This window comes from Apodemus sylvaticus, chromosome 15 (genome assembly GCF_947179515.1).
Source record: "Apodemus sylvaticus chromosome 15, mApoSyl1.1, whole genome shotgun sequence".
Lineage (NCBI taxonomy): Eukaryota > Metazoa > Chordata > Mammalia > Rodentia > Muridae > Apodemus > Apodemus sylvaticus.
In genome coordinates this window covers 4,239,996-4,523,918 of record NC_067486.1, presented here as the reverse complement: position 1 = coordinate 4,523,918, position 283,923 = coordinate 4,239,996, and the positions used below count along the sequence as shown (strand labels likewise).

The following is a 283,923-nucleotide window of genomic DNA, read 5'->3' as shown; positions in this document are numbered from 1 at the left end:
TGGTAACTGGAGGTAACAAAGGAATAGGCTTCGAGATCACGCGCGACCTATGTCGGAAATTCTCCGGGGACGTGGTGCTCACTGCGCGGGACGAGGTGCGGGGCCGCACCGCAGTGCAGAAGCTGCAGGCAGAGGGCCTGAGCCCACGCTTCCACCAGCTGGACATCGACAGCACTCAGAGCATCTGCGCGCTGCGCGACTTTCTGCTCAAGGAGTACGGAGGACTGGACGTGCTGGTCAACAACGCGGGCATCGCTTTCAAGGGTGAGCCATGGGGTGTGGAGAGGGAAGGGGGCTTCCACAGACCCAGGTGGGCTGTACCTCTCTGGAAGCATTAGTAGAACCAGCAGCACTGTGCTGTGGGACTCTGAAACAGATCCCCTGGGAGACACAGGTTCTGGTAGGGGCAGAAGGAATGCAGCGCCCCAGTGATCCTTGTGTTTACATAAATCAATCTAGTCGCTATCTTCTCCAGGTTTGCCTCGCACAGTTGTAGAGTAATCGGGTTAGGGATACTTGAATGGAACTATATCTTATAGTGACATGAAAAAGCAATTAAAGGGAGGATAAAGATAAGGGGGGCAATGTCAAATTAAGATCCTGATATACAACCATCATCCACCTGCCCCCAATAACGGCATCTTCCAAAAACAACAGAACACTGTCAAATTGACAGTGAGACAGAGCTGTAACCAAACACAGACTGTACTTGGAAGTGGATCTCGATAACGATCTGGGTTAGATCTTTACAGTTCCACTCAGCTAACTCAGTCCTCTTTTCCCCATGAAAGTGGATGACCCCACCCCCTTCCACATTCAAGCAGAGGTGACAATGAAAACCAATTTCTTTGGTACACAAGATGTCTGCAAGGAGCTCCTCCCTCTAATAAAACCCCAAGGTGAGTCTGGCAGGAGATTTCCAGGTCTGCCTCCTCTCCTCTCTGCACTGCCTCTCTGCCACTTGGAGGCCTGGCTCTGCTCTTTCACAATCCTTTTGTGGCCATTGACTCTCTCTGCATATCCAACTCTTCTTTAACCTTCAGATATGTTTCCAGAATCCATTTCTTCCACATCCTCACCCAGTAGGGGATTTGGGGATTCTAATAATCTATAAAACATTTTGCATACATACTGACATCCCACTGGTCACAATACCCTGTCCCCACAAGTCCTCAGATTGTGCCCAAGTTCCACCCTCAACTCAGCTCCACACAGGTCTCAGCTGTCAAGATGCACTCCTGCAAACCCTCTGAGGAGGCCTCCTTTCTGGAGCAGGCTCCTCTCCTGGGCTTCTGTGCCTCTCCACAGAACTCCTCCCCTCCCCAAAACCCCTCAGGAAGGAGATCAGGCCTTTAGCATGGCTCACAGGACTCTGTGATCTGACCCTCCCTTCCTCCCGGCTCAGGTTAGCTCCCCACCAACATGCTTCACATTTCTGCAACACAAACTATCACATCACGTCTCCCGTGAACTGCTCTAATACCCCAAGTCTTTGAATAACACATTACGTACAGCTGATTAAACACACACCAGTAAGGACAAGGAGCCGCTTTAGAAATGTGAGTCTCTGGTATAGAGTTGACTAAGTCTGACTCTCTCAGAACTCCAGTTGTCTCTCCCGTCTGCCCTCTGCACCAGACCTCATAGCCATCTGGCTTCTCTATTTACCCAACTCTCAAAGGCAAGGAGGCAGGTTCTGTGCTACTTGAGTGCTGTTGTGTGCAGCCCTGTCTCAAAGGAAATGTTTGAGATCTAATGTCTCAACAGATGTCAAGTGCTGCTCTTAGATATGCATCTCTACCTGGTGGTGTGTTTCTAGGCAGAGTGGTGAATGTATCAAGCAAGACGAGCCTCTGGGCCCTGAAGAACTGCAGCCCAGAGCTACAGCAGAAGTTTCGAAGCGACACCATCACAGAGGAGGAGCTGGTGGGGCTCATGAACAAGTTTGTGGAGGACACAAAGAAAGAAGTCCATGCGAAAGAAGGCTGGCCTAATAGTGCATATGGTGTCACCAAGATTGGGGTGACAGTCCTGTCCAGAATCCAGGCCAGGAAGCTCAGCGAGGAGAGGAGAGGGGACAAGATCCTCTTGAACGCCTGCTGCCCTGGGTGGGTCAGAACCGACATGGCAGGACCAAACGCCACCAAAAGCCCAGAAGAAGGAGCAGAGACCCCCGTGTACTTGGCCCTTTTGCCTCCGGGTGCAGAGGGGCCTCACGGGCAGTTTGTTCAAGATAAAAAAGTGGAACAATGGTGACCTCAGATCTCACCTCTTACCCCCTTGTATTCTGATTGGTGAAGGCCAAGGACATCTATAATATAGTAACACTTCTGAAAATAAATGTAACTAATTCTTTAAGCACACTGACTTCTGCAAATTTTTTTAAGTTGTCCTTGATTGTGTACACTGAGTGTCTGAGTATAGGATGGAAGGGTGCCACATCCACCGGGTGCTCTTGGGTGCCAGAAGAGGATGCCAGGACCTGGGGATAGGGGAGGCTGTAAGCCTGCTCATGGGTGCTGCAATGGAAGCCTGTCCTCTCCAAGAGCAGCAAGTGCTCTTCCCTGCCGAGCCATGTCTGCAGTTCTCATTTCTACAGAGGCCTTTCAGGCTGAACTGGCTTCACCTGGGGGTTTAATTAAAGCAAAACTCAGGCCAAGGGAAGGCAGGAGATGACTGCAGTCAGTGAACATCTAAGGGGCCAGGTCAGATGGCAGGTGCTTGTGGAGCCTGCACTCTCTGCCCACAACTCTGATGTGTCCTTGATACACACTGTGCGGGCAAAGTCTAAGTGATGGCAAGGCTGACACAAAACAAAGTGCTCAAAAGGAAAACAGGTCATTTATCCTGGGGCATTTGGAGTGACCATGACCTGGGAATGCAGATTTAAGTTACCCCAATTCTATGTTCTAACTCAGAAGCACTTTTAAGAAGGGTTTATAGTTTTACAGAACTAAGAACATCATGAATCAAGGCAACTTTGAGATCCATCAGTGGGCCCTGCAGATGCAGGTGCAGTGAGATGGAGCTGTTCTGTAGGCCCAAGATGCTCCTCAGGACAGTCTTAGCTCCTGGGTTACTGGAAGCTAGCAGTCGCCAAGGCAGTATCCTCTAAGAGGTTTTTATTCATCAGTTCAGAGTTTGGCAAGGAGCGGTTGTTCCAAAACCTAAACCTAGTCCAAGATAAAGTAATTAACCTCTGAACCTACACAATTCCGGTCTCTCCACAGCAACCCGTCCTCAGTCTCTTCAGGCACAGAGCTCCTTCCAGGAGTCTGGTTCACAGCCAGACACAGCTTCTTTTCAACAATTTTTGTTCACAACGAAAAGTCACTCAAGGATTGAAAAGTGAGTGGGCACAGACAGGAGCAAACACACAGTGTGGGGTTCTTCTTTTGTGTGATGTGTATGTGTGCCGTCATGTGCATATACACATGTGTATGTGTTTTTTGATGTTCATATACATGAGGTATAAGTGTGTTTTCATGTGCACATACATGATCTATATGATTTCATGGGCACATACATGATCTGTGAGGTTTCATATGAGCACACATGATTTGTATTTGTACTTTCATGTGCACATACATGATAGCCTCGGGGGTCGTTTCTCAGGCTCTGGATCCTGCTCTGATCAATTTTGGGGTTTCATTTTGTTTCAAAGATACATTACTTCCTAGATTAAGTGGCCAACCAGCTCCAGGGCTCTGCAGTCTCTGCCTCCTTGGTGTGGGGGTTAAAGCCTGTGCCATAGGTCCTGGGCTCTGACTCAAGTTTGTAAGGCAAGCACTTCACTGACAGACCTCGCTCACTCCTCAGCCTTCAGGATGCCTTCTAGACTACTTTTACTTTTTCACTTTTAAATCTACTGAAAGCTTTCTAACCATGGAAGAGGCCAGGGGGCACCTACTAATTTTTTGTTCACCTTTTTATCTATTGAAAGATTTCCAACCATGGCAAAAGGCTAGGATACTGCCCGGCCACAGAGTGTAACCAGCATGCCAGAGGCTCTGGGTTTGGGTCCCTAGAACAAAGAGGGGCAGGAGGAAATTCTCTGCTTTACCTACATAATGCATGAGCTGAACCAGGATGGCCAACTGTCACTGTGCCTGCCACCTTGACTATCCAGTCAGGCAGATAACAACAAGACACATGTCCTCATTTAGGTGTGCAAACCTCGACATGTATGTGAACATCCATGTTATATGCTGTCACCCCACACTGCCATTGGGGATGACAGAATCCTCAAAAATGGAGAAAAGCACATGTTCACTATCACCCAAGGAAGGATCAGTGAGCATCGAGAACCTCCCATAACCTTTCCTCTGTCGGGAACCTTGCATATTGCTCTTGCAGGAGCTTGCAAAAGTGGACCTGCTGATGACCCTGCTGTGTCAGCAATCCTGCATATTGCTCAAGGCTTCTGTCAAAATCTCACTGTGGACCAGTGACTTATAAGATGGCAGAGGAATAATCACACCTGATCAGAAAGCAAGGCCTATCACAGGAGTTCACTGCACAAGGCTCCCCTTGCAGCAGGCATATTCATTTCCTCCTAGTTATTTTGTATTTTTGTAAACAGACACCAGAACATCAAGATCAAATATCATAGCTATAGACTTCTATCTTTAGTTGGGGTTTTACTGCTGTGAACATACACCATGACCAATGCAAGTTTTATAAAAGATAACATTTAATTGTGGCTTGCTTACGGTTCAGAGGTTCAGTCCATTGTCATCAAGGCAGAAGCATGGCAGCATCCAGGCAGGTGTGGTGCAGCTGAGGGTTCTACATCTTTATCCAAAGGAAGCCAGAAAAAGACTGGGTATCCTCAGGGAGCTAGGAGGAACATCTCCAAGCCCACCCTCACAGTGACACACTTCTTCTAACAAGGTCACACCTTCTAAAAAAGCCACTTCCTGATACGGGCTTGAGCAAACCATCACAAGCTCCAAGTGATAATCTGAAAATGTGCACTCCAATACAGAGATTTGTTTCCTTAATGCATTAATAATAGCTAGCACTGAAAAGCTTTTGAAGAATGCACTCTAAGTAGAAATCTTTGATTAACCATGGCATCTTGGAGTATAATAATTCAATATTCTTTAAGGTCTATTTCTTAGGCAGAAGGGGAAAAGCACACAATGCTGAAATGAGAGTTTTTTAAAAAGGTTAAAGTTATGACTGTCACAGATACAAGATTATGCTTCTATTAAATACATGGATGATTGTTTGTATGCTAAGAGGGATCCAGACAGATGTGGAGTCAATCCAAAAATAAAGATTGCAGGTTCAAGTTGACATGGACTAAAGGCACACTGAGGTAAAGGATGAACAGGATCAGAATCCATTGCATCCACCCAGAGCAGAGGAAGTCACTAAAATCCCCTGTGCTTGGGGCAGTATTTACAAGTCTGTCAGGTCTTAACGATTCACAAACAGTTGCAAACACTGTGAAAAGGGCCAAAGTGCAGTGCTGAAATCTTCCTGGAAAACAGTCATTACCTTGAATGAGCTTGATAAGGAACCACCACGCCCAACATAGACCCAGAGAAGGGAATCAAAGGTGGGAGGGAGGTGAAGCAGAGAAAATTACAGTCTCAATTGGCCTGCTCCGCATTGCTAACTACTCTGTGAAGTTACTTCCTCAGATTCCCTAAAGTAATTCCTCTAACTGATGACTTCAACCTTCTTCTAAACTTGGTAGGCATAAACATGCTACACATGCATACAAGGAGGCATATATGCAGACACACACACACACTCACACACACTCACACAGACACATATCTCCTGAAATAAATCTTTAATAAGCAGGGCAAAATGAAGTATTTTTTGACTACAACATTTCACAGCAAATCAAGGGATGATACTGCAGAAGTGATTGCAAACTTACAGGGCCTGTTGTATGAGGGAGAGAGAACTGTCTCAAATCAAGGACCTGTGATCTCCCAGCAATAGTGAGAACAGAAGAGAAGACAGGAGAAAGGACATCTCCATGTCCAGAGAAGAACCCAACAGAACCACAGGAAGCACAGAGAGAACACCTATGACACCAAGAGCCAATCCTTCACAGAAACATAGGTGACCTGCAGCAGTTTGTCTGGGAAATACAGGAAAGGCAGGAATTCTCGATGTCAGGACTGCAGAGACTGCAGCTCTACAACTCATGGACTTAGGGTTAGGGATGGGGCTAGGGTTAGGGTTAGGGTTAGGATTAGACATAGTGTGAGCAACTTCATGTCACAGGACAAACAGCTAAGGGAGACATCCAAAAGTCTGAACAACAATCAAGAAAAGGTAGAAACATAAGAATGCCCCTCTGAGATGAAGGTTCAAACTTTCTTGTCCTGAACCAAGGTGACCCAGAGAGCCCCAGCTGGTCACATGGCAAAGAATAGGTGGGCATGTGCTGCCAGCCCCAACTGATGAATCTGCAGCACAATGTCTACTCCTAGGGCTTGGGAGAAAGACTGTCCAAGCCAGAGGTCCAGAGTGTGTGCTGCTAGTCAGAAGGTGCCATCTAGACCAGGACACTGCAGACACTGAACCTGTGAGATCTCAACAGTATGACTACCTGAGTAACACCTGCCTAAGGTAAGCATCAGCTGAAGGGTCCTCATGGATGGGGAATCTCACAAGGTCCACCCTCTAGATAAAGATCTACAGGCAAGCAGTCAAGAGATACAGGTTAGTCTTGTGTAGGGCCACGCCTACCAGAGGTGATCTAATTCAAAGTAGTCAGTGCTAAGCACTAATGGGTTCAGTACTCTGTGTGTGTGTGTCTGTGTGGTGTGTTTCTGTGTCTGTATATGTATGTGTGTGTGTATGTTTTTCTGTGTATGTGTCTATATATATGTTTGTTTGTGGGTGTGTCTGTGTGTGTGCAATCTGTATCCCTGTGTGTCTGTGTGTGCGGTGTCTATATGTGTGTTTCTGTGTGCATGGTGTCTATCTATGTGTGTCTATGTGTGTTTTCATGTGTGGTGCTGTATGTGTGTGTCTTTATGTGGTGTCTATGTTTCTGTGTGTGTGATGCCTGTGTGTGTGTGTGTGTCTGTGTGTGTCTCTGTATGTGTCCATGTATGGTGTCTGTATGTGTGTGTGTCTGTATGTGTGTTTGTGTGTCTGTGTGTGTGCTGTCTTTGTGTGTGTTTGTGTGTGTGATGTCTGTATGTGTTTGTGTGTAGTGTCTATATCTCTGTGTATGTGGTATCTGTGTGCATGTGTGTATGTGTGTCTCCATGTGTGGGTGTCTTGGTGAGTGTGGTGTTTGTATCTGTGTGTGTCTGTGGTGTATGTGAGTGTGTGTGTGTAAAATAATCATTATATAAGAAGAGATTGAGCCATGCAGTGGTGGCGCACACCTTTAATCCCAGCACTTGGGAGGCAGAGGCAAGCAGATTTCTGAGTTCGAGGCCAGCCTGGTCTACAGTATGAGTTCCAGGACAGACAAGGCTACACGGAGAAACCCTGTCTCGAAAAAAGGAAAAAGGAAAAAGAAAATAAAAAGAAGAAGAGATTATAAACTTGAGAGAGAATGGAGCAGCAGGAGGAATTGGGGGGGGGAGGGGTAGAAATGATGTAAACAGTACTCATATATGAAATTCTAAAGACTAATAAATCTCAAATACATGGCTCAAATAATCTCTAGGTAAAAAACAGCAGTGTTGGCTGTGACATAATGGCAGCCGCGCGCGCACACGCACACACACACACACACACACACATTCTTTATCTCACTGTTGGCTTGGTTTTACAGGATGACAGAAGTAGAGGCAGATGGCCAAGATCCACTTGGAAAAGGCTGAGTCAGGGTGAGATTGAAGTTATACTTCCTGTACAAACCACCCTAGGAAAGGCTGGCTGCCTGTCTCCCAAGGTAGGATTCTTTAACCATTGTCCAAACTCTTTTTTCCATAAACGCAACACTCTCTAATATATCCATCAGTAAATATGACACACAAATAAAAATCGTGTGTCAGGCCCTGTTCCAAACACTGGCATTGCAAAGAGCAATGAGAGGGACCTAGGTCTCCTCAGGGATTTCAGACCTCAGGGGAGGAAGGAGAGATCCCAGATCAGAGCAAAGCCTAGCTCTGCCACCTCCTGGACAGCAGCGGGATAGGAAAGTCCAGTGAGCCCTCACCTCAACTCAAGAGCACAGCAGGACTCTGCTCCCAAAGGCTGCCAGGGGTTAGAGCTCAGGGCTTTGCAGTCCTGGACCAGAGAGGAGAGAAGCAGGGGAACAAAGGAAAAGAGAGCATGCCGAGGGAGGTATGGAGAGAGATTGGTGGGTCTGACACGAAGGTCTTTAACTCCGTGAATACACTTCTCTTCCCTGTTTTAGAAAGAGCATCTGGCTCCATTACCCAAGTGACTTCAAAATCAGTCTCAGGAGTTCTCAGTAAGAGGTCATTGAGATGGAGGGGCTCTGGCTTGACAACCTGAGATTGAGCAAAGCCCTTAGAAGAATCCAAAGGGACACCCCACACTAGCAAAGAACGTTTCCTGCCCAAGGATTACCCAATGAAGTTGTGTTACTGTCCTAAGTGGGAAATGCAACACAAATTTCAATTCCTCATCATTTTCTGGAGGTCATCCTACAATTCAAGTTCCTACGACTTATGTGGCAGCGTTTTGTTTGTTTGTTTGTTTGTTTTGTTTTGAATTTTTGTTTGTTTTTAGAACATTGGAAATAATATGAACACAGGTACAATTTGAAGGTATAGGAAAACAATGAAAAATGTATACAAACACGGAAGACCGAGTCGCATGGGCGAGCTGAATGCATGATTGCCAGGTGGACAGCTAAGCACTTTCGGGCATCTCCTGACTTCAAAAGTCCTTCAGGAAAAAGCCTAAGATGTCCATCCTATGAGCTCGCTGTTATCCTGGCTGGTTTTTAACCACTAACACCACCCTGCATACTCTGAGAAAACACAATCTGACACCTTTTCTTTTCATGTTAAACGTTTATAAAAACAGCTCTGCAGAGGTGGGATGGTCGGTAAATACAGTTTTCAGAGGACCTCGCAAGGACAATCACCAGTGTGTGGCAACCTGCCCATGAGTTGGCTTGGCTTAGATTACACATGAGAGCTCCACCCACAGCATGATCCCACCCTCCACCACGCCCAACTCCTGGAACCTAGAAAAGCTCAGTCTAGAGCAGCTGTCCAGCTGCAGCCCTCCACAGAGTTCGCCCCTGTATCTTTGCTCTCTGCCTCCTTAAGCACACGCACCCATGTCGTCCTGCAGGCGCGTGGCCCTGGTAACTGGAGGTAACAAGGGTATTGGTTTTGCGATCACTCGTGACCTATGTCGGAAATTCTCCGGGGACGTGGTGCTCACGGCACGGGACGAGGCGCGGGGCCGCACCGCAGTGCAGAAGCTGCAGGCGGAGGGCCTGAGCCCACGCTTCCACCAGCTGGACATCGACAGCACTCAGAGCATCCGCGCGCTGCGCGACTTCCTGCTCAAGGAGTATGGAGGACTGGACGTGCTGGTCAACAACGCGGGCATCGCCTTCAAGAGTGAGCCACGGAATGTGAAGGGGGAAGGGGGCTTCCGCAGAGCCGGGTGCCAGGGTGGGTTGTGTCTCTCTGGGAGCAACACTAGGACCAGGAGCACGATGCTGTGGGACTCTGAAACAGATCCCCTGGGAGAAACAGGACCAGGTCTTTGCAGGGATGCAGGAAAGCAGCTCCTCAAAGATCTTTCTATTTACCTTTCTATTAACCACATGGTTGTAGAGTGATTGGGCTTGGCTATACTTGAGTGGAAGTGGATCTGACTTTGACTTAAACATTGAAAGGAGGAAAGAGGCGGGGGAGGGTGTCTGTGTGGGGGGGGTGGAGGGCGGAGGTGTTACCTTAAGATCCTGATATACAACCTTCACCCAGCCTCCCCCAATACTGGCATCTTCGAAAAACAACAGAATATTGTCAGAATGACAGTGAGACAGAGCGGTATCTAAACACAGACTGTACTTGGAAGTGGATCTCTAATGATCTGGGTTAGGTCTTTACAGTTCCACTCAGCTAACTCAGTCCTCTTTTCCCCATGAAAGTGGATGACCCCACTCCCTTCCACATTCAAGCAGAGGTGACAATGAAAACCAACTTCTTTGGTACACAAGATGTCTGCAAGGAGCTCCTCCCTCTAATAAAACCCCAAGGTGAGTCTGGCAGGAGATTTCCAGGTCTGCCTCCTCTCCTCTCTGCACTGCCTCTCTGCCACTTGGAGGCCTGGCTCTGCTCTTTCAGCTCAATCCTTTTGTGGCCATTGACTCTCTCTTTGCATATCCAACTCTTCTTTAACCTTCAGATATGTTTCCAGAATCCATTTCTTCCACATCCTCACCCAGTAGGGGATTTGGGGATTCTAATAATCTATAAAACATTTTGCACACATACTGACATCCCACTGGTCACAATACCCTGTCCCCACAAGTCCTCAGATTGTGCCCAAGTTCCTCCCTCAGCTCGGCTCCACCCAGGTCTCAGCTGTCAAGATGCACTCCTGCAAACCCTCAGAGGAGGCCTCCTTTCTGGAGCAGGCTCCTCTCCTGGGCTTCTGTGCCTCTCCACAGAACTCCTCCCCTCCCCAAAATCCCTCAGGAAGGAGATCAGGCCTTTAGCATGGCTCACAGGACTCTGTGATCTGACCCTCCCTTCCTCCCTGCTCAGGTTAGCTCCCCACCAACATGCTTCACCAACACAAACTATCACATCACGTCTCCTGTGAACTGCTCTAATACCCCAAGTCTTTGAATAACACATTACGTACGGCTGATTAAACACACACCAGTAAGGACAAACAGCTGCTTTGGAAATGTGAGTCTCTGGTATAGAGTTGACTAAGTCTGACTCTCTCAGAACTCCTGTTGTCTCTCCCGTCTGCCCTCTGCACCAGACCTCATAGCCATCTGGCTTCTCTACTTAGCAAAATCTCAAAGGCAAGGAGGCAGAGTCTGTGCTACTTGAGTGCTGTTGTGTGCAACCCTGTCTCAAAGGAAATGTTTGAGATCTAATGTCTCAACAAATGTCAAGTGCTGCTCTTAGATATGCATCTCTACCTGGTGGTGTGTTTCCAGGCAGAGTGGTGAATGTATCGAGCCTGGCAAGCCTCTGGGCCCTGAAGGACTGCAGCCCAGAGCTACAGCAGAAGTTTCGAAGCGACACCATCACAGAGGAGGAGCTGGTGGGGCTCATGAACAAGTTTGTGGAGGACACAAAGAAAGAAGTCCATGCGAAAGAAGGCTGGCCTAATAGTGCATATGGTGTCACCAAGATTGGAGTGACAGTCCTATCCAGAATCCAGGCCAGGAAGCTCAGCGAGGAGAGGAGAGGGGACAAGATCCTCTTGAACGCCTGCTGCCCTGGGTGGGTCAGAACCGACATGGCAGGACCAAACGCCCCCAAAAGCCCAGAAGAAGGAGCAGAGACCCCCGTGTACTTGGCCCTTTTGCCTCCGGGTGCAGAGGGGCCTCATGGGCAGTTTGTTCAAGATAAAAAAGTGGAACAATGGTGACCTCAGATCTCACCTCTTACCCCCTTGTATTCTGATTGGTGAAGGCCAAGGACATTTATAATCTAGTCATACTTCTGGAAATAAATGTAACTAATTCTTTAAGCACACTGACTTCTGCAAATGCCTTTAAGTTGTCCTTGATTGTGTACACTGAGTGTCTGAGTATAGGATGGAAGGGTGCCACATCCACCGGGTGCTCTTGGGTGCCAGAAGCGGATGCCAGGACCTGGGGATAGGGGTGGCTGTAAGCCTGCGCCTGGGTGCTGCAATGGAAGCCTGTCCTCTCCAAGAGCAGCAAGTGCTCTTCCCTGCCGAGCCATGTCTGCAGTTCTCATTTCTACAGAGGCCTTTCAGGCTGAACTGGCTTCACCTGGGAGTTTAATTAAAGCAAAACTCAGGCCCAGAGAAGGCACAATATGTCATTAGTTAATTAATATCTAAGGAGCCATGTCAGATGACAGGTGCTTGTGGACCCTGCACTCTGCGCTCTCAACTCAAGGCTGTCCTTGATAGGCACTGTGTGGAAAGCCCAAGTCATGACAATGTCGACACAAAGCAAAGTCCTCAAAAGGAAAAGATCATTTGTCCTGGGGGCATTTTGAGTGACCTTGGCCTGGGAACACAGATTTAGCTTACCCAATTCTATGTTCCAACTCAGAAGCACTTTCACAAAAGTGTTATAGTTTTGCAGAACGAAAAAGGTCATGAATGAAGGCAACTTTGAAATCCTTTGATGGGCCCTGCAGAGGCAGGTGCAGTGAGATGGAGCTGTTCTGTAGGCCCAAGATGCTCCTCAGGACAGTCTTAGCTCCTGGGTTGCTGGAAGCTAGTGGTCCGCCAAGGCAGTAGCCTCTAAGAGGTTCTTCTTTATTATCATGAGGTGTTGGTTCAGAGTTGAGTGAGGCATCGCTTCTTGGCCTTTTGTCTAAGATCAAGTGCAGAGTTGAGCAAGGAAATGCTGTTCTAGAAGCTAAACCTAGTCCAAGATGGAGTGAGTCATCAACCTCTGACCTACAGAATTCCGGTCTCTCCACAGCAACCGGTCCTCAGTCTCTTCAGGCACAGCTCCTTCCAGGAGTCTGGTTCACAAACAGACACAGCTTCTTTTCAACAATTTTTGTTCAAAACGAAAAGCCACTCAAGGATTGAAAAACGAGTGGGTGACACATCAAGAAGCAAACACACAGTGTAGGGGTTCTTCTTTTGTGTGATGTGTATGTGTGCCGTCATGTGCATATACACATGTGTATGTGTTTTTGATGTTGATATACATGATGCATATGTGTGTTTTCATGTACACATACATGATCTGTATGATTTCATGGGCACATATATGATCTGTGTGGTTTCATATGAGCACACATGATTTGTATTTGTGCTTTCATGTGCACATACATGATAGCCTCGGGGGTCGTTTCTCAGGCTCTGGATCCTGCTCTGATCAATTTTGGGGTTTCATTTTGTTTCAAAGATACATTACTTCCTAGATTAAGTGGCCAACCAGCTCCAGGGCTCTGCGGCCTCTGCCTCCTTGGTGTGGGGGTTAAAGCCTGTGCCATAGGTCCTGGGCTCTGACTCAAGTTTGTAAGGCAAGCACTTCACTGACAGACCTCGCTCACTCCTCAGCCTTCAGGATGCTTTCTAGACTACTTTTACTTTTTCACTTTTAAATCTACTGAAAGCTTTCTAACCATGGAAGAGGCTAAGGGGCACCTACTAATTTTTTGTTCACCTTTTTATCTGTTGAAAGATTTCCAACCATGGCAAAAGGCTAGGATACTGCCCGGCCACAGAGTGTAACCAGCATGCCAGAGGCTCTGGGTTTGGGTCCCTAGAACAAAGAGGGGCAGGAGGAAATTCTCTGCTTTACCTACATAATGCATGAGCTGAACCAGGATGGCCAACTGTCACTGTGCCTGCCACCTTGACTATCCCGTCAGGCAGATAACAACAAGACACATGTCCTCATTTAGGTGTGCAAACCTCGACATGTATGTGAACATCCATGTTATATGCTGTCATCCCACACTGCCATTGGGGATGACAGAATCCCCAGAATTAAGGAAAGCACGTGTTCACCATCATCCAAGGAAGGTTCAGTGAGCATCAAGAACTGCCCATAACCTTCCCTCTGTCAGCAATCCTGCATATTGCTCAAGGCCTCTGTCAAAATCTCACTGTGGACCAGTGACTTATAAGATGGCAGAGGAATAATCACACCTGATCAGGAAGCAAAGCCTATCACAGGAGTTCACTGCACAAGGCTCCTCCTCCAACAGGTGTATAAGTCAGAGTTCCAAGTGACAGTCTGAAAATGTGTGCTCCAATCCAGAGATCTGCTCCTCAATACCTTAATAACAGCTAGCATTGCAAAGGGTTTAAAGAAATGCACTCCAAGTGGAAATCCTTGATTAGCCATGGCATCTGGGAGTATGATTACTCAATATTCCTTAAGGTCTGTTTCTTAGGCAGAAGGGAAAGGTACACAGTGCTGAAATGAGGGTTTTAGAAAGGGTAAAATCATGACTGTCACAGATATTACAAGACTATGCTTCTATTAAACACATGGATGATTATTTCTATGATAAGAGGGATCCAGACAGATGTAGAGGTGGTTCCAAAAATAAAAATTAAAGGTTCAAGTTAACATGGAATAAAGGCACACTGAGGATGAACAGGGTCAGAACCCATTGCATTCACATGGAGAGGAAGAAGTCCCTTAAATCCCTGGTGCTTGGGGCAGTATTTACATGTCTGTAAGGTCTGACAATTCACAAGCAGTTGCAAACACTGTGAATAGGGCCAAAGTGCAGTGCTGAAATCTTCCTGGAAAACAATCATTACCTTGAATGAGCTTGATAAGGAACCACCATGCCCAACATAGACCAGGAGGAGGGAATCAAGGGGTTGGGGGGGGAGTGGAGCAGAGACAATTACAGTCTCAATTGGCCTGCTCTCCATTGCTAACTACTCTGTGAAGTTACTTCCTCAGATTCCCTAAAGTAATTCCTCTAACTGATGACTTCAACCTTCTGAACTTGGTAGGCATAAACATACTACACATGCATACAAGGAGGCATATATGCAGACACACACACACTCACACTCACACACACTCACACAGACACACACCTCCTGAAATAAATCTTTAATAAGCAGGGAAAAATGAAGTATTTTTTGACTACATCATTTCACAGCAAATCAAGGGATGATACTGCAGATGTAATTGCAAACTTACAGGGCCTGTTTTATGAGGGAGAGAGAACTGTCTCAAATCAAGGACCTGTGATCTCCTAGCAATAGTGAGAACAGAAGACAGGAGAAAGGATATCTCCATGTCCAGAGAAGAACCCAACAGAACCACAGGAAGCACAGAGAGAACACCTATGACACCAAGAGCCAATCCTTCACAGAAACATAGGTGACCTGCAGCAGTTTGTCTGGGAAATACAGGAAAGGCAGGAATTCTCGATGTCAGGACTGCAGAGACTGCAGCTCTACAACTCATGGACTTAGGGTTAGGGTTGGGGCTAGGGTTAGGGTTGGGTTAGGGTTAGGGTTAGGGTTAGGGTTAGGGTTAGGGTTAGGGTTAGGGTTAGGGTTAGACATAGTGTGAGCAACTTCATGTCACAGGACAAACAGCTAAGGGAGGCATGCAAAAGCATGAACAGCATTCAAGAAAAGTTAGAAACATAAGGATTCTCCTCTGCGATGAAGCTTCAACTTCTTGCCCTGAACCCAGAGAGCCACAGCTGTTCACATGACAGAGAATAGGTGGACATGTGCTGCCAGCCCCAACTTATGAATCTACAGCATAATCTCTACTTCGAGGACAGAAACACTGTCCAAGCCAGAGGTCCAGAGTGCTGGTAGTCGGATGGTACCATCCAGAACAGGACGTGGAGGATACTGAACCTGTGAGATCTCAACACTATGACTACCTGAGTAACACCTGCCTAAGGTAAGCATCAGCTGATGGGTCAGCACAAATGGGGAATTTCACAAGGGCCAACCTCTAGATAAAGATCTACAGGCAATCAGTGAAGAGGTACAGGCTAGTCTTCTGTAGGGCCACGCCCATGATAGGTGATTCAATCTGAATTGATCAGTGCTAAGCATGTGTGCACATGCCTAGCACTAATGAGTTCAGAGGTCTGTGTGTATGTGTGTGCACATGTGTTTGTCTGTGTGTGTGTGTCTGTGTGTGTGTCTGTGTGTGTGTCTCTGTGGTGTGTCAGTGTGGGTGTGTCTGTACGGTGTGTCTGTGTGTGTGTTTATTTCTGTGTGTCTGTATGTGTGTGTGTTTGCATGTATGTCCATGTGTTGTGTCTGTATATGTGTATGTATGTATATGTGTCTGTGTATATGTTTCTGAATGTATGTTTCTGTGTGTGTCTGTATGTGTGTGTGTGTATGTGTCTGTGTGTTGTTTCTATGTGTGTGTGTGGTGTCTGTGTGTATGTGTCTGTGTGTGTCTATGTGGTGTAGGTGTGTGTGGTATCTGTGTATGTAGTGTCTCTGTGTGGTATGTTTGTGTGCAAGTGTGTAAAATAATAATTATAAAAGGAGAGATGATAAACTTGAGAGAGAACGGAGCAGCAGGAGGAATTAGGGAGGGGGAGGGGGAGAAATGATGTAAGCACAGTACTCATATATGAAATTCTCAAAAATAATAAATCTTGGTCAGGCGGTGGTGGCACACGCCTGTAATCCCAGCACTCTGGGAGGCAGAGGCAGGTGGTCTACAGAGTGAGTTCTAGGACAGCCAGGGCTATACAGAGAAACCCTGTCTCGGAAAAAAACCAAATCCAAAAACCAAAAAAAAAAAAAAAAAAAAGCAAAAAAAATTAATAAATCTTAAATATATGCTTCAAATAATCTCTAAGTAAATAACAGCAATGTTGGCTGTGACATAAAGGCAGTTACACACACACACACACACACACCTTCTTTACCTCGCCAATGACTTGGTTTTACGGGATAACAGAAGCAGAGGCAGATGGCCAAGTTCCACTTGGAAAAGGCTGAGTCATGGCGAGATTGAAGTTATACTTGTGCACTTGGCTTATACCTGAGAGTGGGTGGAGGAGTCTGATTGCATATGGATTCCTGGACACAACTTTGGGAGGTCCTTTCCAGTAGAGATTTGATTGGTGGACACACAATGCATGGGAGAACCCCATATGTAACTTATTAACTGAACTGGCTCAGGGAGTAAGAGCACCAACAGCTCTTCCAAAGGCCATGAGTTCAAATCCCAGCATCCACATGGTGGCTCACAACCATCTGTAAAGATATCTGATGCCCTCTTCTGGTGCCTGAAGACAGCCACAATGTACTTACACATAATAAATAAATAAATCTTTTTAAAAAATAATGTCATCCATAGTCCAGTGAATGCCTAACACAGGTAAAACTTGATAAGCACAGTCTCCACACAGAGGCATGCTAGGAATCAGCCAAGAAAGGTGTCCTGTCCACAGACTGTAGTTGAATTCTTATAAAGATTATATGATTCTGCAGATCCCAGTCCTGAGTTTGCTCCCCCACTCTCAGTGCTTTGGGGTGATGGGAACCATTCGCTACCCCAGGGGAAAAGAGCTGGGACTCTCCAGAGGAGGGTGGGAGAGCCTGCCCAGCCACCAACTGCGACGCTAAGGGTGGCCAGCAGAGGGCGTGGGGACAGGAAGGAGAATCACCAATAGGAATTGTAAAGCACTCCACCTGGCTCTCCTCTGTGCACACGTGGCTCCAGCACCCTTTTTTCCCCTTTGAGACTTGTTTTTTCTACCTTATTTTGTTCTTAGGAATATTTTTTTTAACTTTATTGTGTTTTTTACATTTTTAACTGTTACTCCTCGTCTAATTTGGTGAATTTTTTCAGCGGGGATAATTTCCTTTTCTTCCCTTTAAAAGGCTCCTACATTACATTTACTTTATGCTGTTTGCAGGTGCACATGTGCACTTGGCCCGCATGTGGAAATCAGAGGTCAACTAGCAAGAGTTGGTTTTCTCCTTCCACCATGTGGGTCCCAGGAAGGAAACTCAGGTCATCACACTTAGCAGCAAGCACTTCTGCTTCATGAGTGGCATAGCTCCACAACAGCCCTGAATGCAACCGGCTTCAGCTCATCCACAAACGGATGCAGACTGAATGAGGGGTTGGGAAAACAAAACAAACCCACAAAACCCACACGGCCTAACTATGCATTGACTCCAAGAAGCACACATCCCTGGTAAAGACACAAGCTGAGAGTCAAAGGATGGGGAACAGACCACCAGTCACTGGAGGCTGAGACCAGGGCCACATAGCTATCTTTTCATTGCATAACCTAGACTTCAAACCAATCTAGTCAGAGGAGATAAAGACCACTACATATTAGTCAAGGAAGCTCTTCATCAAGATGATGTAACGATTACAAACATATGTGCATAAAATGGTGGGTCTCCAAATTTAATGAAACAAAACAAGTGGACATACAGGGACAACCATGTCCTGATCCCAACACACCAGATAAGATAATTGTCCACCCTCATCTCTACGAGGATATCTAAACTGAAAACCAAGAGACCTCAGAGTTAAACTATAGCACAGATGAAATGGACGTAAGAGATTTGTAAGAATATGCCATCCAGACAGGAACCCCACCCCACCAGGAGCTGCTGACAGGGGAGGGCTGCTAAGGGAGGGTGTCCCTGCTCCTCAGAGCTGTGTTGACCCTGATAGGTTGAGCATGCTCCAGGGTATGGCTCCATATTTGTGCCCACATAGGCAGCACTAACTCATTGCTAAAGAGAGGAAGGAAGGAGGAGGAAGAGGAGGAGAAGAAAGAGGAAGAGCAGGAAGAAGAAAAAAGCAAGACCAGGAGATTAGGAGCAGTAAAATATTTTTAAAAAGAATATGCCAACCCACAGAAACATACTTTCCTCAGGTTCCTGGGAACTTCTCAAAACCCAACCAGAAGGACTGGAAAAATGATTCCGGAGGTAGGAGCACTGGCTGCTCTTCCATAAGAGCTCAGGTAAGTGCCTTTAGCTGCAGGAGATGACTCCTTTGGAACTCCATTGCTACCAGGTGTTTGTGTGTGTGTATGCATGTGTGCATACATGTACACACACACACACACACACACACACATTTTGTTCAGGCAAGGTCTCCCTCTACAGCTGAGGCCAGCCTTAGACTCACCACATAACCTAAGCTGCCCTCAAACCTTTGATCCCTTGGACAGACCACTGGCATTCCAGGCTGCTGTGCCCAGCTCAGACTTATTTTCAGGAGGTCATAGGTGACTCTATTTTGCTTTTCAGTTTTGCTTGAGGAAATTCTGTGGACTGAAGCTGTTTAACTAAGTCCATTTAAACTGACCCACATGGGAAACCTCAAGACATTTTTTTAATGGAGAAAAAAAAAGACACTTCTCAATGTACTCTCAGCCAGAAGTTTTATTTGAAGATATGTCTTCAAAAAACAACAACAAAAAAAAAACCTAACAACAAAAACAAACAGTGGTGGCGCACACCTTTAATCCTGGCACTTAGGAGGCAGAGGCAGGCAGATTTCTGAGTTCGAGGCCAGCCTAGTCTACAGAGTGAGTTCCAGGATAGCCAGGGCTACACAGAGAAACCCTGTCTCGAAAAAACAAACAAAAAAAAAAAAAAAAAAAACCCAAACAACAACAACAACAACAAAAACAAAAACAGGGCTGCAGAAATGGCGCAGGGGTTAAGAGCAGTGTTTGCTCTTTCAGAGGTCCTGAGTTTGGCTCCCAGCAACCATAGGATGGTAAACAACAACTGTTATGGGATCTTCTGGCATGCAGGCATTTATATAGATAGAGCACTCATGTATAAAATAAATAATAAATAAAACCTTTTAAAACAAGAACAAAAAGCACCTTCTTAGTTCAAGGCCATTGTATCATATACCCATTGTGTTTTATATTCTTCTTACAGTAGTCCACAGTCATTGTCTTTCCTCCTGGATGCACAGAAGCACCAATAAACATGAGGCCAGTGGGAACAGAGCTCGTCCTGCTGCCCACTATTGCCCTACACAATATATATGTGCAGCTCAAACTAATTTTCAGGAGGTCATAGGTGACTCTATTTTGCTTTTCAGTTTTGCTTGAGGAAATTCTGTGGACTGAAGCTGTTTAACTAAGTCCATTTAAACTGACCCACATGGGAAACCTCAAGACATTTTTTTAATGGAGAAAAAAAAAGACACTTCTCAATGTACTCTCAGCCAGAAGTTTTATTTGAAGATATGTCTTCAAAAAACAACAACAAAAAAAAAAAACCTAACAACAAAAACAAACAGTGGTGGCGCACACCTTTAATCCTGGCACTTAGGAGGCAGAGGCAGGCAGATTTCTGAGTTCGAGGCCAGCCTAGTCTACAGAGTGAGTTCCAGGATAGCCAGGGCTACACAGAGAAACCCTGTCTCGAAAAAACAAAAAAAAACAAAAAAAAAAAAAAAACCCAAACAACAACAACAACAACAAAAACAAAAACAGGGCTGCAGAAATGGCGCAGGGGTTAAGAGCAGTGTTTGCTCTTTCAGAGGTCCTGAGTTTGGCTCCCAGCAACCATAGGATGGTAAACAACAACTGTTATGGGATCTTCTGGCATGCAGGCATTTATATAGATAGAGCACTCATGTATAAAATAAATAATAAATAAAACCTTTTAAAACAAGAACAAAAAGCACCTTCTTAGTTCAAGGCCATTGTATCATATACCCATTGTGTTTTATATTCTTCTTACAGTAGTCCACAGTCATTGTCTTTCCTCCTGGATGCACAGAAGCACCAATAAACATGAGGCCAGTGGGAACAGAGCTCGTCCTGCTGCCCACTATTGCCCTACACAATATATATGTGCAGCTCAAACTAATTTTCAGGAGGTCATAGGTGACTCTATTTTGCTTTTCAGTTTTGCTTGAGAAAATTCTGTGGGCTGAAGCTGTTTAACTAAGTCCATTTAAACTGATCCACATGGCTACACAATGGCAGATCCCATGACAGGTGGTTGTGAGTCACCATGTGGTTGATGGGAATTGAACTCAGGACCTCTGGAAGAGCAACCAGTTCTCTTAACGTGTGAGCCATCTCTCCAGTCCTAAACTCATCTTTTTATAAGAGTAACAGGTGTCTTCAGTAGCAGATATGCATGCCTGTAATCACAGAGCACTCAGAGCACACAGCACACAGAGGCAGAGGCGGAGGCAGAGGCAGAGGCAGAGGCAGAGGCAGAGGCAGAAGTAACATCAGAGGAGGGAGATCTCTGAGTGCCAGACCAGCCTGGTCTACAGAGTAAGTTCCAGGATAACAAGGGCTATACAAACAAACCCTGGTGGGAGACAGACAGACAGACACACACACACACACACATGAGAGGGGATGCGGGGAGATCAAGGGATGACCTCATCCACAGAAGACACAGCATGGCTGCCCTAGACTCTTCTCTCAGCATTCTGCAAGCAAACGAGGCAGCATCAACATTCCAAGGTGCCACACCATGTGGCTGGTGTGGTAACTCAGGCTGAGATTCCAACAGTGTGTCCTTCATTGTGTACCCTGAATGTCCTTCAAAACCAGGAGACAAAGGAATTTTTCTCTGCTCTCCAAAGAAGTCCTGTCCCTAACATATCCTGCAAATACTCTCTCCTGTGCAAACCACCCCAGGAAAGTCTGGCTGCCTGTCTCCCAAGGTAGGATTCTTTAACCATTGTCCAGACTCTTTTTACCATAAACACAACACTCTCTAATATGTCCATCAGTAAATATGACACACACATAGAAATCGTGTGTCAGACCCTGTTCCAAACACTGGCATTGCAAAGAGGAATGAGAGGGACCTAGGTCTCCTCAGGGATTTCAGACCTCAGGGGAGGAAGGAGAGATCCCAGATCAGAGCAAAGCCTAGCTCTGCCACCTCCTGGACAGCAGCGGGATAGGAAAGTCCAGTGAGCCCTCACCTCAACTCAAGAGCACAGCAGGACTCTGCTCCCAAAGGCTGCCAGGGGTTAGAGCTCAGGGCTTGGCAGTCCTGGACCAGAGAGGAGAGAAGCAGGGGAACAAAGGAAAAGAGAGCATGCCGAGGGAGGGATGGAGAGAGATTGGTGGGTCTGACACAAAGGTCTTTAACTCCGTGAATACACTTCTCTTCCCTGTTTTAGAAAGAGCATCTGGCTCCATTACCCAAGTGACTTCAAAATCAGTCTCAGGAGTTCTCAGTAAGAGGTCATTGAGATGGAGGGGCTCTGGCTTGACAACCTGAGATTGAGCAAAGCCCTTAAAAGAATCCAAAGGGACACCCCACACTAGCAAAGAACGTTTCCTGCCCAAGGATTACCCAATGAAGTTGTGTTACTGTCCTAAGTGGGAAATTCAACACAAATTTCAATTGCTCATCATTTTCTGCCAGGTCATCCTACAATTCAAGTTCCTACTACTTATGTGGCAGGTTTTTTGTTTGTTTGTTTGTTTTGTTTTGAATTTTTTTTTGTTTTTTTAGAACATCGGAAATAATATGAACACAGGTACAATTTGAAGGTATAGGAAAACAATGAAAAATGTATACAAACACGGAAGACCGAGTCGCATGGGTGAGCTGAATGCATGATTGCCAGGTGGACAGCTAAGCACTTTCCGGCATCTCCTGACTTCAAAAGTCCTTCAGGAAAAAGCCTAAGATGTCCATCCTATGACCGCGCTGTTTTCCTTGCTGCTTTTATACCTCCACCAGCAGCCTGCATACTCTGAGTTAATGGACAACCTGACACCTTTCTTTTCATGTTAAATGTTTATAAAACCAGCCTGAGTCCTGCAGGGGTGGAAGGGGGAGTGAGCCACCACCCGATAAATACACACTAATTTTCAGAAGAGCTTGCAAGGACAGTGAGCAGTGCATGGCAACCAGGCTCACTTATTGGCTTGGTTTAGACTGTGTGCTGGGCCCACACAACCTACACCCCTCTCTCCGCCCAAATCCAGGCGCCAAGAAAAGCACTGTCAAGAGTTGCTGTCCAGCTGCTTCCAGTTGCACAGTTCGCCCCTGGTTCATTGCACTCTGACAGCCTCCCTACGCACACGCAGCCATGTCGTCCTGCAAGCGCGTGGCCCTGGTAACTGGAGGTAATAAAGACATAGGCTTCGAGATCACGCGTGACCTGTGTCGGAAATTCTCCGGGGACGTGGTGTTCACTGCTCGGGACGAGGCGCGCGGGGCCGCACCGCAGTGCAGAAGCTGCAGGCGGAGGGCCTGAGCCCACGCTTCCACCAGCTGGACATCGACAGCACTCAGAGCATCCGCGTGCTGCACGACTTTCTGCTCAAGGAGTACAAAGGACTGGACGTGCTGGTCAACAACGCGGGCATCGCCTTCAATAATAAGCCATGGGGTGTGAAGGGGGAAGGGGGCTTCCATAGAGCCAGATGGCATGGCGGGCTGTGTCTCTCTGGGAGCAACACTAGGTAGGACCAGGAGCACGATGCTGTGGGACTCTGAAACAGATCCCCTGGGAGAAACATGACCAGGTCTGGGCTGCAGGAATGCAGGGAAGCAAAGCCTCCAAGATCCTTGTGTTTTCCTAAATAGAGCGAGTTCCCATCTTCTCCAGGTTCGCCTCACCTGGTTGTAATCAGGCTTACGGTTACTTGAGTGGAACTATATCTGACAGTGACATAAAAAAGGGTTTGAAGGGAGGTAAGAGGTGAGGGGAAAGGTGTTACATTAAGATCCATCCATCCATCCATCTATTGTGGCTAATGGTGAGGAGGGTCAGGGACCGGGAGATTCATGTCTGAGCGGATCTGAGTTAGGTCATGGATATTTAGGATTGGTTCCTTCAAAAACTATCAAGTTCTAGTAACTTCTTAGGGAAAAAAATTTGCCACCAAGTCTTCTGCCTCACTGGTGATCTGCTCCCTGACAGAATCAACCTCGAGCTTCACTTTCTGATCTACCACCAGGCCATGACTGGGCCAGGCCGTGTCCACTCTGCTGCGTGCCAGAGGTGCTGTGGGCTCCAGGGAGGGTACTGGAGGTGCCCGTGGAATCTCCGCTGCCCTCCGTGTTGGCATTCTGTCAAAGCTCCACCCCACACCTACCTGGCAATAGCCAGGTATGCCCCACCCCATAGATCTGGCCCACTATAAAAGGGGCTACTTGCTCCTCCTCTCTCTCTCTTCACCTCTCTGCCCCTTGGGCTCTCCTCCCCTCCCCCCTCTCCACGTGGTCATAGCGGGTCTCCACTTCTCTCTCTCTCTCTCTCTCTCTCTCTCTCTCTCTCTCTCTCTGTCTCTCTGCCTTTCTCTACTTCCACTATACCACTAACTTCCAACCTCTACCCTGAATAAACTCTATTCTGTACCATGTCTGTGTGCTTGTGGTCCCTCAGGGGGAAGAGGTGCCTGGACAAGGGCCTGCCTGGGCACCCCCTTCCCCCACACCGCTGGGCACTCCCTTAACCCCCAATCCTCTCTTTTTAAGCCCCTTCACTCGGGACCGGGGCACCCTCGCTGGCTTGTGGCTTTCTGGCTGCAGAACATCCACAGGGATAATTAGTTGACACCGGGCTGCAGGAGCTCCCTGAATTGGCACTGCAAAAAGCTAGCCTGGCTGCTATTCGCCCCACCAAGGCTAGCAGCTTGGCCAGGGCAGCCGACAGATCTAGCTGCACTACAAGCAAGCGGTTGGCCACGAGGCTCTCCACCTTTGCCCCAGCCACCTCGCACGGTGGCCGGCCGGGAGCACTGAGGGCAGCCGCAGCAGGCTTGGCGTGAGCGGGGGTTTGCCCACTGCCTGTAGCGTTCCCACGCCCGCCTGACTCCACCTCCAATGGGTGCAGGCAGTGCTTGCGCTCCTCGGATTCCATGGAGCACGCAATGGCGGTGGATCCTCAAGGCTCCTGGAGCCTCATGCTCTCGGGCCCCACGACCCGCTCCGTGCCTGGCTCCGGTAGGGGGCCGCACCATGTTGATGTCCCCTTGTTCGCAAGTGCGAAGCAGTAGCTTTAAGCCCGGGGCCAGCGAACCCTCATCCTTCGCTGGCCGCCCGCTCCCATCCTGGCTACTGGTTCGCCCAATTCCCGATGGTGGGCAGCCGGTGCCTGCCAGGGCCTCCTGCTGTTGTCGGTGCTGAAGCTTCTGCTTCAGCAAGGACAGCAGAGAGTAGTGCTCAGTGGCCCCTGCGCAGGCCAGAGCCCACAGCAGCAGGAGCAGCGGCCGCACCACCTCGGCACCCAAGCTGCCCAAGCAGCGGCAGCTGCAACCATAGACAGCAGGTGCTTTCTTTGTGGTGGCTGTAGCAGCCCAGCCTAGGGACAGACAGGCTGATTTTTGGGCAGGCCCTATGCTGTGCTGTGCTCTCCATAACTGTGCTCCTTCGCAGGAGGAGCCCTACAGCGGCAAAATGCATGTGTGGCCCTGGTCCTCCCGCGGCCCAGGTGAGGGGCTCCACACCCCCAATTCTTGGGCTGCACATGCCCGAAGGCAGCTACTGCCAGCCCTGCCAGCGCCATGGCCAGCCAGAACCCCAGGCAGGACCCGACTCTAGCTGAGGGACTGTAGCCCAGCCCTCTTGGGGATGTGACATGCAGCTGTCCATAGTCGCCTCGAGCCAGGTCATGCATCTGGGCTTGCAGCTGAGGCCGGAAGGCGCTGCTGGGCTGCAGTGACTGCAGCCCATAGCATAGCCCCAGTATGCCGGGCCACACATGCCCGGTGTGGTCTCGAGCTGCCCTTTCGTCCAGCACCTTAGCGGGTGAAGACAGGCCGGGCTTCTGGGTGGACCAACTGGCCCCAAGTCCTCAGGGTTCAAAGGAAGTAGTCTTGAAGGCCCCACTGGAGGACCAGGGAGCACTGCTACAGGGATCAAGTGGGAGATATAGGGGCTCAGAAAGGGGGTTAGACCTGGATAAGAACTTCCCCATAATTCATGGGGATACACTCACCCACAGACCGTCGGTGTGTGAAGGGGGTTAGTCACATGGGGCACCAGTCTGTCGGCTCTCTGGCAGAGCCAGGCTGAGAGGAGAGAACTGGATCCAGCCGGGTCTGAGCAGGATGGTGAGTGCCACAGCTGGGGAAATAAGCACCCCAAGCTGGGAGTCCCTTAAAGCAGGAACTTGTTTAATTGTATCAGTCTTTCCTTTATTTATGGCCGAGAAAGGAGGTGGGGATTTCTGGTGGGGTGTGATGACATAGGAGACAGGGAAGGGTGATGGAGGGTATAGGATGACTGACAGAGCCAACCAAGTTATTCCACGTCAGTGTTAGATAGGCAGGCTTAAGCAGGTCGTGCTGAGTGGTCACTCCAGTCTGGAAGTGACCGAGGCAGGTCTCTAAACTCCAGCAAAGGCTCAGGCTCCCTCGCTAGGCCTCAGTAGCTGGATGAATAAAGCCCAACATATGTCCAACTTAGTGTTTTGTTTATTTTTGCTGCTGCTGCTGCTGCTGCTGCTGCTGCTGCTGCTCCTGCTGCTGCGTTTTTAAACAAGCTTGGTTGAACCACCAGAGGGCACATCCTTAAAGAAAATTGATTCTCCTCCCCACTCCCAGAAGCTTCCAGCTGTCGATAGTCCCCCAGGTAAGGGCAGGGGCTTATGGGAACCTCCCCACTCGGCCAGAATGCTGTCTTTGTGCAGGCAACCACCGCTGCCGTGGGTCCATGAGTCAGCCTCCCTGTCGTGTTCAGAAGACCCCAATTTGCTCTGCTCTTCCCCAGCCTCTCGCTCTTATAATCTTTCTTCCTCTTCTTCCTTAACAGCCTAAGTCTTGGGGAAGGGTGGCAGAACTATCCTTTTTGTTAGTGAGAGTCCACAGATGCTTTTTCTCCACACTTTGGCCATTTACCATTCTTCATTTACCATTATCCACTGTGCAAAGAAATCTCTCTAGTGTAGACTGTGAGCTAAACTAATCTACAGGTATAGAGATAAAAATTTAGAGGGCAGTTATATACTATGTCTAATTAGCAAAATAATAGTAATAGATTTAACCTTGTGGGCTACAAGTTCCTCAACCACAGGTTCTTGGCCAGATTTAAGTCCTGGGCATGTGTTTCATCCTATGGAGTTGGCCTTAAGTCAACAGTTCTCAACCTGTGGGTCACAAGCTCCACAGTCACATATCAGACATCCTGCATATCAGATTACATTATGATTCATAACAGTAGAAAATTAGAGTCATGAAGTAGCAACAAAATGCTTTTATGGTTGGGGGTCACCACAGTGTGAGGAACTAGATTACAGGGCCACAGCATTAGGGAAATTGAGAACTACTACCTTAAATCTGATCAGAAAGCAGTTGTATACCCCATAACATTCACACTACTTTTGCACCCTTGGGCATATCTTGCTGTGTTTGTCACAGGGTTCACACTAAGGTGAGACTGGTCACGACTTTTTCTGCCATCACATTCTGGTGGGTAACCAAGAGCAGCTCAAAATCCTGTATTGTTTGGGAGTATCCACGATACCCCTGATTCTCAAGTGGAGCTATCCCTTACTTGGCATTGAAATTTTTATTTGGAAACCTATGTCTTCTAGGAGGAGCACGATCCCCTGCATAGGTCAACTCCAACTTAATAGTGTGTGTGTGTGTGTGTGTGTGTGTGTGTGTGTGTGTGTGTGTTTAATAAAATGGCTGGGTCACTCCCAAATATCCACGTTGCTAACACCTCCCCTCTGATACTCCTGAATTGTTACCTGCCCCCAGACCCAGACGCCCCAGTGTGCGAGCTCTGGCCACACTTCCCTGTCCCTTACATGATCGTATGTTCTCTCTTTTACTGCTCTCAATCCTGCATCTTATTCCTTTCCTGGCAATCGTGATTCTCTCTCCTTCTTCAGTCCCCTTGGCTGAGAAAGTCCTGAATTCCTGCTCCTATCTCCCTGCCCAACCGTTGGCCGCTGGCAGCTTTGTTTACTAATTAGAACCCGCTGGGGGCGGGGACCGTCATTGTCTCACCTGCTGGATTCTCATGCATTTGGGGAGCCCATATTGGGAGCGTTAAACCAAGCCCACAATAAATAAGCATGTTTCCACGAGGCTTTTAAAAACATCCATGTTATCTGTCCCTCCACCCTCTCCTTTGACCTCCCCTCTCTTGCCTCTCCCCACTCAAAACTCTTCCTTAGCCAGTGTTCTATAGCTACGAAGAGACACCATAACATTGACAACTCTTGCCGGGCGGACAACTCTTATAAACAAAGACACTTAATCAGGACATGCTTACATTACAGAGGCTTAGTCCGGAAGCGTAGCAGCACATAAGTAGACATCACAGTGCCGGAGAGAAGAGTAGAAGAGAAACAGCCACTGGGCCTGGCTTGGGCTTCTGAAAATCTCAAGCCCACCCCCATGACAATGAGGCCTTCAATGACACCACACCTACCGCAACAAGGAATGTATACTTGTCTGTAGTCAGCCTCATTTTCCCACTCACACAGTTTAGGCCCTCTGCCGGGGAAGGTTGGCTGCCACGTACTGTGTGGTGGTTTAAATAGGCATGGCCTCCATAGATCCGTGTGTATTTCAATGCTTGGCCATAGGAGTGGCACTATTAGGCGGTGTGGCCTTGTTGGAGGAAGTATGACACTGTGTATAGGATTTGAGGTCCTCTATGCTTAAGCTCCGTTCACTGTGTGATCAGCCTCCTCCTGGCTGCCTGCAGAAGACAGTCCCCTTCTTCTGCCTTCCGATCAAGATGTAGAAGTCTCAACTTCTCCTGCACCGTGCCTGCCTGCTGCTGCTGTGCTTCCCACCATGATGATAATGGACTGAACCTCCAAACTGTAAGCCAGCCCTGATTAAAGTTTCTAAGAGTTGCCTTGGTCATGGTGTCTCTTCACGGCAATGAGACCCTAAGTAAGACATCCTGGGTCTTTCTTCATTCTAATAGTGCCACTCCCTGAGACTAAGCATTCCAATCTATGAGCCCTTTTGTTTGTTGGTTTTGTTTTGTTGTTTTTGTTTTTTGAGACAGGGTTTCTCTGTGTAGCCCTGGCTGTCCTGGAACTCACTGTGTAGACCAGGCTAGCCTCAAACTCAGAAATCTGCCTGCCTCTGCCTCTCAGAGTACTGGGATTAAAGGTGTGCGCCGCCTCCGGTGGTGCTGCTGCCGCCGCGCCGCTGCTGCTGCCACTGCCACTGCTGCTGCTGCTCCTGCCACTGCCACTGCCACTGCCACCACCGCTGCCGCGGCCACCACCACCCAGCTATGAGCCCATTATTTAATCCACCAGAATCTCCCTCCCCATTATGTCACCTTTCCCCTTTATATCACCTAAATTCTATTATGTCATGAAGACCTTTCTTTCCCATCCCCAACAACAGTCCTTTTTTAGTTTCCTGTATTCCACAGGTGCTCCAAGTTAAACACACAAGTCTAAAGATTTGATGCTAAGATCCACATATTAACGAGAACACATAACATTTGTCTTCTGGGTCTGGCTCACTCAGTCAGTATAATGTTTCCAGTTCTATCCATTTGCCTGTGAATTTTATAACTTCATTTGATGGTCAGCAGTAGTTGTCAACGTGACAGAACTTAGAGTCACTTAGGAAGGAAGACTTAAGGTGGGATTACCTAAATTGGTTCGGCCTGCGGCTGGGGGGCCTAGTCGTCAGTTATCTAATGAGAAAAGACCCAGGGCTGGGCTAGCTGTCAATGTTCCCGAGGCCAGGGGCCCTAAACTATGTGAGAGTGGAGAGATCAGGCTGAGTACAAACACATAGACTTTCACTTCTCCTTCTCTTCATTGTGGACATGTTGTAAGTAGCAGCTATTTGAATTTTCTGCCTTGATTTTTTTTCATGGTGATGGAATTGTTACCTGGAATTGTAAGATGAAAAAGCCTCATTCTCCCTTAAGTTTTTGTTTTGGTTTGGTTTGGTTTGGTTTGGTTGTTGTTGTTGTCAGAGTATTCATAGCAGTGACACAAATGAACTCAGAATGAGTGTTTCCCTGGCCTAGAATTTCACCGTGTGTTGCAGGCTGGCTGGCCAGTTCACGTCCAGGAGTCCGCTTGTCTCTTCATCCCTGGGATGATCCACCTCATGCGCAGCTTTTTCCATGGTGCCTTGGAATCTGATCTCAGATCTCCACACCTGGGGGCAAATGCTTTATGCACCAAACCATCTTTCTGCTCTCTCTATATCTGCTCTGCAGATAATGTCTTCAACCTACCCTATACCTATCCAATCCTACAGATTATCTTCAAGGGTTTAATAATGCAAAGGTTAGGTCAGAGGAAGAGACAATATACTTCAAGGCTGGGTAGACACAGCAGGAACCAAATAGTAATAGCTTGTTTTGTCTTAGTTTTTCTTTTTAAATTGGCACCCAAAATAATGAGCATAGTTAGAACATTGCCATCCACAGGATCATGTACTGTATTAGAGTGAACCCTCCCTTTCAGACATGTGTATCTCTTACTCTAATCTTGAATCCACAAATAAGAGAAAAGGTGTGATATGTCTTTCTGAACCCAACTTATTTTGCTTAACAAAATAAGTTCCAACCATTTCCTTACAAATGATATCATTTCATATTTCTTTTATTTTCCAAAAGTTTTATTTATTATTATATGTAAGTGCACTGTAGCTGTCTTTGTACACACCAGAAGAGGGCATCAGATCTCAGTACAGATGGTTGTGAGGTATAATGTGTTTGCTGGGATTTGAACTCAGGACCTTTAGAAGAACAGTCAATGCTCTTACCTACTGAGCCATCTCTCCAGCCCCTGAAAGACATTTCATATGTCTTTATGGCTGAATAAAACTCCATTGTGAATGTATACCACACTGGAATTATCAATTCATTTGTTCATTGATTTCTAGACTAACTACACATATCTCAGATGCTGTGAGTAGCCATGGTTACTGTGAATGGGTTTTTTTTTCCTTGATCCCCTCAGCTATATGCCCAGGGTTGATACAGCTAACTCATATGGTAGTTTTGTTTTTAGTTTTTAAAAGTGATTTTTGTACTTACTTCCATAGTAAGGGCACACCATAGAAGGTTCATTTTCCCTCAACAAAACTATTTTCTTGGTGATAGCCATGTTGACTCCGGTTGGAGGAGGATATCAATTCAACTTTAGTGCTTCTGTCTTTAAGACCAGCTCTGCCTGAGGTGAGAATGAATCTCACATTTCCACAATGGCCTGTGTGTTGATTGCATTATTTTTGTATTTGTGTTTTGATTGATTGTATACTAAGTTATGAGTCCATTATTTATTGATTTCCTTTGCTGCTGTTTCTTCATTCTCTTGCAGGTACTTGGCATTGTTTTCTGGTCTACTGGAGCCCTTTTCAGAAAATCTTTACCTATCCCTGTGTCTTAAACTGTGTGCCTTTTGTTTTCCCTAACCCCTTTAAAGTTTCCAGGGTTATTATTGAAGTCTTTGATACATTTTTAACTGATATTAATTAATATTTTTGTATTGTTTTCAACTCAAAAAATCAAATCAGTGATCATGTAAGGGATTAGTGCTGGTTACAGTGACAAAGGTCAAACAATCTAACACACACACACACACACACACATAATACACACACACAGGGAATATTTTAGAAAATACATTTCATTTTGCGCTATGCTCAAAGGAAATGTAAGTTTGGAAGGTACTGGAAAGACTTGATACTTGCTTAATGATTTGGAGAATTTGCTCTGTCTAAGTTTTCCATTTCATTTATATGTGTACATATGTTCATTTCTATTTCTAAAATTTTTACTTAATTTTAGCTGTAATAGAATATCTTGATTGTATCCAACACAAACTCCCTATCCTTAGTACTCAGGCTTCCCTAACACGTTTCTCTTCCCATGGCATGTCTTTTTTTTTTTTTTAACTCACTGGGTTCATCTAGAGCTGCCAATGGAAATATTAACTGTTCTTTATGGCTTGGCTTTGTGCAAGTCTTGTGCCTCTGACCATAGCTACAGAGAGCTCATCAATGCAATAGCCCTGACATGTCCAGGAGGCAGGATTTCCTAACATTCCTCTTCCTTCTCCAGCTTGTACATCCCCCCTTCTCTTCCCCCCCCCCCCCCCGTTTCCTCAGACTGTGGTAGGCCAGGGTTGGGGAGGGGATGGAGACAGGGTGGGGAGGGGCAGGGTGGGGATTCTTGCACTAGTTTTGTTTAGGACTGATTGCCCCTTATCCTGAGACTGAAGGGTGGGAGGGGTTGGAATAAGGGATGGGAGTAGATAGGGGTGGTGTATGGGGGGGGGAGGTTGGGGGGATGGGAGAGTGGAGTTGGGGTGGGTTCACAGTTTCAGAGGATGAGTTCATGACCAGCATGTTAGGAAGCACTGGAGCAGTCATGGTGCTAGAGCAGTGGCTGAGAGCTTACATCCTTCTCTGCAAGCAGGAGGAAGAGAGTGAACTGACAGGGAATGGGGTGGAATCTTGAAGCCTCAAAGCGCACCCCAGTAACACACCTCCTCCAACAGAGCCATATCTCTTCATCCCTCCCAATACTTCTGCCAAATTAGGGACCAAGCATTCAAATGTATGAAGCCTATGAGACCATTCTCAATTAAACCACCACACTAGAGTGGAGAGATGGTGCAGCGCTTAAGAGCACTGACTGTTCCATAGGTCCTGAGTTCAATTCCCAGCACCCATGTGGTGGTTCACAACCATCTGTAATGGGATCTGATGCTCTTTCTGGTGTGTCTAAAGACAGCTACAGTGTATTCATATACATTAAATAAATAAGTTTTAAAAACCACTACACTAGATTTTTTTTCTGTTTCCCAATTTTACAGGACTAGGCATGAACTCTCTTCTATAGAGCAGGCCTTAATTCCAATTCAAAGGCAGTTGGTTACTCCATAACTTTCACACCATTGTTGTACCCATTGACATACTATACTGTAACATACAGAGTTCACCACTTGGTAATACCACTACTTGATGTGTTTATAAAAAGATAAAGAGATATAAGAATATGTTCTATGGGGGTGTGGTGAGGTGTGAGAAAAGGGGATGCCTCGATGGGTCCATGCCAAGGCAACCCTTCCCTCTGAGGGACCAACCACACGACAGTATAGTATGGGATAGAGTTTATTCAGGGCATGGGGAGAGAAGTTAAGAGGGTAGTAGAGGCAGAGAGAGATGGAGAGAGTAGCGAAGTAGAGGCTGAGCCGGGCGGTGGTGGCGCATGCCTTTAATCCCAGTACTTGGGGGGGCAGAAGCAGGCAGATTTCTGAGTTCAAGGCCAGCCTGGTCTACAGAGTGAGTTCCAGGACATCCAGGGATATACGGAGAAACCCTGTCTCGGAAAAAGAGAGAGAGAAAAAGAGAGAGAGAGAGAGAGAGAGAAGTAGAGGCTGGCCATGACCACGTGGAGAGGGGGAAAAGGAAAGGAATGGTCAGTTACTGTTTAACATATAATGCCTGATTTTTTTTTATAAATCTTCAACACATAAATTTAAAGTATTTTAATTCTTTTTATTTTTTAATATTAAAGGAAAGCCTTTTGATTAAAGTTTTCCTTACCACATACCAAAGCCCACCTCCAATAACACACATATAGCCATATGAAATTTTATTGTTGGGAAAGTTTTTATTTATCATAATACTATTTTGTAATTTTGTAAATGATTTATAAAGTAAAGCATTGGTTTCCCCAGAGATAACGTCATATTAGTGACCCCATCTCAAGGGATGGTTTCTTACCCATTATTCTTGCTTAAGATCTTGGCCTAGGTTACCAGAAACATGTCGTAAATAAGAAAAGAAACAGAAGAAAATAAAACAGATATATTACCATGAGAACTACGGCTCAACATTTTGCTCTGGCCAGGAGTTCCACAACCAGTTCCAGGAGGCCTCCTTCTTTTGAAGTTTCCCTCTCAGTCTGTGCAACTTGTCACGGATTCTACTGGAGTTGGTGTGGCACGTTCATTGCATGTTCATTTCATATGTTTAGGAAAGTTTCTATTTATCTTTCAATTTAGACAGATAGATTTCCTGGGCACACTGGTCTGAGTTCGCAGCTGTGTTTTGTCTTGTTTTGTTTTGTTTTTCAGAACTTACACATCTTTCCAAATCCTTCTGGCTTTCAGCGCTTCCATGAGAACATCAGCTTCAATTTTCATGAACCCTCCTTCACATGTGACTTGAGCATTCTCTTCTATGACTACCATCAATCCAGTTTCTTTGGATTAAATCAAAGCTGCATAATAACCCAGGTAGCCTTTAACCTCAGCACTCCAGAGACAGACAGATCTGTGTGAGTCTGAGGTCAGCCTTGTCTACATAATGAGTCCAGGCCAGTTGAGGCTGTGTAGTAAGACTTACGAGAGAGAGAGAGAGAGAGAGAGAGAGAGAGAGAGAGAGAGAGAGAGAGAGGAAGAAGAAGGAGGAGGAGAAGGAAGAAGAAGAGAGGAGGGGAGGGGAGCAGAGGGAAGGAAAGGGAAGGGAAGAGAAGAGGTAGGAGGAAAGCTATGAAACAAAACAAAACAAAAACTTCAAAGCCATTTCATTAACAGCAGTAATTCCGAATAAGGATCATATTTATAGATTATAGTCTTAACTATCACAATTCCCATTTTACTGCAGACCATGCTAGACCTCGCCCCCAAGGGAATCCTTTATTCCCTGATTGCATCTGACCTTGGTTTCTCTTTGAAACATTAAGTGAATCGTTTTTGTAAAGCAATTGGCCAAGCCACAGTTTGCCCCAAGATGAACACTATATTTTAAATCCTATCAAGGCTTGTTAAAACTTTCAGGAATCAAAACTGTTAACAAAGAAAAGCAGTGTCAGAATCAACCCTAGGGGAACAAGGAGCTCCATGCCTTAAGTTGGCTGACATTTTCTCCCAAATCTTTCCTTGTACCAACCATGGGAACTGTGTGCTTTAAAACAAGCAATGATTTTAAATCAATAGATAGTAAAGATGCAGGTCTACTCCACAAATTGGTGATGGAATCACTTAGCAGCCAAGCTGGTCTCAAAACACTGACTCTGTGAATGGTCAAGAAAATTTATTCAACACTGGGGGGGAAAAGAGGTTTCATTGACCCCAAATTTGTCATCAGGCCTCCATTTTAAAAGAAAAAGGCTGAGAACTTGACCTGCAGCTGAACCCAAGTTGCATCCAAGTTCAGGAAGACCACATAGCTTGTCTCTGGCCCTAGCTACTCCTGAGCAACAGCCATTCAGAGTTAGTCTGGTAGTATAGTTGTACTTGCAGACCATTTGTGATGATTGTTCATGGTTTTGCCACCTTTCAGCTTACAAAAGTCATTCAGGCCGGGCGATGGTGGTGCATGCCTGCAATCCCAGCACTCTGGGAGGCAGAGGCAGGTGGATTTCTGAGTTCGAGGCCAGCCTGGTCTACAGAGTGAGTTCCAGGACAGCCAGGGCTACACAGAGAAATCCTGTCTCGAAAAAGCCAAAAAAAAAAAAAAAAGGCATTCAATTAGATGCTTGCCAGATTAGAACACCCCCCCCACACACACACACACCCCTGGCTTACTCACCATTTCCTATAAAACCTTGTCCCACTGAGGACTCGGGGCTTCAACCTCCCACTCTATTGCATCAGCGACGGTGGTGAGCCCAAGCTCAAGCTTAAATAAGAACCTAGTGTAATTGCATCAAATCAGCTCCTTGGTGGTCTTTTGGGGTTCATGAATAGTTCCCAAACAGGAACAACAATAGAAATGTCTATTAAAGTTAGAATAATGAATAGAATGTACACACTCTTCATTATAGTAAGTAAAGGCTGCATAATAAGGAATAACAATGAGAGTTTTCATAATTACACTAAAAAGAGAAATAGACTCGGGACATATTTGTGTCCAAGGAGAAACATTTAGGTCCAAGGATAAAGATACAGGTATGCACTATGATAAGGCAAGGCTATGTAAAAACTGTTGCTTTGAACTTATAATGAGCTTATAGAATGAAACACTGCTTTGAACTTAGTATCAAGATCCTCTGTAACTCCCATTTTATCTAACATTTTATCTCTGAGGTAATTTTCAAAAGAACTTTTTGTCTAAGAAGTCATAAAAAGACCAGAGAAAAGAAATAAAGTTGTTGGTTGGATGGTTTGTCTTGGGGAGCTCTGCCCCATCCATCCATCCATCCATCAATGCATCAAAATGTTTATGTCTGTTTGTCTATATGTATGTGTGTAGATATACTTGCATACTTACATGTATGTAAGCATACATGAATATTTGTGGAGTTGATCGAGACAGACAGTCAGGCTAGGCGTGTGTGTGTGTGTGTGTGTGTGTGTGTGTATGTGTGTGTGTGTGTGTGTGTGTGAATGTGTCTGTGCATATTTGCCTATATAGAACATTTTCATTCTTTTCCCTACTTACTCTCTGTTTCACAAAGTGTTAACCAGCCTAGCTGGACAGGCTTCTGGCTGCCTGGAAGAGAAGGGGGACTAGCAATAAATCCTTTACCTAATTGCCCCCTGTTAGCAACAAGTGTCAATAGATCCAGAGGCCTGCAGGTTCTGGCCTCAGAGTAACTTAAAGTCAAAATAGGCATAAGTTATTATAGAAAGCAACCCTACTCTCTTGCAAGACCAAATCTTGCCCCCACCTACACTCTTCCCCCTCAGTTTCTTCAGAGAGGACCCAGCTCAAGGCTAAGCTCTCCTGGCATGAACACATGTACATTTTAAATTATATTGAGAAAACCAGGTTTGAGACTTGTACAGAGCCATATAGAGGAGTCATACCATGGTAGGAACTTGACATTGGCCAAGGACAATCCCTAGCTTCAGGCAGGAATCTGACGTTAGGACAATAGGAAAGTAGGTTAAGGCAGGAATTTTTATCTTAGGGCAGAGATGCTCAGAGTGAAGGTTAAGCTCATTGTTCCTCCAGGTCTACGAATTCCTGAATTAAGCAGTTGACCCACCCAGCTGCCTGAGCAGTTAAGACAAGGGCCTCCAGGAGAAGCTAGACAACTTCCACCGGAACTCAGCCCGGAGTCTGGGGAGAAGGCCTTGCCCAAACTGTTAAAAGGTCTGACCCCCATTAAAGTTGGGGCCTCGATCAGTAAAATATTGACCTAGCCCTTCTTTCTTTTCGCCCCTTCCCCATCCATCCCTCAGCTGTTCTAGCAACCCAGTTCATAATAGCTGCAGGCAGCTATGGAATACAACAGAGACTTTACCAAATACACTCCACTGAACAAAGGCTGCAACACTCTTGCCGGAACCCCATACAGAGAAAGATATCTAATAGTGCAGCAGTGACAGTCCCATTGGCCTGTTGTCTGAGAGTATGGTGTGTGCAGATGTGTGTGAGAGAAAGCTCATGTGAATGTGTACGTGTGTCACGTATATAAGTGTGTGTATGAGTGCATCTGTGTGTGAGCATATGTGAGTGTGTATGTGTGTATGTGTGCACATGTGTGTGAGAGAAAGTGCATATGACTGTGTATGTGTGTCACTTGTATCAGTGCATCTGTGTGTGAGAGCACATGTGAGTGTGTGTATGTATATATATCTGTGTTTGTGAGTGTGAATGTGTATGAGTGTGATTGTGATTAAGTGTGTCAGGGCCACACTGGGGTCGGCATTTCCCCCTTTCTGTTTTAACTCAAGGGTATGAACATTGATTGTGAGTGTAGTACTGAGTACTCAACTTGCTTTGATGCAGACTGGAAGGAGAAATAAATCCAGGAAGAATAAACCAACTGTGCTTCCTCCATTTATCAGCAAAATCATCATCCAGGAGGATGAAGAAGTGAACTCATGTACAGCAGAGGCAAAGGCTGCAGACACCTTCCTCAATAGAAGTGGATTCCACTCTACAATTACTAAGATCCATGATCTTATGATGTAGGGAATCCACATCCAAGGCCCAATTAGAATTGTTCCAAAGCCCCTTTAAATGATACTGAATTTTAGACCAGTGGTGTTCAGAGGTATCATACTCCAAGGGGGTTACACAGACCCAACGGAACAGAGAGTAGCATTGCACTGAGAGCCTGACCTTAATATTTTGAATTTGATTTCTCATAAATAGGACTGCTTCCTCTGGAGCATTAAGCCTATCCTGAAGTCCCCTGTCAATATTTTCCTGGATCATGGGTGCTACCGACATATTTTTGGGTAACTGGTCTACATGATGTGCTGTGTGAATTTCTTTAACTAAGAATGTCGTGGGTTAGGCAAAACCAGAAATAATGCCTATTAAGTGTACAGAGCCATATTGGGGCAGTCTTGCACTTGGTCAGAGTTTGACTTTGGTCAAGGTTAACTTCTCCCAGTTAGCCAGGATCCTTCTCCACCCAGGGTGGAGCGCTCGAAGTAAAGGTTAAGTTCATTGTTCCTCCAGGTCTAGGAATTCCTGAATTAAACAGGTGACCCACCCAGCTGCCGGAGCAGTCAAGACGAGGACCTCCGAGAGAAGCTAGACAACTTCCACCGGAACTCAGCCTGGAGTCTGGGGGGAAGGGTTTGCCCAAACTGTTAAAAGGTCTGGCGCCATTAAAGTTTACGGCTTTGATCAGTGAACATTGTCTTAGCCGCACTTTCTTTTCGTCCCTCTTCCCTATAACCCCAAAATTCTCTCAACAGGTAACCCGGTTTACATGTGGCTGCTGGCAGCTACATAATTGGCGCCCAACGTGGGGCGACCTGGTACGAGAGAATTTCCTGAGGTAGCCCTATCCAGCGAAGCTTCGCAGAAAAGGTGGTAAGAAGTAGTATCCGCACGGTAGGCAACATAGAGGTCAAAACTAGCGCTAGTGAATTCGTGTCTATTGTTGTGAGTGTAGGAAGGATACGGTTTTTCAAGCAAACTGTGCGGGCCCGGCACAGTGGCTGCTTGGGTTGAAAAGATAGGGAAATATGGGGAAGGAATTTGGTAGGCATTTGCCCAAAGCTTGTAAGAGCTGATTTCGGCGAAAAGAAAGGGGTTTTTAAAAATAGGCATATGTCCACAGCTTCTAAGAGCTGTTTAAAGAGGAAAATGGATGCAATTGCTTAACAAGCACGCTTAACTTTCTGTGTATCTTTCCGTGTTTGTCCCGGTGCACTGACTGTCTATGTGTATGTTTATGTCCTCTCTGTGTCTTTGTGTGAATGACTGTTTCATGTTAAAAAGGAAAATTGGTAAGGATTTCATCTGCTGGCAACCTCTTGAGCCAGCCACAGTTTGTGTAGAGATTGATTTAAAGCCACGCCGCGACAGTGCAGCTCACTCAAGAGGCAAGCATGGCTGGGGAAAAAGCTGCTCTTAAAAGCCCAGAAACCTCAAGATTTGGGAAGACTTTGGTTTGGCTTGTGAAATTCATGTAGTCGCTTTATACTTGTTTCTAATTGGTTTTAATGGTATAAGGCTTTACATTTCTTGACTTAAGAGTTATAAATTAATTGGGTATTATGTAATAGGTATAGTGTTATTAAGAAAAGGTTAATTTAAAACTGGTGATTCAGTGTTAGAGCTATCTTAACTAACTACACGTGGCCTAACGCCACTCATGCTTTGTTCTTGTTTATAATTGGATTTAAAGGTATATTTTGCATGTCTTGACTATAGAGTATTGGCTTAAGTCACTAGACATGATTTAAAAGGTATAATGTTATTAACAAAAGTTAGGTTAAAGCTGGTAGTTTAGGGTAGTCGCCATTTTTAAACAACACGTGGCATGATGGTTAAAGCTGGTAGTTTAGGGTAGTCGCCATTTTTGAACAACACGTGGCATGACGGTTAAGGCTGGTAGTTTAGGGTAGTCGCCATTTTGAACAACACGTGGCATGACGCAATCCAGGAAATACAGGCCTTTGGGACGCTCCTAAATTGGCATGGTGTTTCATGTGAATCTTGGCCTAGAGATTGGACTTAATGAAGATTAAGATTTAAAATATTGTCTCTTTAATAAGTTACACTGTCATACACTTGAACATAAGAACTGGCAGACAAACCTTGTGCTATAAATATGTGTTTGCCATTGATTTTAAACAAAATAGATTGTTTTAAATTGGGATTTGCTTCCAAAATTACAATTGTGCTCTAATATTACAAGAAAACATTGAGTTACAATAAAAATCAGTGTGTCATTGGCTACAGTTTTCAGTTTGCAGGCTCATAATTGTTAACATTTTGTAATTAAGATAATTTTGAGAGTGATACAGCTATGGGTTTTAGAGGCCCATTGCCACTTTTCCACAAGTTTATAGGCTACAATGGTAGGAGCAAAATTTAACCCTCCAAGATTAAAAAGGATATCTCTGTGGAAATGTATTTGATATCAAGTAGGTTCCTTTGACCATGGAATTACAGGTTTCTTTTGTTTAATCCTCAAAACACAGGTTTGGGTCTGGTCTTAGATAAAAGGCTCAGATCTAGTCCTTGCCAAGGACTAAAGGTGGATCCTACGGCAGATAAATAAAAAAAAATGTGTTTTGTCTCTGTTTCAATACTAGAAGTTAAGATCTTAAAATTTTCAGTGTATAATGTTCATAGAATGTTTGTTACAGGCCCTTGCTCCTATAGACTTTTAGAACTTTTAGGTAAATGGCTTTCAAAAGTTGTTAGGATATATTAATTGGCTTTATCTTATATTTACCTCATTTTAAGCTTGCCACAGAAGGTCTTAAACCTCTGTTTTCAAGGTAAGAAACATTTGTTCCTTGCTTCAAGCAACAATCAAATTTATTATTAATGGTTGATCTATTACATGGCAAGCATTTTTAGGCAAAATTAATAATTGTTATCCAAAAGATAATTTGTACTATCAGATCACATGTTCATTCCTTTAAGTTTCTCCCTGCTTCAACACAGATACCTGAATTGGGTGCTATAGCAGCTATTTTTAAGATGTTAAAAGTCAAGCTTTTAATAATAGTAGATATATATATAGCTCATGGTTTATAATTGCTTAAAATTGGTCCATTTTTAATACTGCTAATTCTTAATTTCTACAGTTTATGCAAATGTGATTCAAATTTCTAAGAACAAAGGATATGTTCTCTAAATGACTGTCCTTTAGGTATTTGAAATAATTTTATATTTTGTGCACATCAAAGTGTAAAGATTTGTTCTTTATGTCCTCAATTTCTACCTCTACCACGTAATGGTGTTAATCCTAGAGGACTTAGTTATTACAGATAAATGATACTCATTTCTAATTTAGAAGATTAAAAAATATGTACATGTGACTAATGATTCATTTTTAGGCTGTCTAGTTACAACTGCTCTAACAGAAAAAGCAACTAAAAATGCTATGTTTATTTTATATAATTACATAGTTATTGCCTATGTTATGGTTTATACTTTGTGTTCCAACTTAAATTAATAAAACAATATCTTCTTGGAAGAAAGAAGAGAGGGGAAATTGTGTCCCTGTGCATATAATTTAAATTATGCTTGCATGTTTTTAAGAAAATTTTAAAATTTGGATGCCAAGAAACTCCTTGCTAAATGTATATGACATCTTGTAATTAGACATATTGATGTCTAGGTGAAATGAAGGAATTCACTTATTAACATATGCCATGATCCTGATTTAATATTGGGGGAGAAGGCATGTCCTCTGTTTTTTCCACAGAATGCTGCAGAAGATATGCTGACTGTGTGCTTGCTAAATGCCCAGACCATGGTAACATTAGAGCTATATTGGGTATATGTTCTTGACTTACCTTAATTGTCAAATGTCCCAGGTTAGATAAATTGCCTAGCTTCAAGCTTTTAGACTTTGTGGGACAGAACTTGGAGACTGTTAAGCTAGCTTAGGAAAAATTAATCTAAAGAAGAGTTAAAATGACTCTTCTCCTTATTGTGTTCAGCTGACTCAACCATAGACTGGTCTAGAAATAATTCCAATATTGAAGATTCCAATTTTAAAGATGGCTAACAATCTTCAGCCTGCTGTGTTAATTTAACATATAGTCTCCACTTTTCCTGAGAAGTAACAGCTTATTTCTTGATACACAAGGCTACCTCTCCCACCTCAGAGGCCAAGCTTTGGGTCCTTAAAGTTGTTAATTTACAACTGAATTGGATACTTCTGGGACAAGTTAATCCTATTCCACCTTTAACTCTTGACCTTGTCTGTTAAGCAGACTGGCTGTCTCCACCCAGGCTCACCTGGATGGAGAGATTGCATGTCTGTTAAAGACACTTGCAGACCCCCCTGGTTTCAAAACTTACACAAGTGGATCTCTAAAGAGGGAGCCACATAGAACTCAGATCTATGTGTGTTTGTTTATGAACAAACATGGGTACCAGCGAGACGTGCGAGGCAAAGCACTGCGTGGGGAGGTAAATTTCTGCTTCTGAGTCCCCAGGAAGTACACCTAATTGCATAGGGGTTAACGTCGAGAGTCTGTCCTTAAAATAATAAGGGAGCCTATTACCCCTCCTCTGAAAAAGACGTTATACAATATTTAAGAGGAATTACGGTCAATGCTTCCCCTCCTGGTTAAGGCCCGCCTTCTTATGAAGGATATTTATCCACTTGTTTTCTACCTCCTCATTTTCAAATTAATAAAAAAAAGGAGGACATGTACAGAGCCATATTAGGGCAGTCTTGCACTCGGTCAGAGTTTGACTTTGGTCAAGGTTAACTTCTCCCAGTTAGCCAGGATCCTTCTCCACCCAGGGTGGAGTGCTCGAAGTAAAGGTTAAGTTCATTGTTCCTCCAGGTCTAGGAATTCCTGAATTAAACAGGTGACCCACCCAGCTGCCGGAGCAGTCAAGACGAGGACCTCCGAGAGAAGCTAGACAACTTCCACCGGAACTCAGCCTGGAGTCTGGGGGGAAGGGTTTGCCCAAACTGTTAAAAGGTCTGGCGCCATTAAAGTTTACGGCTTTGATCAGTGAACATTGTCTTAGCCGCACTTTCTTTTCGTCCCTCTTCCCTATAACCCCAAAATTCTCTCAACAGGTAACCCGGTTTACATGTGGCTGCTGGCAGCTACAATTAAGCCTGTGATTTCCCCAATATCAAGGCTGCAATGTACTTGGCTGTTTCCCTGCCATACATGTTGTTGATAAGGAAAATTAACATTATTATGTATTGGTTTAGATTCATTGTAACTTTCTATGGCCCTAACTTGACTGTGTATCTGACACTGTACAAGGGATTTGTTATGGTGCTTCATCAACTTTCATGTGTTATGCTTCCAGTTAATGTTTCAGAAACCTTGGTATGCAAATAAAGGCTTGCTAATTCAACTGTGTCAAGAAATTTTGAATCTAAAAGATGCTAAACTCCTACAATTCAATTCTGCAAAGGTTGCTTCTGAATAGTTAGAGCAATTAAGAAAGAGCATACCTTACTGGTTTTGTTTATTCATTTGGCCTTCTCAGTACTTGTCTTGGGTACTCTAATGGTTATAGGATTATCCCAGTATGCTCTCCATTCCTTTCTGATCATCTGGGCAGATCTCCATCCTATATAGCTGGAAACTGTAACCTAAGAGGTTACATCTTCCATCACAGAGGCTGGTAGCCAAAGACTGGAAAGATTCTCTCAGAGGTGGATCAACCTAAGATAGGGCATAAATGCCAGGATTCATGTTCTGATGACAGGTACGATTCACGGTTCTTGAGGGGGGATGCTTAAGACAGGCACAGTCTTTCTGCACCAACAGCTGAGACAGCTTTGGCCTGTATAAAATAAAGGGAGAGATGTTGGGAGCCATTTTTGCCTGTGTCGGTGGAAGCCTGCCTATCAAGCAGAGTCAAGGCAGGCCAGGGTCTGCTGGCAGATTTCCTGGCTTGCTAACACATGGATCAATAAGAGGAGCCACACTTGAAGCTCAAGTCAACCTTTGTTGTTTTGTTTTTCAAGACAGGGTTTCTCTGTATAGCCCTGGCTGTCCTGGAACTCACTCTGTAGACCAGGCTGGCCTCAAACTCAGAAATCCACCTACCTCTGCCTCCCAAGTGCTGGGATTAAAGGCATGCACCACCAATGCCTGGCAGGAGGCAACTGTTATAAAGACAACATTTAATTAGGGGCTGGCTTACAGGTTCAGAGGTTCAGTACATTATCAGGACGGGAACATGGCAGCATCCAAGCAGGCATGATACAGCTCAGAGTTCTACATCTTCATCTGAAGGCTGCTAGCAAAATAGTGACTTCCAAGCAGCTAGGATCTGCATCTTAAAGCCCACACCCATAGTGACACACCTACTCCAACAGGGCCACACCCACTCCAACAAGGCCACACCCACTCAAACAGGGTCACACCCACTCCAACAGGGCCATACTCTCTAAGAGTGCCACTCCCTGGGCTGAGCGTATACAAACCATCACACCCCCATTATTTAAGGTATCTGTGGCTGGGCTGGCTGAAAGACTCCCTGCTGAGGACAATTCCCTTTAACAGGGAGTGGTGTGCCATTTTTGTGAAATTTAGATCTACACTCTTTCTGCCAGTGGTAATCTTTCTGGCAGTGTGGGCACAATGTAGTCGGAGGGGCACCCCCTGCTTGACCCACAGCGCTCTGCACCAGTGCTTTTCTACTTTGGCCATGAGGGAACTGGCAGCTATATGCCCAGGCTGTCCGCAGCAGAGACAAAGGCCAGAGCTTGAATCTTTACTTTTTGGTCTCCCTTTTTGAGACAGAGAAATCACCCGGAAAGCGGCCACCATTGCAAGCCCTTGCACCGAATAAGAGTGTGAAGTCAGCATAGAGGCCGACAAAGTCCATAATATTTCCCAGACACCACGCTGACTTACACAAGTCTTTGCAGGCTTTATTAGCATTTCATAAGCTAATTGCTTCAACAAGACTCCTGCTGTCTCTTCATTAGGACTTATTTTTGTGACTGTGTCTGTTAGATACAGCATAAGGCTCTTCTCCACCCTGGCTGATGTCCACCAAACCAAGATGTATGATGCAGAAAGAGGGCAACTTCCTCCAGGCAGTAATAGCAAGATTTGAGATAGCAAGCAAATTTTCTTTTGATATTCTCAACTGTGCCCTAGGGTCCCAGAATGCCCCTGTCCCAGTCAATACCTAATACACAGCCTCCCTATTTTTCTCTCTTTTGAAAAAGAATTCTTTTCTGACCTCCTCCTCATACTCTGTTTTCCATAACAAAATTGTCCTCCTGAGACACAAGCCCTTGCTACCTGTTGCCAGTTCAATTCCCAGCAGCCCCATGGTGGCTCACAATCATCTATACTGGGATCTGATGCCCTCTTCTGGCATGCAGGTGTACATGCAGGCAGAACATAGTCTGTATAATAAATAAATAAATCTTTATGGTATGTAAATACAAGTTACTCTATGCTGTTATTATACTAAGATTTCAAATTTCAGTTTTAACATTGGTCCATGTTCTGACAAGCTGGTAAAGCACTGAGTATTATTATCAGTCACTAGCTCAAGATTTCAATTTTCCTCCGTTTGTCTTCTCAATACAGACTTAAAGACGCTTCTCACCATGCTAGAAACATCTCTGTACAGTCTATATATTTAGCCCTCTGGACCAAAAAAAAAAAAAAAAAAAAAAAAAGAGGAGATTCACACTTTTTAACCCAAAACCATAGCTCTCGATGTGACTCAAAAACATGATCACACTCCAACGGTTTTACAGATACCTGTTGGTTGGTTTTCCTACATTGTGGCATTCAATGCAGATTACAAGCGATAGTAATATAAGCTTCAGAAAGTCAAGAAAGTCCTAAGACTTATAAGCTCCCCCTTTCACAGGTCAAATGGATTCAGATTACTCCTGTCAATCAATGCCTAAGCTTTCCTGCCTATTGCCTAGTCCTTGAGGTGGAGGGTCTAAATATAAAAGTTTCCTTTAAGTTCTTTAACCTTGACTTTGGTCCTTAGCCATTATCTGTCTTGGCGGAGTTCCGTTTGCCTGGTAAACACCATCCAGAAATCATCTGTGAACTACAAACTGCTCCAAAGATGATCTATACCACAAAAACCCCAGGTAGTCCAGCACACCAGAAAGCCCTGGACTTGCTAAAAACTGATATGAACCAGCTGCTGTAATTGCTCCTTATCACTTCTGAGGAGTGGGCCATTGCCTGAATCCCCTCCAAGCCTTTGCTTATTGTTGTATTCTGTAGCTCCCTGCAGCTACTACAAACTGGGTTGCTGGAACAGAAGCTAAGGGATAGATGGGGAAGGGGCTAAAAGAACTAGGCCAGGATGATAGTTTACTGATCGAGGGCCCTATCTTTAATCGAGGTCAGACCTTTTAACAGTTTGGGCAAGCCCCTCCCCCCAGACTCCCGGCTGAGTTCCCGGGAAGTCCTCTGGCCATCCTTGGCTCCAATGCTCAGGCAGCTGGGTGGGTCACCTGCTTAATTCAGGAATTTGTAGATCTGGAGGAACAATGAACTTCACCTTCCCTCTGAGCTCTCCACCCAAGGATAAAAATTCCTGCTGTAACCTACTTCCCTATTATGCCCGAACCTCAGATTCCTGCCTGAAGCCCTTGCCCTTGGCCAATGTCAAGTTCCTACCATGTGGCATGACACTCCAATATGGCTCTGTAATGCCTATTATTCCAGGCTTCCTGGGAACTCACAAAGGCATCCAAATTTCAGCAGGACGTAGTTACAGAGAAGAACATGCGAACCCTTCTCCTCAACAAACATCTGCAATATTAGGTCCGAGGAAAACTCCTTGGCAAAGGGGGCAAAAAAGGTTACCTACCATACCTTTTAGCATATCAAGATTATGTAGCCTTAAAAAATATGTTCTTACTGTGCTAGCCTGCCAGTGATTTTGAGTTATACGGGTCAATCAAAGAAAGAGGCACTGCGGGACTTATTACGACTTTTGGTGGACTGAAGGCCTATGAATTGTCTTAAGGAAACATTACTGGAACAAATTCGGTCATTATAAGAATTCCAGATTTTCCAGGAATATCTTTCTAAAATCATGCTAAGGCTCTGAAATTCCCAAGGAACAGCAAACCTATGAGTCTCAGCTAACAATCATTGGTTATTGACAAGAGATTACTACAAGGCTAAGTGTCCATCACTCCAGAGTAAATGCCAGGTGCATTTACTTTTATAATTCTGCTACACCGACCAAACAGATAGAGTTTATAAATAGCCCACGCATCTTTTGATGCATTACAAATTTTGTCCTCCTGCCCCATCCTATCAAGGATTTGACAAGGACACATAAGGCAAGGGGGGAATAATCAACCAGCCTTTTTCCATCTTGGGCTAAAGATAAACTGTTTATGATTAAACCTCTGTTTCTCAAGGATTGGGCTATGCCCCATTTGTGACATTAACTACAAATATGAAAGGAACAGAAAGGCCTTGCTGCCAGGGCAGTGGCCACTTCCGCATAAGCATGGATAAACAGTGAGTGGGGCCGCACAGCCACACAGGCAACTTCCACATGAGGGTCAAATTCAAGCCTGCTTGAGAACCTAGAGATTAGGGACAAAGATTGTGACAGTTGCTATGACTACCTGTTGTTATGACTGCCTTGTTATCACCACCTTGCAATGATGTCTTTGTTTCAGGAGGTCATTGTAACTAACTTATTATGCTTATATTCTGCTTCTGTAACCCTGTCTAATTTTTTCTTAACGCATGAATGTTGTCTGCATGTACACCTGCATGCCAGAAGAGGGCATTAGATCCCTTTATAGAAGATTGTGAGCCACCATGTGGTTGCTGGGAAATGAACTCAGGACCTCTGGAAGAGCAGTCAGTGTTCTTAACCGCAGATCCATCTCTCCAACCTCAAAGCCCATCTATTTACCCACCAAATCCTGCATTTGGAAGCCCCTTACCCCTGAGCCTTGTTTCCTCATATCCAATGCAGCTTCTTAAACCCCACCTATACTGGCTGGTTCTGTGTGTCAACTTGACACAGGCTGGAGTTATCAGAGAGAAAGGAGCTTCAGTTGGAGAAGTACCTCCATGAAAGTCAGCTGTGGGGCATTTTCTCAATTAGTGATCAAGTGGGGAGACCCCCTTGTGACATCTCTGGGCTGGTAGTCTCAGGTTCTATAAGAAAGCAGGCTGAGCAAGCCAGGGGAAGCAAGCCAGTAAGGAACATCCCTCCATGGCCTCTGCATCAGCTCCTGCTTCCTGACCTGCTTGAGTTCCAGTCCTGACTTCCTTTGATAATGAACAGCAATGTGAAAGTGTAAGCTGAATAAACCTTTCCTCCCCAGCTTGCTTCTTGGTCATGATGTTTGTGCAGAAATAGAAACCATGACTAAGACACCACCTTAGGGGGAAGCAGTCCATGTACACAAATAACAAAGCTTGTTCTAATTAAACAAGCTTTGCTTTAATTTGTTTGGCCATGATGATTTGCATCAGTAGTCTTTCTCCTGTGAATCTCTGAGATTAACACAAGAGCAAAAAGTTGCAAGACATTGTCATCAGATGAAGGAGTTGTCTGGTGGTTAAGATGAACTCAAGTCCAATGTTAGCACATCCAGTGCAGTTGGTCCTAGGGCATTTCAAGGGAATAAAGAAAGGACAGAAACATAAATGGGCAAGCTGGGACCTGATGAAGCATGCCTTCTATGTAACAATAAGAAGCTCCTCAAGTTCATCACTTACAGCACAGGGGAGGAGTTTGCTGGTCTCCACAGGCAGCCTGTAGGCTGGCAGTCTAGCCGACTCAGACTGTAAGCATCCCAGACTGGGGAACTTCAGTTGCTGGTTTTGTGCATGCAGCCACCAGCAGCACTAGGACCTGGGAAAGTTTTGCCATCCTCTGAGATGGCCTGGCTGGAGGGGATTTACCGTGAGTCTGAGGTTTTGGCTCTTGGCATGGCACGTATTAAACAATACGTATTCACTCTAGGCTTCCTCAGAGCTGCACAAAAAGTGCTAGCAATGTCCACAGCTGGCAGTGGTGGCCTTCTTGCTGCTTTTGGTGTTCCAGGACACAAAGCACCCCATAGTGGGGTGACAATGGGCAGAGCAGTACACATGTATGAACTGTGTTGATGAAACACACTGTTTTGGACAATGAAAAAAAGGGAGATTTCATCAAACCACAAGAACCTGTCACTACCCGGAAAATATGCATTACATGTGAGAGTGTCTGTCCGTCGTGGTAGGGTTGCATGTCTGTCCCTCTCCACTGTCCAGTAGACAGGGACACAGCCAGCCGAGGTTTCCACAGGACACCTGGATTCAGGCAGCTCTGTCTTCCCACACACTCTGTTCTCCAGTTGTTCCGTCTCCACTAATGTGTGCCTTCCTCTGAGGTAATTATCGTTATGTAAATGCTTTAGCATCGCTCAGCTATTGCAGCTGTTTTTAAGAGAAGGGTTTTTCCAGGCAAGAGAGCATGGCCTTGTGAGCTCCGCACACGTGTGCGTGGGAGACTGAGACAGGAGGATGACTACCCTGGAGCATATCGGGGGCATAGCGAGGGGCTCGGGAGGAGGAAGAAAGAAAATACTGCCTTACAGAATTGCCCAGGCTGGTCTTGAACTCTTGATCTGCAGTCACTCCCCTGCCTCGTCCTCCTCCCTTGACAATCCACTACTATGTCCCGGTGTGTTTGAAACTCTTTGTAAAAGATGCCATTCAAGTTTCTTCTCTGCCTTCGGTGGACCTGTTAGAGCTCACTAGCAAGGTCATCGGAGAACCTTAACTAAATAGTTGGAATTAAAAGAAGTTTTGTTTATTTTTTAATAACATTGGTCCAAAAAGGTATCAAAAGGTAAGTGGGAAGGAGCTGATGGTGGACTTCAGCAGCTAACCATGTCTGCACTCTGGTTCAGGATCCAGCACCGAACCCCCAAATCAATATTTAAATGCCACCAGGTAGCACTTTAAGGGAAATGTGTAAACTGCACTGCCTGCACTAGAAAAGAGGAAACATCTCAGACCAGCAACCTCGGCTTCCACTTCAAGAGACCTATGAGCAAATTAAGCCCAAAGCGGGCAAAAAAAGGAAATAAAAATTAGAAAAAAATTAAAATAATCACGGGAAATGGAGAAAAGAGGATTAAGAAGAGTAAATGTTGGTTGCTTGGTAATTTTTCTTTTAAAGGTGTTAAATCTCTGCCAGACTTGTTAGGGGGGCAGAGGGGTAAAAAGCCAGATGGTGCCTGTGGACCCAGTGTGCCCTCTAGAGGCTGAGACTCAAGGACTGTTAGAGCCAGGAGCAGTGAGACCCTGTCTCCCAAACAAAGCGCCAGGGTTATGTCAAAAATTAGAAAACTCAGAAACAGTGTGTGGTGAGTGCCCATAATTCCAGCAGGAGGTGGAAGGGGGCCCAAGATCATCCTGGCTGAACTCAAGGCCAGTCTGGACAGCAAAAAGAATGCATGTCTTAGTAGGGAGGGAAGGAGCCTGGGACGGAGGGAGGGAAAGAGAGAGGGAGGGAGGGACCGACCAAGGGAGGGAATAATAGTACTATGTTCCTTTAAAAAATACTTTGAGTCGGGCAGTGTTGGCGCATGCCTGTAATCCCAGCACTCTGGGAGGCAGAGGCAGGCAGATTTCTGAGTTCGAGGCCAGCCTGTTCTACAGAGTGAGTCCCAGGACAGCCAGGGCTGTACAGAGAAACCCTGTCTCAAAAAATAAAATAAAAATAAAAAAATTAAAAAATATTTTGTTTTATTTCATGTCTGTGTGTACTTGTGTGTGTGTGCTTATGGGTGCTTATGTGTGTTTGTATGTGTACATGTATGTAGTATTTGTGTGTGTATGCTTGTGTGTATGCGTGTGTGCTTATGTGTGTATATGTGTGTGTACATGTTTGTAGTATTAGTGTGTATGTGTGTGTGCATGTATGTAATATTTGTGTGTGTATGCTTGTGTGTGTGTGCTTATGGGTGCTTATGTCTCTGTGTGTGTGTGTGTGTGTTTGTAGGTTACAGACCACTTGCAAGAGTCAATTTTTTCCTTCTGCCTTGTTGACCTCAGGGATCAAACTCAAGTCCTCAGGCTTGGTGACAAGTACCCTCGCCCTTTGTTTAATTATCGCAGAGTAAGAACCATGCCCTCACCAACAACTCCCTACTTGAGAGGTGTCCTTTGAAATCCCTGCTGCAATCTATGGAACTGGATGTCCACCACACAGCCATCTCACCAGCCCCAGAGTGTGTAGTTAACGCAGGTTTCCATTTTCCCCCTTGGCATTGACAGAAAAACCACAGCTCTCATCTTTTTTGTTTGGTTGGTTTTGGTTTGTTTGTTTGTTTGCTTGTTTGTTTCAGGCAGGATTTCTCTGTGTAACCCTGGCTGTCCTGGAACTCAGTTTGTAGACTAGGCCAACCTTGAATTCAGAGATCTGCCTGCCCATGCCTCCCAATTGCTGAGATTAAAGGCCTGCACCGCCGCAGCCGCGCCACCACCACCTCCACCACCACCACCTCCACCACCACCACCACCACCACCACCACTCTCAACTCTCATTGTAAAGAAATTTATCCTGGAGCCATTTTATGTGACCACACCTGGGAACAGAGTTAGGTTACCCCAATCCCATGTTCCAACTCAGAAGCACTTTCACGAAGGTGTTATAGTTTTACAGAACAAAGAAAATCATGGATGAAGGCAACTTTGAAATCCATCGGTGGGCCCTGCAGAGAGGCCCTCTGTTCTGTAGGAACAAGATGCTCCTCAGGACAGTCTTAGCTCCTGGGTTGCCGGAAGCTAGTGTTCAGCTGAGTCAGCAGCTTCTAATCAGTTCTTATTTATTATTGTGAGATGTTAGTTTAGAGTAAGGCAAGGAGTGGCTGTCCAGAAGCTAAACCTAGTCCACTATAAAGGGATCAACTTCGGAACCTACAAAATTCCAATCTCTCCACGGCACTGACATTCAAGGCCTGACCAGTCCTTCAGTTTCTGCAGACACAGAAGCGCCTTCCAGGGGTCTTGTTCACAGCCGGACACAGCTTCTTCTCAGGACTTCTCACTCACAAGGATTGCTAGGCAAGTGCTCCGCCACTGAACCACACCTGAACTCCCCACTGCTCTTTAAGAGAGAATACAGAAAATAGTTGTCCCAAGCTCTGTCATTGTTACTTTCATTGTTGCCTTGATCACAAAACTAAAGAAAAAGCAGTGTAAGAGCAGGTTTATCCTGTCTCACAGTTGGAGAGTCCGTCACTGTGGGATCCTAACCACATGTGCAGAAGACAGATGGTCAGACTGTGTGGGTTGGGGGAGGGCAGGGTGCCCTTGTGCGCGAGGTTGGCCAATGTCTTCTTCCATTCGTCTCTTCCTGATTCTTTGAGGCAGGGTCTTTTACTTGAACTCAGACTTCGCTGATTTGGCTAATCAGCTTGCCTCTGGAATCCTGCTTCTGGGGTTACACACCAGCCATCCTGCCCCACATTGTGTGGACCTTGGGGATTTGAACTCTAGTCCTCGTGACCTTCACTCACTGAGCCAACTCCACAGCCTCTGCTCAGCTCACGTTTTATTCCTTCCAGCATCCCAGACCCTGGAATGGTGCCTAGCTTAGGGTAGGCCTGGTACCCCAGTCAGCCTAACTGAGAAACTCCCTCATAGACTTGCTGAGAGGCCTGTCTCCTAGGTGGTCCTAGATCCTCTCAAGTTAACTAATCACAGGCATCCTAGGCCCTAGCTCATCTTCCTGACCTCCAACAGAAGGTGGAGTCAGTCACAAGTAGCTAAGGCAGTTTGACAGGACAGGCCTGGGAAACGCTGAATCACTGTGAGGACTTAATTGGCCTTAAACCTGAGAATCACTAGCCAAGTAGGATCAACAGACAGGATCCCACTCAAGAAGGGAGGAGGTCTGATTGCATGCCCACACTTGGACACGCCTGGAATTTTGCTCACAGGTTCAGAATCTCCTTGGGAGATGATTCACATAGACCTGGACCAATACCTGCATGCCCACGTACACTTGGAATCAACCAAGGACGGCCCTGGGGGCTCCTGTACTACACAAACAGCCCGGTAAACACGAGCCTTCTCTCCCATGTGGGGGCGCACTGAGACCTCCAGACACGCAGAGCTGGCCCGCACCTGTTCTGTCTACTCCCAGGCACTGTTCCCTAAAGTCCCTGAGCAAGCTGCGGGGTGTGTTAAGTAATCTCAGTGTGAGTTCCGCAGAAGCAAGCATTTGCATTTTGCAGAGAATGACCGGCTCTCGCCCAAGAAAATTACGGAGCATTTGTTTTCCTTCTTTTGAGGTTCCCCCAAAATAGTTGCTTCAATCCGACAGCCACGAATCCTGCTGACCCCTTCTTTTGGGAGCAGCGCTTGTCCCTAACTAAGGCTTAGCTCTGAACCAGGATCTGTACACTGGCTGGCGGGCGGGAGGAGGCGGACCCTTTGGGAACGGACGGCTCCTCCTTGGAGGGGAGGGACAGACTTCTCAAGGCCTTGTTCTCTTGCAGTCGCAGCGCCGGGTCCCAGAACCTAGTCCTACGCTACGGTTCTGACCACGCGCGACCCGCTGCCCAGCCGGCCCGGCCGTCAGGTGGTCCGTGTGTCCCCCTGACATGTCGTCCTGCAGCCGCGTGGCCCTCGTTACCGGGGCTAACAAAGGCATCGGCTTTGCGATCACGCGTGACCTGTGTCGGAAATTCTCTGGGGATGTGGTGCTCACGGCGCGGGACGAGGCGCGGGGCCGCGCAGCGGTGCAGCAACTGCAGGCGGAGGGCCTGAGCCCACGCTTCCACCAACTGGACATCGACGACTTGCAGAGCATCCGCGCGTTGCGTGACTTTCTGCGCAAGGAGTACGGGGGACTTAACGTGCTGGTCAACAACGCAGGCATCGCCTTTAGAAGTAGGTGGGAGAAGGTGTCCGGGGTTCTCCGAGGGTGCTGGGCAGCGAGCCTCTGGGATCCGGAGGCTGCGCCATCCCGTCTGGGCGCGCCCGGCTCACGCCCCGCGAGGCGGGTTCCCGCGTGCGGCGACTCGGGTGCGGGCCCGCCCAGGCGCCCCACTCCACGCCCCACCCGACCGGCGGCCTGTGTTGGCCTGTGCTCTGCCGGAGGCCCTTCTTGGAACTTTCAGCTTCGCCTGTTTGGACGAAAACCGGCCTCTTGGGAGGGGACCACGCCTTGCCAAGCTCATCAGCTTTCTGTCCCACGCACGAAAGCTTTTCTCAGAGAAGAGTCTTCCAAAAAAAAAAAAAAAAAAAAACGGTTGGAGTTTTCTCTTCGAGTGAAACAAGGGCGCATTCATAGATGCAAGGAGACATATGCTGAGGGCAGGAAATGGGTCGCCCGGACACAATTAGCGCGCGCTGGCACGATAGTGGGTTTCCTACCGCTTTAATGGAGCGTTTGAGAGGCTCTAGCAAAAAGGAAGAGAGCCCTGCTTCCCTCCTCCTGGGGGAACTAGGTTTGTTATTAAACTTGCAAGTGCGGTTTGGAAAACAACTTCCTTCAGGGGAGAAAAATCAAGATCGCTTACTCTAGCAAGTGTTCAATTAGCAAAATTATCCAGTTGCCTTGTGCTGGAACAAAAACTAACAGTCCAGCCTCACTTAAAATGCTGAGAGAACCGGGGACTGACGGCTGTGGAGCAGAAATCTCTACCCGGTTGGCCTGGGCACCCATGGGATCCTTGCGTGAGATCCAAGACACCCGCACTTCCAAACTTTGGCATGTGGGCTTTGGGGAAGGGGAGGGGCGAGTTCACCACCCCCAGCCACTCGCCTCGGATGGAAGGTTTGGCGAATTGGTCTGGAACTCACTCTGTAGGCCAGGCTGTCCTCGAACTCAGAAATCCACCTGCCTCTGCCTCCCAAGTTCTGGGATCAAAGGTGTGTGCCACCACGGCCCGGCTGAAGTCCATGCTTCTTAAGTGGGGGCCATGTGTATGCAAACCTGAGCAGTGGCTGCCCCTCCCCCCACACAGAGGGTGGGAGTTCTTAAACCTGCCATACCAGAGCCTACATCTTCACCCAGCCTCCAGGGACTGTATTCAAGCTTGAGATGGGAAGATCGAACCTGGGTGTTCATGCGATGCTGCATGAGCGGCTCATGAGAAACTTGGAGTGTGGACCAGAAAGCTGTTTCCTTATGCTCACAAGAGCTTTAGAATGATCAAGTTCTAGTTTAAAGGTGTGTGTGTGTGTGTGTGTGTGTGTGTGTGTGTGTGTACACGCGCGTGTGCATGTGCCTGTGTGCATGTGCCTGTGTATGTGTGTGTGTGTGTGTGTCTTACAGATGTATCACCATGCTCAGCAAGACTGTTCTAAAGTTAGCACGATTTTCCCTTACCTGTTATGTGATGAGATCCAACTTCTCACACGAGTTTCAGAGGAAAATGTAATTCCTATTTTTTTCTTGTGCTTTTTCAAAGTGGATGATCCGACGCCCTTCGACGTTCAAGCTGAGGTGACACTGAAGACGAACTTTTTTGCCACTAGAAATGTCTGCACTGAGTTACTGCCCATAATGAAACCACATGGTAAGTCCAAAGTAGGAGTACTGACCCTCAGGAAGCAGCCGCCGGTCGGTCCCTCAAATAGGGCAACCGACAGGAACCACCCAGGGCTGCCATTTGCTTGTGAGATAGAGAGTTAAAACTGCCTTATTTTATCAAGGTGTCTGCTCTGTGCCTGAGCCTTTTAGCTGTGGTTGTCAGAACTCTGTGGTCCTGGTCAGCATTCATGGGGTCTGTGTCATGAGCTCAGCCTCCATCGCAGGATGTAGCATGTCCCCCAAGGTCTGTGACAGCCTTTGAGAGTCCCCACCCCTCAGCCCCCGAAATGGCAAGGATGGGCCCACAACTGACGTGTCTGGCATTATAACGTTCCTTCTGTTCCTTTCTTATGTGAAACTTAAAAAAATAAACTTATGAGAAAGGTTTTTTTTCTCAATGTCGTAAGCTGACAGAATTAAAAAGAAGTAGTTTTTTGTTTTTTGTTTTTTTGTGGGGAAACACTTACCTCTAGCCCATGAGGGCTCAATATTAATTATTAATTATCATTAATTTCCTTCTAATGTTTATTGGGTGCCCACCATTATACCCAGCCTGGGTGGGTTAATTGAGCCCATCGTCCACAGGAAGAACATTGCATCCACAGAGCCTGGAGTTGAGTTGGGAGACAGAGATTTTCTAACGAAGACTCTTACTTGTGAGATGGGCAACTTGGTGGACAGGGACACGTCTCCGAGGCTCTTCTTTTTCTAAGATGGTCTGCGGTTCTGAGGGAAAGCTCTGTGGCTGTTGTTTTGTTGTTGGGCTTTTTAAAGATTTATTTACTTATTTTATGTATATGTGTGCTCTATCTGTATGTGCACCTGTTCATCAGAAGAGGCCATCAGATCTGGTTATGGATGTTGTGAGCCACCATGTGGTTGCTGGGAATTGAATCCAGGACCCCTGGAAGGGCAGTCAGTGCTCTTAACCACTGAGCCATCTCTCCAGCCCCCAGCTATTGTTTTTAAAATGTAATTTTCAGGGCTAGAGAGACAGTTCGGTGATTAAGAGCACTTGTTGCTCTTGCAGAAGATGTGGGTTTAGTTCCCATAGTTCCCTCACCTGCATAGCTCACAGCCATTGGTAACTCCAGTTTCAGAGGCTCCAACACTCTATTCTAGCCTCTCTGGGCACAGGGGAAGCATGTGGCGCACATACATACAGGCAAAGCACTCATACGTACACATAAAATAAATAGATCTTTAAAAATTCAATTTTCTTGACATTTTGAATAAGAATTAACTCAGGGTGTAAGAATTGGGGTTTTTTACTCTCTTTTAAAAAAAAACAAAAAACAAAAACAAAAACAGGCTGTAACTATAGTGTTGCCTGGCCTTGAATTTGCCTTGTAGACCAGGCTGGCCTTGAACTTCTGACACCTCCTCCTGCATTTGTTTCCTGGATTCTGGGATTCCAGGCATGGAATCCCTATGCCCCGTTTAGCTCTAAGAAGAAATGTTAAATCTGAAAAGTGTGGTCAGAGCGGAGCTTAAGTCCCCGCCCACCACCTTCTTGTTCCTCCGTCATTTCTTACTGAGATTGGTTCACAGGAAGTCTCCGGGCACTGCATACCTCCAATCCCTGAACTTGGAAGGCAGGCTTGGCCTACACCAAGAACCACAGCATCAAGTGCGAGCCAAGCCATCTTGAAAGTTAAAGGAAAGCTCTGGGGGGAATGGGGCGGGGCAAGAACCAGGTGAGCCATGTCTGTAATCAAGTCTGCAACTTCCTGCCCTGAAAGAACTCGGATTTACAGTATGCCTAGAATATGTGACTTTGTTCACCGAGAGACACAGTGTTTGCTATCACCGCCATGTACTTTCTGTTTAGCTTTTAGCACATTACAGGAACCTAGGTCTTGCTTACTTTCCCAAGACAAAAATAGCTTAAGCAATAATTAAGTCACTAGAGGGAGCTACTTGCCTGTTCTTTCTTAAAAAAAAAAAAAGCTGGAAGTTGTTTTTGAATGCATGGACACACGTGCAGACACACATGCACAAGCATGCGCAGGCACACATGTGCTCACACACACACATGCATACATGCATGTGCCCAACAATGCTGCTGCTGGTGGTTGGTGTGGTGTAGGCGCTCTTAGAGCTGGTTGGATCATCTGGTTAATAGGATGACCTTTGATCACCCCCAGCATCTCCCACACATGTTCCCCAAGATCAAAGAGGACACAAGATAACTTCCCCCATAATAAGGATTAGAATTTCTTCCAAGGCACCCAACAGTTCGTACAGTTAGTGTTTGTCTTCCTTGCCCCCTCCTTCCCGTCTTTCTCAATACACTTTGTAGCCTTGAAACTACATAGCTCAAGCTGGCCTTGAACTCACAGCCTACCAATTGCCGAAATTATATTATGAACCCTACTGCCTCTTTAGTAGCTGTGAATTTTTGCCAATGTGAATATTGAGTCATATTCATGAATTTGTTCATTATCATGTTACTGGTAACTTTAATTACTGAAATCGGAACAAGGGTGGAGAGTGGGCCTCTCTCCTGTGTATGAGGTTATCACTAAGGATACACTTCTAGGAGAGGCTGACTCCAGGTTAGGGGCTCAGGGATGGAGGTGGCTGCCCACAGCCCTAGCCAACTGAGCAACCTGGGGAATTGAGAGCTTCATCCTGAAGGAGAAAGGCCCTGTCCCTTAGGATGCAGGTGATAAGTAGGTGGATTGTGTGTTGAAGGAAGAGGGTTTTTTGTTTGTTTGTTTGTTTGTTTTTAATAAAACTGTCTGATGATTCAATAGTCGCAATAACTGTGCTGGGTCTTGTCCCAGAGGCTTTTCTGTGACAACAACTGCTTAAAAATGAACACAGACACAATGACAACTAAAGGGTCTATCTGCTCAAGCTAGGTGGAAGTTATAGCTCTAAACAAGGGAAACTGTGGGTAGCTAATACAGGAAGAACTGAGGATTTCAATTTGCATAGTACATCCCGACTAAGCAAGTTCTTAGGAGGCTGGTTCTGGCCTGCGAGTGGGATGTGTTTGCCCCTGTGGTATTTTCAACTTTGAGGCTTGCCCTGGGCCCTGTGTATCTGTTTTGTAGCTTTCCTGTGAAAACATAGAACAGATGTGATCCCGAGGGCTCCCCCCAGATACAGCACTTTAGGATCCTTTTGGGTGATCCCCAGCTGCCACAGAGCTACAGACCCATGAGTCCACCATCTTTAAAAGCAAGGCTTAAACTTTTCCCACTCGTGACCTTTTTACTCTGGGGGAAATTTAATGCAACACCAAGTCTATGAAATTGGTATATAAACCAACATTTTTCTGATAAATGACCCATAGAGATATTTATTTTAAAATAATTCTTTTAGAGCTGGAGATGTAACTCAGTTGTTACAGTGCTTGCCTAGCACACAGGAGGTCCTGGGTTTAATTCCTATTAATAATATAAACTGGAGCTGGCAGCACATGTCTGTACTCCAAAGATGGAGGCAGGAGGATCAAGGTTACCCTCAGCTGCCTATAGAGAGTCTGGAGCACAACCTGAGCTACACGAGACTCTGTCAAAAAAAAAAAAAAGGCACATGGAATTTTACCAGTTAAGATTAAAGCAAATTTGCATACTAAGAAGATGCATGTGCTTCTTTATTTACATAGAAGTCTAGATCGTGTTTGAGTAATTGATGCTGCAGGATGTAACAAATCTTCAACATTTTCCTAAAATCAGTCAATATTTTTATTTTACAACCATTAGTGCCAAGAACACCTCTTCACATGAATACATACTACAGAACATTGGAAGTATGTTAGGGCCATTTCAAAAGTGCTTGGAAATTCTGTCCTAAGCTCAAGCCAAAATTCACTTCACTAATCTTTTGAATCTTAAGTTAACACCTCCAGCAATAGTCTTTAGAATGAAACATTCTAACATAATACAGTCCAAAGATATACTAACCTGATATTCCTGTGCTGTGGAATGAAACATTCTAAGGTAATACAGCCCAAAGGTACACTAACCTGATGCTTACAGAATGTGGAATGATGGAAAAATGTCAAAAGACTGGTTTTATCAACTGATCTGTTATTTTTCTGTAATAGCAGAAAAGCTGCTCTGTGCAGTAACAAGCCACTCACTGCAGGTCACCAAATGCAAATTCCAGACTTGAATAGAAATGTGCATTTAGTGCCGAGATGGCATCTAAAGTGCACACAGGTGCTTAGAACCAAGGCTGCAGTGAAGTCCCCTGATATAACACTGTGGTATAGAAAAAACCTCAAAATTGTTATGCATTTGGTTTTGAATTCATTTTCAGACGCTGCACATTTAAAAACCTTTTTACTATTACATATATGCAGACATATATACATGTTCGTACATATACATGTAATAGTAAAAAGGTTTTCAAATATATTTAAATATATATATTGGACCCACACACTTAGTTACACAGCTCTGTATAGGGTACAAACCCCACAGTATGAGAAGTTGGGTCATAGGAAATTGTTGTGGAAGGAAAGCCTGGTCACTGGTAGAGATGTGTTTGTCCCCTTGGAGTAGATACAGACAGACTGATAGACACACACACACACAGATCGTATGTCTTCTAGTCTTGTTTTCTATTTGCTTATGTATTTATTTATTTATTTGGAAGGGTATGCATGTTTGTATGCATCATGTGTGGATGTCAGAGGACAAACCACGGGAATCCGTTCTCTCCTTCTACTTTGGAGCCTTAAAATGGACCTTGGGTCATCCAGCTTGGAGGCAAGAGCTTTTACTTGCTGAGCCATCTCTGGGACTCCTCCTTGCATTTTATCAGCAATGAATCCCAAACTGCACCGAGACTGTGGTGCATACAGGGCCCGGTGAAATTCCCTTTGTGATGTGCTTTGCTGGTGTTGTCTGTTGCAGGTAGAGTGGTAATCATCAGCAGTCTGCAGGGCTTAAAAGCCCTTGAGAACTGCAGCGAAGATCTCCAGGAAAGGTTCCGATGTGACGCACTTACCGAGGGGGACCTGGTCGACCTCATGAAAAAGTTTGTGGAGGACACAAAAAATGAAGTCCACGAGAGGGAAGGTTGGCCAGACTCAGCTTACGGGGTGTCCAAGCTGGGGGTGACAGTCCTTTCGAGAATCCTAGCCCGGCAGCTGGATGAGAAGAGGAAAGCGGACAGGATTCTGTTGAATGCCTGCTGCCCCGGGTGGGTGAAGACAGACATGGCGAGGGACCAGGGCTCCCGGACCGTGGAAGAAGGGGCCGAAACCCCCGTTTACTTGGCCCTCCTGCCTCCAGATGCCACTGAGCCTCATGGCCAGCTAATCCGTGACAAAGTTGTACAAACATGGTGAATGTCTGCTCTGGGGCTTAACGGTTTGATAAACATTAGCGGGAGGATGGATGCAGGCTGGTGTGGGTTGACTCTTTCCCACACGGAGGAGGAGGAAGGTCGGTTCCTATCTGTGGCTCTACAAGCCCAATTAAACAATTCACTATGTCCAAACTCTCTTCGCTCACCGTGTTCTCATCTAGTTAATGTGCCTGCTTGGTTTTTCAAATTAAAAAGATTTATTTGTTTTATTTTATGTATTATTTGGTTTTTGTTTTATGTGTGTATAAGTGTTGTGTGTTTGTGTGTGTGTGTGTATGTGTATACCATGTGCATTCCAGGTCTCCAGAGAGGCCTGAGGAGGGTGTTGGATCCCTTGGAACTGAAATTATAGGTGCTTATGAAGGCCTCTGCCAGAACAGCAAGTGCTCCGAACAGCCAGCCTGTCTCTCCTTCCTCTCAGCCTGTATTTATTTCATTAACTACACCCAACATTCACTCAGCCAGGCTGTGGGTCCTACAACATTAATGGTCTCAGCAAGCTTCTGAGTAGCTTCCACAGGCAGGTGTCCCCTGCAGCCAGCCTCACAGTCCCGCTGCTGGGAGCTGCGATTTGGGGGAGACGAACACCACTGAGGAATCACCAAGCATTGCCCGCCTGCTTAAACACGGACAGGAAGTAGAAATCAACTGCCTGGCTTCTCACTTCAACTTCCTCCTCTATCAGGAGCCAATCACTGCTTCACACACGGAGCTGTGAAGCTTAGGAGACCCTCGCCAACGGTAACAGGCAGGCGAGCACCCCAACCACAGCCAGCCCTCGGATTCCCTGCCCCTCCTCTGGGTCCCCATGGCTGAGTGACAAGTGGGTGACTTAACCTTGCTCTAATGAAAGCAGGACCAATTGAACTGGCTGGCTTAGGGCTAGAGCCGTGAGTGGCCACACCCCAACAGTGGTGCTCACAGGGACAGATCTAGGCAGGCTATGACCAGAGTGGGGGTTTAGGGGGAGGGACAAGTCAGCCCTCAAGAGGAGCGTTTACAGAGTGGCCCAAGGACCAACCTGGCTTCAGACAAGTCTTGAGAGCATGAGCATCTAAGATACTCTCTATGCTTGAAATTCCTCTTTTCCTTAACTAGGTTGAATCAACCTATTGCTGGTAGCCTAGAGGAACTTGAATAATAGAAATGCATTGAATGTACCATGGCATGTTGTAGAGAAACTGTAATCAGGCTGGGAATCCAAAGCAAAGCAAAATCATGAACTAAATAAGATCTGCTGCTTACCAGACTGTGCCATGCTGGCGATTCCCAACACGCTCTGGGGACCAGGGCAGCTACTTTGGAACGCTGGTGACAGTCATTTTTCCTTCTTGTTCTTTCGGTTGTGGGTTTTTTTTAAAGAGGGGACATTGCATATAAAAAGTAATAAGTTTCATGGTAACAGTGCCATACATGTGTATCATTACATTTTGTTCTTTCAAACATTTTTTTTATTATGGATATGGATGCATGTGTGAATGCATGTGTATGTTAATGCCACGTCATAAGTACCATGACATCTGCATGCCACAGATGCGGAAGCCACAGGACAACATTCAGGAATCAGTTCTCGCCACCAGAGGTGCCAGGGATCTGACTCAGGTCTTCAGGTTTGCATGACAAGGGCTTTTAACTTCTGAGCCATCTTGCCAACTCAATTTTGGGATTTTTTGTTTGTCTGTTTGTTTTTGAGATAGGGACTTAACTCTGTCCAGGCTGGCCTAGAATTCGTATGGGTGCCCTGCTCTGGCCTCTCACGCCATGATTTCAGGCGTGAGCTACTGTGCCTGCATTCACTCTCATTTTTCAAACGCGGATGTAAAATCTCAGGGCTGTTAATTAACTTGTCCTGGATCGCACATCTATGGAGAACCAAGGCACATCCAGGGCTGTCTGAGTGAAAAGGTCCTGGTTTCTGACCATGGCCACATCCAGTTTCTGCTGCAGTTCTAGAAGCTTTGTCGATGTACAAATTTAAGGGAAATTTTGGAGGTCTCTGCAACCTTCAGAGGCTGTAGAGAGACAGGCCCCGGAGTTAAGCCCACACTCAGTAGCTAGTATTGGTTCAGCTTCTGGCATTTGGCTCTCAATGGTTTATTTAAACCATCTTTAAACACAGCACAATTTGGTGAACATTATTATTCTGGTGACTATTAGCTCAATCCCATGTGGGCAACGAAGTGAAATAAATACAGACCAGACGCGACGACAGCAAAACTGTTGTTCTATAAAACTTGGAAGTCTAGTGCAGCAGGAGGCAGCGCTTCAGTAGGGTCGGCCAAGGTGTTCCCCCTGGGGAATCAGCCATGTGACAGACCTAATATAAAGGTTTATTGGTGGGATGGGGAGGGGACCTGGTAAAGGGGTAGAGGCAGAGAGAGGGGGGAGACAGAGAAGATCTGAAAGAGAGAGGAGAGAGAGAAAGAGAGAGAGAGAGAGAGAGAGAGAGAGAGAGAGAGAGAGAGAGAGAGAGAGAGAGAATCTTATATGCCTGGCTCTTGGCTAGTACCTGGTGGCTGGAGATGCAAGCTGTTGCTGGGTAACTGCTGGGCAGGGCCTAGAGGGATTGCTAACAAAAACCCTCATAAAGTTCACAAAGATAGTTCTCTCGGTTCTCTCCAGACTGAGAAAGAAATTATGGTAAGGGTCAGCGGTAGGATACAGTGCTGGGGAAGTCTCTATCTACCCAGACCGAACAAAGTTTCCCAAGCGAGAATACAGGTCTGCTCCAGCCCTCTGGGTGGATAACAGGTATTGTAGAGAGAACATCTGTGTATTGTATGGATCCATCACCTGTTAATTAAAAAGCCTATGGCCTATGGCTTGGGCAGGAAATGGGAGGTGGGACATCTGGGAGGAGAAGGAATTCTGGGATAGAGCCATGAAGGAAAACTGCCTGGGAAAGATGAGAGAAGGATGCAGGACACCTGAGCACAGGTCACCAGCCATGTGGCAGAATGTAGGTCAAAATAACTGGGTCATCTAAGTTATGACCCAGTCAGAGAAGAGCCGAGATACATGGCAAAGATATTTGTAAATTTATGTTGAGTGTGAGTCTCATTTCTGCGAGCATAGGACTGTGCAGATGGATCGAACGTTAACTTCAACAAGGCACTGCATTCCTTCCCTTGAAGGAACAAACCCACCCCGTGTGCTCAGCACCCCAGGTTCCCAAGGTGCTTCTCTGTGAGCATGGAGACCTCCGTGCCTCCCACTGAGGATGGTGCACCTCATCTGAATAACTTGTAAACTCATTATGCCCTCAGATTGGATACACTTCCCACTGAGAAGAGGATGATTTAAATGTATCATATTTCAAATAAATCATATCTTTTGTTATTTATTTCTGCAAGGAAGATGGGGCTGTTGGGTTTTCTAGATCAGTGTTTGTATGGGAACCCCACGTAAACCATGCCAGCTTTAGACCTGGCCTTTCGACGGCTCCTTCTGCAGACTTTCAGCAGGAACCGGGATGGACTGAAAACCTGCAGGGTAACAGGACCCGATTAAGAGACAAGCAGCCGAAAAGTGCACCCAGCATCGGTAAAGAGCTGCGTCTGCCTCCTTTGAGAAGAGGAACACGAGGAGAGGAAGGGATGGATCCTGTGCAGCAGAGGTAGAGCCTGGGCACAGGTTACTCTCCAGAGACGCACACTAGGCTCTTAAAGAATCACCAACATCTGTATATCCAAACCCAGTGCCAACCAGCCAGTGTCTAATGGGTAGACTGGCCTGAGCTACAAAATGCAGTAGGTTCTGCTGTCTGATTCACTCTTTTCTGAGACAGGGTCTCTCTACGTAGCTCTGGGTAGCCTAGAACTCACTATGTAGATCAGATTGACTTCAAAATTACAGAGATCTGCCTGTCTCTACCTCTGCCTCCTATGTGCTGGGTTCTAATGTGCCCTTAAAAGTCCAACAGGAGGGGGACTGAAATTCAGCTTTATTCTGTCCCAGAATGAATAATGTGTTGGAGCTCTAAAGTTCAGATGAATGTTAAATCTGAAATTCTCTAAGTCTGGCTTATCTTGTAAGGAACCTTCATTATTTGCAGATGGCCAAGTGTGAAGTGTAATAGCATAATCTGACCCAAGAAGACACGTTTAAAATTAATTAGACATGCTTTAAGTTAACTAAGTTTTGGCTATAATAGGAACCGAACACAGAGGCCACCCACGTGCTAGGAAGTCGTCCACCACTGAACCCGATCCCCTGCCTAGGTTTCCTTGTTTGTTGGTTTTTAAGATAGTGTCCTATGGCTGTTTGAATGAGTTTGACCCCCCATTTTATAGACTTATATAATTGAATACTTGGTCCCTGGCTGGTGGAACTGTTCGGGAAAGATTAGGAAGTGTGCACCAAAAGCCCATACTGTTCTATGCCCTCCCCCCTGTCTTTTGTTTATAGATCAGAGGTGAGCTCAGCTACCTCTGATCTGCCTGCCTGCCTGTCTGTCGCCGCTTTCTGATATGATGGACTCTGTCTCAAACAGTAAGCCCCGCCCCCATTAGATGCTCTTTTTTTTTTTTTTTTACTAGTTGCCTCGGCCATGATGTTTTGTCATGACAATAGAAAAGCAACTAAGACAGAGGCCGAGGCAAGCAGGGCAGAAACCTGGAGGCAGAGACTTTAGAAAAGATCTTGAAGGAACACTGCTTGCTTGCTCAGCCTGCTTTCTAATTATAGCAGCTGCTCAGGGGTGGCACCGCCCACAGTGGGCTGGGCCCTCCCACATCAACCTTTAGCACCTTAAGGGATGCGCCCATAGGCTAGTCTAACCGAGGAGGTAAATGCCTCAGTTTTTCCGCAACTGACTCTAGTTTGTGTCAAGTTGACAAAAACTAATTAACCAGTATAGACAGGTTCTCATGTAACTCAACCTAGTGTCAAACTTGAGACACTCCTGTTTCACCTTAGCTAAATTTTCCCTTCCTTTTTTTTTCTTTTCCTTTTGCAACAGTCTTATATAGCACAGGCTAGCCTCAGACTGGCCGTGTGGTTATGGCTGGAGGTGAGTTCCTGATCCCGCTGACTCTGGCAGCCAAGTACTGGGATTACAGCTGTGCATCACTCTCAGTGGGAGTCTCATGTAACCCAGGCTAGCTCTGATGCTTCCACCTCCCAAGTTCTAGGATTATAGCCATGGACAACCATACTCAGTTCAATTTCTCATGTGCATGTATGTGTATGCATGTTCACATGTCTATGTGTAAGTACACATGAGTATGCATGTGTGGAGTACACATGTTGACAACTGTCTTTCTTGATCATTTTCTTCCATTTATACCCAGAGCTCACCATAGGCTAGCTAGCTGGCTTGCTTGAAGATTCTGCCTCCACTTCCCAACTACTGGGATTACAGTGGGCTGCTATGCCTACCCAGCATTCCATGGGTGCTGGGGATTTGAACTCAGGTCCTTATGCTTGTTCAGCAAATGGTTTTACCTGCTGATCCATCACCCCAGGCACCATCTCATTTCTTTTTTTCTTTTTTGGCAGGGAGGGATTGAGGCAGGTGTGTGTGTGTATGTGTGTGTGTGTGTAGTCTTTGCTGTCCTGGAAGTTGCTCTGCAGACCAACTGCTGGCTTAGAACTCATAGACATCCTCCTGTCTCTGCCTCCAAGTACTGGGATTAAAGATATGTGTCACCCACCTGTCAGTTTTTAATATTGTATATTTATTGCCAATCTTGATTACAAATTGAGTTGTTCTTTTTTTTAAGTTTACCAATTTTGAGTCTGTCAAGCTTTAACCCCTTTACAGTTGGATATAAATATGTAGATAAAATCATGTAGATGATTTTACATAACAGCATGTGCTGATTACACAAACTTTAATGTATCTGTGAAAGAGGGCCTCATCTAAAAAAAGCCTCCATCAGATTGCCTGTAGGCAGATCTGTGGGCATTCTCTTGATAATAATTGATGATGGTGGGCCCAGCTTACTGTGGGGGGGGGGGGGGAATTTAAGAAAGGCAACTGACCAACCCAGTAAGCAGCATTCCTTCCTGGCCTCTGCTTCCGTTTCTATCTCCAAATTCCTGCCTTGAGTTCCTGCCTGGCCTCAATTCATGGTAGTCTGTGCTAGGGACTTATAAGCAAAATAAACCCCTTTCTTCCAATATTTCTTTTGGTCACAGTGTTTTATCATAGCAACAGAAACCAAGCTAGGGCACTGTGTTGGGACAGATTTGTATGCATTAGGATTGGCACAAATGGGTGGGCTTTCTTGTTGTTGTTATAAAGTAATCCCCTCTGTTCAGTGGGCTGTGAGCTGGTTAAACCTTGAAGACTGTCAAGGACGAAAAGGAAAGGAAAAAACCAGCTGAGTGCCATGGTGAATGCCTTTAATCCCAGCACTCAGAAGGCAGCTAGTGGATCTTTGTGAGTTCAAGGTCAGCCTGCTCTACAGAGCTACTTCCACCAGCCAGAACTACAGAGAAACCTTGTCTCAAAAAGCCAAAACAAAACAAACAACAGAACAGGCCAATTGTTGTTTTGCCATTTTGTCCGAGCTCTGAGATGAGAGTTTATCAAATCTTCACTAGAAAGTTAACTTTCCTGAAATTAACATTCTCCTGTTAAGTTGGCTCAATTCTTTGCTTCCCCACTCTCTCCATCTCAAGACCAAGCCTAAAAACCATTCCTGAGAGGACTAGAGCACTTGGTAGTCAGCAAATGGATGGAATAAAAGTCGGTGTCCCGGACTTCAGCCATGACATGACCCTTCCTGTTTGGGGTTATCATCTGGATTTTGTTTTTTTACATTTAGTTTGTGTGTGTGTGTGTGTGCACGCGCGCGCATATGTACATGCATACTCGAGTGTATGTGTGGGTATGAGAAGACAGCTTTTATTAGCTAGTGTTTGCTGGGCAGTGGTGGTGCACACCTTTAATCCCAGCACTTGGGAGGCAGAGGCAGGCAGAGTTTCAGGCCAGCCTGGTCTACAGAGTGAGTTCCAGGACAGCTTGGGCTACACAGAGAAACCCTGTCTCAAAAAACCAAAAGAAGAAAGAAAGAAAGAAACAAACAAACAAACAAAGAAACTAGAAGCTAGTTTTCTTATCCTGGAATCAAACTCTTAGCAACAAGTACTTCTTTTGTTGTTGTTTTGTTTTGTATTGTTTTTTGAGACAGGGCTTCTCTGTGTAGTTCGGGCTGTCCTGGAACTCACTCTATAGACCAGGCTGGCCTCAAACTCAGAAATCCATCTGCCTCTGCCTCCCAAGTGCTGGGATTAAAGGTGTGCGCTACCACCGCCTGGTGCAACAAGTACTTTTATAAACTTAGTCATCTTGTCCTCCTGGATATATCTATTTTGGAATCTGATATAATCTATTTCTACCAGAAAAAATTACACACACACACACACACACACACACAAAATCACTGAGAATTATAAACAATTATTAAATAGATTTAGATGGTGTCTTAGTTACTATTGCTGTAATGAAACCCCACAACTAAAAGCAACTTGGGGAGGAAAGGAAAAGGCTTACTCTTCCATATCATTGTTTACCATTGAAGGAGTCAGGGCAGGAACTCAAGCAGGACAGGACCTGGAACCAGGAGCTGATGCAGAGGCCATGGAGAGTGCTGTCGACTGGCTTGCTCAGCTTGCTTTTTTAAATAGACCCCAGAACCACCAGCCCAGGGATGCCCTCACCCACAGTGGGCTGGGCCCTCTCCATCAATCACTAATTGAGAAAATGCTCTAAGGTTTGTCTGCTTATAGCCTGATCTTATGGAGGCATTTTCTCCATTGAGGTTCTCTCCTTTCGGCTGATTCTAGCTTGTGTCAAATTGGCACAAAACTAGCCAGCACAGATAGCTCTTTCTAAAATTTTCATGGATTAAAACTAAAACCAAGAACTAGGTTAAACAGGAAAAGACCAGCACTGAAATAACGTTAGTCAGTAGAAGGCGCTGTTTCAGCTGGCAGAGCTACTGCTGGTGTCATCAAGACAAGGTCAATGTCGGAGTGAATTCTGCCAGCTCCCAGACTCCACCACTCTTCTTGTTCCGTAGCTGTCAAGCAAGCCATGTTTGTTAGGTCCAGAGATATCAATGTTCCAGGATGCAGGGACTCCTTAACCCGGAATCCCCAAGCCTTCTGTTCCTGGTACCTGGGATTCTTCCGGCCTCCTCCCTGCGATGGAGGTTGTGGGTGTGGTCCTGATGCAAAGCCCAAGGGTGGACGACTCTGGGCAGGCCCTGCTGCATCTGGAGAGTCCAGGGTTACCTGCCATTTATGTGAGACCTCCCAGGTCTGCATCGCAAGGCAACGCCCCCCACGCCCCCCTCCCCCCCAGCATCAGGATGCCAGCTTAGTTTAGACACGCCTCCGTCCCCCCAGGCCCCGCCCTCAGAAATCCCACCCACCATCGGTCCAGAGGAATCTTAGGAGTCCAGGCCCCTCCTTGAGACCTGAGGCCCCACCCACCCTGCCAAACTTCCTCCCCCTCCGCCTCCAAGCCTCCTCTTTCGATCTCCTCCCTAAGTGACCAGGGCGCGGCCAAACCAAGCCCGGCCACCAAGGCCCCGCCCACACACCTAGAGTCCCGCCCACGAGGAGAGAAGCGCAGCCATACCGCCAAGGCTCCGCCCCCGATCACGTAGTACGTTATGGCCCCGCCTGCTGTGGCCCCGCCCAGCCACAGCCAAGGACCCCGCCCCACGCTGAGGACCTGCCTCCAGGTCCCGCCCCTACCGAGGCCCCGCCTTCCGGCCCCGCCCCCAGCCGCCTAGTTCCCGGGAGTGGCGGCGGCTGGGCTGAGGCGCAGCGCTTCCTCCGCGTTCGCTTCTCTGCCGAAGCGCTGAGCCGCCGTGTCCCGCAGCCGACGGGCTCCGTCCCACTCCCGCCGCCGAGGTCCGCGGCCGCCGGTAAGTGTGGTTCCCTCGGGTCCGGCACAGCGGAGGCGCAGGGCGCGGGCGGAGGCGCGTCTGCTGCAGTGCGGGTACGACCGCGCGTGGGTGTGGGCTTCAGACCCGGCCTTCCGCGCCTGGCAGGGTCGGAGCGAGCGGGCCTCGGGCTGCAGGTGGAGGTCGAATGGCCACCCCTGTCCGCCGAGCCGGCCCAGGGCGGTTCTGGAAGCTCAGCCTTTGTTGGGCAGGGCTTCCAGGTTCCCTAATGGGGTCCCAGCCGTGCGTGCACCCGCCAGCCTGGCCCCGCGCCGGCGGGTAAGCCGCGGAGGAGGTGCTCACCCCCGACAGCAGTCCCCTTCTCGGGAAACCTGTGTAGGGTTGTTGAGGACACCCCTCATTTAAAGGCTATTTCTGTGAGGTGGTCAGGTGTCTTGCTCCCCCCCCCCCCAGTGCCATTTGATCTCAGTGTAAAAGACCGAATTCAAAACTGGGCCGTTGGTGAAGAGGGGTGATGCACTGTAGGAGCAGGGACATTATCTGCAGGTAAATGGGAAGGTTGTTGGCTTTTACTGTGTTCTTCGTAGTCCTTCCTTGTAAGCATGTTTACAACCGACTTCCGGATCCAGCAGCTGGCTTTTGTTTTGGGTCCTCAGGTGAGAAATTAGGAATGGGTAAGGCGAGCTACAGATGCTTTCTGTTTTAAGGTAAAGGTGTCAGGTGCACGTGTGCATAGGGCCATCTCTTTGTGTATTTTCCTTTGTAGCCTCCATAGTGCTATCAGCCCACTGAACTTCGGTTGTATCTCACAAAAAAGGTGTCAGAGATAGCTTGTGAGAGGAGCTGTTTAGAGACTGACCTGGCCATTCTTGCTCTTGTATAACAGAGATCACCACGGAACTGAGCCTGAATCCTACGCCTACCACTAATCCCTAATATCCCCATCTTTCGGGCAGTAATGTCCTTCATGGGACTCCAGTGTGTTTCATAAGTGAAATCTGTGTAGATCTGACATAGAAGCGGTGTAGTGTTATAATTTCTCATGCCCATACTTTGAAGTGGTTTTCTTGAATTATTTCTCAGCTTCTTAGCTGCGCAGTTGTGCCAACTAGCACTTTCTTCCAGCGTTGGGCCGTCACAGAAAAAGAGCTGCACCTGCTGCCTGTTCATACCTGGCAGTCAGCCTCCTTACCAGGGGCAGCCGGGAAGCCAGATACCCGTCCTGGACTGTCTCATCAGTGATGCAGCTCTTCCTGGTGACAGGAGAGTCCACACTTGTGGACTCTGGGACTCCTTTGCTGATAGCTGGGTTTCCTCTTTCCTCTCTTGTCCAAATCAGACTCGGATAGCTGTGTGTTTATTTGTGTGTGAGGGTGTGTATGAGAGTGTGTGTAAAGAGAAAGTGTGAGTGTGTATTTGTGTGTGTGTGTGTGTAAAAGAAAGTGTATGTGAGAGTGTGTATGAGAGAGTGTGCAAGAGAAAGTGTGAGAGTGTGTATGTGTATAAGAAAGAGTGTATGAGAGAGTGTGTGTAAAAAAGAATGTGTATATGTGTGTGAGAGCAAGAGAGTGTTTATGTGTAAGAGAAAGTGTATGTGAGAGTGTGTGAGTGTGTGAAAGAGAGAATGTATGTATGTGTGAAAGCGCAAGAGAGAAGAATGTGTAAGAATGTGTGAGTGTGTATGTATGTGTTAGAGAAAGAGTATGTGAGAGTGTGTATGAGAGAGTGAACGAGTGTGTGTGTGTGTGAGAGAGAGAGAGACAGAGAAAGAGTATGTGAGAGTCTGTATGAGAGAGTGAAAGAGAGAGAGTGTGTGTGTGAGAGAGAGAGAGACAGAGAGAGAGATGGAGCCAAACGTTGGGCTGCCTTTCTCAGGAAAGACATGCTTTTTATTTTGAGGCAAAGCCTCTCCTTGAGCCTGGAGCCCAGGTTAGGCCAGGCTGTGGACAGAGCCCCTGCTAGGATTACACGTGTGTACCCAGCACATCTGGCCTTTATTTCTGGGTTGTGGGGATGGTTCAGCACTTACCTGACTGAGCCACCTCCCCAGCCCAGGCTCAGTCAGTGTTCCAGCCTACCCTCTGTCACCTCATGTCAGCCTAATTCAGCTGCAGTTATTTAAGTAGTTGCTTGAGTTAGACTAGAGAGAGACCCAGTCCTGCTCATGGTTCTTTGTTCTGGGACACTTAATAAACAAACTGTGCGTGGGATATTTCAGGACTGCCTTTGTATTGGAGTTCAGATTGAAAATTCCTTAGAGAGAACAAAGGGGGGGGGCAGGGAGCTCATAGACTTTGTGGCTAGAGCAACTTTGTAGACTTGACGGAATAAAAGCACCACCTTTCCCTCCTGTTTTCACAAAGCATGAAGCCTCTCACTTCAGAAAAAGCTTACAGGTCCTCCTGAGAGTAGATCTTGTGAAGTCGTCTGCATACTGCAGCAGCATGAGTCTGTTGTGGCAGGATGAGTCTCTTTTGGAGCAAACACAGTACAGTGAAGGGAGCAGAGGCTGGAGCCTCATAGAATGAGGAAGGCATTGGTGATGGGGAGAGCATTACATGGGGCAGCAGGAGGATTCTGGGAGTGCCACGTGAGAACATGGAGGGGAGAAGAATGAGAGTGGGAGACTGGACACCTGCAGGACAGAGGGACGGACAGAGAGGCAGCAGGACAGTGGGACAGGCAGAGGCAGCAGGACAGAGGGACAGGCAGAGGTAGCAGGACAGAGGGACAGGCAGAGGTAGCAGGACAGAGGGACAGGCAGAGGCAGCAGGACAGAGGGACAGGCAGAGGCAGCAGGACAGTGGGACAGGCAGAGGCAGCAGGACAGTGGGACAGGCAGAGAGGCAGCAGGGCAGAGGGACAGACAGAGAGGCAGCAGGGCAGAGGGACAGACAGAGAGGCAGCAGGGCAGAGGGACAGGCAGAGAGGCAGCAGGGCAGAGGGACAGGCAGAGAGGCAGCAGGGCAGAGGGACAGGCAGAGGCAGCAGGACAGAGAGACAGGCAGAGGCAGCAGGGCAGAGGGACAGGCAGAGAGGCAGCAGGGCAGAGGGACAGGCAGAGAGGCAGCAGGGCAGAGGGACAGACAGAGAGGCAGCAGGGCAGAGGGACAGACAGAGAGGCAGCAGGACAGAGGGACAGGCAGAGGCAGCAGGACCTAGTTCTAATGTGGCAGGTGAGAGGAAGGAGGAGTCTAGAACCACAGATGAGCCACTTTGTACAAAGTGAGAAGTGAGGGAAGGGAGTGCTGAGTGGGTGGAATTCAGGCTTTAGTTGAGTTTAAAAAAAAAAAAGTGTTAATTTGGGTATAATTTACAGACCATGAAATTCGCCAGGTATGTAATTCAGTGATTTTCAGGGGAGTTACAGAGTTGAGCAGCGATTGCCATAATCATATTTCCATGACCTCAGAATGACCCTGTCTGTCTGTTTCTGGTCCACCCAGGCAACCACTAACCTGCTCACCATCAGGAGAGACTTGCCTACCTTGGTATTTCATCCGAGTGGAGTCATAAAATATATGATCTTGCTTGGCTGGCCCATTTTCCTTAAGCTTATGTTTTCTTTCTCCTACCATCCTCCATCCCACAGAATCTTGTGCCCCTCCCCTCACTCTACCTATGTTTGCCTGTCTGTCTCTGTCATGACCCTCAGAATCTCATACATCTTAGGTTGGTCTTGAACTTCCGTGTCTCATAGGGTACACGTAACCCTCTGAGAGGAGTTACTCTTAGTTCAAGTGAATTCTCTTGCCTTACTGCCGAGTGCTATGATTACAGGCATGCTTACCACATCTGGCCAGAACTCCTGTAACAAGTACTTAACCCACTGAGCCATCCTGCTAGTCCTCTTACTTGGTTTTTGTGGAAAGTATTTCCAGTCTCCTAGTCTAGTCACACAGGATTGAGTTGCTAAGTGGACCTCTTAGGTTGAAAGCATGCACTTGGGTTTGGTAAAGGCCCACTGATGGTAGGGGCCTTGTGCATGCAGAATTACCAGCCAGCAGTGGGATGTAATTTTGTTGCTTTCTTTCCTTAGAATTAGTTTTGTCCATTAGGCAGATCCAGCATCCTTGCTTCTCTCTGCCTAGTGCACTTGTGTCCCTCAGAATCCGTGAGGGTGGGAACTCTTTATCTTTATTTACCCAGTGCCTGGCCTAGGAACCTTGCTAAATATTTGAATTGGATTGCCCAGTATGCCCGGTTTGTGGACACAGATCTCTCGAGCTCTGAGTTGGGGAGGATTTTTGCTTGGGAGCATTGTTCTCATGTGTTCTCTAATTTCACATCTAGATCCCTTCTTCCCTGTGAGAATGTAAGATGGACCCAGAGGAGCAGGAGCTACTGAACGACTACAGATACAGGAGTTACTCATCAGTTATCGAGAAGGCTTTAAGAAACTTCGAGTCCTCCAGCGAATGGGCGGATCTCATATCCTCGCTTGGCAAGCTCAACAAGGTGCTGGGGCACTTCCTGTGGGAGGGTGGCAGCGTAGATGGAGTTGTCTTCTTATGGTGGGGAATTTGTGGGGCTTAGAACAGCTAGAAAGACAGAAAAGAAAGAACCACCAAGGGTTCTGTCGCCCAGACTCACCCTCACCTAGTTCATGTCACTACATATAACTTCAGTGTCTTTGGAGCATGGAAGACGGATAGATACTGTGTTGGTATTTTATATAGTGTTGATATGGTGCAGTGGTCTTTGCTTTTTGCTTTTTGAGCTGCGGTTTCTCTGTGTGTCCTGAGACTCTGTAGACCAGGCTGCCCTCAAACTCAGATATGTACCTAACTCTGCCTCCAGGTCCTGGGATTAAAGCTGTGTACCACCACACCTGGCTGTAAGTGGCTTTTTTCCTTAAGTCTGTGTACTGACAGAATGTAAAAGTGTCAGTATTATTCAATTATTCAAGAATTATTTTGCGTCAGATGAGGATTTTTCTGTTTCTTTTGTGCTATACTTATTGTAGAGTTGACTGGTGACTTCAAGAAGAACAGAAAGCAAAATAATTGCATGTATGTATATGTATGTGAGTGTAGGAGTTTTTGTGTGTGTGTGTGAGAGAGAGATTGTGTGTGTGAGGGAGTTGTGTATGTGAGTGTATGTGTGAGAGAGAGTGTGTGTGTGGGAGAGAGAAAGATTGTGTATGGGAGAGTGTGTGTGAGAGAATGTGTGTGTGTGAGAGAGTGAGTGTGAGAGAAAGAATGTGTATGTGTGTGTGATAGTGTATGAATGTATGTGTGAGAGTGTGTGTGAGAGAGATAGTGTGTGTATGTGAGAGTGTGTTGTGAGAGAGACAGTGTGTGTGAGAGTGTGTATGTGAAAGAGAATGTGTGTGTGAGTGTATGTGTGTGAGAGACTGTGTGAGTATGTGTGAGAGAATGTATATGTGTGTAAGAGTGTGTGTGTATGAGAGAGAGACTGTGTATGAGAGTGTGTGTGAGAGAGAATGTGTGTATGTGTATATGTGAGAGAGATATAGTTTATGTGTATGTATGAAGAGTGTATGTGTAAGAGTGTGTATGTGAGAGTGTGAGAGAATGTGTGTCTGTGAGAAAGAAAGTGTGTGTGAGAGAGAGATAGTGTATGTGAGAGTGTGTGTGAGAGAATGTGTGTATGAGAGAGAGAGAGAGAGAGTGTGTGTGTGTGTGTGTGTGTGTGTGTGTGTGTGTGTGCGTGTATGTGTGTGTGTGTGTGTGTGTGTGTTTGGATGTAGAGGATCGTGCTCTGGGAAGATTCAAGTGGATCAAAGGAGGCTCCAGGCCTCTTTACAACTTTTACAACCTTCTTGTCCTGCCCAAAGGGAAAACACTGCGGGAACTCTCAGTGACCATTGTGATATGCAGTGGATAGCCACTGTGGGGAAGAAGACTTGTGCCCTCTTGTGCCCTCTCAGGCTGTCTGGCCAGCACTTGCCTTTGGAGCATGAGTATCAGGTGGGAGTTGGAAGATCCCCATCTCTCTTCAGGCCAGGGAACTCCAACAAACCCCACTGAGGAGAGAGTGCCTCTGTCTGTCCCAGGTATAGGGTAGGGGTGGTGAAGAATGGACAGAGTGAGCCGGGCACATGGTCTGGGCAGCCGTTATGTCGGCTCTCACGTGCCCATCTCAACACCTTCCTTCTGAGGCCAGAAAGCAGCTCTGAGTGCTTGCTTGGCTTGCCTAAGGCTCTGGGCTCAAGTCCCAGCATGGGGTGGGGGTGGGGCAAGCGTCTCAGCCTGGCAGATGGCTGCCCTGGGCTTGGTGAGATAGGAGGTTGGTACTCACTGGCCAGGAAACGCCTGGTCTCCTGGAAGGAATGTTTACGTGGAAATGTCACAGGCAGGTGCTCAATAGAAGAAACACATTTCTACTCCTGAGGTTTTTTAGATAGGATCCAAAAGCCTGAGGCTCTGAGGTTGGACAGTTCCAGCCATGCTCAGGTGAAAGGGTTACTCTGAGAGACACAGCTGGAGACCGGGCACGCCTGAGTCCTGCTGGGTGCTCACCTACCTGGTGTCTAAGAGCATGTGCCAGGCTTCCTGCACGGGGAAGTGTAGACAGGAGATGAAGGCAGCCCAAAGCACAGGGTAAGTTCAAAACCAGCCTGAGCTGTTGTGCTGTCTCCAAAACTAACGAAAGAAAAGATAGAAAAGAGCACCGTGCCTGTTTATCTCAGAAAAAAAGCAGTCGTGTTCCTCATTTCTGCCTTTCAAAAAAAGATTTATTTTTAATTTTAAACTCTGTGTGTGTGTGTGTGTTGGGGGTTGTGTACAGATGAAGAGGCCAGAGGTGGCAGGTCCTCCCTGTGTCCCTGTGCTGGGGTTACAGGTGGTTATGAGCCACATGATGTGGCTGCTGTAACCAGACTCCGTAAGGGCAGCAAGAGCTTGCCCCACAAGAGCAGTAAGCACCCTGACCCACAGCCATCTCCTCCCCAGCCCCACTTCTGTGGGTTTTTCACATAGCTCAGGCTGGCTTTGAACTCATCGTACAGCTAAGGTTAGCCTTGAATTTCAAATGCTTCTGCCTCCTCTCCCAAGTGCTGGGACTGGGGGTGTTTATCACTACATCTGGCTGTTTTTCCTAATTGAGATAAAATACATTTGGTCCACTTTAAAATATGCAGTACGTAGCTTTTTTAGTACATTTCAGTGTCCTGCCACCATGGAATTTCTCATTCTAGAAAAATGTCATTTTGCAGAAGGAAGCTGCCACTGAACGGTCTCTCCACCAGCGTGCTCCACCAGCGTGCTTTATTCTGCTGTCTCTCCCTGGGCCCTTGCACGTGCATCAGTTTATGCAGTGTTCAGTCTTGAGTGCCTGACTTTTTCACGAAGCCTGACTTCCCGAAGGCTAGTCCATGTATTGATAGATTATTGCCACCGTGTATCAGGTCTCCTGGTCTTACAAGGCTGAAGGCTAGCCTGTCTTTCGACAGGTATTTTGGCTATTGTGAGTAGTGATATTGTGCTTATTTCTGTATTTGCTTTGTTGTTTTCTTTTTTACAGTCATGCATCTGTGTGGGTGAGCCTGTGCCACTGTGTGTGTGTTGGGGGGGGGGGGGTGTGCAGGTCAGTGGACAACTCATAAGAATCAATTACCTTCTTTTACCATGTGGGTCCTGTGTGTTGAGCTCGGGTCTTCAGGCTTAGCAGAAAGCCCTGGGTGACTCAAGGACTGCCAGACTGTTTATCTGACAGCTGTGTCACGGCTCCCTCAATACACCAGGACTCCAGCTTCTCCTCGTCCTTATGATACTGACCTTCATGGTTTTTAATAGTAGCCCTCCTACTGTATATGAAATTATAACTCATTGTGGCTTAGAGACGTTTGTTTGTTTGCGTGCCCGCATGTGCATGCACGGGGCCGCATGCATGCCACGGGACACATATAGAAGTCAGAGGGCAAGCTGAAGGAATGGTTTTTTTCCTTTTACCATGTGAGTCCTAAGGACACCAGGTTCAGAGTCAGGAACCTTTATTGATTGAATTATCTCTCTAGTCCCCAGAGAGGGAGAGGGAGCAAGCGAGAGCAAGCTATCAAATGTATGTGTGTTTTGCTGGCATGTAATCTGGGCACAGTGTGTGTGTGTCTGGTGGGGAATGCAGCATCTGTGCTGTAGAAGCAGAGATGGACAGTGGTGCTCAGCAGACCTTATTTAGCCTAGCGTGGCTCTTACCCCAGTTATCACAGTCTAGAAACTCTCGCACAGATGTGCCCAGAGGTTTGCCTCTTGTCAAGTTAACACTTGATATTAACCATCTCACGTAGCCAATGCTTGCCTAGCGGATCCTGACTCTTACTACAGGGAGTGATTATACTGTTGTCCCAGATGTGATGTGAGAACTGGAGTCTAGAGAGCTAATCTGTGACCGTGGGTACAGCTGAGGCACCGGGGCTCTGCCTTCCTGCTATATCCCTGGTGTCCAGGGCTGTGTCAGAGCTGGATCAACAGTGTCCTGGACGCTTTGAAGGGCTTGATTCCTGAGAATAGCTTGTACCTAGTGTTACTTTCGCTGCTTGTCCTAATGATGTGGGAAGCAGAGAGAGTGAGTGGCTCCAGCAGGAGAGAACAGATACCGAGACAGAGGTGAGGCAGTGCACGGGCTCCGTCGTCACCACACTTGGCCCCTGAGTTGGATGGAGCTGGAGGATTCCATCATCTTACAGGACTTATTCCACCTACACACCTACACAGCCCTCATTAATATAAACTGAGTCCATTCCTCCCTTTCCAGGAAGAAGTGTGGTGCCGAACACCTGACTTCCCTAAGATTTATTCACTGAAGTGACCCTATTTGTGGTATTATCGTGGATAAACATTCTAGTTAACAGGCCACTTTTTGCTACAGATTTTACCCAAGAAATCCCCCCCTCGATTGCTTGCCTTTTATCCCCTCCAGAGCAAGGAACAAGGTCTCATGGGTCTCAGGTTGGCCTCAAACTTAGGTTTCTGCCTACCCTTCCCACCACACCCACCATAGTGCACCAGTGTATGTGGTAATGGGGTTGAGCCCAGGGCTTTAAGCATGAGACCACTCAGCTACAGCCCCAGCCCTGTGCCCACATGCCTTGTTCTCTGCTGCTGTAATTAGTCAGCAGGCCAGAATATCCAGCTATAGGGTTTGCAAGACTTGAGTAAGACAGGGTGACAGTAACAGTCTGCTCTCGGCTCAGCCTGTGACAGCTGGCGTTGGTGGAAAACTTACTGTGCGTTAAGGAGTCGCAGTGCCATATTGGATGGTATTTGCCCTAGGCCTGGTGATGCTGGCCTGGCATTCTAGCACTTGGGAGGTCAAGGAAGGAGTGTAGCAAATACGAGGCCTGAGCTACCGAGTAAGCTCAAGGCTAGCCTGTGTGACTTGGTGAGACCCTGTCTCAGAATACAGAGCAAGAAAGGGGTTTAGGTAGAGCTCTGTGTCAGTACTCCTGCCTAACATGTGAACCTATAGGTTCAATCCCCATACTGTCTTGCAGAATAAAATAGAATAGACTAAAAAGATACTTGACATCTTTGTTCGGGGCTCAGCCAGTAGAGAAGGGCTCAGCTGGCCAGCCTGACATAGGAGCTAGGCTGTTGTCAGGCTTTTCCTGTCAGTGTTGTACAGTGGAGAGCAGGGTGTGCCATCTCACTACCAAGGAGCCTCACTCCTTTGCCCAAGAGAGGCCAGTGCAACTATGTTGCCATAAGCTGTTGGCTCAGTGGCTTAGGTGGAGCAGCTGGTAGTGTGTTGAATTATACTTATCAAAGTCCTCGCTGCTGGTCCCTCCGAATGTAACTGTATTTGCAGATAGACTCTTTACAGAGTTGATGAAGCTGAAGTGATGTGATTAGTGTGTGGCTGGAACCACCGTGATGGGTATCCTCATGGGAAAGGGCTTTGTTTTCTTGTTTTGTTCTGTTTTTTGAGACAGTGTCTTTTTATGTATCCCTGACTGGCCTCAAACGTGCTATACAGACCAGGATGCTCTCAACTCATAGAGATCCACCTGCCTCTGCCTCCCAAGCGTGGGACTAAAGGAGAGCACCTCCACAGAAGGGGGCCTTAGAGCCAGGTCTGGCAGCTCAGTCCCAGGCAAGAGGACAGCAGGTTTAAGGGCTGCCTGGGCTACAGATAGTCCAGTGCCAGGCTGAGTGAGACTTCAACCTGATAAATTAGAAGGAGGTTGGGAGGGCTGTGGCTTGTCCACTGTGCTCAAGACTCTAGGCTCAGCCCCCAGTCCTACAAAAAAAGAAAAAAGGAGGGGGGGAACTTAGACACAGGTGTAGATAGACATCATGAGTGCTAACACATCTCAGGACAATACACCTGCTGCCCAGGGAGCACCATGGACACAGCAGACTTCCAGAGCTGCTGGGAGGAGCTCCTCCTCTTCTCAGGAGGACCCACTGTGCTGACACCTGCAGTGTCAGCTGAGAGTGACTTCCCTGCTTTCTGTTTGAGAACATGGGTTAAGCCACTCTCTGTATAGTATACATTGTAGCAGATTCATCAAGAGATGTTGATGCCACAATAGACTGACATCTGGGAAGTCTGGGCTGTGGCAGCAACAAAATACCCCTGTTCACGTGGAACAGGAGACTTTCCTGCTGGGACAGTGACCAGTGTGATATTGAGTCCTGACTTCTACAAAAGAAAGCTAACTGTGGGCAGTGGGGGGCAAGGGGGCAATGACTGTTTTTAGACAGAGATGGCTGTCTTTTAACGTGACACTTGAACAGAGACCTGAGCGAGCAGGCAGAAGGGCCGTGAGTGATGCCGGCCTGAGTCCAGGGCACAGTAAATGGATAGGTGTGGGCTGGTTTAGAAACAGTATTAGAGGAAAGAGGGACCCCTATGACTCAGTCCTTCAGTTTTAGGGGGCCACTGGGTTCTTATAGGGGGAAAGGAGGAGCAGAGCAGGAAGGCAACCCCTGGACTTGACTGACAGAGGCCATCAGACATTCTGGTGTATCTGAATCTAAAGAAGTTTCCTTTGGTAGTTTACATTTTAACCATTGTCTCTGTTGTAGTCTTGAGACAGGGTCTTCCTAGTAGACCAGGCTGGCATTGTTCCTGAGTCCTCCCTGCTCAGCCTCCTGGGTCCTGGGACTGAAGGTGTGTACCACCATGCCTGACTTTAGGTGAACTCTTTAGCAGAGCTAGAGAGAAGCAAGGGAGGGGGCAGCCCTGTCACAGCCTGGTTGTCCCATGGATATGTTGGAGATCCCCTTTTCTTCAAGTGTCAAGGCAGTGGAAACAGGACCCCTGCAGCATCCTGAGGACTTTGTGCTGAGACCTGTACTCAGGTGAAGCCAGGATTCTTGGCTTTGGGGCAGAAGAGAATCTCAGGATGAATCCATATACTGCAGGGATGGGGAATATTAAGAAAAGGTTTTTAACACATATTTCAGCATTAGAGAGGAAAGGGGAGCACCAGGGAACAGGACAGTTTATACCCAAGGGCGAGTGAGCCTCTCAACAGTTGTGTGCAAATGTGTTGGTGACAACTGTGTATGATTTGGCGACTTTCGAAGTGAGGTGGCTCCACAGGTTTCTACGGAGCTGCTCTTTTTATTTTTCCTGTTTAGGAAATGGGATCAGAGTGAGGCCCCTGAGATGCATAGCACAGGATTTCGGGTGATAGGACAAAAACCCAAGGTCATGGGAATGCGATGAGTCCTTACTGTAGTGAGACACAGGGGTTGAGACATAATGGGCCATAAACTAGCTTCACAATTGAGTTTGTGGGATTCTCAGAAAGTTGGGGGTTTGCAGTTAAGAGGAGTAAGGGTAAATTCAAGGTTGCGTTCACCCTGGCCTTAAGTGTGGGTCAATGTCATGTCAACATTCCTGCAGGAAACTCTGCATGGAGGGAGAGAACTGTTCCTAGGTAGGCAGCCTCCACAGGGAACAGTCAGTTGTGTCAAAATTCTCTATCCAAATGGCTCAAGACTGCAGCCAGACTCTGAGGTGGGGGTGCCTTCCCCTTCCCACGCCCCTTTTCATTTTCCCTGTCTTCTGTCCTATCTAGTCATAAGGACACCAGTGAGACTCCCTGGAGTAAGCGTACCCCTCATGCCTCACTGCATCCTAATTACTTCTGAAAGGGTCTGTTTCCTCATGTAGTCCATTTGAAGGTATTGGGTGTTAGGACTCTGCTCAGACAGCGATTAGTAGGTCTGACAGTGCAGATGACTGTCATAGTTTTAAAGCTCCTTTCTCACAGACACCCCACCAATAGAGGCTACAGTGTTATTTCTTCAAACCTTGGCACTGCCCAGGAGCCTCATGGAAACCTTTGCCTGTGTAGTGATGCTGAGGACTTCCTGGTCTGGCAGTGACTGAGGTGACTTGGAACAGGCTCCAGTGCTCCTACAGGCAGCCCTCCTGATGACTTGAGCCCTGGCTGCAGCACCTCAGAACTCCACACCCACACCTTTAAGAAGGAGTGACACTGCTGGGCAGTGGTGGCACACACCTGTAATCCCAGCACTCTGGGAGGCAGAGACAAGCAGATTTCTGAGTTCGAGGTCAGCCTGGTCTACAGAGTGAGTTCCAGGACAGCCAGGGCTACACAGAGAAACCCTGTCTCGAAAAAACCAAATCCGAAAAAACCAAATCCAAAAAAACCAAAAAAAAACAAAAAAAACAAAAAAAAAAAGGTGACACTGTGGGGTGTCGTCCAAATGTGTATGAGCATCCTCGCAGTGTGGGGTCTCTCCTCCCAGCATTCCTCACTCCACTGTCTGGCCCTAATAAGGAGGGTGACAAGATGCCCCTTACAGCTCTACGGCACTAGGCTGTCTCTCTCTTTACCCCAGTCCTCCATCATTAGCATGTGGCACCTCGGTTTGGAGCTGTGGTGTTAGCTGCTCGCTGGCAATCTTCTAATGCTCCCCATGGACAGTGATCAGCTCCAGTCCCCCTTCCAATGTGTGGCAGCAGCTGCTCAGTTGTGGTGTGTTTGCCTAGGACTGGGTTCAGATGGCGTCATGGCCCTTACCCTGGATCGTGAGGGCCTTGCTGACTCAGTTGCCCAATGTGAGCCACTCAAACATGACAAGGTGGAGGCGGGTCTCTTTGGGATGAGCCGCCTTTCTGCAGAGGAGTCTGCTGCACTTTTAATATTTTGTAACCAGGATAGTCTTAGTTATTTTGTGACTGAGTGAAAGAATTTGTAGTTCATCCTTTCCAGTCTGCTGGAGTGATAGAAAGTGACCAAGTTCACACAGATAGTTAGCTCTCCAGTGACCAGTAGCCAAAGGCCAGCAGCATGCCATCCAGCAGAATGGAGCTCACAGTGCAGAGGAAGCAGCTAGGGGCCCATTAAGGTACTCTGCTGAAGACTCAACCCCCAGTGACTCTGGAGAAAGTGTCATTAGTAGACAATTTGATGAGGTCATAGGGTGAGCCCTTATCTGATAGGACTGTGCCCTTGAAAGGAAAAAAAGGTGGCCTCCCTCTGTCTACCCTCCAAGCACCCTGTAAAGACACAGCCAGAAGGCACTTATCTGCAAGCCTCGAAGAGATCTGAGCCACCTGTCCCTGGATCATGGCCTCTGGTACTATGAGGTAAACCTGTGTTGTTTAAAGCACACAGTATATAGTATTTTTAAAAGGCAGCCAAAGAGAGTGCAGAAGGGTTGGAGTTAACACTGGCTGCTTTTCAGTCCATACAACTGTTTGGACAAGAGCACCAACCTTCAAGCTGGCATTTGAGTCTATTTCAGGCGTTCTATTTGTCCTTTTTATGGGCCCCACCCCCACCAGGCTTTATTGACACACAGTAACCTGAGCATTGTTGCACAAACCCAAGTCCTCACAAAGACTACCACTGAGCCACCACACCACACTGCACATACTATGTGTGATTTGATGGGTTTTGACATCTGTACAACCCCTTGAGACCCTCACCACTGTCAAGACTGTGTCTGTCGCCTACAGACAACTGTCTGTCACCCTCCTTTCTGTCACTGTAAATGAGTTTGCTTTTTAAGAAACTATATAAACAGCCAGGTGTGGTGGTAAAGGCGTGGATTCCCAGCAGCTGAGCGATAGATGCAGGAGACTTAGGAGTTCAAGGCCAGCCTCTAGCTACATAGTGAGTTTTAGGTTAGCCTGGGCCACCCAAGACTGTCCTCAAAGTAAACTAAACGAAGCTTTGTATAATGGGCTTGTCTTCTGTTACTCCTGCTCTGGCCTTTCCCACTCATCCCAGCTATTCTGAAGGTCAGCCAAGAGGTAGATACTGATAATTCATGTACCTTGTACTGCTGAGTAAGATACACAGATAAACAGATACACAGGATCCATTTCCTGGTCATGGACAGTTGCATTCCTTCCAGTGAATATGTTTTAATTTTGTTGTTGTTTTGTTTATTTTGTTTTTTAGAGACAGGGTTTCTCTGTGTAGCCCTGGCTGTCCTGGAGCACACTCTGTAGACCAGGCTGGCCTTGAACTCAGAAATCATCCTGCCTCTGCCTCCCAAGTGCTGGGAGTAAAGGTGTGCGCCACCACTGCCCAGCATTTTTTTTTTTTTTTTAATGATTTGTGTGTCTTTGTGAGGAGCCCCTGGAAATGGAGTCATAGACAATTGTGAGCTACCATTTGTGTGCTGGGAATTGAACCTGGGTCCTCTGGAAAAACATCCAGTCCTCTTAACCACTGAGCTGACTCTCCAGCCTATGTCTTAATTTTGTAAAGATTTATTTGTGTGTGTGTGTGTGTGTGTGTGTGTGTGTGTGTATGTATGAAGGCCAGAGGAGGAGCAGGAATGGCTTGGAATTACAGGCTTGTTCACAAGGGTGCAAGCTCCAGACCCTCCCTGTTCCTCAGGATCGTCAGTGCTCTCAGCTGCTGAGCTGTGTCAGGCCCCCGCAGTCTGCCAGCACGATGCTCCGTTCCACATCCTGCCATGCATGGGAGCTGCAGGCCTTCCCTGTTGGCAGCACTTGGTATGGGCAGACCTGAGCCACTAGTCAGAGGGGAGGGAAGAAAGTTCATGGTGACTTCCGCATTTCCCACATGGTAGACAATTAGAATATTAGTGTGGGGCACTGTAAGTTTATTTTAATCCCATGGACATAGAACACAAAGGCAGTTGGAAGAGCCTTCCTTGTTGTATGTGGTAACAAATCATTGGAAGTAGCTCCCAACAGGGAGTGCCTGGAAGTAAATCATGATGTGACAGTAAAATGACCTATGTGCCCTTCAGATGACAGAGGTCTGTGGTCTCACAGGAGAATGTACTCATGATAAAGTGAAGGGACAGAAAAACAAAGTAACAGTTTCTACAAAGCTCTCTCAGTCCTGCATGTATGTGCACACGTGTGTTCAAGTGCAGGCTCCTGCAAGAGGTTGTTAGATCTCTTGGATCTGATGTCCCCAGCAGTTATGAGCTGCCCAACTGACGGTGCCCGCACCGCCATGGTACCGAGTGTCAGGCGCAGGCCTGGGGGATTAACAGAAAACACAGACACGGGTCATTCTGTAAGGAGAAGGCCAAAGCTTTACTGAGGGACCAGCAATATGTACTAGAATCCAGGTGAAAAACAACCATAGCCATAGGTCAGGCACCTGGGAAGGCCCTACCACACCAGGCGGGAAAGCAAGGATCAAGCTAAGCCACAGGATGTTTTGCTGTCAGGAAACTGTGCAAACAGCTCAGCTGGGGGCGTTGAGCTAAGCTCACAGGTTCCCAACACCCAACACGGATGCCGGGAACAGAACTCCGGTCCCCTGTAAGAACAGAACAAGCTCTTAGCTGCTGGGCATCTCTCCAGCCCCGGCACATTCGGTAAGGTTTAATGGCACATATTCCCTCTCCTTACATCTTCCGGGCACACTGGAAAATGTCCTCCGGCTGGGCACATGGCCCGACAAGCCTTTACTGCGGAAGGGAAGACAGGTCCCATCACACAGTGATTCTAGTGTGGGGCCTCTGGTGTTTCTCACTGTCTCATTAGGAATCTGTTTGTGTCTTTGTTACTGTGTCTCATTTCATTGCTGATTAGTATGTGAAGTGTTGGGCTGGAGAGATTCCTCAGCAGTTAAGAAGAGTACACAGTGTTCTTGCTTCAGAGAATGGAAGTTCAGTTCCCAGCACCTACGCCAGGCAGCTCATAGCCACCAGCTCCAACTCCAGGGGATCCAGGGTCTCTGGGCTTTGCAGACACCTATAGTCACATATGGATTCCCACACATAGACATTATTTTTTATAATAAACTAAGTCCTTAAACCTGTGTGTGCATGTGAATAATAGGTAACGTGTTTCTTTATATGCAAGGTCCTTTCTCACTAGTGCCTCTGGTGACTCCCCAGCTAGGTGCCTGGTGTTGGAGACAGTTGGCTTGCTGGAGGAGGCAGGAGCTCTGAACGTGGTATGAGGGCAGCTGGCTCAGTGCAGACTCCTAGCTTGCTTCCGGTGTGGGGCGAGACCCCTGCCGTGTACGAGGTCGGTGGGAATGTGCTCTGAGGTAACCGAGGCATGACTTTCTGGTTCTCAGATTTAATCCTCTATTTCTAGTGGTACAGATTGCTTCAGATGTGGCTTTGTGATTTCTTGGACCGCTGAGAAGTGGCAGGAAGGCTGCAGGCCAGCTTCGGGAAGGGACTTCCTCTCCTACAAAGACACAAAAGGACCAAGCACTTACTGTGTGGTTATTTTTGTTCCACTGAGAATGGGCAATTTTTGTTGTGGTATTCTTTGTATTTGTTTAAGAATTTCATGCCTAAGCCTGGGGCAGACATCCTGGCCCTTGACAGGAAAAGACAGGTTAAGAGTCAACTCGCTCTTGTGCTTGGTCACTCGAAAAGCTATGTCTTTTGAGGTGTCTTTTCCTTTACGTAAGCCAGAGACAGAATCCGGCTCCTGTGCCTGGGAGAGCCTCAGCCTCAGTAGTGGGCATCTGGGTGGTCTGTTCTATGCACTGCAAGATGTTTGTTAACACCCTGGCCTCTTGTCCACGACATACCAGTATACCATCTCCCCTCCTCTACCCCCAAATAGAAAAAGTCATAAATGTCTGCAGAGATCCCTGAATGTCCCCTGAGGGTCAACATTGCCCTAGACTGTTGGTTTTGTAAGTTACATTATGGTTTCTTTATTTAAAATGTCATGGTTGGCGAGCCAGGCAGTTGTGGCCCTGCTTTTAATCCCAGCACTTGGGAGGCAGAGGCAGATGGATTTCTGAGTTCAAGGCCAGCCTGGTCTACAGAGTGAGTTCCAGGAAAGCTGGGGCTACAGAGAGAAACCCTGTCTCAAAAAACAAAACAAAACAAAACAAAACAAAAAAAAGCAAAATGCCATGGTTGGATAGTCTATGTCCATACAGCCAAGTGTGTCCCACCAAGCCCATCTTCTCCCCTTATCCAAGTGGGAGCCTAGGCCAGTGCAGACAGATTTGACCACTGTCAGGAAAAGTGTTTGTGTCCTTCAAAGCTGCAGAATGGGGCTGAGGGTGAGCTGAGTTTGCCTAGTACTCACTGGACTAGTCCTTCCTCACCCTCCAGCCCCCTGCCATGCTGCCAAAGGGAAAGGAAGGAGTGACATTTGCTGAGACCGTAGCTCAGGGGCAGAGCCCTTGCCTAGAATGTCAGAGATCCTGGGTTCAAACGGCCAAATAAAATATTAAAACAAGTAAGTCTTCCTGTGACTCTAGAGAGTAAAAGGTACAGGATGCCTGTTGCCAGTGCCCAAGCTTTGTCTGCATTAGGTTGTGGCTGGCTGGCAGCCCGGTAGGCTGGACGGGCCAGGTCTTTTCCTGAGTCACTGCAGAGACTAAGCACAGAGTCTGGTTGTGTTTCTGAGGACCCATGTTCTTCCAGTGCCCTGTATGCCAACCACAGCGTCCTGCTCTTTGTCCTGAATGTCTTGGGACAAGTTTCAGAGAGAACAGAGCTAGGGCCTTTGCTCTGCATAGAGCAAGCCAGGCTCACGTGACGTGACATCATGGTCCTCTGCAGCACACTGCTCTGCGCACTGGTACTGCCTCTTCCCACCCAGCCACCAAGAGCTTTTCTTTAAGAGACTCCTGACCCCATGCAGACTGCTTGTTTCTGAACTAGGGAAGCAAACAGCAGAGAGAAGACCAGGAGAGGATCAAACCGGACCAAAGCTGGTGGAATCAAGTCCCCCATGTGTCCACGGAGAGCTGTGACCTTCACTCCAGTCTGGGACTCTGAATTACATCCCTTGACATTCTTGCCCCAACCTGGTGTGCGGCTACAGAGATCTCTGGAAGGTAGTGTGGGGGAAGAGCTGGCACTCAGTCCCACTGGCAGTGCCAGCTGCACTCTACTGTGTAACTTCCGGAGAACTCTGTGTTCTACCAGTAAGTAGTGCTTTGGGGACTAACGCCTTTTTAGGATTTGTAACAGCTCTGTCCCCAGGGTGTTCTTTCTTCTCTCCTGGCTCCGGCCTTAACAAATTGATCCACATAAGCCTTGCTGCTGGTCATTTGTACGTATATGACAATATGTTTAGAAAGAAAAATGGCGACCCCAGATGCCACTGTAAGCACGCCTCCCTTTGCTCTCCGGCATGCACTATGTAGTTCTTCATTCTTAAATAGGTCCCAGTTCTCGGCATTGCGTGGACTGCAAGCTTTAGGCAGGCTTTCGCCACACCTTCCTTCCCAATTTCTTCCTTTCTGGTGCAACTCAGAAGCCTAGCTTCTGCCCAGTGTGGTGCTCAGTTCTGAGTCTGTGAGCTCTTGGCCCCAGAAGGGTGATGGCCTCTGTGAGCTCCTGTGGCTTTCTCGAAGTTTCCTCCTGAAGTAGACAGTTTCCTTAACAGCAGAGTTTTTGTATTTAGTGAAGTCCATGTCCCCTGCTGGATATCAAGTGGCCAGAGTATGAGGTGCTGTTGAAAAGAGTAGAGCCCAAGTCTAGGAAAGTGGGAGAGCCCTGCAGAGCACCCCAGCCGTCCCAGCCCCTCCGTGGGGAGAGCCCTGCAGAGCACCCCAGCCGTCCCAGCCCCTCCGTGGGGAGAGCCCTGCAGAGCACCCCAGCCGTCCGAACCCCTCCGTGGGGAGAGCCTTGCAGAGCACCCCAGCCATCCCAGCCCCTCCGTGGGGAGAGCCCTGCAGAGCACCCCAGCCGTCCGAACCCCTCCATGGGGAGAGCCCTGCAGAGCACCCCAGCCGTCCGAACCCCTCCATGGGGAGAGCCCTGCAGAGCACCCCAGCCATCCCAGCCCCTCCGTGGGGAGAGCCCTGCAGAGCACCCCAGCCGTCCGAACCCCTCCATGGGGAGAGCCCTGCAGAGCACCCCAGCCGTCCCAGCCCCTCCGTGGGGAGGCAAAGAAAGAAGAGGCTAATGTTCAGATGGAGAGGTTAAAGGATCTTAACAGGGCTGGGAAGGCAGGTCTGGTTGTAAAGTACTTAGTATGTGAGTCTCAGGACCAGAGGTGAAATCCCTAGAACCCATGTAAAATGGTACATGCCAGGCCTCAGGAGGCTCACTGCTCAGCCAGTCAAGCTGCATCTCTGAGTTCCAAGTTCAGTAAGAGACTTTGTCCCAGCAGATAAGGTGGAAGGTGATAGAGGAAATGCCTGACGTCGGCCTCTGGCTGCACACATGCATGTGAGACACACATACTCACACACACACACACTCACACACACGCGCGCGCACGCGCGCGCCACACATGCACAGAAAGGAATCCAAATGAGACCAACTCAGAAGGAGAAAGCATCATTCACGCATGTGTCGTGTTCCTGCTTGAGCTCAGGGTGTTAGTGTGTTTCTTGTATTGGGTCCATCCTGGGAGATACACCTGCAGTCCCTGCACTCAGAGGACTGAGGCAGGAGGATCGAGGTGAAATCTTGTCTCAAAAATTATAAAACTTTTCTGTCTTGGCACATTGATTCTTGTGTCATCATAACCAAGAGATTGAGGCAACCCATGTAGTTTCGGACCTTGTTACTCATGATACGTGTGTATGCACATGCGTGCATGTGTGTGTCTGCCAGTGTGTGTGTGTGTGTTAATGTGGGAAAGATACGTGTGAGGTGGTATACCAGTGTGTGCATGTGCAGGTGTGTCTTTGTATATGCGAGATGTCACTGTGTATTGTATGCTGGTGATCCTGTATAGAGTGTGCATATGTAGAGGGTCACTGTGTATGCATGTACACAGTACATATGCATGTATCCATGTAGGTTGTATGTCTATGTCTTTGTGCCTGCACACTATGTGTTACGGTACTGTGACGTGAGATGGAAACTGTGTCTCAGCTTCCTTCAGTGTTTAGCATCCAGTGACCAGGCGCTAAGGAGGAAGCAGCACATTCTATGTGAGGAAGGCCTTGGAGCACCGGGTAGGCTGGCAGCTAGCAAGGGGAGGAGCCTGACTCAGACCTACCAAGGGGAGGAGCCTGACCCAAACCCAGCCAGGGGAGGAACCTGACTCAGACCCAGGCAGGGGAGGAGCCTGACCCAGCCCCAGCCAGGGGAGGAGCCTGACCCAGACCCAGCCAGGGGAGGAGCCTGACTCAGACCCAGGCTGGTAGTGTAGAGCCCTGGCCTTACTGTGGCTTCCTGAACTCTGTGGGAATGTTATTTTCTGACAGAGCCCACTCTAAGTGTTGCCTCTGTGCCCAGCCACCAGCTGTGCTTGGCCCCTGGGCCCGGCCTGCCGCAGCCAGTCCCTTCATCTCCCTGGCTCTGCTTTTGTGACTCAGTCCACACATTCTCACCACCCAGCAGCAGCTCAGAAAGCCCTACTGATAGTAGCTAGAACAATCCCTTTGACCTTGAACTCTTGACAATCCTCCTGCCTCCTCCTCGGAAGTGCTAGGATTATAGGCCTGAGTCACTGTAGCTGACTTAAGAAAAATATTGATTCATTCAGTCATTCACTTACTCATCTATTTATTGGTTTTAGTTTTTAGCTTTTCAAGACAGGGTCTCTCAATGTAACAGCCTGGCTGTCCTGGAACTCACCAGAATAACCTCAAACTCACAGAGATCTGCCAGTCTCTGCATTCCCAAAAAGTTTATTTATTTAGTTATTTAATTAGTTAGGTTGTTGTTGGGTTTTGGGTTTTATTGTTGTTGTTGTTGTTATATTTGAGACAGAGCTTCTCTGTGTAGCGTTGGTTGTCCTGAAACTCACTCCGTAGACCCGGCTGGCTTCAAATTCAAGGATCTGCCTGTCTCTGCCTTCCACATACTGGGGCTAAGGATGTGTGCCGCCATACCTGGCTTAAGAACTTTAAAAAAGAAAATCTTAGTCTTCAAATGGATGTCATTACTTGAGATGGCTGGCTGGCCTCACTGTACAGGTCCTCTCTGGCAGTGCTGCAGGGCCTTGGGTGTTGGAAGCCTCATCTCGAGCTGACTCATCCTGGCATCACGGGGTTAGAGTTCACTGAGGGCGTGCAACGTGGTGCTGCTCATCCAGTGACCTCTTGAGAAGGAGGCTCCTTTGTTTACACGGAAGCTGAGACTGTGCCACTCTGCAGGGAGAGTCCATAGTCTCTCTGCTTACCGTGGGTGTCAGCGCCCTGCAGTGACTCTGCTCACTGTGGTGTCAGCGCCCTGCAGTGACTCTGCTCACTGTGGTGTCAGCGCCCTGCAGTGACTCTGCTCACTGTGGTGTCAGCGCCCTGCAGTGACTCTGCTCACTGTGGTGTCAGCGCCCTGCAGTGACTCTGCTCACTGTGGTATCAGCACCCTGCAGTGAGTGACTCTGCTCAGTGTGGTCTCAGTGCCCTGCAGTGACTCTGCTCACTGTGGTGTCAGCGCCCTGCAGTGACTCTGCTCACTGTGGTGTCAGCGCCCTGCAGTGACTCTGCTCACTGTGGTGTCAGCGCCCTGCAGTGACTCTGCTCACTGTGGTGTCAGCGCCCTGCAGTGACTCTGCTCACTGTGGTGTCAGCGCCCTGCAGTGACTCTGCTCAGTGTGGTCTCAGCGCCCTGCAGTGACTCTGCTCACTGTGGTGTCAGCGCCCTGCAGTGACTCTGCTCACTGTGGTGTCAGCGCCCTGCAGTGACTCTGCTCACTGTGGTGTCAGCGCCCTGCAGTGACTCTGCTCACTGTGGTGTCAGCGCCCTGCAGTGACTCTGCTCACTGTGGTGTCAGCGCCCTGCAGTGACTCTGCTCACTGTGGTGTCAGCGCCCTGCAGTGAGTCTGCTCACTGTGGTGTCAGCGCCCTGCAGTGACTCTGCTCACTGTGGTCTCAGTGCCCTTCAGTGACCCAGGGCAGGCCAGGGGCCCCATCTCCCTTCCGCCTCATGCAACCACCCTCCCATGTCACTGCTATCTGTCACAGCAGTTAGTGTTGGGAGTCCCCGGCTTGGCTTAAGTGGAAGTCATATCCGTTCTCCACCTGTCTGCTCCAAAGGGCACTGTAGGGTCCCATGGCGAGGCTACAATTGGGTGCTAAAGTTCGGTAACCTGGCCAGCCTGACTCACTGCGTTGTTGCTTTGTAAAATGGACGTCCCTGTAAAGATGGCAGGCTTCCAAAGGAAAGCTTGTAGTGTTTTACTGCTGTGGCTGTTGTGCCATGTTGGCTTGATGAGAGACATATGTTAAGTTGGTTTGTTTACATTTCGTACAGGCAGCATGTGGCCTGCCCTCTGCAGTAAGCATAGGCTTCTGCAGGGATACTCTGGACTGTGCCTTCTAGGAACTTGTGTGTGTGTGTGTGTGTGTGGTGTATGAAGTCTTCATAGCATATACACACACATAGAAGTACATCCACACTATGGGGTTTCCCACTGAACCTAGAGCTAAACTGATGGCCAGCAGGTGTCTGTCCCCACCTACTACCCCACCTGGGGCTGGGGCTCTGGTGTGCATGTGGCCACAGCCAGCTCTACATGTCGGCAGGGCTTCTGCTCTGCTCTCGGGTCCTCCTGCCTGAGCACACTGGGGGAACCTTGTGAGCTCACTGTCCGAGCTTTCAGATACAGCCGAGGCCTGGGGAGATCCCGCAGGCAGACTGTTGTGTTGGGAGGAACCACAGTGAGATGCAGAGCTGCCCTAGGGTGGACACAGTAGCTCTTTCTTCTAGCCATGAAGCTGCGCTGTAACTCAACCCCCCACCCCTTTTCTATTTGTGGGGACTTGGGGTCCAACCCAGGCCGTCTACATGCTAAGCAGATAGTATACTACTTATATTACACCTTCAGCTCCTGTTAGTTTGTTTTAAGGTCAACCTGCTGTGCCTGTGGATGTAATGAGGTCAAGAATATTGTAATTATATCCTAATTGTAGTTCCAGGAATTCTTTCAGGATTATATAGTTCCTGAGTGAAATAAATAAGGAAACTAAACTTCCTGTTTAATCATAGTTTTTCCTTTCCATGGAGCTGACTGAAAATGATTTTGAAAACTATTTTCCCTTCCCAGCTCATCTGCCTCTCCGAGTTTATACCCATAGACTGTTTCTCATCAATTGTGTATGTTAGGCACGGTGGCCAACCCAATCTGGATTTCCAGTTTCCTGAAAATAAATCCCACTGTGACCTGCTCAGCTGTGACCCACCCTGGGAGTATTGCTAAGCTTTCTTCACTGAGCCACCTGTTCCACAGCAGCAGTGACCGTGGCATCCTCACGCAGGCCAGATGGAGCTGATGTGAGGGACGGCTCCGAGTTAGCAAGGGGAAGTCCCCAGGACTACATGTGAGCAGGAGATGGCCCATCCTGTCTCCCGTGTGTGTAGCTGATCCTGAACGGGGCTCCCTTTTTATACCCAGTACTTCATGCCCTGAAGGTTTCTCAGCAGGGTGGGAAGGGTCATGATGTCAGACACAAGCACATGGGAGTTGAGGTGTGTTATTGGCAGAGGTGACGTGCCTAGCTAGGCATGATGGCATATGCTTAGAATCTCAAGTGTCAAAAATAACTTCTGAGGGAAGGTGGGTGATAGCCCTCACTTTTCTGTTGCCCTGAGACACAGGGTCTTTTCCCTTTGAAATGGTTGTAACATATACACAGTATAGAAACTACCACTCTCACTTGTCTTTCCCTGAGACAACAACACAGTGTTTGCTGTGTCACCCGAGCTGTTTTCAAATCCTCAGGAATCTCAGGCCAGAGAACCGCTATGTGTTTGAGACCAGCTCTGAACTATGCAGCAAGACCCTATTTCCAAAAACTCAGCTGGCAAGACATGAAGCACAGGATCTTTCCATTTTAAAATTGTTCATAATATAAAATTTTATCCTTTAAATATAAGCATTTTAATCCTTTTGATACAGTGTCTTGCTGTGTTGTCCAGGATGTCTTCAAAGTCTCCAACTTCTCAGCAATCTTGTCTCAGCCTACAAAGGAGCTGAGACTATAGGCATACACAGGCTGAGTCCACCCTCACCACGAGACACACAGGCTGAGTCTACCCTCACCACGAGACACACAGGCTGAGTCCACCCTCACCATGAGACACACAGGCTGAGTCTACCCTCACCACGAGACACACAGGCTGAGTCCACCCTCACCACGAGACACACAGGCTGAGTCCACCCTCACCACGAGACACACAGGCTGAGTCTACCCTCACCACGAGATACACAGGCTGAGTCCACCCTCACCACGAGACACACAGGCTGAGTCCACCCTCACCACGAGCACACACAGCCTGAGTCCACCCTCACCATGAGACACACACAGCCTGAGTCCACCCTCACCATGAGACACACAGCCTGAGTCCACCCTCACCATGAGACACACAGCCTGAGTCCACCCTCACCACGAGCACACACAGGCTGAGTCCACCCTCACCACGAGACACACACAGCCTGAGTCCACCCTCACCATGAGACACACAGCCTGAGTCCACCCTCACCACGAGCACACACAGGCTGAGTCCACCCTCACCACGAGACACACACAGGCTGAGTCCCCCCTCACCATGAGACACACAGGCTGAGTCCACCCTCACCACAAGGCACACACAGGCTGAGTCCACCCTCACCACGAGACACACACAGCCTGAGTCCATCCTCACCACGAGACACACAGCCTGAGTCCACCCTCACCATGAGACACACAGGCTGAGTCCACCCTCACCATGAGACACACAGGCTGAGTCCACCCTCACCATAAGACACACAGGCTGAGTCCACCCTCACCATGAGACACACAGGCTGAGTCCACCCTCACCACGAGACACACAGACTGAGTCCATCCTCACCACGAGACACACAGGCTGAGTCCACCCTCACCACGAGACACACACAGGCTGAGTCCACCCTCACCACGAGACACACAGGCTGAGTCCACCCTCACCATGAGACACACAGGCTGAGTCCACCCTCACCACGAGACACACAGGCTGAGTCCATCCTCACCACGAGACACACAGGCTGAGTCCACCCTCACCATAAGACACACAGCCTGAGTCCACCCTCACCACAAGACACAGCCTGAGTCCACCCTCACCATTTCTGGGTATATAGTTTGATGGTGTTAAGTATATTCAGGACCTGAACTGACCTCTGATGGCATGTTGGCTGTGGTGTCATCACACTGCCACGTTGGAGTGGTGTTCCCCCTGCCTCGCCATGCCTGCACACGTCCTTTACTTCTTTACCATGCAGGTGTCACAGAAGTGTGAGCACCATCAGGCACTCGTGTTTTCTACAGGGCGCTATTGCAGTTGTCCTCTTGCAGTGCAGTCAGCTTTGTTTTCTTGCTTGGTTTTCTCAAGACAGGGTTTCTACATGTATGTAGCCCTGGCTGTCCTAGAACTCACTTCATAGACCAGGCTAGCCTTAATCTTACAGCTCTGATTTTGTTCTCAGCTTTTACAGAGCCTAATTTATAAGGTGGGTGTTATCTGGGTGTATGTGGAATATATACGCCATGGAATACCCAGGGCTTGGTACTAATATCTCAGGCATCCATAGAGATCTTAGGTCCTTGGGGATAAGGGGCACCTATGAGAAGAGGTTTGCCAGTCAGGATATGGAAGGTTGGCAGCAGGTAGGCCCCAGGTCCCAGTGACTCCTCAGTGTGGTTGGTTCCTCTATTAGCTGGGGCTTTTCAGGCTCCTGGGATGGATTATGACCCCAAAGGCAGGAGTAAGTACCTGAAGATCTTCAAGTTGACTTTTGAAGCCTATCTCAGAAAACTCACACAAGTCCACAGACCGTCTTGGCTTGAGGATATCACAGGCCTGTTCTAAGCACATGCGGATGAGTCCAGGTGCCTGTGTTGTTGTGGAGCGCCTTTAGTGAAACCACAAACAGCAGGCGTCCTTAGGACACACTGCACACACAGGAGACTTGGTGTGGACTTGAGAAGATCACAGAGTGAGCTCATTGCCCTTCTCAGTCAGGCCCTGGTCTCAGAGAACATCCAAGTACTGTGTCTTTAGGACTGGACCTCGGCGGATCACTGAGCAGGGTGATGGTCTTCTGCCTGTTCTGTGTGTTTGAGAATGACCCACATAAAGTGTGCTGTTTCCTGTTCACTGCCCACATGTGTTTGCTATCTGCTTTATCTGTTGGTGTGCCTGTCCTCTTGTCACAGCTTGTGACTTAGTGGCTACTGCGATTACTTTTGTTTTTAAATAAACATATGATTTATTTTGCTGTACTTCTCTTAGTTTTAAGACTATTAGATCCTTCCTAAACAGTGTATCAAGATCTAAACAATGTATCATGATACTTTTGTTCCCCTTGAGATAGGATCTCATATCCTCAGCTGGCTTAAACTGGTCTGGAGCTCTCTCTGTAGTCTAGGTTATCTTGCCTTTTTGATCCTCTTGGGATCACAGGCATCTGTCACCATGCCTGCTGTATCCATTGCAGGGGACTGAACCCAGGGCCTCATGCACAAGAGGCGTTTGCACCCAAGCAGCTGAGCTACAGTTCCAGCCTTTTAAGATACTAATTGATGGTCTCCAGAGCAAGTAAAGCCAGCCAGGGCTGCACCCTGAAACCCTTTGGATGGCCCCCTGCCAAAGAAAAGATTCTTCGATACTTCCTGATAATCTCTAGTTTATCCTTTACCTCTCACCTTGTCCGAGTGCATTTTAGAGGTGGAGGCAGTGTCCCTGTGTATAAGGGAAGCCTGGCATGGCCCCGTGGATGGCTCTCAGAGAACCTAGGGTTTACCCGCATGCTCTCAGCACAGATGCGTGTGTGCAGATAACCCATGATGGCTCTCGGAGACCCTGGAGTTCACCCGCCTGCTCTCAGTGCAGATGCGTGTGTGCAGATAACCCGTGTATGGCTCTCAGAGACCCTGGAGTTCACCCGCATGCTCTCAGCACAGATGCGTGTGTGCAGATAACCCGTGTCAGATGGTATTACAGGACAGAGGCTCTGGGAACCTTGCTCTCTCGTTTGTTCTCAGTGCCCAGGGCCTTGCACACACTAAGCATAGTCTCTAGCACTGAACTATTCCCAGCTTGAAAAACTATGGTATAAAGAAGTTTCTGGGTTCTGCATGCTTGGGGATACCATTACTCCATATCTCAGTGGGGTTGCAATGTGTTTTTTCCTGTTTCTAACGCAATCCCTAGTTGATAGAGATGCCAGAATCTGCTGTCCCCCCATGTATAAGCCCCATCCCAAACTGCACGCACGGCTGGGTAGCTGAGCTGAAGAACATGGGGTGAATGAGACCCCCCTTCTCCTGAGCCAACACTATTCAGAGCTTCTGTGCACACAGTAGGCTCCTCATAGGCAAGGGAGGTTGTCTGTGCTGGTTCCTGACAGTGGGTGCCCTTCCATTTCTACGGGACTGCTGGTCTCCTGGGGTGGAGGTGTATACCACCCTTGTCTGTCTGGGGTGCCATGGTATCACCGCGAAGCTGTCTGGGCCTTTCCAGGCATTCAAGGCCCCAGAGGGCCTGGCTTTTGAGTCTCTGGAGCCTTCTCACACACCTGTCCATGTGACCCCTCTCTTGTCTGTCTGTCTGTCTCACTGCCCCACATTGTGCTCTGACCTGCACAGATTTGCTTTTGTCTGTAAGTGTCATAGCTGCCGTCTCACTCGCCTTTCCTCTGTTGCAGGCTCTCCAGAGCAACCTGAAGTATTCCCTGCTGCCACGGCGGCTCATCATCAGCAAGAGGCTAGCTCAGTGCCTGCATCCTGCCCTGCCCAGCGGTGTTCACCTCAAAGCCCTAGAAACCTACGAGATCATCTTTAAGATCGTGGGAACCAAATGGCTGGCCAAGGACTTGTTCTTGTACAGGTACAACTGCTTCCTGCTCTAGCACTCTCATCGGCGGGCGAGCCATGTTTCAGTTCAGTAGGAAAATGACAGGCCAGGGGCGAGGTTGTCACTCAGTTAGCAGAAGGCTTGCCCAGCATGCACGAGGCCCTGGGATCAGTCACAGCACTGATGAGCCCAGTGTCATGGTGCATGCTTGTATTTCTGGCAGAAAGAGCAGAAGCTATGTGGAATTCCCAAAAAATTTTAAAGGAAAATAGCAAGGAAAGTTGCATAGGAAAAAAAACCTCACAGCAGCTAGTCATCAAGGTCACCAGGAGATGGCCACCTTCAGAAACACCTGCCCCGCAGGCTCCATGTGTACTATGTATACATAGAACCCGGATGTTGCCTGCTTTTTACTTACTGTTGTCATGTGACCATCTCATCTCAAATGTGCATCTGGCTGTCACCAGTTAGACGGTTCCGATTGCTCTTTAAAACTCCCGTCTGGGACTAGGCCCTGGGTTTCATCTCCAGCAACTAAATGTAAACAAAGCCACACCCCAAACCTTCCCCCTGCCAGCTGTCCCTGTGGAGTCTGACAGACTTCTGACTGCTCTTACCTGCCCTTCTTGTCTTTCTCAAAGCTGTGGCCTGTTTCCGCTCCTGGCCTATGCTGCCATGTCGGTCCGGCCCGTGCTGCTTGGCCTGTATGAGAAGTACTTCCTTCCGCTGCAGAAGCTGCTCCTGCCCAGTCTTCAGGCCTTCCTTGTGGGCCTGCTGCCGGGCCTGGAAGAAGGCTCTGAGATCTATGAAAGGTTGGTGGCTATCATGTCTGGGGTGCAGGCTCTGTCTGGGAATTTGTTCTGTAGATTGACCTTGAACTCAGAGATCTGCATGGCTCTGTCTCCTGAGTACTGGAGACATGTCCACTTAAAGGAATGAGCTATCACTCTTAGACTTAAACTTTCCTTTACCTGGAACTTGCTCAGTCCCAGGCTGGCCTTGAACTAGGAGATCCGATTGTCTCTCTGTCCTGGGATTGAAGGCATGAGCCACCATGCCTGGACCTAAGCTTCTCATGGCCACTCCTCAAGATCCGGATCATAAGCTGTGCCCTCCATTTCTGGGTTGTAGTTCATTCCAGAGTAAAAGTCCAAATGAAAGCAATAACCAGATAATAATAATGCCTGAATATAAACATTCCCTGGTCAACAGCAAACCCAAACAGTGATCTTCCCTGGGTGAGATGTCCTGAGGTCACCACTCCCTTAATCTACTCATCTTCTTGAACACCGGACTCAGCTCTGTCCTGCTTCTGGTACCCTTTACTCTGTCAGCCATCCATGCATTTTGTATATTTCCTTTCAATGTTTGCTACACTTGATCAAAACGCTCTTCATGAGGCAAACCAGAGAACAAAGTCTATGCTGGGCTTTTCTGAGACGTCCTTTGTCAACACAATTAAACTCAGGTAGACGCTTCAGACAAGTGCACAAAGCAGCCATGTTCTTCAACAAAATACCACAAGAGCAGTCTCTGGGCCACGTGCTGAAATTCTTCTCCTCTGAAACCTCTTGGGCCAGGTCTGCACAGTTCAAATCACTCTCAGCAGCACTGTCTTCCATATTCCTACTAGGATGGCCCATTAAGCCCCACTTAAACCATTCTCCTGCTTTCCAAAGTCCCAAAATCCACATTCCTCCAAACAAAAGTATGGTCAGGACTATCACAGCCGTATCCCACTCTTGTTCCAGTTAGGTTTCTGTTGCTCTGAAAAAGACAACTCGTATAAGGACAACATTTAATATGAGCTGACTTACAGGTTCACAGGTTCCGGCCACTATCATCAATGCGGGAGCATGGCCATGTCCATGGTGCAGGAGGAGCATGGCCGTGTCCATGGTGCAGGAGGAACTCAGCGTTCTACATCTTGTTCCAAAGGCAAACAGGAGACAACTGGCTCCTGAGTGACTAAACGGGTCTCAACGGCCACCCCACAGCGACACACTTCCTCTACCAAGGGCAGACCTCCCACTAGTGCTTCTCCCTGTACCACGTGCATTCAAATTCTCACAGAGCCTGACCTTGAGAGAGTCCTAGATGGAAGTGAGGCAGTCACACAGGGCACCCATCATCCCCTGCCCATTAGGCCATAGTTGTGGGCACACACAGGTGAACATCCACACTGCCTCTGGTGGATGAAGCATCTCCTAAAGAGTGCCTCCATTCACAAGGAGGGAAGGTAGGTAGGCAGGGGTTTCAGATCTCAGTAACAAGGCACAACAGCCAGGGTCTTAGGCTGAACTCGAAGGGGCAAATCAATAGGGCACAAAGCAGGGTCCCATTTCCACGTTTGTTTGTTTGTTTGTTTGTTTGTTTGTTTTGGGTTTTTGAGGCAAGAGTCTCTCTGTGTATTCCTGGCTGTCCTGAAACTTGCTCTGTAGACCAAGCTGGTCTTAAACTTAGAGATCCCCCTGCCTCTGCCTCCCCAGTGAGTGCTGGGATCAAAAGTGTGTACCACCACATGCCTGACTTATCTTTCTAACACAGGGGTCTTTCTACGAATGGTATCAAACTACCTGCAATCCTCCTGCCTCAACCTCTGCCTGCTAAGTGCTAGGATCACAGGTGTGACCAGAGCAGAACCTCAGCACAGCTTTGGCATAGAACATGCACTTAAAGCTCTTAAGTTTCTCACTGGGTCTGGGGACAGCTCAGAAGTTGGAGAATTTGTATGACCATACAAACCATGTGTATGCATAAAGCCCTTTTAAATGTCTTTTTAAAATTATAAAGAACCCTTGTCCATACTGGCTGTCCTGAGTGTTGCTGCCATGGTTAGCCACTGGTGATTGGGCCCGTGTGACACCCACTTGCGATGACTTCACCGTGCGTGTATATACCCCATGCACTGGCACCATGCTCTTCCTGCCTCTCCTGTTCCCAGGCCTTGGCCACACCCTCACATGCATTTGGGCAGTGCCTGGGCCCTGTGGGATTAAGGGGTCCACCCCAGTTGTACTTGGAGTGTCCCCCAAGCTGCAGCGAATGGGGATCCCGGTGGCTTGGAGTGCTGTGTCCCCTGAGAGGAACCAGGCTGCACTTGCTTCCCGTACTGGGGTTGGACAAACTGCACCAGAGGTTTGCATGGGACGCTCGGGATGGATTCACCTAGCTTAGTCCTAGATCTCCCGCATCACAGTCACGTGTGTGAGGAAGAATCCAATGTTGGCTAGCCTGTGTGGAGGCTTTGGATATGTGGACTTGGTAGTCATGGTGGCACAGGAAGTAGCAGTGAGGCCAGTACCAGACTTCTGCAAGTTCTTTTTTTTTTAAAGATTTATTTATTATATGTAAGTACACTGTAGCTGTCTTCAGATACGCCAGAACAGGGCATCAGATCTCATTACAGATGGTTGTGAGCCACCATGTGGTTGCTGGGATTTGAACTCAGGACCTTCAGAAGAGCAGTCAGTACTCTTAATCGCTGAGCCATCTCTCCAGCCCCCCTGCAAGTTCTGGTACATTCACGTTCTGATAAAAGGTCTGAGTGTATACCCGTCTCTCTCTCTCTCTCTCTCTCTCTCTCTCTCTCTCTCTCTCTCTCTCTCTCTGTGTGTGTGTGTGTGTGTGTGTGTGTGTGTGTGTATTCTCTGACAGATTAACACGTTGATTGTTAGGATTCTGTTGATTCATTCCCCAAAGGCCCCTTGCCGTTCTTTAAATCTCTGCTAATCACACTAGAAACATGTTAAAAGTTGGAGTGTTCTTGTTTGCTCTTTTAGTTGATAAGTGAGAGTTTGTTTAAACAGTTGTTAATATTGTTTAATATTAATGTTTTTCCCCTAATGTTGTGATTGTTTGACATTGAACCAAGAGCTTGGTAGCTACGTGAATCACTGAATAGATTTAGCTGCCACTGGAAGCCAAGCCACTGTCCTGACACCAGGAAGTGGTGATCAGCTTCCTGAGGTCAATGCTGGTCAAGTTCTTGTAATCCCTGAGTGTGTGTGACAGGCACAGTGAGTGAGCTGGCTGTACAAATGGTTTTCTGCTATAGTCTGAGGAAGTTTTGAGAACCAGACCCCTGAGTCCTTAGGATTAGAGCAACATACCCCAGCCAATAATTCTCACGCACAGATAGGAAGAAGAGGATGCTAGGCCCAGCTGCGCGGTGAAGTAACCTACTGCTTTCCTGTAGGTAGGGACTGTTCTGTCTATGCTTCTCAGAGAAGGCTAACAAACAGGCCTCTTGGCCAGTGTGTGATGGTGTCATCATCAGGATTAGAAGGAGAAAGTACTCCATTCTCTGAACCGAGGTGGAGGTGAGCGCCTTGATGGCCGTAAGAAAGCAGACAGAGTGAACCCCGCCTTGTTAACCCGCAGGGAGTGGGAAGAGGGAAAGGAAGGAAACAGCCGTTTAAGTCAGTGCTCTTGAGCGTACACAGGTAATCCCAGTTCTGAGGAGGTAGAGGCAGGAGGATCACCCCGAGTTTGAAAATAGCCCCAACTATGTAGTGAGACCCTGTCCCCACAACAGGAACAACACAATCACTGGCTCTTCATCATGAGGGATGCTCAGCAGGCCCTGGGACTGCCTCTGTTGGGGAGGGCGGAACAGGCTGCTGCTGCTGCTGCTGCTGCTGTGTGGTTGGCAGGGCCTACAGTGCTGCAGGAGTCTAGGCTCATTATCTGCTCCTGGGATAGAGCCAGCCCTGAGTCAGCAGTGTTAGGTTGAGCGCCCTGATTCATCTGGTTTTGAGACTGTTTCCTATGTTTCCCCACTGGCCTTCAGTCCCCGGGGTCTCGTGGTCCTCTCACTAGCTGTGAATCAGCAGCTGGGATTGCAGGGTTCCTTCTGCATTTAGTTAGAAATGCTAATTCAAATACTCGGTTGCAGCCCCGAAAGTCAGGACAGACAGGTGGGGCGCAGATGGGCCGCTGACCTCTGGCCGCTGACCTCTTATTGTTCTGTGGGTGAGACGCTGATGGCAGCACCTCCTGCTGGAGAAAATACTTAATCTTACACAACGTTTATTATTATAGCAAGCCTTAATCAGTACTAGAGCTGGGCAGACATCTGCCTTCTATCTATTAGAATCTACTTCCCCATCAATAACTCCACGCTGTAACTTGCTATGCTCCACCTGGGCAGTTCTTAACTCCAGCTGCCTGACACCAATGGCTGTTTCCATGATTCACCTCCCCGTGGCAGCTCCCTCCTGTCTCCACCTTCCTCTCCTCGTGCTCCATCTCAGACCCCAGGCCCGGGAACCCCAAACCCCACCTATGTTTCTTCTGCCCAGCTACTGTCCTCCGTTTTGATGGTGGACCCTGCCCTAAGTGGAAGCTATGCAGTGAGCAGCATCTGTGGTTTGTACTTGGGATGCTCTGTTGCAAATCAAAGGGCTCAGTGGCAGTAAGGAGCGTGTGTGTGTGTGTGTGTGTGTGTGTGTGTGTGTGTGTGTGTATGCACACGAGTGTGTGTCTTCCTCACTAAGGAGCCTCACTTCCCAGTGCAGAGGCTGCCCAACAGGTCTGTATCCCAGGCCTACATACAATGGCTCCTCTGACCAGTTAATCATATAACGTAGCTGCTGAGCGCTGCTTCTGCCCAACGCCATGGCTCTCCCTACGTTTCTCAGAGCTGAGCAAAGCCAAGCTCTGTTTGGTCAGCTTTTAATAGAAGACCAATCAATACCTTTGGCCACAAAGCCATTCTGTGAACTTGCCCAGAGTCCTTGGCTTGACTTCACCTCCTCATGCTTGTTTCTGTAAGATCCGGTTACCAGTCCCTACAAATACCTTATGAGTCAATAAGGTTTAGGCTCATTTAAAACTTGTACTAACTTTTCATCTTCGGCAGTTTCACATATATACAATGAATTTTAATCCTTCTTGTGACCTTTGGCCCTCTCAGCCCCCATCCCAGGAAGACCCTTCCTATATTCATGTCTTCCTTATGTGTGACCCACGGAGTTTGACCAGGGCTTCCTGAAGAGCATAGGCGCACCGTTATTTGCTGGAGTACGGGCAGTTTAGGAATGGCCACACCCATGCAGAAAGTGACCTCAGCAATCTTAGCTATTGGTAACCCCTCACAGAGGGGTGGGGCCGCATGCACCTTCCCCTCTCTGATGACAGTAACCCCACCTATTGTCTGTCTTGTGGAGGCGACCACGGGTGCAGCTTGTGAGTTCCTAGCCCATGCCACACCCAGAAGACACTGCCTAGCCCTGCTCGCAGCCTCAGGCTCACAGTCCTCCCACCTCCTGAGCCGCAGGGGAGGAGGGTGATACAAGGGCTCTGTGTGGGGCAAGCACGACAGACATTTATTCTGCATATTGATCAGCCATGAGTCTCTGGATTTGTTGCCCAGGCTAATTTTTAAGGAGAAGAATTTTTAAGTCCGTTTTTAATATATAAATGTAGTATATATTTGGAGAAAGTATATTTTCCTTTTATTTGTTTTTGAAATCAAAAAGCAAACTCAGGGTGGTTGATGTGGTGTGGTCTTCACACTGTGAACTGTGTGTCACAATCACCTGGCACTCGGAACCACTCAGGGACTGGGGCACTCTTGGGGATACCCAGCACTGCAGCCTGAGTACGCAATCTGCTCCCCTGTGCTGAGTTTATCACGGGCACTCCCACCCCACCTCTGCAAGGGCCAGGGACTCTTAGCTCCATCTCATGTAGTGTAGATCCATGCTGGGGTCAAGCCTGTCTCGGGTCCTATAGCCAGGATTTGAACACAAAGGGCTGTGCTGAGAAGCCCCGTGAGCTCCTCTTCACACTGAGCTGGCCCTGTCCTTCCTTTCCCACTACTCCTTGGCAGGTAGGAAGTGTGTGAGAAATGCTAAGTGATGAGTTGGCTCAGCGTGAGACGACCTCTCTGTGGTCACCAGCCCACATGTGGTTTTCAGTACCCGCACTGCAGAGCAGGGGCCCGCTTTACTGTCCATGGAAAAACAGGTCTGATCTGCTGACAGAAGCGCATCATGAGCTGCTGACTGCGTCACATCCCAGGAGGATTAAGTGAAAATAAGAGGTGTGCCAAGCCAGACGGCTGACACCTGTGACCCCAGCACTCAGGAGGCTGGGGCAGGTCCAAAACTGAAGGGCCTGGCAAGTGGCCCAGCAGTTAGGGTGGCTGCTACCTAGCCTGGTGTCTTGAGTCTAATGCCCAGGACCCACGTGGTAGAAGAAGTGGAACAACTTCTCCAAAGGAGAGAACCAGCTCTTTCAGATTGTCCTCTGACCTAACTTCCTGCTGTGCATGAGTGCACAAATATATGCTACCACACACACACACACACACACACACACACACACACACACACACCTGCACACAATGCACTAATTAAATATGTGCTTGAGGGATGGCTCAGCAGTTAAGAGCACTTGCTGCTTTAAGAGGCCTGGAGTTTGGTTCTGTAACTCCGCCTCTGGGGTATCCAGTGCCGCCTTCTGGCCTGCACAGGGACCTGCAAACACATACATACATACATACACAGGGACATATATAGACATAGCTAAAAATAAATCTACTTATAATGTAATAAAGGGACAGTGGCTCACTGAGTAAAGGCTCTTGCTGTCAGGTCCAACAACCTGAATTCCGTCCCTAGAGCCTTGGAGATGCTCTGTGTGCCATGTTTGTGACTGTTGCATGTTGGGCAGGAAGCTGCACCTCTGGGTGACATGTTTGTGTTAGCAAATCTGGATCCACCAGCATGACGGCTGGTGGATGGGAATTACAGCAGTGTTAAGATGACAGAGTGACGGAAGATGGGGTCCCCTGGCCAGGGCGCTCTTCCTCAGGACGGACCTCATGGGTGGTATTCACACAGTGCAGGAGGTGGGAGGAACCCTGAAACCTTGTCATCTTTCACCAACAGAACCGATGCCCTGCTCCTGAGACTGTCTGTGGTTGTGGGCCGGGAGGTGTTCTATGCAGCCCTGTGGGGGAGCGTTCTGACAAGCCCTTCCATCCGCCTCCCTGCCTCCTTGTTTGTGGTAAACCACATCAGCAGGGACTCACCAGGCAAGGAGCAGAAGTACATGCTGGGTACTGATTACCAGCTCACGGTAGGTGCCTTGCTCCCTGAGACAGACAGACAGACAGACAGAGGTGGGGGGGTGGCTTCTCCATCAGGGAGAACGGGGCAGTGGAGACTTTCCAAGACTGAATGTGTGTGATGGTGAGCTGCCGAGCAGGCTGAGGGGCAGCTGCCATACGCAAGGCTGGCTTGCTTTCCCTTTAAATTTTAAACTTATTTGTGTGTGTGTGTGTGTGTGTGTGTGTGTGTGTGTGTGTGTGTATGAGACAGACAGACAGAAAAAGAGATATTGAGAATGAGTGTGTACCAGAGTCCAGAAGATGATGTTGGCACTCTGGGAGCTGGCATGGGTGCTGGGAACTAAAATCAGACCCTGTCCCGTGGAAGAGCAGCACAGACTCTGCCCACTGAGCTGACTCTCCTGCCCTGGCGGTGTGGCTCCTCAGTAGCCAATGGCTGCATACACTGGTGCTGCTGGGGTCCCTGCTGTGCCTCCAGTCTTGTTTCCTCCCGTGCCCTGCATCACTGCCTCCGTCCCTGCTCCAGTGTCCCATGACTCCTGGCCCTGCCCTGCATCACTGCCTCCACCCCTACTCCAGTGTCCCGAGAATCCTGGCCCTGTTTTCTGCCCTGGTCAGTCCTCTATGTCTGCCCTCACACCTAAAGCTCGGGGTTTCCCAGCCTCTCCTTCCAGGCCCTCGAAGGTAATCTGCCTTCCCTAGCAGCTACAAAATGGCTCATAAATCTTGTAATGTGAGCATCCCAGACCTTTATCTTTCCCAACTGGGATCCTGTGCTTGAAGACATGCCGCCTGTCACCCCCTGGAAGTGGACCCACACTTTAAACAATGTTTCCAGAGTAAATCAATGGGTTACAAAGTCTGGAGCCAGCAGGCATTGCTGTCTGCTGAGGGTTGGTAGAACTTTCCCACTAAATCTTTTTCAGGGCCACGTGATAGAACTGAAGAGCCCTCAGGCTGTGATTGGATATCAGAGACCTGTGTGCTTGTCTCCCTCTTTCCTGCCCTGTGGATCTGGCCTGTTTGTTTGACCTGCCTAAGTCTCTCGTGGGCCAGCAATCCTCCACCCCACTCTCACCCGCTTTTGTAAAGCGTGGCTCTGCGCACACCTGTCTAGTGCTTGTGTGCTCTGTGCTCACACAGCCCTGGTTAGGACTTCCTAGCTGGCTGCTCCCGGCTGATCGCTCACCTGTCCTCTTCCTACAAGTCTGTGTGTGTGGCTGTCAGCCTCACTGCGCCCATCCCCTCCTGAGAGAGGACGCTTGGTTGGTACCGCCTTGACGTAGGGTCCACCGGACCATGTGTCTTCCTTTGTTTACGTGAGGCCCTGTTGTCGTATGGCTCCACAGTCCCTAGAGCTCCAAGCCCTGCCCTTGTCTCCTGTGTGGCCCAGATGCCACCTCAAGACTCCCAGCCTGAGTTACTTGTTTTCATGGCTGCATGGCATGGACAGAGTATCAGGTGTCTTTGAACAAGCACTGTGATTTGTCATTTCAGGTGAGGTCCCTGTGTGCTTCACTACTGGACGCCAATGTTCTTGTGCAAAGAAATAATCTGGAAATCATTCTGTTTTTCTTCCCATTTTATACCTGTCTGGTGAGTTGTGTTTGCCCTTCTGGACACTTCCCTGTTACCTCAAAGGCCTAGGCAGGTGCTGCTGTCCCTAACGGTTTAGTCCCGGAGACGGCTCAGCAGTGGCAGTCCCTGCTCGCCTCAGCCGTCAGTGGCCCATTCTCATCTTGTGGGCATTGTGTGACCTCTCCTGGGAAGAGGTGAACAGATATCTCTCTATGCCAGACAGGGCGGCATTGAACGGCTAGAGGGTAATGTCACCTAGCCCCAGCTTGGTGGGGCGGGTGAGGCGATGGTTTGTTAGGGTCACTAACAGGAATGTGGGGGACTCAGAGGGAGCTGCATTATTATCATGGAAGGGTCTACCACCGCATTTCAGAGACACAGCAGCTCCCTGGACTAACAGCAGGCAGGCATTGACAGACCCCTTTGGTGGACTGTGGGGACAGCCAGCCTCGTGATGGGCTGTGGGGACAGCCAGCCTTGTGACAGCCGTATTTTAGGGGCAGATGGTTAAGTAAAGCCACCTGTCAAAAGTTAGAAGCCTGCTGAGCATTCCCTTGAGGTAACGTTCTCCTTATCCTTCCAATAGGACCCTGATGAGCGAGCCATCCCTCTCCTCAGACGGGACATTGTACACATTCTCTCAGCGGCCACCCAGACACTCCTGAGAAGGGACATGTCTCTCAACAGAAGACTCTACGCCTGGTTACTAGGTACTGAGCAGTGCGTGAGCATGTGCCTTGGTGCTGGTGTGTGGACTAAATGATGCCCCTAGCGACATCTCTGAATCATGAACTGTGGAAAGACAGTAAAGACTATACAGCCCTGGTCCTTGAGGATTGAGGCTGGATTCCTACAGGAACTGTGGTTGTCTGCAGCCTTTTTTTTTTTTTTAAGAAAAGTAAGGTTGCCGGGCAGTGGTTGCGCTTGCCTGTAATCCCAGCACTCGGGAGGCAGAGGCAGGCAGATTTCTGAGTTCATGGCCAGCCTGGTCTACAGAGTGAGTTCCAGGACAGCCAGGGCTATACAGAGAAACCCTGTCTCAAAAAACAAAACAAAACAAAAACAAAAAACAAAAAACAAAACAAAGAAAAGTAAGGTTTTAAAATTCCAGATGAGTTTCAGTTTAAGAGCTCGATGGAAATACTGAAAATCTGTAGCTAAATTATATTTAATGAGAAGCCGGGCGAGATGGAACACATGCATTAACAAAAGGGCAGGGGAGGCCGAGGCAGGAGGGTTACAGAGCTGGGGCTGAGCTGCACAGTAAGACCCTATCTCAAAATCAGATTTAAAAACTGGGCTGTAGCCGAACAGTAGGGCCTCCTTGGCAGGTACCGAGCCTGGGTTTGAACCTCGGTACAGAGGGAAGAGCAGAGGAGGCTGAAGCCTGTACTGCGTGCTCCGTGGGGAAGGTTCACGAGGAGGAAGCCCCAGCTCACTGTGACATCCATGTGAGGGTGGGGGAGGGGAGCATGCATACCGAGATCAGAGGAACCCCTGATGGCATCTCTGTGTGGTGTTTATGTGGACAACTTGCAAAGTTGTAGGCAGTCCTTGGCTGTTGCTTGGAAGGCTCCCAGGAACAGAGCTCAGGGAATTAGAGGCCACGGGAAAGCATTTGTATGTATAACTTCCCATATTTATATGTGTTAAAAAAAGAAAGCAGTGTGGACAGAACATGAGGTTCCAAGTGTGCTCGTCAGTTTGCAGCTGAACTTCCCTCACTCCAGCCCCTCCACAGCCTTCCGTAATCCCAGGGTATGTGTGGGTCTTACCACACTGCTCCCAGGACCCACCTCAGCTCTCTGCACTGCTTTTCCCTGCAGTGCAAAGTCACTGTAAGGAGGCGTCCGCCAGCGCTCATTTCAAGATGAGCAACTGCAGGCTTATGATGGACTTTTTTTTTTTTTGGCCAGGATTTCTTGTATATCAGGCTGGCCTTGAATTTACAGTAGAGCCCTCGCCCTAGTACTTCTAGTCCCCAAGCCTCCACCTCCCAAGTGCTGTGATTGCAAGCATCAATACAGCATATACAGCACTGGAGGAGAATGCAGGGCTTCATACACCCCCAGGTCTCTTTGGAAATTTTAGGGTTTTTAAAAATTGTGCATGTGCACGCACATGCTAGTGTTGACTGTATTTGTGTGTGTAAGTGCAGTGTCTGCAGAGGCCACAAGAAGCACCAGGTTCCCTGGAGCTGGCGTTACGGGCTGTTGTGAGTCTCTTACCGTGGGTGCTGGGAGCTGATCTCAGGTCTCTGCAAAGCCAGTGTGTGCTCTTAACCACTGAGGCATGTCTCTAGGCCCCTTTTAAGGATTTTTTTTTTTTTGAAAGGATGAGTTTGTGAGTACTTATTTGTTAGAACATGGGAGTCTAGCTGGATGGTAGTACATGCCTTTAATACCTCGCAATCAGGAGGCAGAGGCAGGTAGATCTCTGAGTTTGAAGCCAGCTTGATCTATAGGACAGTCACCACTGCACAAAGAAACTCTATCTCAAAGAGGAGGAGGAGGAGGAGGAAGAAGAAGAGGACAAGGAGGAAGAGGAGGAGGAGGTAGCAGTCTTTGTATAGAGGGGCCAGGCCTTGCTTATCTGTGACTGGGAACCTCAGGTTTCTTCTTATTCCACAAGGATGGTCTTCCTTACCTTGAAGATCCACTAACTGATCCAGAGCCCCAAATGGGAGCATGCAGACTGACAGGCAGGCAGCAAGGCAGGCAGGCAGGCAGTGGGCAGGCAGTCAGTCAGGCATGCATACAGGCAGGCAGATATGCATACAGACAGGCAGGGAGGCAGGCAGGCAGTGGGCAGAAAGGCAGCGGGCAGGCAGGCAGCAGGCAGGGAGGCAGCAGGCATGCATACAGACAGGCAGGCAGCAGGCATGCAGGCATGCATACAGACAGGCAGGCAGCAGGCAGGCAGGCATGCATACAGACAGGCAGGCAGCAGGCAGGCAGAAGGCAGACAGTCTGCCTTGATTTCAGGTAGTATGACCTTTGTTTTCCAGTCCTTATAAACATGCTGCAGAGGGCGGTGAGTGGTTGGGCAGACTGGGCTGTGCCCACTGGGATGGGATTCTTCCTGCCTGCTCCTTAGCCAGGGCATCACTGTCAGATGTGGGCTCAGTGGAGGGCACTTCCTAGTACATGTACCTCCCTGGGAAGGGAGAAGTGACTGGATCTGACTTTGCTTGTCTGTTGAAGAAATTGAACTTAGTAAAATACCACAGCAGGAAGATTTTGTACAATACAGTATCTTTTCACAGCCTGTGCTGTTTATTCTTTTATAGGTTCTGACATTAAAGGAAATACCATTGTGCCAAAATCTGAAATTTCAAATTCTTATGAAGACCAGTGCTCATACTTTTTTGATAAATACTCCAAGGATCTTTTAGTTGAGGTAAAAACATTTCTAAAAATGGAAATTTCACCATAATTAGGACATTTCCCATTACAATCTTTTTCTTTTTTCTTCCCTTGTGTCTTTTGGGTTGGGTTGGGTTGGGCTTTTTTGTTTTTGGTGGTGGTGGAGATGGTGGTTGTGGTGGTAGTGGTGGAGATGGTGGTGGTAGAGGTGGTGGTTGTGGTGGTCGTGGTTATGGAGGTGGTGGTGGTGGTATTTCCTTAAGTCAAGGTGTCAGATCTTCCACATTGGCCTCAAACTCACTACATAGCCTAGGATGACTGAACTTCCAATCCTCCAACCTATCTCCGAAGCGCTGGTGTATGCCAGTGTATCTAGTTTATACCGTGCTAGGCATTGAACCCAGGACCTCACCCGTGCCCAGCAGGCACTTACTCCATCCACTGAGCCTCGTGTCTTCATTTCTTTGAGTCCATAAAGCAGACACTGAGTGTGCTCTCTGGAGGAACAACACGCATGTGTTAAGGGCTAGGGCTGGTCTTCATTTTCTCCCAGAGTATTTAACTAACAATGCTGTACCCTAGCATTATATATTCTAACCCTAACTCTGCCACATACAGTCCCCTGATGTGTGCTTTGTGAACTAACACACAGGCTTTGGCTGAGATACTGCACCAGAAGTTCTTGGATGCTGACTTAGAGGAACGCCACCATGCCTATCTGAAGCCTTTCCGAATCCTTGTCAGTCTACTGGACAAGCCGGAAATAGGTAACGTGGGAAAGCCACTGTCTCAGGACAGATCTGCATCAGCGTTCTCAGAGAATCCTTCACCCCTCTTACACACATTGTGAACCCTGACCCCGAGAACCTGTTGAGGGAAGTGACCCCTCCCTCTGTTGCTTTTCACTATCAGATCTGATGTGCGGTCACCAGAGCCCCATAACAGGACAGAGACCCCCAAGCTCCCATCCGTCTGCTGCAATGCACACTCAGCCCAAGAGGCCAGGGTGTGCACCTTCTGGACAGAACCAAGAGCCAAGAGCATTCTCAGACTCTGCAACCCTTTGTTAACCAGAGTGCGGCACTGAGCATCTGCTGTGTGGTGTGGCTCTAGGGCAGCAAGAGAGGACAGTGGTTCCTTGTGAAGATGGAAAGGGCACCCCGGGTGCTGGGATGTGTTTGCACTTGTGCTTTGGGTGTTTTAGACAGTCTGCACCCTTCAGGCTAGCCTGGAACTTGGTGTGTAGCCAGGTGGCCTTGAGGCCGTCATCTCCAGCTTCTGCCTCCAAAGTCTTGGAATTATAGACATAACACCACATTCGATCTAGTGCTTTACAAGTCCCTGCGTGTATTACACACTGTGCCTGTGTGTGCACTCTCATGTGTGCTCATGTGCACACGGTATACATGTTGAGGTCAGAGGGCAGCTCTCAGGAGTCGGCTCTCTACCATGTGTGTCCTGGGAGTCACTCAGGTCGCTGGTCTTGGTGGAAGGTGTCATCAGCCACCGAGACATTTACACAGGCCCTGCCTGCCTTTTTCTCCAGCAGTAATTTTGTTCTGGGTGACCTGCATGTGTCATGCAGGTGTCTCCTCACCTCCAACATGGAGGTGGGACCTCTCACAAGAGGGAGAGTCCCCAGTGCCCACGCCTTCCTTTCAGGAAGCACTTCTGGCCTGGCAGTGCTGAGCACAGATTCCCTGAGATGCTTGTCACTAACAAATATGATCCTTGCAGAGCCATGAGCCCCTATGGCTCAGCCAACTCACAGTGTGAGCCTTTCGTCCTAGAAGTGCCGTGCTGGGCTCAGGTTCTCTTCTCCCCCCCCTCCCCCTCCCCCCTCCGTCAGCTAACAATGGCTCACAATAGACTCCTCTGTACCTGGAAGTAACGCCAGCTCTGTAAAATCACGTTTTAGCCTGTGATTCAGGTGCCATTAGCATGTTTGGAGCTTGCTTCGTGGTTCGGGGAGGAATTCAAAGAAGACGTAGGAGTTAGCATTAGGAGATAGATGTATGTTTTGTGTCAGAGCTCTGCTCTGGGTCATACTTTAACCAGGGAGAGTGATTAGTGTCATTTCAGAAGGTGGTTTGGTTTGTTCTTCTGGCTGGCTTAGTCGTCTAAGGGATGGACAGGTTGATTATAACAAAAACCGGAGTGCAAGGCTAGTCTGGTTCTATCCATTCTTCCAACAGGCAGGCTTTAACTGTGTCCTGTCTCCCCTGGAGGAGGGCTGCAGAACTACCTGTGGTAGGAAGGAAACACTCGGCACCGTTCCAGAAAGACACAGAGCTTATGAAAACGGCTCTCAAAGGCACACTGTGGCTCTCTGAAAAGCACCAGAGTGCAGACCAGTGGTAGAGCAGTTGCTTGGTGAGGCCTCAGGTTTGGTCACAGCATGGGAAAACAAACCCATGAAAAATGAATGTGCTGATACCTTTGCACAGCAGAAAGCAGAATTTTTCTTTGCTGAGAATGGGCGGGCTCTCGTCCTTCTGGGCATGCTCATGAGAAGTCAGCTTTGGAAACTCCTGCCCTGTGCTGTACCCAGTGGGCCAGGACACTACTCTGGCCTGGCGCGCGGCTGGTACAGTTCCGTGGCTCCTTGTGATCGTCTCAGTATTGTTGTTTCTTTGTGTTCTTGCTCTGGGTTGGAAGAGCTGAGAGCAGGGCAGTGGCTCCTCTGAGGCAGTCTCTCCCGAGTGATGTTGGCCAAGCAGCTCACAGGTTTGGAACCTGCCATGTTCAACGGCCTTCACCCAGTGGAAGAGGCAGGGAGAACAGCACAGCCCCTGCTCAGTGTGTCTCACTCCCAGCGGCGCTGGCTGTTCTGCTGCTGTTGCCGCTGCCCTTGGTGACATCTGTGCGTTGTGAAGCCTGTGTGCATGGAGGTGCTCCACGTGCTTTGTGTGTGTCCTCACTGGTGTAAAATTTGATTGTTAAGGCTTGGGAGCCTAGCTCACTTGGAAGCATGCCTCCCCACCATGCAGGAAACATTGGCTCCACCCAGCCTCTTACTGCATGGTGGCAGAAGCCTGTTTTATGCAGCATTCGGGAAGTAGAGACAGGAGGATTGGAAGTTCACAGTAATCCTTGGCTATGTAGTGAGTTTGAGGCCAGCCTGGGCTAGAGACCACATCTCAAACAACATCTAAGCCTATTATTACCTTCTGTAACTGTTTTCTATTGATTACAGGACCTCAAGTGGTTGAGAATCTATTTCTGGAAGTCATCAGGGCCTTTTATTCCTATTGCCACGATGTCCTCGGCGCTGACCTTAAGCTTAGCTACACTCAGAGTGGGAATCCGCTAACAAGGTACGCACTCAGCTTCCACACCCTGTCACCCTGCCCGCGGTCCTTCTCTGCTCTGCAGTATGAGTCATGCAGTGTTGAGAGGGCGGGGCGGGCAGGCAGCAGTCAGAGCACCCAGGCAGCTCCTTCCTCTGTACTGAGGAGAGCTTAGCCTGGCCCCTCCTAGACTGCAACAGTGACTGTCATCCAGCAGAGGCCACTCAATCCATTGGACACAAGTGGTGAGGCCCAGGGAGAGGGGATGGGAAGACGGGAGGGAGGGAGGTCAGAAATTAGGGGAGAAGAAACCACAGCGAGGCGCTGAGGCCTGGTCAGGATGCTAGAAGGGGTGTCTCTGGGAGCCATTAGGCAGATTGAACCATTAGCTCAGGGTCATCCTGGGCTATATAGTGAGTTTGAGGCCAGCCCGGGCCAATTGAGACCTTGTCTTTAGATAGACAGACAGACAGACCAGACAGATAGATAGATAGAGTGAGCCACCTCTTTACACTTTACTGTTAAAATCTGTAACGTACATATACAAATTTAATTCTCCTGTTCTCTTGTTTATTCCTGGTCAATGTCCCGAGCAGCGTGTTATGCTGGTTTTTTCCTCTCTCAAAAAATAAGAGGGTTTTCTTTCCTTCCTTTCTTTTTAAACATAAATCAATAGATGTTTATGTAGAGTAGTCTGATATTTGAAGCTATAAAAAAACAACAAAGACATTGTCTTTCATAATCCTTCCATCCTTTAAGGAAAAAAAAGGTTCTCACTTCTTTCTAGATCCCTCCTAGACGTTTAAACATAGCCCCACCTCCCAGCCCAAAGACAGGGTTGCGAGGTGTCTAAGTATAGCCGTGGAATGTGCTGACCAGAGGGCCCTCATTGGGCCTGCCATTAAATAAATCCCGGGGGGCAAACAGTCTCCTACTGATAGACACTGCCTTTCACGTGTCTTCCACCTTTTTCTCTTATGAAATAGTCGTGTGTCTTTGTGCATGCACCTGAGGGTTTCTGTAGCACTCCCTAGAGTGCTTTACTGAGCCACAGAAACACATTTAAAATATCAGCAGTGTGCTTGGGATATAACTCAGTGGGGGAACCCTCAGCTAGTATGTCCCAGGCCCTGAGTTTGACATCCAGCATCACAGTGAGTGTGCCCAGCACAGCTGGGCAGTGTGCTGCATGTTACATTCTTCCCACCAGAATGCTTTCATCTGCTCCTAAGGGGCTCCTTGAGTAAGGCCACTCACTGTTTAGCAGGAAGTGGTTTTCTTCAGAGTCATAACTGCTCTCAGGTTGCCCACATCCATGCGGGCAGTGATAATTGGACTCAGTGGATTATTTACAGAAAGAAAGAAAGAGAAAATAGTGCACACAGGTGGGAGGGAATGAGTTAGGGGCAGGAGAGGGCAGGGCAGGCTTGATTGTGCTACATTTCATGTATGTATAAAATGGTCAAAGGATAGATAGAAAGGTTCTAAAAGCTGTTGTTTAGGAGCGAGGGCACTGTGGAATGCTTTCTGAGTCTGTCAGAGGCGATAGCAGAGCAGGTGGAGGCTCCTTCAGACACCGTGCTCTGTAACGTGGGTCCTCTGTTGTTGTGTTCAGCACAATCAAAGAAAACAGACACGCCTCCGAGATTGTAAAGACGGTCAACTTGCTGGTCTCGTCCCTCAGCTCGGACTTCCTGTGGGATTACATGGCACGGTGTTTCGAGGAGTGCTTCAGGTGAGTGACGGTGTATGAACAGGGAGCAGGTGCATGGTTCCGTGGCTGCGTGGAGGCCGGGGCTTACCCCAAGTGAATCTCAGTGGTCTCCTGACCTTCAGGATCCAGTGGACACGGGGCTGGAAGTAAGTCACATAGGACTCTAATCATAGGACAGAGGCTGTCTGTGTCACAGGATCCTGGGCCACTTTATTATCACTAAGGTGATAATAACTTTGGAAGGGGTTCTGCCTGTTCTCTAGCGTTGATCGTGCACTTCTGCAAGCCCCGGGCTTTGCTCCGTTTAGGCACAGTCTCCACTGCTAAACTGTGCTCTTCAGTCTGAAATCCTTCCTGCAGTGAGTGAGTGATGGGTCACAGTGCTAGTGGTTTAGGCTCTCGTGATGAGCTTTGTGCCACTGTCAATCCTGTGTGAACCCTGCATGGGCCCCTGACTCCTACCCGTGTAAACTTTGGCCACCTGTGTCTGTGGCTACAGAGCCTGCCATAATTCCTGGCCAACCTCTTGAGAAATGGCATTTGTTTCCCTGATGTGGGTCTGAGATAGCTAGAGGCCAGAGTGGGGGAGGGGGGGTCTTACCCAGCACTGCACCACAGATCAGTAACAGTGAAAATCAGAGCCCAGTCATGTCCAGTGTGGGCGTCTGACTCCTCAACTGCCCCTTAGTGCCTCTCTGCCCCCCTGAAACCTGGCGCAGGTGTCCTGTCCTGATCCGAATGGACTGTCACTGCAGCCAGAGCCAACCGCAGGGCAGCAGGAGGGTAGAGGATGCCTGGCTTGTCTTGCTTGCTCCTTCTTTCTTTTGTCAGAGTTAGGATCAGAGTCAAGGACTTGTGCTTGGCTTCTAAGCTACACCCCTGCTCTTGTTTTGTTTGTCCATTTTGAAACAGATCTCACTCTGTAGACCAAGCTGGCCTTGAACTCAAAGACATCCACCTGCCTCGACTTCCTGAGTGCTGGGGTTAAAGGTTGATACCACCCCTGCCCTGCTGCTTGTTTGGCTTTTTGAGACAGAGTCTCACTTAGCTGCTCAGGTTGGCCTGGGACTCACCACTCTCCTGCTTCAGCCTCTTAAATTGGGATTACAGACTGTACCGCTGGCATGGGTTAATGTATGTGCATGTGTCCCTGTATGCATGCATGCATGTGTGCGTGCGTGTGCGCATACCTGTATCCATGTACCACAGTGCTCTGTAGCTGTCAGAGCACAGCTCGGTACAGTCCTCCGTCCACCTCTGCAGCAGGGCTGGTTTGTGTTGTGGCTCCTGTTTATTCCAGGCTCCTGGCCCATGAGCTTCTGGAGATCCTCCTGTCTCCACCTCCCATTGTGTTAAAATGCTGTGACCAAAAGCAAGTTATGGGAGAGTTTGGCTTGTACTTCCGTTGGGTGAGAGACCACTATGGCCCGGAGGCATGGTACACGCAGCCGTGTTGACAGGACAGGAAGCTGAGCGCATGAAGCAGAGAGTGAACTGCAGGTAGAGCTCAAGGCATCAGCCTCCGTGGTGTTCTTCCCACAGCTGGGCTGTGTAACATTGCCGGCCCAGACCTAAGCCTGCTCACAGATAGCGCCACCACCTGCCAAGACTAAGGGAGATGTGTGTCACTCAAACCACCAGTGTCTAGTCCTGCATATTTAGAAACAACACTGGACTGCAGAGACCAGCACCCAGCAGTAGGTCGGTCCGTGACGCTAGCCATGCTTCTCCAGGAGTCACAGCTCAGAGCCAGTGACCTCATGGGTGTCTCATGGAGGAGCCCCCCAAAAAGAATAACCTGGGCGTGGTGGCACACACCTTTAACTCTAGCACTCAGGAGACAGATCTCTGTGTGTTCAAGGCCAGCCTGGTCTGCATACCAAGTTCCAGTGTCAGCCAGGCCTATGTAATGAGACCGTTTTTCAAAAACAAACAAACAAACAAACAGAAAGCAGCCTCTGGCCCATGCTGTATAACATAGGCTGGTCCCTGTTTCCTCAGGATTTGGTACTGGGGACTTGAGCCACACTCAGTGACATCACTATGTGTCTTCTGGGTGAGGAATTAATACCTGAAAGGATAAAGTTCAGGTCAGTGTGCTTCTGAGACACATTCACCAGGACACTCACTAATACTTCCCCACATTAGTCAGTCTGTCACCAACACTGACTTGTCAGACCCACAAACACTGTCCTCCACTGTGTTTAAAACAAAATAATTAAGCTGGGTGGTGGTGGCACACGCCTATAATCCCAGCACTCTGGGAGGCAAAGGCAGGTGGATTTTTGAGTTCGAGGCCAGCCTGGTCTACAGAGTGAGTTCCAGGACAGCCAGGGCTACACAGAGAAACCCTGTCTTGAAAAAACCAAATTCAAAAAAATTAAATAAAATAATAAAATAAAATAAAATAAATAAAATAAAATAAAACAAAATAATTGATGGAAATCCTAAGGTGTTTGAGACCGAGCCAGTCATATTTGCTCCTGCCTGCAACTTCAAAACCTGTGAGGCTATCAGGGAGGTCCTGACTGAGAACAAAAACGAACCTGTAATCCTAGCGCAGGGAGGCAGAGGCAGGCAGAGCTCTGAGATCCAGGACAGCAGGGCCACACAAAGAAACCCTGTCTTGAAAAAAAAGGGGGGTGGGGTGGGGAACAAAGTTAGCAGTGACTGAGGGCTGTGGAAGGGTTAACTCTCGCTCCTGTGGTTAGCAGACCTGTGACGCAGACCACGGCTACTGGAGAAGCCATCAGCCCTCCCCCCACCGTGTCGGAGCTCTGCACCCTCCTCGTGTTCCTCCTGGACGTGATTCCCTTGGTAGGTGCGCCCGATGCCTGCTCCTGGTTTCTCTCCCGGCTCTCCTCAGTCCTTCTGGTCTGTTCTGTTAAGCCTGCATTTATGGGCGAGTGGCTCCACACACACACAGGACTGTCTAGGTCAGTTCTGTTGTGTGGTGTAGACGGATAGTCTCACAGCCTTCCTTCAGCATGCTCTCCTGCCTCCTGAGCACACGGTTCCCACAGAGCTGTGCTCCCCGGCTTCTTGCGTTCATGCTGGTTTCATTTTTTGTTCAGTTTTTGTGTGGTTTGGTTTTTCAAGACAGGGTTTCTTTAATCCCAGATTGCTGGGATTCAGGGTGTGTGCCACTCACTATAGCTGACTCATTTTTGCTGTTTTATTGAAAAGGAATAGCTTCTGGGCTAAAGTATAGAAACGAGTTGGTGGACTGGGCTGCAGTTTTAGAGTTGACAATGAACACATTTACTATAGACTGCATGTGGCAGCTTTAGTGTTTCATCCAGAGGATAATCTCAGTGAAAGAGAAGGAGTGATGTGAACTGAGAGCCAGACAGCTGAGGTACTTACTTTTTCTGTGTGGCCGGCCATGGTGGGTAACTGCTACTTCTGTGTTCTAGGAACTCTACTCAGAGGTGCAGACCCAGTACCTCCCACAGGTGCTTGGCTGCCTGCTGCAGCCTCTCGCTGAGGAGATGGAGGCCCTGAGCTTACCTGAGCTCACACATGCCTTGAAGACGTGTTTCAAGGTGCTTAGCAAAGTCCAGATGCCTCCCTCCTACCTAGACATGGAGCCCTCCAGCGGGAACTCGGTATGTGCTCCAGGATGCAGACATTGTTGGTGTCTCTGAGGAGTGGGAGGTAATTAGCATGGAGAGCACTGTGGACAAGAAGATGTGTAGCCACTGAGTTCAGGATGCTGAAGGCTTAGTGCAGATGATCTTCATTTCACCCTCTCCTGGGTAGCATAGACTACACATGCTAATGACTACAGCAGTCCTTCCATTGTGAGTTTGTGTACCTGGGACTAGACTCATGTAAAGTGCAGGCCAGAGTGTGCCTCATTTGCCCAGGTGGCTTCAGTAGCAGAAATCAGCCTTCTCCGTGTGAAGCTCAAAGCTCCTGTCTTTCAGTGCTATATGACTGAAAACTACCCAGCCCTTCACAGCTTCTCCTCAGTTTGCTGGCCACATGTGGTACTTCAGGCTTGTCAGAATTATGTGGCCTCCACCCCATCTCTGCATTTACATGTATATGATGTTCTATGTGTGCACTCTGTGCCGGGGTGCCCTCTTTTTATAAAGACACCCAGATGCCCCCCCCCACACTACCAGCTGCTACAGCCTTTCCTCAGATAAGGCCCCACTGCAGGCTGCAGAGGTTAGGGTTTGAATGCCTGTCAGAGCAGCACATTCAGCATAACCTGCTCTGTGTGGCCTATTTTTCTCTGACGGTGCCATGGGTGCATCCTTGTGTGTTTGCCATAGCAGTATCTAGCTTGTAATTTCTGCATAACTCCCTGTGTGTGTGGACTTGTACTGTGACCATTTCCCGTGACCAAGGTTGAGAAGGTTTGCAGTCAGCATCCTCATATGGTGAGTGGGTGGGTGCCATTGTCTCCAAAGGATAGTTTGGTTGTGGACTGCAACTGAAGGGCCATGGTTACGCCCTTGAAATCATGAGAGGTGCCACACCAGATGAACACCTGGTGCTTGAGGCTCAAGGGGAGCATTGAGGAAGACTGTTCTTAGGGGTGACTGTTCTGAGAAAATTTGTTAGTGCTGTAGATAGACAGGTGGACAGTAGCATGTAGCAGTCTGAGGAGAGATCAGGCCACATGCGCAGTGGCATCTTCTAGTTCTCACTGGAGAGTTGGGGGGGGGAATGGAAAAGCTCCTAGGTTTAGTGGTTGGTTGGTTGGTTGGTTAATTTTTCAAGACAGGGTTTCTCTGTGTAGTCCTGGCTGTCCTGGAACTCACTCTGTAGACCAGGCTGGCCTCAAGCTCACAGAGAGCGCCTACCTCTGCCTCCCAAGTGCTGGGATAAAAGCATGAGCCACCACCGAGAGGCTCCGTAAACTCATGGTTTTAGTCTGCAGTTGGCCACTGCCAAATGTGACTGGTGAGTCCATGTATCAAAATCCATAAATGTCAGTGGAGGGTCAGTAGGGCAGGGGAGGCAGGAATCTAGAGAAACAACCAAAATACTGTGGTAACTGCCATTGGCATGGTTCCTCCACATGAGGAGCCTATGGGATGAGAGATGAGGCTCTCCTTGTCTTTCACAGAGTCCAGTAAAAGGAGGAAACAGTGGCATTGTTTTGGAAACGGAGGCCGTGGTTGCAGGTGATGAAGAGCCTTCCTTTCCCCCACTGAAATCTGAAGACAGTGGGATCGGGCTCAGTGCCTCATCGCCAGAGCTCTCTGAGCACCTCAGGGTGCCCCGGGTGTCTGCGGAAAGAGACGACATCTGGAAGAAGGGCGGGACTATGCAGGCAACGTTTCTTTGCATCCAGGAGCTCATTGCAAACTTTGCCAGCAAGAACATCTTTGCAGCATCACTGGCTGTGTCTGGGGAAGAAACCAAGCCTGCAGAGCCTCCAGGGAAGAGCAGCAAGGGCCAGACACAGAGCACTGAGCCCTCCGTCAGGAAGAGCTCGTGGGATCCCAAGCCCATCACTGTGCCCCAGTTTAAACAGATGCTGTCGGACTTGTTCACGGTTCGAGGGTCTCCCTTTAAGACAAGAAGCTCAGAGTCACTGTCTGTGCCCAGCAGCCCACACAGGAAGGCAGCAACAGAATGGGGTGTTGACCAGGTGGCCATTGAGTTGGTGGGCTCCAAGGAGGACTGCAGGGAGGCCCTGGCTGCCGCCTGCCACCTGCTGCTGGACTGTGCCACCTTCCCCGTGTATCTGTCTGAGGAGGAGACTGAGCAGCTGTGTGAGGTGCTCTTCCAGACTCCAGGTGAGAGGGTGGTCCTCCCAGAGCATGCTCAGTCAGTTGGGAATCCCGTGGCAGGCTTGATGTTCAACTACACAGTCATGTCCACCCAGAAGTGGGGAAGGAAACCCCTACCGGTCCAAATGTTCAGAAATCCAACCTTCTAACACTGATACATGATTTTGGGTCATTTTAGATTAGGGAAGATTACCCAGTAACTCTGCAAACACCCCCAAATCTGAAAACTCTGGAATCAGAAGCATGTTGGACGCCAAGCCTTTGCTTAGGAGCTTTGTGCCAGCCAGCCCATTCCCTTCTGTTCTGTAGCCAGCTGCATGAGTGGCTTGATGTGTCTGCTTCTGCCTCCTGTGTCAGCTGTGTCTGACTAGTTTCTGTGTAGACCAGGCTGGCCTCAAGCTCACAGAGAGCGCCTATCTCTGCCTCCCAAGTGCTGGGATAAAAGCATGAGCCACCATCGAGTGGCTCCGTTACCTCCTTGGTTTTAGTCTGCAGTTGGCCACTGCTAAATGTGACTGGTGAGTCCGTGTGTCAAATGATCCGTAAGTGTCTTTCCAGGCTGGCCACTGCTGGAGGGTTCATAGGTCAGGGAAACAAGAATCTAGAGAAACAACCACAGGACTGTGGTTACTGCCTTCAGCATGGTTCCTCCACATGAGGCGCCTATGGGATGAGAGATGGGGGATGTGCTGGAAAGCCTGCCTGGTCCACCCTGAGGTCTGACTCATGGAGATACCCAACATCGCTAGAGCCATGGCTGTCTGTCTGCCATGACTACCATCAAAGCTTTTCAACAACAGAAACATACTGTCTCAGCTCAAACCAAAAGCCCCAGAGCAAGGTGTCGGCAGAGACACACTCCATCTGTCTGCGCCTGGTGCAGTCCTTGGACACACTCCAGTCTGTCTGCACAGAGACTCCTCCCTCAGTGAGGAACAGGCACAGTGGGCTAGAGATAAATTACTTTTTTGTTACTATGACAAATTATCTGACAGAAGCAACCTGAGGGAGGAGAGCTGTATTTTCTCTGAGGGTTTCAGGAGAATGTCTCTGGTAACAGGAAAGGGACAGCAGTTGGGACAGCTCTGCCTCCTATGATGGCAGATCAGGAAGCAGGAAGAGAGACAATAGAGGCAGCCCCTGTCCTTAGCAGGTTGACATGCCTCCAGCATCCTGGCTTCAAAGCTTTCCAAGACAGCACCGACAGCTGGGGATGAGGTGTTCTAACTTGAGCCTGTCGGACAGTGAGCTCACAGCATAGCAAAGGTCCGCTCTGATGAGGCTTGTCCTGAGCTGATTGTATGTAGGAAGACCTTGTCAAGCAAGCCTCCCCCTGTAGATCATCTCCAGATGAGCACTGTGCTGTCCAGATGCCTCGGGTCACTGCCCCAGTGGGTCCTGTGGGGTCCGCAGTCCTGTGAGGACTGTGGCATCCGAGTTGGGAGCCACGCTCACCTGCTCACCTCTTCTCTGGCTGGCATCCTTTTAGGAGCCAGCGATTGCAGTTTTCCACTGTGGCTGAAATCCCTCATGACAATTTGCTGCTGTGTGAAGGACTGCTCCCTCCAGAACATAGCCATCGCTACCCTGCTGGAAGTAATAAACCACTCCCAGTCCCTCGCTCTTGTCATTGACGACAAGATGAAGCGCTACAAAACCTCTGGGAACAACCCATTTTTTGGCAAGTTACAAATGGTGACAGTCCCTCCCATTGCTCCTGGGATACTGAAAGTCATTGCCGAGAAAACAGACTTCTACCAGGTATCTCCCCTGGGAATGTGTGTAGGTTCATGGCCTTTCCTCAGACCAAAACTGTTGACTGGCAAAGGGGTTGGGCGAGTCCAGTGTCATCGGGGGCTGGAGGGCCTGGGACCGACCATCCGGTCTGTCTGCAGATCCCTGGCAGTCTGCGCCTCAGCAGGCGGGGCAGTAGCTCCTGCTCTTTCTCAACATGGAGATTTTACCCTATAAGCAGGCTCTGATGGGACAGTTGGGGCCCAGCACTTTGCCATGTCCAGGTTATGGGGCAGTTAGGGTCCTGGCTGGGCAGCTCCTGGTGGGCTTTTTCTTTGTCCCAGCTGTGTCCTGTGATATGATGATTGGTCTCATGTAGTGAGTGTGACTAGAAGCCAGGTTCTAAGGCAGGCTGACTTGAGGGAGAAAGACACGAGTGTTTCCGTGCTCACGTGGTCTCCACCCCGTTTCCCTGCAGAGGGTGGCCCGTGTGCTCTGGAGCCAGCTGAACAAGGAGACCCGGGAGCATCACATCACCTGTGTAGAGCTGTTCTACCGCCTGCACTGCCTGGCTCCGACCGCCAACATCTGTGAGGACATCATCTGCCACGCGCTCCTGGACCCCGACAAGGTGAGCCTAGCATCTGCATCCTCGGTGCGGCGGCCAGCGGGCTGCTGTCTGCCCACTCGCATGCCCAAGGCAGATGGTTCGCACCCATGCACCTAGCATCTGCATCCTCGGTGCGGCGGCCAGCGGGCTGCTGTTTGCCCACTCACATGCCCAAGGCAGAAGGTTCGCACCCATGTGCCTAGCATCTGCATCCTCGGTGCGGCGGCCAGCGGGCTGCTGTCTGCCCACTCACATGCCCAAGGCAGATGGTTCGCACCCAGGATTAGTCTCTGCTCAGCTCAGTAGATGTCCCGATGGACAAAGGTGGCCCGACGCAGGCTGGCAGACTTCTTGGGGCTCGAGCCATTGATTTTAAGGTCCTGATAGTGCAGTTGTGTCCATATTGAGGTTCACCATAGAATTTTGCCCATTCCCTGAAAGTCAGGACTTGCAAGCCTCTGGAGCTGTTTGTAAAATCTCTAGTTGTGGAGAGTTATCAGCCTCTTGAGAGCTTTCTGCCAATTGATTATCCTTGTTCTTTAAGGCCCATGGACCTGATATTTTTGTGGGCCATGAAGAAACCGTATTCTATATTTTCTTTAGACCACAGAACTTGGATGTGATTAGTCAGTGGACACTGACTAATGCCAAATCCTTTTTTAAAAGATTGATTTTTATTTTATGTGTATCTTTTGCTTACATGCATGCATGTATATATGTATTCTGTGTGTGTGTGTGTCTGTGTGCGTGTGTGTGTGTGTGTGTGTGTGTGTATGCACGTGCGCGCACGCGTGCGTGCCTGTGCCTTGTGCCCATGGAGGTCAGAATAGGGCCTGGTTCCCCTTGAAGTTGCGAATGGTCATGAGCACCATGTATGTGCTAGGAAAATGAACCTGGGTCCTCCTGTCTCCAGCCCTGGGTGCCAGACCTTAAGCACATATTTCACTAAGCACACATCTAAAGCAGGAGAGCTGGGGCACTCCTTTAATCCCAGCACTTGGTGGGCAGCATCTCTGAGTTCCAGGACAGCCATGCTGTGCAGAGAGGAGGGCAGCGAGAGGGGCAGCGCTTTCCCCGCTGGCTGAGGCTGCTCTGCTGGCTGCTTCTGTTACTCACATATTTTTACGTTTATGAGTCCGTGCGTGTGTGTGCGTGCGCGTGCGCGTGTGCGTGCGTGCGTGCGTGCGTGCGTGCGTGTGTGTGTGTGTGTGTGCGTGAGAGAGAGAGAGAGAGAGAGAGAGAGAGAGAGAGAGCGCACCTGTCCTTGTGGATTCCCGAGATTGGACTCACGTCGCCAGGCTTGGGGCAGTGAGCACTCTGCCCCAGAACCATCTCTCTGGCCCTGCACTCGCCATTTAAATGACACTTGGAGCTGAGCCTGATGTGGCAGGAGTGTGATTCCCTCATGGGAGGCTGGGGCAGGAGGATTCCAGATTCAAGACCAGCCTGCACAACTTAGTGAGACCTTGTATCAGAATTATTTACAAATAAGTAAATAGAGCAAGCAAGCAACGTTGAAAGGGGGCAAGGTGGGAGCAGTTGCTGGGCGTATTCAAGGGCTCAGCCTCTCGTACTACAAAAGAAAAAAAAAGACAGAAGCCTTATGGTGACTCACACAGCATCAGGATGAAACCAAGTTCTTCCCGCTTATTTCTTAATCAAGGGAACAAGACTGGAAGCTCTGTTTAGGTTTTCTGTGATCTGGCACCTGACACGAGAAATCCAGGGTAGTCGTGTGACGTCCCACAACCGCTCTTTTGACAGGTAAGACAGTTCTTCATTGTGATGCACTACCCTCAGCCAAGGGAGCACTGCAGAGACCCCTAGACGTTGGTTAGGCAGAGCTGCCAGCAGGATCATCCGTGGGAGTCCATGCATACCCACGTAGTAGCCCAGTGTGAGACTCTTACAGAGGCTTCAGTGTGCTGAGGGTGAGGGAGCCATACCTCCTCAGAATCACTGAGGCTTTGCGGTCTGCCCAGAGGAGAGGACACCCAGGAGGATGAGACGGCCTAGACCTCAGGCCGCCTGCGCCAGTTTCACTTGCCCATCACCACCTGCATGCCTACGATACAGTCTGGTGTGTCAGCCTGCTTTGTTTTTGCCGTGTACCCACTGTGTCTCTAAGCACAGCCGTGAAGCTAGCACACAGCCTGTCACTCACTTGGTGTGTCAGGCCTGCATGGTGAAGCTCCCTGGGGAGTCTGGTTCAACAACAGGAGCTCACTTCAGGCCGTGGTGCCTGGCGCACAGGCAGCAGAGTGGTGGCATCTCTCCCCACAGGTCCTTGTTTGTCGTCCTGGATAGCCTGGCTTGCACAGACGGTGCTATCAGTGCAGCAGCCCAGGGCTGGCTGGTGCGAGCACTCTCCCTCGGGGATGTGGCACGCATCCTCGAACCCATGCTCCTGCTGCTGCTCCAGCCCAAAACCCAGAGGACCTCCATCCAGTGCCTCAAGCAGGAGAACTCAGCAGGTGAGCGAGCGAGCGAGCAGCCTCACAGTCCCAGCGGGAGGGAGGCCAGCAGGCATTTTAAGTGCCACAGGAACTAGCACTTTGAGCTAGTAGGTGTGGGTTGCTGTTTTCACTGAGAAGTCAGTGCTTTGTTAGTGAGAGGAAATATTTGAACTATGCAGTATGTTATTATTAGCTGTGGTCACCTTGCTGAAACTAAAAACTCACTGCTCTTAAGGAAGCGTCTTCATACCCTCTGGCCAGCATGTCCCCTTCCTCACCTGGCCTCTGGCCTCACCTCTGTTCTTTCTTCACCTCTGTGGGAAGAGGTCTAATTGCTGTCACTATAAAAGAGATGGTGAGATGAGTTATGTGAGTGGTTTGTTTAACCACTCATGGTACATATGCACATTTTAAAAACCACACAGCATCTCGTCAGGATGTGATCCTGTTTCTCCCAGTGATGCCTTTTCTCGGGTTAACAGCCCACATTTAAATACACACGGGGATGCTCGATTGTTTCACGGGAGAAAACAGTCCGCGTGTGTCCCTAGTGCACAGTAGAACACCTCACCAGGGTCCCCTGCTTCACAAAGGGCTGGTGCTGTGGGTAAGCACCAGTGTTAATTGAGGTTCCCCAGGCCTCTCTGCATAGATTTGTCCCCCAAATCTGGGATCATTTCAGGTGACTGAAGATGTCACATTGTTAGGGAATCTGGTCAGTTGTCCTTTATGTTTGTCCTGGTCTTACAGAGAGAAACAGTGCCACCCTGAGGTGGGTGAAGAAAAAGGAAACAGCCTCCTCTGTGCAAGGTTCTTCCTGAACCTGCCAGGGAAAGCTGGTCACCTTCTCAAGGAGACTGAATTATTCCACACCCTAGAAAAGGGATGCTCCGAGAACTACACACCACACACCTTCTCCATTACACTCTGCAAGGCAGCTCTATGCTTTAGTATTTCTTTTGTTTTACATGTATGTGTGCGAGAGTAGATGTGTGCCACACACACACATACACACATACTGTATGAGCACATGCATGCCACGGCACCTGTGCAGATGTGTACCTACACACATGTGCAGATGCGCGCGCGCGCGCGCACACACACACACACACACACACACACACGCTGTATGGGCACATGTGTGCCATGGTACCTGCAGAGGTTCCAAGGATTGAACTCAAGCCATCAGGCTTTGTGGCAAGCAAGTTATCTTGCCAGCCAGCTCCCGCCCTTCCTCTTCCTCCTTTAAAAAAAATGCCCCACTGTGTGGTTCCTCTTCCTTCTTTGAAAAAAAAAAAAAGGCCCACTGTGTGGTTCTTCAGCTTCTGTCTCCCCACTGCTCACTACTTCCTGTTCCCTTCCTGGTACTGTGGCAGCTGCTCCCAGGCAGTAGGAGAGAATGAGGAAAGGGAGGTGCCCTGCCCCGCCCCACCCCGCCCCGCCCTGCCCCGCCCCGCCCTGCCCTGCCCTGCCCTGCCCTGCCCTGCCCTGTGGCTTGGAGGCTGACCATCTCTGGTTTGTGCTTCTTCCTCTTCTCACTCTGCATGTGTTCGTGGCATAGACTTGTTGAAAGCTACTTCACCAAGAAGTTTCATAGTGTCAAAATCTTCGGATTTTTCACCTCTTTTAAAAAGACAATTGAGGCTGGGCAGTGGTGGCACACATCTTTAATCCCAGCACTTGGGAGGCAGAGGCAGGCAGATTTCTGAGTTTGAGGCCAGCATGGTCTACAGAGTGAGTTCCAGGACAGCCAGGGCTACACAGAGAAACCCTGTCTCAAAAAACAAAAAACAAAAAGGGAGTGGGGGAGGAGAGAGAGAGAGAGAGAGAGAGAGAGAGAACTGAGGGACTGGAGAGATGGCTCAGGAGTTGAGAGCACTGGTGGCTCTTCTAAAAGACCCAGGTCTAAGTCCCAGCACCCACATGGCAGTTCAAAACGGTCTATAATTCAGTTCCATGGGATCTGACCCTCACACAGACATATTTGGAGGCAAAACACCAATATAAACCAAATTTTAAAAAGAGAGTTGATATTTAAAAGTGCTGTATATTATTGCAGAAGTGTTACTGTGTCTATTTTAAAATGTAGGTAGTGGCTGGGCAGAGCAGCTCACATCTATAATTCCAGCACTCAGCAGACTTGGACAGGAGGAGCATCACCTTGAGACAGTCTGGATCACTTAGCAAGTTCCTGTTTAAAATGATAACAGAGGTGCAGAAGGCTGGCACAGGGCTGGGGAGCTGGCGGACACCTGCAGGAAGGCCAGGTGCTGAGAAGACAGCACTGAGAAGTCAGTCCTGGCAGCAAGCTGCCTAGGCAGAGAGCCATGTCCGAGAGTGCTGGGCCCAGACAGACACCAGCCTCAGGCCTTCACACATACACACACACATGCACCCATACATATCTGAGCATACAGTACATATACACACATGCAGGAACATCATGAATGCACACATGCACATGTGGAAAAAAAGAAAGAAAAGTAAAGAAAAAAGTCCTCCAGAAAATTCAGAAGTAAAGGCATTCCACGGAGGTCCTGACAGTGTCAGCTGGTGAGCTGGGCACTGCTGGTGGGTGGCAGATGCCCCTCCCCAGTCTTGTCTATAGCTGTGTGGACTGAGTGCTTTCTCTAGTGGACTCATTGTGTATAGCTGTTGTGCATCTGGATGTCCTTCTCGCTTTTCCTGTATGTACCTCATATCCATGGGCCTTGACACATGCTTTATAGCCTAGCAGCGTGTCTGTTACAGGCGTGCACCTAACCGTTCCTGCACCTTTTCTGTGGCTCTAGGGCTCACTCCCCATTTTCTCCACATAAAATATAAAATCATTTATATTTTTCCAAAGTGACCCCTCCCAAAATTATGATTAAAACAAAAATGAACCTATGGTGGCCTAGAACATAGGGATTGGTAATTAGAGAACAGGCTGAGCTGTATGACAGGACTTTGTCTCAAGAAAGAGTAAAAAACAGAAGTTGATATAACAAGCACATGCTAGTGTAACTAAGATAGTCCCTGAATATCCCTAAGAGCGCGGTGCCCATGTGCGCCAACACCAAGCTTTATGCGGTGTGGGGATCGGTCCCACGGAACCTGACACTCTAACCTGACATTCTCCCGCCTGAAATACCCCTCTCAGCTGAGGACATATTTACAGTGCCGTGTCTCTGTTTTGCCCATGATGTACTCTAGACTTGGGTACAGTTCCAGTGGGCATTGTCTCCTTTAAGCCAAAGATCACCTCAGAGCAAATTTGTCATGTCTAGCAATTCTAGTCTAAAGTCTTTTGTCATTTTGTGGTTTCCAGAGGACTTACACCGTTGGTTTAACAGGAAGAAGCCCGCATTCAAAGAGCCATGTGGTGACTCCGAGCTGCAGGAAGGCACCCCTGAGGGACGCCTGCCTCAAGGCCAGTTCACCACCGTGGATCGAGAAGCCATCTGGGCAGAAGTAGAGAAGGAGCCAGAGAAATGCCCACCAAGAAGTGATCTGAGCGAGGAAGACCTGCCCTACTACGTGGACCTTCCAGACAGGATGACCTCTGGTGGCGGGGACAGCAGTGAGCACACGGAGTCTGCAGACACGAGCTCTGTCCACATGGACAGTGAGAACACATCCACGTTCTCATCTCCCTCCCATGACCTGCAGGACCTGAGCCACGAGGAGAATTGCTGTGCCCCTCTCCCCATCGGGGGCAGGGCGCACCCCAAGCGAGCAGCCTTGCTGGCCGCCCTACAGCCAGACAGCCCCGGGTCCAACGCCAGGTTAAGCCTAGTGCGAGCAGACTCGGACAGGACGCAGGCTTCCGAGTCACTTTCCAGCGATGAGGAGGCTGACGTGGAGCTCCAGGCCATCACTACGTCCAGGTTGCTGAGGCAGCAGAGGGAGAAGCAGGAGACAGTGGAGGCCCTGTTCAAGCACATCCTGCTCTACCTGCAGCCCTACGACTCCCAGAGGGTCCTGTACGCCTTCTCCGTGCTGGAGGCCGTGCTGAAGACCAACCCCAAGGAGTTCATTGAGGCTGTGTCCAGGACGGGCATAGACACCAGCTCCACTGCGCATCTCAACCTCATCTCCAACCTCCTCGCACGCCACCAGGAGGCCCTCATTGGCCAGAGCTTTTATGGCAAGCTACAGACCCAGGCCCCCAACGTCTGCCCCCACTCCCTGCTCATCGAGCTCCTTACCTACCTCTGCCTGAGCTTCCTCCGGTCCTACTACCCCTGCTACCTGAAGGTCTGTCACAGGGACATCCTTGGCAACCGGGACGTGCAGGTCAAGAGTGTGGAGGTTCTCATTAGAATAACAACCCAGCTGGTCTCCATGGCCAAGTCCTCGGAAGGGAAGAATGTGGAGTTCATCCACAGCCTGCTGCAGAGGTGCAAGGTCCAGGAGTTTGTCCTGCTCTCGCTGTCCGCATCCATGTACACCAGCCAGAAGCGCTACGGCCTGGCGACCGCTGCCCGTGGGGGCAGAGGCCTCATGGAGGACAGCCTCTTTGAGGAGAGCCTCATCAACCTGGGGCAGGACCAGATCTGGAGTGAGCACCCACTGCAGATTGAGCTGCTCAAGCTACTGCAGGCCCTCATTGTCCTGGAGCACCACCTGGGCCAGGGTCAGGAGGCGGCCGAGAGCCAGCCGGCCCTGTCCCGAGAGTGGCAGAGGGCGTTGAACTTCCAGCAGGCCATCGGGGCCATGCAGTACGTGCAGCCCCACCCTCTCACCTCCCAGGGCCTTCTGGTCTCAGCTGTGGTGAGAGGGCTGCAGCCCGCCTATGGCTACGGCATGCACCCCGCCTGGGTGAGCCTCGTCACCCATTCCTTGCCATACTTTGGAAAGTCTCTGGGCTGGACAGTGACACCCTTTGTTATCCAGATTTGCAAAAATTTGGACGACCTGGTCAAGCAGTATGAAAGCGAATCTGTCAAGTCCACTGTCAGGTATGCTGGCCTTCTGCTTTTGTGGGCCTTTTGCAAGGATGTCTCTGCAGCAAAGGCTGCTAATGGGAAGATCAGCAGAGCCCCTCAGAGGAGAGTGCGCATTTACATCCTGTGTGTGTTTACATCCTGGGCTTTAACCCCACATGTCTGCTAGAGTGCCTGCCTGCTGGTGTTCATAAATCCACGGGTCCAGTTCCCAACACTGCATAAAATAAAAACAGCATTCAAGACCATCTTGGCTTCATAGTGGGTGGGCTCTGTGCTAATTGATACCCCGTGTAAATAAGCCCACACAGCCCCCCAGGCCTTCTCAGAGGTGCTGCTAGTTAGTTAACTGCTAGTTTGGCAAAATAGAAATAAGCAAAACCAGAATCAGCTTTAGAGTAACTCTAAAACACCTTAAACCCTTTTTCAGTAGTGACTTTATAACGTAAAGCAGCACCCAAAATGTCTGTGCTTTCAGGGGCCCAGTCACTCAAACACAGCCCAGTCAATCAAACGCAGCGAATCTGAGTTCTGTGTTTGCATGTCAGACTGTACCTTCATGGCCTTACATTCTTTTACACTTAAAAACCAGTTTCTCACTTTTAAGTATTCTTCTAATACTTACTATTGCATGTGTGTGTGTGCGCGCGTGTGTGTGTGTGTGTGTGTGTGTGTGTGTGTGTATGTATGTGTGTGTGTGTGTGTTTGTTTACTTGTGTATGTCTTAAAGGACAAGTTGAGAGGCCATTCTTTTCTTCTAAATTGGTTCCACAAACAAACTCAGGTCACCACTCTCTGTTATTTTATTTAACAATTTCTCATTTCTTCTCCACAGCACAACCTCAAAGAAGGAAAACATTTCTCCAGATTACCCGCTCACTCTTCTGGAAGGTCTTACGACCATTAGCCATTTTTGTCTTTTGGAACAGCCTACCCAAAATAAAAAGGTATGTTTTCCCCCTAGAATCTGGGGCTAATTGCTTGTTTTGTCTTTACTGGGCTGTGACTTCATTAAGTATATAATGATATATGAATGATGCAAATGTTATGCAAATATATATGAGCCGCAAATGAGAATCTGAATGTATGAGTTTTACATGTGGGTGATATGCAAATATATGCAAGATATGCAAGTGTGTACTCAAACATAGGTGTGTATACACAAGAAATTAATGTCGGTGAGTTTCTTCAACCTTTGCCCACTGCTCCACCAGCTGGCAATAGTTGTAAGATAGAAAACAGATTGATTGATTTTAGGCTTGCTTAACTCTGTGTGTGTGTGTGTGTGTGTGTGTGTGTGTGTGTGTGTGTGTGTGTGTGTTGCACACAGGCACATTTGTAAGCCTGTGTACATGCATATGGAGACCAGAGGACAATTTCTTCCTGTTGCTCTCCACCTTTCTGCCTTAGGATACGGTCTCACTGAGCCAGAAGCTGTCTGCTTTGGCTAGTCTGGCCAGAGGCTGGTGCGCTCCCAGGATCTGCCTGTTCCTCTCCAGTACTGAAGGGACAAACATACAAAGCTATGCCCAGCTTTTTAAGTGGATGCTAGGGATTTGAACACATGTCCCCATGCTTGCATACAAACACACTTCCTGCTCCTTAAACCATCCCCAGTTCTGCACTCACTTTATAGGATGCTTGTGAGATCTGAGGTGGCTGCTCCAACATATCTAGCCAAGTCTTAGGGCAAAAGCTGGGCCAGTGGCACATTGGTCAAAAGCTGGGCCTATGGCACATGCCTGTGGTGGAGAGAAGAGGAGCAGAGTTCAGGGTCATCTTTGGCTAAGTTAAATAACAAGTACATTTGAGACTGGACTGCATGAGAGCCTCTCTTCTAAAACAAAGCAAAGCAGTCTTAAAGTACACCCACTGCTTTGACTGACTTTTAAAAGTTTATTTAAGCTGGACATAGTGGCCACACCTTTACTCCTAGTCCTCCAGAGGCAGAGGCAGGTGGATCTCTATGAGTTTGAGGGCAGCCTGGTCTATATATCAAGTTCTAGTACAGCCAGGACTATATAATAGAGAGTACCTATCTCAAAAAAGTTTATAATGTGAAGTTTCATGTCAGCTTAGTCTGAAAACAAGCAGTGGGTTGATACATACAGAGACGGTGTCACTTCCAAACTACCGCATGGGTGGTGGCCCACCCTGCATCCCATCAGCAGCACCATCCCCAGGGGAGGGGACTTTCCTGGGGCAGCGAGCCTCACGTGCCCATTTGAACTTTCAGACTGCTGCCGTAAGCGATCCGATCAACTTGAGAAATGCCAAGAACGCCATTTTGGAAGAGCTGCCTCGAATAGTGAACACCATGGCCCTCATCTGGAATGTCCTTAGAAAGGAGGACTCGCAGAAGAGACCGGTGGATCTCCTGGGAGCTACAAAAGGGTCCTCCTCCGTTTACTTCAAAACCACAAAGGTGAGGCCTTGGTGAGTCTGTTGGTCTGTGTGTTTACAGAAACTCAGCCTGCACCTACTTCAGCCTCCTGAGTGCCGGGATGTCAGCTGAGCGTCACCTTGCTGCTTTTCCTCGTCTGCACCATTTCCCTGTAAGCCAGGTTTGGTAGCACATGCCTGTACTCCCAGCACTCAGAAAAATAACATTGCTGCAAGTAGAACCCAGATGGATCTGCACGATGAGTTCCAGGCTGGTCAGGGCTACACAGTCAGACCTTGCCTCCGTAAACAAAGAAAGAAGCGTACATATGGAAACATGCATGCAAATAATAATAAAAAAGGCTTAATGGGACCCACAGTCCAAATCAGACGGAAAAATCTCCCGTTGAGATGTGACAGCAGGAAGATAGGAGCTCAGGACTAGCCTCATCTGCAAACTAGGTTTGCAGCCATCTTGAGACACATGAGACCCTTTCTCATAAAAACCAACAAACCTCTTCTGTGTTTGTACTGGGCAGAGGAATGGAGTGGTTTCAGCCTTTCTTAGAAAACACTGTTGATAAAAGTAAAGTCTGATGATTAGACTCGTCTTCACAGGAGTGTCTGGGGACTCAACGCTTAAACATGGTTCAGGTCTCAGGAGGGCCTCTGCAGCCCAGGATGTGTGGGCCTGTGAGAGCTTCTGTATTTTATTAAGCAAACACCCCCAAAGCATTGAGTCTCTTAGTTTTTTATCTCTGCATCAGAAGACTGCAGGCCCATGAGCTGATCTGAGATTATCTGATACTGTTTGTGTGGCTCAGCATTACCGAGTGCAGGAGTTGGGTGGCCCTGGGTGCCAGGCTCGGCTTTGGGTTCACACTGACCACTGATGGACAGGTACACGCAGAACATCCCATCAGGACCAAACATGCTAGACAGAGTGCTGTCCTCTTGGCATGACCTGGCCATTGCGGTCTTGAAATCAGCAGCTGTGAGTGGTCCTATATGACTCTGACACCTGCCTTTGTGTAGGGAGGGGACATGTACCAGAGCCTCAGAAGCATGTGGAGCTCCACCCTTCCCTGAGGAGATTTTTCTCCTGTAGTCTAAGTTGCCCATGTTCCTGTAGGTAACCCCAATTAAGTTCGAGGGGCAGGGGTGGGGGGGTGGGCGGTCTGACAGCTCAGTGGGTAGATTTCCTGCCTTTGAAGCCTGGTGACCTGAGTTTGGTTCTCCAAATCCACACGAAGGCTGAAGGGGGACTGACTCCTGAGGGTTGTCCTGTAACCTCCATACATGTGCTAGGGTACACACGTGTGTATACACACACATACACACACACACACATATCACCTATCACATCCCTCTCATGAGTTATAAATAAAAATTGAAGTTACTGAATTCTTAAACAATGAATAACCTGGGCGTGGTAGCACACAGTTAATCCCAGCACTCGGGAGATAGACCCAGATGGATCTCTATGAGGTTAAGCTTAGCCTGGTCTCCATAGTAAGTTCCATCGTGAGACTCTGTCTTAAACAGACTCTTGGTGTTACCAAGCTGGACATCATTTCTTTGGTGTGTCCTTAGTGCCCTCCCTGGTGAGGAGATACATCTCCGCAGGGAGAGTGAACCCAGTAGGTGTGCATAAAGGGACACCCACACTAGCTCGTGCTGCTTATGGAAAGCTGCTCCAAACAGGCCCTGAGAACCCTTTGACTACTCATTCTGTCTGAGCCTCAGTTTCCCCATCTGTAAGAAGAGCCTGTTACTAAGCTCTCCTGCCTCATAAACAGATGGAGCGATTTTGATAAAGGAAAATGCTTTTCGTCCACTGTGAATGAAGCGTGAGCATGAGGACATGGTGGACACCAGACCCTGCTCATGCTCCTGTGGGCCGGCCAGGCAAGGCCCTGCCCTCACGGCAGGGCCAGCAGCAAGAAGAGGAGAGTCGGCCAGGCCAGCACACTGAGATAGTGCATGGCAGGGCACTGCCTGGGCTGTGCTGTCGGAGGATGCAGTACTGGGCACGGTGCAGATCTGAGACCATGGTGGGGCCCTGAGCCGGAGCAGGGTGTTTGGGACAGGGACAGCCACAGGCTAAGGGCAGGGAGGATGGCTGCTTGCAGGAATCTGGGGAAGCCAAAGGCAGAGTATTGAGATGGCTAGGGCCAGGTTCCAGTGTTATCCTGAACTGCTTAACTAATACAATTTGTAAGTGCTACATACTTTTAGAACCTGAAATTAACTTTTCTAGTAATTCTAATCTTGCTCCCTGCTGCTGTAGGTAAACCTGGCTGTGGGATTTCTGTGGGACTTCTGTGCAGGGAGTGAAGCTCAGTGGGATAGCACTGGCCAGGCATGCGCCAGCATGCGCCAGAGCCTGGGTATCAGCTCTCGTGCTGCAGAGGCATGCACACAGATGGGCGCATACATAGGCACACATGCACACAGAGGCGTACACACAAGTACACAGTGGTACACACATAGTATACATACTCATAAAGGTAGACATACAAGTATACATACACAGGCACACACAGAGGCATGCACACCGGTACACAGACAGGTGTACACAGTGGCACACACAAGTATACACACAGGTCCACACACAAGTATACATACACAGGTGCACACACAAGTATACACATAGGTGTACACACAAGTAGACATACACAGGTGCACACACAAGTAGACATACACAGGTACACACACAAGTATATACACTCACACAGATGCACATACAGAGGCATACACAGAGGTACACAGATAGGTGTACATGCAGGTGCACACACAGAGGTATATACACACACATAGGTACACACAGGAATGCACATAGAGTAGAATACACACAAAGCTGTATATACACACACAGGTACACACACAAATACCGGTTGCCAGGTTTAATCACCTCTCAGTAATATTTACTATCTCAAGACCCTGTCAAGCAACTCACCTAGCTGTGTCCCCATCGGGCCACTCACTGTGCCTCCCCTCTGCCAGGTGTGGCATGACCCCTCTCACATCTAGCTCTCACAAGGGGACTCAGCCCCTCCTCTGCCCCAGTCCACTCCGCTGCAATTCTGAGTTGTGGGAGTGTGCCTCAGGTGAGGGCCTGAAGCGACTCTGTGAAGACTTTTTTTTTTCAATTAACACTTGCTTTTCTTTTCACCAGACCATAAGACAAAAAATTTTAGACTTGCTGAACCCCTTGACGGGCCACCTCGGGGTTCAGCTGATAGCCGCGGTTGCTACAGTGTGGAGCAGAAAGCAGGCGCGGTGCCACAGCAAGACCAAGGTAAGATGAAGACAGAGAGGGCTTGCTACATGGACTCAGAGTGTGTGCGGGCCTGCTGATTATCACAGACTAACCTCTGCACCCGCTCTCACAAGATAAACAGTGGGAGAAGAAAGGTGGACGATAAGTGTGAGGACAGGCAGCGTCAACCTCGGGCCTCCTCACACATGCACACACTCACACAGATGTGGGCACACCTCTATGCACACTACAATGACATTAGGCTTCCTTCTGCAGGGACAACCACTGTGGAAGGCTGCCTGTGTGCTGTCTTGCCTTTACCTTCTGTAAGTTTTCAAGGAACTCTCTTCTTCTGGACAGATGGTCCCAGCAGCAAGCGCGTCCCAGCACACCCTTGTCGACCTGGTCTGTGCCCTCAGCACCCTGCAGACAGACTCGGTGCTGCAGCTGGTGAAGGAGGTAGTGAAGAGGCCAGCGCAGATCAAAGGGGACGAGGTGAGCTGCCCTGGGAGAGGAGCACACCCCAGAGAGAGGGAGCAGGCCTCCTTCCTGCTGCTTCTTCCCATTATTTGTGACCTGGTGGGAAAGAATTCTTTGGGTTGTAAAGAAGCGCTGTGTGTTGAAGGATGCCTACAGAATTCGGGAGCTGCTATTAGTGGGAGCTACCTGAGGTCAGCTTGCCTGTCCCTGATGCCACACACCCTGGCACCCTGGCACCCTGCCCGGTGCTCAACTCTTAGCACCTTCTAGAAAGAGGAAATGGCATCTGCCTTCAGGAACTTCATAGCCAGAGAGGTGCAGAAAGTAAAAAAAGCAAGATTCTGTCAGAGGTGCAGGCCTGTGGCAATTAGCAGCCACCAGGGCAGGGAGAGGTGCTGGGTTTAGTGTGTGTTGATGCCTAGAGATGAAGGTAGGAGATCACAGGGGAGCAGGCAGGAGGGGTCAGCTCAAAGGATTACCCAACTAGACTTGCTCTCCATGTTCATAGAAGTTAACCTGACTTTCCCACAGAGAAGTAGGGGCCAGCTTTTCTGTGGTCAGACTTCAAAAGGGGTAGCCATATGTCCCAAAGGGGCAGCCATATGTCTCCGAGAGACATTTCTAAGTTGTAGAAGGCACACAGTAGGGAGCAGTAACAGTCCTCAGCTCTTATGAGAAAGTGCCGTAGGAAAGCCAGAGTTGGGGTTTAGAGCTGGGATTAGAGACCACCTGGGAGAAATATCGATCCTTTTGGCGACCTTGAGCTTTCTTTGCCGGCACTTGCAGGAGCTTCAGAAATCATCCTAGTGACACAGCTTGGCCAGTGGTGACTCAGGTTTCTTGTGTGTATGAGAGAGGGGGGCTACAAGAGACTGTTGTGCTGCCTGTTGTACAAAGTCAACAGTTGGCCACGAGAGTCTGTGAAGGGTCAGTTACCAACAGTCAGAAGACAGAACTTACCCAAACCATCAGGGAAGGAAGAGAAGGATTGCACGGGCTGGTGAAGCAGACTGCACTAGAGTACGCCTGTAAATCTGCTCTGCTTGGAAGGAAGCGTGAAAGCAGTTTATCTGGACCAAATTTGAGTGACCACAGTCTGAGAAGACAAATTGAAATTATCCTGAGGGACATGTCTCACTGTGAAAAGGTTCCATGGTTATATAGTTACAGGACAGAAAAGTCACGAAGTCAGCTGTGTATTTACAGATTTAGTGGTGCTGTCAGCAGCTAGGAGCTAGGGCTTCTCTGCTCTAGTTCAGATGTTGTCTAGATGGAATTGCCAGCTCTGGGGTTGGGGACTTGAGTTCCAGGGCTGGCAGGTCAGATCCAGCGGCTGACTTATGTACCTATTAAAGGAGCTAAAGTGAGCTCCAGGCAACGGGCTCCTCAGCCACTGCCTGTCCCTCTGAGGTGAGACTATAGCTCTCGGGCTAGAGCATGGAGTGGCAGGGTTGGACTGGGGAGCTCATGACAGGTGTGGCAAGATTCCACCTCACAAGCTAATGAGTCCTCATCAAGACCATCTTTGTCATGCACACGAACTGCACACTCAAAGACTGCACACACATACACACACACACACACACACACACACATACACGCACACTATACACATATGAACTGCACATAGGCTGTACACACCGACTGCACATATATGAACTCAAAGTGACAATAAACATACTTGAGAGGTGGATTAGAGAATCAGCCTTGAGGCACAAGGTCCAAGGACACAGATGGCTTCCACGTTTGTTGGAGTCTCCTGTGGGTCTCCCAGTACACTGGTTGTCAGACTTCGCCAGTTGCTGTACTGAGATGTTAAAGTAGGCTGGCCAGGAAGCGGGGCCCTCGTCAGGCTAGCTCTAGGAGATGCCAGGGCTATGCCCTGGAGACAGCACATGCACCTTGCAGCCAGTGGGGCCTCTTTGGGTTGTGTTTTTTTCAAGTTACTAGAAAATCTGTAGAAAACTGTAACTTCTTGTTTAGAGGGTGTAAAAAAGGAACCAAATTTTAGCCGTCTGATTGAAGTTTGGTATTTTTCTGCTTATTTTAGTTGAACTTCTATAAATAGCTTCCTAAGAGAAAGTGTATCTGTAAGGTTTCTTTCCTCCTATACCTCCAGCTAGTCAGGACTTAAGGAACTCTGAGGTAGGCAGGGCATGCTCTTGTACTAAGGACTAGACCCATGTCTTGCCAGGAGGCCATTCTGTGTGCTTTTGAGGATCCATATTCACCCCGGCTTTCTTTCTGTTCTGGAAGTTGGAACCTCACAGATATGGTTGTCCAAGTATATGCTGGTGTTGCCAGTGCATGTTTACACAAAAGAGTCTTTGACTCAAACCTATGTCACTTAACCACAGTTCCTGTCAGAAGAGACACAACTCGCAGAAGAGAAGACTTACGTATCTGCTAATGGCTTCTGAAGCTCTGTCATTGTGGTAGGGAAGACATGGCAGGGCTGCTCAGCTCGTGTGGCAGCAGGAACATGTGTGGAGACTGTTCATGTCATAGCAGACCAGGAGAAGAGACCAGGAAGGCCTATCCAGGGGCCAGGATATGACCTCCAAAGGACTTCCCCCAGTGAGAGGACTGATCCACCCCCCAAGGTCCCACAGGCTCCCAAACAACATTTTAGTTTTGGGAACCAGTGTGTGGGATTGTGGGAGATGTTTCAGATTCAGACCTTTGCAGCTGTGGCCTGTTGAATTTTCTGTTGAGTTCTTTGACAACCTCCCTTCCTACCCACTTGCAGTGAGTGGTGTTACCCTCTTTCCCTTCCTACCAGCCTGCAGTGAGTGGTGTTACCCTCTTTCCCTTCCTACCAGCCTGCAGTGAGTGGGGTTACCTTCTTTCCCTTCCTATCAGGTTGCAGTGACTCATGTCGCCTTCCTTTTTTTCAGAAGTCTCCCCTGGTGGACATTCCTGTGTTGCAGTTCTGCTATGCTTTCATTCAAAGGTAATGGCCTCTCCTGCATTGGCAGGGACTGTGAGGAATAACTTAACTTTAGTTCAGAGAGCTTAAGTGTCTTCATGCCCTCCCAGCTTGGGCGTGTCCTCAGTATCTGTACTCTTCTTTCTTTGAAGAGCTGAGCTGACATTTTTAAAGCCCACACGCTGCCTTCCTGCCAATGAAGCTTTACCTGGGGCCTTTTAAGTGTTGAAAGGTTCAAGTTTATGTGAAATTGCCTAAAAGACAGGCAGGTAGGGAAGTGTAAAGGCCCCTTGTAGGAAAGGAGGGATGGTGTGGCATACCCAGGCGATCCCAGGCTGGGCTACAGCTGGTGGACAGGGACTCCCCCAGCATGCAAAGAGCACCTGGCTGGGCCCCTGCAGCTGTGCTCTTGTCACAGCTTGGATGGGTCCATTTGTGTTGGGGTAAGTGGAGGAGGCACACACCCCTCAGGCAGCCAAGCCTCCTACCCCGCAATTCCACAGCCTCCCCAGACAGCACCACCATCTGGAGGGCATGTGCTTGACACCCATTGGGGTTGTGGGTTGGGGTTAGGGAGACATCTCAGCTCCTCCTCCTTCGCAGTCTGCAGCCACAGGCAGTAAACTGAGGACTGTAATCCCAGCAGTCACTGGGCTGACCTTAAGTTCAAACTAGTGTCAGTCTTCACTCAGGAGCATCTTTGCAGTCCTCTGGGCTAGTCAGGCCACTCTTTGGGATAGCAAGTGCTATGTGACAGCTGACCCCTGGCTCTCGCGGGCTCTGTGACAGCTGACCCCTGGCTCTCACGGGTTCTGTGACAGCTGACCCGCAGCTTCACGGTAGGTTTTTGTCATCCTTCTGCTGCAGAGGAGGAGTCACCAAGGTGGAACAAGAGACAGGAAGGTAGGCGCCATGGTGTGGGCCAGGGGCCCTGTGACTGCACCTGTGCTTTAGCAAACTGTGCTGCAGTGCCTGGCTACACAGCCCAGATGTCAGCACCCTCCTCCGGCCTGCCCTGGGCAGTGGTTACTGGCGTGTGTCACCTTCCTCTACGCTCGTCCTCACCACCCATGGTGCATGCTGTCCCTCCTGCTGGGCAAGCATGGCCAGAAAGGAAAGTGGGACAGCTGGCCAAGGCTTTTATTTACTGACAGTGAAACCCAGAGCACCCTCATGTCAGAGCTGGGTTCCAGGGACCCTGGCTGCAGATGCTTGCCCCAGTGCTAACCCTGAGCTTACAGACACGGTGATAAACCAAAGCAGGCAACCACGGCGCCAGCCAGATGTGCTGTTCTCCCAGGTGCCTCCCTGAGTCTGGAATGTGCTTCCACGTGTCAGTGAGCGCCTGCTCCCTGGTTCTGTTGTCCAAACAGGCTGTCCATACCGGGCCTGCAGGAGGCCTTCCCTTCCCTCCTGGGGGTCCTGAAGGAGGCCGTGCAGCTGAACCTGGCTCCCCCTGGATACTTTCTGCTTCTCAGGTATGGATTCTTCACATTTACACAGATGCAGTGTTTTCTATAGGAATCCATTTGATTTGATTTCTGTAACATTTTGACCAGAAGCTGATTGTCTCTCAACAGCATGCTGAATGACTTTGTGACAAGAACACCCAACCTGGAAAGCAAGAAGGACCAAAAAGACCTACAGGTGTGTATGTGACACTGTCAGAAAAGGTCATAGTCCTATAGTCTGTAGGAGTGCCACTGTCGTTCATAAACCATACCCAGAATTGCATCTTAGCTTCGCCTGTGTTCTGAGCCTCTTCCACTAGTGAGGATCAAGCAGGCTTGGGCAGCATTTATTATGAGAGTCACTTGTGAGACACCATCCTGATTGCTAGACATGGATATCTCTAAAGCACGCATCTTTCTCCTCCCAGGAAGCTTTCCTTAAAACTTTGTCTTTGCCCCAAAATAAAAGGAAAGCATGTTCATAAGAAAATTCAAAAATTCAAACAGTAAATCTTACCCAGATGTACTAGGTAATTATATGGTTATATAAGCCCATGCTTATAATCCCAGCACTTGAGGACCAGAATACTAAAATCCGGGTGCTGAGGCAGGGGGATTGCTACGAGTTCCAGACCACATAGTAAATTCCATGGCTACTTAATAAGGCGCCAACTCAAAGAAAGAAAGGAAGGAAGGAAGGAAGGAAGGAAGGAAAAAGGAAGGAAAAAGGAAGGAAAAAGGAAAGGAAAAAGGAAAGGAAAAGAAAGAAAACAAAAGCAAAGTCATGGCACACTTAGGGCGTCACTGTCCTGCAGTTATTATTATTGTCGTTGTTGTTAATACCGAGTAAGTCCGTGGCTATTCTTTTTAACCAAAGGCTTCAGTTTAAACATAGATGTGCAGTATTGCTTGGCTCCAGAGGTGACCACTCAGACGTTTATAGTCACCTCACCAGAAAGTCTATCCCAGCGGTTGGTACCGCATTCAGGTGTTCCGGGATTAGGTGTAGCCTGGAGCATTTAGACCGAGGGGCTTTTAAAGGCAAAAGTTACAGCCTGTTGTCTCACTGTGCGGCTGCAGGGGAGGTTTACACAAGCAAGCATTTAAAGAGGACCTAAAGTAAGTTAGCTGGGGGCCTCTGGGTCTCTGGGCCTGAAATAGAGTTGGGCAGTTTTCCACAGGATTCTCTGTCAAGGAGATCAAATTCTAATTAAACCTAATGTGGCCTGAGCAAGAATACAAGATGGAGGAAGCTCTGCCCAACTGCCCTGTCACACTCACATGTAACATGGAGAAACTTCTGCCCTGTCACACTCACATGTGAGATGAAGGAACCCCTGCCCTGTCACACTCACATGTAACATGGAGGAAGCTCTGCCCTGTCCTGCCCTGTTATACTCACATGTGAGATGCTGCAGTCTAAGAATGCATCATCCTCTCCATCTCCCACCTCCCTTAGGATTGTGTCCAACCCCCTCACAATCTCATTCTGGCTTCATGGCAGGCACACACACACACACACACATGCACATTCACGCACACATATACACACATAGTTGCTTGCATACAGATATTTGTCTCACAATATTTGTCTTGTTTTGCTAACATGATTTCCAGTTACCTCTATCTTCCTGCAAAAGTAGTCATCATTTATCTTTCCTTATGGCTATGATTTTTCTGCATTTTTCTTTATCCACCTGACTGTTGACGGACATCTAACTGGTTCTCTTTCTGTATCTACCTGGCTGTTGACGGACATCTAACTGGTTCTCTTTCTGTATCTACCTGGCTGTTGACGGACATCTAACTGGTTCTCTTTCTTTCTGGCCCCTGTTTTCTGAGAAATGGTCTTGGTGTATAGTTCAGGTTAGCTTTAAACTCAGAATCTCCTTGCCTCAGTCTCCTCAGGGCTTGGGTCATAGGCCTCTGCCACCATGCCCAGGTCGGTTTCAGTGTTCCTGTGCTGCTGGCGACTAGCTAAACTACTGAGCTGTACACTGAGTCACTTTAAAATTCTTATTTTGAGGCAAGGTCTTGCTGAGTTTCCCAGAATAGCTTTGAACTTCTGATCTTCCTGCTTTCACCTCTTAGTTGAGCTCAAGAAATGTCTCAGCGATTGCAAGCACCAGCTGCTCCTGCAGAGGGCTCAGGTTCAGTTCCCAGCACCCACAGGGCCGCTCACAAACATCTGTAACTCCACTCCAGAGGACCTGGCACCCTCCTATGGACTCCAGTGGTACTGCATACATTTGGTGCACAGACATACTTGCAGACAAAGCACCGTAGAATAAAAATAAATAAATCTTAAAGCTCTTGCTGGGTTTAAACAGACAACATTTTGTTCCAGTACTCCAGTAGACCTGTCGTGGAAGCAGCTTTTCTAGTTAAAGGAGGCTGAGCAGTCAGACAGTGGCCAACAGGATTATGAGTTCCAGGACAACTAGGGCTACACTGAGAAACCCTGACTTGAAAAACAAAGAGTCCTTTTATATAAACAAGGGTGGAAGTGCCGCTTGGGTTTTTCAAGAAAGCTTATCGCAGTTAACAAAAATCAGGTAGGAAATGTTGGGTCTAGCATAGCAAAGTTATAAGTTCCTTACTAGGGTTTAGTTTCTCTAATCCTTTAACCGATAAGGTAGACTTTACAGATGCTGGGAATGTTTGGGGAAGCTCACGAGAGACAACCACTCAGGTACAGTTGCACTTACACTGTGTTAGCTCCAGACCCAGGGAATCTGGCACCCTGCTCTCTCTGTGAGCATCTCCCCACACAGAGACGTGTGCACATAATACATTTTCCTTAAAACTAAGAACTCAGACACATAAATGATTACTTATTAAGTGTGCTTTGCAATTTACTCTTTAGGTGATTACCAGCTGTAAGGAAAGTCATTAAAAGTAACCCACTGTGCTGGGTGAGCTTACACAGGCCGGCTCAGACCAACCTGTTGTACTTGATCCAGAGGGAGGGGGAGACAGAGGAGAGGGAGGAGAGATATTGATTTCAAGCCAGCCTTAAAAAAACAGATGCTTAAATACAGTGGTTTGTTTGTTTGTTTTAGATTTGTTTATTTTATTTATCTGATTACACGGTAGCTAGACACACCAGAAGAGGGCCTCGGATCCCATTACAGATGGTTGTGAGCCACCATGTGGTTGCTGGGATTTGAACTCAGGACCTCTGGAAGAACAATCGATGTTCTTAACCGCTGAGCAATCTCTCTAGCCCCAATATAGTGGTTTTAAGATTTAATTTCTCTAAGGGAAAAAAACAAACGAACAGGGAAACCCACAAAGGCTTTTCTTGCTCTTTAAAAGCTTTTGTTCTTTAATTTAAATCCAGTGTGGTGTGTGTGTGTGTGTTTTATTGAGAGAAGGCCAGTTTATCTTTTTAAAAATATTTCTTTGATATTTTCATAGGATGTTTGGATGGAATTCACTTCCCACGACCCCCTCCTCCCCCTCCTGCTCCTGCTGAACTCCCTCCTCCCCACAGGTTCCCATCTTACTCGCCGGTGTGTACAAGTCACCGAGCTGGGTGAGGGCTGTGCCTGAGCATAGGACGCGCATAGCCTGGCTGTGCTTACAGCACTACCGGGGAGGCTGTCTCCCTCTGCCGTGACCTGCTGAGAAAGCTTGGTTCTAAGGATAAAGTTCTAGATTCTTGTTTCCTGCGTGTGCATAAATTTGTTCTTAGAATACAAATAGTCCCCTCTTTTGTTTATAGCCAGCTATAAATTAGATATAAATCCTTTCTCATGACATCAGTTTACAGACCTCTCAGTATGGCTTAGAGCTTTTATAACTGCTCAGGGCTTCAGTGATGGCACACCTGTGTGTTCTCCGTGCTTTTTAAATGAATGTATTGGTGCCTACTTTAGGCTGGGCACAAGGAAAAAGACCAAATAAAATTATATTTCTTGAGTGTAAAAATTCTGGAAAGTGCCGGGTGGTGGTGGCGCACGCCTTTAATTCCAGCACTTGGGAGACAGAGGCAGGTGGATTTCTGAGTTCGAGGCCAGCCTGGCCTACAGAGTGAGTTCTAGGACAGCTTGGGCTACACAGAGAAACCCTGTCTCAAAAAAAACAAACAAACAAAAAAAAAATTCTGGAAAGTATAAATAGCACTTAATTACAGTCCTCTAGAATCTAGATTAAGTCCATGCTTAACATAGAGTCTGCCATGTGGCACAGTTTCTAAGGAGGTGTAAACACATATTAACTCACCCCAAATAGGAACCGATGACAGGCCAAAGGAGGAATCCCACCAGAGTCCAACCTGGTGAATCAGTGAGTGTTATTGTGGTTACTTATAGGAGCAGAAGTTACTCAGAGGCCAAAGCCCACCCTAGCATGAGTGACAGCTCACAAAAGCCAGGAACCTGGAGTGGTCTGCACGCAGCTCAGGTGGTGTTGAGAGTCTCTTTGCTGGCAGCTTGGCTGGTTTCTGACTGGTCCAGGCAGATCAGTTTGTCGGAGCTGCTAAGCAGTTCATCTTTCTGCCTCTTGACACCCCATTGTCCAAGGCCAGTAAGCCATTTAGCATCAACTCTAGAAGTGACACATCCAAGCGACCCCTCAAGAATTGTCCATTTGTGGATAGAATCTTCCCAGAGGCCCCTGCCACACGGCCTGACTTGGGTTAAAACACTTGCCCACAGTAAGAGAAAAATAAAGTAATATATTTATGTAAATGGGAAAGTAACAAATTCACAATTTTGGCTAAAACTGAGTGGAGAGAAATCCGTAGTTGCCTCTGCTCTGCCCAAAGCAGTGGTGTGCCTGCTAGAAAGGATGGAGCCCCAGCCAGCAGACACACCCAAGGACTGAGCTGTGGGCCTCAGTTACTGAGATAAGTCTCTTGGCACAGTGCACGGTGTAGGTTTTGGAGGTGGCCCACTTTGCTCCTAGCATGATAAACCACAGGAAGCCAAAACTAGAAAAAACCATTTTTTAATAGAGGATCAAAATGTTAGGGGGTTGATCACAGCACTGTGGAATTTTTTATTTTGTGGTTTTTATTTTGTTAGTTTTGTACTTTGCAGTGTGGTGGGAGGGGTAAAATCCAGGGCCTTCTGCATGGTGGGAGAAAGCATTCCTGGTCCAGGAGTATAATTTTTGCTTTAACAACTATTAATAAGCTGAGTGTTCTTCAGCTTCGTTCAGGATGACTGATTACTCAGAGTGGTGTTCCTAAAGTTTCAGGCAAAAGCCCCGCGTACGTGCGTCTGTCTGTCTGTCTGCGCCTATGTTGTGTGTTCTGTGTGTGCTTGAACATGGTGTCCCGACTGGTGGCACTGTTGGGGAAGAATATGGAACTGTTAGGAGTGGGAGTCTAGAGGAAGTATATCATTGACAGAGCCTTAAGGCCTTATAGCCAGGCCCTACTTCCTGCTTGCTCTCTGCTTCCTGAGGTGAATGCAGTATATCCGGATGGTCCCTGCTGAGAAAGAATTATCACTTCAAAATATAAGTCAGAGTTACCAGCACCCTCTCCCTTCGCCTCCCCTTTCTCTCTCTCTCTCTCTCTCTCTCTCTCTCTCTCTCTCTCTCTCTCTCTCTCTCTCACACACACACACACACACACACACAACACACACACACACACACATACCCCTACCTTACATTGTTTGTTTTCAGATATTTGGTCGCAGCAACAAGAAGAGAAACTTCCAGAAGCCCCATCAAGCTAAGCTCAAGTACTGGTCCAGTGCTCCAGTGCCCCCAGGTCCCTCCTCAGAGTCTGGACAAGCCGTCTAGGTTTACACAGAGCAATAATTGAGGCATAGGCGGGAGATGCTCATGGCTGGTCTGGCTGTGGCGTCAGTGCTGCTTCTGCAGCAGGCCTCACATGAGGGCACAGTCTGCTGAGGCGATGGCCTGTGTGACGGTTGGCATTGCTTAGGGGTAGTTTTAGCACATCATAAAGTTTATCCACTGGCACTTTGAGGAAAAATAAGAGTCTCCTACTCAGCCAGAGAGAGTAAGATGGAGAGATGCAGTGAGCAGTGTTCTCATTGTTGGGAGCAAGATGGAGGGAAGGGTGGGGTGACAAGTGGCTTCCGTCCTCATTGTCACCTGGCACAGTTTATTACTCATAACTGTACCGTAGATCCCGTCACAAGCCCCAGGTGGTTTGTGTGGGTTTGTCTTGGGGGCAGGGCATTGTTGGGAGGTGTTGCTGCTACCATTTCCCTTCTCCCTGACTTCTCATCTTAAAGGGAAGAAGAGAGAATTCATTCTGGAGCCATTTCAAGAGACCCGTGGCCTAGGAACACAGATTTAGGTTACCCCAAATTCCATGTTCTAATGTGGAAATTGTTTCACAGAGTCTTTAGTTTTACTGAACAAAGTCATAAATCAAGGCAACTTTGGCGGTACACTAGAAAGGCAAGCATGAAGAAATGGAGGAAGCTGTGTTTATAGGACTAATGCTATTTGATGGCATCCCCAACTCTTGGCTTAGTGGAAGCTAGTGTTCTAAATGTTAGTTTGATACAGAGTTGGACCAGGGTGGCTGTTCCAGAAGTTAAAGTTAGCCCTGGCTGTGGGGGTACTTTGGGGGTTCCACTTGGGGTTTAATAATACAGACACTGAAACATCTGTGTAGCACAAGCCTGTTAGCCTTATTGCTGGGTGACACCCTCAGCTAGCCAAGCAGATGCAAACGACTCCCCTGCCTGAGTCTCCACTGTGAGGCTCTGTGCTGCCTCTCAGCTCTGCTGTGTTCTCCCTCCAGCACCAGCCTCTAGCTCTCTGTTCATCCAAAGCCTCTCCCTTCCTGATACAAAAAACAAAACCGGGGGTTTATCCCCTGGCCCTCTTGCTTTTCAACATGACAATCTCAAAGACTCTTTAATCCCTCTGTTTACTTCATTTTGGGCAGGTGAGGCGGTGACAAGCATTTACATACAGAAAGCAAGCCTTGTGCCTATAGCAGTGACAACAGGTCTCCTGCCAGCACCTGCTGGGACAGCAGAGAACAGCTGAGAATACAGCAAAGCACCTTCACAGACAGCTGTGTGTGCAGGGAAGTCATTCCCCTCTGAACCTACAAAATCCCGGCCTCTCCACAGCCCTGAAATGCACAGGGTTTCTTTTCAAGACTTCTCACTCCCAGGGGTTCTAGGGACTCTAGTTCGTAGATCACTGTGGCCATAAGTAAACACAGGTAGTACATGCTAACGTATACTACTGACACCCTTATTTGAGATATCTGATCTGTAGTACAGCGTGTACTGTCTCTTCAGGCAATCTTGGTCTCAGTGGTGCTGAGATTCCCATCAGCAGCCATAGAGACACTGAGTAAGACACAAAGCTGGCACAGTAAGGGACTGTTGAGGGAAGTGAGGACAGCCCCGTCCACTGTCACAGGGTTGTCCTCAGCCCGTGCACAGCCACTCTTCCCCGGTGGCACTGGTGAAAGTTCTGGGAGCCCACTCAGCTGGGGTGACCCTAGCAGTTCAGATTCTGTCTAAGCCCCACCCCACAGTTACCTGGCCTACAGAGGGGCTGCTTGCCCCTCCCCTCCCTCCCTCCCTCCCTCCCTCCCTCCTTCCCTCCTTCTCTCTCCCTCCCTCCCTCCCTCCCTCTCTCTCTCCCCCTCTCTCCCCCTCTCTCCCTCTCTCTGTCCCCCCCCCTCTCTCTCTCACACACACACACTCCTGTTTCCTGCTTGCTTCTCTCTTGCCCTCTTGGGCTCTTCTCCCCTCCCCCATCTCTCCACATGGTCATGGCCGGCCTCTACTTCTCTACTCTCCCCTTCTCTCTGTCTCTGCTACCCTCTTAACTCCCCTCCCCATGCCCTAAATATAAACTCTATTCTATGCTATACCTTGTGTGGCTGGTCCCTGGGGCAAAGGGAGGCCTTGGCATGGGCCTGCTGAGGCACCCCCTTCCCCCACACCTCAGCACCTGCCCATAGAACATATTCTAATACCCCTTTATCTTTTTATAATCACCACGAAGGTGCTCTAACTCGAAACTTCTGACCTCCTGTCTCCACCTTCCTAGAGCTAGGACTGCAGGTGTGCCACCACACCTGGCTTTATGCAGTACTGGGGATCAAACCAGGGGTCTTGATGAAGTACTGTATCAACTGAGTTATACCTACAGTTCCTGCCAGACGTGTGTGTGTGTGTGTGTGTGTGTGTGCGCGCGCGCGCTGTAGTCACATATGTTCAACCACATATATATATGGTTATATATGCATATATATATATATTATGCAAAGGCCAGAGGAGGACACCTGGTGTCTTTCTCTGTCCGTCTGTTGCCTTACCTCATTGAAATGGAGGTCGCAGATATGGTTTTGACCATGCCCAGCCCTCTCATGCGTTCTGGAAATTTGAACTCAGGTCCTTCTGTTAGCATGATGTTCCTGCCCAGAACCTGGCCAGACTCTCTGCTGATCCTCCTAATTGTAAATGGCTGGTCACTCACCCAGTCCAGCCTACTTTATTTAATTTTGTTTCTTCTTATATTACTAAAAGATGTATTTCTTATGCAAATAGCAAAACTACAGCAATTTATTTTAAAGACATCTTTTGTTGTGTTCATAAAAAGAGAGGTTTAGAGAATATGGCATACGGTGGTGTGGGGAGAAGGGGGTGCCCCAGCGGGCCCATGCCCAGGCATCCCCAGACACACACAGACATGGTATAGAATAGAGTCTATTCAGGGCAGAGGATAGGAGGTAAGGGGGTAGTGGAGGCAGAGAGAGAGAGAGAGAGAGAGAGAGAGAAGAGAAGAGAAGTGGCTGGCCATGACCACATGGAGAGAGGGGGGAGGGGAGGAGAGCCCAAGAGGGGCGAGAGGAGTAAGAGATAAGAGTGCCAAGAGGTAAGAGAGAGGAGGGGGCCCAGCGCCCTCTTTTATAGGCCAGGCCTGCCGGGCTGTTGCCTGGCAATTGTGGAGGGTGGCATACCTGGCTGTTGCCAGAAAATTGTGGGGTGGAGCTTAGACAGAACCCTAACATCTTTAAGATACAGTCTGTAGAGCCCTGGCTGAATACCCCTCTCCCTGCCTACCCGGTGTTAGAGTTTCAAGCATGCACAGCAGCACACAGCACGATTTATTAAGATCTTGACTGGCTTTATTGTGATTCTAGAAGAAGGCCATACTTCATCCCATAAAAGAGAGTAAGTGTTCCGTAGCTGAGCAGAGGACTCCAGTTCTGCAGACGGAGGCGAGCTGAGGAAAACAAGACGGAAGGCCACAGGCTCTCCTTTTGGGGAGAGGAGGGCAGGCGGGCAGTAGCAGAAGAGTCCATGTTGTCTTGCTTCTGTGTGAGAATCAAGGTAGAGGGAGCGTGCATCACCATCACGCCAGAAGACATGGAGTCAGCATGAGTGACCCGGCCCGGCAGCCCAGCAGCTCTGTAAAGTCTTAAGTCCAGGAGCTAAGTAACAGTGGTGTCCGTAGTGTTTAATTCACACCAGCACAAACCACGATCCAAGTGAACCAGAAAGCCAGTCTTTCCCATCAGTCCTGCAGACTTTGTCGGCTGGTGGAGGGCAGCGGCCGCTAGCACCATGGGCTGAGAGGAGACACTGGTCAGTGTAAGCGCACAGTACACACGGGAGTTCAAAGCCAGGGAGGAAACAACTGCGGAATTTGATGTTGATGTTTGATATTTGTAGGTCGAGAACCCATTATTAAACTCTGTCACCCCAGCTCACCTCTCAGTGTGGCTCTTTGGAAGTCTAACGGTGCCAAGGTGACTCACACCGTGGTCTGTGTCCTGGAGCTGTCAGACAGTGGTCTGCACCGGCACTTTTCTTCTCCTTAACTGAGTCCCGTTTTGCTTCTTCTGGCTCTCCAGGAAATCACTCAGAGGATCCTGGAAGCTGTGGGTACCATTGCCGGCTCCTCCTTGGAACAAACAAGCTGGCTCAGCAGAAATCTGGAGGTGAAAGCCCAGCCTCAGGTCTCTCTGGAAGAGTCAGATGCCGACGAGGATGCGCTCGGTAAGTGTAGGAGCCGTGGGAAGAAACGCCTGCTTCAGCCGAGGGGCTGATGTTTGAGTTTAAGTAAGGGTATTCAGTCAGCTTTGTAGACCTGTGCAGATCTGTGTGTTTGAAAACTGGAGTCTGAGGACCTGAAAGAATGGGCAGACTATAATCTAATGCCACAGACGACCTTCCTTCCATCCCAGTGTACTTTTGTCCCGACCCGCAGGACAGTCAACAGGGTTCCTTTAAGCCACCTAGAGGAAAGGCGATGGGGCGACAAGACACAAGAGAGAGAGACTGGACAGCCTGTCTAGTTCTGATCAAGCTGTCAAACTTTAATTTCCAGACAAGTCAATATAAAGGGAAGCATACAAGGTTTGGGAGGGGTAAAGGGGGGAACAATCTCAGGGGGTTGGCATCATTTCTAAGAAACAGTTTCTCATAATTTCTGGTAAAGCTAGTTATTGCTGTTGGAATGTTGGCATGATAAAAGGGGGGTCATGAGGCGGTGAAGTGGAAAGGGGTTGCTATAGTAATCTATCTACAGATGAACGTCAAAAGGAGGGGATTTTGAGATTTATGTAGGAACAGTTCTTGGCATGGAGATCTAAGTGAGAATGACTCCTGGTATCGAAGTCTCCTGGCATTGAGAGCCAGGTGGGGATGGCTCCTGGTATGGAGAGTTCTTGGCACTGAGTTCTGAGGATGGCTCCCGGCATACTTTTATACACAGATGTGACAAAGAAAGCAGCAATGCAATGAAGGTCGTTGGAGGTCAGAAAACATGTTAAAAAAAAAACCAGAAACAGTAAGCACATGCTGAGTATCAACAGAGCAGCCCTGTCGCAGAACTTTCCCAAGACACGCCAGGTGAGACACAGTTGCCTGGCGTGTGCTATATAGATTCTGTCTGGGAAAGCAGCAAAGCAAAGAGGAAGGCCACGCCCAGATTCAGGGCGCACTGACCAGATGGGTCCAACAGCTATGATCTGACATCCAGCAGGAGTAAACCATGTTTGTCATGGGAGGCACAAAGTCGCCTCCAAGAACAATCTAGAGGGTAAGTGCCTCTGAGGTAAAGGGCCTCCGCCTTTTCTCCTGCAGCCTCTCTCGTTCGTTCCCCAAAGCACTGTTCATGTCATTCTTTCAACTGTGTCCGGTATTCATTCAGTCGTCCTAGCACACACAGAAGGCAGGGCCTCTGTGGGGAAGGGAACCGTGTTGGCGCACCTGGCTACGATTATCTCGCGGTTTAGACATCATCAGAACATGGCCGTTTTCCCTCTGTTATCCTTGGAAGAGCATCAGGAGGCACTGGACACACATCTAAGCACGTGCACAAGCATGCTGTTCCTGGGTGCAGGCGACACCCCACCCCATGCCCAAACCCATATGCTTGCGACTAAATGACTGTACCTGTTCCTGCTATTTATATATTTTTGATTGAAAATATTTTCAGACTATATTCTTCATGGTCCCCCCACAACTCCACCTTACCCAACTCCAAGATCTATCTCTTTTTCTATCTTCCTTTTCTTTAGAAAACAAACAAGCAAGCTAACAAAAAAACAGGATTAAAAAAAAAAGAAAAAGCACAAGAAACACAAGCACACACAGATACACAAAAACAAAGGCCAGAAAAACACAAAATTGCCAGAAAACATAATATACAAGAGAAAGGACAGTAAGACAAAAATGCCCAAACAAAGCCTCCACCAAGACAGAAATCTACAAAAATACCAGTGAGTACATTTTGTGTTGACCATATGCTGCTGGGCCTGGGGAGACTCCTCTGGAGAAAACAAACCTTCCCATTGCAAGCTGATACCAACTGGAGAAGCTCCTCGGTTTGGGGTGGGTAGGGAGATTGTGTTCAGTTCCTCGTCTTGGTTCTGAGACTCCCATCTTGCTTGAGCCTGTGCTGCCGGTCCCTGGTGTGTGTGGTTGCTATTGTCTCTGAAGACACTGTCTCCGTAGTATCATCTGTCTCCTCTCACAGCCTTTCCACCTCGGTCCCCTTGTCTGCTCCCTGAGCTCTCAGTCGGGGGCTGGGGAAGGCACCGCCGTTTAGGACCGAGTGTTCCAAGGTCACACTGTCCAGCTGTGGGTCCCCTCAGGAGTTTCCTTGTACCACAAGAAGCAGCTTCCCTGAAGCTGGCTATGCAAGTCCCAACCCGTGTGGTCCTGGGGACCCAACTAAACAGCCTGATTCATTCTGACAATCTCCAGAGTGAACCTAGATGGCGTGGGGAAGGGAGGTGTAGGGGTGAGATGTAGGGGGGGGGTGGAAGGGTTGGGGGGAGGTGGGAGGGAGAATGATGGGGTGGAGGGGGAGAGGGGAAGTGTAGCGGTGGGGTGGAAGGGTGGGGTGGAGGGGGAAGGAGGGAGGTATGGGGGAGGGGGAGGGGTGGGAGGATATTTAGGGTGGGGGAGAGGGGAGGGGAGAGGTGAAGGAGGAGGGGGAAGGTGGAGAGGTAGGGTGGAGGGGGAGGGGTAGAGGTGGGGAGGGAGTAGTAGGGGTGGGGTGTGATGTGGGAAGAGCTCCCAGCAGTCAGCCTGGCATGCACACACGTGTTGGAAAGGAGTGGAGCCACATAGTGTCCCTGACACCCAAACAGAAATTCTCCTCCCAGAATGAGGCGGGACAGGGGCTGGGCAGTGTCCAGAGGGCGGCCTCATGTAGTGTTCTTCAGAAGTGGCTGCATGCTTTAGTTTTTGAGACTCGTGTTCTCCCTGGGACCTGAACTTGCTGATTGGTCTAGTTGGCTGGCCACTGAGCTCCTGAGACCCACCTCCCTCTCCCCAGCACTGAGGGTCACATGACCCGACCCCGCCTCCAAGCCCTTCCTTTGTTTTTCTTTCTTTTTTTTTTTAATGATGCTGAGGTCAGGCTTGGACCGCATGATTGTGTGACAGTCACTTTGCCAATGGAGCTCGCTCTCTCCTCTGCCCCTTCATATGCTCTCCCAGATGGCACTGCGCTGTCGGGAAAGAAAGCTGCTGGGCTCTTCCTTTGCATGCTGATTAAGCTGTGCGCCCGCCACAGCCGAGTCGACTGTTGCGCTAACTGTTGTTGCCGTCTGCTGCTCAGTAATTAAACCCAACCTGAGGCCAGTCCTGCGGCAAGGCATCACCTGGCTCCTTCAGTTCCTAGAAGGCATAGCCTGTGGAGGCTGGCAGTGGTGTCTGCGCTTCTCAGGAAGCCTTCATGGCAAATGTCGTAGCAGCGCTCAGCAGTAATAAGTGTCCGTGTCGGCTGGAGAAGGGTGAGCATTTCCCTCCATTGATGTGCTTGTGTTGTGCGTGTGCGGGTTTCAAGGGCACCCTTGTGTTTGGACTTCCGTGCCATTCAGCTGAGGAGGCTAAGGTTGAGATGCCTGTGTTAGAAATCCAGTGTCTTTTGTATCATGTTTGTTTGTTATACGTTGTGTGTGTTTTGTCAGTGTCTGTGTACCACATATTTGTCAGGTGCCCATAGAAGCCAGAGAGGGTGTTGGCTCTCCTCGAACTGTAGTCACAGATGGTTGTGAGTAGCCTTGTGGGTACTAGGAATTGAACCTAGGTACTCTGGAGAACAGCCAGTGCTAACCACTCCACTGAGCCATCTCTCCAGCCCCAAAGGATAGTCTAGAAGTGCTGGTCGTGTTTTCTCTGCCAGTTAAAGAGTTAAAAGGCAGGAAAATCTGAAGCACAGCAGGTCACAGCACACAGATCTTAAGCACTGGAGATAGAGCCATCAGCTGAAGGAAAGTGGTGGGGTGAGCCGGGGTGAGGAACCACACTTACCGCAGACGCACAGGGAAGAGACCTCTGCACAAGGTCAGGATCCAGTGTCATCTCTGGGGCTGGGACTTCTAAAGCTCTGAAGAGTCACCCTCCCCTACTGAGGGCAGGTCAGTGTGAAGGCAGACAGGGTGGCCGATTGATCCACAACCTCTGTGTGATAGCCGTGATCCAGCCTTAGCCTGCTGGTGGGAAACAGACCTGCCAGCCTTTATGACCTACCCATGGGCCCTCTGACTAGCACCTAGTCTCTCCTCCGTGAAGCTGCTTAGAAACCAGAGGGAGGATGGAGACCGAAGGCGAGCCGAGCCTGCTGGGTCTAACGCGTGGCTCGCAAGCTCTCACAGCCCCAGCGGTCGGGGCAGTCGTGCAGTTAGGCTCCGTCTTCAGAAAGCATCACTTCAACTGTTGTGAGGAAGGCCACTCTGTGCAGGAGCACAAGCCGGAAGTCCTGCCGAAGGATTGATTCCAGAGTGGTTCACACAAGAAACAACACTCGGCCGTGGTCTGAAAATGCAGCCAAGGAGGCTGAGATGAGATTTTTGGCTCAACAGTTTACTGACTTGGAGAAAAATGGCAGCAGAGTCAGCGTGCACATGGTAAACCCGAGATGTCAGGAGAAGAGGAATAACTGTCACCAGCTGAGAGAACTGCCAGGACAGCACAGGAAGAGTCTGGGGAGGGATTTCCAAAGGCCAGGTTGGTAGGGCAGGGCAGCAGTGGGTGAAAGTCTGAAAGCCTGTCCGCCAGGCTCAGGTGAGCCGGAGCCTTGCTTGGGGTCGACCGCAGAGTCAGGAGAGAGCTGGGGGCAGGTGCTCAGAACCCGAAGCTCTGGTGCCTGGATCTGGACCACTTAGCTCGGAGGCCGCTAGGATGCTGCCAGCTTCTTTCCTGTTCTCTCGTTTTCTGTTCGTTTTTGGGGGAGGATTGTTGTTTTAAGAAGGCGTCTCATATAATCCAGCACATCAGCGTCACATTACTGTAGTGGGAAAGACCTTCTTGGAGTCACTTACACAGGAGAGGCTCCAGATGTGGACTCTGCTTCACACTCGCTGTGTTTCTGTCTTCTGTTGTGTGAGTCTAAACATGTGCCTGCCCAAAGGCTGACCTGTGACTCTGTCCCTGTGTCTGTCTGTCTGTTGTGTGGCTGTATGGCTGTTTAACAAAGGGCTTTGATCTCTATTTATTGAACAGCATATAAAGAATCATATGGGAAAGGAATGGGAGAACTCTTTAACCAGTTTTACAGGGATTAAGTCACCAGCTCCAACCAACCCTGACCAACCTGGATACCAAGCGCTCGCTGCCACACCAGCCGACACCCTCCAGCGGGATTCGTCCCAAAGATGGCCTTCAGCATCTGCACCTGCTGCTTTCAGTGAACTTGGGTTGGAATGTCACTGACCATGTGGTCATTCCAGAGGGGACAAACCATCATCAGATCTAAGCCTGCTGGACTTGGCCAGCATTTCCCCTTCCTAGGCCGATTCTTCTGAGGGAGAGAGAAGCAGGCAAGAAGAGGCCATTGGCCGGACGGATGAGAGGCAGGCTGTTGTGTGGAGATGGACAAGGGCGTCCTGCAGGAGCTCGGCAGTATAGGCTTGTCAGGGCCTAGGCTGAGCAGAGCTGAATACTGCTGGAAGGTGGCTCTGAGCTCAAACACCAGAATGGCAGCGGTGACCCAGGAGGACCTGGAGGCAGTGAGCCGCCACCAATGTGTTTGACCCAGATACCTACATTCTTTGTCCTGGTTTTATGACTTCGCACAGCGAGAGTCATCTGGGAAGAGGAACTGCAGTTGGCTAATGTCTCGGCTATAGGACATTTTCCTGATACGTGATTTATACAGGAGGGCCCTGACTAATGGGGAGAGTGGTCTTCCATTCCATAAGAAAGCAGGCAGAGCAATCCCCGAGCAGCAGCCGCCTCCGTGGCTCCTGCCCCAGCTTCCCTTCGCGGAGGATGGCGTGGGAGGCAGGAGGTCGGTTTTCCAGACTGTTTGTCTGTGTAGCCCTGGATGACGTAATGAGTGTTGTCTGTGATCATGATCTTTATCACAGCAATAAGTAGAAACCTAACTTAGCCTTTGTGGTTGGAATTGGATACTAGAGCAGATCCTGAAACTAACAACTGCAGTCAGAGTGAAAGTGCTTGGGGAAGGAAGCAGCCACTCCCCTCAGACCTAACCAGACTCTCCTTTCTGTCAGCAGATGCTGCTGCGGCCTCCACCATGGTCTCCTCGTCTGCCCCCTCCATTTACAGTGTGCAGGCGCTCTCTCTCTTGGCAGAGGTAATGATTCACCCGACTTGTGGTTCCTTATGGAAATGCTTACTGTCTTGAATCATCTTGAAGGCGTGCATTCATTATGCGTGCCACATGGCTGCTCCCTTCTGCCTGAGTTCTGAAGGCGTGCATTCATTATGCGTGCCACATGGCTGCTCCCTTCTGCCTGAGTTCTGAAGTTCGGACCTTGTGTCAGCCAGCTTTCTGTTCTGCAACAAAATACCCAAGAAACTCATTTTACAGGAAGGAAGGGTCTGTCTGGCTCAGGGTGTTAGAGGCTTCAGCCCAGCCGGCTGCAGTGCTGCTTAGCCTTGCGGTGGAGCGGTAGAGCGTGCGGAGCACACAGAGCTCCCTCGATCGCTCACTTGCCTGTGATATTCCGGTAGAAGAGCCTGTGAGCGTCCCCCAACAAGGCCTCCCTCAGTATGGCCAAGGGTTCCAGCACGCAAGACGTGTTGTTCCAGATCAGCGCAGCGTCAGGTTGCAGCAGGCACTTCTGAGTGTCACCTCAGGAGTCTCTGCTTTTCTTTTTTTTGGGGGGGAGGTGGGAAGGAGGTGAAGGTGCAGGGTTGGGGGGAGGCCTTTCAAGACAGGGTTTCTCTTTATAGCCCTAGCTTTTTAATTTCATTCTCTAGACCAGGCTGGCTTCAAACTCACAGCTAGCCACCAGCTTCTGTTTGTTTTCTAAATGCTGGGGTTAAAGACATGTGCCACCATTGCTTGTTTTTGTCTTTTTTCTTTTTAAAAATATATTGTTTGTTTGTTTGTTTGTTTTTATGTGCATTGGTATCTTGCCTGCATGTATGTCTGTATTAGGGTATTGAATCCCCTGCAACTGGAGTTAGAACTGTGACCTGCCATGAGGTTGCTGGGACTTGAACCTGGGTCCTCTGGAAGAGCAGCCAGTGCTCTTGACCACTGAGCCACCTTTCCAGCCCTGTGTCTTGTTTTCTTAAAGGAATTCTGCCTCATTTCTTTTAGGTTCTGGCTTCTCTCCTGGACATGGTTTATCGCAGCGACGAGAAAGAGAAGGCGGTGCCGCTGATCTCCCGCTTGCTGTACTACGTGTTTCCCTACCTGCGCAATCATAGGTGACGGGCGCTGGCAGCACACACTTACACACATGTGTCCTTTGGGAAGTTTCCCTTGACCGGTCACTTCGCTTCTCTTCCCTCAGTGCATACAATGCCCCCAGCTTCCGAGCCGGTGCCCTCCTGCTGAGCTCCCTGAGTGGCTATGCCTATACCAAGCGGGCCTGGAAGAAAGAAGTGCTGGAGCTGTTCTTGGACCCCGCTTTCTTTCAGATGGATACTTCTTGTGTTCAGTAAGAAATTCTGTTTCCGTAAACATGTGCTCTCTTCAATCCCAGGTCTCAGGAAGCAGAGGCAGGCAGATTGCTGAGTTCAAGGCCAGCCTGGTCTACAGAGTTCCAGGACAGCCAGAGCTATACAGAGAAACCATGTTTTGAAAAACAGAACCAAAAAGAAAAAAGAAAAGAAAAACAGAACAGAACAAAACAAAACAAATAAGCAGACAAAAAAAATGAAAACAAAACCCCAGTGTGCTGTCTTCAGTGCTTGATGCATGGGCTTTGGAGCTGAAATGAAGGTGGACCAGTGTCACCTCAGCTCCTTGCTGTCTCTGTCATGATGGCCATGTTAGTCCTGTGTTTGCTGAAAAGACATTATATCCTTCAAAATACTGAGGTAACCTTTTAGGAAAGAAGCACTGCACTGGATTAAGAGAGCCTGTCATTGGTAAAGCGGTGATGCACGGTTCAGGAGGCTTTCATCTGCTTCATGAAAGACTCGAGCCCTGTTGAGATCAGATGAGAGCAGAGCCCACAGTCCGCTCTGGCAGTATGTCTGCCTGGCTTCATGGCTCATGCACTCTATGACAGTAGTGGGCGTGGAGCATGGAGACCCCAGGGGGACAGGACACTGAGCAAGGTGGTCTTGTGCCTTTTCCTCAGAAGCAGGAAGCCTGCTCAGGGCCTCCTGCAGTCTAGGCTTCCTGGGTTCATGTGTGTGCATGCTTCTGGGTGAGTGTGATTATAAGAGAGAGTGTGTGTGTGTGTGTGTGTGTGTGTGTGTGTGTGCACTTTTGAGTGGGTGTGATTATATGAGTGTGTGTGTGTATGTGTGATGCACATGCCACAGGGGCGATTGGAGGACAACCTGTGGGAGTCCATCCTCTCCAAGCACATGGACTCAGGGACGGAGCTCAGGTCCAGGGGTCCTGAGCACACGGTGTTAGCCCCCATCAGCATTCTTGCCCTGTTGTGCGTTGTTTCCTTTATGGATACTGGAGAAGTATGTTTCATTCCATGTTAGGAGTATGAGAAAAGCCTTTGCTTGGCCAATTCCCCATATTAAAATCATGAGTGCGTCACTGCTGCCGAGAGTGGGACGCAGGAGAAAGGAGCTGATAAGTCTCACACAGCCAGCTTCACTGGGGCATCATGGTTTATACTGGGAGAGTAGAGGAACGTCACCTAGGTGAGTGTTCCCATGAGTTCAAGCTGTATACGCGCACACATACAAACACATGAGGACAGGCTGCACGTGGGCAAAACTCGGTTTTCCACAGGCGTGCATATGAAGGGAAGTTGAAACATTTCATTGGATAACAACCGAAAGCAGTGATGAGGAATCTGAAGAGTAAGCTACGCCTGGGCGGAGCATGAGACCACATTGCGAGAACAACTGTGTTTTCAGAAAACTGAGGTCATGAGACTCTTGTCCTGCTTTCTTAGAGGGCTCTCAAGCGCTCAGCATTCCCACACCATGTGTGGAGAAATGTGGGTAACAGATTCCAGAGAGCAGATTTCTTTTTTTCAATTTTTTATAGATTCATTTTGTGTGGGGGAGAATGCAGTGTATGTGTGGGGGAGAATGCAGTACATGTATGGGGTGTGGCTTATATCTGCATGGGACTGGGGTGTGGTATATGGTGGGGTGTTCATGCTTCAGTGTACACATGTGCAGAGGCCAGAGGTGGGTGTCTGATGTCCTGCTCTGTCTGTCACTCCGCTGTACCATGAGCAAGGCTAGGAGCCGGTAAGCCCGGGGTGTCCGTCCCCTTCTCCACAGTGCAGGCGTGAGCCAGCACCCAGGCCTGGCTTCTACCCAGCAGGTTTAATAGCTCTGGGAGGTGTGTTATTTCCCCGATGCTTTTAATCAGACTGTCATCGTTGCATATCTGACTAATTGTGTCTTTTTGTACATGCAGCTGGAAGTCCGTCATTGACCATCTTCTGACCCACGAGAAAACAATGTTTAAGGATTTAATGAGTAAGTTCCAAGTGAATGGGCACACTCATGGCAGCCTCACTCGGCCTCTGCCACGGCCAGCTCCCTCAGAGACCCAGTCTCTTCCGGTAGCCCTGGCTGTTCAGGGCTTGGCCTTGGATTCCTGGGACTAAAGGTGTGCGCACCACACCCTGGCACGTCAAACTTCTGTGGTGCTGGGTGAAGAGCTGAGGGTGTAGATTTCTTAAGGACTAAACCGTCTCTCAGCCCAGTTGGCAGGCCTGACTGCCCTGTGCGTCACAGCTTCCCGTAGGTGCTGCTCAAAGCCTTCAGGCCACGGCGGCCTCCTTTAGTTGAAGGTCTTGAAACTGCCCTAGCTTACCAAGAGTGCCTCCAGTTTTCAGGCCCCGTCTCACTCTGTGACTTTGGCTTCACACCCTCCATCCTGTGCCTTGGTCTCTAAGTGCCAATGTTAGGAGTCAGCACCTCGATGCCCAGCTTGGATGGCCATTTCCACTTCTGCTCTTTCCTCACTCCCTGACGTCGTGTGTCATTAAGGAAATGAGTGCGTGGTGGTTGTTGTTGTTGTTTGTGGGCACAAATTGGATTTGGTGGAGTTGTCATTTGTTTTTGGCACTTTGCAGTTAAGAAAAGGGCACTCTTTGGCCCAGAGTGCCTGGAACTCATTATGTAGCCCAGGCTGGGTTCAAACTGTTGGCAGTCCTGCTAGCATAGCTTCTCAAGTGATCAGATTATAGACATGACTGAGATGGATGTTTCCTAAAGAATATGCAGGGTTGACTTCTACACATTCTGAAAGGGGGTCCTGACTTTTGGGGGTCGTGTCACAAGTTGGATCCCCCCACTCTCCCCTGCTGTGCTCCCCCACTCTCTCCCACTGTGTTCCTCCCACTCTCGCCCCCCCATACTCCCACTGCTGTCCCAGCTGTGCTCCCCCCACTCTCCCTCCTGTGCTTCCACTGCTGTCCCTGCTGTGCTCCCCCCACTCTCCCCTGCTGTGCTCCCCTCACTCTCCTGCTGTGCTCCCCTACTCTCCCCAGCTGTGCTCCCCCACTCTCCCCAGCTGTGCTCCCCCACTCTCCCCAGCTGTGCTCCCCCCACTCTCCCCAGCTGTGTTCCCCCCACTCTCCCCAGCTGTGCTCCCCCCACTCTCCCCTGCTGGCTCCCCCCACTCTCCCCTGCTGGCTCCCCCCACTCTCCCCTGCTGGCTCCCCCCACTCTCCTCTGCTGGCTCCCCCCACTCTCCCCAGCTGTGCTCCCCCCACTCTCCCCATCTGTGCTCCCCCCACTCTCCCCAGCTGTGCTCCCCCCACTCTCCCCAGCTGTGCTTCCCCTCACTCTCCCCTGCTGTGCTCCCCCCACTTTCCCCAGCTGTGCTCCCCCCACTCTCCCCTGCTGGCTCTCCCCACTCTCCCCAGCTGTGCTCCCCCCACTCTCCCCTGCTGTGCTCCCCCCACTCTCCCCTGCTGTGCTTCCTTCAGAAGCTGACTACTGTGTTCATTCCAGACATGCAGAGCAGTTCCTTAAAACTCTTCTCCAGCTTCGAGCAGAAGGCCATGCTGCTGAAGCGCCAGGCTTTCGCTGTCTTCAGTGGCGAGCTTGACCAGTACCACCTCTACCTTCCCCTGATACAAGGTAAGAGCCGTCTCGGGCCAGTCCGCGGCTGCCGCAGGAGACCTGATGCTGGCAGTTATGGTGAACCAAAGTGTCTTGGCGCATGCCCCTGGGGACTGGGAAGTCCAGGGCCGACAGATTAGCATGTGACACAGGGTGTCTAACACAAACACAAAAGGGACCAAACTTGTCCCTTCACTCTGGAACCAGTCCCACTCACGAGGGCGTGTGTGTGTGTGTGTGTGTGTGTGTGTGTGTGTGTGTGTGCGCGCTCACGCATATACAGGGTGCCTTCAGACTGCAGACTCCTTCTCCTCTTGTCTCTGTGATAAGTGGTGAGGCCCAGAAGGCTGGAGCGTTGTGAGTGACAGAGAAGCTGGGCTTTGCTTAGGCCGGAAACCTTCTGACTTCAGCCCCTGTTTGTGACACACGGTAGCTCCTATGCGGTAGTTACGGCCGTGTAGACGTAGTGAGCATGCACATGCCTGCGCTGTTCAGTTCAGTTGCAACCCAAAAAACTTTATTTATTTATTTATTTACTTACTTACTTACTTATTTATTTAGAGACAGGGTTTCTCTGTGTAGCTTTAGCTCTCCTGGAACTCACTCTGTAGACCAGGCTGGCCTCAAACTCACAAAGACCTGCCTGCCCCTGCCTCCCAAGTGCTGGTACTAAAGGCACACACCACCACTGTCTGGCTCACAGAGTTAAAATGGATAAAAATGAATGTTTTTAAAAAGGAATGAGAAATGAGAGATGGGGCGCTGTGAGGGGTGCTGGGGAGGAGCCGCTTCAGGATGATCTCCAAAGCACAGGAAGAACCTGGCCTCTAGTTTTGTTTGTTGGAACAGCCCTGGGGGCATTGGTGGGGAGTTTCACAGCACACATGACAAGGGGGAGTCAGACTCTAGTTGGGTTCTAAGTCAGAGGGTGCTGTCAGCAGGTCGGCACCCCTCACGGGGCGGGCCTGTGCTCACACCATCAGGAGCACTGAAGGGGATCGTGAGCACACGTGGCCCAGCACTGCTGCATGACAGCATGGGGATGGGAGTGTGGATGGTGAGGGCACAGCGCTGCAGCTGCAGTCGCCGCTGCATGAGGATGACAGGACAGTCCGAAGCCAGCCACAGGGGAAGGCTGAGGCAGGCTCACTTGTTGGAGGCTAACCTGGGCTACATAGCAAGACCCTATTGGGTGTTTATGTCACACACACACACATACCCTTTGCTTCTCCCTGTTTCCCAAGATTCTCAGGCTGGCCTCAGACTCTCTGGATAGCAGGCATGTGCTACCATGCCTATTTTATGTGGTGCTAAAAGAAGAAGCCAGGCGTGATTCCATACATGCTAGGCAAACATGGGCCTACTAAGCTGCACCCTCCTCCCTCCACCCTCCTGCCTCCACCCTCCTCCCTCCTTTCCTCTTTTTCTTTTGCTTTTAAGACAAGGAGTGGAGGTCACCCAATAACACTGGCCAGCATAGAACTCCCGATGTGGCACAGGCTGGCCCTGCACTTGGCAGCAGTCCTGCCTCTACCAGGGATGACAGGCACGTGCTTGTATGTGTAGGAAGCCAGGACTCATCTCCATATGGGTTGTCATCAAAACATCACACTAATTACGGTTTTATTTCTCTTTCTTGGCTAAGCAGAACCCCAAACTGCATATTTGTATGACTTTTTTAAAAATCTTCTTTCCCTAGAGCGCCTGACAGACAACCTCAGAGTCGGACAGACGTCCATAGTTGCTGGTCAGATGTTTCTTTTTTTCAGAGTTCTGCTGCTCAGAATCTCTCCCCAGCACCTGACCTCGCTGTGGCCCATCATGGTCTCTGAGCTGGTGAGTGAGTGATGGAGGGAGGAAGGAAGGGAGGGAGGGAGGGAGGGAGGAGGGGGAGGGAGGGAGGGCACACGGTTCAGGCAAAGTTTTAGGCAAAAATGCCTTTTCTCTTCTTTATTATTTTTGGGGTCTTTGGTTTTTTGAGGCAGGGTGTCTCTGTGTAGTCCTTGGCTGTTCTGGAACTTGCTCTGTAGACCAGGCTGACCTCAAACTCATAGACATTCACCTGCCTCCGTCTCCAGAACACTGAGCACGAATTGATATTACTTGCTGATTTTCTTTATGTTGATTTGTGGTGCTGGTAATCGGTCCCGGGACTGCTTGCTGGGCTCTTCCTGGACTCCATCCTCTGATCTGCTAGGGCTTGGGTTTGGTTTGATTTAGTTTTTGGAGATAGGGTTTCTCCAAACTGGCCTCAAACTCAGAGATCACCTGCCTCTGCCTCCTGAGTGCTGAGATTAAAGGTGTGTGCAACCACTGCCTGGCCTGCTGTTTTCATAGATAGACAAATTTAGGTGAACGTGATCTCTCTTAAAGAGTAATTTGAATATACATTTTCTTCCTAAGATCCAGACATTCATACAACTTGAGGAAGATCTGAAAGAGGAAGATGAGTCAAGGTAAGGCACGTGAACTCCCAGTGCATGCTAGGAGGTGAGGAGTTAGATGCGATGGTGGGGTGTGAGCTGCCACACCACCTGCTGTCCCCTGGGAGTGCTCTTGGTGGGACCAGCCAGTGTTAAGATATAAGTGTTTATTTCATGCGTGTGCATGTGTGCCTGAGTGTATGTATATGTACCATGTTGTGTCAGAGGAAGCCTATGGAAGACATCACATCCTCCGGATCTGGAGGAACAGGCAGTTGTGAGCTCTCTGGGTGCTGGGAACTGATGCGGGGTCCTCTAGAGGGGCAGCAATGGCTCTTAACTGCAGAGCCATCTCAAGCCTCTTTCTGTTTTTTAGGCAGGGTCTCATACACCATCACTAGTCTCCAAACCGACTCTGTACCTGAGGATAACCTTGACTGAGTCCTCCTGTCCCCACACCCCCTCCATGGGCATGCGTCACGGTGCCTCATAGCCACAACATCTATTACCAGGGAAATGTGGCTTAAGGACTTTTCCTAAATGAATGACATTCAACAGACATGAATGAGTGTATAACAAAAATTTCCTTTTGAATTTATAGAAACAGCAACAAAATAAACAGAATAAAAGTCCCAGTTGCTGATGGAAACGGGCCGTCAGGCAGGGCCGTGTCCCCCAGTGATCTCATCATGTACCTCTCTGCTTGCAAGTTCCTGGACACTGCGCTTTCCTTCCCGCCCGACAAGATGCCCTTGTTTCAGATGTAAGTAGGGTGTCCTGTGAGGGCCTTTGGAGATGCCGTTGTCCCTGTTGTCGGGCACCTCACTTTTCTTTCATGTGTAGGGAGCGTGTGAGAGGCTGCAAGGCTCTGAGTGTCTTGTAAGCGACTAGGCCTGGGTTTCAGATTTCCCCAGACAGCTGTGGCTTCAGGACTTGGCTCTCAGTCCTGTTCCTGAATCGTCTCTGTGGAGAATCAGCATTCTTATTGTCTGCTGAGATGAACGCCTGTGACTGGGTCACTGCTGGTGGTTCTCACCGTGGGTGTGGGTGTGGGTGAGTGTGGCCTCTCAGGTCACTTGGCCTCTTTGGCACATGTTTCCCTAGGGCTGAAGACAGCTGCTCCTGCCTTGAGTGTCACGCCCGGCCCAGAAGCGGCTGGTCTCTAGCTTACCCCAACAAAGAGAGCAGTGAGCGGTACTCTTAAACGGCTGTTATCCAGTGAGGGAAGCGGGCTGAAAAGGCCACACAGGATACCGTTCCATTTGTGTTGATCATCCGTTCTAGAAAATACTACATTGTAGGAGCAGGAGCAAAGAGCAGTGGTCGTGGGGATGGCTCAGGGCAGCGGGACTACACCGGTCCCTGCAGGGGACAGATCAGTAGTCTTGCAGTGTCAAGGGGACCATAGTAGAAACCATGGACTTGTGTGAGTTGCTTGTGGTTGTAGGTCAAACAATTGCACAGACTCTGCTCTGTGTGTGATGTCTGCAGAGGGAAGGGCTGTGCGTGACTACATTGAATCTGAGGAAATTCCATTTCTCTTCAGTTTAGCTGCAAATCTTAAAGGGAGGCCATGGATGACAGGGCTTTCCCACAGCCACTGTGACAGTGGCATTGTGTGCAGTCACCACAGCCAGAGTCAGCCTGTGTGTCTGTCAGCAGCAGATGGACAGGCAACATGTGGTTTATCCATGTAATGACACATCAGTCAGCAGTAAAGAGAAACAAGATACTGCTGCCTGCTGCTCTGAGAAGACACTGGGCGACAGAGGTGGTCCCCTGTGGAGCATGTCCATTCCGCTCCTGCAAGCCCAGAACGAGAGAGACGTGCAGATAGGAAGCCCGTTAGACTAGAGGGCGGTCTAGGTCTGTGTCCTAGAGACGGAACAGCAATGGCTGAAGGAAGTAGGACTTCTCAGGTCAATACAACTCTGAAATGGATTGTGCTGTAGACATGTAATACCATCTGTGGAAATTATTAAGCCACTGGGTTGTGGAACATAAATTACGTCAACCGAACCACTGCAGACAGCTTACATGAGTTCTGCATCAATATGCCTGGCCCTGTTTCCTGCAGTTACAGATGGGCATTCGTTCCAGAAGTGGACACTGAGCACCCGGCCTTCCTGTCAGAGCTGGAAGAGAATCACCAAGAATGCAGACCTCACACTGTCAGGATTCTAGAACTTCTGAGGTTAAAATATGGGGTAAGTGCTTTTGGAAACGACATCCTCAGACCAGAGACGCAGCTCAGCAGGCAGAGCAGGCCTGGCGTGCAGGCGCCCTGGCGGGATGGACAGCACTGTACAACTGGATGCAGTGCTGCATACCCGTAATCCCAGCACTGGGGAAGAGAGGCAGAAGGAGCAGACGTTGGGGGTCACCCTCGGGCACATAGTAAGTTCAAGCCTGGGCTATGTAAGACACTGTCTCAATTATGAAGTCCTTAATATCGCTTGGGTTTTAAGGGCTTCAAAACAGTTTTTAAGGGCTTCTCACAGTTTTAAAGCGTGGGATGGTTAGAAATTCCATCCTTGGTTTTCCATGTCTCAGACATGGGAAATAAAGCTGGTTTCCAGTTAAAGAGGAGGAGCCTGCTAGGAGGACTGGCAGTGCTGGAGCTGGTGGGGCTTAGGATGAAGGCCTGACAGAAAGGGGTAAAGACAGAATGTGAGGGCGTGCCTCTGTTGTTAGCTGGCCAGGGGCCCACAAGCCCTGCTGCTGATGTGCTTGCTAGGTCACTCTGATGGCTTCGGTCTTTCTGCAGGAAATCAGCAGCTCCGACGAGATCACCAGGAAGAAGGAGTTTCCTCTTCTGCGCCAGCCCTCAGTTTCCTGCATCAGGCAGTTGATGCCGTTCTTCACCACATTAAACTGTGCATTCAAAACCCAAAGCCAGCTGCCTGCTGACGTGCCGGGCCCCGCAGCACCGGAGCCCCCTGTCGCCGAGAACCCGGGGGTCCTGCGGCAGCTGGAGGAGTGCGTGGAGCAGGACTTCCTGGAGCACCCAGAGTAAGAGTGTCCAGGAGGGCTTCCTCTTCCTCCCCCTCCCTGACCAGGAAGCGGTGTTCTGTAAAGAAGGGGGCTGGAGGTGCGAATCAACCCTGCCCCAGTCCTGGAGCACCATTCAGGTATTTTCTGTTCAGCAGCCTCCCATAAATGCCTTGTAATATATTTCAGCCCCTGTTTGTATTTCTTCCTCAGTTTATGTAATGAAAATAAAATTAATATATCATCGAACCACACATTGTTGTCATATGTATAGATTAAGTCCTTCTGTTTGTTGAGCAAATACATAGGTCTGTTCTCTGCTGTTTCTGTAAAACGCTATGCAGGTTGTTTATCAGGCTGGCAGGATGTTAGCTGGCAAAGTCCTCCGGGCCCCGAGTGCACAGGAGGACAGATTCCCCCCAGATTGTCCCCTGACCTCCACGCCAGTACACACAAGATAAGTAAAGTGTACTTTAAAAATTAATAAAAAGGAGTGGGGGTGCTGACAAGATTTTGGGAAGGCGGGTACAGGAGCCTGCCTCTGAACCTAATGGCCAGCTCAACACTCCAGAGTCCATATGAATGAAGGGAAGAGCCAACTCCTGAACGTTGTTCTCTGACCTGTGCACGCATGCGCGCACACACAATTTAAAGGAGTTAAAAAGCTGACTTTATTTAAGGTTGTCAAAATTGTTATTTTTAACATTTTACACCAACAGCCTTTTATACTGAACTTTGAAACTTAAAAAAAAAAATAACAGTAATAGCCTAGTATGGGGGCACATCTGTGGCAGTAGAGTGCTTGCTGGGTACCCATAGAGTGTACAATTCCAACCTGTCATTGCAGCACTCTGAAAGGGGAGGCATGAGGATCGGAGCCTCAGCCTCAGCTACATAGCGAGTTCAAGGCCAGCCTGGACTCTTTGGGTGTGTTAAGGTCTTGCCCACTATAATCAAACTTGCCCTGTTCAGTTGGGCGGGTTTTCAGACTCTGACAGTTATACATGAATGTAACTTTTATTCTCCAGATGTAACTGTCATTGTGGAGACTTACTACTGAATAAACTCTCCCTTCCTAGTTCTTCCTGAACTCTGGCTGGCTGGTTCAACTCAGCTGTTCTGGCTCAAACGCCTCTTCAAACTGAATGATTCAAACTGGCTTCTCTTGGCTTCTGACTGAATTGTTCTGCTTGGACTCAAACTAATCAGACAATCTGTTCTAATCTTTGGGCTTCTTGTTCTCTGGCCTGTTCCATCTTCAACTGTGTCTAGCTTGTTCTCTCTGCAACCCATCTCTGTAAAACTCTCCTGATAAAGCTGTCTCCACCCCCAACCCCTCACACCACCCCCAAACCCCCCCCCCACACACACACTCTTAGTTGCCTCTCCCTCCTGTATTGTTCTTGTGATAGTTGGACATATCCTGTCTGACTCATTCTGCCAAATCTTTCTCAGAATCATCACTTTGCCTCTCAATTATATGTCACTTTCAAACATGACTGCTTCCTTCTACAAAGCAACTTTGCCTTCATTGGTAAGGATTAAAAGTGTGTCTGTATTCCAGCCAGAGGGATTAAAGGTGTGTGACGCCTCTGCATTCCAGCCTGGTCACACAGACCTAGGTATTTGGAAGTCCCTTGCCAGAGCAGCCGAGTTGCTGGATAAAATTCCTACACATGGCTGCAGCTGCCGGTGCTCTGACTGGCGGCTTCCCTGTGCACCCTTCTCCCTCAGATCTCCTTACCATTCTGCTGACACTGCTGTGCATTAAAATAATCCTCCTGACTGGTATCATCAGAGCTCACATTCCAAGACTCGTTGTCTTCTGCCAGCTACCCTACTTATGTCCTGGCTGGGAGCCACGTCCAACTCTGCCAGTGAGTGCCCTGTGCCTTCCACACCTGCCTGCTTGGTTCTAGGCAAGAGCCTAGTGTGTAGTCTCCAGGCTTCCTGAGGCGGCCATGCTGTTCCCCTCGACGCTCTCAGAGTCCAGGCCTACTCTACACTGATCAGTACTGTTTTGTTCTGCCTCTGAAATGAGTTGTTTTTTAAATTTAAGTGTGTGCATATGTATTTTGTGCATAGGTTATGCAATCAATTTGGAGAAGTCAGTTCCCTTTTATCATGTTGGTTCTTAGGACTGAACCCCAGTCATGAGGCTTGGCTACAAGTACTTATGGAAGCACACTGTAACTGTCCTCAGACACCCCAGAGACGGCATCAGATCACTTTACAGATGCTTATGATTGCTGGGATTTGAACTCAGGACCTCTGGAAGAGCAACCAGTGTTCTTAACCACTGAGCCATTACAGTAAAAAAGTAATTTCTGCCCTTGGTCTTTACATAGCACTAGGGCTCTCAGGACCTCTGGTCTCTCTGCCTGCTGCCTGTGGATTGGCGTGCAACACTCTCTCCTGCTCGAGTGCCACGTCTGCTTCCTGCCATGAAGATCATGACACTGTAAGCAAGCCCCAAATTAAATGCTTTCTCCCGTAAGAAAAAAAATGCATTTAGTTATGTGGGTACTCACAAAAAAATCGGTTAGAAATTACACAGGAATTTTGTGCGAAAACTTTGCTTAAAGTAAAGACATTTGTGAATTCGGATCATTAAAGACTATCAGTACAGTGACACTGTAAGTGTCATTAAAGACTCAGTACAGACACTGTAAGTGCCGCGACGCCCACTTGCTTACACTCGGCCCGTACCAGCCCAAGCATGAGGAAATAGAGGAGCCCGCTTTGCCTAACAATCTGTGTCTCATCACAGTCCAAACTTACAACAAAAATCAGGTGACAGGCTCATGCCTGTGGAGTCTACTGCAGGAGACTCACTGCCAACCTGAGCCACAACCTGGGTTTCAGACCACCTTGGACCAAGGTGAGGCCTGTCTCAGGGAAGTGGGGGGAGCCGGATGCCGTACTGGAAAGCCCCAGCTTTTGTGAGGCTGAGGCGGAAGAGCAGGTGTGAGGATCTGTTTTAAGAAAAAACTGGGAGGGTGGGGGAGATACCTCAGCCATTAAGAGGGTTTGTTGCCCCTGCAGAGGACCTAAGTTCAATTCCCAGCACACTCATGGTTGTTGTAATTCCAGTCCCAGCAGATCTGATGCCATCCTCTGACGTCCTTGGGCACTGTATACATCTGATGCACAGATGTACATGCAGGCAAAACTCACACACTAAGAAACGGAAAACCTGGAGCCACTGAAAGAGCTCCCCCGGGAAAGCAGCCTGTTGTGAGCACGGTAGCTTGAGATTACTCCCTCGCACTCAGGCGGTGGAAGGAAAGAGCAGACTCCCCAGAGCTGTCATCTGACCTCATATGTGGGCAATAATGGGACTCCCCACTCACGTGTGTGCATGTACATACATGTACTCGCACGTACATACATGTACTCACATGTACACACATACACAGATAAGAAAAAACAAAAATATGTTCTTTATATCATCAGTTTCTATTAGACCATGAATGTCAACTCTGGTGTCTGCAAAGAGGTTCACAAACTTAGCACTGTGCTGGCCACAAGTTGACATATCAACTTGACACAAGTTAAAGTCATCTGAGAGGCGGAAGTGCCTTAACGAACTTCAGCTGTAGGGCTGCAGAGGCAGACGGCTGAGCTGGTGAGAGTGCTGACTGTTCTTCCGGAGGTCCTGAATTCATCTGCGACAGGATCCATCCAAAGCCCTTTTCTGGTGTGTCTGAAGACAGCTACAGTGTACTTACATATATAAAATAAGTTTTTATTTTAAGAAATAATTTTAAGAAACAATTGTAAAAAAAAAAAATCTATCTGTAGGATATTTTCTCAATTAGTGATTGATGGAGGAGACCCAGCAAAAAAGCAGACTGAGCAAAACCCTGAGGAGCAAGGCAGTGAGCAGCGCTCCGCGGCCTCGGCATCCGCTCCGGCTCCAGGCTCCTGCCCTGCTTGGGTTCTGGCCCTTGACTTGCTTTGGTGATGAACAGTGATGTGGAATTGTAAGCCAGAGAAACACTTTCTCAGCTTGCTGTTTGGTCATGTCGTTTCATCCTAGCAGCAAAGCCCCTACTAAGACAAGCAAGCACCTTGCCAGGCGGTGGTGGTGCACGCCTGTAATCCCAGCACTTGGGAGGCAGAGGCAGGCAGATTTCCGAGTTCGAGGCCAGCCTGGTCTACAGAGTGAGTTCCAGGACAGCCAGGGCTACACAGAGAAAACCTGTCTCGAAGGAAACCAAAAAACAAATATCTTTTCTCTTCTTGATATCATATGCTATGCGAGGGGCCACAGTAAGGAAACTGCTGACATGATCGTTAGGGGAAAAGTGTGTTTTGTTTTGTGTTTTTTGGGTAAGGGAGCAAAAATATCCAGAGGCATCTGAAAGTGTCTAGAGAGACGGGTGGGGGTGGGGGGTGAGACGGCAGGGAAGACCAAGCACGGGGTTCACCAAGCACGGAGTTCACCAAGCACGGGGTTCACCGAGCACGGGCTTCACCAAGCACGGGGTTCACCGAGCACGGGCTTCACCGAGCACCGGGTTCACCGAGCACGGGGTTCACCATTCCTGCAGAATGCTGGCTTTTTTCTAACCACCACAAACCTTATAGTCTAGTCTGAGTTCATTTCTAAACAAATGGAGGACTGAGACCTAACAGGTATCTAAAAGAACTTCACCAATTTCTGCAAACACCAACTACAACTTAATCTGTATTCATTACCGGCTTCCTCCTGGATAGACTTATCCAAGAGGAAAGACTCACAGAGAAGATGGGCGTTCAGACTTCCCATGGCAGAGGCGTGAAGGGTGGACTTGGCTAACTGAGCTCTGCTTGGCTTTCACAGCCTGCGCTAGCCTGGCATACGACCATGCCTCAGTTTCTTGGTTTTGTTTTTGTTTGTTTTTGATACGGAGTCTCGTCTCAGGGTGGGCTCCCACTGTCTCTGTAGCTGAAGAAGATTTCGAGCTCCTGATCTTCCTGCCTCCACTTTTTACATGTGGGGATTACAGCCATGTGCGAGTCTAAGTCCACACAGTGCAGGAGCTCAGCCCCCCCATCCCATCCCCAGGCTAAGCTGGCACCCTGCCAACCAACCACATCTCCAGGCTCCTGCGCCTCACATGGATATTTTCTTTCGTCCATATGAGTGAGGTTCCTTACTCACATTGAAGTCAGTTCCTCTCAGAAGTGGTGAAATTTAACCAAAGAACCACTACACAGAGGGAAGCAGTTTTGGCAGGGGTGGTGCGGGCAAGGGTAAAGGGCACAGATAGCTAATAGCTACTATTGGTGTTCTTCTATTAGCCCAGTGTATTGAGGAGACAAAGACCTTCAGGGGTGTTGGTGTGAGTGAAGGCTGTGTGTGCAGGCGGGAAAGAATCCCTCCTCCCAGCCCCGCCTCCTCACATGTAAGGTTTCGATTCTTTTTTTTTTTTTTTTTTTTTTTTTCCTGAGACAGGGTTTCTCTGTATAGCCCCGGCTGTCCTGGAACTCACTCTTGTAGACCAGGCTGGCCTCGAACTCAGAAATTTGCCTGCCTCTGCCTCTCAGAGTGCTGGGATTACAGGCGTGCACCACTAGGGTTTCTATTCTTAACTGTCCTGTTAACATTTCTAAGGCAGCAGAGCCAAGGCTCAGAGCAGAGCCAGGAACTGAAACCAAAGCCTCTCAGACTTTAGAGCTCTGCCCTCACAGCCTCAGCTCCTAGAAAGCGGAACAGGAAAGCCTTGGCTGCCGGGAAAGCTGGTTTAAGTGCTGGTTTCTTGGGCCACCCCACCCATCTATGACTTCCTGGAGACCAGCCGAAGCCAGGGCCACCGCACAGAGGCCTTCCAGAGGCACCGAAGGAAATGAAATGGGGCAAATCCGTCCAACCTGGGAGCCAGTAGCCTTCCCTGATGAGTGTCAAGGAATACCACTCGAAACCACAGCTAAAAAGCCACACATCTGCAGAGATAATATATCCTCCTTCAGACTGCTCACACATACCACCCTTCAAGCCTTTGGCATAGGGAAGATCTGAAAGCACAGCTCACACCCTGGGACAAATGTCTGAGATGCCTACGTAACATATCAAAGGGAACCTGGCTCCCAGATTTCCCCAGAATCCCTCAGCCCCACCTGTTACTTGGTCTGCATGCCCTGCCCTCTACCCCAGACTTTTCTAGTCCAGGGGACTGGGCTGCCCTTCCCGAGAGAATCCAAGCACTTTGGTTACCACTCTTTTTGAGGACATCCTGGCTCCCTTCTCTCTCCTCTCCCTTCCTGTCCTCCTTCTGCTCACAAGGCTCTGGCCTCTGACTATGCCGTCCCTTTTATCTATAATAAACCTTCTTCTGCAGGGCATTGTGGAGCAGACATTCAATCCCTGTCCTCCGAAGGCAGAGGCAGGCAGATCTCTGCAAGTTTGAGAACAGCCTGGTCTACAGAGTGAGTTCTAAGACAGCCAGGGCTACACAGAGAAACCCTGTCTCAATATAATAATAATAATAATAATAATAATAAACCAGCCTCCTCCTCTACCATATATAGGAGCAATCACATCCTTTCCTTTTTTTGGTTCTTCTTACATCCATACTGTGCTTACTTGAGGTCAGAAGATTTGTAACCCTGAGTTTCAGCCTGTTGATGCTGGGTTTAAAACCAAGGAAACTCACTTCCAGGAGCCATGGGAACAATTTCATTCATAAAAGGAAAGTCAAAGAAAATCAAGACAACAAATGCAGAAGCGTCTTAAGTTTTAAGTTTCATTTAATCTTTTTGGATGTATTGTAAACTATGCTCTTTAAACAATGTAACTTAGAAAGTCACAGGGTCCACATATAAGATGTGACTCACCCTTGAGAAGCCCATCCCCCACACAGTATCTGGGAAAGAGGCACTTTCCCAGAGTGCCTCTCTTTGTGTCAACCCTCCTAATGTGCTTAATCTGTGCGATAAACTGCAACTCAGTCTGCTTCATACTGCTTGTCCTGAAGTTCTTCTCTGCAGTGAGGGCAAGCCTCTGTGGTTTCACCTCTGAGGGGAACTCAGGATGCTGAAGGTGGCAGTCCCCTCACCCCCCGGGGGAGGAGGGGAGTCCTCGCCCTTTGCCTCTGACAACTCAGCCAAAGGAGACCAATGAATATTCAAGACAAGCACTGTTAAAAAAGAGGCTGTGTTGCCCGCTGCCGCCACCACCCAGCCAGGGATGCCCATCCCGTAAAACAGAAACCAGGAACTACATCTGTGCTTTCTTCAGAGTCTATCTGAGAAATCACAGTGACACCTGCCTGCCCTTTTTTTTTTTTTTTTAAATCACCTGAGCAATGGCGACAGAGCAATTCAAGGTTTGCCCTGTCCCTCTCCCCTGGCAGGTCAGATTCCCTGTCTTTCTCAACATCAGCCTCTGCCCTGACCACCGCACCACTGGGAGCAGCATCAGGGGTGAGGGTGGTGTTGCACACACCAAATCCACTGAGTCTTACATTCCTTCCCAGCCACCAATATGGATCACATCTAGATCTAAGATTAATGAAGAGTAAATCATTAACCAGTCATCCAAGCTAAGATGCTTTCACAGTGTGCAAATGGATGCTTATCTACATCAATATAACAGGTCCACAGACCTTAGCACAACCGACATCATGCTAGAGGCACCATTCCTACGTTAAAACTCAGCACATGGCCCCAACACTTGCCAAAACAGAAACAAAGACCTAATTCATCAAAGACCAGACAGACAGACAAAGAGAAAAGGCAGTTTACTGGGCTGGTTTTACAGAGACAGGTTGCAGGTAATCACAATGAACCACAGAGTAAGAAGCAGCCAGAAGATTAGAACAGATTTCTGGAGTTAGTTTGAGTCTAAGCAGAGCAATTCAATCAGAAGCCAAGAGAAGCCAGTTTGAATCATTCAGCTTGGAGAGAGGCGTTTGAGCCAGAACAGCTGAGTTGAACCAGCCAGCCAGAGTTCAGGAAGAACTAGGAAGGGAGAGTGTGGAGAGCCTTTGGGGGCCGCTTGGCAGGACCCTGACATTGGCCAAGGACAAGGAAATGGGCTTCTGGCAGGAATCAGACATTAGGGCATGACAGGGAAGTAAGTTCAGGCAGGAATCTAATTTTAGGCTATAACAGGGAAGTAAGGTCAGGCAGGAGTCTTAATCTTAGGGTGGAACAAAAGAAGGCTTCAGGCAAAAACCTGATTTTAGCCAAGGACAAGGAAGTGGGCTCAGATATTTTAGTCCTCCTGACAAGCCCTTGGAAACAACTGTCACGGAGTGATCACGGACTCTGCTTAACCGCCTTGCTTGTTCCTCCTCAGACTGCTCGCCCTTAATACTTTCATGTAATTAAAGTGGTATAAAAGCGGATTGGGAAAAAAATAAACCTGCCCTCAGTCTCAGAACTGGCTGGGGTCATGCTACAATGTTGTCTGATTGTCCTTTTTCTTTTTAATCCTCACTCCTGTGCTGGAACCTGTTGACTGACTGAGCTGGCTCGGTCAGATGGCGCCTCAACGTCGGAGCTCCAGTAAGTGGGGTACAGTGAAGGACACTGCAGGAATTGGAAGCGCTCTCAAAGGGAAGTAAAAGATGACTTAGGCCAGTGGTGAATGAACCTTGTAGAAGAGCAAGGTCACAGTAAAATGTGTTTTGTGTATGTGTTTAGAGTTATGCTAAAGGTTAGAGAAGCAAAGATAATTCTCATAGGTGCCTTTAGTCTTTGGACCCTGACTAGAGACAGTTTACACCCTAGACGTGAGAGAATGGGCTAGAGAAAAGCAGTCTTCCCGGCTTTGGCGAAAGAGAAGGAAAATGAGCGTAAGCTGTGTCAGAGCTCTTCTAGGGACAGGAGGTGGGGAGACTTCCTGCCTCCTCTGGCTCCTACTGAAGGAATGCTTGCTTCTGGGTCCCTTAGGTAGGAAATCTGGGCCCCTTCAGAATGTCTGCTTCTCTTCCCTCTCTGTCTACTGTCTGTCCTTGGGACTCCAGTCTGTCCATGTCTGTCAAAACTGTTTTATGTCTGTGTTTTCGTTTTGCTTCATTGCTTAAATGTTGTTCTGTGTTTCATGTTCGAAAATGGTACAGCCGGGCGGTGGTGGCACACACCTGCAGTCCCAGCACTCTGGGAGGCAGAGGCAGGCGGATTTCTGAGTTTGAGGCCAGCCTGGTCTATACAGTGAGTTCCAGGACAGCCAGGGCTATACAGAGAAACCCTGTCTCGAAAAACCAAAAAAAAAAAAGGGGGGGGTGCAGAAGCTTCTCGGCTTCTACGGTGAGGGAACCGGTGGTTGTTTTTCCTACAAAAATCTCCGTGACTGTGATGATTGGGCTCAGCAGGTAACAAGGTGCTCCTCTCTTGAAATTACAGCTAAGAAAATTAAGAATTTTGTCTGGTTTAAATAAGTAAATGAATGCAGCCACTTCATTTTTTGTTTCTGACTGGTTTTAAAAGTATAAATATGTTCTGCATGTCTTGGCTATAGGTTGGCTTATAGTTATTGGGTATAATTAAAAAATTTTAACTTTGGTAACAGAAAGTTGGCTTGAAACTGGTAACTCGGTTGGAGTCATTCAGAACAAAAACAGGTGGCAAAGTGAGTTCATGTTCCCAGGCCCCGGAACCAGCTCCTATCCTGCTTCTTCAGATGGTCCATGTTTGTCTTTTAACCAGTAAAGGACATGGAGAGGGAAGTTTTCCTTATCCTGTTATCTAACTAAGGCACACAAGTCCTAAACGTGCTGCCCGTCTTGTGGGCCGCTTGCCTGATCCTTTGCTCCTTTATGACTATAGACTTTAGGGCAGAGTCCGGGAGGGGGCCTGATACCAATGCTGCCTAAGGACCCTGAAACCTGCTGACCTGGATTCGGCCCAGTCACCTATGCTAACTTCCTTGTTTAATACTTGTGTCAAAATATGATTTGTTGCTGCAGCAGCCACCCGCTCTCCCTCGCTTTGTGTTCCCATCCCATAATAATGGTGCACAGTCCCCCACTGGGGACAGGGTCCAGATCCAGAACTGGCCGCCTCCCTGCACGCGCTGAGAATAAAGCGAGTTTTCTCAGCTTCCACCCCAAGCCCAACAGTCTTTATTGTCCCCTGTCTTTATGTCTCTGCACATTTCTCTCAGTTCTGCTCGTTGGAGAAAGGAATCTAAAGAGGAAAACAGCAATACTGTTGAGACACTGCTGAGGAGCTGAAGCTTCTGGGAGGGGTGGTGAACAGCTGGGGATATACTGAGCACTGGCTTTCTCTGGGCAAGAGTCATAGCCTCTTGTCAGGGACTAAATCCTTTTGGCTTGACCAGGGAAACCTAAAACCTCCACCTGTTCTCTCAGCCCTGTGGGAAGAAATTGACATCCCTGTCTGTATGCCCGTCTTAGCCCATGGCCACATCCAGGGATGAGGGCGTGGTGCCACTTGCCTTGCTGGGGGGGGCATATAGTCTTCTATCTCGGACCCCCTCTCCCCTCCACCTCCACTTTATCTCCTCCCAACACACTCATCCCCTCTGTCTTACTCCTTCCTCTGCTCCCCAGGACAATACCATGCTTCCTTGCCTCGACTCTGGGAGTGCCTCCTCTGGCCCCAAATGCAGGAGCAGCAATCTCATTGTGGGCAGTCTCCTGTGTGCACAGGAAGGTGGCTGTAGTTCCCAGGATGCAGGTGGGGGTTAGCCTCTTCTTCCCTCCACATGGCCAGAGTGGCTCTGACTAGGGCAAACTCCAGGAGGAATTTCCCGGGAACAGAGGCAGCCTCCATCAGCCCCTCAAGGGAGGCACCTGTGGTGAGACTGAGGCCTGAAGGTTCCCACTCTCCTTTCATGGGTTAAGTCTTCTTTTCAACCAATGATTTGTCATTCACAATAACTGTGACTCAGTAGAACGGAGGCTCCCGATATTTCCTAATACTGTGACCCTTTAATAGAATTCCTCATGCCATGGTGACCCCTCCCAACCCTAAAATTATTTTGTTGCTACTTTATAACTGTACTGTCATTAATATAAATTTCTGTGTTTTCTGAGGATTTTAGGTGTCATCTGTAAAACAGTTGTTCCCACTCCTACAGGTTTGTGACCCACAGGTTGAGAACCACTGCTGTAGAAGAAAAACAGACCAAAAGATTGACCCAAACTGAACCCTAAGCGGCAGCGCCCAGAGAGAGCAAGAAAAGAGCTCCCAGAGGGGAAGCCTGAGACATCAGGAGAGGAATGGACTGGACAAGGACCAGTGTGCTCATTGTAGACAAAAAGAACACTGGAAAAAATAATCGCCCAGATCAAGAGTGAAGAAGGATGCCCTGTCCTTCACTGGGGCAGAAACTGATAGGGTCAGGCAGGGCTCCATCCCACAGAGCACTCAGGAGCCCATGCTAACAGTATTAAAGATAGGAGGCAAATCTGTTAAAGCCCTGGTCAGTTGTCCCTGTCCCTAACTGGAAAAGCCCAGGCACTGGAACCTGCAAGAGGCCAGTGGATTGATTACCTATCCAAAAGCCTCGATTCTGTTTATGCCAATTAACCTTGTTTTGGGGCAGTTGCTGTTATAGCCATGCTAACAAAAGATGCTGATAAATTGACTTTGGGTCAGGAACTGTTCCTAACCACCCCCACACTCTGTAGTATTTGTTGGTTTTCATCAATACCTTCTAGATAGGAGGAAGCCTATCCTATTGTGGTTTGAATACGTTTGGCCCCTGTAGACTCAGGTGTTTGAATGTTTGGCCCACAGGGAATGACAGAGATGTGTCCTCGTTAGAAAAGGAGTGGCCTTGTTGGAGGAAGTGTGTCACTGTTGGGGGTGGGCTTTGAGGGCTGCTGCCCAGGGCAGATGAGACAGTCTCTTCGTCCCAGCTGCCTTCAGATCAGGAGGAACTCTTGGCTCCTCCAGTACCCAGTCTGCCTGCGGGATGATGATAATGGACTGAATCTCTGTAACTGTAAGCCAGCCCCATTTAAATGTTTGCCTTTGTAAGTGTGGCCTTGGTCACGTGTCTGTTCACGGCAAAGAGACCCTGACTGTTACGCCCAGATCGGGAGGTTCCCCACAGACCACCAGAGACCACAAGGAGTCCAACTCATATGCAAAGGCAAAGAGTCTTTATTCAAGTTTGAGCTTGGACCCTCCAACCTCTCAGGACAGTGGAAGGTGTGGAAGGTGCTGAGCTGGCACAAGCCTTGCCTGTTTATCATGGTAGCAGGGGGAGGGACTTCTCAGCCTGACAGTTAAATGATTGATTGGCATTTGCTTGGCTATTGCTTTGACGTTTGCTTCTATTGGCTGGTCATAATTTCAGCTTGGTATGAACCATGGTTGCTAACTTAATCAATCTGCTTTAGACATTAGGTACTTTCCCCTTAAGGGCTGATTGGTTGTCGCTAGGGGTGGAGTGGCTATTTGCCCAGGAATTGTAATTGTTACCAGGGTGACATGGCTCCAGGAACAAGTTGGGGTTTTTCCAGTGTCTGAGTTCATTCAGAGGGCAAGTTAATCAGAAAATGGAGTGTTTGAAAGCAAAATGGAGTTTGTAAGGTTAAGCTGGGCCCTTCACTGACTAAGATAAATATCCAAATTCAAACAGCCTCCGTGGTCACCAAGACAGCCCTCTAAGGGTTAATTCCTAGATTTGGATTGCCGCCTGAGTCTGCCCTCCAGATCCAGTCTGGAGACCTTGTATGGATAAAGTGGATCCTGACCCACAGTCTGGAGCCAGAATAGAAAGGTCTATACCCTGTGCTCATCACTGAAGGTTGCCAGTGTCTCCCCAGGGAGTGAAGGAGACAACAGAAGACAATGAATGGTGGATTTGTGAAAGCAACTTTCATTGTCCTGATGGAGTTATCATCTTCAGGGCTCCATCTGCTAACCTAGGCCTAGAGCTGGAAGCTTCTAGCTTAGCACAATCTAGTAATCTAGGCCTAGAATGTTTTGAGCCTCTGAGATTTACTGCTGAATAAGCTCACCCTTTCTTGTTCTTTCTGATCTCTGACTGGCTGGTTCAACTCAGCTGTTCTGGCTCTAACTCCTCTCCAGGCTGACTGATTCAATCTGGCTTTTCTCTTGGCTTCTGAATTGCTCTGCTTGGCCTCAAACTGAGTCTAGAAATCTTTCCTAATCTCCTGGCTCCTTCCCAGTCTCTTGCTCGTTCTGTCTTTACCTGTGTCTAGCTTGTTTCTCTTATCTGTCTCTGTAAAACTCTCCGGGTAACACTGCCTCCCTCCCTCTCAGCTCTACTACACCACTCTCCAGGAACCCTGTCTAGAGTTGGGAGTATCCTATCCAGTCAAATCTTTCTCTGACTCATCACTTTGTCTGCCACTCTATTAGGTATCACTTCCAAACATGGGTGCTTCTTTCTACAAATTAACTTTCCCTTCATTGTTCAGGATTAAAGGTGTGTACTAAGGGTGTGTCTGCATTCCAGCCAGAGAGATTAAAGGTGTATGGTAAGATTTGAGCCACACAACGACTAGAAACAACTTTTTGCAGTAAATAATACAATCAAATATTGCAACAGATCTAAATCTAGGTTTACTATCAGGTTCTCTGACCCCCTGAAGATAAAACTGATATGGGCCCCATAATTAGGGATGTCTTATTTTGTCTCTTTTGTCTTCCCATGGGAAAGGCCCAAAGTCCCATGAGCCAGGACTCTGGGTTTGGGAATTAAGAAAGACCAGGCCCCAGGAGCTCATGGCCAGTCTACCCACTTACAACCCAACACGCCCAGTACTTCTGTGCGTATTACATTCAGAGGCTGTGGGGGTTGGATGGTTCACTACTCTTAGATACGGAGCTCCATATAAGTAGTGCTATGCCAGCCCGACTGACAGCTCCCTGAGCTGCCAGGAACCAGGCAAACACCATTGTGATCAGTGGGCTGTAAAACCAAGTCTTCCCTGGAACACACTGATCCCTTTGTAGTCCCAGAAAACAATAACCTATGGTTATCTGTCCAATTGGCCCAAACTGGCCCATCTTGGTACCCTCAGGATATGAACCCCCTAAGGTGGCAAGATACCAAACTCCAATTTCCCCAGGAATTCCTTTAATAACCTCAGGTCCAGGAGTCAGTAGAAGCAGGCCCTCAGTGTCCAGGATGCTAGAAGGAGGATATCAGTTCCTTAACCATCCTGAAGCAGATATAGGTAAGCACTGCTGGCTGGGCCTAGACCCCAAGGCCCCCTAGCGTGTTGGGATTGAAACCAAGCAAAGGATAAGGCCCAGTTCCAATACTTTCAACTGTAAATGAGATCAATCATGTGTGCTCTCTGGAAACTAACCTTGCAATACAATCAAGTACAATGCAGTCTTAGGATTCAGAATAGAATGTACCCTCATTCCTCTCTACAAGGGCAAGTGCAGCTGGATTCTTACAAACTATCCAGTGCCTCTGTCAGTGTGACTAGGACAGGGCACAGGCCAGCCAGGGTCCACCCATTCTTTTACAAGGCACAATGAACCTCACTTACTTGATTCATTAAGGCGTGCTTGTTACGTGTGTATAATCACGCTCAAACATCGGTAAACTACACAGGTCTCATGCTATCTATAGCGGCTAATGTCAACTTGACCACATCAGGAATCAACTAAAACCCAAGCAGCTGGGCACACGTGTAAGGATGTTCATGATTGGATCATGAGGTGGGAATGCCCCCTAGATCTGGGCCACACCTTCTGGGGACAGCTTACGTTGAAGAACTCAGACACAAGCTTTTGCTTTGTCTGCTTGCCCTCACTCTCACTGGCACGGTTATCTGCCCTGCTGTGAAGGTGTTCCTTCAGTGTTACTACAACTTACTTCTTTGTGACTCCAGCATAGATCATCAAAGTCATCCAACTTCATGAAGAGAACAATTACCTGGAGCACAGACTCTGAACCACTCTAAGAAATCTCCTTTTGACAAACAGACTGGTCCTGTCAGTTCTGTCCACCCTAGAGGACCCTGACATCATCATCATCATCATTATTATTATTTTGATTTGGTTTGATATTTGAGTATGGTATATAGAAAACCTAATTGTTAGCAAAGCATTACAAGCTTAGAAAGGTGATTGTGCCAGCAGTGGTGGCACACACCTGTAATCCCAGCACTTGGGAGGCAGAGGCAGGCGGATTTCTGAGTTCGAGGCCAGCCTGGTCTACAGCATGAGTTCCAGGACAGCCAGGGCTACACAGAGAAACCCTGTCTTGAAAAAACCCCCCAAAAAAAGAAAAAAAGAAAAAAAAGAAAGATGATTGCATTTATCAGATGCAGTTTGGGCGTGCTCCTAAAAGCCTCCGTAGATAAGAAGGCTAAAGAGGGCTGGAGAGATGGCTCTGCAGTTAAGAACACTGACTGCTCTCCTGAATTCAAATCACAGAAACCCCATGGTGCCTCACAACCATCCAAAATGAGATCTGATGCCCTCTTCTGGGGTGTCTGAAGACAGCTACTTCATGAAGTACGGTGTACTTACATATAATAAATAAATAAATCTTTTTTTTTTTAATAGAAGAATGCTAAAGAATGGAAAGTCCTGTATATTTTAAGACAAATTCCTTGGGAGAGTCTTGTCTTTGCTCTATCACTCCAGACAAAGTCAGCTGGATGGCCTTGTCCTATCCTACTGTAAAGGTGAAATGGTTCAGCCCCTGCTGACTTGGCTTGGAGCCCCCACCATGATGTCAGGATTCAGCCTGCCAGGGTGTGGGGGAGGGGCTACTGGTCTCTCAGGATGGGACCTTTGAGAACTCTCTCTTTTGGCTTGGAAGAGCCTTTATGGAAGGTCCTCTGGGTAAGAGATAGTTTTCTCTTTGGGCTTGCAGGAACTACAGAGAAGCTGCTGGCAGGACACAGATTAGTATTATAGAAAATTGCTAAGGAACCTTCTTGGATTTGGAGAAGCTCAAAAGAAAGATCAGTTCGGTATAATAACCCAGATAGAAAGAGATTTTTTTTCTTTTTTCTTTTTTCTAAAAGGACTTATTTATTTATTATATGTAAGTAAGTACACTGTAGCTGTCTTCAGACACCCCAGAAGAGGGAATCCGATCTCATTACAGATGGTTGTGAGCTACCATGTGGTTGCTGGAATTTGAACTCAGGACCTCCAGAAGAGCAGTCAGTGCCCTTAACCGCTGAACCATCTCTCCAGCCCCAGAAAGAGATTTCTAAGGAGCTAGCAGGTTAGTGGTAGGATCAGGCTTGCAAATAGATATTTTGTATATAGTTAAGAAAATAGAGGCTGGAGAGATGGCTCAGAGGTTAAGAGCACTGACTGCTCTTCTAGAGGTCCTGAGTTCAATTCCCAGCAACCACACGGAGACTCAACAACTATTTGTGATGGGATCTGATGACCTCTTCTGGGGTGTCTGAAAACAACTATAGTGCATACATCATATATATCAAATAATAAAATAAAATCTAAAAAAAAAAGAATTGACTACTGACTCCGACCTCCACATGTATGCCATGGCACATATGTGTGTGTGTGTGTGTGTGTGTACATATTGTTAGACAATATGTGAAATGTAAACAATTAAAAAAAAAAATAAAGTTACCTCCATAAGCTAGCAGGTTTTTACCTCAACTCCTGCTTCCTGTGTCTTTTATATAAATATTAGTTAAATGTAAATGATAAATATTACATCTAATATCCCATGAATTCAGGCAGTCTGTGAGGCATCTCCAGAGCTGAGTGACAACAAGCCTGATGGTCCTCCGGAGTAGACGGAGAGAGCCAGGGCCTGAAAGTTGGCCTCTGATCTCCACACGTGGGTTGTGGCATACACACGTCTGCATATCACACATGTCCCATGCACACAATAATACATTTAATTAATTAAAAAACGTTAAGAGGGATGTCAGGACAGGTGAGAAGCCACGGTTCCTAATCTGATGTCTAAGAACCCAGCAAAGCAGTCAGTGGTTGTTGCGTTTGTGTGTGCCCAACCTGGGAGTAAAGGTTTAAAACACACAGCGCCCTGTCTTCAGGAAGCTTGAATCAGACAACTGCCAGGTTACAGACCCTCTGGCCGTCACTTTAAGAGAACCTTAGGCTGCTGGCCTCAAGAAATCAGGCTGTACCTCCCCTTAGAACAGAACCTTGTTAAAGGGCTGTGATCTTCCATCTTTCTCAAAAGACAAGAGCCTCCCTCTCTCTTGTAGTTGGGAATAAAGTCTAGTCTTCTCTGGGCATAGCACATAGGCTAGGTCCCTCTGCACTCCCCGCCCACCTACACATCTGGGGGAGGAATTTCCTTTATGTTTTGGAACTGAAGGGAGAGTCTCTCTCTTTATGACCCCATCATGGATGCCTGTGGTTTTAAACTCTCAGCTTTCCCAGTGTTTGCCACGGCCAATATTTTTCTCAACCTACTTTAATAAGGGTTCAACCTCCCCTCTAGCCCACCACTCACCAGAGGTAGTGACAAAGAAAGTTATTAGGATATGGAGGAAGAGGGCCTGTTTAGAAATAGCTCTTTGGGGAGGAGTCCAATCTTCATTGTTCTCAGTCCAGTCCACTAGCAGACACCAAACACGAATCAGCAGCTGCAGATCGGTCCACTCAGTAGACACCACACACACATCAGCAAGTGCCGAGGAAGCAACAAGAAGCCGCAGGAACCTCCTGAGAAGTTCTTTGGGGACTTTCTCTCTATGAAGTCACCACAAGTGAAGCGTAGTGATGCAATGTAAAGCAAACCAATACATGTGTGTTGTCAGCGAAGACTAGCAAGGTGGAACAAAGCAAACGATTGCTTGAGCTCCCACTGTCTTAAGGTCCTATTTATATGTCTGCTTCAACAAAACATCCTCTCACCTGTATCTGCTTCAGCAAAACATCCACTCACCTGTGTCTGCTTCAACAAAACATCCTCTCACCTGTGTCTGCTTCAGCAAAACATCCTCTCACCTGTGTCTGCTTCAGCAAAACATCATTTGACACAACTGACTTTCCAAAGAAACCAGAAGTTTCCACTTCAATGGCCACACCATTTTTGTTATGAGGAGCCCTCCGGAGATGACCACTCAGACGTGGGTTATAGCCAATTAGAAGTCTTTAATCCAGCTGGCTGGGACTATACTCAGGTATTCAGGTACACTAAGTGTCCTGAGCATGGGGCTTTTGAGGGCAGAACTTGCTTTCTAGCATCTTACTTGGCAGTTGTAGGGGGCACTTCACATAGCAAGCAATTTTACAGAAGCTAAGTTAGCTAGGTCACACCAACCTTGGGTTCCTGGAATAAAGTGGGGTGATTTTCCACAGGATTCTCCATGAAATTCTAGTTCACCCGAGTTGGTGTCAGCGAGAATACAACGTGAAGGGACCTCTGCACTGTCATTTTGTAAAGCTCCTCCATTTGGTTAGTTCCTAGAGCTAAACTTAGTTCCCAGAAGTAATTCCCAGATTCTCTCTCTCCCCACCCTTCAGATCACCAGTAACAGCCAGCCGTGAGGACTGTCTATCTTCCCTAGCTCCCCCTACCAATGCTAGCCAACGGGCTGAGGGAGATTTCCAGTCCTCTCCCTCTTCTGCTCTCTAACACCAGTGTGTTTGGAGGATGGCAAGCTCTGTCTCTTGCACTAGATATCTGCAGCCTTTTCCTAAACAGGGCTGCCACTGGGCCACCCATCCCTTTGCCTTTGTGCTGACCACGCAATGAGCTCTTCTAAAGGGTGACTTGCTTCCACTGAATCTATGGCATCCCCGTGCAGCAGGGACATCTTGAAGATGCAGGGGATCTGCACAACGTCCTGGACCACTCTAGAGGAAACACCAGTTTTCTGATCTTCGCACTGTGAAGGGACAGTTCCGTGGACAGGGGGGGGGGCAGAAGCCAGTGGGATGGAACTGTGCTTGGCTGCTGATCTTTTTGCAGGAGGACTTCCTTCCCAGAGTCTTACAGTCTAAACAACATGCGACTATGCACTGTGGGGGAAAGGAACTAAGCTGCACATGTAGTTCATTACCTTAAGTCACACACCCTGAAGAACTGGAGGCCCAGCAAACGGGCACACGCCTCCAGCTGAAGCACTCAGAAAGCTGAGGCAGGAGGACTAATGGATGAAAGCTAGCCTTGGCTACAGTATGCAATGCGATCTTAAAAACACAAAACAAGGCTGGAGAGATGGCTCAGTGGTTAAGAGCACTGACTGCTCTTCTAGAGGTCCTGAGTTCAATTCCCAGCAACCACATGGTGGTTTACAACCCTCTGTCAAGGGATCTGATGTCGTCTTTTGGTGTGTCTGAAGACAACTACAGTGTAGTCATATAAATAAAATAAATCTTTAAAAGAAAAAAGACAAAACAGCTAGCCTTGGCTACATAGTGTGACATGGTCTTAAAAAAAGACAAAACAGGGTCTCAAAGACATTTGTACACCTACATTTATTTATGACAAGACTATTCACAAGCCAACCTAAATGTCCATCAGGTTATATAACACCTGTTTATATAATATCAGGTTATATAACATGAGAAATATTTGCTGAATGTGCAGGACCCATGCTTACAAAAGAATTTTGGGATATGGCTCCACTTCCGCCCCTTCCCACTCTGCCGAGGGCAGTGGACATAAAGGTCAAAGGGTAACTGTGAGACTCAGATGCAAACATCACATAATGGGCTGACTCACACCCCAGCAGTTGACTGTGTTGCAGTAAATCTCCAACCTCAATAAGCACATGCAAGGAAAACACAACTCAATTAATATGAATATGAGCTACATACTCAGACTGGGCAGACCTGCCACTACACCGCCACACTCCCTGGCCATGAGATCCCTCGCTACTTGTGGCTTCTCTAGGTCTCCACCTTCTTCCCTTCTCCTCCTCAGTCTTCCTCTCCTTGCTCTCCTCATCTCCCCTCCTCCCTCCCTCTCCCTCTCCCTCTCTCTCTCTCTCTCTCTCTCTCTCTCTCTCTCTCTCTCTCTCAAACTCTCAGCTCCACCTTCCCTTCCACTGCCCAATCACCTGCTCTAGCCTTTATTTTACAAGTTAAAATGGGGAGAAGGTTCACCGGAAGTCACCCTGGTGATCCACTCCTCTTGGGGAATCTAAATTAGCATCAAAACGCAAACATCACCAGGGCAATCCACAGCTTAGGCTCGGTTCTGTTTAAAATAAACTGAATAAACTCATTTAGAGGGAGCCTTACTTTTGTTCCCAGGAAATATAGGGTTTCCTTTCATGGGGTCACAGTGAAAGAACGATAAGATGGTCCTAGAAGGAGCTTTGAAGAACGTTTTAAGAGAGTTGAGAAACAGGGCAAACAAACTGTAAATCTCAGCTGCGGCCAAGAGAAGGGGGACGGAGAAGAGAAAGACACAGTCACATATTCTGAAAAAAAATTTTGTTTGCGTGTGTCAGCTCCCACGCGCCATGATGACAGGCACACAGGTTGCCTTTTTCTTGCTGTGCTGAGACGCTATGACTGAAACAACTTGGAAGAGAAAGCATGTAATCTGCGGTTTACAGCTCAGCGGGAGGGTTCATGCAGAGGGTATGAGGTCCTTGTGCTCACAGATAAGCACGGGGGAAAGCCTGGATGTTAGATGTGCAGGGCAGTAGGAAGACATGAATAACCTGTGTTCTGACAGAAGGCTGGAGAAGGATGTGGTATCCCTGAGACCTCTGTGCTATCTGGAGGGCCAGGCCACCTCTGGCTCCTTCAGACTCTTCAGCCTCTTAGTCACCCTCCCTAGACAATTATGTTGAGCATTGTTTTTCAATCAATGGGATCCATCTTTATGAAAGAGGTCACATGTACTTTACAAAGAGTTTCAAGGGGCTGGAGAGATGGCTCAACGATTAAGAGCGCTGACTGCTCTTCCGTAGGTCCTGAGTTCAAATCCTAGCAACCACATGGTGGCTCACAATCATCCATGATCTGAAGTCCTCTTCTGGAGTGATTGAAGACAGCGACAGTGTACTCATATACATAAGATAAATAAATCTTAAAAAGAGTTTCGATGTAGTCATGCTTTAAGCTCTGTTGTACACCAGCAGTTGAGTTAATTATCACCAGGAAACTTTTCCCCCCAAACTGTGCTGTACTTAAATGGCCCACATTAAACTTCCTGGTGTCAGACTCTCAAGCGTGAATGCCAGCCACTGAGCAGGACTTTCTTGCCTCTTACTGACTGACTCTCTGCTGGCTGTGGTGCTTGCAGAGACCCCGCCATGAGCACACCATCCTATGGCGTGGGACACGACAGTGACAGCAGACAGGCAGGCATAGCACAAGCATGAGGCAGAGAAAAAGAACTAACTGAGAAATGGTATGGACTTTCAAAACCTCAAAGTCTGCCCCCACCCCTGCTGCCCAGTGACACACCTCCTCCAACAAGGCTACACCTCCTGGTCCTTCCCAAACAGTTCCACCAACTGGAAACCCAGTATTCAAATATATGAGCCTAAGGAAATTATTCTTATTCAAACCACAACTCAGTTCTTTCCTTCCACCATGTTGGTCCTGGAGTGCAACGTAGGTCATCGAATTTGTTGGCAAGTATCTTTACCTACTGAGCTGTCTTACTGTCTTACTGGCCCATGGCAGAAAAGGGTGAGGCTTCAAATAAAGAGGGAGGATGTTTTGAGGGTCCATTTATGAAGAAAGGAAAGCTCTTCCGAGAATAGGGTTGGACTACTGTGGTAGTTTAAATGAAATGCCCCCTCCATCCCCCTATGCCATTAGGGAGTGGCCTTGTTGGAGGAAGTGCATCACAGGGGGTGGGCTTTGAGGTCTCAGATGTTCAAGCCAGGCCAGTGTTTCACCTTCTTCCTACTGCTTGATATCATGTTGTTAAAGTGAACAGGATTCACGAACGGGGAGATGCCCAATGCCTACAGCGCTGGCTGCTCACCTGGACGGCACCTGTTTTGGTTCTCAGCCCCAGACAGCAGCTCACAAATCATCTGTAACTGCAGTTCCAGGGCATCCAACAGCTTCTTCTGGCCTCTTCAGGCACTGCACACATGTGATACACAGACATGTGCAGGCAAAACACTTACATGCCCCAAATAAATAAAATCTTACAGAGAATTCAGAAAGAGTCGAATTCTGTGACATGTCCTGATATAAAGTCATTACGCCACATCTGATAAACGAATTGTTAGCCTGGGACCCCTACTCAGCCCCTGTACAAGCTGGGAAGCCCTGTCTGCCCTCCTCCCCTCATCCCCGCTCTCCCAGAGAAAACTCCAGACCAACAGTCATCAGTCATCACTGCGTCCTCGAGTTGCCCACACAGGGGGTCTTTGTGACCCTGTCCGGACACCATTCCGTCCCAGGTGGTATGTCATCACTCTGTGCCCAAGACCCACAACCCCCCTTGCTTTACCTGGAGGTGTGGCTTCACTGGCCTCCTCCTGTGAGATAGTCAACCCGATCTCAGAGCTGCTTTGGAACAAACCTGCCTTTATCTGCTTTTAATCTGGTCCAATCTGGTTTAATCCGGCCTGTATCTGTTTCACCAAGGAAGAGAAAAAGCCTACCACTCGGCACTGAATATTACTTGGATTTCACTTAAATCCATGCAGAGCTGCATGGTAGTTGTTAGGGGCTGAACGGGGAGAATGGAAGATGGATGGCTACATTGACCTCCATTATGGGAACACACTGAATGCCCTGATCTGAGCTTTAAAAAGTGAGGTTTACGTGTATTTAACCACAATAAACAAATACAATACTGCAGGGAGGAGTAGTAGTAATCCCAACCTATAATCCCAGGATTTAGGAGCTAGAGGCAGGAGGATCTGGAGTTCAGGGTCAACCTCAGGTCCAAAGCAGAGCAACCTGGGTCTCAGGAGACTCTCTCAAAAAGATACACAAAGAGATTATGTAACTCTCTAGAAAATGTAGGGGAGACAGGCTTCCCTCCGCTGTATCCCCTGTATCCAGTGGGGCGCCCTCTTCTCTGATGAGCAAGCATTTGTATCACCCTAGGGACTTGTTTCCCCAAAAGACTACCAGAATCGGATGAAACTGGAAAATAAGGCTGATTTGCTTGTTAATCCTGTCAACTTGACAAGATTTAGAATCACTGTGGGAGCACGCCTCTGGACAAATCCACAGAGGAGGTTCTAGACTAAGCTATTTGAAGTGGAGTGGAGAATTTGCAGAGCCTGGGCTGCTGACACGCCCTAGGCTGACTGCACAGTTCTCTAACCCGCCACGACTGTTCAACTGTCTTGACACCCACAGGTTCAGTTTCACTTATCTTGTGCCTCTTAGCACCATTATCTCACCAGACACCATAACCAGCGATGAAAGACTTTGTACCTAACACCACAGTCTGAAAGCAACCCACAGTATCACAGATACCAACTAGCACTTTTAGGTGCTTTATATCATTTAACCAACTGTGGACAACAAAGGCAACCATGAACACCACAGGTTTTGTTTTAATTTTACATCTCTTTATTAATTTAAAAGTATTTAAGTATTCACAAGCCTACAGTTAAAATATGAAGAGAAAACACAGTTGAGGTGTAGGAAAAGGAGGATCCCATACTGCAGTGTTTAGTAGACAGTGGGTCTGTAATAAAGAACCCTAAACTGTTTATCAGCAGAAGATGAGCTGGATAAACGTTATGTTTCTGTATTACATAAATAAAATATGACTTTCTTAAGACCGAAGTAGATACTACTGCAAATCTTCCAACCTTCTCTTTACTTGTACTATTTAGCATCCCTTTCTTGACTAATTTCTATATCCTACTCACTGGATTACCGGGCTCGATACACACTGAATTAACGTTGTCTGTGCGCTACCACTACCAGGATAAAGGCTGATGATTTTTAGGTAAACCCCAAAAGTAATTATTTTCTTCATTTTGTCTTGTAAGGTTCCAATAACATCATTACTAGCGGCCATGGATTATACTTTGGCAGTGCGAGTCTCATCCGAGTTTGTCTAGCTCCTACACAAAACATCGTCCTTCGCGCCAATCTTCAATCTCAAGGTCCAGCGACGCGCGGCGAGGAGTTCGCACCCTCCCGCTCGCCCACGCATGCGCCCTACGCCTCGGGTCCTGCGCACGCAGCAGGTCAGGCCCGCTCGGGTAGGCCTTTGCCTATAATCCCAATTCGCCTTTGCCCGAGGCGGAAATGAGAGGGCGTGGCCTCGTGTGGCCGACCCCGCCCCCGGAAGTGGGCGGGATACCGAAACCCGCCGCGGACTCCTAGCCTCCCAGTCGGGCTGCGGCCGAGGCCGGTCCTGGCTTTGTAGCTCACTCAAGATGGCGTCGCAGCCACCCACCGGGATCCGCCTCAGCGCGGTGAGCAGTCGCGAGGGGAGGAGCGGGTCGGGTCCCAGGAGGGCGGGCGGGCGGGCCAGCCAGGGGGGTGGCAGTGGGCGGCGGCGACTCGAGGGCCTGGCGCGGCGGCCGGGAGGTCGCGGCGGGGCTGAGGGGTCGCCGCCATGTCTCTGCGCTCGGAGGAGCGGCTGTGATGCGCGGTCCGTGCGCGCCCGGCGTCTCCGGCCGTGTCGCGGCCCCAGCCCGCCACAGGCGGCCTCCCTTCCTCCGGCTCTGCTGTCGCCGACAGCTGTAGTGGGAGCCGCGCCCTCCTCCGCGACCCGCCCGCCCGCCCCGGGAGCAGCCTTCGGGCCTCGCCGGGGCGGCGTGGGCTGCGGTGCAGCGCGGCGCCCGCACGCGTCGGTCCCTGCCGTCCCGGCTCGGAGGAGCGGAGGCCAGGACCCTCATCTGCTCCGCTTGCTTGGCATGCTCCTGCCTCCTCCAGCCGAGCCCAATTCTGACAAACCCTTTTGAGGCAGCTGGGAGTGGTCACAAAAAACGACTTACACTTTCGGGTCCAAAACATTGTGGGCGTGGCTTCGCCTGATGATTCCAGCAAAGTTTCATTCTCCGCCGGCTCTGAGGTCTTAAAAGGGGAGTGTAATTCCTCGGAAGAGGATGTCGGTGTTTGAAGGATGGCTGCGGTGGCACATGCCTGTAATCCCAGCGCTCGGGTGGCTGAAGCAGGCAAATTCTAGGACAATTTAGGGGACAGGGGGAAGTCCTGTCTCAAAGGGAAAAAAAAGCGGTACTACAGTGTTACATAATTTCATTGGTGAACGGTAAGGACTTCCGGAGGCTAAAGCACCTCCCGTAGGTTCTCATCTTGAATGGGTCTGTCGCTGTCCATTCATTAGGCGATGTCCTTCATATGGGATGTGATAGCCCCAAGTGTGCATGAAGTGTTACCTAGCTATATTGCTTCTGCGTTTTTGTAAGGTTGAGCATTCTTCACGTTTTTGGTTAGGTTTTGTTTTAAATGCCTGTTAGTACAGTTCCCCTCCACACACATTTATTTAGTTTATGTGTATGAGTGGTTTGCCAGTATGTGTGTGTGCATGCTAACGACCGGTGTGTGTCTTATGCACCTGAAGATGAGGACTTCAGAGCCCTTTTTGCTAGGTATGAGTTGCCCCATGGGGTGCTGGGAACTGATTCCTGGTCCTCTGTAAGAGCATGTGTGCTCTTAGCACTGAGTTATCTAAAGCCTCTATTGTCGTCATTCTTACTTCCCTTTCTTTTGAGAGAGGATAGTGCTGCTGATTTTTTTGTTTTGTTTTGTTTGTTTTGGTTTTTTTTTTTTTGTATTTAGTTCCCCCCCCCCCCCCAGACAGGGTTTCTCTGTGTAGCCCTGGCTGTCCTGGAACTCACTCTGTAGACCAGGCTGGCCTCGAACTCAGAAATCCGCCTTCCTCTGCCTCCCAGAGTGCTGGGATTACAGGCGTGCACCACCACCACCCAGCAGATAGTGCTGATTTATGAGGAGCTTTTTTAAGTGATTAGGTTGTTTGACTAATGGTGTTGAGTAGTTAAAAGAGAGTAACTTTATTCTTTTTTCCTCTGGGTTTTAGCACTGTTCTGCTCCCCAACTGGGTGAATCTGGATAGAGTAACACCTGCCATCCTAGAGCCAAAAGAGTGTCTTTTTTTTTTTTTTTTAAGATTTATTATTATAGCTAAGTACACTGTAGCTGTCTTCAGACACACCAGAAGAGGGCATCAAATCTCATTACAGATGGTTGTGAGCCACCATGTGGTTGCTGGGAATTGAACTCATACCTTTGGAAGAGTAGTCAGTGCTCTTAATCCAGAGCCATCTCTCCAGCCCCAAGAGAGTTCTTATTCCCAGGGAAATGATAGAAATTCTGTGTCGATTATGAGTGACTAAGGTCCTGGAACAGGGATTTAGATTACTGTGAGTAATGGGGGTGGTGATGAGTGTGTGTCTTGGGCTATCCGACAAGGGGCTTCCTGTTTGCCACGCAAATTATGTTGCTGTATCTCCAGTCTTATGGAAGCTCCTAAATCATACAACAAAAAAAATCCGTAGATGAGTACATTTGTCAAATTATTGGCTGGGGGGGAGGGTCAGGTAGCAGAGCGGGCAGATCTCTCCTGGGCTTAACAATACACAATAATTTGAGATCTTTACCTAGTAGTGAGGGTGTTAGGTCAAATACAGAGTTGATGGTAAATAGCTCTAAGAGGGACTGAAAAATCGGGCCTTGTGATACATCTGTAATTTCATCTACTCTGGAAGCTGAGATAGTAGGACTACAAATTCAAGGCCTGCCTGAGCTGCAGAGTGAGTTCAGGGCCAGCCTAGACAACTTGTCTCAAAATAGAAAGGAAAGAGGACTCCACTGTGTGTTTCAGTGGGAGAGTACCTGCCACCATGCGTGGGGCCCAAGTTCAACCCCAGCCCTTGAGGGCACTAAAGATAGCTCAAGAGACTTTTGGCTGTCTTACAACATTCCATTTGTCAATCATGATGTTCTAGTTAGCCAAACATATGCAGGATCTTCAGTACAGATGAAGCTTTAGAGAACTTTCATTCATGACAGTTAGCCTCAGGTCTTGCCACAAGTATTTGAAATCTCTATTTTGGATCAGGGATATATCCCAGTATAATAGCACACACTTAGTGTGTGCTAGGTAGGCCCTTGGTGCTACCCCAGTACCAAAAATAAAATGCAAATGCTGTTTCTTTAAAAAGCTACATCCAAGTGACAAGGCATAGTTGTACAGACATATAAGCACAGCGCTAAGAAAGCTGCCCCAGGAGGATCAAGAGCCCAGGCCAGTTGGGACTGCTTTCTTGACCCTTTCCTAAATAAGAAAGATAAACCACAGCCTAAGTAGTACTCCCAGGTTGAGTCATGATCAGTAGAAACAGGTGAATTAAATGTCTTAATTGGTTCTGCGTCTGAGTTCCTCCTTTTCCTTCCTTACATATTGCATTCTCTGACTCTTCAAAATTGAAGTGAAGGGCCAGGAAAATGGCTCAGTTTGGTGAAATGCACACTGAAGTCATGAAGACCTGAGGTCAGATTCCCCAATCCCCAGTAAAGTGTCTATAATCTAACTCAGCACTGGGGAGGCAACTGTCTGGATCTTATAGCCAGCCAATCCTGACAGACTAGTGAGCTCCAGGTTTAGTGGGAGACCCTGTCTCAAAAATAAGGCTAGTGAGATTGAGGGTGAAGATACTCCCAAGTCAGCCTCTGGCCTCCACATCATGGCCCCACAAACCCACCACAGAAAGATTGAATTGATACTGGGCCTGGTGCTGTGTTTCTGTAGTTCTAATTACTCGAGAGGCTGTAGGATAACAAATTCAAGGTCAACCTTAGTAAGACCCTGTCTCAGAATATAAGAGGACTGGGCATATAGCTTATAGAGCACTTGGCCTGGTGTAGGAAACACTCTAGAACCATCCTAAAGAAACAGGAAAGCTTGGCCTGTCCTCAGGAGGCAGAGACAAGCTAGGGTAACAGTGAAACCCTGAACCAAATCTAGCCTGGCATCTGTTTTTGTATGATCTGCCGTCTAAAAATGAGCATTCAAAATATTTGAAAAAAAGTTGTAGGACATGTGAAATAAATTTTAGTTTCCATAGTTTTATTGGACCACACCACGTGCAGTTTACCTATAATTGACCTGCTTGGAGTAGGAGAGAAGCTAAAAAAAAAATGAACTTTGTATTTATCAAAAGCCACAGAACTGAGCTGGGCAGTGATGGCACACACTTTTGATCTTAACTCTTGGGAGGTAGGGGCAGGCAGAACTCTTGAGTTCAAGGCCAGCCTGGTCTACAGAGTAAGTTCCAGGGCCTTGGATATGGAAGGGCAACATTCTTCAGTGGGTTATCTCTAGGCTGTTATACATACATTTTAGAATCATTTAGGAGGTCTGAGAACCTAGCATAGAGTGCAGAGTGCTAAATAAACATTTCATTTTCTTTAATTCCAAGCCTAATGCTTGGACCGTTTCCTGTGTTTGGTTGCTTTCCCCACCCTTAGACCCCTGTGCCTCCTGCTGACTCAGGTGCTGTTCACTGGCTCCTGGGGAGTGATAGTACTTCATTTACTTATTTCGTTGGAGTTGGTTTGTTCTCTTTTATTCTCAGATATGCCTGGCATGGTACTGTGATTGCGTTTTCTGTATGGCTTTTTACTTTCCCTGGACTTAGCCATTGATAACATATTTTTTTCTCTCTCTTTCCGTACTGATCAGTAGATCATTCACACTTTCATAAGAACACAGAGGTCTTTTCCCAGCTGTGTTCAGAACACACCCAGCATTTATCAGGTGGGAGTCCTTGGCTTGATAAAGTTGCAGGGACCTCTTTAATCTTCTGTTAGGTCACTGTTTGAACTGTGTGGGTTTACTCCTTGGTCAACGCTGAACGATTAACAGCACAGGCTTAGCCTGCCCTTGTGGGCTTGGTCCTGACACCAAATATTGGACGTGTAACTTTGAACAAGTCACCAAGTCTCCTTGGGCCCAGGGTTCTGGTGTGAATGAGGAGTGTGATGCTCTTACCCATGCCAGGATTGTGCTTTAAGTTTTTGAGGACTCGTCGCACTGTGTTCCATGGCAACTGTACATGTTATATTCCCAGCAAGTGTCAGCCCAGATAATGTGGGTGGCTCTCCAGAACAGCGACTGCAATGACAGGGAAACCCAAGCCAAATACAGAAGCCACCGTGCACATGGGCAGAGGAAGACAAGTATGCCAAAGTGAATGGGGAAGGGGTGTGTTTTGAAGCAGTTGTCTTTGGATGCAAGGAACACAGGGTACCGTCAACTCAGGGATGATCAATGAGTTTCTGGACCAGTAGTGGATGCTGTAAAACTGTTTCTAATCTGTCTACGAGGCTGTGGTTTTAGCAATCTTCTGTGGTGGTTTCTGTTACCTGGAAAATATTTTCAAAGATCCTCACTCCCTATATGGCTTTACCTCGTCTTATTGTGGTTCTGACAACTTTCTTTGTTTTTCTTTTCTTTATTTTCTACTTATCTGGGGGAGTGAAGGGCATGCACACATGTGTCATGAGAGAACAGAGATTAGGAGTCAGTTCTCTTCCCTTCCATGTGGGTCCCAGGGATTGAACTCAGGCCTTCAGGCTGCATACTTGGCAAATTTTTACCCACTGAGCCATATTGCAGCTACCCACTACTTTGATACAACAGAGCACAAAAGTTCTAATTTCTTTGAATGCTTTCTCTTTTGAGACAGTCTCAATATTTTTCCTTGTAGCCTCACCTGGCCTGGAACTTGCTACATAGACCAAGATGTCCTCTGACTGACAGATTCTCTACCTTCCAGGTGCTGGAATTAAAGCCATGTACCACCACACCTAGCTTCAAGTGTGTGTGTATGTGTGCATGCGTGCCGTTCTAGCTTGTTCTCTCTTCAACCTGTCTGGCCGTTGCTTTGCCTAGAACTGGAGCTACAATAACTTAGGGGCTTGTAGAGGAATTTTAATTCAGAACATGGCTGCTCTGGCAAGAGATCACATCCAAAAATCTTCTAGATCTGTGTGATCTGGCTGGAATACAGACACACCATTAATCCAAGGAGACAGAGGCAAGTAGATCTCTTGAGTTCAAGGCCAGCCTTGTATAGAGCAAGTTTCAGGTAAAGAAAAGCTTAGGTCCAGGCATGGAGGTATATGCCTTTCATCCCAGTGCTCAGGTGACAGAGGCATGCAGATCTCTGAGTTCTGTTCAGTCAGTTCATGGAATTCAGAGGCAGATATCAGTAGAATTTTACAAAGACAGGTTGAAGAGGGAACAAGCTAGATACAGATAAAGACAGAACGAGCCAGAGAAGTAGAAGGAGCCAAAACACTAGAACAAATTGCTAGAGTTACCTTGAGGCCAAGCAGGGTGATTCAGTGAGAAGCAGAAAGAAGCCAGTTTTGAGACATCTTGAAGAGTTTTGAGTCAGAACAGGTGAGTTAATCCAGTCAACCAGAGTTCAGAACTAGGAAGGGTGAGCTTATTCAGCAGTAAGTCTCAGAGGCTGAGAGCATTCTAGGCGTAGGTTAGAATATATGTAGGCAAGGAGCTTCCAGCCGGGCAGTAGTGGCGCATGCCTTTAATCCCAGCACTTGGGAGGCAGAGGCAGGTGGATTTCTGAATTCGAGGCCAGCCTGGTCTACAGAGTAAGTTCCAGGACAGCCAGGGCTACACAGAGAAACCCTGTCTTTGAAAAACCAAAAAAAAAAAAAAAAAAAAAAAAAAAAAAAAGACGCTTCCAGGACTGGGCCTAGCTCAGCAGACAGAGGCAGTAGGTAAGCCTCACAGACAGACAACAATTGTATCAGGAGAATAAAAAAAAAAAAAACTTTTATAGAAACTGGTGTGACCCTGAGAACCAAACTCTGGTTTAAGCTTTATTGAATTTGGTAAGTTGATTTTTTGTTGTTGTTGTTGTTTTAAGTTTTTGCTTTTCTCTGGTGCTAAGATGAAATTCAGGATGCTTGTACCTGTTGGACAAGTACCCTGCCACCAGTGTATGTCTCCAGGATTTTCACTGTCATTATGTTGTGATTGAGATTTCCTGGGAAAAACTGGGACTGCAAAGGCCAACTGACATCTGTGATGTGGATTCAGAGTTCAGAGTCAAGTTACCGTAGGACAACTTTGGCCCCTTAATAGCCATCACTGCCCTCCCCTGTGGCTTAAAGTCTTTGAGCATCGGGTAAATCATTTGAAGTATACAGATGGGCCTTATGTTTCATTCAACCACAGGGTCAAGGAATGCTATCAAAAGCATCTGAGACTGAACACAGCATTTTCCTAGTTTCACTGTCCCTGATGTGCCCAAAGGTCTTGATACTTGTATTCCTTTGCTCGGCTACTCTAAACATGTCATCAAATTATTACCACTCTTGAACATTTCCCTCTAGAATGAACTGTCTCTTACCCCTTTGAGGTGTATAAATTTCACTTTTATTTCCTCAGCTGAAGTGATAAGAGCTATACCCAAGCTGTGCAAATACATGGCTTTGGGGATTTCCTTCTCTGATCGAACTGTCCCTAAGTCTAGGCCTAGAAGCTTCCAGCCTCTGTACAATATAATTTTCCAAGCTGACTAATTTCAATCTGGCTACTCTTGGCTTCAACTGAATTGTTCTGCCTAGCCTCATACTAACTTGACACTCTGTTCTAATCTTCTGCTTCCTTGTTCTCTGGCTGGTTCTGTCTTCACCTGTATCTAGTTTGTTCTCTCTGTAACCATTCTCACTCTACCTGCTCTTTATGTAGTCTCTCTCCCTCTGCTCTTCTTGTGTGAGTTGAGAGTATCCTATCTGACTCTGTCAGATCTTTCTCTAATTCATCACTTTGCCCCACAATTAAAGGCTGGCATTCTTTTCTTTTCTTTCTTTCTTACTTTCTCTCTTACTCTCTTTCCTTCCTTTCTTTCTTAGACTTATTATTATATGTAAGTACACTGTAGCTGTCTTTAGACATAGATCTCATTACGCATGGTTGTGAGCCACCATGTGGTCGCTGGGATTTGAACTCAGGACCTTTGGGAGAACAGTCAGTGCTCTTACACACTGAGCCATCTCACCAGCCACTTTCAAACATGACTGCTTCCTTCTACAAACTAACCTCACCTTCACTGTTAGGGATTAAAGATGTGTACTAAGGGTGTGTCTGGATTCCAGCCAGATCATATGGTAATACAGGGCATGTCTGCATTCTGGCTGGATCCTATCTTTGGATGTGATCCCTTGCTAGAGCAGCCATCTTGCTGGATTAAAATTCCTCTACATATATATAGTTCTAAAATTTGATATGGTTTGATTTATATACTTTTTTGTTATATTCAAGAAATAATTCCCAAGTCAAATGTCATGAAGCTTTGTTCTTCTAAAGTCTTAACAGTTTTATCTGTTATTTTAGGTGGGTTTTGTTGTTGACGATGGCGATGGCTATGGCGTTCTTTGGTTTTACGAGACCGGGTTTCTCTGGGTACCTCAGGCTGTCCTGGAACTTGCTCTGTATACCAGGTTAGCTTTGAACTCAGAAATCTGCCTGCCTCTACCTCCCAAGTGCTGGGATTAAAGGTCTGCACCACCATGCTGGGCTATTTTAGATTTTGATCTATTTTGACTTAATTTCTCTATGTGTTATAATGCAGGAATTTGGTTTGCCCAGTGCCATTATTTGAAAGGGCCTTTTACCAGTCAAATCTTGGTGCCATATGTGCAGGGTTTGTTTTGTTGATTTGTTATGAGTTCGCTTGTCTTAGTTGTCCTTGGAGTACACAGCTTGTCCGTTCCTGTAGCTGATCTTTGTAGTTGTCTGGGCTTTCATTTATTCGTTTTCTGTTTTAGTCAGATCTCCAACAGCTCATGCTGGGGTGCCAACTTAAAACTTGCTTACGTTTTTGATACTCTGCTTTCCAAGTGATGGAATTACAGTCACCATGCTCAGTTTTAAAGAGTACTGGGGATTGAACCCAGGGCTTTGTGAATGTTAGGCAGGCATTCCACCTACTGAGCTACATCTACTGCTTCTTGTGTTGGGAAGTGGAGGCAAGAGGATCTGAAGTTTAAGGGGAGTCCAAGGCTATTCTAGGATACGTGACCCTGTCTTTTAAAAAAAAGTGTTTAAACTAACTTACTACATGTGTGACCCCAAATTGTTCAGGAAATTAAGTTTCCTATTGGTTTCCCCTTCCATACCCTATTATTGAGAATAAAGAGAGACTTTAAAACCTTGAAACATAAAACCTTGATTTGTTATTGGAAGTAATATTTGACATTCTTTGAAGATCATGGATGTACACTAGGCCACTGTTTGAATGTAGTAAAGTTGGAATAGATAATAAAACCAACTTGAGGTGTCAAATATTTAGTCTCTGAGAGGCCACCAGCAAAGCTTGTAGGTGAAGCAAAGCTAGTAAGGCTATTAGGCCTAATTAGTGCACTAATGACCAGATACCTTCTTGGCAAGATTTTTGTCTCAAAGTACGGTTTTAGGAAATGATGTTTGTGGGTCCTTAGGATCTTGGCTGGGTCATTTAAAACAGGTCTTATAAGGGAATTGGGAATTAGGCAAGCTCTTCCTTGTGGACATAAGGAGACAAGGATTTTAAGTAGGGCTCCATGTGAACACTATTGAGTTGTTTCCCCAGCCTTATCTTCCAGGAAGCCTCTAGGATTTATCTTCTTGGAGCAAGCAATCAGACATTTTTTATTTGGCATCAATGTTGTTTAATATAAATTTTCTTGGGTCTTGTGCTTACAATTAAGGGCTGAATTAAATTTTATAAATTGTTGGTTTATTTCAGCTTTGCCCGAAGTTTTTACATACAAATTCTACTAGTCATACTTGGCCGTTCAGTGCAGTTGCTGAATTAATAGGTATGTAAATTGTGTTTCATATGCTATCTTTTAATTGTAATTTTAGTTGACTTCTGAAAAATAATACGCAATTATGCTTTTTTAAAATGTATCCTGCGTAACATTAGTGTAAATGCTTAGACAGTTGTTTAAGTTGGTATCAGGTGAGTTACTCCTCATCCCTGTATTACTCAAGTGTTTCATAGCTTTTAGTACTTAATTTGCTAAGTTGGCATAGCACTTATGGTGAAAATACTTATATTCTTATGAAAGTAAAAAAAAATAAGAATTACACTTCACAGTACTATATGTAACATACAGAGTGGTTTCATCTTTCTGGTGTTATTAAATTTATGATAGTTACTTTTTGTTTCCTCTAAGGAAATGAGGTCCAGGAATATACCTTAATTATCTAATGAGCATAACAGTATGTAAGTTATGTTCAGCTTTGTATCATGAGGTCATGATTTTCTTCTTATGAAATTATATGAGCAAGATGTTTACTTCAACTTAGGTATATGTTTTAAAAGGGAATTGTTTTTAAAAAGGTTTATTTATTATGTATACAGTGTTGTGCCTGCATGTATGCCTGTAGACCAGAAGAGGGCACCAAATCTCGTTTTAGATGGTTGTGAGCCACATTTCTATTGCTGGGAATTGAACTCAGGACCTCTGGAAGAGCAGCCAGTGCTTTTAACCTCTGAGCCATCTCTCCAGCCCAAAAGGGGAAATTTTATTCTCAGGAATTTCCATATATATTTTAGAATGAGTCTTCTTTGTTTGTTTGTTTTTTGTTATTGTTTTTGGTTTTTTCGAGACAGGATTTCTCTGTGTAGCCCTGGCTATCCTGGAACTCACTCTGTAGACCAGGCTGGCCTTGAACTCAGAAATCTGCCTGCCTTTGCCTCCCGAGTACTGGAATTAAAGATGTGCGCCACCACCGCCCGGTGTCTTCTTAGTTTTTTGAGGCAGGGTTTCTGTGTAGCCCTGGATGTCTTAGAACTCACTGTGTAGATAGGCCAGGCTGGACTCAGATCTGCCTGCCTCTGCCTCCTGAAAGCTGGGATCAGAGCTTTAATGGGATCTTTATCAAAGGAAGGCCCTTAGATATGAGAGCAGCAGCAGCAGTAGCAGAAGGAGGGACATGGTGAGCTTTATTCATTAAGGAGGGGTCTCCCTCTAGCCTAGGCTGTCCTGGAGCCACCGTACGCTGCATCCTCAGCTTCTCGAGTGCTGGGCCTGCAGGGTGAGCCGCCGTGCCTGGCTAGCAGGAACTCCTTTTCTTTGGCATACTAAGGTTCTTGTAAAGTCAGAGCTAGTGAACATTCAGGCAATTTTAAATTTTCTTCTCCCAAATCTACCATCATTCTCCTATTTCTTTGTCTTTGATGGCAGCCGGGCAGAGATACCCATGCCTAACAATGGTGTTCTTTATGGTATTACCAACTTTAAGTTTCTTTCTTTTTTTCAACTGATTTATTTTTTATTTTATGTGCACTACTGTTTTGCCTGTGCCAATGTCTCTGAGAGAGTGTTGGATACTCAGGAACTGGAGTTAGAGACAGTTGTGAGCTGCCAGGTGGATGCTGGGAATTGAACCTGGGTCCTCTGGAAGAGCATCTAATGCTCTTGCCCGCCAAGCCTTCTCTCCTGCCCACAACTTAAATTCTTACTGAAATACTACTTTTTATCTTTTCTGATTAAAAAAAAGATTAATTGTTGGAAAAGATTAACTATAAGTTAATTTACAATTTAATTTATTTCTAATAAATATTTCAAAGTACATTTCAATTAAGGGCTATTCAAATGGATCTTGATTCAGTCACAAGTTGATTTTATTACTGATAACAGTTACATTTTTTCTTTTTTTAAAATTTATTTATTTTATGTACATGAGTGCACTGTTGATGTCTTCAGACATACCAGAAGATCCCACTACAGATGGTTGTGAGCCACCATGTGGTTGCTGGGAATTGAACTCAGAACCTCTGAAAGAGGAGTAGATGCTCTTAACTGCTGAGCCAACTCTAGCCTTTTTTCATTTTTTGATATATTCTTTTATGCCTGTTTGGAGAGAAATGGGTGTTTAAACAAGGATGTTAATGCTATTTGTTAGATGAGAAGTGCGCAGTGATAGGGTCATAAAGCTGGAAGGACCTGACAAGGATCAGGGATGTTTGTAGGAGGTGGAGCTGTGCGCCTGGCTCAGAGGAAAGTGATACTGCCTTTTCTTTTCTTTATCAGGGTCAGCTGGGAGAGCTGTCTGACACTCAGTTCTCACTTTCCCTTCAGGATAGACAGGCTGGATGTAGTCACAGTTGTGAGTGAGTGTGGGTTTCACACTTGCGTGTGGTGGCTGCCAGTCTTTTTTCCTAGGAAATGAAGGGCCAGAGAGAGCTAAGAGGATGCAGGCAATGAAGGCAGTTCATTCTTGTTTTCAAACTTTAGGAATTCCTAACAATTAGAGCTTTTAAAGTGATAATACTGTTCTGGGGCTTGTTTCTAATTACAGAGTCATTAAGTACAGACTTAGAATTTCTCAAATCCCTGTCTTCCAGATAATGCTTATGATCCTGATGTGAACGCTAAACAGATCTGGATTGATAAAACAGTAATTAATGACCATATATGCTTGACATTCACTGATAATGGCAATGGAATGACAGCAGATAAGTTACATAAAATGCTCAGGTAAAAATGTGTTACAGTTTGGGGAGTGATGGTGTCTGTCTTGAAAATTGTCATGTGTCATGCAAAATACCATTTCATAGCCTTAAGTTTGTCTTTAAAACATGAAATGCTATGCCTAGCGTGGTTAGGTCTTCTATTATTGTCTTCAGCTAGATTGTGTATACCATTTCATATCCCCACCATGCTCAGCATCCTAACCCATACCTGCCTTACCTAAAATTCCAGCAGTCCCTTGGAACTGTATAACAGCTATTTTTACTTGGTACAAATTGGGCTTAACTTGTGTTTCTAATGGAATTTACTATTAGAGATGAAGAGTTGTCTTTAAAAAGACAGAGAGACTGAAGAGGCATAAAGAGGTCAAGAGTGTCTGCAATGGGTACTGAAGTATACAGCAGAGTGAAGGGAAAATCTAGATGCAGAAGCCTTCAGTTGTCTCCTAAATGTTTCTTATACTGCCAAATAGTCAAATGGACCCCATCTCTACATGCCACACAGTTTTGTGTAGAACATGAGAATTGTTCAGATTGAGAGGAAATGGTACTTACGTCTACCTCAAGTAATAACCCAGACGTTTAGCCAGACGTTCCAGGTGCTGAGCTGGTGGAAGTGCCTGAAATGCATTCCTTTCAGAGATGTGAAAAGACATCAAGGGAGGTCACAGTAATGTGCCCAAGACCACACTCCCAGGATGGGTGGAGTCACCATTTTAACCAGGCTTTTTACTTGGTACTACACTTATTAAATTTATTAAATTTTAATACTGAATTTTTAAAAATGAAAGAATATGAATGTTTATTGTTTAACTCTTTGCTTTTAGCTTTGGCTTCAGTGACAAAGTCACCATGAATGGTCATGTCCCAGTTGGATTATACGGGAATGGCTTCAAGTCAGGTTCTATGCGACTGGGCAAAGATGCAATGGTTTTTACCAAAAATGGAGAAACCATGAGTGTGGGCTTCTTGTCTCAGACCTACCTGGAAGTCATAAAGGCGGAGCATGTTGTTGTCCCAATTGTGACGTTCAACAAACACCATATCCTTTTGATTTTGAAATGAATGCTGCAGAGAAACAAAAAAATGGAACATTGTTTTTTATGTCCTTCAGTTCTTGTCTTGCCCTGTTTTCTCTTGTTTTAGAAAGGGCTCCTTCATGTTACTCAGGCTTGCCTCCAGACTACTGACTTTCCACCCCATCCAGCCAAGAGCTGGGACTAAGAGCGTACAACACCACACTCAAACTTTTAAAATGATTAATTTATATGTATAGGGTTTTGTCTGCATGTGTGCATTTGTGGTGTCTTCAGAGATCAAAGGTGTTGGCTCCCCAGGTTCTACACACAGGTGCCATGACATTTGGAGGTCAGAGGATAACTTTTAGGAGTCAGTTCTCTCCCCTACCATGTGGGTCCCAGGGATTGAACTCAGGCCTTCAGGCTGGATGCCCAGCAGATTTTACCCGCTGAGCCATATTGCAGCTACCAACTACTTTGATACAACAGAGCACAAAAGTTCCAATTTCTTTGAATCCTTGACAACCTTTCTTTCCTTTTTCTTTTTGAGATAGAGTCTCAATATCTAGCCCTGTAGCCTCACCTGGCCTAGAACTTGCTACATAGACCAAGATGGTCTCTGCCTCCCAGATGTCCTCTGCCTTCCGAGTATTGGAATTAAGGGTGTGTACCACCACTCCTAGCTTCCCTTGGCTGTGAGCTGCCATGTGGGTGCTAGGAATCACACGTCCTCTAAAGAGCAGCAAGTGCTCTTAACCACTGAACTAACTCCCCAGTCCCCCAAATCTTGGAGGGTTTTGTTTGTTTTTTCTTTTTTAAATCATATATATTCTAAATCTTGTCTGTATATATATACTTCCTTTACTCTGTGCCTAAAGTCTAGGGTTTGTTCTTCTTTCTTTCCTGGAAATGTACAATGGAAATCTTTAACATAATATGGTTCTGGCTGTGGGTGGTATTATGTTGTTGTTGTTGTTGTTGTTACTATTATCATTATCACCATCATTATTATTATTATTAGTTGGTCTCACTAGGTAGCCCTGTCTGGTCTTAAAATCAGAGATTACCTGCCTCTCCCTCTCCCTCTCCCTCCTGAGTGCTGGGTGCTACCGTGCCTAGCTGTGTTACTTTTTTTCCAGGGCTGGAGATGAAGTCTGTAGTAGAGTACTTACTAGTCTGTTGCATTTGAGGACCTGAGCTTGATTTGCAGTACCACAGAACAGAGACTTAACTCCATAGGCCTCCTTTTTCTCAGACTTGGTTTCAGCCTGTAGTGGAATGTGGCAAGCCTTAGTGTCTTATGCAGTGGGGATTACAAGTGTGGGCCACTGTGCTTACTGTACATTTCTTTATTTCAGGCTTATTGTGGATTAATAAAAAGGACAATGTTGGCCTATCTCAAGTTTTCGTAGTAACACTAAAAAGCAAAATGACTTTAGAAACTCGTTGAGGTAATAGCACTGAGTTATCTAGAAGTAATGCATTTGCTCCCTTCCCCATTTTACAGGTTGAGGTAAGGTTGCCTTAAACTCATAATTCCTCCTCCTTCAGCTGGGGTGCAGGTGTCTCCCCATAACATGTTCATTCCTCATCTTTCCTTTTGTTCATTAGAATGTATGTTGCTGTTTTAAGACTTAAAAATATTTAGGAATTGGTTTCTATTGAAGTTATTAAAGTTGATTTCTGTATTACAATTGTGTAAAACTTGTTGATTTCAATCTTTAACTAAGGACATACGTCAGATGATTAATTTAACAGAATCAAAAGCAAGCCTAGCAGCAATTCTGGAACATTCTCTGTTTTCTACGGAACAGAAATTACTGGCAGAACTCGATGCTATCATTGGTAAGAAGGGGACAAGAATCATCATTTGGAATCTTAGAAGGTAAATGGAGACCTGTTGGTAGTTGACCATTTGGGAAGTGAAGTCCATGTATAGTATGGTTGATTGCATTCTGTTTAACCCTTATTATACAGAGTAGAAATGAATGCAAAAAGCATTCGTTGGCATACTTACTTAGTGATTTGTTTTTTTCTAACATTTTATTGATCCCACTTTGACTTCAAAGAGTCACTTTCAAATTGCTCTAATATTTCTTAGTCCTGTCATTGAGTTTCCAGTAGCACTGTATAGTAGTATTCCGTTCCTAGTTCAAACCAAAGAAACCTACCTGAGGGAAAAACCAAAGAAACCTGAGGGAAAAAAATGGATGAAATACTAGCTGCTCTCGCTGCCGGGAATTAGGTCGCGTGAGCTACCGATCCAGTGAATACTCTAGTGAGAGTTTGCCTTGCTAACCCGTGATGGCTCTTAAGTCTGAGATGGCTCAGTGGGTAAAGCCAAGCTTGCAGCCACGCCTGATAACGTGAGTTCAAGCCCTGCCTCAGATCCTTGTGAATCTCCTCCCCCCCCCTCTTTCCCTCCCCCCCCTCTCTCTCCCTCTCTTCCATACACACTAAATAAATTAATAAATAAGTAAAATAGTTAAAACTAAAATTAGTAATTCTCTGTCTTTGGGAATAATCTTTTGCAATTAAGAGCTTTAAAATAGTCAGCGGTGGTGGCGCATGCCTTTAATCCCAGCACTCTTGAGAGGCAGAGGCAGGCGGATTTCTGAGTTTGAGGCCAGCCTGGTCTACAGAGTGAGTCCCACGACAGCCAGGGCTACACAGAGAAACCTTGTCTTTAAAAAAAAAAAAAAGAGCTTTAAAATAATATGAATAATTGTGAGACACCTATAATTCATTGAACCATAGAATTAAAGCAGTGATAGCATTAAAACTAAAGCATTTAGAGTTCTGTTTTCTGACCTCCTCGTTCTTTTTGCTTGCATTTGCCTTCTTGTCTCTCCTCCTGGTGATTTTCCTTTCTTGTCCGTCAAACTGTTCTGCTTTTGCAGTAACTGGTCACCTGTGTGCTTTCCAGCTCTCCTTAGCCTTTGTCAGTTTTGTCTAGGTATTAATCGTGCCAGGGTGCTTCCCTGGTGCAGTACAGTGCAGGCACCGACCAGCTCAGCCCAGAAGCCGCAGTGCTGGGGCCACACACTTTTGTGCTGTGAGTCTCTAGTCCTGGCACCCTCTGACCTTGACCATTGCTTGATCTTAAGGTTTCAAAAGATAATTCCAGATGTGAAACTCCTGGGATCCATGCTGTGTTTCCAGGCCTTTGTGTATATCAGTACAGTAGAGTGCTGTTCATCACACTGACATTCCATTGTGAGTTCAGCTCCACTGTTTTCCATCTCGCCTGTAAAGAGCATGTGCAGTGTATAGCCTGACACTGCTAGAGACACTGCTGTGTGCCGGGCAGCAACAGCGGTGCATGCCTTTACATTAATCCCAGCACTCGGAGGTAGAGGCAAGCAAATCTCTTGAGGCCAACTTGGTCTACAGGGTGAGTTTCAGAATAGCCAGGGCTACAGAGAAACCCTGTCTCAAAAAACAAAAAAAACAAAAGACATTGCTGTAAACCTTGCTGCAGGTGTCTCTTGGGAATGCCCAGGAGTCGTAGTTTCTAGGTAATGTGGTGGCTGTATTGTTAGGCACTGAGAACTTGGCAGACTGCAGAGGCACTGCACCATTTTATGATGTAGGTAGGCATGGATGTTGATACGAATGATGTCATTTTCCTGGATCTTCATGAGGGCTTTTTATGTGGTGTTGATGGTTTTATTCTTGCCTTTTGACCCCTTGTCTATGGTTTGCTTGCACATCTATCCACCCACCTATCCATCCATCCATTCATTTCTCTACCACTTTATATTTGCTTATTTTTCTTGATGTGAAATTAAATTTTCTTTTCTAATCTTTTTCTTACAGTTACAAAAATGCAACAGAATTTGATTTTGAAAAGGATAAATATGACATCAGAATTCCTGAGGATTTAGATGACACTGCAGGGAGGAAAGGGTACAAGAAACAAGAAAGAATGGACCAGATTGCCCCTGAGAGTGACTATTCCTTAAGGGTATGTTATTCAGCTGCTGTTGGAAATGAGCTCTCGGGAGTCCGAGAGCTGTTAACAGACTTGGGCTGTCCACTGGGCTGTAAAGCCTCTTGTGGTCTCTGATGGGAGGTATGTCACCCATGAGTCAGCATTCTAAGCTCATTGCTGTTTGATTTGTAAGAAAATGTTAACTGTAGTAGGTGGGTTGGTCTGCAGCTCAGATGGTGGAGTGCTTTCTACCACATGAACTGGACATGGTGATACTTGCTGGTAATCCTAGAATAGGGGTGTTGGGTGGAGGCCAAAGAGTCCAGAATTCAAGGTCAACCTCGCCTACATAGAGAGTTTGAGGGTAGCTTGGGTTGTATGAGATCCAAAGAGCAGGGAGGGAGAGAACCTTGTTTTTATTGTTTGGTTTTTGTTTTTTTTTTTTTGAGACAGGGTTTCTCTGTAGCCCTGGCTGTACTGGAACTCACCCTGTAGACCAGGCTGGCTAGAACTCAGAGATCCACCTGCCTCTGCCTCCCAAATGCTGGGATTAAAGGCGTGCACCACCACTGCCCTGCAAAGATTTATTTATTTATGTATTATATGTAAGTACACTGTAGCTGCCTTCAGACACTCCAGAAGAGGGCGTCTGATCTCATTATGGATGGTTGTGAGCCACCATGTGGTTGCTGGGATTTGAACTCCAGACCCTTGGAAAAGCAGTTGGTGCTTTTAACTGCTGAGTCATTTCTCCAGCTCCTTGTTTTAATTCTGAAGACATCAGTTCTTATGGCACTTTTGCATTTCCAATCTGCACTTAGTTTATTTGTACTGACCAATAAGTACATCTTACAGTGACCACATTCGGTGCTTTAAAATTACAGTGTTCTAGGATACACACCTGATTATCCTTGATTTGTCTAAAGCTAGATAATGTATAGTAATAACATTTTGTAGTAAGTATCTCTTGATTTAGAAATAGGTTATGTTTATAAAATAAAGTGTATTCGTTGTCTCCCAGCAGACAAGGATAAGCAGATGGGTTTATTTTTGGCTTCAGTTCTAAGGCATGTGTAATAGGAGGAAGGACAGCTGGTAGTCAGTCACATTGTGTCCTCAGAGGGCACAGAATGAGGACTGAGTCTTTCCTCAGCTAATTTTCTCCTTTTTATGTAGCTTGGGACCCCAACCCAGGGAATGATGTCACCCACTTTCAGTATGGGTCTCTCCAATATAACTAACCCAGTGGAGAGAATCCCTCACAGACATCCCTGGAGATTGTATCAGGTGATCTTCAGTCATGCTCAGTTGACTGTGAACATAACGTACAAGTTTGTTAGTGCAACTTGTTCTAAGGTCTGAGTAATTACAAGAGCAGCTGTATATTATTTCTTATCACATCCTGTTACAAGGATAGGTCACTATTGCTAGTCATGCCACTCAGGTGTGAGCAGGTCCCAGGTGTGAGAATAGACAGTGACAGCGCAACACAAAGCGTGATGCAATGTTTTCCAAGACCATGGGTGAGTTTTAGAAAGGACATCATACCTTGGAATCAGGAGCCAGGGCAAAAGAAAAAGATGTTCAGATTTGTTTTTCTACTGAGTCTTTGATTCATCTGAATTATTCAGCACATTTCATTCAGAGATTTCTCATCATAATGGGAGACAGAAGAGCATGCCAGTGTGTGATATTGGTCAGTTCTCTCAAGTGATCTTTCTTTCCCTGAGATAGGGTCTTCCTGTGTAGCCTAGACTTGCTTACATCTCAGTCCTCCTGTCTCGGCTTCTGGTTACTGGGGCCACAGGCATGTTGCAACATAATATGCCTGGCTACATACAGTTGCCCATGGTAAAAGAAGACAAGCAGGGCATGGAGAGGCACATCGTATTTTCAGCACTTTGGACAGCTCAGGCAAGAAAGGCTTGAGGGAGGCTAGCCTCTGCTACCAAGTGAGAACCTGTTTCAAAATTTCCTTCCCAAAAACAAATGAAAAAACATACTCTGAGCCACGTATATTAACACAGTTCTGTGACCTGTGACCCAGCACTTGAGGTCACCAGAAAAGGGTGTCAGATCTCATTACAGATGGTTGTGAGCCACCATGTGGTTGAACTTAGGATCTTTGGAAAAGCAGTCAGTGCTCTTAACCGCTGAGCCATCTCTCCTGCCCGCAAGGTTGTTTTACCACTGCACAGGAATAAGTTAAAGCCAGACTTTCCAAGGAAAAAACCTTACCCACCTTATAACAGCCTCTTGTTTGAATTTGAAATTGCTTGTTAGTTCTTGCCTAATAAATTGCTTGCTTGTCTTCAGATTCTAAACTTTGACACCCAGTCCCAAGAGCTGTGGCTGTGGTCTCAGAGCCGTGAGAGCTGGTCTGTGACACACTTGCTCTTTAGCTCCTCCGCACGGCATTAGTGATGCGCTGCTTCCCGCTGATTGTCCAGTTCCTCTGCGGGGTGTGTAGGGTCTGTGCTGGTGATGAGCTTGTTAATACGAGCCATCAGTTTCTTGCCAGGCTCCTACGAACATTTTGTAAAAACTTTAAATAATATACAGGGTACTTCACCGTGGGCCTAGTGTCATTGAGTGTCCAGTCGTGGGACAATGGAGCAGACAAATGAAGCAAAACAAAGACTTAGCCAGCTTTACCCAGAGCCTCAGACAGTTTATATTCTGAGGGCTAAAAAGGTTGTGAGTAAAGTTGTTGTGAGTTCAGGTTGTGTACAATTGAAATAAGAAGCTGCACAGGGCAGCAGCATGTCTTTCCGTAGAGACATGCATGTAAGGGGCAGTGTAAACTTAGCTCTACTGCAGCACTGCAGCCGGGGAGTTCCCAGTGTAGGAGCACAAAAACGCGTTCCAAGAGCAAGTCCGTGTTTTCAGGAAACTGAGTCGCAGCACTCTTGTTTTCTTGAGTTCTCACAAGTACTCAGAGGTCTCCTCGCGTGGCTCTGTTCCTGAGCTCTGCTCCAGCAATTGAGTTTATTTTCATACTTTTTTGAGACAAGGAGACCCTCCCTGTGCTTCAGCCGAGTGCTAGAGTAGGTGTGGTGGTGAGCGTGCGCCTGAGTTGCTTACCTGGGGGGGAGGAGGGAAAGCCGCTGCCGACAGCTGTGTGTAACTTTTAGGTAGGTCGGGCTATTTTGAGAAACTGCCTGAAATCTTTCTAAAAACCAGAATAAATATTATAATTTTGTGTTGTTATTACTTGCATCCTAAATCCAGGGCCTAATACCATGTTTACCTCTGAACTATGTCCCCATCTCTGTGGACTGCACTATTAAGGTGTTTGTTATGAAAGGATGTACTTTTTAAATTAAAATCTGAGTAATGTTGAACAAACTTGTGAATAGTTGTTATAAAGGGCGGATTTGATCTGTTTGCTTGCAGGCTTACTGCAGTATTTTATACCTGAAACCAAGAATGCAGATCATCATTCGCGGACAGAAAGTGAAGACACAGCTCGTTTCAAAGAGCCTTGCCTACATTGAGCGTGATGTTTACCGACCTAAGTTTTTAGTATCCTTTACTTAATATGGAAACATTGGAAAACATTCAATGTCACTTGATATTTCCTTTTTATTCTTATAACGTTTTTTAAAATTTCGCTTGTGTGTGTGTAGCTGAGAGGACAGCTTGCAGGAGTCCTTTCACCATGTGAGTCCCAGGGATTAAACTCAGTTTGACAACACTACTGGCCAGCATCTTTCTCCTCTGACCCGTCTTACCATCCCTCTCTCATAGAGCTCCAGTCTCCAGATTGCTTTTTACATATACTTCAAGTGTGATTCTGAACACTGGCTAATTCCAAGTCCTTTTTTAAAGATTTATTTATTTTTATTTTCTGTGTGTTTTGCCTTTATATGTATCTGTACCATTTGGGTACCTGGTGCCCAAGGAGAGCAGTAGAGTCTGTCAGATCCTGTTGGACTGAGATGGTTGTGAGCTGAGAATCAAATTGGGTCCAATATAAGATCATCTAGCCCCTGTATAGTGGGATTTATTAGTAATATAGACAGGGTCACTGTAAGGAAATGAACTGTTGTATTCAGAATTTTCCTTAATATTTTTAAGACTAGAACAGTGAGAATTACTTTTGGATTCAACTGCAGAAATAAAGATCACTATGGGATAATGATGTATCACAGAAATAGGCTCATCAAGGCTTATGAAAAAGTAGGATGTCAGTTAAAGGTAAGATTTATATTTGAAATGTTTTTAGCAGCAGGTAGTGTATTAGATCAGAAGTCGTTTTGGTGTGTTTTTTTTCTTTTTTGGAGGTGGGAAGGGATGTTTGTTTTTTGAGACAGGATCTCTTTATATAGCCCTGGCTCTGCTGGAAATCACTATGTATCTTAGAGTGGTTTTGAACTCAAGGAGATAGATCTACTGACCTTTGCCTCCTTTTTTTTTTTTTTTTTTTTTGGTTTTGGTTTTTTGGATTTGGTTTTTTTGAGACAGGGTTTCGCTGTGTAGCCCTGGCTGTCCTGGAACTCACTTTGTAGGCCAGGCTGGCCTCAAACTCAGAAATCCGCCTGCCTCTGCCTCCCAGAGTGTTGGGATTACAGGCGCACGCCACCACTGCCTGGCTGACCTTTGCGTCCTAAATGCTGATATTAAAGGTGTGCCATCACCCCTGGGTAGGTGTTAGTCTTTTAAAAGCAGCATTAGCTGGTATTTGACTGCATTTGTTTCTCATTTGATTCCCAGTAGTCTGTCCTACAAGAAGAGATAGAGAACTTTATCTTATAGGTTTGGAAATTGGGACTCATAAGTATGCAGTTTGCTCAAGAATTAGTGGGAAGTGTAGTTCTCAGGCACAGAAGTTCATCAGTGTTTTTGTTAGTGCTTACAAAACTAGCCTGAAAACTAGTGCCTAATAGATTAGAACTGCCCCCACCCTCCCGCCTAAGGCCTCAGGTTGGCAGGCTTGGTAGCAGGAGCCTATTCTCTGACCTGTCTTTCTGGTCCTAGAAATTACTACTGCCCTTTAGGGTAACTTTCACTGTTGGAATGTTTTTTAGGTTGTTAGTCATAACCTACCATGTGGTTTGTTCTGTATATGTTAGAGTTTCTGTATTTTCCAGATACTGGATACAAGGTTTGTTGTTTGGTATATGAAGCACTTTAGTGAGTTCCTGTCTCCTCCTTGCACAGGGCCCACATTAGTCTGTGTGCCCTTCTGCTTTAGGGTGCACTGCCAAGGAGAGCGCATGTTAGAGAGTTTAGGGCTAGCTGTGTTCTCTTTCTTTTTCCCCAAATGTTTTGGTTTTCATTTTCTTTCATATTCTAAGTTCCTCATAGCATGTCTTATGAGTTGTGCATAGTACGGCGGTGTGACTTTGTTTAGACTGTGGTGTGAGGAGAGGACTCCGACTGCAGCTCCAAGCGTCCTTTGTTGTGCTGGCTAGAGGTGGCAGGGTGAGCACTGCTGCTTCTCAGCACAGCAGGACTGTTCACATGGGGTGGCTGACTGTGACTCCATTACAGTGGATGTTCCCTTCTCTTGTGTCAGTTTACACACTTCTCAGCTCGACACATGTGGAATGGATTTGGATTTTAAATAAGTCAATTCCTCATATATTTAGGAATTGACTTATTTAAAAGAAGAAATCTAAGCACTTACCCGGAAGTTTGATGGGAATCATGTAAGATAAAGCGTAGCACCGTAAGATGATGATGTGAATCTTTGTTGAAGGTATAGCAAGCATCGTGCTTGATGTCTAAAATGTTATTTCATTATATACATTTCAGGCAAACAACATGGGTGTTGGAGTGGTTGGAATTATAGAATGTAATTTCCTTAAGCCAACTCATAATAAGCAAGATTTTGACTACACTAATGAGTACAGGTATGTTGCCCACTAAGTCACTAATGCTCTGAAGAAATGTGTTAATAAGATGACTAGAACAGTCATCCCTCCATCCCTTCCCGCAGGGGACGTCTTTGAGATGGGCTCTTGTGTAGCATAGACCGGCTTTGACCCAGCTATATAGTCTATGTTGCCTTGAGCTTCTGAGCATCTTGCCTCCACCTCCCAAGTGCTGTGATTACAGGTGCACCCCAGCACCGTGCAGGCAGGGGTTTGCTCTGCTGTGGCTCATGAGGAATATATCACATTGGGAAACCAGAATTGTATTCTTCTGCTCATGGTGAGATACATGACAACTGGTGAGATGGAAGAAGTCTGCAGTTACCTTTTCTGGACAAGCCACTCGCTGCTCTAAAGTTTTATAGTGTAGAGCTTCACTCCTTTTTAGTTTGTATTAAAGAGTCTCTTTTTTTAAAGTATGTATTATATGTATGTGTCTAAGTGTTGGTCTACTTCGCATATGTGAATGTGGATGTCCAGGAAAGGTGTTGGATCCCCTGCAGCTGAAGTTTCAGGAGGTTGTAAGACATGTGATTTGGTGCCAGGAACTGAACAGACATCACCTGCAAGAGCAATAAATTATAAGTTCTCTTAAGTTGCAAACCATCACCTCAGCCCCATAGAGTTTCTTTCTGGATTTTTTTATTGCTATAATAAGACACTATGACCAAGGCAACTTATAAAAGAAAGCATTTAACTTGGGGCTCATATGTCAGAGGTGAGATATGACCATCACCAGTAGGAGCATGGTGGCAGGTAGGCGTGGCACTGGGACAGTAGCTGAAAGTTTACATCTTTGTCTACATGTGCAAGCCAGAGAGAAAGCTGAGAAATGGTGTGAGCTTCTGACGTCTCAGAGCCCACTCATAGTGACACACCTCCTCCAAGGCCACACTTTCTAATTCTTTCTCAATAGTTTCACCAGCATGGGGACCAAGTATTTAAATATAGGAGCCTATGGGGTCTATTCTCATTCAGACTGCCTTCCCATAGTCCACATAGGGACATGGCTATAATGCGGAATACGTTCAGTCCAACTTCAAGAATCCTCAGTCTTTCACACAACACAATTCAAAAGTCCAAAGTTCTCTTGTGAGACTCAAGGCAGTCTCTTAACTGTAACCCCTGTAACATAAAACAGTGAGTTACATACTTCCAAAAATGCTTGGAATAGACATTATTATTATTATTATTATTCCAAAAGCAAGGAATGAGGACAGTAAGGAAATGCTGGACCCGAAGAGGACCAGAACCGATCCAGACAGACTCAGCCCTGCAGCTCCGTATCTGATGTAAAAGGCTGAGATGGCTCTCCTGTCTGTTTTGTGATTGGTTTTGAAACAGAGTCTTTGTAATCCCTCCTGTCCTGGAGCTTATAGATCAGGGTGGCCTTGAACTCACAGATACACAGTGGCCTTGAACTCACAGATACACAGTGGCCTTGAACTCACAGATACACAGGTTGGTTGTTTTGTTTTCTGTTTATTTTGAGCATCTGTGAAGTCAGAGAGTAAGCTGGGAGTCAGTTGTCACCTTCGGGTCCTCTGACTGCAGATAAACACCTGGGCTTTCTGAGTCGTGTTGGAGGCCTCCTGGGTAGTTTCACTAATGAAAAATAATTACCAATTGAAGGACATATGGAACAGTTTATAAAGGCACGTGAGCATCATTCCTAATGGTGATTATTGGTGGGTCTCTGAGAGCACTAGCGAATGAGAGAGTGTTCCTGAGGCAGTAGCTAGTCTAATCCCAGAAACTGAGAGGAGAAGAAGAAGGACTAGGGGCCACGCGGCTCAGTGGGTAACTTGCTTCTGCACAAGCCTGGCAGCCTGAGTTTGATCCCCAGAGCCCATGATAAAGTTGGGAACGGAAGAGAGAATTCCTCCTAAAAGTTCCTCCAACTTGAGCATTTGTATCCATGTACACATCATAATACACATATGAGAATACATAGCAAAAAGATTGAAAGGCTGAAAAGTAGCTTTTTCTAGTCAGAGCTGGGCTGTTGACTTAAGACCTATAATCCCTGTGGTGGAGGGATTCTCCTGTTCTATTCACCAAACCCTCTGGTCTGTGTACTGAGGTGTGAGACCACAGCTTAAATACTACTAATAAAGGGGGGAAATCACCTTTATGAAGTATCTATAATCTGAAAATATGAAGACCTATAACATTGTAGGTGCCAAGTAGTGGTCGCGCACGCCTTTGATCCCAGCATTTGGGAGGCAGAGGCAGGTGGATTTTTGAATTTCAGGCCAGCCCGATCTACAGAGTGAGTTCCAGGACAGCCAGGGCTATACAGAGATACCCTGTCTTGAAAAACAAACAAACAAACAAACAAACAAAAGAACATTGTAGGATAGACTTTAAACGTCAGATGTAAGTTAGTATTACTTCTTAATAGGTCTGTTTTACATTCCTGCAAGAACTTCGATCAGAACTTCAGGCTAAGACAGTCCCTGCAAAAAGAAAGCGGGTGGACTAATTTTGAATGCTCATTGTTTTTTCCCCACTTTGTAGTATTTAATCATTGTTAGATTACACTAAATGTATAAGTCTACTTTGTGTAAGGATAGACAGATGGTCTTTCATAGCCATTTATGCATCTGATGGTATGGTTTATCTCAGATTACAGTGTTGTGGGAGCATGATGATTTCTACAGAAATGCTGTCTGTGGCAGTACTAGAACTAGAGCTCAAGGGTTCTCACTCACGGGGCAGGTGTCCTACTGACACCACTAGGCAGCTAGGCAGGGATTTATACAGGACCAGAAACAGACAAAAACCAAACTCTCCAAAGTAAAAAGGGCCTGCTAGATGTGGGTACCGTGTATCCCTGATACCTGTGCAGTTTGTTAAGTAAAGCTGTATATTAATGTACATCCTCTGACCTTGTTCTCACTCTGTATTCTCAGGAGAAAGGAAGGTAGTCGTACAGTTTTCTCCAAGCAGGCGCGTGTGTGCACTCACAGGGTCGTGTTCTCTGGGGACAGGGTTTGGGAAATGAGGGCAGATGGGGTTTCCTAGCTTGTGCAAGGGATGAGCAGGGGTTCCAGCCTAACGTGGTGATGAAAAGATAGGAAGAGTCAAAAGTAATGTTAGGAAGGAAGACAAGTTGTCATTTGGCCATTAGCATGTAGTTTTATAAAAGGACTTCCTTAGGGGTCAAAATAAAACTCCAGGTCCTGAGTGGAAGTGAGTCACATGGTGAGAGTTGTCTGTAATACTCACCTGCCATACGTAAATAATCCAGTTTGGGGAGTTTTGATCTTTCTCCTCTAACTCCTCCTCCTCCTTCCTTCCTCCTCCCTTCCTTCCTTCTTATTTTCCTCTTTCTCCTTCCTTCTTTCTCTTCCTTCCTTTTTCTTTTTCTTTTTTTCTTTCTCTGTCTAGCCCTTGCTGCTCTGAAGACCATGCTGGCCTTGGAAACATGAGGATCTGCCTCTGCCTCCCAAGTGCTAGGGATAAAGGCATGTGCCACTGTTGCACAACGAAGAGCCAGTTTTTTGAAAAAGCTTTATTTTAAATTCTGATGTTGGCAGGGCATGCTGGCACATGCCATTAATCCCAGTCCTCAGGAGGTTGAGGTGTGCAGATCTCTGACTTTGGGGCTAACCTGTTCTACATAGCAAATTCTTAAATAACCAGGACTATATAGAAAGACCCGTCTGAAAACATGTAAAGTGCAGCAGCAGCCGTGACACTGCAAGTGATGAGTGAGCAGCTCTGGCTCTCAGGAGCCGGCGCCCACACGCCAGCAGAGGCCAGTGCCAGCAGAGGCCTGGCGTCCCACCCTTTCCTCTGGGGCGTCATACGTGCTAGACAAGGGCAGTGTTGGTGGCTTACAGCTCTAGGCCACTCCTTGTCTTTTCTTTTTCTGCTCACGCCTTACCTTCTAGATAAGTCTAGGGATTTAACAATGATCTTTATAGAAAAGAAAATTAGTATAAAGAAATTAGCATGCTTGAATGTTATTTACTAGCCATTCAGCTAGAGATTTTTCCATTCTGTTCACAATATTCTTTTAATCATTACTAGATTTGTTTGTTTTATCTTTACCTTTTAAAACTTGATCTTGAATGTGTATATTTTTTAATTAATATTACAATTTTTTTAAGGCTTACAATACTAGCACTAGGAGAAAAGCTGAATGATTATTGGAATGAAATGAAAGTGAAAAAAAATGCAGAATATCCTCTAAGCTTGCCAGTTGAAGACATACAGTAAGTACTGAGCACTGAATTCTGAAACACTGTCAGAGATGATGGTACTGCTGTGGCCTTCCACAGACTCAGGGATCATGCTAAAAAGTGAATCCACACATTCCAAATTAGTGAGTTGATGTCTGTTAATATCGTTTATTACCTGGTTTTGTTTTTTATGTGTTGTATGGGTGTTGGCTGCATGTGTGCTTTGTGCACTGCTACCTGTGTGCCTATTCTTGCAGAAACTAGGCAAGGGCAGTGGATGTCCTGGCACTACTGGAGAGATTGCTCAGAGGCTAGACTGTTGCAGGGCACCCATCTGACTCCCAGCACCACCCGGTGGCTCTGCAACAGTCTTAACTGCAGGCCCAGGGAATCTGAACCCTCTCCTCCCCTTCCTGTGGCACCAGACATGCAGACAAAACCCTCATTCAAATAAAGTGAAGCAATAAAATAAGAAATGAAGACTCACACAGTGTGCTGCCTGGCATGTGCTCATTAGGACACATAGTGAGTGACACGTAGCCACTGCACACTGACAGCTGTGTGAGTGAGCTCTGAGGAAAGTCCCTAGGTAGCGAGAAGCAACGATAACCAAGGTGCCGTCCGTGCCTGGGCCTTTATAAACATGAAAACTGCCAGGATTCAGAACCTTAATTAGTTTAAAAAAAGTAAATTCAGGGATCTTGGGAAACCAGGGTGGTTAGGTTAGCTTTACTTCTTGCATTGTAAACTTTAGAGTTCATTTAAGATTTTGTGTAATAATGCCTTGTTTATACAGGGTACTTCTTAAGTTTTACCCTGGGTCCACTGTTAAGCAATCATGCTTCTGAACTATAGTTCAGCTCTTGTTTTGTGTGGTTTACAAAAAAAGTCTCAGTAAGTTTACTCTGGCTCTGAACTTGAACTCGTGCCTTTGCCTCCCAAGTGCTGAGATCAAAGGCAGGTCCCCTGCCGAGCTAGCTCATAACTGTTTTAAAACTGCACTGAAAAAGTTATTCAGGAGGGAATGGAGACACAGCTTGGCCTAAAGGTGCTCTCTAGCAAACAAAACGCTGGCGTGGGGTCATGCAGGTGTAATCCCTGCTTGGGCTGGCTGCCTAGTCAGCCTTGCCTGTGTGCTGAGTGCTAAGCCAGGGAGAGCTCTGCCTCAAGGGACAGTGTAGCTTGTTGTTGAAGAAAGGCGCTGGAGGTTAACCTCTGGCCTTCATAAGCACATGGACACACACAGTATGCATGCACACAAACATACAAAGTTACTCTTGAGTCAGGTAGCAGGCAGAGACTGTAGGATGAAGAATTGAAAGCCAGCTGGGCGTGGTGACATATACCTTTGATTCCAGTATTCAGAAGGCTGAGGTAGGTGGATCTATAATTTGGAGGCCAGCCTGGTCTCCATAGCAAATTCCAGGCCAGCCACGCCTACACATAATGAGACCCTGACACAGAAATCCAAAAAAGGAGAAAAAAAAGTTTGATGGAGTCTACAGTTTAAAGCCTGTCTCAAAGAGAAAAATCTTATGTAAAATGAGTTCATAGTTTCTTACTTAAGTATATGGGTGTAGCTGCCTGCTGTGTACCTCCTGAGTGTCTGGCATCCACCTGGCTGTCAGAGCCCCGGGACTGGAGGTATAGTTGTGAGTTGCCAAAAGTGTGGTGGGACTTGTACCTGGGTCCTCTAGAGAGCAGCACGTGCTTATCCAGAGAGCTGCCCCTCTAGCTAGCGGTACATAGCTTCTTCCCAAGACAGTTTTCTCTCCTTCCCTCTCCCACTTCCCACCTCTGGTTTTCAAGACAGTGTTTCTCATGTAGCCATGGTTACCTTGGAACTTTGTCTGTAGACCAGGCTGTCCTTGAATTCAGATCTACCTGCTTCTACCTCTTGAGTGCTGGGATTAAAAGAGTACATCCTCCCCTACTCCCTAACCCCTTTAAAAGCAGGGTCTTAGTGCAGCCCTTGGTAGCCTGGAGCTACTCACAGCCTTCTGCCTACCAAGTGCTACCATTAAAGATTTTTAAATTGTTTATTCAAACTGGTATGTGACTTAACTAACCTCTTGACCCAAAACATAATCCACACATCAAATGAGATACAAGAAGAAAGGAGGAGTGGCCCCTGGTTCTGGAAAGACTCAGTGAAACAGTATTCGGCAAAACCAGAACGGGGAAGTGGGAAGGGGTGGGAGGGAGGACAGGGGAAGAGAAGGGGGCTTACGGGACTTTCGGGGAGTGGGGGGGGCTAGAAAAGGGGAAATCATTTGAAATGTAAATAAAAGAAAGTTGCCAATATTTAAAAACTTAATTTTATATTACAGTAAATGCAGTTTATTCACACAGTTTTCAGGATTGGAAATAATCAGATATATAGTTTGGAAACAACTTAGGAAATAAAGGAAATACTTCAGAGTTGATAATTCCTGTTTTGTTTTTGTTTTCTTGAAGGAAGCGTCCTGATCAGACATGGGTTCAATGTGATGCTTGTCTAAAGTGGCGAAAGTTACCAGATGGGATAGATCAGCTTCCAGAAAAATGGTATTGCTCCAATAACCCTGACCCACAGTTCAGGTACCATATAGTTGGTGGCGCCCTTTCTGGAAAGGCAGAAAGTACTGTTGGGGTGTCTGAATAGTACTTGTGATATGTTATACCTGTATGATTTTTCTGTCTAGAAATTGTGAGGTTCCAGAAGAACCTGAAGATGAGGATTTGGTGCATCCTACTTATGAGAAAACCTATAAAAAGACGTAAGTGTGTGAGTGTGGGGAAAGGGAAGCCAGGGCCGTGAGCAAGGCTTGTCCGTGGTCCTGTGTGTCCAGCACAGTTACCACCTGGGTAGCCTGGAGCTACTCACAGCCTTCTGCCTACCAAGTGCTACCATTAAAGATTTTTAAATTGTTCTATTCAAACATCTACCTGATGGCTGTCCTAGCTTCATGTACTTCACCATTTGAGTCACAGTAGGTGACCTGTGCATAGACAACTTGTGTAATGAGCTTAGTCTTGACAGAAAAGATAACGTGTATAGTAACAGAAGTTGATGAGCCTGGGCCCAGAGGTTAAAAGGCACTGGTGGTTCTCCCAGAGGACCTGTGCAGTAGCTCTCAGCTACCTGAAACTGCGTTTTCAGAGAGCTCTGAGCATGTTGTAAATGCTCCTGAATCTGTAACCTAATCAGAGTTTGTCAGTTGTTTCTGTTTACTCTGCTCCAGTTATACTAGTTGAGTTTGCTTAGGGGTGGATACCCCATGAAGATTTCTGGAGTAATGGTCTTCTAAAGACATTTCTAGTTATGTGCTTACCCGTGCTTAACGATGTTCAGGGCATAGGAAGACTTCCAATAGTGGCCACATAAAGTTATATTTAGGACCTTCCTAAGTAGACTAAGACATAATTTTTTATGTAAAAAAAAAAATTCCTAAGAATGTAACATGCAGAGACCTAAAACTAAAACCCACAAGTGAGAGACAGTGGCAGCCGTCACAGCACCTGCTGGAACTGTGTCGGCAACTGCACTGGCTTCCTGACTCTACCCCTGCCAGTGATCCAGCTGTGCCAGAGGGCATTAATGTAGTAAATCTTTTGAGGTCCTCTGGTCCTGTGGATAAACAGGAGCGGAGGTGGGATGGGTGAGATCAGGTTACTCTCATGCCCTGAACATAGAGGGCTAAGTGCCTTTTATGTACGTGTGTGTGTGTGTGTGTGTGTGTGTGTGTGTGTGTGTGTGTGTGTGTGTGTCAGTGTCACCCATTACTCATATGCGTGCCTGTATGTGTGCATGCTTACGCTCCACCCCTCTTGAGAGGATGTTACTATATATCCCTGTCTGGCCTAGAACTTGATTTTTGTAGACTAGGCTGTCCACAAACTCACAGAAATCCTCCTGCCTCTGCTTCCCAACTACTGGGATTAAAGGTGGGGACCACTGGTGGCACCTGGCTCTGCCTGGGCTTATTTTTTGAGGCAGGGTTTCTAACTCACTGCAGTTTGAGCTTTGCTGGTCTGCCAGTGAATGCCAGAGGTCCTCCATGCCCCACACACCAGTGCTGGGGTTACGTGTTGTCGTGCCCAACTTCTGCATAGATTCTGTGGTGTCTGAGCCTGGGTCCTCATGTCTACTCTGCAGCTGTCATTGGCCTGCCATTGCCCAGCTGCCCTGCTGCATTTACTCAAGCTCAGTTGCGGCTTTGAGAGTAGTGAAAGCCTTTGCTGTCCTTGTTCATGACCTGTGGCTCAGGAAGACAGGTGTTAACTAAGATTTTTTTTTTCTTTTTTAAATAAAAGGAGAGAATGTATACAGTGGGGACTACTCCGTGATGGAGCTGAAGCTACTTAGTTAACTGTAGATGTTTAAGTAATGTGCAAATGTGCAACAGATGCAGCCTTTGAAAACAGGATGTGCTGCCGGGCAGTGGGTGGTGGCGGCGCACGCCTTTAATCCCAGCACTTGGAAGGCAGAGGCAGGCAGAATTCTGAGTTCAAGGCCAGCCTGGTCTACAGAGTGAGTTCCAGGACAATCAGGGCTACACAGAGAAACTCTGTCTCGAAGAAGGGAAAAAGAAGGAAGGAAGGAAGGAAGGAAGGAAGGAAGGAAGGAAGGAAGGAAGGAAGGAAGGAAGGAAAGAAAGAAGGAAAGAAAAAGAAAGAAAGAAAGAAAGAAAGAAAGAAAGAAAGAAAGAAAGAAAGAAAGAAAGAAAGAAAGAAAGAAAGAAAGAAAGAAAAGAAAAGAAAGAAAGGAAAGAAAACAGGATTGCAATGATAAGCAGGTAAATATAAAGGTGCTCATTTTTTTTCTTTGTTTTAAAACAGCAAGGAGAAATTCAGGATCAGACAACCGGAAATACTCCCTCGAATACTCCCTCGGGTAATGAAACCTTTGATTTCATGTCTGTCTTAATTTTTAGAAGTACTTGGTTTAACTGATGCTGAATTGAAAGGAACTTGTTGAATTTGCATTCTCTTTTTTTGGTAGCCATTCTTGCTCTTTTCCCCAAGTCTTCTAGCCCAACAGCTTCTTAGACTGTTGAGCTAATGTTTGTTGGGGTTTTGCTGAGGTAAGACAGCTCTAAGAATCCTATCAGAAACTCGCACGTGAAAACAGCTACGTGTGTGGAGCACACAACCATGAGTGGAGCGCACAGCTGTGAGTAGGGCGTGCTCAGGAGAGCAAACGTGCCCTTACCTTAGTCCTGTGGGTTAACTTTCTTTAAGGGTGTGGTTCCTAAGAGGTTGACTTCACTCCGTGGTTGCTCTACCGTCTGTCTGTGGGCAGCTAGGATTCAGTGTGGGTTTTCATACACTGATTTGTTCAGCACTAGGGAGTCTAACAGGAATCCCGAGGTAGAGGCCAGGCTGCTGTAAGCTGTGGTAGGATGGGTAGGATTCTTTGGCTGAGTGTGACTGTCTTGGGCAGGAAGTTTTGTTCTGCCTGGGGATATATAGGCTTATTTATAATTGCATTACAGTGCTTTTTAGTGTAGTATTAGGGTTGAGAACTGATCTTTCAAGTCGTGTGTATATTAGGGTCATGTGTGGTAAATCTGTTTTGCCTTTGTGGGCCACTTGTGGGCAGTGTGTGTTTGTTTTATTCGTCCTCTTTAAGAATGTCATGTTGAGCCGGGCGGTGGTGGCGCACGCCTGTAATCCCAGCACTCTGGGAGGCAGAGACAGGTGGATTTCTGAGTTCGAGGCCAGCCTGGTCTACAGAGTGAGTTCCAGGACAGCTAGGGCTACACAGAGAAACCCTGTCTCGAAAAAACCAAATTCAAAAAATTGGAAAAAAAAAAAAAAGAATGTCATGTTGAGGGCTGGGGACAAGGCTCAGTTGGCAAAAGTGCATAGGCTGACACTCTAGCACCCCAGAGTTTGTAATCCCAGTGCCTGGAAGGCTGAGGCAAATAAATATATCCTGAAGTTGTCACAGCCAGCCATTCTAGCCAAATGGGCAAGCTTCAGGTTCCGCAAGACCCTGTATTAAACCATGAGGTGGGAAGTGAGTGAGGAAGAGAGGTAGGGTAGCATTGGCCTCTGCCTTCCGCAGCGTGAGGCCACACATGCACACACAAAACTGAACAGGTGCACATATGCAATTAATAACAAGTTGTGAACCATGCTCTTCTCGAGTGCAGGCTCCTGTAAGTTCACTGGTCTGTTTGCCCATCCCGAATTAGCAAAAGACCTCCACATTCTTAGTTGATTTTTCTGGGATAAAAGGAAGATCGACTGCATGCATCTTGTGTTTGGCAGGTGTTACATTAAGAATATTTAGTTCTTGCTGGACAGTGGTGGTGCACACCTTTAATCCCAGCACTTGGGAGGCAGAGGCAGGCAGATTTCTGAGTTTGAGGCCAGCCTGGTCTACAGAGTGAGTTCCAGGACAGCCAGGGCTACACAGAGAAACCCTGTCTCAAAAAACCAAAAAAAAAAAAAAAAAAAAAAGAATATTAGTTCTCTGAGATCCATGTTTTTTTCCTCCAACAGATTAGCCCTGAGCTATTGTATCAGACAAGTGTTTCAAGTCCAAGCTTCTCCCCTGTGAAGGAGAATGTTCCAAGACCACATCTTTCTGATGTCACGAGTCCTTTTGCAGCAAGGATTATAAATAACCACCTTGTTTCACCCCAGTCTGAACCTGAGAGCAACAGGTTAGTGGTGAAAATAATCTTTATTTGTGGAGTACTTATGGACCTTCATATGATTCTTCTACAGCAATTATACAATTATAGTTCACGTGAATGTGAAAGGAGTCCAGGATTTTCCTCTACCTTCTTTGATCATGTATTTCAATGAGCTAAAGCCATGGACTGAGGAGGGAGATACTAGCACATACGGTAACCTTGGCCTCTGGGACGGGGAGGAGGCCAGAGTTCAAGTTCATGCTTGTCAGAGACAGTTCACAGCCAGCCTACAAGCCTGTCATTGGCAGAAAACAACAAGGGTTTATGTTTATGTGCACACGGTGCGCGCGTGTGTTTGTGTGTGTGTGTGATATGTGGTTTGATCAAATCTCTACCTCGTGCTGGGTTGTTCACAGCATCTTACAAGAATCAAGAACTTGTTCACGTAGCTCATGTTCACATAGCTCACATCACACTCCGTGGATTTTGTTAGTTATCCCTAACTTGGTCAGGGGATGTTTTATGATGGAATGCTAAGTGGGGCCCACTCAGAGATGACAGAAGCACGCACAGGAGGAATGAATCTGGGACCTAGGAGAGCCAGTCGTCACACTGCTGGACAAAGGGACAGGCTTTCTGAGAGGACATAGAGCCTTCACGTTCTCAGAGTAGAATTGACGTGAGTTTGGTTAGTAAGGTTGCGGGTGAACTCAGTTCTCAGCACTGTATAAAACCAGGTGTGAGGGTGAAATCAGCTCTTAGGAAATGGAGGCAGGAGTACCAGAAGTTCAAGTTGATTCTTGCCTACATAGCAGATTCAAGACCAGCCTGAACAGAATTCATGAGACCCTGGTTCAAGGGAAAATCATCTAACTACTGATTACATTAAATAAAGATCCGTGATTGTACTAGAAAGACCATGTTCGGAAAGACGCTTGAGTGATTACATTAACTAAAGATGCGTGATTGTGCCAGAGAGACCACGGAGGAAAGACACTTGCCAGGCCTGATGATGTGCCTGGACCTTTGCACACATGTACATTTCTCCAGCCCATACACAGCATAAATAATTTTATTATTAATAAGAAATTAATAGCCGGGCGTGGTGGCACACACCTTTAATCCCAGCACTTGGGAGGCAGAGGCGGGCGGATTTCTGAGTTCGAGGCCAGCCTGGTCTATACAGAGAAACCCTGTCCTGAAAAAACCAAAAAAAAAAAAAAAGAACAAAAAAAAAGAACAAAAAGAAATTAATAGAAAACAAGAAATTCACACTAGGAAACTATGAAAATCTAGTTAACTATGGGCCTGATGATATAACTCAATTGGTGGAGTGCCTGCCTAGGATTCAGAAAGCCACAGGTTCAGTCCCTAAAACCTTATAAAATTAAATGTGATGGTTCATACCTGTAATCCCAAGAAAAAGAAAAAGACAAAGCTGTCTGCATGCAGGTCTGTATTTGTCCGCACACCTTTAGAGGCCAGAGACGACATCAGGCGTCCTCTGATATCCCTGGCTACTTGGTGCTCTTAAGACAGGGTCTCTTGCTTAAGAGAACATGAGCCCCACTGTCTGGGTGGCTGGTCCGTGAGTTCCTACATCTGTCTATCTGTCTGTCTGTCTGTCTGTCTCCACCATACAGTAATGCGGTTGCAAACGCCTGCTCATCTGCTTTCCATGGTGCTAGGGATCTGGACTGAGGTTTCCTCTTTAAGTGGCAAGTACTCTTACTTCCTAAGCTCTCTCCCCTGCTTCAAGGCAGTTTGTCATTTAGGGAAAATTACTTTATATGAAATTGATCTGGACTAGCAGGAAATTCTTCAATGATGGGGGTTCTAAGTGGGAGATGGACACAGTTGAGAAGATGAAGAAGAAAGAAAAACTGAGGTCAGGAGATCTTGAACAAGCTCTATCTTGTGCCAGACAAAGTCGCTGGGAAGCACAACATCATCTATGCAAGTTTTCCTGAAAGGGGAAGTGGGGCAAAGTCAGCAGGAGGCTGATGGAACCCTGTTGAGCACAGGGAACATGGGGTGTCTCAGGACTACCACAGGCTGAGCACACAGCATCTGGGGACTGATGGCCATTGCCATGTAAGGTGGGAAGAAGGAAGGGTTGGCTTTTCAGGATCCACAGCTGCCCAGGCCCCAGCTCCATGTCATTACCAGCTTTGCCAAGCACATTCCTGGTTTTAGACAAGGTTTTACATTCCTTCTCAATGCATCAGGGTGTTAGAGAAAATCTTGTATCAGCCTAACCTTTAACACAAAACAGTAGTACTGTTTGTCTTGGATGATTGTTAGGGAAATGATGAGAGTTGAAAGTATCACTGCCATTTCCTCACAGTTTCAAGGAAGGGTCTGAGTTCAGGCTGACATTCGGTTTTTATTTTAGGGCTTAGAAACCACATGTGAAGAGATACTTGTCAGTGTAGAGAACTGATACTCCACAGAGCTCTCAGTAGTCAGCCAGGTGGTGGTGGAGTGAGCGAGCACCTCTAATCCCAGCGCTCAGGAGGTAGAGGCAGGCAGATACCTGAGTTCAGGCCAGCCTGGTCTACAGGATAGCCAGAACTATGCAAAGAAGAAAATAACCAAGAAAGAGAGATATTTCAATCTCAATTATTTCCTAATAGTAAAAGGAGAAGGTAATTTGTATGTTCAATTCATTGTTCACACTAATTAGTATGATTATTGAAAAAGTAAGCGTGGGTATTTCTTACAATTTCAAGAGAGTGAATTGTTGTGGTGGTACCTTGTGTTCTGGATGCGAGTTCTCCCCACTGATTTCATATGTCTGAGCACCTGGTCCTAAGTGACACTGCTTTAGAAGGCCGTGAAACTTTGAAGAGGATGTCTTTCTCTGGGCATGCTCAGTGAGTGTGTGGTTGGGCCCGTTTCCTACCTGTCTTGCCGACGTCTGATGGGTCCCAGCTGCACATGCCCGCTGCTGCGAGCCTTGCTGTGCTGTCCTTGCTGCCCTCACACTGAGCTGGGTGGGCCCTTCCTTCATCACACAGAAACAAGAAAAGTTATATTTTGTCTTGTTCATGCTTTACAAACTTACTTTATGTACACATTTTTTTTCCAGCATGAAGCGGAAGCTTAGTGTTCATTCATCAATTCTGAATACAAAGACTCGGAGAATAAATAATCCTCCAATTGAAAATTCATCTTACAAAAATGATGATGATGAAGATGTCATCATTTTAGAAGAAAATAGTACCCCTAAACCTGCAGTAGATCTTGACGTTAGGTCAGATATTGAAGTTAAGTCAGAGCAGAGTCACACTGAGCAGAGCAGCGTCCAGGTTGAGCTGGTGAGCAGTCCTAAGCCTTGTGTCCTGTCCAGTTCCACAAGCACCCCCACCTCCAGGGGTGACCCGAGCACTGCCGTGTCCACGCAGACGGAAGCACCAGGCCTGATCGTGAAAAAGGAAGAAAGTATGGAAGAGGACATGGGTGTGAGGAACAATATAGCCGCCCTGTCCTGTGTCAGTGCTGAAGCGAAAGTGCAGGAGACCTTGGCTGAGGCCACAGATGTTACTGGCCATCAGTTACAGGAACTGAGAAGTGAGCTGCTTTTAGTCACACAAGAAAGAGATGATTACAAGAGACAGTGCCAGGTGTTTACTGACCAGATACAAGTGTTACAGCAGAGACTATTGGAGATGAACGACAAGTGCGTGAAGAAGGAAACGTGCCACCAGTCCACTGAAACTGACGCAGTGTTCCTACTTGAAAGTGTAAATGGTCAGTCTGAAGGCCCAGACCATGTGGGATCTCAGTATCAGCAAGCACTGGAAGAAATAGAAAGGCTGAAGAAGCAGTGCAGTGCTCTGCAGCAGGTGAAGAGTGAGTCCAGCCAGTCTTCCTGCACTGAGAGCAAAAGCGAGGTGGACGAGATGGCCATGCAGCTGGATGACGTGTTCAGGCAGCTGGACAAGTGCACGATTGAGAGGGACCAGTACCGGAATGAGGTGGGTTGCCGAGGGCAGGTTGGTGCGCACTTTCAGAGTAATGACTGTATTATTGAATGCCTCTTACACTTTTGGTTCTTAACTGGGTAGTAGGCCTCCTGCAGCACTTTTGATTCTTAAAAGAGAAAGTACAGAGTCAGTAATTAGGAAGACACTGGATATCATCCTCTGGACCACGCACACACCATTAATACATAAGAGATGGATAACTTAATAAATGATACATACTAGACCAAGTATGGTGGTAAAGCACTTGGGTTATAGAGTCAAACAGAAATGCTACGTCATCAGTTCACGGTAAGTTTGAGGCTGGCCTGGGCTATGTAAGACTATCTCCCCTCTTTGCCACTCCTCCCTCCATCCTGTCCAAAAACAGTGGTTTGAGGGTACTAGAAAGCAATGGGAAATGGCTGGGTCTGGTGAGTGTGCTATAGTGAACAATTGGTGGAGAGTGAATATCTTATACTCAGCATTGTAAGTGCTTAGCATATGAGGCCAGAATAGATCTACAAGTGTGAGCAGCCAGGCATGTCCTCAGGGAGGATAAGGTGCAAATGAAGAGCCCTGCACCGTCCAGACAGGTTCCTGTACTCCTGGCTGGCTCTTCAGTGAGCTGTGGTCTGAGACAGCGCCTCCAGGCTGCAGACAGAGGGCTCTTTCTATTCTGTTGGGCTAATCAAAGCCTGGGAAATGTGCTTAAAACTGTTCAAGGGTTTTCTTCTAACAAAAACAGTACACATCAGGGTGTGAGTGATAGCCTGTGTATATGTTTAGAAGAGTCTTATTACATAGCCCTGGCTGGACTGGAGCTTGATGTGTAGACCAGGCTGGCCTCAAACGCAGAACCACCTGCCTCTGCTTTTTAAGTGCTGGGATTAAATGCGTGCTACCACACCCAGTGTAAAGGTACAGTTTTAAACTTTTTATTATTTTTATGCATATAGGTGTTTTCCCTGCATGCATGTCTATCTTGTGGGTGCCTGGTGCCCAGGCCCAGAAAGGGGTGGGTGGGTTCCCCTGGGACTGGAACTGCAGTAGTTGCAGGATCCTCAGTGAGGTGTCTATCCAGCTCTGTGTACACACTTTTAATAATAGCATGTTAAATGACAAAACAAGTTGGTACCAGCTTTGGTTGTGACTTTAATAGTAATAATAGGTGGATGAAATGAGAGCATTAGTCCCTTGGTGTTCACAGTACAGGGCCCGCTTAGTTTGTCAGATGGTAACTAACACTTCGTCCTCACTATAAAATGATAGAGAAATGAATCTAAGTCAATAAAGCGTGTCTAATGGGAAGTTAGTAAGGGCTGGGATGGTGATCAGGATGGATAGTGTCACTATAAGGGTAGGCCCGAAGCTCCTGTGTTAAGAGAAGGGAAACACAAGCATTGCTGGTAGATGTGTGCATTCAATATGTTTTGGCAGCTGACCGTTTTATCTGGTAGTTCTTTACATTTCTTACCTCAAACTTGCACTTGGATTGTATTTTTTTGTAAATTTTGTGCTTACAATGTTTATTTTTTGTCAGGTTCAGTTATTGGAAATAGAGAAATCACATATGCATTCTCAGTGTGAAGAACTCAAGACTGAAGTTGAGCAGTTGAAATCCACAAGTCAACAGGCAGGGACAGATGTTTCAACTTCAAGCAATGCTGAGGAATCTGTCAATCATGTGGATGGTGAAAGGTACTGAAGGGTTTACAGGGCTGTAGTTGGCAGAGCACAGGTGACCTCAGGTCACACATGCTCAGGAGAAAACACTTCTCAAAAAGTCACTAATGGGCATTGTGTCCCAGCAGTGCTTCTGATATGGAAGGCTAAGAGAAGGAACACATCATTGCTTCAGGTTGCTAAGTTAAGGGATAGAAAATGGTTTAAAAAGTGAAAAAAACGGGCTTACTTTTTGAAAGTGGGCTAAATTTCACCATGACTAACAGTAGATCGGGGTCGGTCTCTCTCTCTCTCTCTCTCTCTCTCTCTCTCTCTCTCTCTCTCAAATTATCACCTATCTCTGTTGTTGTCTTCTCTGGCCAAAAGCAGCTTGGGGAGGCGGTTGACTTATGCCTCCAGGCCCCAGGCCCACATCTAGAGAAGTCAGCACAGGAGCTAGAGGCAGGAAATGGAAGCAGGCTGATTGCTGTTCACTTCCTGACTTGCACTAGCGCAGACTCCTGTAGACCAGCTTGAACTGTGAAAGCTCCTGTCAGGTTCTTCTAGGCTTGTCAACCTGACAATGAAGCCTAGAGGACAGACAGGTTTAGAGAAATCCCACAGTTTAACACAGTGTCCTTAACACCGCTCAAGCCAAAGCTTTGGAAGCTTACTTGACCACAGAAATTTTTATCCCTTTATCAATAATTAAGGGACAATTCAGTTTATTATTTTCATCAACAGGAAGTTGAAATCCAAAGCTGACCTTGATGAGTATTTTCACTGTCAAACTGCTGTTTGTCCAGGTGATAGCAAGTTGGAAATAACATCTAATTGTATGTTTTGCTAGTTCAAGTTGTCTGAAGAACCACAAGTTTTATATATCATTGTTCTTGGACTTAGCCTAGCACCTAGTGAATCAGTTGGCTATCAATTAAATCCAGTTCTCGAGGTGGGGGTTTCTCTTCACTTCAGTCTCTGTTATTCCATGGAGATGTTTATCTTTTCTCTTTCTAAGTTCATCAGAGAAGCCATTATATTGTAATACTCACCTGATCAGCCAACAATGTCTGTGTTTGCAGCCTCAAACTTCGTTCTCTTCGAGTCAACGTAGGACAGCTGCTGGCTATGATCGTGCCCGACCTGGATCTTCAGCAGGTCAATTATGACGTGGATGTAGTCGATGAGATTCTAGGACAAGTGGTGGAGCAGATGAGTGAGATCAGCAGTACTTAAGTGCAGACGTCTGGCGATGGTTCCAGCTCTCACGTAACGTGTGCCGTGTCCGGGTCATAGACTGAAGAGCCTCATCCTTCTGTATTCTATGCATTCGAGTGTCCCAGGTACTGTGGACACACAACTCTTGACATAACCTGTGAATTGCTGGGACTGAGCAGCATAATAGCAAACTTAGCTCTGTTCTGAATGTAAATATTTGTATTAAGTCCACACATATTTTTTTATTGCCAGTATAGAGACTGGTGTTTTTCACCAAGAGCTTTTCAGGTTGATACTACAGTTTGTGCAATTTTTCTGGCTCCCTAAAATGTATTTTTCTCAAAATGGAGGGTTGTGCCACAGTGTAAATGGATATGTTGCTACTGTTGTTCCTTAAATGAGAATAATACATGTTTTAAAATAATGTAATGGCGCTCCTGATGGGGTCTGCTTCTGAGGAAATTGAGCATTATTGCTGTTTTCTATGAAATCCTGACTCTGATATAATTCTATTCATAGAGAGGAAAGCCAAAGCTAGCTGCATTTGCTTGGCTTTTTCTTGTGCTAACATTGCTAATTGTTAAGTAAAAAGTGTTTTCCAGGACAAAGAAAAGATCTTTAAAGTGTTAAAAATATCCAATGACAACTGTGTTTACTTTGAAGCCCATTTTTGGCTGTTGATTCAGCATGAAGTGGGCACAGTAATTATCTGAGATTTCTTTTTGTGAAATTTCCTGTATAGCCTTTGTGGGGTTACTGCAGGTTAATGTAAGCTGAAAAGGCAGTCCGTCTCAAACAGTACTGCATATCTTTTACTGTATTATGAATGTAAGTGTTTTTTAACCTGGAGTTAATTATAAACGGGCCTGGGATCATAGCGCCACATGCTGTAAAATATGCTTTTACTGGTCCCAAGTTTGTGCAATCTGAAAAGGGGTGGCTTTTTATTATATGTGTAACTGTATATAATTAAGAATCATATTTTCCACAACTAAAAATGTGTTATTTTTTCCAAAGTTTTATTGTTGCTATTTATTTTTAACTTTTGTTTCTGAAAATTCAGTACATACTCATTTTGTGTATGTGGTTAACTATACATCTGTTGTATGCAAAATCTTTATGTATATTACTTTCTGGAAATTGCAAATAAATGAAGTTCTTGTTTTTATTTACTTGATAAAGGTAATTGAAAGTTATTTTTCTTATGAAGCTGATTTTGTCTTCAATTGTGCTAATGTAATGGTAGATCCTCACAAATGCTTTGGAAGCAGTCAATGTTAAAACTTCAGGTGTTTTGATTTCAGTTCTCTGTAGAATGAACTACTCTCTGAAGACTTCAGACTCGTTAGTAAGACCAAGCTCACTGCTCTTGAGGGTAAAAGTCTCATTGTTTTCCAGGGTCCTGGGGACAATCTGGAGCTCTGTACTACACCACTGAGCCACACGCCCAGCCCAATATGAAAGTGTTCGTGTAAGCTGTGACTCTTGTCTGGATGACAGCATCCATATGAGTCACGGAGGTTTCGAGGACGTTTTAGGTTTACAAATAAGGGTTCTTGGAAGATGCTATGTTTCTTTCGGTTGTCTAGGCCCTTTAAGATGTATTTAATGTGACCTAATGAGAAATCAGTCATTCAATTCCTAAAATAATTTCTTCACAAAACTGGTTCTTTGAGGTGTTTTCACATTTTTGCCCTTTTAACAAAAGGCTGAAGGGTGAAGGGACGCAGACCTTGACAGATGCACAGCAGGAAAGGGATGGTCACACCTGACTTCAGTCAGCTACAGGTTGAGAGCTGAGACCACACGAATAGAAGTGGCGTTGCATATCCCCGTGTCCTTCCTCTGGACCTCAGATCCCTCTGTCCTCCGTCTCTTTGTGATGCTACTACCCGTGACCTCAGATGCTTTGGTTTGGCACTTCTGTCCTTGACCATTTTGGGCGTGGCCAGCCTTCTGACACTGTGGCATGGCATCATCCATAGAGTTCACACACAAGAACCACACAGTCGGGTTATGTGGAGCAGTGTTAAGATAATCATCCCGTGCTGGCCACATTAATTGCTGTCGTTGGCCTAAAAGTGACGTGTACTGGGAACCGCAGTGCTGGCTGCGTAGTGGAATCATCTGGGGAGGTTTTAGAACTTCCAACATTAGGTTTGCAGCCCATTATTAAATCAGTCTTTGGGGGCTATACCCAATAGTAGGGTTTTTGTTTGTTTTTTTGCTTTGTGTCCCTGATTGGTTAGCACTCATTACGTAGGCCAGTCTCATAGAACTGTGTGGCAATCCACCTAATTGCCTCACGAGTGGGATTATAGGTATGTGCACTGCAGTATAGGTGTCTAGCAGTAAAACATGCTTTAAACGCTTGCCTGGCTAATCACAGCTGCCACCCGTGAGGAGTGGCATGTCCTCTGATGAGTGTTCACAAACTCTATACTCAAGGAGCAAGCAAGGAAGGGGAGATGAGAGTCTTCTCCCCTGGGAATTGTGGAGTGACGGTATGGTGCCTGGATTGCCGCCTGCTCTGGAGGCAACTGCTGTCAAGTTCCAGAGGTGGCTGCAGAAAGAGGCACATTCATTCGCTTGCTTGCTTGCTGCATATGTGTCTGGGTTTACACACGATTCTCAGCAAGGTGTCAGTAACAGTTCAGCATCTCTTCTGGAGAAGCTTCAAGACAGGCTGCATCACACCACTGACAGACAGCAAGAGCCCTTGGAACACACTCTGGGTCTTCATTGGTTGTTTTCAGTTGCTGTGTAGGGGTTGGGAAAGGGCCTTGCATAGGCTTGGTTTTTTGGTTTTGGTTTTGGTTTTTTCGAGACAGGGTTTCTCTGTGTAGCCCTTGGCTGTCCTGGAACTCACTCTGTAGACCAGGCTGGCCTCGAACTCAGAAATCCGCCTGCCTCTGTCTCCCATGTGCTGGAATTAAAGGCGTGCGCCACCACTGCCTGGCTTTTTTGGGGGGTGGGGTGGGGGGCTTTGTCTTAAGATTTATTTTGCCGCTTGTGAATTTGCTAAAGGAGGTAGAGGCAGGAGGATCCCAAGTTTGAGGCCAGCCTGGGCTACACATTTTTGGGTTGGAGAGTTGGCTCAGCAGTTAAGGGTATAGACCAGGCTGGCCTCCAACCTGCCTGGGATTAAAAGCATGCACCATTACTGTCTGGCAATGTTTTTTTTTTTTTCTTTGCCTGCTTTTTACTATTGGGTTGCTTTGCTGTTATAATGAAACCAAAACCTTGTGCATCCAGGCAGCTATATGGAAAAGCACTTATTTTAGCTCATAGATGAATTCATTGACTGAGAGTCTTAGTAGATTCCTGAGATGAATTCCTATATCCTTGAATTTGTTTTGGGGGTGGGTGGGTGTGGGAGCACTGGACCACATTTCCAGAAACCATGAATGTCAGCTTGGTGGAAAGTGTAACTAAATCCATTGCTTCTCAGAGTTAAGTTTCATGGTTACATTGTTAATTTTAAGGCTCTTGAAGTTGAGTGGGGAATTGTAAAGTCAAATTGGCTGACAGGGTAGACACAAAGCATGGTCAAAGTGGTCAACAAAACAAAACACCAAAAGCCAAAGAAAGATGGTAGTATTGAAACTCTGGGATTAAACTACTAGAAAAATCTTATCCAAATGAAGTCCATCTTCAAGATGTGCTTACATGCTAGACAGCAGTGGTGAGCCCTGCCTGGTCTACAGAGCAAGTTCCAGTACAGCCAGGGCTATACAAAAAAACCCAAAATAATAATAAAAATAATAATAATAATGTAAAAAATAACAAAAGTGGGCTGGAGAGATGGCTCAGCAGTTAAGAGCACTGGCTGCTCTTCCAAAGGTCCTGAGCTCAAATCCCAGAAACCACATGGTGGCTCACAACCATCCGTAATGCCCTCTTCTGATGCATCTGAAGACAGCTACAGTGTACTTAGATATAATAAATCTTTAAGCCAGAATGAGCAGGGAGCGAGTGGGGCCAACCTGAGTGAGCAGAGGTCCTGAGTTCAAATTCCCAGCAATCACATGATGGCTCACAACCATCAGTACAGCTACAGTGTACTCATACATAAAATAAATCTTTAAAAAAAAAAACAAAAGAATGAACTTATACAAGACAACAGGCTGTATCTACTGCATTTCTTTCCATGGGCTTGTTTGTTTTTCGAGACAGTTTCTTTGTTTAGCCCTGCTGTCCTGGAACTCACTCTGTAGACCAGGCTGGCCTCAAACTCAGAAATCTGCCTGTCACTGCCTCCCAAATGCTGGGATTAAAGGTGTGTGCCACCACTGCCCGGCTATCCGTGGGCTTTATGAAATAACCAGACTCCTTTCCTGTCCTGTCAGTTCATAGGCTTTTCACTTGGCATGAGTCATTTGCACCAGAGCCCTTGTAAAAAGATCCAGGTGTGGTGTGACACCTGGTCCTTGGAAGCCCAGGCACAGTCAGCACAGCCTATTTGAGTCTCCAGGACGAGAAGGGAAGGGGAGGGAGGCGGTCAGCCCTTCAGGAACAACACTAAACTCCTCCAACCCCCACATAATTGCACATACACATGTATGCACAGAGATAAAGGCAAAAAGTATGCCGCTCTGTCAGGGTGTTGTGTTTTGTCACCCTAGAAGAGTTTTTCACAGAGACTAAAACTTCTCACTCTTGATTGATGACAAATGAAACTGAGCTTTCATAACTGATTTTGTTGACAGTGTCATGCCCGTGTGTAATAATTCAGATTGTTTTCGTCTTCTTTCATCCTCATCAAGTCCTGCTCACTACCACTTCCTTTCCTGGAATGACATTTTGGTTTTGCTTTGTGATGAATTTAAGTTAGCCGGGGCCATCTGTGTGACCATTGACTTGGGACTAACCATTCCTGCCTGGTGGTGTCACCACTGGATATGCAACCGAAGGGAACCGTTTCCTCTTTCCCTGACAGTAATAAATAGTCCAGCGGTCAGGCGTGTGACCTGCAGAGCCTCTGCCCCAACCCTGTCCCTGCTTGACTACTGACTGGCCTGTTCTTGTGCACACTCAATACAGCCGATGACCATGGTGTCTTTGTCATGCTCAGGAGATGACAATTCACAGCACTCTTATCATCTAGCTCTGACCCTTCACTCCCACCCCTGAAGTATTATTCCTAAGATGTTGAGGGGATAGCGTAGATGCCTGGTTTAGGGCAGGTCACTCATCTGTCACTTACTTTGAAGCTTGTAGAGGTGATTCTGCATGTGCTACCAATTGTTGCAAAGAGAATTCCAGCAAATATGACATTAGATGGTCAGTTCATCTAAACAGTATTCAAGAGCCCACACCAGTTGGCGCTCAGTCATGGTGTCTCTTGCCAGCAATCGAAAAGTAGCTAAGACATGGGCACATCTCTTTGTGATGGTTGGTTACCCAGATAGTAGTGGTACCATTACTGCACAAGTGGGCACAACTTGGTTTTTTTTTCCAGAGCTCCTGGAAAGAACCTATTCTAGAATGCATAATATACATACACACATATGTATATGTTAGAGTACATATGTATATATGTATGTGCATATGTACTAATATATATAGGAATATATTATATATATTCTAGTGTGTGTATATACATATGTGTCTGTATATATATATTGTGTGTATATATATATGTATATACACTTAGATATACATATGCACACATATATAAAGCACATACATATACACACATACACATATACATACATATACACATATGAGGCAATAGCTATGGTATGATCTCCAGAAGTATTGCTGTGACTAACTGGGTTGACATTTGGAGCACAAGCATATTTGCAAAACTGGCAGCTGACAAACCACTTTTCTATGAAGACTGAAAAAATTTGATGAATTCTTGGGCTTTTCAGAGCAGTGGGCTCCTAATAAGGAAATGGAATCTTGATGCACAACTCCAAGAATACATTTCTCAAGTACAAACCAGGAAGTGTGACCTAGGGTAATAATTCAGAGGGAAATGGCTTGGATTTAGCCAGGCAGTGGTGGTACACACCTGTAATCCCAGCACTTGGGAGGCAGAGGCAGGCGAATTTCGGAGTTCGAGGCCAGCCTGGTCTACAGAGTGAGTTCCAGGACAGCCAGGGCTGCACAGAGAAACACTGTCTCGGAAAAAAAAAAATGGCTTGGATTTACTGATGCTGCTAAATGAGTTCTCAGACAAAATGGCACTGAGAAACATTTTTTGTGATTTGGTAATTACGTTAAGATGATGTAGCTTTCTGTCACAAAGTTTCCACATGGTGAATCAAGAATGGATAGTTTTGGGTTTTTTTTTTTTTTGTTTTTTGTTTTTTGGTATAGAATAGAGTTTATTCAGAGTAGGGGATAGGAGTTAGTGGTAGAGAGAGGGAGAGAGAGAGAGAATAAAGAGTGGAGGCCGGCCATGACCATGTGGAGGGGGGAAGAGCCCCAGGGGCAGAGAGGTGAGAGAGTGTGGGAGAGCGGAGAGCAAAGAGTCTGCAGAGCCTTTCTATCTTGTATATTTTTATTTTGTTGTAAACTTATTCTGTATTTTTAATGTATAAGATATAACTTGGAGTCAGGATGTGGTTCAACTCAGGAAGCAAGGCCCTGGTGTTTAAATCAGCAGTGTATAAACCAGGTGTGGTGGTGCATGCCTGTAATTGCAGTATTTGAGAGGTAGTAGGCAGAAGAATCAGAAATTTAAGGTCATTCTCAGGTGAGGTGACATCATGTGTTTGAGAGCTACATAATGGGTTGGGATACAACAGACCCTGTCTCCAAAATAATAATAATAACAATAATAATAATAATAAATGTAAATATTCTCAGGTTAATTATTCTTAATTTTTTTTTAGCTTTTAAAATTTGATGTTGTCTGAGTTTTGCCTGTATGTATGTGTCTTAGTTAGAATTTTACTGCTGTGAACAGACACCATGACCAAGGTAAGGCTTATAAAGGATAACATTTAATTGGGGCTGGCTTACAGGTTTGGAGGTTCAGTCCATTATCATCAAGGTGGGAACATGGCAGCATCCAGGCAGGCATGGTGCAAGAGGAGCTGAGAGTTCCACATCTTCATCTGAAGGCTGCTGGCAGAATACCGACTTCCAGGCAGCTAGGATGAGGGTCTTCATGCACACACCCACAGTGATACATCTACTCCAGAAAGGCCACACCTACTCAAGCAGGGCCACACAGTTTTTTTTTTTTAAAGATTTATTTATTGTTTACATGCTAAGTACACTGTACAGTAGCTGTCTTCAGATATACCAGAAGAGGGTGCCAGATCTCATTACGGATGGTTGTAAACCACCATGTGGTTGCTGGGGTTTGAACTCAGGACCTTCAGAACTGCAGTCAGTGCTCTTAACCACCGAGCCATCCCTCCTGCCCACAGTTTTTTTTAAAGATTTATTTATTTATTATATGTAAATATACTATAGCTGTCTTCAGACACCAGAGAAGAGGGCGTCAGATCTCATAACGAATGTTTGTGAGCCTCCATGTGGTTGCTGGGATTTGAACTCATGACCTTCGGAAGAGCAATCAGTGCTCTTAAGCACTGAGCCATCTCTCCAGCCCCAAGCCACACCTTCTAATAGTGCCACTCCTTGGGCAGAGCATATGCAAACCATCACAGTATGTATGTATGTATGTGCACCATATATGTGCCTGGTGCTGTTGGAGGTCAGAGAAGTGTTGGGTCACCTGGAACTGTGTCATGATGCACCGTGTGGGTGCTGGAAACTGAACCCAAGCACTTGACCAAGCACTCAGTGCTCTTACATGCTGAGTCCTCTCCAGCTCTTGAGATCAATTCTTTATAAAAACTTAACTTTCCTATGCTGGCCTGTAAGAAGCCAAAACCATAGGAGACAAGAATCTTAAAGATATGTGAAATTATTGAGAAGGGCCATGGAAGATAACTCAATCATGACATAATTGGATAGGGAGTTATGTTTTCCTACACATTCATGTAGCCCAGGATGGTCTCCTTGAACCCGATTCTCTTCCTGCCGCCACCTCCAGAGTGTTGGGATTCCTATCATAACAACCATTCTAGGCGTCCTTCACACCACTAAGAGGGCAAAGACTGATATTTTGAAACTCCAGAGCCATTTTGAGATATTTAGTGGAGCAGGACTATTCATTGCCCGGGGGACTGTTATTTGGTTATATTGGATGAGTCCCAAAGTTTCCCATCTGTCCTATAAGAAATGTTATATATTTTGTTTTTGTTTAGTCTTAAGTAGTCCAGGTTGGCTTAGAACTCTCAGTAGCTGAGGATAACGCTGCACTTAGGGTCCTCCAGAGTGCTGAGATCACTGGCAGGGCTGGTGACAGAAGCGCCGCTGTTGGCTAGCGCGCTATCAGCTTTATTAGCCCGGCTTTTGTTTCTAGACTGTAAATTCCTGGCGGGCAGATCTGTCGGCTGAGCTTGTGGTACTGACGCGTGGTAGGTACGACATTCTACAATTCTACAACTCGGGTTAGAGCGCCAACGCTTGACCAGCCCAGACTTCGCGAAGGCGCCGGGGAGAGGATTCCCAGTCCCGCCCAACAGGAGTCACGGGCTGCGACAGCCCCGCCCACGGGAAAGAGAGGATCCTAGAGCCCCGCCCACCGGAAGCCACGGGGCCCCGAGAGTGCCGCCCACAGGGAGGAGCGATGCCCAGGAACCTCCGGGAGAGAGACTTTGTCTCGTGACAGCTCCGCCCACTAAGAGGCGGGGTGCCCTGGAGCTCACGCCCTCTAAGAGGCGTGGCCGGAGGCGTGGCCTGCGGCGCGCGGGAAGCTGCGGGCGGTGGAGGCTCCGAGTTTACCGAGTCTCTGCAGGTAGGTCTCTTGCTGATACCCTGTTTCCGCGCCTCTGGCCTGGGTTGGGCTGCAGCTGCCCTCCGGGGCCGCGGGTCCTGATCTCGGCGCAGGCGAGAGGCTAGTTCATCCCTGCCCGCAGTTTCTACCGGGACCGGGACTCTCGCGCCTCCCGCCAGGCCGGGCTGAGCCGCACGCACCCGCGCCCCTCGGCGCGAATTCCCTCCCTTGTCGCTCCCCGAGATGACTTCCCGTACCCCGGTACCGGTCCCTGGGACCCCACCTCAGCGCGATGCTCTTTGCTGCCCGGCCTCGCTTCCATCTGGGTGTTTAGTTTCTTTCTCTTCCGGAACCGTGCATTGATGGAGGTCTCCGCCTGCGCGAGCGTTTTACCTGAAGATTGCGGGTGTCTGGGCCGTCGGCGTTGCTAGTAACTTCTGCGCTGTTTACCCGTTCGCCCTTGCTGTTCCAGCGCCGCTGTTTAACTCTTTGATAACGTTTCCAGCAAAGTCCCTTTGCCTTGCGGAGACGCTAGAGGATGAAAGTGATCACGTGTGAAATCGCCTGGCACAACAAGGAGCCAGTGTACAGCCTGGATTTCCAGCATGGGGCAGCCTGGAAGATCCACAGACTGGCATCCGCGGGGGTGGACACCGCTGTCAGGGTAAATGGACCGGCGGGAGGATACAGGGAGGTTCTACATGGAGCGCAAGTTTTCATTTCTTTGTTTAAAACTGAAGGCAGCAACTCAAGTCAGTTTGCCATCAGTCCAGTATACTAAGTTCTGAGGCCTAGGGTAAGCAAGGAATGCTGGGAAAATTAGCTTTCTTGACATTTGCTACATTGTTACAAGTGGGTTCTCAGTATTTTAGAATACTAAACTAGGAAGAACTGTGTGGTGCCAGGCTTGTACCCCTCCCCCTCAATACCCATAAGATACAGACGGAGGATCTGAAGTTTGAGATTCTTAACAGTAGTGAGTTTGAGGCCAGCCTGGGCTAGGTGAGACCTTGTCACAAAATAGTAATACTGAGCATAGCTCCTGTGCTTTGCCCATCTGTTCTAAAAAGAACTGGAAAGGGGGAACAGCAGATAAGGGGACTGATGGTTTGCATTTTTGCTAATACTTCCTTTGATTTACAAAGTTTCAAAAAGGAAATTGCATTTTCTGCCAGCAAATAAGTAGCTGTCTCCTGGAAGGGAGTTAGGAGGTGGCTAGTATGTTTCTTCAATGTATGCTTTGCCGACAGATCTGGAAGGTAGAGAAGGGGCCAGATGGGAAAGCCATTGTGGAATTCCTCTCCAATCTTGCTCGGCACACCAAAGCTGTCAATGTTGTACGCTTTTCTCCAACTGGGGAAATTTTAGCATCTGGAGGAGACGGTAGGTATTGTACTTAACAATCCTGAAAACTGACGAATCTCCTGTCTAATAATGACATTTGAGCTGGGGGTGACATGGACCAGTGATCACAGCATGTTGAAAGCTGAGACAGGAGGATTGAGAATTCAAGACCAGCCCTGGCTAAACAGTTCTTTTCAAGGAAAGAAAATCAGCCAATGAGATCTGAGCTGATCGTGTCTCTCTATTTCCCTGTCTGCCTTTCACCTCACTTAACACGAAACATTTAGAGAGAGTGTGTCAGAGTGGGAAGATGGAGGACACAGGTTAAACTCAGAAGATATATCTGAAAATAGTTCTTTCTCCATTTGTTGCCTGTAGGCTGGTTAGGTGTGGTAGATCTGTCAGCATCCCAGGGACTTGTCTGGTTGTCAGAGTCAGCACAGCACCTCTGTGTAATTAATGGGCTTTGGGAATGTTCTCAGAATGTGTGCCTGTTTAACGTTGATTGATTTGTATTGTGCGCCTGTGTTTAAATGAGATAAAAGAATACAGAAAAAGTAATCCTCATACCATACATTAAATACTCTAGACAGCAGTAGAAAGTAAAACAAACCTTAGTTTTTGTTTGGAAAAAGAAGCACAGTTGCATTCTGTGCCCTAATGCCCAGAATATGTGGTGTGTGAGTGTCTGTGCCTATGCATACATTGTACACACATACCCTGTGCATGCATTCACACATTTGTTGTAAGTGGAACAGCAGCGTTGAGGGTCCGGTGGGCTGTCTCCTATGAGGTGGCCGTAGGGCAGTTCCTCATTACAAAGTCCCTTAGCCTTGAAGACCGAAGCCTCCCTTTCGTCTGCTCATGGAGAGTGTTGATCTGTCTGTCCAGCCATCTCATCTCTAGCAGGATTCCAGGTCGCTTTGAGTGAACTCTTTTTGTCTATATTTCCTGCTTCCTTGTTCGCTGGCCTTTCTGCACATGCTAAAAGGATCATGTTACACAGTGAGCCTATAGTCACCCCAGGAGAGATTGTTAGGTTCAGACCATTACCATGTCAGGCTGACGTATCCAAGCCATGGGCTGTAGGTGCTTTATGCAGGTCTTCATGGGGGCCCTGTGAGGTGGGTGTGCATCAAGATGGAGCTCCGCAGGCATGGTCCGCACACCCTCACCTTTCCTCTTCCTGACCAGCCATCTCTAAGTTGTTCTCTTGTTTCTCAGTGCGGTCATTTTGGGTTATTGTCTATATTTCCTGGGTTATTTTGCCCAGAAGAATACATTCTTCTATGTATGGTGATCCTAGATGGGATCTGTTCTCTCGAGTGAAATAGGCAGATTTACTAGTCCTGTTCAAATTTTTTGTGTTTTTCCAAGCTAGGGTCTCATGTAGCCCAGGCTAACCTCAAACTCACCATGTAACCTTGCACTTCAGATCCTCCTGCCTCAGACCCTCAAGGGCCGGATTACAGGCATGCACTACCAACCAGGCACTGCCTGACCGTATTCTTGGATGTGAGTGACTCTTCATGGCCAGAGAGTCCATTGCGCAACATAAAACATAGAGAATACCCTAAAACTCCAGATGTGAAGGAGGGCATGGGAGGGCCTGGCTCATGCTCTACGGATTTACCTCACAGATGCCGCCATTCTGCTGTGGAAGATGAATGACAGCAAGGAACCAGAGCAGACCGCCTTCCAGGATGAAGACGAGGCTCAGCTAAACAAGGAGAACTGGACTGTGGTAAAGACTTTGAGGTAACAGGGGAGGGACCACGGCCCCAATTCTTTTTTTTTTTTTTTTTGATTTGTTTTTTTCGAGTCAGGGTTCCTCTGTGTAGCCCTGGCTGTCCTGGAACTCACTCTGTAAACCAGGCTGGCCTCGAACTCAGAAATCCGCCTGCCTCTGCCTCCCAGAGTGCTGGGATTACAGGCGTGCACCACCACCGCCTGGCTAAAATACATTTTGGTCTTTGGTTTTCTGGTTTTTGAGACAGGGTTTCTCTGTATAGCCCTGGCTGTCCTGGAACTCACTCTGTAGACCAGGCTGGCCTCGAACTCAGAGATCCTCCTGCCTCTGCCTCCCAAGTGCTGCAACTAAAGGCATGCGCCACCACCGCCTACCCAATTCATTTTTAATTAAAGGTGTATTCTGGTTATTCTAATTTACAGTTGTTTATGATTATAAATGTTATGTGTGTGTGAGTACTTGCTGAGGTCAGAAGAGGGCAGCAGATCCCCCGGAGCTGAGGTCACAGGGGTTCTGTGGTACCCGAGAACAAAGCCTGACTTCTCTGTATGAGCAGCAGGTGTGGTTAAGCTCCAGCCCCCAAGCAGCTTCCTCTTTACAGCCTGAATACCTCAATAGTTTATGTGCCTAACTTAAAGCCTTTGCCTACTTTATGCGACAATAAAGAATTAAAATGTTATAAAAATAGATTTTTTTTTCCTATTATGAAGTTTCCCTTGGTAAAAAAAGAAATCAGGTCTTCCTACATCTGGTTTTTGAGCCAGGCTAGTCTAGCTGTGTAACCCAGGCTGGCCTTGAATGTTCCACCCTCTTCCCTCGGCTTCCTAGTGCTTGGATTATCAGTGTGGGCCTGTGATGCCCCTTGGTTCACATTCCATTCAGATGTCTTTGCAAACAGCTGTTTACAGCCAGGGCTGACACAGCCCCACAGAAAATCCCCAGAGTCTAATTCCAATGCGTGGGTCCAGACTTTGAACTCTTTCTTTTCCTCCCAGTTTTTGGAGACAGGGTTTCTCTGTGTAGCCCTGGCTGTCCTAGAACTCACACTGTAGACCAGGCTGGCCTTGGACTCAGAGATCCTTCTGCCTCTGCCTTCCCAGGGCATACACTACCACTGCCTGGTGACTTTGAACTTTTTGATAGCTTTTCTCTTTTTGCAGTAATAATGTTATTCCTTCTATCTTTGGGCTCTAGGGGCCACTTAGAAGATGTGTATGATATTTGCTGGGCAACGGATGGGAATTTGATGGCCTCTGCTTCTGTGGATAACACTGTTATCATATGGGATGTCAATAAAGGTGAGCTGTATACTTATTTGTTTATGTATGTACACATGCATGCAGTGCCCATGAAATCCAGACCAGGTTGCCTGATCCCCGGGAGCTGGTGTTGCAGGCAGCTGTGAGGCTCCCAGGCTGGGTACCAGGAACCACCACACTTGGGGTCCTGTGTGAGAGCCGTTAGGGCTCTGACCTCAGCTCCAGGTCAAGTGCTTTGTTTTTGCTGCTACAAGGATTTAGGAGATACCAGGTTAGGGATGCCGAGTCGGGAACTGTTTTGCAGAGGCTGAAATCCAGGCGTTGCCCAGACTTTCATTATTTCATTCTGCCAGGGTCGGCCAGGTGACGAATCCAGCGTTCTTGTCTCCTTCTGTCTTCCAAAGTCTTTACTTGAGAAACTCAGGTCCCAGGGTTCTGTTTCCTGGTCTATTAACCCAGGTCTCGGTTACTTTTCTATTGTTGTGATAAGACACCATGACCCAAGAAACTTATAGAAGGAAGTACGAGGTTGTTTGTATATGCTTGTCCCATGGGAAGTAGCACTATTAGGATGTGTGGCCTTGTTGAGGGCAGCATGTCACCATGGGCGTGGCCACTGAGGTCCTATGCTCAGGTTCTGCCCTGTGCAGAAGAGGCCCTCTTCCTGGCTGCCTGCAGAAGACAGTCTCCTCCGGGCTGCCTTTGGTTCAAGACAGAACTCTCAGCTCCTCCTCCAGCACCACATTTGCCTGCAGGCCGCCATGCTTCCCACCGCAATGATAATGCACTGACCCTCTGAACCTGTTAGCCAGACCCAGTTAAATGTTGTCCTTTAGGAGAGTTGCCTTGGTCCTGGTGTCAGATTCATAGCCGTAAAACCGTAACTAAGAGAGAACTTAGTACCAGGGACTTGGGTATTGTTGTGATAGGCCTGACTTTGCTTTTGTTTAGAAGAATGTGGATTTTGGGACTTTGGATTTGGAAGCACTGAAATGCTTTTAGTGGGGCCCAATGGACCATCCTAGTAGGAATATGGAAGACATTGGTGCTGAGTGAGGGTGATTGGAACTGTGCTCTAGATGTTCAGAAGAGAAGAATTTTAGTTTGTGCCTGGAGACTGTTCTGATATTTTGGTGCAGAATGTAGCTGCTTTTTGCTCTTGTTCAAAGAGTCTACCTGAGGCTAAGGTAAAGTGATTCATCAGATTAATTGCACTGAAAGAAAAAGCCTTAAATCAACTAAGTTTAGACTCTGTCCTGTGGTTCACTCTTTTTTTTTTTGGATTTGGTTTTTTGGAGACAGGGTTTCTCTGTGTAGCCGTGGCTGTCCTGGAACTCACTCTGTAGACCAGGCTGGCCTCGAACTCAGAAATCCACCTGCCTCTGCCTCCCAGAGTGCTGGGATTACAGGAGTGCGCCACCACTGCCTGGCCCTGTGGTTCACTCTTAGGAGGAGTGTTTTGATCGATTGTAGCAAGCTTAGAAAGCAAAAATACAAGATGTGTAGGACAAAGAGTGAAGGGACACAGGAAGCAGAGCCTAGACATAGGATCCGTTGTTGGCCTGACCTGCTCAGGCCCCACCCATCCATCTTTCCCTGTCTGCAGCCTAACTTGGCACTCTTCTATCATATTTTCCAAACTCTGGTTTGTTTGTTTGTTTGTTTGTTTACCTTGAAGCTCTTTGTAACCAAAGCTAGCCTTGAACCCCTGAACCTCCTCTTTGCCAGTGTCTTTCCTTGCCTACAAAGCTCTAGCTATGCTGTGTCTCGTTTCCCTTTCATCTTATTTCTGGCTCTTCCCCTTCACGTCAGCAGGTCAACATTGCCACTCCTGGCTTCGAGTGAGAGGCTCTCTATTGTGTATGTCACCCTCCCACCCCATCCCACCTTCTTAGGGTTTGACCGCTGTGAGGAGACACCATGACCGAGACAACTCTTGTTTTGTTTTGTTTTTTTTTGGTTTTTTGAGACAGGGTTTCTCTGTGTGGTTCTGGCTGTCCTGGAACTCACTCTGTAGACCAGGCTGGCCTCGAACTTAGAAATCCATCTGCCTCTGCCTCCCAAGTGCTGGGATTACAGGCGTGCACCACCACGCCCAGCGACCGAGACCGAGACTACTCTTATGAAGGACAACTGTGAACTGGGGCTGGCTTACAGTTTCAGAGGTTCAGTCCGTTATCATCATGGTGGGAAGCATTGCAGCACGCAGGCAGACATGCTGGAGAGGTAGCTGAGAGCTCACCCTGGATCCTCGGGCAGCAGGAAGTGAACTTAGACACACTTCCTCCAATGAAACCACACCTACTTTAACATGGCCACACCTCCTGGTAGTGCCAACTCCCTTGGAGCCTGTGGGGGCCATTTTCTTTCAAACTACCATACTACCCTATCCAGAGAACTAAGCTGAGGGCTCTGACATCGCGCCTACTTTTATAACCCACCCAGCCTCATGCTTGCTGTGCATGCCTTGAGGGCTGTGATGGGGGGGCGGGGGCTGTGGGTCCCCTGAGCCTGCTTCAGGATTTAGAACACAGCCTCTCTGGGGCTGCTTGCAGAATGGTGGACTAGAAGTAGGAGACTGTGCAGAAGTTGTGGTTCCTGCAACACGCTTCCCGGAAGTCTCCATGATAACTTTCTCATGCTTCTTTGTAGGACAGAAGATTTCCATTTTCAACGAGCATAAAAGTTATGTGCAAGGAGTGACCTGGGATCCTTTGGGCCAATATATTGCCACCCTGAGTTGTGACAGGTTCGTAAGTGACATGAGCATTTTGGCTAGTGTTTCCCTTGCTAAGGGCTGACAGTCCAGCTTTGGCTGGTTTGTTCTGATCTGCTTACTCTGACAAGACAGGAATTAGAGCTGGTTAGGCCAGGTGCCCTGTGCAGAGCTGACGCCAGTGGACCTTTCTGGGTGGGTGAATTGATGCAGAAAGAACTCTTGTGTGCGTCTTTGTACCAGGTGTGTGCCTGGTGCCCTCAGGCCAGAAGAGGGCCATGGATCCCTGGGGCTGGAGTTACAGTTGTGAGCTGTCAGTGCTGGGAACAGACTGGGCTTCTCTATAAGAGTAGTGCGTGCTCTTAGCCCCGTTAGGAAGAGCTTTTAACGTCAAATAAGCTGAATCACACTCGATCTCAAGGAGACAAGCCAGCAGAGGGAGGGGACTGATTGTTCACCTCACATTTTTCACGGCGCTCGGATCAAACGCAGACCCTCACTGGTGCCAGGCAGGGTCCACACCTCACCTCTGATCGCAGTTTTTATTTTTATGTGTATGAATGTTAGCCTGCATGTACATAGGTGCACCACATGTATGGCCACAGAGGACAGAAGACAGATGTCAAATCCCCTGGAAGTGGAACTACAGCCACTGTGAGCCACTGTGTGGTGCTAGGAACTGAACCTCTGCAAGAGCAGCCCGTGCTCCTGAGGGAGCTATCTCCCAGACCCCCATTGTTGCTTTTCGTTGCTTTTGTTTTTGAGACAGTGTTTCATGTAGTTCAGGCTGGCCTTTCTGCTTACCCAAGGCTGTCTTTGATCTTGACAGCCTCTTGGTTCCATCTCCTCACGGCTAGGATTACAGCCGGCCCTGGTTGTTTGGTGCTCGAGTCCGAATACAGGCGTCTTGCCTGCTCAGCAAGCACTGGGGGTCAGGGTGGGGAGCTGAGCTAGATCCCCATCCTCAACTGCTTTTAATTTAAAAGTTGAATATGGGCCTAAAATAAAAACAATATGTAAGGGTTAGGGCTTGTTTACTGTAGTGCTCCTGTCAGGTTCTGAGGGCTGTGCATTTTCTGATGTCTCAGTGAGGCACGTGAGAGCAGTTCGGTTACTGGGAACTGGGTCTATAGCACCCAGAAGAAGTGTGTGACTTGAGAGCCTGACTCATTTGCCAGCATTTTCCATCTTTGCTCTTTTAGGGAGTGAGGGGAACACCACTATATCTTACTGATCATCCCCCTGCCTCAGCCTTCTGATATCTCACTCCAAAACCAAGACTGGCTCAGCCTTCTGTGCGCAGGAATCACAGGCGTGACTCACTCTATCCAGCATTCCTTACTCCTGTAAAGCCCTGTGAACAAGAGTGTCCACACAAAACAAATGTCATTATAGTCATACAGGTCGCCATTGGGCCAGATGTTTACTGCTCAAAAATTGGGATTGGATCTTGGTTGTGTAAGGAGCTGAACTGTCTATTCAGCAAGGAATACATTAGGGGAATGAGGTAAAAGCAAATCTGCATCCTATTTCCCCTCTGAGGCCTGCTCAGGTGGCTGTGGCCTCCTCTCCGTTCCTCAGGGAAATCTGGACATCTGTAATGGCCCAGCTGAGGCAGTGTGGCACCCGCAGACTCAGTAGGTTGTTACTGTGTGAGACCCAGTTCCCATGCTGGGATGGGGCTCAGACTTCTCTTTCTTCAGGGTGCTGAGGGTCTATAGCACCCAGAAGAAGCGTGTGGCTTTCAACATTTCAAAGATGCTCTCTGGACAAGTGCCTGAAGGAGAGGTAGGAAATACTTACTATTATTTCATGGGTGCACATATGTGTTGTGTGTGTGATGTGTGCATGCACTCATGTCTTCGGTATGTGTATATGCATGGATGTGTGTGTGGTGTGTGTGTTTGAGCACATGTGTGAGTGTATGTGTGCAAGAGTGTGTGTGTGAGTGTGAGTGTGCATGCAGGAATGTGCACACACATGTTACAGTGTGCTTATGAAGGTCAGGAGTCCGTTCCCTCAGTGCACTGTATGAGTCCTGGGAACTCAGGTCGACAGGCTTGGCAACAAAGTGCCTTTTACCCTGGGAGCCATTCACCAGCCCAACATAAACTACCTTGCCACTCCCTTCTACTCTGAGATTTGGGGGGTGGGGTGGGGTCGTCCTTGCTGCCAAATCGAGGTACTCACCTGACTGATGAGACTTCCCCTTGGACTACCTTGTTGGCGTGCCAGTTCTAAGTGGTGAGCCTTTGTGGAGAGTGACTTCAAGCTCTGTCACCACAGGCAAGAAGTTTCCGGATGTTTCATGACGACAGCATGAAGTCGTTCTTCCGGAGACTCACCTTTACTCCAGACGGCTCTTTGCTCCTCACTCCAGGTGTGTCTGGTGACAAGTGACATGGGGGTGTGATAGCCCCACAGGGACGTCTCTGTTTCTGTTCCATGACACTTCAGCTCCTGCGGGTGTGAGCGGGGTGGTGATGCAAGCCTTCTACCAACCGACTACATCCCGTTTGTCCTCTGAGAAATGGTCTCATGTAGCTCAGGCTGGTCCTGAACTTATGTAGCTGAAGATGATCCTGTTTCCTGAATGCTGGGATTATAGGTGTGTAGCCCAGGCCTGGCTGGGATAACTTCATATGGTAAAGGTGTAGCAGAAGAAAGCCGTAGACACATAATGACTTAATGGAAGCGGCACCTGATGCCTTTGATACAATGTATCCTGTACAGCGCCAGCTCAATTGGCAAGAAAACAAAACACAAAAGAAAACCTGAAAGAAAAAACAAGGACTTAGATGAAGCTCTTTAGTCGGGTGTTGTCTGAGGTTTGTATGACTCTGGGGTCACCCCTTAGCACCACAGAAAGATCAATGCGTGAATAAAAGCTAGGTACAGATTACATCCGGGAACAGCCAGGGAACAGGTAAATGCACAAACTGAACTGTGTGACAATATAGATGTTTCTATTCTGTTCAGGTTGAAAAAAAAGTAACAGTTCCTATCAGAGCTGAGCAGGAGCTGGGAATGCGGCTTGTTTAGAATGCTTGTTTAGAATGCAGCCTGGTAAGGCCATCCAATCTCTGCGCCTCACAGCTGAGACACAATTCCTTAGCCAAGAAATCACAGGAATTTCTAACTGAATATGTCACTACACGTGGCGGCGTTTGGCCATAATCAACACTTGGCAGCTGGAGGTGGGAGAAGAGCGAGGCCATCCTTGGCTCTGTAGTGAGTTCAAGACCAGCTGAGGATGTGTGAGACCCTGGCTCAAACAAATCAAAACCAAACAAATCAATCAGCCAACCTCCCCACCCAACCCAGTCTCTAAAGCCCCCAGATCAGTACTTCTTGGCAGAGGACGTTGGTTTTCTGACCAAACAGAGGTATTGCGCTGACTTTCTTAAAGATTTATTTATTTCATGTATGTGAGTACATTGTCGCTATCCTCAGACACAAGAAGACGCATTGGATCCCATTACAGATGGTTGTGAGCCACCATGTGGTTGCTGGGAATTGAACTCAGGACCTCTGGAAAGCAGTCAGTGATCTTAACTGCTGAGCCATCTCTTCGGCCCATGAGCTGACTTTTATGAGCTGTTGACAAACAAGCAAATAGGAAACATGCAATTCTCTGTTCTTACAAGAAATTCACCAAAAAGACCACTGTGTGGGAGTGTGTGTGCCTGTGTGTGTCCAGGGAGACAGAACCAGCCTTGGCTTGTCACAGTGGGATAGTGGGGGTGGGGGGTGGGCCTTGGATAGCTGTATACAAAAGCAGGAGCAGAGTCCTCCCTTGCAGTTCCAGATTGGTCACATATTAAGATGGCATGCATAGGGGCTGGAGAGATGGCTCAGCAGTTAAGAGCACTGACTGCTCTTCCAGAGTCCTGAGTTCAATTCCCAGCAACTACGTGGTGGCTCACAACCATCTGGAGTAGGATCCGATGCCCTCTTCTGGGGTGTCTGAAGACAGCGACAGTGTGCTCACATCAAAATAAGTAAATCTTAGGAAAAAAAGAAGGCACGAGTATGCTTTATACCATGTGACGCCTCCTGCGGGAGGCAGGAGGCTGCAGTATGGGCTGGGTCTCCTGACTACTCGACGGCTGCCTCAGAGATGGACGGCCAAGGTCTGAACGCTGGGAACAGACTTGAGGCTCACGTGCTGGCAGCTGGAGCCAGCACGGGGCTCCCTCAGCTGGATGTCTCTTCTCCAGCGCAGCGGGATTTTACGAGTGGAAGCTCCTGGCCTGGGGCCCTCACTCAGGTGGAGCAGAGAGTGGGGCCACACAGAGGGAGCATTTGTGTTGTCTCTGTCACAGATGCGCTGTCAGAGTTCCACTTGAGGGGAGGGTGTTCTGCAAGCTGGACGGGGAGGCTTGCAGGCCTTTGCTGACAAACAGTGTGACAGTGGTTCTCTCTTCCCTCCCTCCCCCACTCTGCAGCCGGATGTATGGAGTCTGGTGAGAATGTGACAAACACCACTTACGTGTTCTCCAGAAAACATCTGAAAAGGTACACAGACGCGGGGATGTCCTGGGCTTGCCCTTTTTGCCTCTGATGAGCATCAGCACCTGTTGCTAACCAGCGGTCACCCTCGCAGGCCAATTGCCCACCTTCCGTGCCCTGGGAAAGCCACTCTAGCTGTCCGCTGCTGTCCTGTCTACTTTGAATTGAGGCCGGTGGCGCAAGCAGGTACCATCGGAACTGCTGTGTATGTGTGTGTTTGGGGGTGGGGGTGTATGTCTGTCCTGTGGGGAAAACTGTGGATTTGGCTCAGGTTTTTAATTTTGTTCATTTAGCATGTAAAAATTATGTATTTCTGGAGGCACCATGAGATGTTTGGTGTGTATATAATGTAATATTTGCTGTGAAACATTTTGACATGCATATTCATATGTAGTGTCCCATGACACATAGCATGTCTTTCTCTCGTTGTCCAGAATAGACTTTCTCATCTACAGCAATGTTAGGAAGTACATTAGTACTGACTTATTTTACAACTAGGCTTTCTGTTGTTACGTGGCTTTTTCTGTGTTTACGTGGACAGAGTCTAAGCTGACGTCAGACTCACTGTCACGTATCAGAGGGACCTGACAGTGGGGTCTCCTTGGTTTTAGGTGGTGCTGAGGATTAAGCCTAGAGTCGTACACACTAAGCCTTAAGGCTTATCAGCATATTAGCTGATGCTGGAGTCTGCGAGGTCTTCCTCGTCCTCCTCCTCCTCCTCCTCCGAGGCTCGATGCTGGAGGCTGCGAGGTCCTCCTCCTCCTCCGGGGCTCTTCCTCAGCCTGCTCACTCAGCACTAAGCTGACAACTCACATGCAGCCTGGAGCGCTCCAGCTGCCTTGATCTTCCTGAGCTATGCGGGCTCCCGGCCTTTCAGCGGGGAGTCTTCAGGCCAGGCCTGGATTCTCTGCCCTCCCTGGGCCTGCCAGGCCCCCCTCAGGATCACTGTGTCCTGTCTGGAAAGCTGCTGCGCGTGCTTGGCCTAGTATATCTGGGAGGGGAAAACTGGTCCCTGATTCTTCATGATGGAAGCAGACACTACTTTAAACCTTTAAATCCTTAATGTAAATGATATCGGTAACCCGACAGAGCTCTAAAAACGTTAGTTGAGCAGCCGTGGATGGAGGTCCACACCTGTTATCCCAGCACTGGAGAGGCTGGCCCGGGAGGCTCGCCTGAGTCTGAGGTTCATTTGGGCTGCATGGGGAATTATAGGCTAGCCTGGGCTAAAGAATGAGATTCTCTCTCTTTCTCTCTCTCTCTCTCTCTCTCTCTCTCTCTCTCTCTCTCTCACTAAAATCAAAGTATCACTTGGTAGTGTTCCTAAGTGAAACCATTTTCTTGTCAGAAAACTGCACTCAGTTCGTGGCATTCAGAAGTCCTTAGTTACTGGTCCGGCCTCGTTCATGCCCATGTCAATCTGAGAACTGATTTTTTTCCCCCTCTTTCTGTCTTTTGAGATGGTTTCTCTATGTAACAGGCCTTAGAACTCATTCTGTATACCAGGCTGGCCTCAAACTCACAGAGATCCGCCTGCCTCTGCCTCCTGAGCACAGTGGTGTGCCACACCCGCTTGAATTCTCTCTCTTTTTTTTTTATCTTATTATCATGTGCAGGCGTGTGTGTTGGGGCTGTGCTGTGAGCTCAGTAGCATGTGTGCAGGTCAGAGGACAGCTTGTAGCCCTCAGTTCTTCCACACGTGGGTCCTGTGAATCAAACCGCGTGGTAGCAGGTGTGTTTACCTGCTGATCCATCTCGCCAGCCAAGGGACTGAATCCTCCTGTATGGTTTACAGCAAACTAGCTTTTTTTTTTTTTTTAAGATTTATTTTATTTATATGAGTACATTGTAGCTGTCTTCAGACACACCAGAAGAGGGCATCAGATCCTATTATAGATGGTTGTGAGCCACCATGTGGTTGCTGGGAATTGAACTCAGGACCTTTGGAAGAGTTGTCACTGCTCTTAACTGCTGAGCCACCTCTCCAGCCCCGCAAACTAGCTTTTAGTGCTCTGGCATTTCCTCCCCCAAAGGAGAGAACCAGTTGCTCCAGATTTGGTTCTCTCCTTTGGGAACTGTGTTTTTGTGACCTCACTTACAGAGACAGCGTCAGAGGAGCCCAGTCCCGAGCTGGTGAGCCTGCCCTACCGGATGGTGTTTGCCGTGGCCTCCGAGGACTCAGTACTGCTGTATGACACGCAGCAGTCTTTCCCATTTGGCTATGTGTCTAACATCCATTACCACACCCTGAGTGACATTTCCTGGTGAGTAACAGACGGGTGTGGAGGATAGACCTCTGAGCCAGGGAAGTTTGTTTCCACAGATCTCAGATTTGGTCCATGACGGAACTTTTATTAAAATGGAAGTCACTTTGCGTGCGTGCGTGCACCACAGTATTCATGGGAAGGTCAGAGGACAGCTTATAGGAGTCTGTCCTCTCCTTCCAACACAGGTTCCAGAGATCTGAACTCGGGTCATCGGGTCTGTGAACAGAGCACAGAGACACTGCTGAGCCGTGTCTCCCCAGCAGTAGTTCTGGTGCCACGCCCATTGCCCTGTGAGGTGAAGCAAATCAGCAAATCCTAGTGAGCTCCAAAGGAGCGCAGGGAACCTTTTGGTCAAAGACCTTACCTGTCAGTATTGCTTGACACAGCTGTCCCCGGATGCCTTTGGTCCCTGTGGGCTCCATTGCCTCTCGCAAGGCTGGCCACTCACCCGAGTCCCATGTAGCTTAGGGTGGCCTCCACTTTACCGTGTACCTCAGATGACCTTGCAGTCCTGGCTGTCCATCTTCTTCCTATGTGCAATGGATAATAGGCGGACACTAACCTGCCCAGTTCACACTTGGCACTGAACCTGGGGCCTTGTGTGCACTAGCATGCCCAGTGCATGCTTGGGACTGAACCAGGGATCTCGTGCACACTAGGTAAGAGCTCGACCAACCGAAATACCCCTGTAGGTCCCTTGTTTTTCTTTCAATTTAGTTATATAAATGTTTTTATTTAGTGTGTATATGTGTGGGGTGCTACAGCGCACATATGGAGGTCGAGGACAACTCTGTGGGGTCGCTTCTCCGGCCACCTCACGTGGCACCCAGGAGTCCAGCTTTGATCATCAGGCACCCATACCGACCAAGCCGTCTCACTGGCCCCGAATTTATTTTTTATGTTGGGAAAGAAAAGATTGAAGTTGAGAGGAAGATACATAGATCAAGATGGCTTCGGGGACTGAGGTGGAATTGAGAAAGGAAACTGGGTGTCTGAAGCGCTCCGTTGTGCCATTCCCCTGACTGTTCTAACAAAGCCTGTGGTTGTTGCCAGCTTCCCGACTGGCCGTGAGAAGGGTAAAGTGTGCTCTCTCGACATCGTTAAACCTCTGACTTCTTTCTTGTTCTGGGGACCCAGGTCCAGCGACGGGGCCTTCTTGGCCGTTTCCTCCACGGATGGCTATTGCTCATTTGTGACCTTTGAGAAAGGTGAACTTGGCATACCTTTGAAAGAGAAGCCAGTTTTGAGCGTAAGAACTCCTGACACAGCAAAGAAAGCCAAGAAACAGACACACCAGGGATCTTCGCCCGGATCCAGATCAGCCGAAGGAACCCCCAGCAACAGAATCCAAGACGCCAGCAGCCCCTGTACCACCCCCTCACCAACCACACAGTCTCCAGCTCCGCCTGCCATCAAGGACAGTCCCTCAGCTCTCCCGGCTGGCAAAAGCTCCCTGCCACGGCCTTCTGAGGAGAAGACCCTGCAGCCTGCTAGTCAAAACATGAAAGCCTCCCAACCCCGCAGGGTCACGCTGAACACGCTGCAGACATGGGGCAAGACAGCCCCCCGGTAAGAGCATTTGATAAAACAGTGTCGCTGTGAAACGGGCCCCACACGAGCAAATATTGAAGGTTTCACCTCCCTCCTTTGTCTGCACTCCTGTCTGGGGGGGAAGCCTAGCATTCTTCCCATGATTCCGTGTGCTAGATGGGTTTCCGTCAGGTCCTGAGGCTCTTCTAAGCCTTGCCTCCCAATTCCCGTCATGTTCCCAGAGTACGCTCTGCCCTTTGAGATCTCCAGGCCTGCTTCCTGGGGGAAGGAGCCTTGGATACCTACTCCTGGAGACATTAGAACTCCCGAGACCCAGCTGAATGCGTCTTCTCTCTTCCTGGTCCCCTTGACCTCTGGCCCCCATAGTATGGTTGGCGGGGGCTTGTGTCCTCTTGGGTTGTAAGCCTACAGGGCAGGAAGTGCCCCCCTTTTTCAGTCAGTCCTGCTCAGTGGCCCCAGACACCTCCTGGCATGTAGGAAATCAAGGAAGCACCGCTTCGGGAGCCTTCCTGACACGGCGACTAAATGCTTGAAATGATCGACTTGAAAGGAGGAAAGGCTTATTTTGGCTTATGGACTCCAAAGCATCTGTGCACAGTCTTGTTGCCCTGGGCCCGTGGCAGCACTGCAGGGTTGGGATGTGTGTGAAACTGTTTACTCTATGGGCAGGAGGGTAGCACAGGGAAGAAGGAACTAGTGTCCCTGTGTCCCCTAACATTATCTGCTAGACCTGCGATTCTCAACCTGCAGGTCAGGGCCCCACAGGGGTCACCTATCAGATTATCCTGCATATCTGATACTTAGCATTATGATTCTTCCTTTTTTTTTTTTTTTTTTTTTTTGGTTTTTTGGATTTGGTTTTTCCGAGACAGGGTTTCTCTGTATAGCCCTGGCTGTCCTGGAACTCACTCTGTAGACCAGGCTGGCCTCAAACTCAGAAATCCGCCTGCCTCTGCCTCCCAGAGTGCTGGGATTACAGGCGTGAGTCACCACCGCCCGGCGTGCATTATGATTCTTAACAGCAAAATTACAGCTATAGAATAGCAATGAAATAATTTTGTGGTTGGGATACATTGTTTTATTTTTTTTTGAGTCAGTTTTTTTTTCCAATGTGTAGCCCTGACTGTCTTGTAAACCTTGAACTCAGAGGTCTACCTGCTTCGGCCTCCCCAAGAGCTAAGATTAAGGTGTGCACCACCGCCACCACCACTTCTGCTGCCCCCAGCCAGCTCAGCCAGCTCGCTGTGGTATTTTGATAGGCGTGTCCTGTGTGTGCAGGTCGAGTCAGATGATTTAGCACTTCCATGCATAAGCACTTAGCCCTTAGAGCGCATCTGCCCTGAGGCTTCCCATTGCTAACCACATCCCTGTCTGTGCACCAGGACTCACGCCACAAGTTGCTCCTTGTCCAGCCGTGGAGCTGAGGCGCTCTCATCCCTGCCCTTTCTCCAGCCTCAGCAGCCATTTCAGTCTGTGTGAGACCAATCCAGGTGGTGTGATGCTGTGTGTCTCTAAGCACGCACTTGGGAGGCTGAGGCAGGGGGACTGTGAGTCAGGGGTGTCCTGAACCTCACGTTCCAGACCAGTCCCGGCAAGACCCTGTCTCAGTCTCGGTCTCTCATCTCCACACACAGGAAGAGTCTAGAGAGCAGTCTTTTTGATCCCTCATCTGAGGGAGGTCATGTGTTCCTTTCTGGGCCCGCTTCTATACTCAGTGCTTATCCACGAGACACAAATGGTAGCGGCCGCCCTCATCCTTCTGCACCAGCAGGTGGGAGCCTGGGTTTTCCTTCCTTCTGCATCTTTGATGTCCGTGGTCCCCAGCACCGCACCTCCTGTCCCACCTGTCTGTCTTCCCTCTCATCCTCTAGGTGGGGTGAGTGTGGTTTGGGCTGGTGACCTACAGCTGGACTCACACTCCAGCCTCCCAGTTTCCTGCTGTGTACACCGAGCTGTCTTCAGACGCACCAGAAGAGGGGATCAGATCCCATTACAGATGGTTGTGAGCCACTGTGTGGGTGCTGGGAATTTAACTCAAGACCTCTAGAAGAGCAGCCAGTGCTCTTAACCTCTGCACCATCTCTCCAGCCCAGGAAGGCATTTAAAAAAAAATTTGTGTGTGTACGTTTGCATGTGTGTGCATACACACAGGTGACTTTGGAGGCCAGCAGAGTGACGGTTTTCTAGAGCTGTCTACATAGTACTGGGAACTACACTTAGGCCCTGGCAGAGCAGCAAACACTTTTTTTTTATTTGTTTCTCATTATAGGTGCTTGTGAGCCACTGTGTGGTTGCTGGGATTTGAACTCATGACCTTCGGAAGAGCAGTCAGTGCTGAGCCATTTTACCAGCCCAGCAGCAAACACTCTTTAACTACTGAGCCGTCACACAACCCACCATGGGGTGTTTTGTTTGGGTTTTTTGGGGGGAGAGGTGTGTGTGTGTGTGTGTGTCTGTGTATGTTTGTTTTGGGTCCACATTCAGCAAGGTGTGCGCCAGACCCCTAACCAGCAGGGCTCGGCTGTACTGGCCTCCCTGGCCAGGCAGCATGACATTTTTTTTAAAAAGATTTATTTATTTATTATATGTGAGTACACTGTAGCTGTCTTCAGACACACCAGAAGAGGGCCTCAGATCTCATTACGGATGGTTGTGAGCCACTGTGTGGTTGCCGGGATTTGAACTTGGGACCTTTGGAAGAGCAGTCGGTGCTCTTACCTGCTGAGCTGCCTCTCCAGCCCCCAAGCCACGTGACATTTAAGACCCCACAGGATATGCTCTGCAGGGAAATGAGTGCTCGCTCTTTCAGGCTTCGAACCTTGGCTTTGCACCCAAGCACTCCTTCGACACTAATGAGCGTTCCAACCTTTTACCTTTTGTAATCCAGGAGAATAAACTTAACGCCATTGAGGGCAGACCCTGCGCCAAGTCCACTGCCCGGTAGCGGGCCTGCCCCCTCTGCAGACGAGGCCCAGCCAGGTAAGGGAGGGTCGGAGGTGTGTTCTTTTGGAGGCTGACGCTCCTGACTTTAGGTCAGCTCCAGCGAGGCCAGAATGTGTCTTTTGGAACCGTCCTTCAGACATTCTGGTGGCGGTTGGCCTTACGATGGAGAGAAGTGACCCTGTGCTCTGAGCTTTAGTGGTTTCTGGAGGGATGGGTCTCCCCACTTGATGACGGCTGGTGTTTGCAGTTTTGCCTGCGTGTATGTCTGTATGAGGATTTCAGATCCCCTGGAAATGGAATTACAGACGGTTGTGAGCTGCCATGTGTGTGCTGGGAACTGAACTCAGGTCCTTTGGAAGAACAGCCACCTCTTACACGCCGATGCCACCTCTTACCCTGTCGCATCCTCGGCTGAGAACCAGCCTTGTGGATCTGTTCCTCGCGGCCATGCCGGATTTCCCCGGGGCCATTTACACCTCTTGCTTTGTATCTCATGTCACGCTGACTCACAGACGTCCTCACTGCTTGCTAACTTACGTCTGCTCATGTTCCAGAGCTGCCTGGAGAGCCCCAGGAGGAGCCTCCCGAACTGAAGAGACCCAGGCTTGAGGAACAAGAAGGAGAGGCCCAAAGCCCGAGCCCTGAGGAGGCTTCCAAGTCTGCCTGATTCTGCTCTGGCCGGGCACCCGTGTGCAGCGGAGGCGAGGCCAGAGCGCGAAGGCTGGTGATGGTGATGGTGGCCAAATAAACACTCATGAACTGGTTCACAGAAAACGTGTGTGTGCTGACTTTTGCAGCAGCCTGCGCACCCTTCTTCAGTCGCCCCTTCCCACGGGTTCTCTGCGTGTTGTGCTAGGCAAAGGCCTCCTTTGATGAGTTTCTGAGACTGGGAAACCTGATCTGCACCTTAGCCACTTCACTTGACAGACTTTACACGCTTGGATACTGCCCACCTTGGAGGAGGAGAGGGCCGGGAGAAAAGACAGGCCATCTGTCCTACAAATGAGACATTCAAGTGGGAGCATGCAGTGCTCCCAATGGCCACTGGAGGGCACTCTGCCGACAGCTCTGCTCAGGGCTTGATGGCTGCCTTGCTTGGCCAGTCAGTGTTTCAATCGTTCAGGGAGTCAGGCACAGTTAGCACATACTCCCAGAGGCTCCAGGGTAACCCGCATTGGGAGCATCGGTAATTCCCTAACACATGCATATGTAACTGCCCGAGGGGCTCCAGAGCGGTCAGCGAGGGCAAACACAGACCTGGGTAGGTGGTGGAGAGGAGGCAGCTGCCGCAGGCTCTGCTCCTGCCTGGCCAGGCGCGGGAGGGGGAATTGTCCTGGAGCAGTTCCAAGTTTGCTTGCACCAGAAAACACCAATCTGCTACAAATGCCGATGTAAATTTTAATAAATTACAGCTTGTTCAGACCTGAAGCATTTAGATTTTTAAGAATATTTGATATGTATGAGTGTTTTGCCTGCAAGTATGTATGTGAACCACATAGGTGCCCAGGAAGGCCAGATGTGGGCTTTCTGATCTCCTGAACAGAAATTACATACAGGTGGGAGACCGGGAACTAAACTTGGATCCTCTGCAAAGGCATCCGGTCCCATTAACCTCCAGGGATTTAATCTTTTTTTTTTTTTGTTTTGTTTTTGTTTTTGTTTTCAAGACAGGGTTTCTCTGTGTATCCCTGGCTGTCCTGGAACTCACTCTGTACACCAGGCTGGGGTTTCTCTGTGTAGCCCTGGCTGTCCTGGAACTCACTCTGTAGACCAGGCTGGCCTTGAACTCAGAAATCCACCTGCCTCTGCCTCCCAAGTGCTGGGATTAAAGGCGTGAGCCACCACCTCCCGGCGGGATTTAACTCTTAATTGCATCTAAAAGTTCTCCAACTCAACTCACAAAATTAGCTACTGACTCAGGCCAGTACTGGGAACTGAGAGCAAATGCAGGAGGCTGGGTGAGGCAGGCTGCAGCTGACTGCACAGAGCTCGACGGCACCTCTCTGGTTGGCTCAGCCTAAGACACAGCCGGGTATGGCGGCTTCCACGGCAGTCTGGGCATTTGCTCCAGGGGTCTCTGTGTTCCCGGGATCTCCAAATTCCTGGGGTCTCCTATTTCTCCAGCCAGAGCTGGGTCCTGCAGCTTGAAGCCATTACTTTTCATTAGCCTTGGTTTCTCCTCTGCATAGCTCTCTGTATTAATCCCTTCTGGTCAGCCTACAACGCCGGGTAGCTCTGCGCTCTCTCTCTCTCTCTCTCTCTCTCTCTCTCTCTCTCTCTCTCTCTCCCCATCCCTCTCTTCATGCACACATGCACTTAAAATGTACCCCCCAAAACACACCAATCTGCTACAAATGCCGATGTAAACTTTAATAAAATATTAGAACATAGGCCACATATAAATATGCCCAATAAAAAAGATGAGTTTATTTTTAAAGTCACAGAGCTTTTAACAGTTCAGAGAAAGGCGGTAGAGCATCCTGAGAGCCCCCGATGTTCCGTGGATGTTCCGTGGATGTTCCGTGGATGTTCCGTGGATGTTCCGTGGATGTTCCGTGGACTTTGGCCAGCTCTCCTAGTTGGAAGAAGACAGCAAAGAAACCATTTTTTTTTAAAAAAAAAAAAAGATTTGTTTATTTATATGAGTACACCATAGCTGTCTTCAGACACACCGGAAGAGAGCATCAGATCCCATTAGAGATGGTTGTGAGCCACCACGTGGTTGCTAGGATTTGAACTCAGGACCTCTGGAAGAACAGTCAGTGCTCTTAACCCCTTCTGTGGTGGTTCTATTGATTGTAACTTGACAGGATCTAGGACACAAACCTTTGGGCATGTCTGTGAGGGGTTTGGGGGATTAGATTTATTGAGGTAGGAAGCCCCTCCCCCAACATGGGCAACACCATTCTGTGGGCTTGGGGTCTTAGCCTGAATCCAAAGGAGAAAAGAGGATCTGGAGAGGTGGTTCAGTGGGTTCCCCTAACCCTGACGGCTTGAGTTTGATCCCCAGCACCCACCTGGATCCCACAGATGAAAACGACACAAACACAAATGAACAGTCAGCGGAAGGGACCAGATTCCCAGACGGTGCCGCTCCCTGTTCTTTGGTCAGTTGCCTGAGTCATGGCCCACAGCGAGAAACTCTGCTTACACTTTAATCCTTTCCCCGAGCAAACAAAGGGTTTTTTTTTTTTTTTTCTTTGAGGTCTGCACCAAGGCCACCAACCAGCCATCGCCCAGATATCGTCCCTTGTGATACTTTTAAATTGAACATTTTGGGTACATTTTTTCTTTTTTCTTTTTGTTATTAAATGTGTGTGCACCTGTATGTGAGGGCATGCATGTGCCACAGCGCCTGTGGGGAGGTCAGAGGATGATTTGTAGGAGTTGGTTCTCTCCTTCCACCACTCGGGTCCCAGGGATCGAACTCATGACTTTGGGCTTGGCTGCAGACCTCTTTACCCGTTGAGCCGGCCCACTGGCCTTTACTTTCAACCCTCTGTATCTGTGCTCCCCTTGGCTCCTTCCTCTTTCTGCTTTGTCCTTTGTCTGCTTTGCTTGGGTTCATCAGCAACCTTGCCTTCCTCTTCCTGTTCTGTGTGAACTCCTGTGTCTCCCTCAGGGTTAGCGCTTTGCCTCAGCCTTGGCCCCATCCGGCAGGGCTTTAGCACGCGAGCCTTCCAGTGCAACGTCCTAAACAGTCTGTTGCTATAGTTTGAGTTTCTCTTTAAAATAAGGGGGGGGGGGGGAGAGAGAATTTTGTTTTTACATTTCCGATAGGGTGAGCATTAATTTCTTTTTTTCCTTCAGTATTATAGTTTTTGCTTTATTTCAGGCTGTGCCTGAAGTTTTATTGCACTTCGTAGAATTTGTGGACATTTGGGAACGGGAGGGAGATGCTTAGCAGGGAAGAAGGAGCATTGCTCTTACAGAGGGCCTGGATTTCACTGCTAGCACCCACACTGGGCAGCTCACAACCTTGTGTAACTCCAGCTCTGGGGGATCTGACACCCGCTTTGTACTGCACTGTACACACACACACACACACACACATAAACTAAAAGTAAAATAAAAATCTTTAATAGTTGCCATAGCTTGTCTGATTCCTTCCCTCTCTACTTCAGCGTTGACCTTATCTGGTGTCCAGCCAATGGGGTAGCCTGTGGCAACAGAGGCCTTCTTCTCCACATACGGTGGTTCTAGTAAGTGCTGAGCAAATGGGTTTTTACACCGTGAACTAAGTCACACATACATACATACATACATACATACATACATACATACCATAGCTAAGTTATATGTTTGAAGGGACTTGGGGACGGCATTCCTTACCCAGCACAAAGCCACACTTTCAGTTACCACGGAAATAAAAAACATATCCAGGCACTCACTAATAAGTGGATATTAACCTAGAAAACTAGAATACCCAAAACATAATCCACACATCAAATGAGGTACAAGAAGAAAGGAGGAGTGGCCCCTTGTTCTGGAAAGACTCAGTGAAGCAGTATTCAGCAAAACCAGAACGGGGAAGTGGGAAGGGATGGGTGGGAGGACAGGGGAAGAGAAGGGGGCTTACGGGACTTTCGGGGAGTGGGGGGGGCTAAAAAAGGGGAAATCATTTGAAATGTAAATAAATTATATCGAATAAAAAAAAGAAAAGAAAAAAAAAACATGTCCAGATCATCAGAGTTCATGGACTGACGGAACCAGCCCTGGGTGAGTTGTGCTCAAATCCATGCTGACCCCAAGTGTCTGCCACACAGGCTCCAGGGATGAATGCATCCCTATCACTGCTTCCAAGATCCACTGGCGGGGCGTGTGTGTGTGTGTGTGTGTGTGTGTGTGTGAGCGCGCGCGCGCACGTGTGTGCAGCACACAGAACCTCCTCGTCAGCAATGACTAAGTCACCAGCTAATTCATCTCCACCGAGGCAGTAAACTGTGGCTCTCCTCCTTGTCCACACTTGGTAATGTCCACCTTTTCAATTTTATTCATTGCTGCCTCAATCTGGTTTAGTCACCTTTGGTTTTGTAAAAAAAATTAAAAAAATAAAAGCATGCTATCATTGGGTGAGATGAGGTGGTGGAGGGCTTTTAGTCCCAGCCCTGGGCACATAGGAGCAAGAGGATTGAGATTGAGGGTAGCCTGGGCTACAAACCCGGGCAAGACCTGGTCTCAGGACAAAAATACCTTTCAGGAGGTGGGCTCTAGACCAAGGACTCCCAAGGACATCCCAAGGCTTCCCGTCGCCCCTATTCCCTCTTCATGTCCCAGCATCCCCCCTGCACCTAACTCGTGATCTACAAGGTCACAGATCTCCCGGCCAAGGCGAGCGCCCACTTCCTCAGACTCCTGCCGAGCCACTGGACCAAAACCCCTCTCTTTACTAGGCTAGATGAAAAGCGTATGCAAATGCTTCATGCCGGAAAAATGCCTGAGATGACTGAAAATCCCCAGACCTCCCCAGAGCTGGAGGTGGCTGATGCCCCAGGCAGGGGCTGGTAGGCTGTCCGGGCACAGGGACAGCTCCAGTCAGTCAATCATTTGCCAGCGCTGGGGAAGGTGGCAAACCTAAGCGGAGTTAAAGCAGTCCTGTGCTGGGCTTCCGCCTGCCCGGGTGAGGCTGGCTGAGCAAGAGGAGGACAGAGGAAGAGGCAGGGGATGAGCCTGGATCTACGGGCGACCTCCACTGGCCTTTCTCAGGCAGGAAAAGCACTGCTTACTAACGCCTTCCCCTTCCACGCACCTGTGAACCCTGCTGGTCGTATTTTAAAATAATTTACTACATGAAGTTCTATATTTTCCTTTGGATAGCTGCCCAGTAATAGACTTTTTAAAATTTTAGATTGCAATCCTTTCCTGTGTGTGTCTGAGTCTCTCTCTCTGTCTCTCTTTCTTACTTTCTCCCTTTTGTTTTCCTTTCTCAGAAGTCGAAAAAGTCCGCAGACTCTGAGGCTTCTCTAGTTATGTATTTCAGAGGTGGGGTCTCTCGTACCCCAAGCTTTCTTCAAACCCCATTCATAGCCAAAGGATGACTTTAAACTCCTGAACCTGGAACTTCTGACCCTCCTGTCTCCACCTCCAGAGTGCTGGGTGTATACCATTGTGTCCAGTTTATGGGGTGCTGGGGATTGATCCTAGGACTTATGTATTCGAGGTTAGCACTGTGCCAACCGAGCTGTGCCCTGCGCTACCTGTTCCCCTGTGGTAGAACTAGAAACAGTGTCTCAGGCATGTGTGTGTGTGTGTGTGTGTAATGTGTGCACAAGAGTGTATACACATACACACACGCACAAGCACACACCAGCGCACGGTGTACAAAGGCTTCAGGTGACTGTGGTCTCTGAAGCAGAGGATAACTTTTAGGAGCCCTTTCCTTCCACATTGTGGACCCTGGGGCTCCAACCTTGGCTGTTACCTCTTTCCCTCCCTCAGGCCATGGGACATGCCAACAGCAGCCAGTGGAACCTGACCAGAAAGCATGACCCAGGTACCCAATTTAAGGTCAAACTCCTGGTTTATCGTTATCAAGTAAGTGGCTTGTGATACAAATTCTGGACTGTTTTAGTTTTGTAGCATTTCCACTTCAGGTCACAATATGAATGTAGGACTTCAGAGGTCTTAGATTTCATAAGGCCCAAACCATGAGAACACTTGGGTGTGCTGTCCAGGAGAGAGGAGGCAGAAGCACTCTGTCTGTGCCCCATGGCAGAACACGGCTTCCCTGAGACCCACTGAGAGACCCCCCAGGTGGGAAGTTCCCGTGAGTATTCTCAGGGACAGATGGAGGAAACCGGCTGGGAGGCACCAGGGTCTGGTGATCTGTGCATACAGGCTGCCCTAGGGAGGAGACAGGTCGCACTTCTGAGACCAGGCCCTTCTTTGCTGGGCCTCCCGGGCTGTCTGCTGAGGAGGAGGAGGGCCCAGAGATTACAGACATCTGGTTGATTACAGACATCTCAGGACCAGAGCCAAGTTCGAGGCAAACAAATGTAGTGTTTCTCAATCCACAAGGGTGGTGCTGTAATTCATACTGTGCTGTAACAATGAGTTCCTGGCACACCTCTGAGTCTGACTCAGGTTTCCTTTTCATTCTGAAAATTGAGTCTTGTGTTTCTCCTCCAAAGGAATCCATCTTGGTTAAGACCTATCCCTGAAGGTTGAACAGGAGCTGGCATCTACCCACATCTACCCATGGTGATGACCCTGATTGTAAGGTAGCCACAAAAAACCAAAGACTTAGAGGGGCAGAGACACTTGTCCTGGGGGCTACATGAGGGATGCAAAGGACAAAGCAAGGGGAAGACACTGCTGCCTGCAGGAGGAAACCCTGGGCTTCCTCAGATCTACTTCCCGGTTTAGACGGCCAGTGTAGGGCGAACCCAAGATGTCACTTCCTGCTAGGTGCAACCAAACCTATACATCACTTCCTGTTGGGTTGTAGGCAGACCCGACGTCACTTCCTATTTCCTCGGGGATTTAGAATTGGAGCTGTGTCTCTTTTCATCCTATACAGTCAGGACCCCGACCCCTACCCAGCGCATGCCGTGTGTATGCAGTTCCAAGCAGGGTAGAAAAGGGCATCTGAGACCTTGGAGCTGTAGTCACTGGTTGTGTGAACTGCCTGATACAGGTGCTGGGATCCGACTTTGGAGCAGCAAGTGCTCTGATCTGCTGAGCTGCCCTCCAGCCCACTCTCTCCTGTCTCGAACATTTTTGTTTCTAAGTCAGGTAACTTGCCTGAGGTCCAGCTTCCCACTTGGGTGATAGAGAGCCCATTTGGATTGACTTTTTTTGTTTGTGTGTTTTTGTTTTTTGTTTTTGAGACAGGGTTTTTCTGTATAGCCCTGGCTGTCCTAGAACTCACTCTGTAGACCAGGCTGGCCTCGAACTCAGAAATCTGCCTGCCTCTGCCTCCCAAGTGCTGGGATTAAAGGGATGTGCCACCACTGCCTGGCTTTGATTGACTCTTTTTTTTTTTTTTTTTGATTTGGTTTTTTCGAGACAGGGTTTCTCTGTGTAGCCCTGGCTGTCCTGGAACTCACTCTGTAGACCAGGCTGGCCTCGAACTCAGAAACCCGCCTGCCTCTGCCTCCCAAAGTGCTGGGATTACAGGCGTGCGCCACCACCGCCCGGCTTGATTGACTCTTAAGAGAGGAGCTATGGCATGGTTTTGTTCTTTACAAGAGTGCTTCTGGCTATATAGTAATCTTGTAATTATCCAGGGAGTTTTTGTTTTATTTTATCTTTTGAGACAGTCTTATGTATCTCAGACTGGCCTTGAACTTGCTGTGTAACCCAAGGATGTTCTCTCTCTCTCTCTCTCTCTCTCTCTCTCTCTCTCTCTCTGAGACAGGGTTTCTCTGTGTAGCCCTGGCTGTCCTGGAACTCACTCTGTAGACCAGGCTGGCCTCAAACTCAGAGATCCGCCTGCCTCTGCCTCCCAAGTGCTGGGATTAAAGGCGTGCACCACCACTGCCTGGAAGTCTCTCCCTTTTTTCCTTTTTCTTTCTTTCTTTCTTTCTTTCTTTCTTTCTTTCTTTCTTTCTTTCTTTCTTTTTTTTGAGTGTTTGTCTTTATATTTGTAGGAGTGCCTGCTGCCCTCGGAGATCAAAAGAGGGTGTCAGATCTTCTAGAACTGGAATTAGAGGTGGTCGTGAGCCGTGACGTGGCTGTTAGGAGCAGAATCTAGGTCCTCTGCAAGAGCAGCACGTGCTCTGAATTGCCACGCTTCTCTCCAGGGTGATTTTAAAGGCCTCGATCTCCTGCCTCCTCCCAAATTCTGAGATCCCAGGCAGGTGTTCCTGCACCCAGGTTAAACCCTGCTGGGGCTTGGACCAACGCCTTGTGCCTGCTGGGAAAGCCCTTCACCAACAGAGCTACGCTGTGCCACCTGGTGGTTGAGAATTTCATATCTACCCAAAGCCAGAGACAAGTTCGCAACTCCTTCCCGGCTCCCCTTCAATTTTTCTTTATTTTTGAAAATGTTATACCTATACGCACAGTTCTTATTTTTTGAGGTCCTCGTCTTACAGCTTCTGACTGGGAGGGAGGCCATCCCTTCAAGCTTGCTATCTGGCCGGCTACTTCGAGTTCTCAGGTGTGCTGGCTGGTTTTGTGTCAACTTGACACAAGCCAGAGTTACTGGGAATGAGGAAAACTCAATTGAGAAAATGTCTCCAAAAGATCTGACTGAAAGGCATTTTTTAAAATTAGTGATCGCCAGCCCATAGTGGGTGGGTCACCCCCAGGCTGGCCATTCTTGGTTCTATAAGAAAGCCACAAGGAACAAGCTGGTGAACAGCGCCCTTCCATGGCCTCTGCATCAGCTCCTGCTTCCGGGTCCTGTGTGAGTTTCTGTCCTGACTTCCTCCAGTGATGGACTGTGATGTGGACGGATAAGCTGGATACATCCTGCCCTCCCCATGCTTTTGATCACAGTGATTTGTCACAATAATAGAAACTTTAACAAGGGGCAGGAGAGATGGCTCAGCACTTAAGAGCACTGACTGCTCTTCCAAAGGTTCTGAGTTCAAATCCCAGCAACCACATGATGGCTCACAACCATCAGTACAGCTACAGTGTGCTCACATACACAAAATAAATAAATAAATAAATAAATAAATAAATCTTAAAAATAAAAGAAACCTTAACAAGACCAGGATTCCTCAGCTCAAGGCCCTCCCACCCCCAAGCTTCCTTAGAGTCTAGAGAGCACTGCACTGTCAGGACAGAGCACGGCAGCAGAGGCTGTGATGGTGAACTTTGTCAACTTGACCACTCTAGAACAATGGTTCTCATCCTGTGAGTCAAGATCCCTTTGTGGGTTGAATTTCAGGTGTCCAGCATATCAAATATTTACATTACAACTCAGAACAGTAGCAACATTACAGTTACAAAGTAGCAACAAAGCAACTTTATGGTGGGGTGTCACCATAGCACGAGAAACTGTATTAAAGGGTCGTAGCATTCGGATGTAGAACTACGGCTCTAGAATCATCTAGCAGATTAATTGCCGGGCACAGCTGTGGGGAGGTTTTGAGATTGGTTAACTGAGGAAGGACGGAAGATCTGCTTGACCTGTGGGCAGCATGGTCCTGTGGGCTGGGGTGCGGGGCTGATGGCAGGGAGAACGCCAGCAGAGTATGGGGCTTCATCTTTTATTGCTTCCTGACTGGATTCGACATGGCCACGCTCACACTCCTGCTGCCACACTGGACTGAACCCTCAGACTGTAGCCACAATAAGCCCTCATTCCCTTGAGTCACATCTCAACAGGTGAGGTGTGTTGGTTTGTTTTTCATTTCCAAGACAGGGTCTCTTGCAGCACAGACTGGCTGTGTAGCCAAGGATGGCTTTGAACTTCTGACCTTCCAATCTCCACTTTCTAATTCCTGTGCTAACAAATGTGCCCCTCCATGCCTGGTTTTATGTGGTTCTGGGATCCAACCCAGGGCCTTGTGTGCACTGGGCAAGTACTTTACTGATTGAACTTTGCCCCAGTCATTGACAGGTGTCTGTTATTAGCAAAGCAACTAATGCAGGGTTATGACGTCATTGAGGCCTGTGTCAGTCTAGGGCTTGGGTTGTGACCATTCTTCCACATTCCTTTTGGATATTCAGTTTTACCCTTTATGATCATGGGCCAGGGTCTCCCCAGGCTGAGCCAGGGAGCCTCGCTCTGCCCCACTGCAGCTCTCTCCTGCTGGGGGACTCTCACCAGTGGTCCTTGAGTGGGCGTGTCCTCCCCTCAAAGCCAGCCTGCGGAGGCCGAGGCAGAGACAGGATGTGAACACAGCTCTAGGCTCCCTGGGCTAGGGTGTGGAGGGAGGTTTGGGGAGACAGTAGTCAGCTTTCTGGTCATGTGGTTGGAACCAGAAAGGACACAGGGATTCTCACAACTTTCTAGGATTTTCTTTCTCTAGGTAGAGGAGCTCCCTGTTGTCATAGCAGCTAGGACTGGTCACCTTAGAAAAGAGCGTAGCTTATACAGCTAAGTCCTGCGGGCTAAGCACTCCTGACTGAACTTCGTGCCAATGCATAGAAAGCAGAGGTACCAGACCCTCTTCCTCTTCTCTTTGTAGTTTATTAAAGGGGGAACTGTTGAGCCAGCAAGGCTATGATCTGAAAGAGAGGCTTTGGGCAAGCCTATGACCTGAGTGGTGTGATCCCAGATCCTGCCACAAGGTGGCAGAAGAGTACAGACTCCGGGGAACTGGCCATTTCCCTCCCCCATCTCTCTCTCTCTCTCTCTCTCTCTCTCTCTCTCTCTCTCTCTCTCTCTCTCTCTCTCTCTCTCTCTCTCTCTCTCTCTCTCTCTCTCCCTCCCTCTCTCTCGCACACACAGTGGGAATCGTTTGCAGGTGGACAGCAACATTCCCTTAACTTTGTGCTTTATCTCCTTCGGGCCTCACCTCTAGATTTCCAGAGGCTTCTGTGACTTCCTTGGGGCACCACAGTCAGCTTTCTAGATTTTCCCATCATGCACTAGTGGATGCTAGTGATTCAGTGTCAAGATCGGGGCTCCTGATCCTTAGTGTGGCTGCACACCAGGATACTCCAGATCCCCCGGGCTCAGATGAGGCTTTCCACGGCTGCCCACCTCACAGACCACCTCCGTGTGGCTTGTTCCTGTGAGACAAACCAACCCGATGGGCCAAGCCTCCAAGACAGTCTTTATTGAGCTCTTATTAAGCAACCCACATAAATACATATAATAAATACAAAACCAGCACTTTTTAGAAGTCCTTGTTTTGAAAAGCACCCTCCTTCCCAGTGTTCCGGGCTTCCCCACGTTTACAAAGGTCTCTGCATCCTTCCTGCATCCATCATTGGTCCTTTGGGACCCAGCATCCCTGGTAGAAGCCTGGGGAAGGAATTCACACGTAGTCATTCAATCTGTACCCACTGTGTGCAGCTGAGGTCACCGAGGGGGCACGGTTGTCCTTGTAGGCTACTGGTGGGCGGTAGGCAGGGGCGGGAGCCGTGGTGGTGGCCCCAGCCCTGGCCTGGGGCTGGTAGGGTCTGTAGGGGGCCTCATCCTGGCAGGACAAGCAGAGCAGGGTGCCCCCGATGAGAGACAGGGACGAGGAGATGAAGCCCAGGTACAGGGCCTGGCCGATCTCAAACTTCATGCCACTGGGCAGCAGCGGGTTATAAAAATTCTGCACCACATCGTTCGTGGTCCAGGACACGGCTACCATGCACAGCAGGCCTGCCAGCAGGAAGAGCGCACCCCCCAGCACCGCGAAAGTGGTCTTGGCGGGTGTGCCCTTGGCACAGCGAGTGCACTTCATGCCCACTACAGCGCAGGCGCAGGCCATGCCTGACAGCAGGCAGGAGATGACCATGAGCGCCCGGGCCGCCTGCAGGTCCCGGGGCAGCGCCAGCAGCGAACGGTAGATCTGACACTGGTAGATGCCTGTGCTGTGCCACACGCACTCCATCCACAGTCCCTTCAGGTAGGACACGGCCGTCAGGATGTTGGTGCCCACGTGGGCCGTCCTCCGCCAGTGCGGCAGGATAGTGGTGATGAGCGTGCCCACCATGCCGAGGAAGCTAAGCAGGAAGCCTAGGAGCTGGACCGCTGTGCTGGCCATGGCCAAGGGCCCCGCTAGCCCCGCTAGCCGCGCCGGGCAGTGCCCAGGTCCCCAGGGATGGCTCTGGTCCTTAGGTGCCTGCAGGAAGCCTAATAAAGCCGGGGAGGAGAGAGGGAGGGCAAGAAAGGGGAACTGGGTTAAATATTATCTCGATGCCTTTATTTCTGACACCAAAACAATTTTCCATAGGCAGCTGGTATGATAATTAACATGTCCTGGAAAAAAATGGAGGCTCCACGGGGTGGGAGGACAGAGCTGGAAGAGAGGCTGCAGGTCCCTGACCCCAGGGAACATCACTCCAGAACTTCCATTCTGAACACCTCCGGGGACCTACTACTTCTGAAAAGCACAGGGAGGGAGGAAGTGCTACTTTGTATCTACACTCTGGTTTTTTCTGTTACACCTCAACCTTCCTTCTGTTTGGTCAATAATCAGTAAGAACAACTGTTATCCACACAGCTTGGACTGACAGGTGTTAGTTAAGGTGTGTACCTGTTGTGACTTAGAGAACAGATTTGGGGGCTGTGTCTGTAAGGGGGTGGTGACTTTCTCTGGCACCGCAGAGGCAGGCCAGAGGCAGTTTTGGAATTCAGGCCTAATGTGACACCAAGTTTGCTGACCCCTGCCCAGGGACAGGGTTCCAAGTGGCCAGATGCTTAGATGCAACTGGCAGGAGTCTAAGCCAAGGCAGAGCCCTGCTTTGCAGCGACAGGGACTGCCCAGTGCAGGGGACTCTCTCACGCAAGCCAGGATAGACCCCAGCTGCTCCGTCTTGCCCAGGGTCCACAGTGTGGAAAGTCCAGGCCTACACCGGGCTCCCTGGCTGATTCCTGACCTGAATTCTAGGCTGCCCCAACTCTTCCTTGTCAAGGTTACCCATTAAAGGCTGTCAGAAAGTTTGACTGCCTTAGCCTACAAGGCTGGGTGGGTGAACCAGTCTGGGGCGGTCTAAGGGTATTTATGGAAAGCAAGGGGAGCTAATTTTAGAAATCACTAGGTTTTGCTATTTTTAAGTTAAGGATTTTCTAATTTAAGAAGTGTTAATGAGTTCCCAACCTCCAGCTACCCCACCCCCACCCCCATCCCCACCCCCACCCCGCAGCATTCAGCAACACTTCCTGGCTTTGCCTCACTTTAAGGCCATTCGTTCCGCAGAAAGCTCATTAACCGAACTCGGCTCCTTGGAAACTGCCTGATTCTTCTCTTGCACTGCGGTGGAAGACTCCGCCCTTGACTGCTGTTTGCAGAGGAAGGTCCTGCTGGCCAGCGTGCACTGGGCTGGGCTGGCCCATCCAGGGCTGACTTTGGCATTCCCTGTGGGCTACTGTTTCCCTCCCCCCCCCCAGGCATGTGTAAGACTGAGGAAACATTCGCTAGAGAGATGGGAGTCCAAGGTGAAAGCCTCAGTGGTCCAGGTGGGCGGGGACCAGGTGGGCTGGGCCGCATCTACCAGGTGAAGAGATTAGGTCTTGGGGGAAGGGGTGAGGTAGGGGTGTGTGTGTGTGGGGGGGGGTGGGAAGGTGTGGCTTCCCTGCACTCTGAGGAGTTTTAGAGACAGTCATTATAGTTCCATACTCTCTATAACTCCAAGTGCCTGTCAGCCTGGCAGGCATTGGCAGTTTAAACTGACAGGACTCCCAAAGCCATTCAGTCCTTCACACGGTCGGTCTGTGAGGATCACTGGCAGGTAATTATGCGGCCAGAACTAAATGACCTGATAGTGTATACTGTGCTCATTCAGGAAAAGTGGCCCGATGTTCTCTGCCCACAAATCACACATTAGAATGACATGTTGTAGCTTAACTCCATCTAGGTATACAAGTGGAGAAATCTCCTTTTCCTAATGAGAAAGTGTATGTGGTTAGATAAAAAAGCACTATCTGGGGTACAAGGCCTGCAGAGGTCATTTCTGCTTCGGTAAGGTGCAGCGAATGCCCGCAGACTCAGAGGACACCACAGAAAGCCACCTGGATCACAGCGACTCTCAGCCTTTCCCTGGGGGCGTCGGCCGGGCTAGCTGGCTCAGTGCAGTGGGCAAAGGTGCTGCTGAGCCTGACAGACCTGAGTTCAAGCCAGGGTCTGGGTGGTGGAGGGAAAGAACCAAGTCCTTCAAGGTGTCCCCTTGACCTCGATCTACATGTCCCCTCCCCCCACACACAGGCACATACACACACAAGTGTAACACACTTAATAATTTTTAAAGTGCAGATCAACATATTAAGATGAAATAACTGAATTTCAGTTTTTAAAAAGAAGCTCAATTTTCATAACAATTTTTTTCTTAGTTGTGCAGGTTTCCTAGGTTATTTTTAATTTTTCTAAAGTCTGCCCTGTAAGGACAAAGTTTAAGAACAAAGAAAACTGCCGGGTGGTGGTGGCGCACGCCTGTAATCCCAGCACTCTGGGAGGCAGAGGCAGGCGGATTTTTGAGTTCAAGGCCAGCCTGGTTTACAGAGTGAGTTCCAGGACAGCCAGGGCTACACAGAGAAACCCTGTCTCCAAAAAACCAAACAACAACAACAACAACAACAAAAAAAAAAAACCAAAGAAAACTAAAAGAAAAAGTATCTATCTCACTGATCAATACAAAGATTTTTTTTTTTTTGTTTTTTAGTGTTAAATGATTATTAAATACTAATAGCTATTTGCTTTTGGTTTTTTTTTGGGGGGGGGAAGCTTTCTAAAGAAGATGTTATGAGTTGAACTATATCCCTCCCTAACCCCCAAAGATATACTGAAGTTCTAACTTCCAGAACCTCAGAATGTCACCCTCTTTGGAAATAGGGAGATTACACATGTGACGGGGACACGCTGAGGAAGGCCAGGCCCCTAAACCAAGATTAGTGTCTTTGTGAGAAGATAAACAGAGGCCACTCCCTGAAGATGAGGCAGCATTTGGAATGACTAATCAAGAAGCCCAGAATGTTCCAGAAGTTTGGGGAAGAGTCTTGGGGGCCGGCTAGCCCTCAGCCCTGAGGAACACACGGCGATGGGGGGGGGATAGCCTGGGCCTGGCCCTGGACTTTTAGAACCAATCTCTGTTCTGTTAAGCATCCCAGCTTAACCACCCCTCCCCAGCCCTGTCCACTCAGCCTAGGAAGTTAGAGAGACACTGTCGAAGAGTGAGTCTCCTCCAGAGCAGAGTGCTGGAAGTTTGGTGGCTTCCTGCTTGTCACTGGTATATACAAAACAGCTTCTACCCTTCACGTCCCTGAATATAGAAGTCAGAAAAGGAGGAGCACTATCTGGAACATCCCTGAGGACCGAAGTTCGAAGGCAAGCTCTGCCTAACTGGCCCACACACGGGTCAAATGGCTAGGCTTCTCCATGATAAAAAGAAATTAAATGAAAGAAAGAAAGAAAGAAAGAAAGAAAGAAAGAAAAGAAAGAAAGAAAGAAAGAAAGAAAGAAAGAAAGAAAGAAAGAAGGAAGGAAGGAAGGAAGGAAGGAAGGAAGGAAGGAAGGAAGGAAGGAAGGAAGGAAGAAAGCGAGCTTAGTCCATGAAGAGTTTGAGACTAAGGTCTGTTTTCAGCTTGTTGCCTGCACCCATCCCTGAGATGCTGCTGAGAGCCCCCCCCCCCCCCCCCCCCCCCCCCGTGTGTGTGTGTGTGTGTGTGTGTGTGTGTGTGTGTGTGTGTGTGGTGCCCACAGAGGTCAGAGGGGGTCGGATCCCTTGGAACTAGAGTTACATAACTGTATACCCCTGATGTGGGTGCTGGGGTCATTTGCAAAAACAGTAGGTGCTCTCAACCAGCAAGTCATCTTTCCAGTCCCCGTCCTGGCCCCTTGACAGTGTCTGAATTACCGTCAGTTTTCGTAAATCAACACGTCTTGGTTTCATAGATCATAAAAACCCAAATTAGGGGCGTGGGCCAGGTATGGGTGAGGTGCCTGGTCTTCACCTTGGAAATATAATAGAGCTCAGTGGGGGGTCCCCTTTAGTTAGGACCTAGGTCAAGACAGACAGACAGGTGGGCGGGAGGGAGGGAAAAGAGAAACCCTAAACCAAGCCACAGGACAGTTACAGCTGGTTTGTAAATTCTGTGAACCTCTCTGAAACGTTATTCATTAGAACACTGAACTAAGGCTATTGGCCACGGTTACAAATGTGGTGCCAAATGTAAGGCAAAGATTTACCAATGCTAAATAAAAATACTGTGGACATTGTTCCAAATGCCACCCTCGGTGAGCACAACTTTGAGTCCAGGTGTTCAAAGCCTGGGTGCTGTGGACCTCCTGCTAAGTTACGGAGGTGCTGGGCGCTCTCCGTGCTCTGACCTGCCACTAACGCTTCCTTCCGTCGATGGCGGCTTCTTAGCCATTCTACAATGTGCATTTTTTTATCCTCATTTATGAGTGGGAAAACTGAAGTTTAAAGTGATTAAGCCACTGGGCTGATGGGGGGACCAAAGAGGAGGGAGCCCCATGAGCCGGGCTGAGAGACCCCGGGGAAGAGCGTGGGTGCTCAGAGGCACGTGGGATGTGCCCACGGTTTGGCTCTACAGTGAGACGAATGGTGAGAGTGGTCGCCTTGGGCCACTGGACAAATGGACCGCGAGGACGGACGGCGATGGACGTTACAGGACCTTGCCTGAAATGGGTGACTGGATGTTTAGCTATCTGGTCCAATGCCATTTTGGTGTCCTTCATAACGTTTGGGGTAAAGTTAACATTTAAAGTGGTAGGAGATTGGGTTGGTTTTTTTTTTTTTTTTCTCTCTTTCTCTCTTTCTCTTTCTTTCTTTCTTTCTTTCTTTCTTTCTTTCTTTCTTTCTTTCTTTCTTTCTTTCTTTCTTTCTTTCTTTTTCTTTCTTTCTTTCTCTTTTTTAGGGGTCATAATTCACATAGTTTAGCCTGCCCTCAATGTTACTCTGCAGCCAAAGGTGAACTTTTGGCCCTCTTGGTTCTACCTGGCAGTGCTGGGATTGCAGACAGACCTCACATGCCTGCCTTACATGGTACAAAAGATTGAGGCTTTGGCAAGCACTTTACTAGCCAATGATACTATGGTATATGTACTTTTAATTAAGTTAATCGATTAACTTTGTGACAGGCTCATAGAGCCCAGGATGGGCTTAAATTTGATTTATAACCAAAGATGTCCTTGAACTTTTGATCTTCTGAGTTTGAGCATTACAGGTGTACAGTACCACACCCACTTTGTGGGGTGTTGGACCTCATGCCCAGGGCTGTACAAGCTAGGTAGGTAAGTACTCTTCAAACGGAGCTATACCCTGTGTGTTTTACACGTTTAGCAGCTAAGAGTGAACTGGGTCAGTGATGAGATTTCAGGCTGTATGTGACCAGAATTCACAGACACAGAGAAGGTGGCGTCTGTCCCCACGGCTTGCCTCTCACGTGTATGCTGCAATCAGGCTGTGAACAGTCTCTGAGGCACCCTGGATGCTAGAGGCTACCCTTGCCTGCTTTCAAGCTGAGCCCATTTCAGATGAAAACACAGACCCTTGTTCAGGACGTGTTGGGTATCTTAAGATGGTAGCAGTGACCAGCAGTGTTCACAGCTAAGTGAGCATTTCAGGCTCGGCTGGCTCCTTGGAACAGGCCACACATCAGGCACTCAGCGCTGCTTGTGATGGTGGACAGCAACTGGGCGCTGGGATTTTCTCCCTATTAAACAGACGAAAACATCTGGTTGGGAGTTTGAAAGAAGCAAGGGACTCTCTTGCAGTGTTCTGTGGTACAAAAATATGGTTTCATATGCTTATTTTTTCTTAAGTGTAACCTGGATACCTCTGTGAATAGAGTCCAAGGAGGAGCCTTGCCAAAACCAAGCTGTTGCTTGTCTCCTGGGCCCAGGAGTGGTGGCCAGGGCAGTGGAAACAGACCTGGGCTCCTAAGCATAGTTGTCATATCTCTCTTGTCACAGAGAAACTACGGGGTCTCTGAGACAGCCCACCTATTGGGAGCGAAGCTACACCTGCTCTTCGTTTCTTTCATAGTCACCCAACAGGCAAGACGGGAGAGGGTGCCTGGGTTCAGGCTTTCTGGCCACCATCAGATGGCTCTGGTGGAGGTCCCCATTTATTATTGCCATTGGCTGAACCCCCTGAAAGCTCAGGGTCCTGGCAGCCACGTGTCCTGCAAACTCTGTGGACACTCACTGCCTCAGTTAGAAATACACAGACCAAGCAGAAGGAGCTGAATGAAAAAGCTCCAAGAACCACTCCTGAGCCGCAAGATGCACGGCCTGGACCTCAGAAGACGCTGGTGCAAGGCTGACTTTGATGCTTCTGTACCACAGAGGAGCTTTTCTGATGCAGGCAAGAAAAGGATTTAAAGAAAGCTGATGAACATGCTCCATTTCATTGATTTTTATCTATACACGTGCCAGGCACGCGCGTGCACACACACATGCACACGCACCACACACACGCACACACACACACACACTCTACACACCAGAGCTGGGGATTCAGCTTAGAGGATAGAAACACTAGCTGTATATGCCTGAGGACCATGCAGAATCTGATGCTCAGAACCCACAAACATCTGGACGCGATACCCTGCATCTGTAATCCCAGTGCTTTTATGACAAGATGGGAGCGAGAGACAGGAGAAGCTCCCTGACCCAGCTAGCCAGAGTACACAGTGCAGCATCAGAAACAAGACAGATCCTGCCTTAGCAGAGTAAAAGGTGAGAACTGACTCCTGAAAGTTGGCCTCTGATCTCCACATGCACGACCTGCTCCCAATGAATAAATATTTTTAAAAATGGAAAACAAGAAATACTTATTAGTAATTGTGATAGTGACTATTGTCAACTTGACTGCCCCAGAAACAAACACTGGAAAGAAAACTCTGGCTGTTTCTTCAAGGGAAGAGAACACTGGGAGCACTGTTCCAGGGTTTGGGAGCACTGACTGAATGAAATGGAGCAAGGGAGGGGGGCCTCCAGCATTCATCTCTCTTCCTCCTGACTGTGTCTGTGTCTGTGTGTCTTGTGTTCCTGCTGCAATGGCCTTTCTGCCTCAAACCTCACACTTTTTTTCTTCCTTGAGTTGCTTTGGTCACAGCAACTAGAAAAGTCACCAGGACAGTACTATTTTCATGGCACCCAAGGAAGGATTTACTTTTCTTCCCCTGTGTGGTTTTTTTCCCTGCAGATGTCTCATGAGACATTGATCCCATTGCACAGATAAGAAAGTAAAATACAGTAAGCCTCCAAGACTGGTGGCTCACAGGCGTCCAGGTAAGGGCAGAGGCCGGCACTGCCTCCCACCCTGAGTGATCGCAGGCAGACTGCCCAGCCTCTGTGACTCATATCACCACCCCGAGGCAGAGGCTTCCTTGGCAGTGTGGAGGATGCTAAGATAAGACAGTAACAATCTACAAGCCCAGTGTAGAGAGCACCAGCAGATGCAGGGAGCACGGGGATGAGGTCTGATCATTCCGATAGATAAAGGACATGGAAGTTCCGAGCTCATAGGCTGTTTCAGATCCAGGTAGAGACCTTGGGTGTGGTATCATGGGTGACCCTCTAGTTTGCCAACTTTGAATCTAAACCCAGGATCAAAACTATTTAGACCTTTAAAGGTGTAAGAGTTAAACCTCTCGGTGGGAATTAAAAGTCTGAGTCCCAAATATCGCCCAGGTCTGGAGACCCTCTCAAGATGCTGATCCCAAGTCCCTGTCTATTTTGCTCAGGTCATCTGTCTTGGGAAGACTATGGCTGCTGCTGAGGATGTGGGGCTTAAGGTAGTTGAGGGTTTTATATAAAATTTCATAGGATTTCTCCTCTTTATGACATTTTTTACCTTTAATATGAGACAACCAACAGACTGGAGAGAGAACTCGGTCAGGAAAGTACTTGCTTTGCAAGTCCGAGGCCCCACGTTTGATGCCCAGAACTCACAGCAAGAGGAAGGCATGGTGGCCAGAGCTTAAAATCCCAGCACTGGAGAGGCGGTGAGTCCCTGGACTCTTTAGCTGGCCGCCTCACTAACTGGTGACCTCCAGGCCCAGGAGAGACCCTGTCTCAAACAATAAAACAGTAAGGTGGAAAATACTCAAATACACATCCTCATGATCACACACACAAACACAGAGGGGGGGGGAGAGAGAGAGAGGGAGGGTGGGTGGGTAGATAGATAGATAGATAGATGATAGATTGATAGATAGATGATAGATAGATAGATAGATAGATAGATAGAGGAATCAAACTCTCGTATTCCCTTCTCTCAAGTGGATGTGTGTGAGCTTGGGGCTCAGGGGCTCAGGTAGAGGCCCCTGTGAGGAAGAGGGTGCTCTCAAGGCAGAAGTTATGAACAGCGCTGAACCATGCTAGTTCTCCACCAAGGAACCAGAGCAGACAGAGGCAATGATGCTGCCTCCCAAGCTGACAGTCTTCAAGCATCCTGACTCAACCCTTGCTCCCAAATTGAGACCCAGAAAATGAGGAGAGAGCTTCTTCCAGATACTGCAGGACCAAATTCCCCCAGGTACTCAGCAGTTTGGCTGCCCTCCACCCCCAATGTCTTAGGGTCCCCCTCGACACCCAGGCCCAAGGACCACAATGAGTCCTTCACTCGGAGAGCGTTCCCTTCCGCCAGGCAGATGACCTGCCTTCCAACTCATCCACCCACACACCTGCCAGGCAGGGCCTGACTTTGGAGATACATGCCTGCCAGCTGCAGCCTCTTCACTCACACCCAGAACAGCTGGAGTCCCATCGCCTGGCTGCTCTGCTTCAGGTAGACCATGGGCCGAGACACAGCATGGACACCGAAGTCTTCCAGCTTTGCCCCACTCGCCAAATGGAAGGTCCAAGGCCAGGGCGTTTGAGAGACAGTTGTCTGGTCAATTACGGCCTCTGAGTAGGGCCTGCGTGGGCACACATGCCCTCTGGTTAGAAGATTAACTAGCCGGCATGTCCTACCAGGTGGCCCTGCTGAGGCAAACATTCAAGACCAACCGGAAATGTCCTATCTGTGTTTGGAACAAGAATGCCGGAGATATCTACACATGGCCGTCTCCTGGGTCCCTGTGGCTGGCAGGTGAAATCTTGCCTCTCCTACCCACTGCTCTATGTCAGCCTTTTCTGATCTCCCTGTCCTGGCTCTGTTGGCTTTGTTGGTCACCAGACTCCCTTGCTGCAGCTGGCCACAGGGACAGTCCTCCAAACAGTCCACCTGACAACTGGTCCCATGTGACTGTGGACTTTTTCCTTGTTGAGCAATTTGTTTTCCCAGTCCTGATGAGCGCTGTGAGGGAATTCTGAGTAAGGAGCAACTTCTCTTTCCGGCCATTTTTACTATAAGGGCTGAGGAATGATTCAGGTGACGTCTGTAGGTAGGAAATATAGGTCGGGCGGTGGTGGCGCATGCCTTTAAGCCCAGCACTTGGGAGGCAGAGGCAGGTGGATTTCTGAGTTCCAGGCCAGCCTGGTCTACAGAGTGAGTTCCAGGACAGCCAGGGCTACACAGAGAAACCCTGTCTTGAAAAAACTTTAAAAAAAAAAAAAAAAAAAAAGAGTCAAAAGGAGAAGACAGCTTTCTCAAGGGTAGGAGGTGGCGGCCTGGAGACCTCAAAGTGGCACCTGTCCCTGTTGGGATTGCCTCCAGGCCCTTCGGGTGTCTGGAGTGTGATTTTTGAGATTCCAGGGTCTGCTGAGAATCGCTGAATTGCCTTTCTGGTTAATTCCATGAGCTGTCTATGCTACTGAACCCAGGTATTCAGACACCTCCCACGGCACTCTTTAGTCACGGAGACTGAAGAGGGGACACTGTGGAAAACTGTGCCGGGCAGATGGCCCTGGGCATGGCTGTACAGATTGGAAAGGGGTCTCATGACCTCCTACATGAGAAAGTCTCTGGACAAATCACCTCTCATTAAGCCCTGCCTATCAGTTCCCAATGGTGCCGCTCAGAGGGACAAGTCTTTTTTTTTTTTTTTTTTAAAGATTTATTATTAAATGTAAGTACACTGCAGCTGTCTTCAGACACACCAGAAGAGGGCATTAGATCTCATTATGGATAGTTGTTAGCTACCATGTGGTTGCTGGAATTTGAGCTCAGGACCTTCAGGAGAGCAGTCAGTGTTCTTAACCACAGAGCCATCTCACCAGCCCAAAGACCAAGTCTTGATGTGTGTAGACAACTGGCCCTCGGCAGGGCAAGGTTTTGCCGCATATTTTATGTATTAGTATGAAAGTATAAATACAAAGGCACTGAGTTGGCATTAGCCAGATGTCCCTACCCACATTCATGAAGACGTTGTACTAAGGCATCGACTGTGTTCTCTGCCCTCCTCCCATCGGTTTGGCCTGTGGAGAACCTGGGAGAATGGGCCACGTTAGGACTTAAGGTGGTGAGTGGGAACTTCTGACAGTGACCCCTTCTTTCTCAGGAAGCCTGGTGCTCTGGGAAGGCTCACTGAGCCGTGAGCTCCCGCAGGCGGAAATGCCCACAGCCTGAAGCAGACCCGGCGCACAGCAACCTGCCAGGTTCCCTGCAAAGACTGGTCTGGGTTGACCTTCTGCTATCTCTGCTCTGAATACACACCCTGCCTCCTGATTGCTAGCTCTCTAGCACACAAGTCTGCTAACACCCAACATCACACTCGGAGAGTGCCCCGACCTTATAATTATCTAAGCACCCTCACGTGCTTAACGAGGTGTGTGCACAGGAGGAAGCGGCTGTTATCAACAGCCATCTTGTCTGGCCGTCCCCGTCCAAGGCTTCCTTCCTTCCAGAGTTCTGAGCCCCTCCTCCCCTGCTGTCTTAGTTGCCAGCCCTTGCTAGAGCCAGCAAAAAATGGCTGTTCTGAGAAAGGGTTTTGAGATTGGGCCCGGTCCAGGCACTGGGTACCAGTCCAGGAGCGGCTGTTTGTCCATGTGTAGCTATCAAGGAGCGTTCTGATAAGTAAGTCTCCTTGTCTATGCCCAGCTGTAGAGCCTGCCTGTCACATCTGAAGGGCTAGAGCAGGACTTTGAGGGGACACGAACTTTTAAAATATTTCAGTTGCCACAGGCTAGAAAGCACAGGGATCAGGAGGAAGGAAGAAGCATGTTAGATGATCTCAAACACCGTCAGGGCCCACAGGGAGGGGAATAGTGTGGATTATATGAATATTCAATTTAATATGTGTGTAATCAGGTTTGTTTGTTCCCTGCTCTGCCCCTTCCCCAAATAAGCACACACATACACACACACACACACACACACACACACACACACACACGTGCACGCGCACACGCACACGCACACGCACACACACACACACACACATACATACACACACAAACTCTCTCTTTCTCATAAATCTGGACATAGAGATGACTTTGATAGGGGCCTAGAGAGATGGCTCAGCAGTTAAGAGCACCAGCTGCTCTTCCAAATGACCCAGGTTCAATTCCCAGCATCCACATGGCAGTTCATAACTGTCTGTAACTCAAGTTCCAGTGGATCTGACTCCTTCACGAAGACGTACTTATAGGCTAAACACCAAATGGACATAAAAATAAAAAAAAATAGATTATCAAAAAAAAAAAAAAGAAAAGAAAAGAAAGGAAAAGAAAGAAAGAATTGGACTTTGACAGTGCCAAAGCCCAATGACTCTAAAAGTTCTCTGTAAATAAGGTAATAAAGATGATTAAAGTTGAGGGGGCCTCCTAATGCCAGACCGGGAGGCTGTGTGCCTTTTGCCATGTTTGGTTATAAAGCATTAGCCAAGAACTTTTGCAGCTCTCCCGGCAAGCCAGTTTGGGATCCAAGGTACCTTGGCCCACAATTCTGGTGCTTAGAGGACCCCAGGTACCTAAATAAGATGTCCTCCTAGAGGGGCCTGTGGTTTAACCAGGAATCTCCCCAATTCTATTCAGAGACTACCCAGAAAATTAGCAGCCACAC

The 283,923-nt window shown here is 47.9% G+C and overlaps 7 protein-coding genes and 1 pseudogene across 18 annotated transcripts in view; 7 read left to right on the top strand and 1 right to left on the bottom strand.

The window, feature by feature from the left end:
• Nucleotides 1–2,358, top strand: part of LOC127665522 (carbonyl reductase [NADPH] 1-like) — a 2,398-nt gene extending 40 nt beyond the window's left edge. The window contains exons 1-3 of the mRNA XM_052157921.1: nucleotides 1–264; nucleotides 792–899; nucleotides 1,820–2,358. The exon at nucleotides 1–264 is cut by the window's left edge and continues 40 nt beyond it. Coding sequence (XP_052013881.1) covers nucleotides 1–264; nucleotides 792–899; nucleotides 1,820–2,256 — 809 coding nt within the window. The 3' untranslated portion in view covers nucleotides 2,257–2,358. The remainder of the gene's footprint in view (nucleotides 265–791; nucleotides 900–1,819) is intronic.
• A 6,889-nt stretch (nucleotides 2,359–9,247) lies between these two features.
• Nucleotides 9,248–11,584, top strand: LOC127665521 (carbonyl reductase [NADPH] 1-like). The gene is made up of 3 exons (XM_052157920.1): nucleotides 9,248–9,536; nucleotides 10,073–10,180; nucleotides 11,099–11,584. Exons 1-3 carry the CDS (start codon nucleotides 9,248–9,250, stop codon nucleotides 11,533–11,535), a joined length of 834 nt encoding a protein of 277 aa, XP_052013880.1. The 3' UTR covers nucleotides 11,536–11,584.
• Nucleotides 11,585–22,639: 11,055 nt separating this feature from the next.
• On the top strand, nucleotides 22,640–23,019 carry LOC127666285 (carbonyl reductase [NADPH] 3-like; annotated as a pseudogene).
• A 29,790-nt stretch (nucleotides 23,020–52,809) lies between these two features.
• Nucleotides 52,810–60,432, top strand: LOC127666128 (carbonyl reductase [NADPH] 3). 2 transcript variants are annotated; one of them, XM_052158858.1, is made up of 3 exons: nucleotides 52,810–53,239; nucleotides 54,766–54,873; nucleotides 59,762–60,432. In XM_052158858.1, the coding sequence occupies exons 1-3, from the start codon at nucleotides 52,951–52,953 to the stop codon at nucleotides 60,196–60,198; spliced, it is 834 nt and encodes a 277-aa protein (XP_052014818.1). In that variant the 5' UTR covers nucleotides 52,810–52,950; the 3' UTR covers nucleotides 60,199–60,432. The 2 variants fall into 2 exon arrangements, with proteins under 2 accessions (XP_052014818.1, XP_052014819.1); XM_052158859.1 differs by lacking the exon at nucleotides 52,810–53,239 and adding an exon at nucleotides 53,267–54,223.
• Nucleotides 60,433–68,957: 8,525 nt separating this feature from the next.
• On the top strand, nucleotides 68,958–167,760 carry Dop1b (DOP1 leucine zipper like protein B). Of its 6 annotated transcripts, none has more exons than XM_052157814.1 (37): nucleotides 68,958–69,103; nucleotides 73,376–73,540; nucleotides 97,023–97,204; nucleotides 97,813–97,983; nucleotides 105,070–105,259; nucleotides 106,749–106,847; nucleotides 107,416–107,539; nucleotides 110,119–110,228; nucleotides 110,847–110,961; nucleotides 113,391–113,511; nucleotides 115,100–115,219; nucleotides 117,913–118,015; nucleotides 118,615–118,806; nucleotides 120,282–120,957; nucleotides 122,441–122,712; nucleotides 123,164–123,316; nucleotides 124,959–125,059; nucleotides 125,579–125,769; nucleotides 129,062–130,694; nucleotides 131,515–131,626; nucleotides 132,916–133,104; nucleotides 136,240–136,362; nucleotides 136,684–136,818; nucleotides 139,701–139,756; nucleotides 141,106–141,210; nucleotides 141,313–141,379; nucleotides 151,007–151,151; nucleotides 157,130–157,209; nucleotides 158,185–158,294; nucleotides 158,381–158,527; nucleotides 160,435–160,496; nucleotides 161,982–162,110; nucleotides 163,792–163,928; nucleotides 164,496–164,548; nucleotides 165,117–165,278; nucleotides 166,593–166,722; nucleotides 167,283–167,760. In XM_052157814.1, the coding sequence occupies exons 2-37, from the start codon at nucleotides 73,403–73,405 to the stop codon at nucleotides 167,529–167,531; spliced, it is 6,882 nt and encodes a 2,293-aa protein (XP_052013774.1). In that variant the 5' UTR covers nucleotides 68,958–69,103; nucleotides 73,376–73,402; the 3' UTR covers nucleotides 167,532–167,760. The 6 variants fall into 6 exon arrangements, 5 of the variants coding, with proteins under 5 accessions (XP_052013774.1, XP_052013771.1, XP_052013772.1 ...); XM_052157811.1 differs by having other exon boundaries at nucleotides 157,127–157,209; XM_052157812.1 differs by having other exon boundaries at nucleotides 117,910–118,015.
• A 23,725-nt stretch (nucleotides 167,761–191,485) lies between these two features.
• Morc3 (MORC family CW-type zinc finger 3) lies at nucleotides 191,486–233,479 on the top strand. 5 transcript variants are annotated; one of them, XM_052157930.1, is made up of 17 exons: nucleotides 191,486–191,739; nucleotides 203,683–203,815; nucleotides 204,449–204,544; nucleotides 204,636–204,850; nucleotides 206,565–206,712; nucleotides 208,647–208,794; nucleotides 212,158–212,286; nucleotides 212,842–212,961; nucleotides 214,522–214,619; nucleotides 218,759–218,863; nucleotides 221,288–221,410; nucleotides 221,515–221,589; nucleotides 223,652–223,706; nucleotides 225,323–225,486; nucleotides 228,551–229,439; nucleotides 230,968–231,125; nucleotides 232,172–233,479. In XM_052157930.1, the coding sequence occupies exons 3-17, from the start codon at nucleotides 204,507–204,509 to the stop codon at nucleotides 232,323–232,325; spliced, it is 2,619 nt and encodes an 872-aa protein (XP_052013890.1). In that variant the 5' UTR covers nucleotides 191,486–191,739; nucleotides 203,683–203,815; nucleotides 204,449–204,506; the 3' UTR covers nucleotides 232,326–233,479. The 5 variants fall into 5 exon arrangements, with proteins under 5 accessions (XP_052013890.1, XP_052013889.1, XP_052013893.1 ...); XM_052157929.1 differs by lacking the exon at nucleotides 204,449–204,544 and adding an exon at nucleotides 201,073–201,145; XM_052157933.1 differs by lacking the exons at nucleotides 191,486–191,739; nucleotides 204,449–204,544 and adding exons at nucleotides 199,717–199,786; nucleotides 201,073–201,145.
• Nucleotides 233,480–241,037: 7,558 nt separating this feature from the next.
• On the top strand, nucleotides 241,038–260,883 carry Chaf1b (chromatin assembly factor 1 subunit B). Of its 2 annotated transcripts, XM_052158543.1 has the most exons (14): nucleotides 241,038–241,134; nucleotides 241,619–241,777; nucleotides 242,364–242,496; nucleotides 244,098–244,215; nucleotides 245,402–245,505; nucleotides 248,119–248,215; nucleotides 249,886–249,970; nucleotides 250,469–250,562; nucleotides 252,631–252,700; nucleotides 252,789–252,880; nucleotides 254,796–254,958; nucleotides 256,099–256,530; nucleotides 259,400–259,491; nucleotides 260,010–260,883. In XM_052158543.1, exons 2-14 carry the CDS (start codon nucleotides 241,652–241,654, stop codon nucleotides 260,120–260,122), a joined length of 1,719 nt encoding a protein of 572 aa, XP_052014503.1. In that variant the 5' UTR covers nucleotides 241,038–241,134; nucleotides 241,619–241,651; the 3' UTR covers nucleotides 260,123–260,883. The 2 variants fall into 2 exon arrangements, with proteins under 2 accessions (XP_052014503.1, XP_052014505.1); XM_052158545.1 differs by lacking the exon at nucleotides 241,038–241,134 and having other exon boundaries at nucleotides 241,594–241,777.
• Nucleotides 260,884–271,337: 10,454 nt separating this feature from the next.
• Nucleotides 271,338–272,057, bottom strand: Cldn14 (claudin 14). The gene has a single exon (XM_052158546.1). The coding sequence runs from the start codon at nucleotides 272,055–272,057 to the stop codon at nucleotides 271,338–271,340; it is 720 nt and encodes a 239-aa protein (XP_052014506.1).
• Nucleotides 272,058–283,923: the final 11,866 nt, after the last annotated feature.

Coding starts and splice junctions, on each gene's coding strand:
- LOC127665521 (XM_052157920.1), top strand. CDS start 9,248: ATGTCGTCCTGCAGGCGCGTGGCCCTGGTAACTGGAGGTAACAAGGGT. Junction 9,537..10,072: donor CGCGGGCATCGCCTTCAAGA/GTGAGCCACGGA, acceptor TCCCCATGAAAG/TGGATGACCCCACTCCCTTC. Junction 10,181..11,098: donor CCCTCTAATAAAACCCCAAG/GTGAGTCTGGCA, acceptor GTGTGTTTCCAG/GCAGAGTGGTGAATGTATCG.
- LOC127666128 (XM_052158858.1), top strand. CDS start 52,951: ATGTCGTCCTGCAGCCGCGTGGCCCTCGTTACCGGGGCTAACAAAGGC. Junction 53,240..54,765: donor CGCAGGCATCGCCTTTAGAA/GTAGGTGGGAGA, acceptor GCTTTTTCAAAG/TGGATGATCCGACGCCCTTC. Junction 54,874..59,761: donor GCCCATAATGAAACCACATG/GTAAGTCCAAAG, acceptor TGTCTGTTGCAG/GTAGAGTGGTAATCATCAGC.
- Dop1b (XM_052157810.1), top strand. CDS start 73,403: ATGGACCCAGAGGAGCAGGAGCTACTGAACGACTACAGATACAGGAGT. Junction 139,757..141,105: donor TGCTATGCTTTCATTCAAAG/GTAATGGCCTCT, acceptor TTGTCCAAACAG/GCTGTCCATACCGGGCCTGC. Junction 166,723..167,282: donor TTCTGAGGTTAAAATATGGG/GTAAGTGCTTTT, acceptor GTCTTTCTGCAG/GAAATCAGCAGCTCCGACGA.
- Morc3 (XM_052157929.1), top strand. CDS start 191,701: ATGGCGTCGCAGCCACCCACCGGGATCCGCCTCAGCGCG. Junction 208,795..212,157: donor AGAGTGACTATTCCTTAAGG/GTATGTTATTCA, acceptor GTTTGCTTGCAG/GCTTACTGCAGTATTTTATA. Junction 212,287..212,841: donor TTTACCGACCTAAGTTTTTA/GTATCCTTTACT, acceptor AATATTTTTAAG/ACTAGAACAGTGAGAATTAC.
- Chaf1b (XM_052158543.1), top strand. CDS start 241,652: ATGAAAGTGATCACGTGTGAAATCGCCTGGCACAACAAGGAGCCAGTG. Junction 252,881..254,795: donor GAGGCCGGTGGCGCAAGCAG/GTACCATCGGAA, acceptor CCTCACTTACAG/AGACAGCGTCAGAGGAGCCC. Junction 254,959..256,098: donor ACCCTGAGTGACATTTCCTG/GTGAGTAACAGA, acceptor CTGGGGACCCAG/GTCCAGCGACGGGGCCTTCT.
- Cldn14 (XM_052158546.1), bottom strand. CDS start 272,057: ATGGCCAGCACAGCGGTCCAGCTCCTAGGCTTCCTGCTTAGCTTCCTC.